Below are 253,560 nucleotides of genomic sequence, written 5' to 3'. Positions count from 1 at the left end.
GTATTGATTAATTCTGAAAATAATTTATTAAAGTGGTTGGATTGGCTAATTCGTATGGTTTCAAGTGTTTTTCGTTGGCAGTAACGGAAGATTCTGAGAAATGCGATTACACATAAAAAGAAAACATTTGGATATTTGGCGTTGAAATAAATTAAAAAAATAAAATATTCTTTAAAAAATCCACGCCTAGGATGGCCCTTGAAAAAATATTCTTTAAAAAATCCACGCCTGGGATGACCTTTGAAAAATATTCTTTAAAAATCCACGCCAGGGATGACCTTTGAAAAATATTCTTTAAAAAATCCAGGCCTGTATGGCCCTTGAAAAAATATTCTTTAAAAAATCCACGCCTGGGATGACCTTTGAAAAATATTCTTTAAAAATCCACGCCAGGGATGACCTTTGAAAAATATTCTTTAAAAAATCCACGCCTGTATGGCCCTTGAAAAAATATTCTTTAAAAAATCCACGCCTGTATGGGCCTTGGAAAAATATTCTTTAAAAAATCCACGCCTGGGATGGCCCTTGAAAAAATATTCTTTAAAAAATCCACGCCTGTTTAGATGGATGGCCCTTGAAAAAATATTCTTTAAAAAATCCACGCCTGTTTAGATGGATGGCCCTTGAAAAAATATTCTTTAAAAAATCCACGCCTGTTTAGATGGATGGCCCTTGAAAAAATATTCTTTAAAAAATCCACGCCTGTTTAGATGGATGGCCCTTGAAAAAATATTCTTTAAAAAATCCACGCCTGTTTAGATGGATGGCCCTTGAAAAAATATTCTTTAAAAAATCCACGCCTGTTTAGATGGATGGCCCTTGAAAAAATATTCTTTAAAAAATCCACGCCTGTTTAGATGGATGGCCCTTGAAAAAATATTCTTTAAAATAGTCCACGCCTGTATGGCCATTGAATAAATATTCTTTAAAAAATCCACGACTGTATTGAATAAATATTCTTTAAAAAATCCACGCCTGTATTGAACAATTATTCTTTAAAAAATCCACGCCTGTATTGAATAAATATTCTTTAAAAAATCCACGCCTGTATTGAATAAATATTCTTTAAAAAATCCACGCCTGTATTGAATAAATATTCTTTAAAAAATCCACGCCTGTATTGAATAAATATTCTTTAAAAAATCCACGCCTGTATTGAATAAATATTCTTTAAAAAATCCACGCCTGTATTGAATAAATATTCTTTAAAAAATCCACGCCTGTATTGAATAAATATTCTTTAAAAAATCCACGCCTGTATTGAATAAATATTCTTTAAAAAATCCACGCCTGTATTGAATAAATATTCTTTAAAAAATCCACGCCTGTATGGCCCTTGAAAAAATATTCTTTAAAAAATCTACGCCTGTATGGATGGGCCTTGAAAAAATATTCTTTAAAAAATCCACGCCTGTATGGCCCTTGAAAAAATATTCTTTAAAAAGTCTACGCCTGTATGGCCCTTGAAAAAATATTCTTTAAAAAATCTACGCCTGTATGGCCCTTGAAAAAATATTCTTAAAAATATCCACGCCTGTATGGATGGGCCTTGAAAAAATATTCCTTAAAATATCCACGCCTGTATGGATGGGCCTTGAAAAAATATTCCTTAAAATATCCACGCCTGTATGGATGGGCCTTGAAAAAATATTCTTTAAAAAATCCACGCCTGTTTGGATGGATGGCCCTTGAAAAAATATTCTTTAAAAATTTCAGGCCTGTTTGAATGAATGACCCGTGAAAAAATATCCTTAAAAAATCCACGACTGTTTGGATGGATGGCCCATGAAAAAATATTCTTTAAAAAATCCACAGCTGTTTAAATGGATGGCCTTGAAAAATATTAAAAATTCTTTGAAAAATATATTTTAAGAATCACCTCTTTTTTGGGACCTTTAGAAAATGCTTCCCTTTCCCTTTCAATTTTTTTTTATTATTTTCTTATCTTCAACTTTCATTATCAACATAATCCAATTATTCGAAAAGTTGTATTTTAATTTAAAAAAAAGTAATCAATGCATGAATGATTTTGTTGCAAGTTGAAATGAAAACTCTATGAAACTGCTTATCACGAAAAGGGGATATACATACTTGAGTGCGAATGACTAAAACGTATTACGTATTTCGATAATGGTCATAACAATTTATGGTGTATATGTACTAAAGTTCCCACCTTTTGGCAATTTATTGATTCATTATCAACAACCTCTAATTGGTTACATAAAAATTATGCTGAGGAAGTAAATCCGTACAGGTAGCTGCAAAAAATATTTTTTGGGTATCTGTAGATATTTTTATTAAAATTTTCCTTGAAAAAAAAATAAATAAATAAAAATAATCATTTCCAATAGTCCATCTCAAAAGTCAGGTTTGGCCACATTTTTTGATAAAACAAATCCGGTTCTTCAACGAGAAACCCATTAAATTCTAGTTGCATTTTCGTTTCTATCCACCAATGATAGATAGGACACGATAAGAAATTACATCCATAATTACCTAAGTTGGAAAGTAAAACCCTTTTGAGTGTATTGGTAATTAACCTGATTGACCAACTCATCAAACGACCATTCAACCCTCCACCTAAGCAATCGCTGGGTTTTGCAACAAAAATTCAACTCAACGGGAAAGACGAGCCATTGATGAAACCTACTGATAGTGATCGAGCATAAACAAGGCTGGAAATACAGTCGAGGGCCAAAAAATAGCAATAAAAAATATTTTTTTCAAAGATATTCAAGACAATGAATTTTTAAAAAATATTTTTGATATGATATTCAAGGCGTGGATTTTTTAAAAAATATTTTGGAAATTATATTCGAGGCGAGGATTTTGTAAAAAATATTTTGAAAATTATGTTCGAGGCGAGGATTTTTTGAAAAATATTTTTTTGGATGATAAACAAGGCGTGGATTTTTAAAAAAATATTATTTTGGATGATACACAAGGCGTGGATTTTTTAAAAATATATATTTTGGATAATATGCACGGCGTGGATTTTTAAAAAAAATATTTTTGGATAATATGCACGGCATGGATTTTTTTAAAAAAATATTTTTGGATAATATGCACGGCATGGATTTTTTAAAAAAAATATTTTTTTGGATAATATACACAGCGTGGATTTTTTAAAAAAATACTTTTGAAATGATATTCAAGGCGTGGATTTTTAAAAAAAATACTTTTTTGGGATGATATTCAAGGTGTGGATTTTTTAAAAAATATTTTTGAAATGATATTCAAGGCGTGGATTTTTTAAAGAATATTTTTGAAATGATATTCAACGCGTGAAATTTTTAAAGAATATTTTTGAAACGATATCCGAGACGTGGATTTTTTAAAAAAATATATTTGAAATGATATTCAAGGCGTGGATTTTTTAAAAAATATTGTTTTAATGATATTCAAGGCGTGGATTTATTTAAAAAAATATTTTTTTTAAGATATTCAAGGCGTGGATTTTTTAAAAAATATTTTTGAAATGATATTCAAGGCGTGGATTTTTTAAAAAATATTTTTGAAATCATATTCAAGGCGTGGATTTTTTAAAAAATATTTTTGAAATGATATTCAAGGCGTGGATTTTTTAAAAAATATTTTTGAAATCATATTCAAGGCGTGGATTTTTTAAAAAAATATTTTTGAAATTATATTCATGGCGTGGATTTTTTAAAAAATATTTTTGAAATGATATTCAAGGCGTGGATTTTTTAAAAAATATTTTTGAAATGATATTCATGGCGTGGATTTTTTAAAAAATATTTTTGAAACTATATCCGAGGCGAGGAATTTTTAAAAAAAAAAATTTGAAATTATATTTGAGGCGAGGAATTTTTAAAAAATATTTTTGAAATGATATTCAAGGCGTGGACTTAAAAAAATATTTTTGAAATGATATTCAAGGCGTGGTATTTTCAAAGAACATTTTTTTCAAAATGTATCCATCAACACAGGCTTGGATTTTTTAAAGATTAAATTTTTTTAAAATTTTTTTTTAAGGCGAGAATTTTTTAAAAAATATTTTTTCAATGCGTGGATCTCTTACAAAAAAAATGTATATTTTTTCAAGGCGTTGATTTTTTAAAAAAAATATTTTTTCAAGGCGTGGGTCTCTTAAAAATATTTTTTAAGGCGTGGATCTTTTAAGAAAGGGATTTTAAAAAAAATATATATTTTTCAAGGCGTGGATCTTTTAAGAAAGGGATTTTAAAAAATATGTATATTTTTCAAGGCGTGGATCTTTTAAAAAATATTTTTTTCTAGACGTGAATCTTTTTAAAAAGATTATTTCAAGGCGTGGATCTTCTAAAAATATTTTTTTCAAGTCGTGGATCTTTTAAAAAATATTTCTTCAAAGCGTGGATCTTCTAAAATTTTTTTTTCATTTTTTAAAAAGATTTTTTCAAGGCGTGGAGATGTGGATCTTTTAAAAAAGTAGTTTTACAAGGATTATTTAAAAAAATAATTTATCATAGATTTTCTTTTAAAAAAATAATTTTTCAAGGATTTTTAAAAAAATAATTTTTCAAGGATTTTTTAAGGCATGGATTTTTTAAAAAATAAATTTTCAAGGACTTTAAAAAAATAATTTTTCAAGGCGTGGATTTTTTAAAAAATAAATTTTCAAGGATTTTTAAAAAAATAATTTTTCAAGGATTTTTTAAGGCGTGAATTTTTTAAAAAATAATTTTTCAAGGATTTTTAAAAAAATAATTTTTAAAAAAAGGATCTTTTAAGGCGTGGATTTTTTAAAAAATAAATTTTCAAGGATTTTTAAAAAAATAATTTTTCAAGGATTTTTTAAGGCGTGAATTTTTTAAAAAATAATTTTTCAAGGATTTTTAAAAAAATAATTTTTTAAAAAAAGGATCTTTTAAGGCGTGGATTTTTTAAAAAATAAATTTTCAAGGATTTTTAAAAAAATAATTTTTCAAGGATTTTTTAAGGCGTGAATTTTTTAAAAAATAATTTTTCAAGGATTTTTAAAAAAATAATTTTTAAAAAAAAGGATCTTTTAAGGCGTGGATTTTTTAAAAAATAAATTTTCAAGGATTTTTAAAAAAATAATTTTTCAAGGATTTTTTAAGGCGTGAATTTTTTAAAAAATAAATTTTCAAGGATTTTTAAAAAAATAATTTTTCAAGGATCTTTTAAGGCGTGGATTTTTTAAAAAATAAATTTTCAAGGATTATGACATGGATTTTTTCAAGACAGTTTATTATAAATATTTTTTAAGACAGTTTTTTATAAATATTTTTAAGACAATTTTTTTAGATTTTTTTTTAAATATTTTTTAAGACAAATTTTTACAAAAAAAAATTTTTTGCACAAAATTTTTTTTTTTTTATTTTAATTTTTTTTTCAAGTTGTGAATTTTTTAAAGAGAATTTTTAAAGGAATATTTTTAATGTTTATTTAAGGACATTTTATAAAAGCCAAGGATAGTGGCTTGTTTTTCCTTCTTCTGCTACAATTTCATGCTGGACTGTAGAGCATTTTTCTATCCTGCCTTATCTGACAATGGCCTGCACTTGCCATTACAAAAAGAGTACGCAATTGAAAACGAGAGAAAGAGAGAGAGAGAGGGAGAGAGAGAGCACAATAACAAAAAGTCTCTCCCCCCTACTGTGTAAACAAATCCCTGGTTGCCGGTTACAATTCTCTTCCACTCAACTCACAATCTTTAAGATACGCTTGAGTGTGGCTTGAGGTGCCAACACAAAGGCATGCACTTGAAAGACAATTGAGCTAAGTCTGGATTAAATAAATATCAATTAAATTCTCTACTAGAACTCAGTTGGGTTTGAGTCGTTGCGGTGATATCACACAGCGGGATTTGTTGTTTTTACGCGAGCCATTAAAAAATCGAAGTGAAAAGAAAGAAAAAAGAAAATTGGAAAAATTCTTACGAAGTGAAAAAAATATTATCAAAAAACAACAATGTTAATTTCCGACTTAAAGTCGGTCAAAAATCTTGCCTGGCTAGGCATTTTCTTGGCAATTTTGACCGTGGTCGAATTACGTCCACAAAAATCCATGCCAAATGTAGGGGCCAAATGTGGTTATGCGGTAGGTCAAAATAATGTTATCGCTGATAATGTAAATCACACAGAAAAAAATAACAAATAAAGCAAAACGGGAGCAGAATCGTTGTCTTTTGTTGAAAAAAAATGCAAAAATTAAAAAAAAAAATAAGAAAATTAATTAAAAAATAGATTAAAAAATGAAAAATAAAACAATTTGAAAAAAAAATTAAAATAAGGAAATTAAAAAAAAAATGAAAAATAAAAAAAAAATAAATAAAAAAACTGAAAAAAATAAGACAATTAAAAAAATAAATATTTAAAAATAAGGAAAAAAATATAATGAAATAAATTCATAATTTTAGAGCTGTCCCAAACCGAAACCCCACATGCTCAATGTCCACTTGGTGCCGCACACCCACGACGATGTTGGCTGGCTGAAGACCGTAGACCAATATTACTATGGCAGTCAAACGTTGATACAAAAAGCCGGAGTTCAATACATTTTGGATTCGGTAATCGTGGAATTGCTGAAAGATCCCAAAAAGCGTTTTATCTATGTCGAATCGGCCTTCTTTTTCAAATGGTGGTCCGAACAAAGCGACGAAATGAAGCAGAAGGTACGCATGTTGGTCGATGAGGGACGTTTGGAATTCATCGGTGGGGCATGGAGCATGAATGATGAGGCCACCACACATTATCAAAGTGTAATTGATCAGTTTGCCTGGGGTCTAAGGTGAGTAGGAGAATTTTTTACAAATTTACACTAGTTTAAAAACACTTCAGATAAATTAATTTTATTTCTTTGAAAGTCCCCAAAGAAATATTGAAATGATATTCAAAAAAATATTTTTTAATATTTAAAACAAAATTTGAAGATATTTAAGGCTTGGATTTTGTAAAAAATATTTCTTTTAAGACATTCAAGTAGACGAATTTTTAAAAAAATATTTTTTGGATGAATTCAAGCAGTGATTTTTTTAAAAAAATTATTTCTTTGAATATATTCAAGGCGTGGATTTTTTAAAAAATATTTTTTGGATGATACTCAAGCCGTGGATTTTTTTAAAAGTATTTCTTGAAAAATACTCAAGGCGTGGATTTAAAAAAAAAATATATTTTTTGGATGATACTCAAGCCGTGGATTTTTTAAAAAAATATTTCTTCAACGAATATTCAAGGCGTGGATTTTTTAAAAAAATATTTCTTTGAAAATATTCAAGGTGTGGATTTATTAAAAAAATATTTCTTCAAAGAATATTCAAGGCATGGATTAATTAAAAAAATATTTCTTCAAAGAATATTCAAGGCATGGATTTATTAAAAAAATATTTCTTTGAAAATATTCAAGGCGTGGATTGATTAAAAAAAATATTTCATTGAAAATATTCAAGGCGTGGATTTATTAAAAAAATATTTCTTTGAAAATATTCAAGGCGTGGATTTTTTAAAAAATATTTTTTTGAAAATATTTAAGGCGTGGATTTATTAAAAAAATATTTCTTTGAAAATATTCAAGGCGTGGATTTTTTAAAAAAATATTTCTTTAAAGATTTTCAAGGCGTGGATTTTTTAAGAAATATTTCTTCAACGAATATTTAAGGCGTGGATTTTTAAAAAAATATTTCTTCAACGAATATTCAAGGCGTGGATTTTTTAAAAAATATTTCTTCAAAGAATATTTAAGGCGTGGATTTTTTAAAAAAATATTTCTTCAAAGAATATTTAAGGCGTGGATTTTTTAAAAAAATATTTCTTCAAAGAATATTCATTATTATTTATTTCCAATTTCTCTCCCCCGTAGACGCCTCAACGACACCTTTGGCGAATGTGGTCGACCTCGCATTGGCTGGCAAATTGATCCCTTTGGCCATTCACGTGAAATGGCATCAATGTTTGCGCAAATGGGTTTCGATGGCCTGTTCTTTGGCCGACTCGACTATCAGGATAAAGATGAACGTTTAATGACGAAAACAGCCGAAATGATATGGAGAGCTTCGGCCAATTTGGATGAGAGTTCACATCTCTTTACGGGAGCGTTGTACAATCAATATCAGCCACCGCCAGGATTCTGTTTCGACATCCTGTGTGCCGATGAGCCCATCATTGATGGTAAACATAGTCCGGATAATAATGTGAAGAGGAGGGTAAGTTGAGGAGGATTAAAAAATATTTTTAATTTTTTTTTAAATATTTTAAAAATTCGTTTTGGCCAGGTCGATGAGTTTTTTGAGTTTGTCAAAAAACAATCGAAATATTATCGCACCAATAACATCATAGTTACCATGGGTGGTGATTTTACCTATCAGGACGCCAATGTTTATTATAAAAATTTGGATAAATTGATAAGGTAAAAAATATTCAAAAAAAAAAAATTGGAAAAAAATGAAAAGTTGCTTAAATTTGGCTCCGAAAAAAAATTGAGAAAAAATCCTTACCCATGATCAGACATTGAAAATATTTCTTGTTAAGTTTCCACCATCCTTTGAAAAAAATATCAAAATTTTCTTTTTGATCGGAAATTGAAAAAAATTTGAAAAAAAAATCACACATCGAAAATATTTCTTGTCATGTTTCCACCATCCTTTGAAAAAAAAAAATATCAAAATTTTCTCTATATTCGGAAATTGAAAAAAAATTTGAAAAACATCGACGTCCTCTTTAAAAATATCAAAACTTTCTCGAATATTCAATCCGTGGATTTTTTTAAAAAATATTTCTTCAACGAATATTCAATCCGTGGGAAAATATCAAAATTTTCTTTATTCAAAAAAAATTTGAAAAAATCAGACATCGAAAATATTTCTTGTCATGTTTCCACCATCCTTTGAAAAAAATATCAAAATTTTCTCTATGATCGGAAATTGAAAAAAAAAAAATTGAAAAAAAAAATCCGGTCTCTTAAAATATATGAAAATTTTCTCCATGAGATCTCCCCAGATTTTGAAATTATTTCAAAAAAGCAGTGACTTTCCTCCTGAAAATCTTGAAAATCTTTGCATTAAGATCCTCTTCATGACCCCTAGGTAGATGAATTCTTGAAAATTGCCCTCGAAATGGCTGAGGGTTATCGTTCCAAAAATATCCTGGTTACCATGGGTGAGGATTTCCATTATCAAAATGCCAATATGTGGTATAAAAATTTGGATAAATTAATCAAGTGAGTCAGGTTTAAGCAAAAGATTCTGCAACTTCCTCTAACCCCCCAAAAATGTACTTGAAATCCCAAAAATGTTCCCCCACAGATATGCCAATGAACGTCAGGCCAATGGTTCGAACATAAATCTCCTCTACTCCACACCATCTTGCTATCTGAAGGCCCTGCACGATGCGGGCATTACGTGGCCCACAAAGGACGATGATTTCTTCCCCTATGCCTCGGATCCGCATGCCTATTGGACGGGCTATTTCACCTCGAGGCCCACGATAAAACGTTACGAACGTATGGGAAATAATTTTCTGCAGGTGTGCAAACAACTTACCACCCTCACTCCGAATTTGCACCCCGAACTCCTACCCCACTTGGGTTTTATGCGCGAAACAATGGGTGTAATGCAACATCACGATGCTGTTACGGGTACGGAAAAGCAAAAGGTGGCCTACGACTATGCCCGACATCTCAGCGTTGCAATGAGAGCGTGTTCGGCTAATGCTCGATCGGTTTTGAATGTTTTGGTGGAAGGTGATTCGCCGCGACCGAAGCGTTATGGTGCCCCAAGGCCTTTTAAATTTGAATTTAAAACTTGTTCACTGCTCAACATCAGTTCGTGTGATGTTTCCGAACAAAGTGAGCGTTTCGTGTTGACTTTATATAATCCACTGGGTCATACGACTGATGAGTATGTAAGGTTGCCGGTGCCGGATGTTAATTATGTCGTCAAGGATTATAAAGGTGAGAATTTTTGAAAGTATTTTTTGGAGATTTTTTTCAAAAGCGTATTTTAAGAAATTGTTATTGGAAAAAATATTGTTTAAAAAAATTATTTTTTTTGGAAAAAATTAAATTTTTTTTGGGAAAAAAAAATTAAACCTTTAATTTTTTTTAAATATCTTTTTTAATCTTTCTAATATTTTAAAAATCATCTTAATTCTTCTTATGAAAAATATTAAAAATTTTTTTGAAAAAAATTTAAACATTTTTTGAAAAAAATTTAAAAATTTTTTTTAAAAAAATAAATTTTTATAGGAAAAAAAATATTGTTTAATCTTTTTTTTTTTTTTTTTTTTTTTTTTGGAAAACTTATTTTTTTTTTTTTTTTTTGAGCAAAAGAAACGTTTAAACATTTGTTATTTATTTATTCTTTTTAATATTTTTTTTTAAAGATCATCTTAATTCTTTTTATGAAAATTATTAAAGTTTTTTTTTTTTTTTGATAAAAATTTAAACATTTTTGAAAAAAAACTAAACATTTTTTTTAAATTAAACATTTTTTTTTTTTTTTGAAACAAAATTAAATCTTAAAAAAAAAATTATAATATATTTTTTAATCTTTCAAAATTTTTATTTAAAAGATAATTTTAAGAACTTTTTATGAATTTTTAAACATTTTTTTTTTTTTAAAATATTTTTTTTGTGAAAAAATTAACCTTTTTTGGAAAATATTTATTTTTTATTTTTTTTAATATAAAATATTTTTATAAATTTTATTTTAAGAATAATCTTAATTCTTCTTACGAAAAAAATTTAAACATTTTTTTTAAACAAATACATTTTTATAGGAACAAAAATATTGTTTAAATTTTTTTTTTGGAAAAAATTATTTAAAAAAAATTAACATTTAATTTTTTTTAATATTTTTTAGTTCTTTCTAATATTTTTTAAAGATCATCTTATTTCTTTTAATGAAAATTTTAAAGTTTTTTTTAATAAAATATTAAACATTTTTTGAAAAAAATTGAAACATTAAAAAAAAATTTAGAAATATTTTGAAAAAAAATTAAACATAGTTTGAATAAAATTAAATCTTTGAAAAAATATTTTTTTTTATAATATATTTTTTAATCTTTCTAAATTTTTATTTAAAAGATAATTTTAAGAACTTTTTATGAATTTTTAAACTTTTTTTTTTGTGAAAAAATTAACCTTTTTTTTGGAAGAAAACATTTAATTTTTTTTAAATATTAAATATTTTTATAAATTTTATTTTAAGAAATTTTTATAAAAAAATATTTAACTCTATTTTTTGAAAAAAAAAAATTATATATATTTTCTTGAAACATTATGCCAAAAAACGGTTCAAAGCCTGGCTAAATTTCACTCATTTCGAAAAAAAAAATATTTGTTTTTATACATTTTTATTTAAAAAACAATTTAAGAATTGTTTAATATTTCTAATAATTTTTTAAAAGCTTTATTTGAAAGATTTTTTTTTTTTGTTTTTTTGAAAAAAAAAATATTTTTTTTTTGTGGGAGCACACCACAGTCCGATTTGGGGTTAGAAAGAATGTATCTAGAGCTACAAATCTGTTTTTATTCCGTGTTTTGGGGGGGGACCTGCCTAAGTTCCCCAAACGGCTTGGGTATCTTCGTTGCTGGTAGGCGACCTGGTTAAGTTTACCCTATTCTATATCCACAACGACTGGCTGAATATCACGGGGGTGACCTAACTAAGTTCACCGATCGTATCCAGCGGTTAGATACCTCTCCGTTCAATACCGTTGCTAACAATTACCCTCCTAGCTTGTTAGTCGTATGGGTTCTTCTACAGAGAGAGAGAGAGAGAGAGAGAGGGGGGAGAGAGATAGAGTGAGAAAGAGGATCGCTTCCTGCTGGTAGTCCTTCCATCTCTGTTGCTAGCAGTTACCCTCCTTGTTTGTTAGTCGTATGGGTTCTTGTACAGAGAGAGATAGAGTGAGAGTGAGGAGTTCTAGGGATTCATAGTACGATTAATATCCGCTAGGGCTCAGGTGATGGGACTCCTCCAAAGCTACAGCTAAAACAGCGAGAACCCACAAAAAACTCTTCAAGGATTTTACCTAAATCACTGATAAGGCAAAACACGGACCACCCAAGGGATACGAACCAATCAAGGATTATGTCTAAAATACCGAGAAGCCATGGGATACAGACTCATCAAGGACTTTACTAAAACACGGAAGACCCAAAGAATGCGTACTCTTCAGGGGTTATATCTAAAAACACCAGAAACGCAAGAGATACGAACTTTTTAAGAGCTTTGTCTAAAATACCGAGAACCCAAGGGATATGAACTCTCCAAGGCTTAAACCTAAATTGTCGAGAGGCCAAGGTATTCAGACTCTTCCAGGGCTATATCTAAAAAAACACCGAGAACCCAAGGGATACGAACCCTTCAAGGGTTAAACCTAAAATACCAAGAACCCAAGGGATACGAACTCTTCAAGGGTCATATCTAAAAACGCCGAGAACTCTAGAGATGTGAATACTAGAAGGTCTTTTTTTTAAATAACGAGAACCCAAGAGATACAAACTTATCAGGGGCTTTATTAAAACATGGAAGACCCATTGGATTACGACTCTCCCAGGGCTATAGCTAAAACACCGAGAACTCTCCAAGGGTAATGTCTAAAATAACGAGAACGCATGGAATTTCGACTCTTCCAGAGCTATAGCTAAAACACCGAGAACCCAAGGAATACAAACTCATCAAAGGCTTTACTAAAACACGGAGGAGCCAAAGGATACAGATTCTTCAAGGGTTATACCTAAAATACCGAGAATCCAAAGGAATACGAACTCTTCAAGGGTTATATCTAAAAATGCCGAGAACTCTAGAGATTTGAATGTTTGAAGGCCTTTTTTCTAAAATACCCAGGACCCAGGGGATACAAACTTATCAAGGGCTTTATTAAACATGGAAGAAACTTTGGATTCCGACTCTTCCAGGGCTATAGTTAAAACACCGACAACCCAAGGATGCGAGCTCTTTCAAGGATGAACATAAAATACCGAGAACCTAAGAAATACGAAATCTTCAAGGGTTATATCTAAAAACACCGGGAACCCAAGGGATACGAACACTTCAACGGGGTTTTAAAAAACACCGAGAGCCCAAGGCATACAGAATCTTCAAGGGTTAAACCAAAAATACTTAGAATCTAAGAAATATGAACTCTTCAAGGGTTATATCTAAAATACCGAGAACCCAAGAGATGCAGATTCTTCAAGTGTTATAGCTAAAATACCGAGAACTCAATGGATACATACTCATCAAGGGATTCACTAAAACACGGAGGACCCTAGGCATACCTATTCTTCAAGGGTTATATTTAAAAACACCGGGAACCCAAGGGATACGAACTCATCAAGGGTAATACCTAAAATACCGAGAACCCAAGGGATAGGTATCGCTTCTTCATGGCAAGGAAAGTACAGAGAACCCAAGTGATACGTACTCTACAAGAATTGTATCTAAAATACCCAGAACCCAAGGGATACGAACTTTTCAAGGGTTAAATCTAAAAGCACCGAGAATCCAAGGGTTTACCCTAAAATACAGAGAACCACGATATACGATCTCTTCAGGTTTTTTTTTTTAAAAATACCGAGAACCCAAGAGTTACGAACTCTTCAAAGGTACTGCGTCGCCGGGACTTCGACCCGTTGTCACCTAAATTTAGTCAGCGAAGCCTCCCATTTCACCTACACAGGCTTATTGTTGCTGCTGGTCGCTGTTGGTCTCCGACGAAATGCAATGTCCTGACGGTATGTTGTTCTGATGTCACCAAACACGTAAACATCGACGAGGGCCATTCGATCAGGCGCGGAAAAAAAATCAACGAGGGTAGCAAATTAAATAGGGAGTTCCTAAGATTTATTCAGAAATTTATGTTTAAAAAAATTAATAACAGCAACGAGGATGCCGACTTTCGTCGGAACAACTTTTGCGACCTGATTGATGTGGGGGTATCAGGTTTGATCTGATTTCTAATTTTCTCCGTTTTTAATAGTTTGTTCCGCAAAGTCTTAAAAATATATCCTTATTTTTAAACGGCCTTGAAAATTATTTTTCTGAAATTAAATTTTTATATTTTTACCTTAGATGTTGTCCTGGACATCCAATACGTTCCCGTCGCCGAGCCTGTGCAAAATCTAACCTTCCGAGAATCCCAGGCCAAATATGAGTTAATATTCCTAGCCTCCGAATTGCCGGCATTTGGTTATAAATCCTATTACATCACGAAATCCAATGGCCATCACATGAAACCGGTACCAGATCCTGAGAATATGTCCAGTTTGATTGATATCGGAAATGAGGTAAGGAGAAGTTTCTCTCAGAAATTTAGAAATGTTTTGATGAAAATCTATTTTCCTTTCCCGTAGTTTATACGTCTAACCTTCGACACAAATGGTTTCCTGGCCAATGTTGAATCCGATGGCGTTTCGCGTATTGTCAGCCAGGAGTTCTTGTACTACGAGGCAGCCATTGGAGATAATCGTGAATTTGCCAATCGCTCATCGGGTGCCTATATCTTTAGGCCCAAGGCGGATAGGGTACGCACGGTTACCGTGGCTCCCGAAATCACGGTGTATCGTGGCGATTTGGTCGAGGAGGTACATCAGAAATTCAACGATTGGATTAGTCAAGTTATTAGGGTCTACAAGGGTCAACGTTATGCGGAATTTGAATGGCTAGTCGGTCCGATACCCATAGAAGATGGTGTGGGCAAGGAAATCATAACACGTTTCAATGCCGACATAAAATCCGAGGGTATTTTCTATACCGATTCGAATGGTCGGGAAATGATAAAACGTCTGAAGGATCATCGCGATACGTGGAGGGTGAAGTTATTAGAACACACTGCGGGTAATTATTATCCGGTCACGACGAAAATTGCCCTAGAGGATGAACATGCCCGTTTGGCCATTTTGACGGATAGGGCCCAAGGAGGGTCCTCATTGGCCGATGGTTCATTGGAGTTGATGGTGCATCGGAGACTTTTGCATGATGATGCCTTTGGTGTGGATGAGTCGTTGAATGAGACCGCCTATGGCCAGGGTTTGGTGGCGCGGGGCAAACATTATTTGATATTTGGTTCATCGCAGCTGGATCAAAGTCCAACCCTCCAGGCTGTGGAGAGATTTACTCAGCTGGAGAAAACTGTGGCGCCATGGACTTTCTTAAGTCCCACAAATTATAGCTACACCCAATGGCGTCAAAGGTTCACCAATATTGTGAGTAGGATGACCTCAAATTTTTCCATAATTTAATTTATTTCACTTCCAGTTCACCGCCATGTCGGCCAGCTTGCCGCAAAACATCCACTTGCTGACCTTTGAACCCTGGCATGATCATGAAATCCTTGTACGTTTCGAACATCTACTCGAAAAAGATGAAGATCCGGAGTTCTCCAAATTTGTACAATTCAATGTGAAGAGCATTTTTGGGGCCTTCCAAATCAGCAATATGCGTGAGACCACCCTGGATGGCAACGCCTGGTTGGATGAAAATCGTCGCATGGAATTTGTACCCGATCCTGAAGAGGATAGCTATGAAAGTTATGCCATTTTCTCAAAGGCCTACAACTATGTACAGCTGCAGAAGGCGGAGAGGCCTATGGTTTCGACACAATTCTATGATGAGCTATTGCCGGCAGGAAAATTGGGAGCGGAAAGCAATCGTTTAAAGAGGGAAATGAAATCGCCGCGGAATCAGGAATTGAATCGTATGCGTAGCGAAAAATTGAAACGCATAAAATATTCTGTGGGTGATTTGCCCTTGGAGATGGAAGGTGATCGGAAATTCTTAATTGAATTGAGTGCCATGCAGATAAGGACTTTCATTATCACTCTCGGACCAGTAAAGGAGAATTGAGAGTATTCTCTAGCATTTTTTGATACAAATTTCAAAATGAAATGCAATAATAAATATTGAGCAAAATTTGAACAATTTATTTATGATGAGTTTCGGAAGTGAGGTTCGTCGAATCGTCTAAAAATTCAAATTTTCAATTTTTATTCTGGCACATGTGGTATGTCTGAGAAAGATTACGGGATGGCTTTTAGGCTACAGACTTAAATATGTGTTTAAATCAACGTCATACAAAAAACCATCCATTTTTAAATAATTTTTGAAAGACCCTAAATAAGCGTGGATTTTTTTAAAATAATTTTGGAAAGACCCTAAATAAGCGTGGATTTTTTTTAAAATAATTTTTGAAGGACCCTAAATAAGAGTGGATTTTTTTTAATAATTTTTGAAAGACCCTAAATAAGCGTGGATTTTTTTTTAACTAATTTTTTAAAAGACCATAAATAAGCGTGGATTTTTTTAAAATAACTTTTGAAGGACCCTAAATAAGCGTGGATTTTTTTAAAATAATTTTTGAAAGACTCTAAATAAACGTGGATTTTTTTAAAATAATTTTTGAAAGACCCTAAATAAGCGTGGATTTCTTTTTAAAATAACTTTTGAAAGACCCTAAATAAGCGTGGATTTTTTAAAATGATTTTTGAAAGACCCTAATTAAGTGTGGATTTTTAAAATAATTTTTGAAAGACCCTAAATAAACGTGGATTTTTTTAAAATAATTTTTGAAAGACTCTAAATAAACGTGGATTTTTTTAAATAATTTTTGAAAGACCCTAAATAAACGTGGATTTTTTTAAAATAATTTTTGAAAGACCCTAAATAAGCGTGGATTTTTTTTTAAATAATTTTTGAAAGACCCTAAATAAGCGTGGCTTTTTTTAAAATAATTTTTGAATGACCCTAAATAAGCGTGGATTTTTTTTAAATAATTTTTGAAAGACCCTAAATAATCGTGGATTTTTTAAAATAATTTTTGAAAGACCCTAAATAAGCGTGGCTTTTTTTAAAATAATTTTTGAATGACCCTAAATAAGCGTGGATTTTTTTTAAATAATTTTTGAAAGACCCTAAATAATCGAGGATTTTTTAAAATAATTTTTGAAAGACCCTAAATAAGCGTTGATTTTTTTAAAATAATTTTTGAAAGACCCTAAATAAGCGTGGATTTTTTTTAAAATAATTTTTGAAAGACCCTAAATAAGCGTGGATTTTTTTATAATAACTTTTGAAGGACCCTAAATAAGCGTCGATTTTTTTATAATAACTTTTGAAGGACCCTAAATAAGCGTGGATTTTTTTTTAAATAATTTTTGAAAGTCCCTAAATAAGCGTGGATTTTTTTATAATAACTTTTGAAGGACCCTAAATAAGCGTCGATTTTTTTATAATAACTTTTGAAGGACCCTAAATAAGCGTGGATTTTTTTTTTTAAATAATTTCTTAAGACAACAAGTTTTTTATGAAGAGTTTCGGAAGTGAGGTTCGTCGAATCTTCTAAAAGTTTAAATTTTTATTTTGGCATATGTGGTATGTCTTTGTTAGATTGCGGGATAGTTTTTTAGGCTACAGACTCAAATATGTGTTTAGATCAACGTCCATTAAAACGCCGCCCGTGGGCACTTGGTGAGAACACAATTTCATGATCAGAACCTAATCAGAACCTAACCAGAAAGCAACAAAATTAAGAGAACATAAAAGTGTAGCACTCTGCCCGGTCCTGACATAAACAGTCATAGTTGTGTGTGTAACGAAGAAGCGATAATCTTTCGCTCACATGACACGAAGGACCCTAAATAAGCGTGGATTTTTTAAAATAATTTTTGAAAGACCCTAAATAAGCGTGGATTTTTTTTTAAATAATTTTTGAAAGGCCCTAAATAAGCGTGGATTTTTTAAAATAATTTTTGAAGGACCCTAAATAAGTGTGGATTTTTTTTAAAATAATTTTTGAAAGACCCTAAATAAGCGTAGATTTTTTTAAAATAATTTTTGAAAGACCCTAAATAAGCGTGGATTTTTTTTTAAATAATTTTTGAAAGACCCTAAATAAGCGTGGATTTTTTTAAAATAATTTTTGAAAGACCCTAAATAAGCGTGGATTTTTTTAAAATAACTTTTGAAGGACCTTAGATAAGCGTGGTTTTTTTTAAAATAATTTTTTAAAGACCCTAAAAAAGCGTGTTTTTTTTAAGTAATTTTTTAAATAACTTTTTAAAATAACTTTTGAAGGACCTTAGATAAGCGTGTTTTTTTTAAATAATTTTTTAAAGACCCTAAATAAGCGTGGTTTTTTTTTAAATAATTTTTGATAGACCCCAAATAAGCGTGGATTTTTTTAAATAATTTTTCGGGGACTATAAATAAACGTGGATTTTTTAAAAATAATTTTTCGGGGACTATAAATAAACGTGGATATTTTAAAAATATTTTTTCGGGGACTATAAATAAACGTAGATTTTTTTAAAAATATTTTTTCGGGGACTATAAATAAACGTGGATTTTTTAAAAATATTTTTTCGGGGACTATAAATAAACGTGGAGTTTTTAAAAATATTTTTTCGGGGACTATAAATAAACGTGGATTTTTTAAAAATAATTTTTCGGGGACTATAAATAAACGTGGATTTTTTAAAAATTATTTTTCGGGGACTATAAATAAAATTGGATTTTTTAAAAATTATTTTTCGGGGACTATAAATAAACGAGGATTTTTTAAAAATTATTTTTCGAGGACTATAAATAAACGTGGATTTTTTAAAAATTATTTTTCGGGGACTATAAATAAACGTGGATTTTTTAAAAATTATTTTTCGGGGACTATAAATAACCGTGGATTTTTTTAAAATAATTTTTGAAAGACCCTAAATAAGGGTGGATTTTTTTAATAATTTTTTAAAGACCCTAAATAAGCGTGATTTTTTTTTAAAATAACTTTTGAAGGACCCTAGATAAGCGTGGTTTTTTAAATAATTTTTGAAAGACCCTAAATAAGCGTGGATTTTTTAAAATAATTTTTGAAAGACCCTAAATAAGCGTGGATTTTTTTAAAATAATTTTTGAAAGACCCTAAATAAGCGTGGATTTTTTTAAAATAATTTTTGAAAGACCCTAAATAAGCGTGGATTTTTTTAAAATAATTTTTGAAAGACCCTAAATAAGCGTGGATTTTTTAAAATAATTTTTGAAAGACCCTAAATAAGCGTGGATTTTTTAAAATAATTTTTGAAAGACCCTAAATAAGCGTGGATTTTTTCAAAAATAATTTTTGAAAGACCCTAAATAAGCGTGGATTTTTTAAAATAATTTTTGAAAGACCCTAAATAAGCGTGGATTTTTTCAAAAATAATTTTTGAAAGACCCTAAATAAGCGTGGATTTTTTAAAAATAATTTTTGAAAGACCCTAAATAAGCGTGGATTTTTTAAAATAATTTTTGAAAGACCCTAAATAAGCGTGGATTTTTTCAAAAATAATTTTTGAAAGACCCTAAATAAGCGTGGATTTTTTTTTGAAAGACCCTAAATAAGCGTGGATTTTTTTAAAAGACCCTAAATAAGCGTGGATTTTTTAAAATAATTTTTGAAGGACCCTAAATAAGCGTGGATTTTTTTTAAAAGACCCTAAATAAGCGTGGATTTTTTAAAATAATTTTTGAAGGACCCTAAATAAGCGTGGATTTTTTTAAAATAATTTTTGATGGACCCTAAATAAGCGTGGATTTTTTAAATAATTTTTGAAGGAACCTAAATAAGCGTGGATTTTTTTAAAATAATTTTTGAAAGACCCTAAATAAACGTGGATTTTTTAAAATAATTTTTGAAAGACCCTAAATAAACGTGGATTTTTTTTAAATAATTTTTGAAAGACCCTAAATAAAAGTGGATTTTTTTTTAAATAATTTTTGAAAGACCATAAATAAACGTGGATTTTTTTAAAATAGTTTTTGAAAGACCCTAAATAAACGTGGATTTTTTTAAAATAATTTTTGAAAGACCCTAAATAAACGTGGATTTTTTTAAAATAATTTTTGAAAGACCCTAAATAAACGTGGATTTTTTTAAAATAATTTTTGAAAGACCCTAAATAAACGTGGATTTTTTTAAAATAGTTTTTGAAAGACCCTAAATAATCGTGGATTTTTTTAAAATAATTTTTGAAAGACCCTAAATAAACGTGGATTTTTTTAAAATAGTTTTTGAAAGACCCTAAATAAACGTGGATTTTTTTAAAATAATTTTTGAAAGACCCTAGATAAACGTGGATTTTTTTAAAATAATTTTTGAAAGACCCTAAATAAACGTGGATTTTTTTAAAATAATTTTTGAAAGACCCTAAATAAACTTGGATTTTTTTTAAATATAAAATTAAAATTTTCGGGGACAATGAATAAACGTGCATTTGTTTACAAACATCTTATTTAAGGACCGTAAAAAACGTGGATTTTTTAAAAATTATTTTTCGAGGACTATAAATAAACGTGGATTTTTTAAAAATTATTTTTCGAGGACTATAAATAAACGTGGATTTTTTAAAAATATTTTTTCGGGGACTATGAATAAACTTGAATTTTTTAAAAATTATTTTTTTTTTTTGAAATATCAATAAACGTAGACTTTTTCGGAATAATTTTTTGAGGACTATGAATAAACGTAGATTTTTTAAAATATTTTTTCGGGGACAATAAGTAAAAGTAAATTTTTAAAAGAAAAAATTAAGGACCAACAAGTAAAAAAACATTATGTTCGGCCGGGCCAAACTTTTAATACCCTCCACCTTAGGGTAAAAGGAACATTAGAAGAAATGTGGCAAAAACCATTAAAATTCCGAATATCGGGAGGTACCGTTATATGGGGGCTACACCAAATCATGGACCCGTACATGCAATGTTTCTCCACCGGAGCTGGAACCCATTATGACCAACAAATACCAATTTTTAGACAAATCCGTGAAAAAATGTGGCATAAATCATCGAAATACCGAATATCGGGAGGTACCGTTGTATGGGGACTATACCAGAACGTGGACCGATATATCTCATTTTCAATACCAACCATCCCAGACACAATGCAAATAGCTCTGCTAAATTTTGGCGCTCTACGTCAAATAATGTGGGCTGCATCGTGATTTCAACAGACAGACAGACGGACATCGTTAAATCGACTTAGAATTTTATGCTGATTATGAATATATATACTTTATGGGGTCTAAGACGAATATTTAAGGATGTTACAAACGGAATGGCAAAGTTAATATACCCTCCTTTCCAAGGTGGAGGGTATAAAAAAGACGTGGATTTTTTCAAGTAAAAGTAGATTTACAAAAAATTATTTATTTATATTTTTTGAACGTAAATAAACGTGGGCTATGAGTAGATTTTAAAAAAATATATTTTTTTAAATATAATTGTGTAGTGTGCAGTAAATAATAACGGATGTTAAAAAAAATATTATATTTATTGACCGTAAACAAAAACGGATTAAAAAAATGTTTTATTAAAACGAGGATTTTTAATAATTTTTATTTTTAACGTGGATTTTTGAAAAATATTTTTTTTTTTCTTTTTTGATATTTTTTTCAAGAACCGTAAATAAACTTGGATTTAAAAAAATGGATTCAAAAAACCGTAAATAAACGCGGATTTCTGAACAATATTTCTTTCAAACGTGGCATTTTTAAAAATTAACTTTTCAAGCGTGGATTAAAAAAAAAACACATTTTTTTCAAAAACACACACATTAACATTTTTTTTTTAAATTTTTTGCCTGTATTTAAAAAAAAAACTTTTTTTCAAATGTGGATGTTTAAAAAATATTGTTCTCTAACCTGGATTCTTAAAAAATTGATTTTTTTAAGTTTTTAAAACTTTTTTAAACCTGGATTTTTACATTTTTTTGAAACGTAATTTTTTTAAATATTGTTTTGGAAACGTGAATGTTCTTCTCCGCTATACGATATCGTGGACCTTTATAGACATTTCTCTTCCAGGGGTAAAGTGCTTAGAAAGAACTTCTAGTATCGATTTTTAGACAATTCCATTCATACCAAATATAGGGAGGTACCGCTATATGGGGGATATACGATGTCGAAAGGACTTTTTTGCTTTGAAAAAATATTTTTCAAAGATTTGGAAATTTTTATAACTTGCCAAGGACTTTTATTTTTAAAAGTCTGTATTTCCAGGACTTAAAATCTATAAAAATTGCCTTAAAACTAAAATGTTGTTTTGGATTTTATCACTGATCTCTCAGCAAGCCCTTGAAATTTAAAATTTTAAACATTAAAAGTTTAATTCTTTGCCAAGGAATTTAATTTAAAAAACAAATGATTTCCTAGGTCTTGAACAAGGAACTTTATTTCAAGGCTATAAAATTAGCCGATTTCCACTATATAATAATTTTGTATTTTATTGCCGACATTATCCTTGAAATTTGAAATTTTGAGCGTTTAAATTTTAATTATTTGCCAAGAACTTTTGTTTTTAAAAATGTGATTTGCAAGGACTTGAAAAGTCCTTGAAATTTGAAATTTTGAACATTGAAATTTTATTCATTTCCCAAGGAATTTTATTTTTAAAGCCTGGTTTCCAAGGACTTGAAAAATATAAAGTCCATTTTTACAGGCCTTAAAATATTAATGTATCCTTAAAATATTAAATTTATATTTTATTACTGATCTCTCAGCAAGCCCTTGAAATTTGAAATATTCAGCATAAAAATTAAATTAAATTATTTGCCAAGGACTTTAACTTTTAAAAAATTGATTTCCAAGGACTTGGACAAGGGACTTCATTTTAAGTCTATAAAAATATATCCTTAAAAAAATATCCTCAAAATAATAATTTTGTATTTTATTACCGACATTATCCTTGAAATTTAAAATTTTGAGCATTTGAATTTTAACTCTTTGCCAATGGCTTTTATTTTTAAAAATTCGATTTCTAAGGACTTGGACAAGGGGACATTCGGCCAAGTCTTTAAAAATGTCCTTGAAGTAATAATTTTGTATTTTTCAACTGACATCTCAGCAGGCTTTAGAGTTTTGCAAGGACTTTTATTTTAAAAATTTAATTTTTAAGGACTTGAAAAGGGGACTTTATTTCAAGTATATAAAAGTATCCTCTCCTTCTTATAAGTATCCTCTTCTTCTCACCTTTCATTGTCCTTGAAATTTTGAACATTGCAATTTTAATTGTTTTCCAAGAACTTTTATTTTTAAAAATTTGATTTCCAACGACTTGAAAAGGGATTCTCTTTCCAGTTTTTAAAAATATCTTTAAAATTATAATTTTGTATTTTATTACAGATCAAGCATTGTCCTTGAAATTTAAAATTTTGGACACTGAAATTTTAATTATTTGGAAATTTTAATTAAAAGACTTTTATTTTTACAGCTTTGATTTCCAAGGACTTGGACTCTATTTCAAGGACTTTAATCAAGTTTATAAAAATGCCCGTAAAATAAAAATTTTGAAATTTATTACTGACCTATCTGAAAAAATTGTCCTTGAAATTCGAAATTTTGGGGATAGAAAAATTTTAAGTATTTGCCAAGGACTTTTATTTTCAAGAATTCGATTTCCAAGGACTTTTTTTCTAGTCAATAAAAATTACATTAAAATATTTTTTTGTTTGTATTACTGACCTCTCGGCATGCATTGTCCTTGACATTTGAAAATTTGGACAATGAAATTGTAATTTTTTGTCACGGACTTTTATTTTTAAAAATTCGATTTCCCAGTAATTAAACAAAGGACTTTATTTCCAGTCAATAAAAAAGTCCTTAAAATTACAATTTTAAATTTTTTTATGGACCTCTCGGCATGCATTGTCCTTCAAACTTTCAACATTTAAATTTTAGTTATTTGCCAAGGACTTATAATTTTAAAAAATTCGGTTTCCAAGGACTTGAAAAGGGACATTATTCAAGTTTTCAAATGTCCTTAAAATAATATTTTTCTATTTTAATACTGAGGTCTCAACAGGCATTGTCTTGGAAATTTAAAATTTTGAGCATTGAAATTTTAATTATTTGCCAAGGACTTTTATTTTCAAGAATTCGATTTCCAAGGACTTGACTTTATTTCAGGTCTATAATTTTTTTTGTATTACTGACCTCTCGGCATACATTGTACTTGGAATTTGATATTTTGAACATTAAAATTTTTTTATTTTCCAAAGACTTTTATTTTTCCGATTTCCGAAGACTTTAAGAAAGGACTTTATTTCCAGTCTATGAAAATATCCTTTAAATAAAAATTTTTCTATTTTATTTTATTACTGACCTCTCAGCAAGCATTGCCCCAAGGCATTGAAAAGGACATTCCCCTTTGGAAAAAAATCTGTAAATACTTTTCTTACTTATCTTCGAAATTCCATTGTTTTCCTTATCCTTGACCTTGGATATCGCTGTTTAATCACAGCAAAGGGAAGTTGTAACCTTGTCGAGAGAGAAATTGAATGAAAAAGCCAACACGAGAAGGAAACATCATCAAAAATGCCACCCCTGGAAGGCCACAAGTCCTTGGCCATAAAGTCATTAATGAATTTTAAATGATTGCTTTTGGTCGCTCCCGGCTATAAAAGCATGGCATATGGAGGCCTGGGCATTTAGTGTCTTTGGAGAAGTTTGAAAGTGAAAAAGGAATTATTTTTTGAAAAACCAAAAAAAAAAAGAAAAAAAAAAACAATGGCATTTTGGGCCACCGTCAACAGTGGAAATCCCTCGACCCCGAAAATTGTACCAGTCCTAAATCCCAATCAGCGCCAATTCCTGCAGGATGAAATAACGTATCAGAATAAAATTAAATTTTTGGCCGAAAATGATGGAGCAAATCTCACCGATTTCTATGTGCGCAAGGAGGAGGTGTTCGACGATCCGGAGTTGTTGGATAAACATGACTCATTCTATCACAATACGAAAAGTTTGCTGGTCCTCTTTCAAATCATGGGTGTCATGCCGTTACATCGTAACCCTCCGATTCAGGGTATACCAAGAACGGGTTATTCATGGATTTCAAAGCAATTCTTTTGGGCTCTCTTTGTCTACACCGTCCAGACATGTGTGGTGGTAATGGTGTTGAGGGAACGGGTGATCCACTTCAAAGAGGGTCCCGACAAACGTTTCGATCAGGCGATCTATAATGTCATATTTATTAGTTTGTTGTTTACAAATTTCCTCCTCCCCGTGGCCAGTTGGAGGCATGGCCCCCAGGTTGCGATTTTTAAAAATATGTGGACCAATTATCAGCTGAAATTTTTCAAGGTCACAGGAACGCCAATTGTTTTTCCGAATCTATATCCCCTGACATGGGGTCTGTGCATTTTCTCCTGGGTCTTGAGTATTTTGATAAATTTGTCGCAGTATTTTTTGCAGCCAGATTTTAAATTTTGGTATACCTTTGCCTATTATCCGCTGATTGCCATGCTCAATTGTTTTTGTAGTCTGTGGTGAGTTGGGAAAATGGAAAATTTAATTTTCTTGGAAAATTTCAATATCTTCAAAAATTTCAATTTTTTTCAAAAATTTCAATTTTTTTCAAAAATTTACTTTTTTTAAAAATTTCATTTTTTTTTTCAAAAATTTACTTTTTTTAAAAATATCATTTTTTTCAAAAATTTCACTTTTTTAAAAAAAATTCATTGTCCTAGAAAATTTCAATTTTTTGGAAATTTTATTTTTTTTTGGAAAATTTTATGTTTCTGGAAAATTTCAATTTTCAATTTTATTTTCTTGGAAAAATTTCATTTCAATTTCTTCAAAAATTTAATTTTTTTCAAAAATTTAATTTTTTTCAAAAATTTAATTTTTTTCAAAAATTTAATTTTTTCAAAAATTTAATTTTTTTCAAAAATTTATTTTTTTTTTTCAAAAATTTATTTTTTTTTAAATTTCATTTTTTTTTTAAACTTAATTTTTTTCATAAATTTAATTTCTTTTTTTTTTCAAAAATTAAATTTTTTTTTTCAAAAATTAAATTTTTTTCAAAAATTTCATTTTTTTTTAAATTAAATTTTTTTTCAAAAATTTCATTTTTTTTCAAAAAGTTCACTTTTTTAAAAAAATTTCATTGTCCTGAAAAATTTCAATTTTTTGGAAATTTTATTTTCTTGGAAAATTTCATGTTCCTGGAAAATTTCAATTTTCAATTTTATTTTCTTGGAAAAATTTCATTTCAATTTCTTCAAAAATTTCATTTGTTTCAAATTTTTTTTTTAAATTTATTTTTTTAAAAAAATTTCATTTTTTAAATTTAATTTTTTTTTTATAAATTTAATTTTCTTTTGAAAATTTCAATTTTTTTCAAAAATTTCATTTTTTTTCAAAAATTTATTGTTTTTTCAAAAATTTAATTTTTTTTCAAAAAGTTCATTTTTTTAAAAAATTTCATTGTCCTGAAAAATTTAAATTTTTTGGAAATTTTATTTTCTTGGAAAATTTTATTTTCCTGGAAAATTTCAATTTTCATTTTAATTTTCTTGGAAAAATTTCATTTTCTACGAACATTTTCAAAATTTCCTCGTTTTTTTAAGGTACATAAATTGCACGGCCTTTGGCATAGCCAGCAAGGCCCTATCGGAATCGCTGCGCAAAACGCTGAGGGGTGAAAAACCGGCAGAGAAATTAAGCGAATATAGATATCTCTGGGTGGATCTCAGTCACATGATGCAGCAGTTGGGTAAGGAGAGAGAGAGAGAGAGAGAGAGAGAGAGAGAGAGGAGAAGATAGAAAAATTTAAAAATATTTCAAAATTTTCCTCCCTTTCCAGGTCGTGCCTACTCCAACATGTACGGCATGTATTGCCTTGTGGTCTTCTTCACCACCATCATTGCCACCTATGGCTCGTTTAGTGAGATTCTAGACCATGGAGCCACCTACAAGGAGGTTGGTCTCTTTGTCATTGTTTTCTATTGCATGAGCCTGCTATATATTATATGTAATGAGGCCCATCATGCCTCTCAGAAGGTGGGTTTTGATTTTCAGACACAGCTGCTGAACATCAATTTGACGGCCGTGGATACAGCCACTCAGAGGGAGGTTGAAATGTTTCTGGTGGCAATTGCCAAAAATCCGCCGACCATGAATTTGGATGGCTATGCGACCATTAATCGGGAGCTGATAACATCGGTAAGAAACAGGATTTTTTAAATAATTTTTTTTTCTAATTTTATTAGTAATGGGGATTTTTGAGGTTTCGAAATCGTTAAGTTCTTCGCAAATATGTGGGCAACCATTTCTTATACCTTACCGAAAAATGTTTTTCACATTGGTGGCGCCCAAGTGTAAAAATTGTCCTCATGGTTGGGACTTGTAAGCATGTTGGATTTAAAAAATAAGCATTTTACTAAAAACCAAAGAAATATGAATTTTTTATCAAAAAATTAAGTAGCAACATAAACGTGGATTTTTAAATTTTTTTTTTGCCAAAAAAGGAAACGTGGATTTTTAAAAATATTTTTTGCCAACAAAGAAAGCGTGGATTTATAAAAAAAATATTTTTGCCAACAATGGGAAAGTTTTTTTAAAAAAGCTGGTTTTTTTTTTGCCAACAAAGGAAACATGGATTTTTTTAAAACATTTTTTCTGACAAGAAAGGAAAAACGGAATTTTTTTTTGCCAACAAAGGAAGCATGGATTTTTTAAAAAAATATTTTTTGCCAATTAAGGAAACGTGGATTTTTTAAAAAAATATTTTTTGCCAACAAAGGAAACGTGGAATATTGTAAAAAAATATATTTTGCACAAAAAGGAAATGTGGATTTAAATATATATATATATATATATATATATATATATATATATATATATATATATATATATATATATATATATATATATATATATATATATATATATATATATATATATATATATATATATATATATTATTTTGCCAAAAAAGGAATCATGGATTTTTTAATAAAATATTTTTTTTTTGCCCACTAAGGAAACGTGGATTTTTTAAAAAAAATATTTTTTGCCAAAAAAGGAAAGTTGGTATAAAAAAAATATTTTTTACCAAAAAGAGAAACGTGGATTTTTAAAAAAAAAATTTTTTTGCCAAAAAAGAGAGTTGGTTTTAAAAAAAAAATATTTTTTACCAAAAAGAAAAACGGGGATTTAAAAAAAAAAAATATTTTTTACCAAAAAGAGAAACGTGGATTTTTAAAAAAAAAAAAAAAAATTTGCCAAAAATGAGAGTTGGTTTTAAAAAAAAAATATTTTTTACCAAAAAGAAAAACGGGGATTTAAAAAAAAAATATTTTTTGCCAAAAAAGGAGAGTTGGTTTAAAAAAAAAATATTTTTTACCAAAAAGAGAAACGTGGATTTTTAAAAAATATATTTTTTGCCAAAAAAGGAGAGTTGGTTTAAAAAAAAAAATATTTTTTACCAAAAAGAGAAACGTGGATTTTTAAAAAAAAAATATTTTTTGCCAAAAAAGGAGAGTTGGTTTTAAAAAAATATATTTTTTACCAAAAAGAGAAACGTGGATTTAAAAAAAATATTTTTTGTCAACAAAGAAAATGTGGAATTTTGTAAAAAAAAATATATTTTTTACCAAAAAGAGAAACGTGGATTTAAAAAATATTTTTTTGTCAACAAAGAAAATGTGGAATTTTGTAAAAACAATATATATTTTTTGCCAACGAAGGAAACGTGGAATATTGTAAAAAAGGAAACTTAGGTTTAAAAAAATATTTTTTTTCTTTGAATATTTCAATCTTACTATTTAAATTTGATAAAAATAATTATTATTATTTTTTTAATACATTTCCTTCTTCTTGTTTCCAGAATGTCTCTGTTATGGCCACATATTTAGTGGTCTTGTTGCAGTTTAAAATCACTGAACAAAGGGGACTGCGTACACAGCAGGCGGCAATATCGTAATTACCAATTGGAACTGGAAAATCATGGCAAAGAAAAAGATCACAAAAACCAGAATAAAATATACTATTTTATTGCTTAGATTTACTTACTCAATTTAAAAAAAACCGAAATAAAAAAAGCTTCAGAAATCCGCAGGTCTGATTTTAAAATGTAAAAAACAAATTAGATTTTCTCGTTGAAAACAATAAATTGTACAAATTATAGCCAGCGCCATCTACATGCCACAAAAATGAGTACTGAAATGCAGTAAAGACACTCACCATTTAATACATGTTTGCCACGGGTACTGTACAAAATATTTGGTTACATTCTCTCTCAATAGATGCCTCTCAGTATGTTATGAGAAAATGGTAATTGATGTGGATGGATGGCCCTTGAAAAAATATTCTTTAAAAAATCTACGCCTTCGGCCGGGCCAAACTTTTAATACCCTCCACCTTAGAGTAAAAGAAACATTAGAAGAAATGTGGCAAAAACCATTACAATGCCGAATATCGGGAGGGACCGTTATATGGGGGCTACACCAAAATGTGGACCCATAATTACAATGCTTTGCCACTCGAACTAGGACCCATTATGACCCACAAATACCAATTTTTAGACAAATCAGTGAAAAAATGTGGCAAAAACCATCAAAATACCGAATATCGGGAGGTACTGTGGGTGCTATACCACAACGTGGACCTATACATGCAATGTTTTGCCACACGCTCAGGGACCCGTTACGACCTACAAATACCAATCCGTGAAAAATGGGGCATAAATCATCAAAATACCGAATATCGGGAGGTACCGTTATATGGAGACTATACCAGAACGTGGACCGATATATCTCATTTTCAATTCCAACCATCCTAGACACAATGCAAATTGCTCTGCTAAATTTTGGCACTCTACGTCAAATAATGTGGGCTGTATCGTGATTTCAACAGACAGACAGACAGACGGACATCGTTAAATCGACTTAGATTTTTATGCTAATTATAAATATATATATATATATATATATATATATATATATATATATATATATATATATATATATATATATATATATATATATATATATATATATATATATATATATATATATATATATATATATATATATATATATATATATATATATATATATATATATATATATATATATATATATATATATATATATATATATATATTATGGGGCCTATGACGAATATTTAAGGATGTTCCAAACGGAATGACAAAGTTAATATACCCTCCTTTCCAAGGTGGAGGGTATAAAAAAAACCGCGCCTGTTTGGATGGATGGCCCTTGAAAAAATATTCTTTAAAAATCCACGCCTTGGAAAAAAATTCTTTAAAAAATCCAACCCTATCTGGCCCTTGAAAAAAATTCTTTAAAAACCCACCCCTGTCTGGCCCTTGAAAAAAATTCTTTAAAAAATTCACGTCAGGGCCTTGAAGAAAAATTCTTTAAAAACCCACCCCTGTCTGGCCCTTGAAAAACAATTCTTTAAAAACCCACCCCTGTCTGTCCCTTGAAAAAATTTCTTTAAAAACCCACCCCCGTCTGGCCCTTGAAAAAATTTCTTTAAAAACCCACCCCTGTCTGGCCCTTGAAAAAAATTCTTTAAAAAATCCACGTCTGGGCCTTGAAAAAAAAAATTCTTTAAAAAATCCACGTCTCGGCCTTGAAAAAAAAAAAATTCTTTAAAAAATCCACGCCGACCTGGCCTTTGAAAAAAAAAATCTTTAAAAAATCCACGCCGACCTGGCCTTTGAAAAAAAAATTCTTTAAAAAATCCACGCCGACTTGGCCTTTGAAAAAATATTCTTAAAAAAATCCACATCGGTCTGGCGCTTGAAAAAATATTCTTTAAAAAATCCACGCCTGGGATGGCCCTTGAAAAAATATTCTTTAAAAAATCCACGCCTGGGATGGCCCTTGAAAAAATATTCTTTAAAAAATCCACGCCTGGGATGGCCCTTGAAAAAATATTCTTTAAAAAATCCACGCCTGGGATGGCCCTTGAAAAAATATAATTTAAAAAATCCACGCCTGGGATGGCCCTTGAAAAAATATTCTTTAAAAAATCCACGCCTGGGATGGCCCTTGAAAAAATATTCTTTAAAAAATCCACGCCTGGGATGGCCCTTGAAAAAATATTCTTTAAAAAATCCACGCCTGGGATGGCCCTTGAAAAAATATTCTTTAAAAAATCCACGCCTGGGATGGCCCTTGAAAAAATATTCTTTAAAAAATCCACGCCTGGGATGGCCCTTGAAAAAATATTCTTTAAAAAATCCACGCCTGGGATGGCCCTTGAAAAAATATAATTTAAAAAATCCACGCCTGGGATGGCCCTTGAAAAAATATTCTTTAAAAAATCCACGCCTGGGATGGCCCTTGAAAAAATATTCTTTAAAAAATCCACGCCTGGGATGGCCCTTGAAAAAATATTCTTTAAAAAATTCACGCCTATTTGGATGGATGGGCCTTGAAAAAATATTCTTTAAAAAATCCACGCCTGTTTGGATGGATGGCCCTTGAAAAAATATTCTTTAAAAAATCCACGCCTGTTTGGATGGATGGCCCTTGAAAAAATATTCTTTAAAAAATCCACGCCTGTTTGGATGGATGGCCCTTGAAAAAATATTCTTTAAAAAATCCACGCCTGGGATGGCCCTTGAAAAAATATTCTTTAAAAAATCCACGCCTGTTTGGATGGATGGCCCTTGAAAAAATATTCTTTAAAAAATCCACGCCTGGGATGGCCCTTGAAAAAATATTCTTTAAAAAATCCACGCCTGGGATGGCCCTTGAAAAAATATTCTTTAAAAAATCCACGCCTGGGATGGCCCTTGAAAAAATATTCTTTAAAAAATCCACGCCTGTTTGGATGGATGGCCCTTGAAAAAATATTCTTTAAAAAATCCACGCCTGTTTGGATGGATGGCCCTTGAAAAAATATTCTTTAAAAAATCTACGCCTGGGATGGCCCTTGAAAAAATATTCTTTAAAAAATCTACGCCTGGGATGGCCCTTGAAAAAATATTCTTTAAAAAATCCACGCCTGTTTGGATGGATGGCCCTTGAAAAAATATTCTTTAAAAAATCTACGCCTGGGATGGCCCTTGAAAAAATATTCTTTAAAAAATCTACGCCTGGGATGGCCCTTGAAAAAATATTCTTTAAAAAATCCACGCCTGGGATGGCCCTTGAAAAAATATTCTTTAAAAAATCCACGCCTGGGATGGCCCTTGAAAAAATATTCTTTAAAAAAACCACGCCTGGGATGGCCCTTGAAAAAATATTCTTTAAAAAATCCACGCCTGGGATGGCCCTTGAAAAAATATTCTTTAAAAAATCCACGCCTGGGATGGCCCTTGAAAAAATATTCTTTAAAAAATCCACGCCTGGGATGGCCCTTGAAAAAATATTCTTTAAAAAATCCACGCCTGGGATGGCCCTTGAAAAAATATTCTTTAAAAAATCCACGCCTGGGATGGCCCTTGAAAAAATATTCTTTAAAAAATCCACGCCTGGGATGGCCCTTGAAAAAATATTCTTTAAAAAATCCACGCCTGGGATGGCCCTTGAAAAAATATTCTTTAAAAAATCCACGCCTGGGATGGCCCTTGAAAAAATATTCTTTAAAAAATCCACGCCTGGGATGGCCCTTGAAAAAATATTCTTTAAAAAATCCACGCCTGGGATGGCCCTTGAAAAAATATTCTTTAAAAAATCCACGCCTGGGATGGCCCTTGAAAAAATATTCTTTAAAAAATCCACGCCTGGGATGGCCCTTGAAAAAATATTCTTTAAAAAATCCACGCCTGGGATGGCCCTTGAAAAAATATTCTTTAAAAAATCCACGCCTGGGATGGCCCTTGAAAAAATATTCTTTAAAAAATTTAATTTTTTATATTTTTTGCTTATATTTGTATCTTGTCTATTATTGCGGAAAATAATAAAAATAAAAAATAATGGCCATTCATCTTCAAGGATCCATGGCAATGGCCTGCTGAGAGCGCAGGCCCCTTTGTTCAGTAATTTTGAATTGCAGCAGCACCACTAGATATGTTGCCATAAAGGATACATTCTGAAAAAATCAAAAAAATTAAATTTAAAACAAAACTATTTCCGATTCCCACTCCCTAGCTTACCGACGTTATCAGCTCCCTATTGATATTGGCATAGCCATCCAAATTCATGATGGGCGGATTTTTCGATATGGCCACCAAAAACATTTCCACCTCTTTTTGGGTGGCCGAATCCACAGCCGTTAGATTTACATTCAGTAGTTGAGTCTGAAAATCCAAGCCCACTCTCTGGGAGGCATAATGGGCCTCATTGCAGATAATGTACAGCAGACTCATGCAATAGAAAACAATGACAAAGAGGCCCACCTCTTTGTAGGTGGCACCATGGTCGATAATTTCACTCAACGACCCGTAGGTGGCAATGATGGTGGTGAAGAACACTACCAGGCAATACATGCCATACATGTTGGAATAGGCACGACCTGGAAGGAGATAATTTTTTTTTTATAAATTGAGGATATGTTTCTCCTCTTGAAAGTGTTACCCAATTGCTGCATCATGTGACTCAAGTCCACCCATAGATAACGATATTCGGTGAGTTTTTGGGCCGGTTTTTCACTTCTTAGGGTTTTCTGCAGGGACTCGGAGAGGGCACGACTGGCGGTGCCAAAGGCATTGCAGTTTATGTACCTGAAACAAATAAAAAAAAATATTTTTAAATAACTCCACGCCTATTTTTTCTTAAAAAAAATATTTTTAAATAACTCCACGCCTATTTTTTCTTAAAAAATATATTTTTAAATAACTCCACGCCTATTTTTTCTTAAAAAAAAAATATTTTTAAATAACTCCACGCCTATTTTTCTTTAAAAAATATTTTAAATAAATTCCCGCCTATTTTTCTTTTAAAAAAATATTTTTAAATAAATCCACGCCTATTTTTCTTTTAAAAAAATATTTTTAAATAAATCCACGCCTATTTTTCTTTAAAAAATATTTTAAATAAATTCCCGCCTATTTTTCTTTAAAAAATATTTTAAATAAATTCCCGCCTATTTTTCTTTTAAAAAAATATTTTTAAATAAATCCACGCCTATTTTTCATTTAAAAAAATATTTTTCAATAAATCCACGCCCATTTTTCTTTTAAAAAAATATTTTTAAAAAATATCCACGCCTATTTTTCTTTTAAAAAAATATTTTTAAAAAATATCCACGCCTATTTTTCTTTTAAAAAAATATTTTTAAAAAATATCCACGCCTATTTTTCTTTAAAAAAAAAATTAAATAAATCCACGCCTATTTTTCTTTAAAAAAACATTTTTAAATAAATCCACGCCTATTTTTATTTAAAAAAAAATATTTTCAAACAAATCCACGCCTATTTTTCTTTTAAAAAAATATTTTTAAATAAATCCACGCCTATTTTTCTTTAAAAAAAATATTTTTAAATAAATCCACGCCTATTTTTCTTTTAAAAAAATATTTTTAAATAAATCCACGCCTATTTTTCTTTAAAAAAAAATATTTTTAAATAAATCCACGCCTATTTTTCTTTTAAAAAAATATTTTTAAATTAATCCTCGCCTATTTTTCTTTTAAAAAATATTTTTTTTTAATAAATCCACTCATATTTTGTCTTGAAAAAATATTTTTAAATAAATCCACGCCTATTTTTCTTTTAAAAAAATATTTTTAAATTAATCCTCGCCTATTTTTCTTTTAAAAAAATATTTTTTTTAATAAATCCACTCATATTCTGTCTTGAAAAAATATTTTTAAATAAATCCACGCCTATTTTTCTTTTAAGAAAATATTTTTAAATAAATCCACGTCTATTTTTCTTTAAAAAAAATATTTTTAAATAAATCCACGCCTATTTTTCTTTAAAAAAAAATATTTTTAAATGAATCCACGCCTATTTTTCTTTTAAAAAAGTATTTTTAAATAAATCCACGCCTATTTTTCTTTAAAAAAAAATATTTTTAAATAAATCCACGCCTATTTTTCTTTTAAAAAAATATTTTTAAATAAATCCACGCCTATTTTTCTTTAAAAAAAAAATATTTTTAAATAAATCCACGCCTATTTTTCTTTTAAAAAAAATATTTTTAAATAAATTCACGCCTTTTTTTCTTAAATAAACATTTTTGAAAAAATATTTTTTTAAAAATATCCACGCCTATTTTTCTTAAAAAAATTTAAAAAATATCAAAGACTATTTTTCTTAAAAAATATTTTTGATAAAATATTTTTCAAAAATATCAACGCCTATTTTTCTTAAAAAATGTTTTGAAAATATATTTTCAAATGAATCCACGCCTATTTTTCTGGATAAACATTTATTTATGAGTTCCACGGATTTTTCTTGGGTAGTTATTTTAAAAAAGGTCCCTGAAAATATCCTCTTTTACTCTTCGAATATTACTCACCACAAACTACAAAAACAATTCAGCATTGCAATCAACGGATAATAGGCAAAGGTATACCAAAATTCAAAATCTGGCTGCAGGAAATACTGCGACAAATTTATCAAAATACTTAGGGTCCAGGAGAAGATGCACAGACCCCAGGTCAGGGGATATAGATTGGGAAAAACTATTGGCGTTCCGGTGACTTTCAGAAATTTCAACTGATAATTGGTCCACATATTTTTGAAAATCGCAACCTGTGGTCCATGCCGCCAACTGGCCACCGGAAGGAGGAAATTCGTAAATAACAAACTAATGAAAATGACATTGTAGATGGCCTCATCGAAGCGGGTCTCTGAATTGGTAACGAATTTATTCACCCTCTCCTGCAGGACAAAGATGACCACCGTTGTCTGAATGACATAGACAAACATGGCCCACAACACCTGTTTCGAAGTCCATGAATAGCCGGTGCGTGGCAAATTCGGCTTGGGTGGGTTCCGATGTATCGGCATAACACCCATGATTTGAAACAACACCAAAAGACTCTTCGTGGTGTGATAGAAGGAATCATGTTTATCCAACAGCTCCGGATCGTCGACGGTCTCCTCCTTGGGCACATAATAGTCGGAGAGATTGACGTCATCATTGTCGGCGAGAAAATTTAATTTTTCCCGATATCTCAGTTCGTCGTGAAGAAACTGCTTTTGACTGGGAGTCAATGCGGGCATTACTCGGGGTGATGCTACCTCGCGACTGGCCACTGTTGCCCAAAAGGCCATTTTACTTAGATGGTATTTTTTCCGCCGTTAGGTGCCCGAATAAAATTTTAAGAATTACTGTCAGGATTCCCTTGTGGGTTACTTGCTTAAATACTGCCGCTTGTTTGACTTCCATGGCAGTTAGTTAGTTTCAAACTTTTCAAGTTTAACTAATTAGAAATTCAGTCAAAGGAGGAATACAAAAGTTTGTTTACCTTTAAAGGTCGCCTCTTTAAACATAAATCGCAATAGTCCCAAGGTCAAGGGCACCAAATGAAGAGCAATGGTTAGCGGGTCAGCTAGAACTTTGGTTGAGGCCAAAGGCGAGTCTATTGATGGTCAAAATGCAATCAATAACATGGAATATAAAAACAAATCTTTTATTTCAACAAGGACTATCAGAGGAAATCAATTTAAAATAACGAAACCAATTTCAAAAGAACGTGGATTTTTTTAAAAATATTTTTTACGGCCTCAAAGGAACGTGAAATTTTTAAAAAATATTTTGGATGGCCATAGCAGGAAAGTGATTTTTGTAAATATTTTTCTAAGGTCCTGAAAGGATCATGGATTTTTTTAAAGGACTTCAAAGGAACGTGGATTTTTAAAAATATTTGTTATTGGTCGTCAAAGGAACGTGGATTTTTTAAAAATATTTTTTGAAGAACCTCAAAAGAACGTGGATTTTTTAAAAATATTTTTTAAGGTCGTCAAAGCATCGTGGATTTTTTAAAAATATTTTTTAAAGGTCCTCAAAGGAACGTGGATTTATTAAAAATATTTTTTGAAGAACCTCAAAGAAACGTGGATTTTTTAAAAATACTTTTTGAAGAACCTCAAAGGAACGTGGATTTTTTAAAAATATTTTTTGAAGAACCTCAAAGGAACGTGGATTTTTTAAAAATACTTTTTGAAGAACCTCAAAGGAACGTGGATTTTTTAAAAATATTTTTTGAAGAACCTCAAAGGTACGTGGATTTTTTAAAAATATTTTTTGAAGAACCTCAAAGGAACATGGATTTTTTAAAAATATTTTTTAAAGGTCCTCAAAGGAACGTGGATTTTTTAAAAATATTTTTTAAAGGTCCTCAAAGGAACGTGGATTTTTTAAAAATATTTTTTAAAGGTCCTCAAAGGAACGTGGATTTTTTAAAAATATTTTTTAAAGGTCCTCAAAGGAACGTGGATTTTTTAAAAATATTTTTTAAAGGTCCTCAAAGGAACGTGGATTTTTTAAAAATATTTTTTAAAGGTCCTCAAAGGAACGTGGATTTTTTAAAAATATTTTTTAAAGGTCCTCAAAGGAACGTGGATTTTTTATAAATATTTTTTAAAGGTCCTCAAAGGAACGTGGATTTTTTAAAATATTTTTTAAAGGTCCTCAAAGGAACGTGGATTTTTTAAAAATATTTTTTAAAGGTCCTCAAAGGAACGTGGATTTTTTAAAAATATTTTTTAAAGGTCCTCAAAGGAACGTGGATTTTTTAAAAATATTTTTTAAAGGTCCTCAAAGGAACGTGGATTTTTTAAAAATATTTTTTAAAGGTCCTCAAAGGAACGTGGATTTTTTAAAAATATTTTTTAAAGGTCCTCAAAGGAACGTGGATTTTTTAAAAATATTTTTTAAAGGTCCTCAAAGGAACGTGGATTTTTTAAAAATATTTTTTAATGGTCCTCAAAGGAACGTGGATTTTTTAAAAATATTTTTTAAAGGTCCTCAAAGGAACGTGGATTTTTTAAAAATATTTTTTAAAGGTCCTCAAAGGAACGTGGATTTTTTAAAAATATTTTTTAAAGCTCCTCAAAGGAACGTGGATTTTTTAAAAATATTTTTTAAAGCTCCTCAAAGGAACGTGGATTTTTTAAAAATATTTTTTAAAGCTCCTCAAAGGAACGTGGATTTTTTAAAAATATTTTTTAAAGCTCCTCAAAGGAACGTGGATTTTTTAAAAATATTTTTTAAAGCTCCTCAAAGGAACGTGGATTTTTTAAAAATATTTTTTAAAGGTCCTCAAAGGAACGTGGATTTTTTAAAAATATTCTTTTTAAATTCGTCAAAGGAACGTAGATTTTTTAAAAATATTTTTTAAAGCTTTAAAAGGAATGTGGATTTATTTATTTTTTTTTTAAATTCGTCAAAGGAACGTGGATTTTTTAAAATTATTTTTTAAAGCTTTAAAAAGAACGTGGATTTATTAAAAATATTTTTTTAAAGACCATAAAAGGGACGTGGATTTTTTAAAAATATTTTTTAAAGGCCATAAGAGGAACGTGGATTTTTTAAAAATATTTTTTAAAGGCCATAAGAGGAACGTTGATATTTTAAAAATATTTTTTAAAGGCCATAAGAGGAACGTGGATTTTTTAAAAATATTTTTTTAAAGACCATAAAAGGGACGTGGATTTTTTAAAAATATTTTTTAAAGGCCATAAGAGGAACGTTGATATTTTAAAAATATTTTTTAAAGGCCATAAGAGGAACGTGGATTTTTTAAAAATATTTTTTAAAGGCCATAAAAGGAACGTGGATTTTTTAAAAATATTTTTTAAAGGCCATAAGAGGAACGTCGATATTTTAAAAATATATTTTAAAGGCCATAAAAGGAACGTGGATTTTTTAAAAAATATTTTTGGAAGGCCATAAAAGTAAAGTGATTTTTTTAAATATTTTACTAAGGCCCTGAAAGAATAATGGATTTTTTAAAGGTCGTCAAAGAAATTTGGATTTTTTAAAAATATTTTTTGAAGGCCATGAAAGGAACGTGGATTTTTTAAAAATATTTTTTAAAGGCCCTAAAAGGAACGTGGATCTTTTTAAAAATATTCTTTAAAGGTCCTCAAAGGAACGTGGATTTTTTAAAAATATTTTTTGAAGACCGACAAAGGAATGTGGATTTTTTAAAAATATTTTTTGAAGACCAACAAAGGAATGAGGATTTTTTAAAAATATTTTTTGAAGGCCTTGAAAGGAACGTGGATTTTTTAAAAATATTTTTTAAAGGCCATAAGAGGAACGTGGATTTTTTAAAAATATTTTTTAAAGGCCCTAAAAGGAACGTGGATCTTTTTAAAAATATTCTTTAAAGGTCCTCAAAGGAACGTGGATTTTTTAAAAATATTTTTTGAAGACCAACAAAGGAATGTGGATTTTTTAAAAATATTTTTTGAAGACCAACAAAGGAACGTGGATTTTTTAAAAATATTTTTTGAAAACCAACAAAGGAACGTGGATTTTTTAAAAATATTTTTTGAAGACCAACAAAGGAACGTGGATTTTTTAAAAATATTTTTTGAAGACCAACAAAGGAACGTGGATTTTTTAAAAATATTTTTTAAAGGTCCTCAAAGGAACGAGGATTTTTAAAAATATTTTTTAAAGGTCCTCAAAGGAACGAGGATTTTTAAAAATAATCTTTAAACGTCCTTAAAAAAACGTTGATTTAAAAAAAAATGTTTTGAAAGGTCCTCCAAAGAACGTGGATTTAAAAAAAAAACATATTTGTTAAAGATCCTAAATGGAGTTTGGATTAAAAAAAATTGTTTTGGATTAAAAAAAAAGAAATTCGATTTTTTAATAATTTGTGTTCAAACTTATTTGTACTCCCATCTCTGCTTCTCTAAAACGCATAAAATTGCATGTCAGTCAAAATCGTTTGTTTTCATAACTAAAAAGGATATAATGCATTTCAAGTGTAACAACGATGTCGAATTAATTAAAAACTACTCAAACATGCACAGACTTGTTTGTCTTGCAAACAAAAGGACCCTCATTTCAAACGAAGACCACAGTAGCACTTTAAAGTCGTAACAAATTGAATCTATTTTCAAGAATTCTTTTCGAATAAAATGAGCAGCCCACCAAAACCCCCAGCTGGAGGAGGAGAAGCCTGGACGGACCAAGGGAAAAAGAATTCTCGCAGGATAACTGCATGCAGTCTCATCGTAGATGGCTTTGATTATTTTAAGCTATATTTGGCCACTTGCTGTAACCATTGTTATGTGTATTTGGTTAAGAATGGCCTGACATGGCTCGAAAGGATTTTCTGGTTTATTCTCATTGCCATATCGCATTATGCCTCGATTTATATTGCCATGCAATCGATTGATAGGTTCTTGACTAAAAATGCCTACATGGGCATTGAACGTGACTATTTCAGCTGGAATACATCGTTGCCGAGCTTGACCATATGTCCGATGGAGCGTTTAGATCGGGAGCTGTTTAATGCATATTGTCAGTGAGTATCGAAAATATAATTTATGCCAAGGACGTGGATTCTTTAAAAATATTTTTTAAAGATCCTCAAACGAACGTGGATTTTTTAAAAATATTTTTTAAAGGACTTCAGAGGAACGTGGATTTTTTAAAAATATTTTTTAAAGGCCCTCAGAGGAACGTACATTTTTAAAAATATTTTTTAAAGGCCCTCAAAGGAACGTGGGTTTTTTAAAAATATTTTTTAAAGGACCTCAGAGGAACGTGGATTTTTTTAAAATATTTTTTAAAGGCCCTCAGAGGAACGTACATTTTTAAAAATATTTTTTAAAGGCCCTCAAAGGAACGTGGGTTTTTTAAAAATATTTTTCAAAGGAACGTGGATTTTTTAAAATATTTTTCAAAGGAACGTGGATTTTTTAAAATATTTTTTAAAGGTCCTCAAAGGAACGTGTATTTTTTAAAATATTTTTTGAAGCTCATAAATGGTTCCCGGATTTTTTAAAAATATCTTTTGAATGCTATTAAAGGAGTGTGGATAAAAATATTTTTTGGAGCTTCTCAAGGGAACGTGGATTATTTAAAAATATTTTTTGGAGCTTGTACAATCGCGGGAGTTGGCCGTGGAGAATGGACTGTAGCGGTGTAAATATTTGCGGTGGTAACTCTTGTGATTGTAATTGATATTTAGAAAAGAAAAAGCAATTGATTTTTTAAGCGGTGGAGCAAATAGAATTTTATTCTTGTTCTGAACGGTTTGACTGCTTTAATCCAAGTAATAGAAAAATGGCTGTGCAGATTGTGCATCAGACATTTTATAAATATGTAACAAAAGGTATTGAATACAAGAAATGGTAGCCTGAACCATTGAGTGAAAACTTAAAGGATTTTAAGGTTGCCATATTTTGACGGTTATCTTACGTTTAGATTTGAATTCAATGTGATTTATACTTAAGCTATTTTAAATGCAATTATAATTCAAGATATTTAAACGATTTGCTTGGAGTTCATTATACTTAATACTACGTTGTTGAACGCGGTTCAACATACCGCCCCCTTTTGCTGGACTGCAACTTCAAACTTGGCAGCTTCCGGATATGATCCAACCGAAGGCTGAACTTTGGGCAATTGGCATGTTGGTTGTGGTTTGAATTAGGCCGGCTCTTAGAATTTTTGGAATTTGATCGTTTGCTATCATGATTTCTATATTGATAGGGTTAAAGAAATGTGGATCTGCCAGATCCGTTAGGTGGTTGTATATTGATAGGTGCTTTTTATCTTTCGTCGATTCCGGGGTGCTAATGTGCAATGGATTTTGGACTTCGCCAGTGATGTGTATTTTAACGGACTCGTCATGGAAAGATTGCAAGTTTATGGCAGTAAAGGTCTTTCCAGCCCTCTGTGTAAGTGGTAACTGAAGTCGCTCCACCAATTTGGTTGAAATTGCAGTTTGCGTTGATCCTGAGTTCATCAGCAATCGGACTTTGTCGCAACCTTCTACAGTAATCACCTTTGCAAGAGCTGTGGGTAAAAACACATGCGATTTGGTTCGAGAACTTAGTCTGTCACTAACGTTGGAGTGACGGCGTTGCGTTGATGTTGAAGTAGATCGTTTTGATGTGTGGGCTGATGGACGGTTTTGTTGTTTCGCTGGACGACTTTGTTGGTTTTTGGCGGTTGGAGGTTCAAGGCTGCAACTTCGTGATGATGAGCGGTTTTTTGGGGTCGATTTGGAGGAGGAATGATTGTTGGGTTTAGCATCGATGTGTAGCAAGGTATGATGACCCTTATGACATACCATGCAAGTTTTACGGCTTGGGCACCATTCGCGGGTATGAGCCGTACACAGACAATTGAAGCAAAAACCTTTTTGACGTGCCTCATGTCGACGTTTTGTAACGCTCATATTTTGGAAAGTAAGGCATGATTTTATAAAGTGCCTCTCGTGGCAGATACGGCATTTGGGCAAGCTAGAAACGTTACTGAAATGTAAAAGGTTATTAAATTTGTGAGCAAGGGGGAAAAGTTAACAATTGGGGAGAATGCATAATTTTACAAGTGGGCGTACTATGATCCCGTTTTGCGTGCGAATTTCTGCTACACGAACCCTTGAATCTTTTCCGGCAAACACTCTAACCACGCGTCCAAGTCGCCATTCCGTCGGGGGAAGATTATCTTCTTTGATGACGACGAAATTATCTGGGGCAAGATCTCGTTGCGTTCGTTTCCATTTGTATCTACGTTGAAGATTTGTTATATACTCGTTCTTCCAGCGTTTGGCAAAGTGTGATTGGAGAGTTTTTAATCGTTGCCATCGATTCATCAGAGATAAATTATCAGAGGATGGTTCAGGAGTCGCAATAAGAGGAGCTCCTCTAAGTAGGTGGCCAGGAGTCAGCGGTACTAACTCGCTAGGCTCTTCATTCAACGGTGACAATGGTCGAGAATTTAGAATACTCTCAATTCTGATTAGTAATGTGGAAAACTCTTCATATGTATATTTCAGTTTTCCCGCTACCTTCTTTAAATGGGCTTTCATACTTTTAACGGCAGCTTCCCATAAGCCACCCATATGTGGGGCGTGAGGCGGTATAAAGTGCCAAGTGAAACCATGGATGTTGTATTTTGAGACTAAATGTTCTTCAGCGGAGCGTAGAAAAGTCTTATAGTCTTTAGCTAACGAACGACTGGCACCAACAAAGTTGGTTCCATTGTCTGAAAATATTTGTTTAGGAAGGCCTCGTCGGCCAACAAATCGACTGAATGTTGCCAAAAAGGCTTCAGCAGACAAATCGGAGCAGACTTCTAAATGAATTGCTCGTGTCGACAGGCAGACAAAAATTGCGGCATAGCCTTTGTGCAGTCTTGCATTTCGAAGGCGTGAGGTTTTGAGGTCGAAAGGACCGGCAAAATCAAGACCTGTATTGGTAAAGGGGAGGGAAAAAGTACAACGCTCAAGGGGTAAGGCGGCCATAATTTGGTTTTGAATGTGATGTTTGTAGATGGTACATGTTCGACAATTATGAATGCATGAACGAACGGCACTTTTCAATCGGATTATATAAAACTCTTGTCGAATTGCCCGTATCATTAGCTGATGTTCAGCATGAAGTAGCAAAGTGTGTGTGAATTCAATCAGCAACTTGCAAAATCTTGACTTTTCCGGGAGGATAATCGGATGTCGTTCATTGTACCGTGCATCAGAATTGGCCAAGCGACCATTTACTCTCAGTAACATATTTTCATCTAGAGTAGGATTCAAGGTTAATAGTCTGCTCTTAGTTGGTATTGGTTGGTTTGAGACGAGTGCCTGATATTCCCATGGGTAATGTATCCTTTGTGCCAATCGTATGAGGTAGTATTTGACGAAGGATATTTCATGTGCAAGTAAAATGTTTTTCCGCAATCCAGATGGGTTATTTCGGCGACACCCATTTATGAAGCGAAATGCATAAGCAAAGACTCGTAGGACTCGGTTGAGTGATGAGAAATCTTCTAGGAGATCATCTTCAACAACTTGGGCGTGCATGGCAAATACCTTCTTTTCAAGTTCTGGTTCTTTGAGAGAGGCGGGTTTTGGCCAGTGTTGTGGTTCCTTTGCTAACCAATGTGGTCCATTCCACCAAAGACTACATGCTTGAAGTTCTTCAGCTGTACAGCCTCGAGTGCCAAGATCCGCAGGATTATCAGCGGATGCAACATGTCTCCAGTTTGCATTTCCCACATTATCGAGAATTTCAGACACTTTATTGGCCACAAAGGTCTTCCAGTAAAAAGGCGGTTTGCTAATCCACGATAGGGTGATTGTTGAGTCAGTCCACAAGAATATTTCGGGAGAGGAAAGCTCCAAATTTTGACAAACAGATTTTAAAAGTTTGGATAACATCGCTGCTCCACATAATTCTAACCTCGGTAGGCTCACAGTTTTTAATGGAGCTACTTTGCTCTTGGAAACAAGAAGATTGGTATAAGTAATATTTTTTGAGGATTTAACACGTATATACAAACATGCACAATATGCCTTCTCTGAGGCATCACAAAAACCGTGAATTTGAATTTCAGTCTCGGATGAAAAATGTACCCAACGAGGAATTTTAATATTCTCGATGTCCGCAAATTTGGAAATAAAGGCATTCCACTTTTCGAAGGAATGTGTTGTTACTTCTTCATCCCAATTAGTCCCATCAATCCAAAGTTGTTGCATTAAAACTTTCGCGACTACAATTATGGGTGTTAACCAACCAGCAGGATCGAACAATTTTGCAACGATTGACAAAACTTTACGTTTTGTTATGGCAACAGTGGGTAAATCGAAATGTGTCACCTTATAGAAGAAATAATCATATTTGGCATTCCATTGAATACCCAAAGTTTTTGTTTCACTGACATCTTCTAATCGTAAGAAATCTTCGCTAAGAAGATCCTCCGGGGGAAGATTCAGGAGTATTTGAGGATGGTTTGACGTAATTTTCTTCAAAGGAAATCCAGCGGATTTTAACAAGTCAATTACCTCATGCAGATAGGACTTTGCTTCAGTTAACGAATGTGCTCCCGATAGTATGTCATCCACGTAAATCTGACTCTTGAGAATGTTCGATGCCGTTGGATGTGAGTGTTTATTGTCATCGCTAAGTTGGAGCAAAGTTCGTATCGCCAGGTATGGTGCACAATTTACCCCAAAAGTAACAGTTTTTAAACAGTAGTCTTCAACTTTTTCTAACGGAGAAGACCGAAACAGAATTCGTTGAAATTGTTGATCTTTCTCATGCACAAATATTTGGCGGTACATTTTTTGTATGTCGCCATTGAAAACATATTTGAAGAATCTCCAGCGTAAAACAACGTTAGTGAGTTCATTTTGTAGTGTGGGACCAGTATAAAGTATGTCATTTAGTGAAACCCCGTTGTCTGTTCTTTTAGATGCGTTAAATACGACTCTTACTTTCGTTGAAGTTCTATCGGGCTTTACGACAGCATGATGTGGCAAGTAGTATGAACGAAAATGGAGATTTTCAGAAATCTCAAATTTTGTGGTTAACTCCATATGACCCAAAGTAACATATTCAGAAAGTACTTTATTGTATTCTCCTGCTAGATCTGGATTCTTTTCTAGCGTCTTCTCTATCCTTAGGTATTGACCCATAGCGGCAGATCTAGAAGAACCGAGATATTTGTCCGATGGTAAGTCCTGTTTGAATGGTAACCTTACCACATATCTACCATCTGATCTTCGTTGAACAGTTCTTTTATAAAATTCCTCGCACCAGATATCAGATGCTGACAAAGTTTTTTCGTTGGAAATATTTTCTATTTCCCAGAATTTTCTTAGCTCCTCACTCAGTGGATCATATGTGGCCGTCCAGGAGGCAAATGAAGCAATAAGCTGGCAATTTGGTTTCCCACTGACTATCCATCCGAATTCGGTACATTGTGCCAACAGATTTCCAGAAATATTTTTCTTTAATCCTGGTTTTATAATGCTCGGCAATATGTCACTACCAATAAGCATGTCGATGGGAGCTGGTTTGAAAAATTTGGGATCAGCCAACTCTAATCTCTTTAAAGTTGTGAAGTCGGATATTACGGTAGGGGAGGCTGGCATTAAATGATTTAGATTCGAAACAACAATTGCGGAAGTAGCTATCTTAAAGTCTGACTTTCTGGACTTTAGAGTTACTTGACAACTTTTTGACGAATTTTCAAGAAGAGTTCCGCCAAGACCTGAAATCTTTGTGAATGATTTCTTAGTCGGAATGTCAAACCGATTTATTATTCGACTAGAAATGAATGTTTCTTGTGACCCTTGATCAATAAATGCCCGAATTGTAAACAAAAAGCCTTGGTGTTCTAGATCAATTAATGCAGTTGGCAAAACGGTTCTTTCTCCAGATTGTGAGAAATGGGATTCAACATAGGACATTTCATTATAAGCGGAGGAGGCAGCTTCAGAAGTGGTCGGTTTTTCATCTTCAAATGTTTCAACAAGGTAAGCGGAGGCTGATTTTGGCTTTTGCCAATTTTGATTGGAGACATTTGAAACAATTATCTTCTTGTTGCTTTCATCAGGGTGTAATAAGGTGTGGTGAGATTGCCGACATGATTGACAGCGATGTTCACTTTTGCATTTTTTGGCAATATGACCATAGGAAAGACAATTTTCACAAATTTTATTATCGAACACAAATTTCCTTTTGTCTGAAAGAGGCCATGATCGGAATTTTGAACAATTTCTTAAAGGGTGGTTTTGTTTGCATACTTTACATGCTTTCGGAGAACCTTCCGTAGAAGTATTGTATGCGGAAACTTTCTGAGACGTGGATGAATGCGGTTTTCGTATATCAGAAACCGATTCAATCATATTTAAACGTTTGGTGATAAACTCATCTAATTGGTCCCATGAAGGCATTTCTTTATTGTTTGACAGAGAACTTTCCCATGCGGTTAAGGTATCTTCAGGTAATTTGGATGAGACCCAATATACTAAGATTGGATCCCAAGATATCACGGATATATTATAAGTACGCAGTACAGATAAACAATTATTAATTGTATACTGAAGATTTCTTAGGGATTTCTCTTTCTCTACCGACACATGTTCAATTTGAAATATTTTTCGCAATTGATGATTGATCAGAATACGCTTATTTTCAAAGCGTTGACGCAAAGCATTCCATGCCAGTTCGAAATTGTTATCCGTTAAGGAAAATCTTTTTACAATCATACTTGCTTCCCCTTTTGTTTTTGCCCGCAAGTGAAACAATTTTTGCGCAGGTGACAATTTGGTATGGTTTATATAAACGGCGGAAAACATATCCCTGAAACTTGGCCACTTATCGTAGCCACCACTGAAGAATTCAGTGTCACAAGGCGGTAGTTTCAATGAAAAAACTCTATCAGTGTGGGAAACATTTTCTTCTTTTGATATCGGTTCGGAATTCAGGAATTTTTGGTTCTCGATTTGAATTAAATCTAGAATTGAGGATTTACATTCTTTGTAAGATCGGCAGCACTCGGTAAATTTACCATGTATTTCCCCTCTAGCATCTTTAGTTACGGTGGGATCGGAAGAAGTCATTTCATTTTCATATATCTGAACAAGTTGACGCCACCGTCTTTCTAAGTCATCAAGTTCAACCTGAAGGCTAGAGGCAGTGTGGTCCTGAACGGGTATTTGAGCAAAATCAGCACAGAATGTGACCACTTGGTCTGAGAAAAATATAAATTTCTGAGGAGCGAGGTCACCCGCATTACCCATATTGGGAGAGGTCATAATGATTTTCGAAACAAAAAAATCTGGCAACTATAATTCTCAAAAGGATTTTACTCAATAAATTGAAGATTTTTCAACGATATAAAAATATTCTTTGTTGAATATTTAAAACTGAACAATCTGCAACGTTAAGCTTGAGAAAATAAATGAGGGATTTAAACCTCGTAATCGTCAACTGATGTTTGCCGTAGTTACAGTCTAAGCAAATATCGTGAAAATTTTGTCGAAGTTTAACGCAATGAGAAAAATGAATAATGGTTCGCTTGTAACAACCTTGCTATTAGAAAATCACCGATTCAGAAAACTCTAGAAAATTACAGAGAAACATCGAACTATATTAGTTGCACCCAGAAGTTTGCTTATGGACAAATGTAGACTTTGCTCTGAATTTGTGTATCAAGTTGTAAATAGAGATACAAATTCTCGATAATTTAAAATGATTGGTAATATTCTGAATGGAAAATAAACTTATTTTTCAGTTTACCTTGTTTATATTCGTATATCTTTCTAATTTTATTTCCCAATCGTTCAATTTCAGAGAATGGTCAAACTGCGCATGCGTTGAAAAAATAGTAACTCTTGTGGTCAACAGTAATACAGCCACACAAGAAGAATTTTTCTTTTAGATATGTTCTTCCTTCGTGATCGCTCTTCGTTTGAAACCGGAACGAGTATGATTTCAATATAAGTTTAGACACATAAATTCTCGCCTAAATTTTTAATTGTTTGAAAATGGAAAGCGTTTTAAATCAATCAACAATGTTTAAGCCAAATTGTATTTTAGATAATTTTTCTTGCATAACTCCTGGTTTAATGATTTAATGAAGGGATTGAAAGCTTGTTTGAAGCGATGTGTTTTTTTTTTTTTTTTTTTTTTTTTTTTTTTTTTTTTTTTTTGTATGCAGACAACTTTGATTTATCGAACTTACTCTAGCACAACGCTCGAACTAAATCAAAAACAGCTTTTCCAAAACTGTTCCAATATTTATTCAATTGACGTTAACCCAAACAAATTTTTCAAAATGGCAAGAATGAAGGGTTAAGTGATATATTTTGGTATCTTGCAATGCTAGTGTGCTAATTATTATGATTGTTGTTTACTTTTTGACCTCTATTTTAAGAAGTTAAGTTATAATATTTCTGTTTAGATTCCTTGAGCAACGCTATAAGTCAGAAATATGTTGACTTTATGAGATTCTGTCTGTTGAAGCTTTGCAATATATTGCAATACAGATGACGTTTTTACTTGATTTACAAATTAAGGTTTTTTATATAGGTAAACAAACCCAGCTATGTAACAAATCGATCAATATTTAGAACTAGTGTGGAGATATAATGCACCAAATCTTTATTCGTTTTCAAAAGGTAAAGGCAAAGTATGTCAGAGAGCTTTAATGTTGGTAGAGCGTTGTTACTAACAGACAACTGGTAATAATATTTGTTTGCATATAAATAAACGTAGTAACGTCGTTGTTACTGTAAGTTAATGTCAAACGTAAATGAAAGGTAACTTCAAATGCTCCTACCTTACCTGTTATACTTCATAAATAGTGCATGAGAATGTAAACATCAAATTAACCAACTGTCATCTCTTTCCTCTTTTCTTTTTGCTATACTTTGCACCGTTTCTTTCGCACTAGGGAATCTGGTTGGTTGTTGTAAATTTTGAGTTGTTGTTATGCTTATTTTATGCTTGATTCGTGTTCTAAATGATATTTGTTTTTTTTTTTTTTTTTTTTTTTTTTTTTTTTTTTGGGTGAAGAAATAGATATGTCTTTTGTTTTGAGGTGTTTTAATATTTTATTTTGTAAAATAAAACAAAATTACCTTACTTTTTGTGTCAATGTGTTGCAGTGTTAATGTTTCCACTTTAGATTTGTTTCCGTTTGGTTTTATTCACCTCTGTGATTGCTTAGGTTTCACTTCTTTCCATAGATTTTTTTTGACGGCATTATTGTGTATTCCAATATAATGATTTGTTCCTTCTTTATGTCCATATTAGCTTTATAAATTTTGTTTGACGTACCAGCATTCTTTATTAATTCTAATTTAATAAAATAAATTCTTTCTTGCCGACACTAAACGACTATCACTTGTCAAATAATATTTTAATTATTGTTCAACCTCTTTTGCAACCCACACTGACCATGTGGTTCAAGAAGAAATTCTGCTGGCTTTACAAGAGCTTAATGATACTACAAATATGAAATTGTTGTTGTAAAAAATGAGTACGCATGTGGTTACTGCAGCTGATGGGATAACATGTGCGCTCACTGATATGAGATCAATGCGTTTAGTTTTATTCCTCTGCTAAGGAATAACAACAATGTGATATCCAATCTGATGAATGTATGGAGAGCAATGACTGAGGCTTACTTAGCGACAGCGCTGTTGGGTATGGTGTTTAGTCGACAGAAGAGAAATGTATGTATGCGGTCTCCTTTAACAGCGACTGCGCCGTTTGATGTTAATGGCAACCAAAAATGAGTCTGGCGTACTTAACACTGTTAAGTTCTCAGCGACTCTGTTTGTGTTTGCTGCTCTTAAAGGAAGAGAGTATGTCGTTTGGTACTTCTAACAGTCGCCGTACCAATTTTTATTTTTGATGATTAAGAGTATGAGTTTTTTTTACCTACAGATAGAGCAGTTGCCTAATTAAAGATTAATGCGTTTCAATTCCTCCAACAACCCAATATGTTGTTGGCTGTTGTTTATTGTCTTTCACTTTTTTCTTTTTATGTGCAAAGGTGCTGTTATCCGTAATGTAATGACGAAGCGAATATTTTAAAGCAAATTAGAGGAATTAGATGCTGCTGCTATTGAGTCTGTTTTCAGAGCTCGATAAAGAGACAGTAATAGCGAAAAGCCGTAGATGAATAAATGAAAAAAAGACTACAAGAACAACTCCTGTTGTGAAATGATCCACTGGGCAGCAATAAAATTATGAAGAGTATTTTGTTATATACAAGTGGATGCAATATATGTTGCGTAATTTAAGCGGATAAGCAAACTGAAATTATTTGGTTTGCTCTTTCAATTGTATTTGCGGATGTATTTTTTTTGCGGGCCAACTTGTATCTTTACAAAAAGAAAGTTGACTTCAGCGACTTGGACATTTGTGGTTATAAATTGTAACAATAGTTCAAACTCACTTTTTTGTGTGAATTCAAACATCAACAAGAAACAAAACCCTATGTGCTCACAAATTAATAACAATTTACATACCCTTTATCCATGTCTTAATGAACTTCTTCTCCAGGAAATCTTCGAGTAAAGCGGTGGACGTAATCCGGATAATTTAAAAAACTTTCCAATTCCTTAGAGGCTCGAAGGACCATGTACAATCGCGGGAGTTGGCCGTGGAGAATGGACTGTAGCGGTGTAAATATTTGCGGTGGTAACTCTTGTGATTGTAATTGATATTTAGAAAAGAAAAAGCAATTGATTTTTTAAGCGGTGGAGCAAATAGAATTTTATTCTTGTTCTGAACGGTTTGACTGCTTTAATCCAAGTAATAGAAAAATGGCTGTGCAGATTGTGCATCAGACATTTTATAAATATGTAACAAAAGGTATTGAATACAAGAAATGGTAGCCTGAACCATTGAGTGAAAACTTAAAGGGTTTTAAGGTTGCCATATTTTGACGGTTATCTTACGTTTAGATTTGAATTCAATGTGATTTATACTTAAGCTATTTTAAATGCAATTATAATTCAAGATATTTAAACGATTTGCTTGGAGTTCATTATACTTAATACTACGTTGTTGAACGCGGTTCAACAGAGCTTCTCAAGGGAACGTGGATTTTTTAAAAATATTTTTAGAAGCTTCTCAAATGAACGTGGATTTTTTTAAAAATATATTTTGGAGCTTCTCAAGATAACGTGGATTTTTTAAAAATATTTTTTGAAGCTTCTCAAATGAACGTGGATTTTTTTAAAAATATTTTTTGGAGCTTTTCAAGATAACGTGGATTTTTTAAAAATATTTTTTGGAGCTTCTCCAGGGAACGTGGATTTTTTAAAAATATTTTGTGGAGCTTCTCAAAGGACTTCAGAGGAACGTGGATTTTTTAAAAATATTTTTTAAAGGCCCTCAGAGGAACGTACATTTTTAAAAATATTTTTTAAAGGCCCTCAAAGGAACGTGGTTTTTTAAAAATATTTTTTAAAGGTCCTCAAAGGAACGTGGATTTTTTAAAAATATTTTTTAAAGCTCCTTAGAGGAATGTGGATTTTTTAAAAATATTTTTTAAAGGTCCTTAGAGGAACGTGGATTTTTTAAAACTATTTTTTAAAGGTCCTCAAAGGAACGTGGATTTTTTAAAAATATTTTTCAAAGGTCCTTAGAGGAACGTGGATTTTTTTAAAAATATTTTTTAAAGGTCCTCAAAGGAACCTGGATTTTTTTAAAAATATTTTTTAAATGTCCTTAGAGAAACGTGGATTTTTTAAAAATATTTTTTAAAGGTCCTTAGAGGCACGTGGATTTTTTAAAAATATTTTTTAAAGGTCCTTAGAGGCACGTGGATTTTTTTAAAAATATTTTTTAAAGGTCCTTAGAGGCACGTGGATTTTTTTAAAAATATTTTTTAAAGGTCCATAGAGGCACGTGGATTTTTTTAAAAATATTTTTTAAAGGTCCTCAAAGGAACGTGGATTTTTTTAAAAATATTTTTTAAATGTCCTTAGAGAAACGTGGATTTTTTAAAAAATATTTTTTAAAGGTCCTTAGAGGAACGTGGATTTTTTAAAAAGATTTTTTGGAGCTTCTCAAGGGAACGTGGATTTTTTAAAAATATTTTTTGGAGCTTCTCAAGGGAACGTGGATTTTTTAAAAAGATTTTTTGGAGCTTCTCAAGGGAACGTGGATTTTTTAAAAATATTTTTTGGAGCTTCTCAAGGGAACGTGGATTTTTTAAAAAGATTTTTTGGAGCTTCTCAAGGGAACGTGGATTTTTTAAAAAGATTTTTTGGAGCTTCTCAAGGGAACGTGGATTTTTTAAAAATATTTTTTAAAGGTCCTTAGAGGAACGTGGATTTTTTAAAAATATTTTTTAAAGGTCCTTAGAGGAACGTGGATTTTTTAAAAATATTTTTTAAAGGTCCTTAGAGGAACGTGGATTTTTTAAAAATATTTTTTAAAGGTCCTTTGAATAACGTGGATTTTTTAAAAATATTTTTTAAAGGTCCTTAGAGGAACGTGGAGTTTTTAAAAATATTTTTTAAGGTCCTTAAAGGAATGTGGAGTTTTTAAAAATATTTGTTTAAGGTCCTTAAAGGAATGTGGATTTTTTAAAAATATTTTTTTAAGGTCCTTAGAGGAACGTGGATTTTTTAAAAATATTTTTTAAAGGTCCTTAGAGGAACGTGGACTTTTTAAAAATATTTTTTAAAGGTCCTCAAAGGAACGTGGATTTTTTAAAAATATTTTTTAAAGGTCCTCAAAGGAACGTGGATTTTTTAAAAATATTTTTTAAAGGTCCTTAGAGGAACGTGGACTTTTTAAAAATATTTTTCAAAGGTCCTTAGAGGAACGTGGATTTTTTAAAAAAAAATTTTAAAGATCCTTAGAGGAACTTGGATTTTTTTAAAATTATTTTTTAAAGATCCTCAAAGGAAGGTGGATTTTTTAAAAATATTTTTTGGAGCTTCTCAAGGGAACGTGGATTTTTTAAAAATATTTTTTGGAGCTTCTCAAGGGAACGTGGATTTTTTAAAAAATATTTTTTGGAGCTTCTCAAGGGAACGTGGATTTTTTTAAAATTATTTTTTAAAGATCCTCAAAGGAAGGTGGATTTTTTAAAAATATTTTTTGGAGCTTCTCAAGGGAACGTGGATTTTTTAAAAATATTTTTTGGAGCTTCTCAAGGGAACGTGGATTTTTTAAAAATATTTTTTGGAGCTTCTCAAGGGAACGAGGATTTTTTAAAAATATTTTTTGGAGCTTCTCAAGGGAACGTGGATTTTTTAAAAATATTTTTTGGTGCTTCTCAAGGGAACGTGGATTTTTTAAAAATATTTTTTGGTGCTTCTCAAGGGAACGGGGATTTTTTAAAAATATTTTTTAAAGGTCCTTAGAGGAACGTGGATTTTTAAAAATATTTTTTAAAGGTCCTTAGAGGAACGCGGATTTTTTAAAGATATTTTTTAGAGGTCCTTAGATGAACTTTCATTTATTAAAAATATTTTTTAAATGTCCTTAGAGGAACGTGGATTTTTTAAAAATATTTTTTAAAGGTCCTTAGAGGAACGTGGATTTTTTAAAAATATTTTTTCCTCCCTTTCAGATCTCATTACATTACCGGCAAAAATCAAGATGATCTCTGGGATCTGCTGGAACATTTGGCCAATTCGACATATATGAATTTCGACGACATCCCCAATCATAGTAGCCTGGAACGTACCCTAGATAAGCTGCAATTGAAACCGAATAAATATATGGAATTAATCTACAATCTAACGGTGGATCATACCCTTAACCCGGTGGATAAGTTGAGGATACGATGCATCGACAATGATGAATATATCCATTCGAGGCAAGTTCTTACCGAATATGGTCTGTGCTATTTGACAAATAATAACATCGATGATCGTTATTCGTCGAAATATTTGTTGTTCGGTGAAATGCCAGAACCCAATGAATATGAAATTAAACATAATGTGCGAAGAATTCAAACCGGCTCGTATCCGGATAAATATATTGATTTCAATTTCATTGGTTTCCAGTCGCCAATTGATGTGAGTTTTGTTGGGTTATGATCCTCAAGCCTTCAGATGAAATTGTATAATTTTCTTATTTATTGTAGGTCTACGCCCACAGCTCGTATGAGGTCATGAAAGTGGACAATAACTATGGCTATACCACGGAGAATCTTTACTATGAACCCTTTTCGCCGGAAATTACCACAGATCATAATTTCGAAACGTAAGTCTTTTTGTCTGCTGCTCTGGAAGAGATAAATATTTGAATTTCTGATATTTTTTCCAGAGGAGCCAGTGTCCGCCAGCGAAATTGCCGTTTTAGCCATGAGTCCAATCTCACCCATTTTCCGGTCTATACGAAAAATCTTTGCCTACAAGAGTGCCGTTTGAATTTGGTCTACAAGGTTTGCAAGTGTATACCACACTTCTATCCCAATCGACGTGAGTATAGACCAATTTACTCCTACCTATAAAGAAAGAGAGAGAGAGAGCAAAGGAAATTCTTTAATTTCTCTCTCTTTTTATACCCTCCACCATAGTATGGAGGGTATATTAATACCGATATTCGGCATTTTGATGATTTTAGCGACATTATTCACTCGATTTGTTTTAAATTTGGTATTTGAATTTCGTAATGGAGACTACAGCCTAAGACAGAAAATTGTTTGTGTAGGTCCACGTCTTCGCATAGCCCCCATATAACGGTACCTCCCGATATTCGGTACTTTGTTGATTTTAGCGACATCATTCACCGGAATTCTTTCAAATTTGGTATTTCAAGTTCGTAATGAAGACTACAGCCTAAGACAGAAAATTGTCTGTGCAGGTCCACGTCTTCGTATAGCCCCCATATAATGGTACCTCCCGATATTTGGTATTTTTATGATTTTAGCTACATTATTCACCGGAATTCTTTCAAATTTGATATTTGAAGTTCGCAATGAATGCTACAGTCTAAGACAGAAAATTGTCTGTGTAGGTCCACGTCTTCGTATAGCCCCCATATAAGGGTACCTCTCGATATTCTTTATTTTGATGATTTTAGCGGAACTGTTTACCAGAATTGTTTCAAATTTGGTATTTGATGTTCGTAATGGATGCTACAGCCTATGACAGGAGATTTTCTGTGCAGGTCCACGTCTTCGAAATAGCCCCCATATAACGGTACCTCCCGATATTCGGTATTTTGATGATTTTAGCAGCATTATTTACATGAATTGCTTCAAATTTGGCGTTTGAAGTTCGTAATGGATACTACTGCCAAAGACAGAAAAATGTCTGTGCAGGTCCACGTCTTCGTATAGCCCTCATATAACGGTACCTCCAGATATTCGGTATTTTGATCATTTTAGCGACATAGTTCACTGGAATTTTTTCAAATTTGGTATTTGAAGTTCGAAATGGATGCTACAGCCTATGACAGGAGATTGTCCGTGTAGGTCCACGTCTTCGTATAGCCCCCACATAAGGGTACCACCCGATATTCGGTATTTTGATGATTTTAGCGACATTATTCACCCGAATTGTTTTAAATTTGGTATTTGAAGTTCGTAATGGAGACTACAGCCTAAGAGAGAAAATTGTCTGTGTAGGTCCACGTATTCGTATAGCCCTCATATAAGGGTATCTCCCGATATTCGGTATTTTGTTGATTTTAGCGACATCATTCACCGGAATTCTTTCAAATTTGGTATTTCAAGTCCGTAATGGAGACTACAGCCTGAGACAGAAAATTGTCTGTGTAGGTCCACGTATTCGTATAGCCCTCATATAAGGGTATCTCCCGATATTCGGTATTTTGATGATCTAAGCTACATTATTCACCGGGATTCTTTCAAATTTGGCATTTGAAGTTCGAAATGGATAATACATCCTTTGGCTGAAAATTGTCTGTGCAGGTCCACGTCTTCGTATAGCCCCCATATAACGGTACCACCCGATATTTGGTATTTTGATGATTTTAGCGGCACTATTTACCGGAATTGTTTCAAATTTGGTAGTTGAAGTTCGAATTTGATACTACAGCCTACGACAGAAAATTATTTCCCGGAATTGTTTCAAATTTGGTATTTGATGTTCGTAATGGATACTACAGTTTAAGACAGAAAATTGTCAGTGCAGGTCCACGTATTCGTATAGCCCCCATATAACGTTACCTCCCGATTTTTGGTATTTTGATGATTTAAGCGGCATCATTCACCGGAATTATTTCAAATTTGGTATTTGGATTTCGCAATGGATACTACAGCCTATGACAGAAAATTGTCTGTGCAGGTTCACGTCTTCGTATAGCCCCCATATATCGGTACATCTCGATATTCGGTATTTTGATGATTTTAGCGGCATCATTCACCGGAATTCTTTAAAATTTGGCATTTGAAGTTTGTATTGGATACTACAGCCTAAGACAGAGAATTGTCTATGCAGGTCCAGATCTTCGCATAGCCCCGATATAATGGTATCTCCCGATATTCGGTATTTTGATGATTTTAACGAAATTATTCACCCGAATTGTTTCAAATTTGGTATTTGAAGTTCGTAATGGAGACTACAGCTTAAGGCAGAAAATTGTCTGTGCACGTCCATGTCTTCGTATAGCCCCCTTATAACGGTACCTCCCGATATTCGGTATTTTGAAGATTTTAGCTAGATTATTCCCCCGAATTCCTTTAAATTTGGTATTTGAAGTTCGTAATGGATACTACAACCTGTGGCTGAAAATTTTCTATGTAGGTTCTCGTCTACGTATAGCCCCCATATAACGTTACCTCCAGATATTCGGTATTTTGATGATTTTAGCGTCATTATTTGCCAGAATTTTTTCAAATTTGGTATTTGAAGTTCGAAATGGATACTACATCCTATGGCTGAAAATTGTCCAGGTAGGTTCACGTCTTCGTATAGCCCTCATATAAGGGTACCTCCCGATATTCGGTATTTTGATGATTTTAGCGGAATTTTTTACCGGAATTGTTTCAAATTTGGTATTTGAAGTTCGTAATGGAGACTACAGCCTAAGACAAAGCATTGTCTGTGCAGTTCCACGTCTTCGTATAGCCCTTATATAATGGTACCTCCCGATATTTTCTATATTGATGATTTTAGCGGCACTATTTACCGAAATTCTTTCAAATTTGGTATTTGAAGTTCGAAATGGATACTACAGCCTAAGACAGAAAATTGTCTGTGCAGGTCTACGTCTTCGTATAGCCCCCAAATAACGGTACCACCCGATATTTGGTATTTTGATGATTTTAGCGGAATTATTTACCGGAATTGTTTCAAATTTGGTATTTGAAGTTCGCAACGGATACTACAGCCTATGACAGAAAATTGTCTGTGCAGGTGCACGTCTTCTTATAGCCCCCATATAACGATACCCTCCGATATTCGATATTTTGATGATTTTAGGGTCATTTTTTGCCCGAATTGTTTTAAATTTGTTATCTGAAGTTCGTAAAGGAGACTACATCCTATGGCTAAAAATTGTCTGTGCAGATCCACGTCTTCGTATAGCCCCCTTATAACGGTACCTCCCGATATTCGGTATTTTGATAATTTTAGCGACAATATTCATCGGAATTGTCTCAAATTTGGTATTTGAAGTTTGTATTGGATACTACAGCTTTTGACAGAAAAATGTCTGCGCAGGTCCACGTATTCGTATAGCCCCAATATAACGGTACCTCCCGATTTTCGGTATTTTGATGATTTTAACGAAATTATTCACCCGAATTGTTTCAAATTTGGTATTTGAAGTTCGAAATGGATGCTACAGCCTATGACAGGAGATTGTCTGTGCAGGTCCACGTCTTCGTATAGCTCCCATATATCGGTACATCCCGATATTCGGTATTTTGATGATTTTAATGACATTATTGGTATGATCTACTTCACTTAAATTCCCAATATCGACTTTTTTGTTACGGGAGCCCTACTAAATACGCATAGTGATATAGGGTCTCATATAATCGGTCCCGCCCTATTTTTAACTTTCCTTACTGGTTTCTTATTTAAATTGCGATTTTTTCATAAGTTCCTTCTTCTATTTCCAGTTCGAAACCCCAAACCCGTTTGTGATTACAAAACCCTCAGAGAATGTATGCCGCAACATGAGTGTAAGTTCCGAAAAAAATCTCCCAATTATATGTTCTTCAAACACATCTTATCTCTCTTCGTAATACAGCCTATTTCCTGAAATTATATCGCGAACGACCCAACAGCAATAAATTGGATATGGCCCCATGCTACTGTGAGCAGAATTGCGTGGGTTCGGTGTTGAGTCTCAAAGTTTCGGTAAGTTGGAAATTTAAACAATTTGAAAATAATTTAATATAATTTGGTCGAACATTTCGAACGAAAATTTCAAATACATATAAATGCTCAAAAAATTATCTGAACCTTAAAAATGTATTCCCTATTTTCAGTTATACACCCGCTCGAAACAACTCTATGGCAGTTATGGTGCAACAATGACAGAAAAGGAATGGCCCACGGTGCGCTATAAAAGGGAGATTTATTTGACATTTACGGATTTAATGGGTTCGTATGGAAATGTTTTAAAAATATTGACGAAGATCTGAAAATATTTTTTTTTTAATTTTATTTCAGTTAACATCGGTGGCTCGGCTGGATTTTTCCTGGGATTCAGTGTCTTGGGCGCCATTGAGATTTTCTATTTTTTCACCATGCGTCTGCTGTTCCATTTGTTTGGCTATAAATTATAATTCCATTTTATATTGAAGTTGAAAACTAATAGCACTTTCTTCAGTAATAAATTTCTCTTTTTTATCCATAATAAGTAAAAAAGCTGTAAGTCGGGCCGGGTCGAACTTTGAATCCCCTCCACCATTTCGAAGGAATTTGGCAATTTTCAAAAACATTAAATCAGTTAAAAATTATTTTAAAATTTTAAAAATACCGAATGTAGCTGTTATATTAGGGTCTATACGACGACGTGGACCTGCAGAGGCAATTTTTGTCATAACCATTACAATATTCAAATGCGAAACTTGAAAAAAATTCGGTGAATAATGTCGCTAAAATCATCAAAATGTCTAATATCGGCAGGTTATATGGAGGCTATACGAAGACGTGAACCTGCACAGACAATTTTCTGTCTTAGGCTGTAGTATCCCTTACAAACTTCAAAAACCAAATTTGAAGCAATTCCGGTAAATAATGTCGATAAAATCATCAAAATACCGAATATCGGGAGGTACCGTTAAATGGGGGCTATACGAAGACATAGACATGCATGGAGAATTTTCTGTCATAGGCTGTAGTACTAATTGAGATCTTCAACTACGAAATTTAAAACAATTCCGGTGAATAATGTCGCTAAAATGATCCAAATACCGAATATCGGGAGGTACCGTTATATGGGGGCCATACCAAGACCTGGAGCTGCATAGACAATTCTCTGTCTTAGGCTGTAGTATCCATTTCGAACTTCAAATACCAAATTCGAAAGTATTCCGCTTAATAATGTCGCTAAAATAAATAAAGTACCGAATATCGGGAGGTACAGTTATATGGGGCCTATACGAAAACCTGGAGCAGCATAGACAATTTTCTGTCTTAGGCTGTAGTATCCCTTACAAACTTCAAAAACCAAATTTGAAGCAATTCTGCTAAAAGCTAAAATCATCAAAATACCGAATATTGGGTGGTACCGTTATATGGGGGCTATACGAAGACGTGGATCTACATAGCTCATTTTCTGTCTTAAGCTGTGGTATCCATTGCGAACTTCAAATACCAAATTTGAAACAATTTCGGTGAATAATTTTGCTAAAAACATCAAAATACCGAATATACGGAGGTACCGTTATATGGAGGCCATACGAAGACCTGGACCTGTATAGATAATTTTCTGTCACAGGCCGGAGTACCCATTATGAACTTCAAATATGAAATTCGAAACAATTCGGGTGAATAATTTCGGGAGGTAATACCGAATATCGGGAGGTACCGTTATATGGGGCTATACGAGGACGTGGACCTACATAGACAATTTTCAGCCACAGGATGTTGTATCCATTGCGAACTTTAAATACCAAATTTGAAATAATTCCTGTAAATAATGTCGCTAAAATCAACAAAGTACCGAATATCGGGAGGTACCATTATATGGGAGCTATATGAAGACGTGGACCTGCACAGACAATTTTCTGTCATAGGTTGTAGTATCCATTACGAACTTCAAATACCAAATTTGAAACATTTCTGGTGAATAATGTCGCTAAAATTATCAAAATACCGAATATCGGGAGGTACCGTTATATGGGTTCTATACCAAAACGTGGACCTACATGACCCATTTTCAATACCAAAAGTCCAGCAGATATAAATTATATTGGAGTAAAATTTTATCAATCTACTTCAATTTGTTCGGAAGCTAGATTGATTTCCACAGACGGGTAGACGGACGGACATCGCTAAATAGACATAGAATTTCAGGCTGATCAAGAATATATATACTTTTTGGGGTCTAAAATGTATATTTCGAGGTGTTACAAACGGAATGACAAACCTAATATACCTTCCATACTATGGTGGAGGGTATAAAAATATTTCTTGGAGCAATAGATATGCCGGACCTAGTTTCTCCAAAATGGTAAAACTCGGTTGAATATGAAAAAATCTATTAAATTTGGGCTGAGATTATTTAACTGGTGAGCAATAACCTTAAAATCGGAAGAAGATGCATATCGAAGCTATATAAATCTGAACCGATCTTGACAAAATTTGGCAGAGGTATTTTCGAGCAGTAGCTGGTGCCCGGTATGAAATATCATTGTTGTGGAGTGCATATTATGCATGTGAGGGACATAAAACTCCAAATCGGTTGAAACATATATATGGGAGCTATAGCTATATCTGAACCGATTTTCATTTTAATGTACTTGCTTCTTGATTGAATTCGGTTGGATGTGGCAAAATTCAAGTCATTTGGACTGATATCGGTCATTTGGTGCACAATAAACCCCAAATCGGTTGAAGATATATATGGGAGCTATATAAGTTTTCAAAATAAGTTTTCAAAATTTGGTCAAGATCGGTACAGATTTGGATATAGCTCCTATATATGAGCTATATCCAAATCTGAACCGATCTTGACCAAGTTTTGTAAACTTATTTCTGAACTGTAAATGATATCTGGTACCAAAGATCATTGTTGTGGCGTCCATATTACGCATGTGAGGGACTTAAAACCCCAAATTGGATGAACCATATATATTGGAGCTATAGCTATAATCGGAAATTTGATGTACTTATTTTTAGACTGAATTCGGAAGCCAAAATTCAGGTCATTTTAGGTGATATTAGCCATTTGGTGAACAATTAACCCAAAATCGGTTGAAGGTATCCATGGGAGCTATATCTTAATTTGAACCGATTCTCATCAATTTCAATAGGGTTCGTCCTTGGGCCAAACAAATATTCTTTAGAAAATTTCATCTCAATCGGATAATAAATATGACCTGTACTTTTTTCACAAGAATACATGGACAGACGGACTGACATGCATAAATCGACTCGGAAAGTGATTCTATGAAGATCCTCAAAAGTAACTATGGGTCTAACTCGCCTCCTTCTCCATGTTACAGACAAATGCAGAAAGTCATAATACCCTGACCACCTTGTGGTGTAGGGTATAAAATTAGGATTAGTGAGAGGTCTGGTTTTTAAGCAGCGCTGTTTATAAGAGTCGTGTATACGAGCATCCACAGTTGTCGCTGTCCAAAACAGAGATCATTTAAGGAGAAAACGAAATTTCTGTTTTTCTTTATTTATTTAAGGATTGTGTTGATGATTTAAAAGACTTGAGAGAAATTAGACTGGCGAGAGAGCTCTTGTTCTTGAATAGCTCTAGCCTATAAAGTTCTCTTTACCACAAAAGAGTATTGTTTTACGTCGTGAGAGTTCTAAAGTTCCCTCAGCTCTTATTATACCCTCCACCATAGTATGGAGGGTATATTAAGTTTGTCATTCCGTTTGTAATACCTCGAAGTATACATTTTAGACCCCACAAAGTATATATATTCTTGATCAGCATAAAATCCTATGTCGATTTATGGATGTCCGTCCTTCTGCCCGTCTTTGGAAATCACTTTAGCTTCCGAACGAAATGAAGTACGTTGATAGATTTCTACTCAAATGTGTATTATGTCTGCAGGACTTTTGGTATTGAAAATGGGCCATGTAGGTCCACGTCTTCGTAGAGCCCCCATATAACGGTACCTGCCGATATGCGGTATTTTGATGATTTTATGGACATTTTTTCAACAGAATTATTTCAAATTTGGTATTTGAAGTTCGTAATGAATACTACAGCCCATGACAGAAAATTGTCTGTGCAGGTTCACGTCTTCGTATAGCCCCCATAGAAGGGTACCCCCTGATATTCGGAATTTTGATGATTTTAGCGACATTATTTACCGGAACTATTTCAAAGTTGGTATTTGAAGTTCGTAATGGATACTACAGCCCATGACAGAAAATTGTCTGTGCAGGTTCACGTCTTCGTATAGCCCCCATAGAAGGGTACCCCCTCATATTCGGTATTTTGATGACTTAAGTTACATTATTTACCGGAATTGTTTCAAAATTGGTATTTCAAGTTCATAATGGATACTACATCCTTAGACAGAAAATGAGCCACGTCTTTGTATAGCCCCCATATAACGGTACCTGCCGATATGCGGTATTTTGATGATTTTATGGACATTTTTTCAACAGAATTATTTCAAATTTGGTATTTGAAGTTCGTAATGAATACTACAGCCCATGACAGAAAATTGTCTGTGCAGGTTCACGTCTTCGTATAGCCCCCATAGAAGGGTACCCCCTGATATTCGGAATTTTGATGATTTTAGCGACATTATTTACCGGAACTATTTCAAAGTTGGTATTTGAAGTTCGTAATGGATACTACAGCCCATGACAGAAAATTGTCTGTGCAGGTTCACGTCTTCGTATAGCCCCCATAGAAGGGTACCCCCTCATATTCGGTATTTTGATGACTTAAGTTACATTATTTACCGGAATTGTTTCAAAATTGGTATTTCAAGTTCATAATGGATACTACATCCTTAGACAGAAAATGAGCCACGTCTTTGTATAGCCCCCATATAACGGTACCCCCCGATATTCGGTATTTTGATGATTTTAGCGACATTATTTACCGGAACTATTTCAAATTTGGTATTTGAAGTTCGTAATGGATACTACAGGCCATGACAGAAAATTGTCTGTGCAGGTTCACGTCTTCGAATAGCTCTCATATAAAGGTACCTCCCGATATTCGGTATTTTAATGATTTTAGCGACATTATTTACCGGAATTGTTTCAAATTTCGCATTTGAAGTTCGTAATGGATACTACAGCCTCTGACAGAAAAGTATCTGTGCAGGTCCACGCCTTCGTACAGCCCCCATATATCGGTACCTCCCGATATGCGGTATTTTGATGATTTTAGCGACATTGTTTACCGGAATTGTTTCAAATTTGGTGTTTGAAGTTCGTAATGGATACTACATCCTATGACAGAAAATTTTTTGTGTAGGTCCACGCCTTCGTATAGCCCCCATATAGCGGTACCTCCCGATATTCGGTATTTTGATGATTTTAGCGACATTATTCACCATAGTAGTTTCAAATTACGTATTTAGAGTTCGTAATGGGATCTACAGTCTGTGACAGAAAATTGCCTATGCAGGTCCAGGTCTTCGAATAGCCCTCATATAACGGCACCTTCCATGTTTGGTATTTTGATGATTTTAGCGACATTATTTACCGGAATTGTTTCAAATTTCGCATTTGAAGTTCGTAATGGATACTACAGCCTCTGATAGAAAAGTATCTGTGCAGGTCCACATTTTGGCATAGCCCCCATATAATAGCTCCTCCCTATATTAATGATTTTAACTATATTATTCACCGATTTTTTTTTTCAAGTTTCGCATTTGGATATTGTAATAGCTTATGACAAAATTTGCCTATGCAGGTCCACTTCGTCGTATAGACCCTAATATAACAGCTACATTCGATATTTTTAAGATTTTAACAGATTTTTTTAACGGATTTTATTTTTTTGCCAAAATTGTCTAATTCGTTCCAAATGGTGAAGGGTATTCAAAGCTCGGCCCGGCCGAATTTGCGGTTTTTTAGTTGTTTTCTTTTTTTCTTTTTTTGATTTTGTTTTCTTGTAAGTAAAGTGGGGGTTCCAACATTCTCTTTACTATAGAGAGTATTTCGTGACAGTGTTGAAGTGGATTGGGGTCTGAAAGTTCCTTTTACACTAATGTGTTCGTGTGTATTTTGGAAGAGTGTATAGGTATCGTAAACGCTGTCAATTTTCCTGCCATCGATCTGTCGTCATCCAAACCCAGATATAGTCATCAACTCGGGCTACATGTCATCACCAACCATCATATTGTGGGACTCACCATTCCTCCAGGCACCCGTTGGACCTACCCCGAGAAAATATGTCGTCACAACTTTTCATAAAACTAGTTATATCAGCAATTCTAAAAAAAAGCCAATTGATATATTCCTTAGCCGCGATGAAATCATGATATTGCCAACACTCGCCAAGTACAGGAAAGCTATCTACTCAGTTTTTTTTTTTTTTTTTTTTTTTTTTTTTTGTTATAAATAAAACACCTTTGATTTAATTTGTTTTAGTTTTCAAAAAAAAAATAGTTTTCAATTTTATTTTCGTTTTTATTAGTAGTGCCTCTGTTTTATGTAATGTTTTTTTTATAATTTTTTATGTAATTATTTTTTTGTTTTTAATTTTTGTTTTAATTTAATATGTCTTCATTCAAGAATACAAAATAATTTCTTAGCTTAGGTTTTTTTTGTATTTTTCATTTTTTTTCTCTTCATAAAAAAAAAAACATTTTAACTATTCGATTGGTCGCATTAAATTATTATAAAAAAATAAACGTCATAAAATTAACTTACATTTAGAATTTTTTTATTATTAAATTACAAAATTTTTGCTCTCTCTCTTCGTCCGGCTTGCTTGTGAACACTTAGAATTTTCTCAGAGGGTGTTGGGGGGGAGAGAAGTTTAATTTTTATAGAATGGCTCTCGAACTCTCACTTGACATCTATAGTTATTGGGAAGCAGATACTGAACGAATGAATAAAGGAAGTTGATTTTGTAGGAGAGGAGAGTAATGGAGAATAGTTATATGCTCTCTTCTCTTCTTATGGTCTCCACTTCTTTTGCAGAAAATAGCTAGTGTCTGAATACCCGAAAAATCTTAGACAGTTTAGGAAAAATTTTTGTGAGAAGTGTTTTTCGAATGAAAATTTCAGCAACTGCCATTAAAACCTTATGGAAATGATTATTTTTCTCTCCCCACTATCTCTTCCTCTCTCTCTCTTTCTTTCTCACTTTCCTACTTAATTACAAGAGTAACAACATTTTTGCTTATAATACTCATAGCTGCATAGTTTGGCCTTGACGGCCCACGCACAATTGCTGAAGACATCGGTACAGGGTAAAATAATGGCATCGTCGTTCTGTAGCTGTTCATAGCGGAGATCTGGAAAGAAAGAAGAAATTGTCATTCTTGAAAAAATTGCAAAAAAAACAAAAATATTTTCTCATATAATATTTTTCAGGGCCTCTTCCAAAATAATTTGAAAAAAAAAATATACTACCAATATTCAAAAGAGTAAACATCTTGATTTGATTTTAAAATATTTATATCTTAAAAATTGGGATTCTGAAATATTGAAAACCATATTTTTTATAAAAATTTTAGGATACAAAAGCCCCTTAAAAAAATAATGTGGGATGTCCTAAAAATACCTTATAAAATAATTGATAATATAGAACAACTAACAATTCCTGTATTGAATTTTTTTTTGAAAAAAGAAAAAACAGTCAAACCAGAATTCATTAGATTTTGAAATAGTATTCATTAAAAAAAAAAACAATTTTTTGTTTGAAGGTTTTGATAAAAAAACCACGATTGAAAGAAGGAAGTATTCATAAAATTTTGAAAATAATATTTTTTTTTTTAAATCAAATAAATTTTCTTAGAACTGCGTATTATGGAATCTTGGAATATATGTATTAAAAAAATTCTCATTTTAAAAAAAATATTTCAAATATTCTTGCAAAAATATTTTTTTTTAAAAAATCAACTTTGAGAAAGACTTGATAAAAATTAAAAGAAAAATCTGTATTTAATTCAGTTTTAGAAAAACGTGAAAAAAAAAATTTAAAAAATTCATACTCAAAAAATATTCTATTATATTATAATAATATATTTTGAAAAAAAAGTTCTAGAAATAAACTATAAAACAAAGCATATTATGAATGCAAGTTGCAGAGAATCTTAAAAGAAAATATTTCTTAAAAACCCGCGTTTCCCAGAACATAAGAAATATTTAAAAAAAAATCTAAAAAAATTAATATTCACATTTCAGAGTGTCTTGGAAAATATATTAAAAAAAATTCACTTAAAAAAAACAGAAAATATTTTTAAAATCTAGTTTTAGAAAGACAGCAAGAAAAACTTACAATATACTAAAATAATCCGTATTTAAAAAATATTCAAATTTTTAGGAGATTTTCTTTAAAAATGAAGTTTTAGAAATAAACAATAAAACAAAGAATCTCGTATCCAAGTAGCATGTTTTTTGAAGGCTTTGAAAAAAACAACGATTGAAAGAAGGAAGTATTCATAAAAGTTTTGAAAGTAATACATATATTTTTTTTTAAATCACCATGTCAGAGAATCCTAAAAAATATATATATTTTTTTAAAAAATCAAGTTTTAGAGAAACTTTAGACCCAGTAAAACTTGAAAAACATTTCAAAAAATCGTATTTAAAAAAAAAATATTTAGAAAATCCTGCACAAATATATTTTTATAAAACAGAGAATATTGTGAATGAACGTTGCAGAGAATCTTTGAAAAATATTTTTTAAAAATCCGCGTTTCCGAAAACCTGAAAAAATATTTTCAAGAAATCCACGTTTTTGAAAGTGTTGAAAAAATATTTTTTTTAAATCAAAATAATTTTGTTTATATATCTTGGAAAACATATTTAAAAAAATTGACTTTTTTTCACAACTGTTAACGAAAAATTTATAAAGATCAAAGTTTTTCTCATATGTATGTGAAAAAAATATATAAAAAAATTCTCTCTAAAATACTATGTTTTATATAAAAAAATTAAAAATATTAAAAAAAAAAATCCAAGGTTTTTTTTCGCAAATATGAATAAAAAAATTATTTCAAAAACTAGCGTTTCAGAAAATCTTGTAAAATTATTATTTATTTTTTTTTTTAAATATCCATGTTTCAAATTTTATTGAAATGATATTTTTAAATAATGGACATCTCACAGAGTCTTGGAATAGTGTTAAAAATAATCAAAAAAAAAAAAAAAAAAAAAAAAAAAAAAAAAAAAAAAAAAATATTAAAAAAAAAAAATATTTTCAAAAAATCCATTTTTCGAACATTTTCTATAAAATTGATATCGAAAATATTTTAAAAAGTTTCTTCAACTGATGGTCGTTGAATAAAATATTTTTAAGAAATCCACCTTTCTTCAACTGATGGTCGTTAAAAAAAAATTTCTGAAAAATCCACGTTTCTTCACCTAATGGTCCTTGAAAAAAATATTTTTAAAAAATCCAAGTCCTTGAAAAAACATCTAAACTAAAAAAATATAATTTAAATAAAATATATTAAAAAATACTTCTTTCACAACTGTTTTTCCAGATATGTGAAAAGAAATATTTTAAAAAATTCTCCTTGTATTACAAATGTGAAAAAAAAAATATTTTAAAAAATTCAAGTTTTTCACAAATCTGATTTTTTTTTTAATCCATTGTTCCTATTCTATTGAAATTATATTTTTTTTATATTTTGGAAAACGGTTAAAAAATTAACAAAAAAAAAATATTAAAAAATTATTCCAAAAAAATATTGTTAAAAAGTCTATTGTGAAAGAAAATAGTGAAAAATTAAGCAAAGAAAGTATAAAAATAAATTCACAACTGAAAACTTTTTTTAAAAAAATAAATATATGTATCGAAAATATTTTAAAAAGTATAAAATTTAAATAAAATTAAAAAAGGGTTTTTTTTAATTTATATTTTTCAAATTTTTCGATATCAATTTTTTTGGAAAATGTTTTCAATTGTGTGTGTATTCTCTTTTTAATATTTTATTATTTTCTCCCAAAAATGGACTTTTCAAAAATATTTATTTTTAAAACTTTTCGAAGATTCTATGAGATGTCGATTATTTAAAACTATTTCAATAAAATTTTCAAAAAAAAAAAAATATTTATAGTTCACATTTGTGAAAAAAAAACAAGTTAAAAAGCTGTAAGTTCGGCCGGACCGAACTTTGAATACCCTCCACCATTTGGTACAAATTTAACAATTTTCAAAAAAATAAAATCCGTTAAAAATTCTGTTAAAATCTTAAAAATACCGAATGTAGCCGTATATTAGGGTCTATACGACGACGTGGACCTGCATAGGCAACTTTTGTCATAAGCCATTTCAATATTCAAACTTAAAAAAAATCGGTGAATAATGAAGCTAAAATCATCAAAATACCGAATATAGGGAGCTACCGTTATATGGGGAAGACGTGGACCTGCATACAAAAATGTTTGTCATTACGAACTTAAAATACCAAAATTGAAACAATTCCGGTGAATAATGTCGCTAAAATCATCAAAACACCGAATATCGGGAGGTACCCTTATAGGGGGGGCTATACGAAGACGTGGACCTGCACAGAAAATTTTTTAGGCTGTAGTATTCATCCGAACTTCAAATACCAAATTTGAAATAACTCCGGTGAATAATGTCGCTAAAATCATCAAAACACCGAATATCGGGAGGTACCCTTATATGGGGGCTATACGAAGACGTGGACCTGCACAGACAATTTTCCGTGATAGGCTGTAGCATCCATTACGAACTTCAAATACGAAATTTGAAATAGTTCCGGTGCATAATGTCGCTAAAATCATCAAAATACCGAATATAGGGAGGTACCATGAGGGTTAAAAAAACGTGAACCAGCACAGACAATCTCCTGTCATAGGCTGTAGTATCCATTACGAACTTCAAATACCAAATTTGAAACAATTACGGTGAAAAATGTCGCTTAAATCATTAAAATACCGAATATCGGAAGGTATCGTTATATGGGGGCCATATCAAAACGAGGACCTAGACAGACAATTTTCTGTCATAGGCTGTAGTATCCATTACGAACTTCAAATACCCACATTTTAAACAACTTCGGTTAATAATGTCGTTAAAATTATAAAAAATTCCGAATATCGGGAGATACCGTTATATGAGGGCTATAAGAAGACCTGCACAGATAATTTTCTGTAATAGGCTGTAGTATTCATTACGAACTTCAAATACCAAATTTGGAACAATTCCGGTGAATGAATTCCCTAAAATCATCAAAATACCGAATATCTGGAGGTACTGTTATATGGGGGCTATACGAATACGTGTACCTGCACAGACAATCTCCTGTCATAGGCTGTAGCGTCCATTACGAACTTCCAATTCTAAATTTGAAACAATTCCGCTGAATAATGTCGCTAATATCATCAAAATACCGAATATCGGAAGGTACCCTTATATGGGGGCTGTACGAAGACGTGGACCTATATAGCCCATTTTTAATACCAAAAGTCCTGCAGACATAATACACATTTGAGTAAATTTTTATCAACTTACTTCACTTCGTTCGGAAGCTAGAGTGATTTCCACGGACGGATAGACGGACGGACATCAACATAGAATTTTATGCTGATCAAAATTATATATACTTTGTAGGGTCTAAAATGCCTATTTCGAGGTGTTACAAACGGAATGACGAACTTAATATACCCTCCCTACTATGGTGGAGGGTAAAAAAATATTTAAAAATCCTGGAATCAAGGCTTTACAACCCTATCCAAAATTAATTCAAACCCTATCCAAAATTAATTTTAAAATTTAAAAAATTAAAAAAAAAATATTTAAGTATCCTGGATTTAAGGCTGTTTAATATTATCCAAGAAAAATCGAAAATCTACATTAAAAATTTTTAAAATATCCGCGTTTTGGAGCCATTTAAAAAATAATTTTAAAAATTCCCTGTTTCAGAGGCCCTTGAAAAATAGTCATTTAAAAATCTCTATCCATATTTCAAAGGCTCTTAAAAAAATCGGAGACTCCATTACCTTCACATTTGTGTGTGTTACAGCTTCTGTAAATTGGCTCCCTGATGGAATAGCGACACTTGTTCGATTCCTTGAGGGCATTTTCCTGTTCGCTGTATTCCAAGCATTTGACCGAACGCCGTTGGGTGCCACCATCACAGGTTTTGGTGCACTACAGAAAAAAATCGATATTAATTAAAATCTCAAAATTATTCAAAAATTCCTCCCCTCACCTCTGACCACTCCGAGTAATGCCATCTGGGTCCGCAATATTCCACTTCTTCGTGAGAACATTTCTCCACTGTGGTGGGTTTCAATTCCGCCTTGCAATCCTCATCTTCCAATATCAGTTGATTCTCAATACACAAGACCTGTCGAGTCCTGGTCAAATTGAAACAATTGCCGTTGCAGGGTGACCAGGGGCCGGCAAACCATTCGCCTGTATCGCACGACTCTTCACGATCACAAATTCTTGTCGTTTCGGGAGCATTGCGCACATCACATCGATCGGGATTGGATTTGGTGCGATCACAGTAAATGGTACGATATTCGGTACCGGGTCCGCAGTCCGAAGAGCAATATTGATTCCAATCCGACATTAGCCATACGCCAGCCTTATCGCGATTATTTTTATTTCCAGTGTGTGACGAATTGGGACTGAGGCCATGAATGCGATAGCGGACATTATTGCTGCGTCGTCGATTTTTGGGACAGTCACAGGGCTTTTTGGCCACAGGTTTCTCTTCCATACAGGCGGCCGCATCAACATGCACCACCACGCCGGAGGCTAATTCTTGGACACAATTTATCTCCCGCTCCCTCACACCACCCTCACCCTGATGACAGCGACATTCACCCCAATCTTCCAGACGCCAAAATGCCGGACATGGCTGGGTGTTGCATCTCAGAAGATTTTCATTGATCATGGGTTTTTCCGAATGAGCACATCGCCGCTGAGAATAGTAGCGCAGGGGATTTTCCCGCACGCATTTAATTATGGGCGACTGCATGCCACCTCCGCATGATTTGGAACAAGCACTGAAACCTACAACCTTCCAATTGTAACGGCGCTTCCTTAGCGGCCTATTGGCATTGATTATGGCCTCATCATTGGCCGACTTCAAAAAACCATCGGTTTCCACCGAAACTTCATTCTCCTCCGAATCTGAGGTAATGGGCAGGAGGTACTCATATTTAATGCCAGGATTAACGGTTTTACTGTAGATCTGAAAAAGAAAATCGAATTTGAAAAAATTTTTAAATTTTCCCCACCCTCTCCCTCTTGTACTCACCATTAATTCCAAACTCTCTCTAATGGGTCCGGTGCATGTGACCCATTCCGTTACGCCCTCACTTTGTTCCTGCAGACTATCCAAACGATGATAATCGAAGACGGCACCAGCTGCCTCATAGACCCCACTATCGGACATGGTATTGTCACCGTTGAAAACATATTTCTGGTCTTCGGTTCGTAGCACTAAAAAATGCGAGAGAGTGAGAGAGAGAGGAAAGGAGAGAATAGTTCGGAAAGTCAGTATCAACCTCAAAAAATATATTTTTTTACTTTTCCAAATCACTTCGAACTCACCCAACAAATTCATGCTATTCTTCAATTCCGTAATGGAAATATTCGAAGCTCCAGCTGGTATTATGGCCACATGGATGTAGGCATCTTCAGGCAATGGGTCGCGAGTATAGAGGCCAGTCAGAGGACGACACAAGAGGCCACCGCAGGCAACAGCTCCACTGTTGGCCGAGAGACCGGTGACAATACCACCGGCATGAATTGCCTGAAATGAGAGGAGAGAGAAATGAGAATTAATAAATGGAAATAAAAAACTGAGAGCACAAAAGAGAGACTCTCTCAAATCAAAAGAGAGAAAAATAAACAACTGGAAGAAGAAGATCGTTAGCTCCTCTATAGAAGAAGACAAGTTGGTCTTCAATAGAAGAAGAAGAAGACCACTTGGTCTTCTATAGAAGAAGACCCGTTAGTCTTCTATAGAAGAAGACCCGTCGGTCTTCTATAGAAGAAGACCATTTGGTCTTTTATAGAGGAATACCCTTTGGTCTTCCATAGAAGAAGACCATTTGGTCTTCTGTAGAAGCAGACCATTTGGTCTTCTGTAGAAGAAGACCCATTGGTCTTCTGTAGATGAAGACCCATTGGTCTTCTGTAGAAGAAGACCCATTGGTCTTCTATAGGAGAAGACCATTAGGTCTTCTATAGCAGAAGACCATTAGGTCTTCTATAGCAGAAGACCATTAGGTCTTCTATAGCAGAAGACCATTAGGTCTTTTATAGCAGAAGACCATTAGGTCTTCTATGGCAGAAGACCATTAGGTCTTCTCTGGCAGAAGACCATTAGGTCTTCTATAGAAGAAGACCCATTGGTCCAAGAAGAAGACCACTTGGTCTTCTATAGAAGAAGACCACTTGGTCTTCTATAGAAGAAGACCCATTGGTCTTCTATGGAAGAAGACCCATTGGTCTTCTATGGAAGAAGACCCATTGGTCTTCTATGGAAGAAGACCCATTGGTCTTCTATGGAAGAAGACCCATTGGTCTTCTATGGAAGAAGACCCATTGGTCTTCTATGGAAGAAGGCCCATTGGTCTTCTATGGAAGAAGGCCCATTGGTCTTCTATGGAAGAAGACCAACTGGTCTTCTATAGAAGAAGACCCATTGGTCTTCTATGGAAGAAGACCCATTGGTCTTCTATGGAAGAAGACCCATTGGTCTTCTATGGAAGAAGACCCATTGGTCTTCTATAGAAGAAGACCCATTGGTCTTCTATAGAAGAAGACCCATTGGTCTTCTATAGAAGAAGACCCATTGGTCTTCTATAGAAGATGACCCAATGGTCTTCTATAGAAGAAGACCCGTTGGTCTTCTATAGAAAAAGACCCATTGGTCTTCTATTGAAGAAGACCCGTTGGTCTTCTATAGAAGAATACCCATTGGTCTTCTATAGAAGAAGACCCATTGGTCTTCTATAGAAGAAGACCAAATAGGCTTCTATAGCAGAAGACCAACTGGTATTCTATAGCAGAAGACCAACTGGTATTCTATAGCAGAAGACCAACTGGTCTTCTATAGAAGAAGACCAACTGGTCTTCTGTAGAAGAAGACCACTTGGTCTTCTGTAGAAGAAGACCACTTGGTCTTCTGTAGAAGAAGACCACTTGGTCTTCTGTAGAAGAAGACCACTTGGTCTTATGTAGAAGAAGACCACTTGGTCTTCTGTAGAAGAAGACCACTTGGTTTTCTGTAGAAGAAGACCACTTGGTCTTCTGTAGAAGAAGACCACTTGGTCTTCTGCAGAAGAAGACCACTTGGTCTTCTGTAGAAGAAGACCACTTGGTCTTCTGTAGAAGAAGACCACTTGGTCTTCTGTAGAAGAAGACCACTTGGTCTTCTGTAGAAGAAGACCACTTGGTCTTCTGTAGAAGAAGACCACTTGGTCTTCTGTAGAAGAAGACCACTTGGTCTTCCGTAGAAGAAGACCACTTGGTCTTCCGTAGAAGAAGACCACTTGGTCTTCCGTAGAAGAAGACCACTTGGTCTTCTATAGAAGAAGACCAAGTGGTCTTCTTCTATAGAAGACCAAGTGGTCTTCTTCTATAGAAGACCAAGTGGTCTTCTATAGAAGAAGACCACTTGGTCTTCTATAGAAGAAGACCACTTGGTCTTCTTCTATAGAAGACCAAGTGGTCTTCTATAGAAGAAGACCACTTGGTCTTCTATAGAAGAAGACCACTTGGTCTTCTATAGAAGAAGACCAGTTGGTCTTCTATAGAAGAAGACCAGTTGCTCTTCTATAGAAGAAGATAATTTGGTCTTCTATAGAAGAAGACTACTTGGACTGCTCTGCTCCTCTTCTATTGAGCAGTTAGCCAGCTGCTGCTGATCTTCTATTGAAGATGAGCAGCTAGCCAGCTGCCAGCTGCTGCTGATCTTCTATTGAAGATGAGCAGCTAGCCAGCTGCAGCTGATCTCTATTAAAGATGAGCAGCTGGCCAGCTGCTGCTGCTGCTCTTCTATCGAAGATGATCAGCTGGCCAGCTGCTGCTGCTGCTCTTCTATAGAAGATGAGCAGCTAGCCAGCTTCTGCTGCTCTTCTATTGAAGACGAGCAGCTAGCCAGCTGCTCTTCCATCGAAGATGAGCAGCTGGCCAGATTTTGCTCTTCTATGGAAGATGAGCAGCTTGCCAGCAGCTGCTCTTCTATCGAAGATGATCGGCTTTCTAGCTGCTTCTCTTCTCTGAAAGACTTAAGTATTTTTTCTTTACTTAAACTGTTAGTATATTTTTTTCTATTTTTTTGATTTTAATTTTATTTTTTTTTAATTTTTTATTTAATTTATTTTTTTAATTTTTTTACTTACCAAAACCAGCAACAAAAATTTATTTAACATTTCGTTGTTATTTATTCGTTTAATTATTCATGAATTTTTATTTTTCAGTTCAAAATTATTTTTAAATTTGTATTTTTTTTATTTTTTCCAATTTATTTTTTATTTATCTCCCAAAATTCTGCCCTTCAATTAAAACAAAAACATTGCGTTTTTTATAATTTATTTCAATATTAATTTAATATAAATCAATTTATGTCATTTAACATTGATGTCTAAACAAAAGGGCCAAGTCGAATGCCTTGGCTTATCTCAATGTCTGATCTTGACAAACAAATTTACATATCTCACCTAATTTCGATAAGAAATCGAATTAAAAGATTAGGAGACGTTAATCGTTTCTAAATGTTGTGAATATGTTTTTTTTTTTTATTGAAATTAATTATGTTGGGGGTTTGTCGATGAGGTGATAATGAAGTAAACTCGTAGCTAATCAAATTGTAGTAAATCAAGAGGGTCATGTGAATGAATATGGCGAGGGGGAGGGGTATAAGGTCTCCCGTACTGAATTGTGATTATGCTGGTGGGGGTAACAGAGAGGAGGACAGTGTCGATGTTTAAGTGTAAAATAATTCCGTTTTTATAAAAAAAAAAAATAAATAAAAAACGGAATCATAAACATTGAAAAAAAATTTTTTTTAAATCCTCTCCTCTGGAGGTCAAAAAAATTTTTTCTTTAAAAAATCAATCCATAGCTCTAATGGTCCACAAAAAGTATTTTTAAAAAAAATCCACTCCTCTGGTGGTCCAAAAAATATTCTTTAAAAAATCAATCCGTGGCTCTATTGGTCCATAAAAATATTTAAAAAAATCCACTCCTCTGGTGGTCCAAAAAAAATTATTTTCTTAAGAATCAATCCATCGCTCAATTGTTCCATAAAAAATATTTTAAAAAAAAATTCACTCCTCTGGGGGTCCAAAAAATATTTTTTAAAAAAATCCACTCCTCTGGTGGTCCAAAAAAATATTCTTACAAAATATCCATTCTCCTGGAGCTTAATAAACAATATTATTTTAAAAATCCACGGCTCTGATGATCCATGGAAAAATATTTTTTTAAAAATCCACGGCTCAGATGTTCCATGAAAAAATATATTTTTTTTAAATCCACGGCTCAGAAGATCCTTGAAAAAATATTTTTTTAATATCCACGGCTCAGAAGATCCATGAAAAAATATTTTTTTAATGTCCACGCCTTAGGTGGTCAATGAAAAAATATTCTTTTTAAAATCCACGGCTCTGATGGTCTTTGGAAAAAATATTTTTTTAAAAATCCACGGCTCTGATGATCCATGAAAAAATATTTTTTTAAATATCCACGGCTCTGATGATCCATTAAAAAATATATTTTTTTAAATATCCACGCCTTAGTTGGTCAATAAAAAAATATTTTTTTAAATATCCACGCCTTAGGTGGTCAATAAAAAAATATTTTTTTAAATATCCACGCCTTAGGTGGTCAATGAAAAAATATTTTTTTTAAATATCCACGCCTTAGGTGGTCAATGAAAAAATATTTTTTTAAATATCCACGCCTTAGGTGGTCAATGAAAAAATATTATTTTAAATATCCACGCCTCTGTTGGTCTTTGAAAAAAATATTATTTTAAAAATCCACGGCTCTGATGGTCTTTGGAAAAAATATTTTTTTAAATATTAAAAAAATATTTTTTTAAAGAATCAATCCATGGCTCTATTGAAATATTTTTAATAAAATCCACTCCTGTGGTGGTCCAAAAAATATTTTTAAAAAAAAAATCCACTCCTCTAGTGGTCCAAAAAATATTCTTACAAAATGTCCATTCTCATGGAGGTCAATAAAAAATATTATTTTAAAAATCTACGGCTCAGATGATCTATGAAAAAATATTTTTTTGAAAATCCACGGCTCTGATGATCCATGAAAAAATATTTTTTAAATATCCACGGCCCTGATGAACCATGAAAAAATATTTTTTTAAAAATATTTTTTAAAAATATTTTTTAAAAATGATATTTTTTTAAAAATATTTTTTTTAAAAATCCACGGCTCTGATGATCCATGAAAAAATATTTTTTTAAAAATCCACGGCTCAGATGTTCCATGAAAAAATATATATTTTTTTTTTAAATCCACGGCTCAGAAGATCCGTGAAAAAATATTTTTTTAATATCCACGCCTCAGGTAGTCAATGAAAAAATATTCTTTAAAAAATACAGGGCTCTGATGATTAATGAAAAAATATTTTTTTAAATATCCACGGCTCTGATGATCCATTAAAAATATTTTTTTAAATATCCACGGCTCTGATGATCCATTAAAAAATATATTTTTTTAAATATCCACGCCTTAGTTGGTCAATAAAAAAATATTTTTTTAAATATCCACGCCTTAGGTGGTCAACAAAAAAATATTTTTTTTAAATATCCACGCCTTAGGTGGTCAATGAAAAAATATTTTTTTTAAATATCCACGCCTTAGGTGGTCAATGAAAAAATATTATTTTAAATATCCACGCCTCTGTTGGTCTTTGAAAAAAATATTATTTTAAAAATCCACGGCTCTGATGGTCTTTGGAAAAAATATTTTTTTAAATATCCACGCCTCTGTTGGTCTTTGGAAAAAATATTCTTTAAAAAATTTACGCCTCTGTTGGTCTTTGGAAAAATATTCTTTAAAAAGTCCACGCCTCTGTTGGACTTTGGAAAAAATATTCTTTAAAAAATCCACGCCTCTGTAGGTCTTTGGAAAAAATATTCTTTAAAAAATCCACGCCTCTGTTGGTCTTTGGAAAAAATATTCTTTAAAAAATCCACGCCTCTGTTGGTCTTTGGAAAAAATATTCTTTAAAAAATCCACGCCTCTGCTGGTCTTTGGAAAAAATATTCTTTAAAAAATCCACGCCTCTGTTGGTCTTTGGAAAAAATATTCTTTAAAAAATCCACGCCTCTGTTGGTCTTTGGAAAAAATATTCTTTAAAAAATCCACGCCTCTGTTGGTCTTTGGAAAAAATATTCTTTAAAAAATCCACGCCTCTGTTGGTCTTTGGAAAAAATATTCTTTAAAAAATCCACGCCTCTGGTGGCCTATGAAAAAAATATTCATTAAAAAATCCACGCCTCTGGTGGCCTATGAAAAAAATATTCTTTAAAAAATCCACGCCTCTGGTGGCCTATGAAAAAAATATTCTTTAAAAAATCCACGCCTCTGGTGGCCTATGAAAAAAATATTCTTTAAAAAATTCACGCCTCTGGTGGCCTATGAAAAAAATATTCTTTAAAAAATCCACGCCTCTGGTGGCCTATGAAAAAATATTCTTTAAAAAATCCACGCCTCTGGTGGCCTATGAAAAAAATATTCTTTAAAAAATCCACGCCTCTGTTGGTCTTTGGAAAAAATATTCTTTAAAAAATCCACGCCTCTGTTGGTCTTTGGAAAAAATATTCTTTAAAAAATCCACGCCTCTGTTGGTCTTTAGAAAAAATATTCTTTAAAAAATTCACGCCTCTGTTGGTCTTTGGAAAAAATATTCTTTAAAAAATCCACGCCTCTGTTGGTCTTTGGAAAAAATATTCTTTAAAAAATCCACGCCTCTGTTGGTCTTTGGAAAAAATATTCTTTAAAAAATCCACGCCTCTGTTGGTCTTTAGAAAAAATATTCTTTAAAAAATTCACGCCTCTGTTGGTCTTTGGAAAAAATATTCTTTAAAAAATCCACGCCTCTGTTGGTCTTTGGAAAAAATATTCTTTAAAAAATCCACGCCTCTGTTGGTCTTTGGAAAAAATATTCTTTAAAAAATCCACGCCTCTGTTGGTCTTTGGAAAAAATATTCTTTAAAAAATCCACGCCTCTGTTGGTCTTTGGAAAAAATATTCTTTAAAAAATCCACGCCTTTGGTGGTCTATGAAAAAAATATTTTTTTAAATATCCACGCCTCTGTTGGTCTTTGGAAAAAATATTCTTTAAAAAATCCACGCCTCTGTTGGTCTTTGGAAAAATATTTTTTAAAAAATCCAAGCCAGTGTTGGTCTTTGGAAAAAATATTCTTTAAAAATCCACGCCTCTGTTGGTCTTTGGAAAAAATATTCTTTAAAAAATCCACGCCTCTGTTGGTCTTTGAAAAAATATTTTTTAAAAAATCCAAGCCAGTGTTGGTCTTTGGAAAAAATATTCTTTAAAAAATCCACGCCTCTGTTGGTCTTTGGAAAAAATATTCTTTAAAAAATCCACGCCTCTGTTGGTCTTTGGAAAAAATATTCTTTAAAAAATCCACGCCTCTGTTGGTCTTTGGAAAAAATATTCTTTAAAAAATCCACGCCTCTGTTGGTCTTTGGAAAAAATATTCTTTAAAAAATCCACGCCTCTGTTGGTCTTTGGAAAAAATATTCTTTAAAAAATCCACGCCTCTGTTGGTCTTTGGAAAAAATATTCTTTAAAAAATCCACGCCTCTGTTGGTCTTTGGAAAAAATATTCTTTAAAAAATCCACGCCTCTGTTGGTCTTTGGAAAAAATATTCTTTAAAAAATCCACGCCTCTGTTGGTCTTTGGGAAAAATATTCTTTAAAAAATCCACGCCTTTGGTGGTCTATGAAAAAAATATTTTTTTAAATATCCACGCCTCTGTTGGTCTATGAAAAAAATATTCTTTAAAAATCCACGCCTTTGGTGGTCTATGAAAAAAATATTCTTTAAAAATCCACGCCTCTGTTGGTCTTTGGAAAAAATATTCTTTAAAAGATCCACGCCTCTGTTGGTCTTTGGAAAAAATATTTTTTAAAAAATCCAAGCCAGTGTTGGTCTTGGGAAAAAATATTCTTTAAAAAATCCACGCCTCTGTTGGTCTTTGGAAAAAATATTCTTTAAAAAATCCAAGCCTGTGTTGGTCTTTGGAAGAAAAAAATTTTTAAAAAATCCAAGCCTGTGTTGGTCTTTGTAAAAAATATATATTTTAAAAAATCCACGCCTCTTTTGGTCCATGAAAAATAAATATTTTGATAATTAAAATAATTAATATTATTTAAAATAATTTACAACTTTTTCGCCCAACTCGTTACACTGTGTGCTGCTGCTACCCTGTGTGTGTGTCTCATAGCAAATGTGTTAAGATTAAATCGTTTGAATATTGTTCGCTTCTTTTCTTTTTTAGGCATAATTAAGCAATTAATTATGAATGTCGTTGAACAAAAAATTATCAAAAAAAAAAAAAAAAAAAAAAAAAAAAAAAAAAAAAAAAAATAGGCGCCGTTCACCAAAATCAGTTAAAGATTTAACTGATTGGGCACACCGTTTAGCGATGGTCTTTTTATCGATTTTTTTCAGCGTGGGCGACTTGAACCCAAAACAAAAGAAAATAAATTCTTTGGAATTTTTTAAAATATTGAAATTATGTTTTCTTTGATTTGTGGTTGGTTTTATGGCCAAAGTCTAAATGTGACTAATTTAATTAGCTGGCAATAATAGGATTAAACCAAATTATTCAAATCTTTTAATTGGGCAAAAAAAACGATTGAGACTCTGATAATAATTTTTAAAATCGACGATATTGTCACTGAAAAATATTTTTTTTTAAAAATCGTAATCTTGGATTTTCTTAGAATATTTTTTATTGGCAATTTCTTCGATTTAAAAAATTATTTTTAGAGTAATTTAATGCAATTATTGTCCAAAAAAGCCTTTAAAAAATCCACAACATCTCTGAAAAATATTTAAAAATATTTTTTTTATTTCCTCTCCTATTTTACTCATTCATTTCTCAAATTTCACCTTTTTCATGTCCAACTAACATTCATTTACTGGAAATAAACACTTCGCTTTTCATAGGAAAATCGACATCTCCATTCCAACGAGGCTGTGTGAAAAATTTCCAAGATAAATATTTACACAAATTTATATCGCATTTATGTGTGAACCAACAAAAAAAAATCAACAACACAACCTAGCCATGGAAAACAGTTACTGCGGCATTTATCTAAAATCTACATAAATTCGAACTTTGAACAATTTCCATAGAAAGCAATGCCTAACTGACCTTTCCCAACATGTAGGTGAGCGCGCACTCATTGGCTACGATTTAGTTGTTCAAATAATCTCGGGGAATGGAAATGCGAAGTGAATTGGCCAACAATAATTGCCGGTGCTGGCGCTGGCCACGTTCAAATTATGGCTGGTGAATAAGATCGCGATAACTTAATCTTTATAATAAAATGCTTTTAAGATGAGAAATTACAATACACCATAACTTCGGATCGCACAACAACAAAGACAACAACAACAATATGTATCTTTCTCTTGTTTGGTCAGAAAATTGGGTCAATTTGGAAAATGGTTGGAAAACATAAAAGGTGGAAGGTATGTTAAGTTATTGGCTTAAAAACTCTAAAAAATTAAAAAAAAATATTTTTAAAAAATCCACGCATTTGGTGGTCTACGAAAAAATATTCTTTAAAAATTCCACGCCTTTGGTGGTCTATGAAAAAAATATTCCATAAAAAATATTCTGGAAAAAATCACGCCTCTGTTGGTCTACGAAAAAATATTCTTTAAAAATTCCACGACTCTGGTGGTCTATGAAAAAAATATTCCATAAAAAATATTCTGGAAAAAATCACGCCTCTGTTGGTCTATGAAAAAATATTCTTTAAAAATCCAGCCCTTTGGTGGTCTATGAAAAAAATATTCTTTAAAAAATTAACTCCTCATGAAAAAAATATTTTTTTAAAAAATTTACACATTTTATAATCCATCGAAAAATATATTTTTTTTTTTAAAAATCCATTCAATTTGCAATCCATGCAAAAAAAATATTTTTTAAAAAAATCTTCGAATATGCTGTTCCCTAAAAAATATTCTTTAAAAAAATCACTTCTTTAGTAGTAAACCATGAAAAAATATTTTTTTTTAAAATCCGCGCCTTTAGTAATTCCTGAAAAAAAAAAAATTATAAATAATTCCCGCCAACGGTAATCGATAAAAAAATATTTTTTTAAAAAATCTTCGCCTATACTGTTCCATAAAAAATATTCTTTAAAAAATTCACATCTTTAGTGATCCATGAAAAAATATTTTTTTTAAAAATCGTCGCCTATACTGTTCTATAAAAAATATTAATTTACAACTTTAGTAATTCATAAAAAAATATTTTTTTAAAAAATCTTCGCCTATACTGTTCCATAAAAATATTCTTTAAAATTTTCACAACTTTAGTAATCCATGAAAAAATATTTTTTTAAAAATCCGCGCCTTTAGTAATCCATGAAAATATTTATTTTAAAAAATCCACGCCTTTAGTAATCCATGAAAATATTTATTTTAAAAAACTCACGCCTTTAGTAATCCATGAAAAAATATTTTTTTAAAAAATCCACGCATTTTGTAATCCATGAAAAAATATTTTTTTAAAAATCCGCGCCTTTAGTAATCCATTAAAATATATATTTTGAAAAATTCACGCCTTTAGTAATCCAAGAAAAAATTTATTTTAAAAAATCCACGCCTTTAGTATTTCAAAAAAATATATATATTTTAACAAATCCACACCTTTAGTAATCAATGAAAAATATTTTTTAAAAAGTCCACGCAGTTTTTAATTCATGAAAAAGTATATTTTAAAAAATCCACGGCATTGGTGGTCTATGAAAAAAATATTCTTTAAAAAATCCACGCCTTTGGTGGTCTATAAAAAATATATTCTTTAAAAAACAATAAAAAAATATTCTTTAAAAAATCCACACCTTTGGTGGTCTATAAAAAATATATTCTTTAAAAAACAATAAAAAAAATATTCTTTAAAAAATCCACGCCTCTGGTGGTCCAAATTAATGAAAAATAAAATAAAAAAATATTCTTTAAATCCACACCTCCGAAAAGAACGAAAAATATTCTTTAACCATGCCTTTGGTGATCCATGATTTTCTTTTTTTTTTAATCCAAGCATTTTGAAGTCCATAAAATTAAAAAAAAATCACATCGGTGGTTATTCCATTTTCAGCCTCTCTTTCGGTTCTTTAATTTATTTAAAATAAAAATAATCTTCAAACTAATTACATTTCTGAGCCCTATTTGGTATTTGAAAAAATATAACAGAGCCTCTGTTGGGTCTTAAAAAATTCTTTAAAAATACCTTAGTCTAAAAATCTTTTTTTTTTATTTTTTGATAACTCCAAAATTTTTAAATTTCGATTTAGTTTTCAAATCTACATTTCTGAGCTACAAAGCATACTTTGAAATTATTTCAATTTTTTTTTTTTTTTTTTTGAAAATATATTATTCATTCATCCATTATTCTGTTCTTTAAAAAAAACATTCAGAGTCTCTGGTTAATAAAAAATACGGAGTCGTTTTATTATGCCTTGTTTTGTCTTTGAAAAAAAAAAACCTTCATTTAAAAGGCTACGCTTTATGCCTTCTTTGGCTCTTTTAGGTTTTCAAAAATTTCTTAAAAATATCTTAGTTTCTTAGCCTATACGACGACGTGGACCTTCATGGCCCATTTTCTGTCTTAAGCCGTAGTATCTATTACGAACTTTAAATACCAATTTTAAAACAATTCCGGTAAATAATTACGCTAAAATCATCAAAATACCACATATCGGGAGGTACCGTTATATGGGGGCTATACGAAGAAGTGAACCTACATGGCCTATTTTCAATACCAAAATTCCTGCAGGTGTAATACACATTTGAGTAAAATTTTATCAACATACTTTATTTCGTTCGAAAGCTAGATTGATTTCCACAGACGGACATACGGACAGACGAACGGACATAGCTAAATCGACATAGAATTGTATGCTGATCAAGAATATATACACTTTGTTCGGTCTAAAATTATTATTTCGATGAGTTACAAACGGAATGATAAACTTAATTTATCCTCCATAATATGTATGGTGGAGGGTATAAAAATAAAAAAAAAAAAAAAAAATATTTAGAGGCCCTTTTGACCTCTTATATTTTTTTTTAATATCCAAGCCTAAGATCCTTTGAAAAAAATTCTTTAGAGTCTATGATGGTTCTTAAAATTTTCACGTCTCGGAGCCTTTTTTTTCATTTGAAAAAAATCGGAGCCTCTTGATCTTTGAAAAATATTTATTTTTTTAGAAAATATCTACGTTTCGGACCCAATTTAGAAGAAATAATTTAGAGCCTTTCATAGTCTTTGATAATTTTTTTTTTTCAAAATCCACGTTCCTAGGCCAAGCTGATTTGTTTGACATTTGAAAAATTCTCTATACGCATTGAAAAAAATAAAATCTTATCTCGGCCTTTTTTAACCTTTGAAAAAAAAAATAATTAGAATTGGTGAGGATCTTCAAAAAATTAATAAAATAATATTTTTTCAAATTTCGTAGCCAATTTTGTCCTTTTAAAAAATTTAGAACTTTCACGTCTCGCAGCTTTATTTTTGATTTGAAAAAAAAAATCGGAGCCTTTTGATCTTTGAAAAATATTTATTTTTAAACAAATATCTACGTTTCAGACCTAATTTAGAAGAAATCATTTAAAGCATTTCATAGTCTTTGATAATTTTTTTTTTTTTTTTTTTTTTTCAAAATCCACGTTTCTTGGCCAAGCTGAAAAATGTTTCGGCATTTGAAAAGTTCTCTATACACATTGAAAAAATTAAATCCTATCTCGGCCATTTTTAACCATTAAAAAAAAATTATTAGAATTGGTGAGGATCTTCAAAAAATAAATAAAATAATATTTTTCAATTTTCGTAGCCAATTTTGCCCTTTTGATCTTTGAAATTTATTTTTAATTTTTTAATAATTATACAGGGCCATACAGACATAAAAACTATTTTTACAGACATAAAAAAATATTTTTACAGAAGTAAAAAATATTTTTTAAAAATCCACGTTTTGGAGTCTGCATTTCGCCATTTGGAAAATAAAACTTAATAAAATTTTCGTTACTCGAAAATTTTTCATTACTCATTGAAAAATAAACTCCAAACCTCTGTCGACCTTTGGGAAAATTTCTTCCCCACAATGCTGCCTTCCATAACCACCCCTCCTTTTTTCCACTATTCAAAAAACATTCTCTCCCATCATCAGAATGTCTCAATTAATTGCTGCCCCCATGAACACAACGATTCGTTACACCTTTTTCCAAAAATGCCGATAAAAATCTCACCTCAACCTCATCGTTGCGCTCTGTAATTATCTTATCTGCGAACTGAAAACGTTTGATAATTTGCCACAATAACATGGAAAAACTAAACCGTTTGACTACTACCCATCTCAATTACAAACCTGAGCTTCTGAAAGATGACAACCCGCCACCAAACTGATATTATCTGTCTTCGGGTAATACAAAAACCATTCCGCCAGATATATCTTAAGATAGCCATGGTGATGGCAAAAAAAGCAAACAAACAAATGCCACATAAGACAATAACAGCAACAACGACAATGAGAGCCATAAAAACAACAACAGCAACAAAAAAGTATGCACATCGACCAAAATTACCATAACCTGAGAGAGGGGCGGAGGCCGGTCAGACGACAACCATTGATAATCGCTGGCCATTTCAGCCCCCCAGGGGCCTACGGTATATTATGCGCCTATAAAGACATAAATTATCACATTGTAGATTAAATAAACACTTTATTCAAGAGGCACCCCCTCCCCCATTTCCTCACCCCTTTGCCAACCATTCACCCAGCCAAGAAAACAACACTCACCTCCAACTTCCAGAAACTACCTGCCTTGCCATTCGTGTATGCCTTAGCATCTTGTTGGATTCTTAAAATCATGTTGTCCATGTAAACAACTGCAACATGCAACTGAGGCCTGAAATTGCAGCAACAACAACAACGACGACCAGTCAATGGCTGGCTCCATAAGCCAGTCAGTTAGTCAGTCCATCGGCCAGTCCATCCAACCATAATTTCCATATGGATTTTTATGGCTTTTTATTACCTCATAGACAATTTGTTGCCACAACAACAACAACAAATGGACTGTAAAAATTTTTGTTGTTGTTGCTGTTATTCTTCTTGTTGTCATTGTATGTTTGTTGGAATGTTTATTTGACTTAAGTGCCCCACAATGGAGCACTCATTGGGCCACAGAATAAATGTGTGCGGATTTTAACGCAAAGAAATATTGGCATCTAAAACTCAAGTCAGTGTAATTTGATCAAAACGCTCATATTTTGTCGATGTCGATGTTGTTGTTGTTGTTATAAGTTAGAAGAAGAAGAATGGAGTAAATGGACGGAAGAAAGCCACGCATTGTCTGTCTCACAGCTCACAGTTCATGGACTTAGTGCCCCATTGAAACACATTTCCTTATTGCCCTGAAGTGATATCATCAAAGGCCATGGAGATTCAATGGAAGATGAAAGCGTCAGGAAATTATTGAGGGTTGGGGAAGGGAATAGTTTTAAAATATTTTTGTGTGGACTATAGAGGACTCTTCTTCAGAATATTTTTTAGAATATTTTTTGTATTTTATTTTGTTAAGAACTTCAAGTCGGAATTAAATATTTTTAAAACAAAAATGTTTTAAAAAATCCACGCCTTTAGTAATTCTTGAAAAAGTATTGTTAAAAATCCACGCGTTTGGAAATCCATGAAAAAATATTTTTTTAAAAATTCACGCCTTTAGTAATCCATGGAAAAATAATTTTTAAAAAATCCACGCATTCGGTAATCCATTAAAAAATATTTAAAAAAATATTTTTTTTTAAACTACACGCCTCTGATGGTCTTATAAACAAATATTTCTAAAAAATCCACGTCTGTGGTGGTCAATAAAAAATGATTTCCAAACGGTACAAATTTAGATATAGGACCCATAGATATCACCAACCGATTTTGAGTTAATTGTGCATTAAATGGCCAATGTCAGTCCAAATGACCTGAATTATGGCACATCCGACCAAATTCACTCTAGAAGCATGTACTTCAAATTTGGAGAAAATCGACTAAGATATAGCTATAGCTTCCATATATATGGTTCATCCGATTTAGGGGGTTTAAGTCCTTCACATGCGTAATATGCACTCCACAAGATTTATATTTGGTACCAGATATGAATATAATATCAGCATTTGGGCTGATATTAGCCATTTGGAGCACAATAAACCAGAAATCGGAAAAATATACACATATGGATATTTTTCTGATTTCTGGTTTATTTTTTTTAGGACTAGAGATGTCTCCTGGTTTTTTTATCATTTTTAAGGAGAAATAGATTTTTTAAAAAAATAATATAATAAAAAAAATTAAATAAAATAATTCAAATGCCTGCCTCACCCCCTGGTAAACATCGTTCTCCACTAATAAACAAGCGTTGTTTTTATAAAAACAACAATAAAGGGATAAAGCCTGGCCATTTTGCAACAACAAAATACTACGGTATCCCGAACAAACAAGCCACACTGTTCTATTATATTTTGAATAATTCTTAAGAGTATTTTGCAATAATTTACCTAAGAGAAAATTTTCCAAATTTCATTCAAAAAAATTTAAAATTATTTTTCTGAATATTTTTCGTAAGAACTGGTAAACATTTTGAAGAGGGCAATTTGAAAAATAAGTTCCGCCATTTTTCGAAAATTTAAATTATTTCTTCAGGTTTTTTTAGGGCTAGTACAAGTTTTAAGAACTTCAAGTCAGAATTTTATAGGATTTTTGTGTTTTTTTAAGGATATTATTCGGGGATCTCTTAAATCTTTAGAAATTCCTTTGTTAAATGTTGGAAATTTTAATAAGTGTTTTTAGGTCTATAAAAACTCTAAAAATCAGAATTTTCAAGAGTATTTTTGAAAGGGCAATGAAGATTAATCGTTTTGTTTAAGAACTTCAAAGGTGAATTTTTTTTTAGGATATTTCCAAAGGACCAACGGGATTAGAATTTTTTGAATTTTTAAGGATATTTTTTGAAGGACCAACAGGATTTTTGCTTTTAATGATATTTTCAAAGATTATCAAATATAAGATAATTTAACAATTATTTCTAAATTCAGAACTTTTTTGGAAGTATTCTTTAAGGGCGAAACGGATCCAAAGGATTTTTTTTGTTTTGAATTTATAAAATATTTTTTTTTTATTTAAAGGGATTCCAAAACTTTGAAGGACATATTTCGAAGAATTAGATGTAATTTCAAAACAGGAATTTTAAGGATTATAAGAACCTAAAAATTCAGAATTTTTTTTTAGGGACCAAAAGGATTCAATTTTTTTTTGATATATTAATTTTAGTTGTAATTTGAAAACGGGAATTTTCAAGGACATTTTTTCTAAGGAAGGAAAGAATATTTTGTTTTGTTTAAGAAGCTTAAAGGGGAATTTTAATGACAATTTTCGAAGGAACGACGGGATTGGGAATTTTTGAATTTTTAAGGATATTTTTCGAAGGACTAATTGGAATCGGATTTTTCGATTTTTGAACATAATTATTTAAAAATTTCAAGTGGGAACTTTTTTTTTAGGATCTTTGGGGTTTTACATGGATATTTTTCGATACTACTAGGACTCCAAAGGTTAGAAATTTTTATAAATATCTTTTAAGGCTATGGGAACTTTAAAATTCAGGATTCTAAAGAAATTTTGTTTTTTTTTTTTTAATTCATAAAATATTTTTTTTATATCTGACGAGATTCAACAATTTTGAGAGACATTTTTAGAATATATTTCAAAAGACTAGTTGTAATTTTAAAGCGAGAATTTCAAGGGATATTTTTTCGAAGGACCACAACCATTTTTTTAAGATTTTTAAATGGGACTGTAGGAACCCTTTCTCTTATTCGGAAAGAATAATGGGGAAAAAGTCTTCAAAATCTTTATCTTTTCTTTGCAAAATTATTTCACGTCTCCATATGTGAATCCGAAAAAACTCTGACTTTAATATCATATTTCAGGAATCAAGCTCTATTCATTCACTTACTTTTCGTACAATTATAGTACACATTTCCGGAACCACCTCCATATCTCAATTCCAGATACCAACCGAGGCCTCAATATCGAATTTGAGGATTTCAATTCCATCTCTTCACCCAATACCAAATTTAGTACAACTTTGTACTTTTCGTACAACTATAGTACATATATCCAAAACTACGTCCATATCTCAATTTTAGATACCAACAGAGACCTCAATATCAAATTTAAGGATTCCAGTCCTATCCTTTCACCCAATACCAAATTTAGTACTATTTAGTACTTTTCGCACAATTATGGTACACCTCCATATCTCAATTTCAATCAACATCAGTGACATCCATATCCCATTTCACAATTTTATTTCTCTCCCTTTACCCAATACCAAATATAGTACAATTTAGTATATTTCGTACAATAATGGTACACTTTTCCGGAACCACCAAATATCAAATTATCAAATTTCAAATTTCAAGCACTATCTGTTAATCCAAGACTAAATTGTACCAAATATAGTACTTTTCGTACAATTACCGTACACATCTCCAAAACGAGCTCTTTATCACAAACCTACCACCAGAAGGGGCCCCAATACATAATTTCAAAATTCAAGCTTCATCCGTTCACCCCTGAACCAAACCCGTCCAAATTTAGTACCATTTTGGTACAGTTCGCACACTCAGTACACATTTCCAAAAACCATTTTCATATATCAAATTTACTTTCCTGAAGTTTCTAGTTCTATCCGTTGACATAATACCAAATGGTACCATTTTAGAAGTTTAGTACCATTTTAGAATTTTTCGTAACTTTTAAGTTGGAATTTCCAAAAACCCTTTGGTACATCTATCCTGCACTCCATCACTGAATCTCATTCCCAATTTCAGAATTCTACCTCTATCGATTCACCACAATTCCAATTTGTACCTAATTTGGTACACATAAGTAAAAATTTCCATAACAACCTGTATCATAAAGTCCAATAGAAATCCCATTTTCAAATTTCAGGATTCCCAATTTACCCGGTTCTCCCTAAATTCAAATTGTACCAAAATTAGTACTATGTCTGTACATAAGTACGAATTTCCAAAACTATTGGCATACCTCAGTCCTACAATGCAATGGTAATTTTATTTATAAATTTCAGGATTCCAACTCTATTGGTTCTCCCAAAATTTACATTGTACCAAATTTAGTACTAAATTAGTACGAATTTCCAAAACTGCCTACATACCTCAGTCCTACAATGCAATGGTAATTTTATTTCTAAATTTCAAGATTCCAACTCTACCGGTACACCCAAAATCGAAATTGTACCAAATTTAGTACCATTTGGTACTTTTGTGAACATAAGTACAAGTTTCGGAAATTTTCTCCACATCTCAATCCTAACCTCCGCCAGTAAAGTTAATTTCAAATTCCCTGATTCCAGCTCCATATTCCGTTCCTCCAAATTTAAATTGTACTAAATTTAGTACGGTTTAGTACTTTTCGGGTCTACATGAGTACACACTTCGAAAACATCATCCTAACATCGCCTCTACTTCTCAACCTAGATTTTCATACCAAATTTCAATTTTTTAGCTCTAACCGTCTACATGATACGAAATGGTACCAAATATAGTACAATTAAGTACTTTTCGTACACTTGTGGTGCGAATTTCCGAAAAACCCTTTGGTACATCTGTCATACACTTCTTCAGAGACCCTCATTCCAAATTTAAGAATTCTTTCCCAACACAAAAATTTCAATTTCTAGTACATTTTGGTACTATTCGTACTCTTTGAGTACGAATTTCTAAAAAAAAAACCAATCCTATCACTACCTGTGCACCAATAAGGGCAATTTCTTGAAAAGATCTGAAATTAAGACCATTTCAGCAATAATTAACCAGTAAGGAAAGCTCAAAAGTCGGGCGGGGCCGACTATATGATACCCCACACCACTATGCATATTTAGTGGAGCTCTCGTAAAAAGGTTTATACAGGGCATTTCAGAGCTCTATGAGATATTTGGTACAAAATCAAAATCTATCTAATTCTATCGTGCATTTTACGAACTATAGCTATCTCTGAACCGGGTTTCTCCAAATTTTACGTATTCTTCTTCTTCTTCTAGACTGGTGATTTGGGCTGATATTGACCATTTAGTGCACATTTAACCCGAAATCGGATGAAGATATATATGAGAGCTATATCCAAATCTGAACCGATTTCGATAAAATTTAAAACAGCTATTCCTGTGCTCCATCTAATACCTGGTACCAAATATCACGGTTGTGGAGTGAATATTACGAATGTATGGGACTTAAATTCTAAATCGGATGAAACATATATATGGTTGCTATATTTATATCTGAACCGATTTTCACTAAATTTGATATACTTGCTTCTAGGCTGAATTTGGTCCGATGTACTAAAATTCAGTCCATTTGGACTTATATCGGCCATTTGGTGCACAATTAACCCGAAATCGGATGAAGATATATATGGGAGCTATATCCAAATCTGAACCGATTTCGATAAAATTACAAACATCTATTTCTGGGCTGCATCTTATATCTGGTACCAAATATCATTCTTGTGGAGTGCATATTACGAATGTGAGAGGCTTAAACACCAAATCGGATGAAATATATATATGGGAGCTATAGCTATATCTGAACCGATTTTCTCCAAATTTGATATACTTGCTTCTAGGCCGAACTCGGTTGGGTGTGCCAAAATTCAGGTAATTTGGACTGATAGTGGATATTTGGTGCACATTTAACCCGAAATCGGATGAAGATATATATGGGAGCTATATCTAAATTTGATCCGATTCTTACCAATTTCAATAGGGTTCGTCCTTGGGCCAAAAAAATATTGTTTGGAAAATTTCATCTCAATCGGATAATAAATGCGACCTGCATTATGTTCACAAGAATACATGGACAGACGGACGGACGGACGGACGGGCGGACGGACAGACGGACGGAAATGCATAAATCGACTCAGAAAGTGATTCTATGAAGGTTCTCAAAAGTAACTATGGGTCTATCTCGTTTCCTTCTTCATGTTACAAACAAATGCACAAAGACATAATACCCTTACCACTATGTGGTGTAGGGTATAAAAATATGGGTTTTTAGTGGCATAGGAACGTATTCCGTTTCAGATTTTTTCAAAACGGAGACTTCTAAGATCGCATTTTTTAGAGTTCTGATTTTTTTAATTTTTTCCAATGGCTTTCTGGCTTCATGGCCTAATCAGTTTTTTCTAATTTATTTCAAATAAACTCGAATTAAATGGAATACTTTGGCAATTAAATCATTTCATCATGCCTTCTTCATTAGCAGCACTTGGACAACGGCGCAGAATTCGAAATGATTTAACAAAAAAAAAAAAAAAAAAACAAAATCCGAATAGCATAAAATTCGGCAAATCATGCAGAGTGGTTGGCAATCGATCCACGAACAGCATAAAATGAATACCAAAATAACGCACAAATAACGATTCGAGTCAATTCAAATCATTTGGCACCTGGTCACCGAATGTGAGCGGAATTGAGACGTAAATTAGGCAAATAAACAAGACTTTGTAAATAAATAAATGGCTAATTAAATTTAAAGAAATAACGAAAATCAATTAATAAATATTCTCCACCGCCAAAACAGCAATTGAATATTTTTTATTTATTTATTTATTTTTTTTTTTTTTTTGATTTTCAAAAGTGTAGATGTCATACAAAATAGTTGTTGTGCGCTGGAATGTCAATCGGTGTGTCAAAATGTGATTTCTGCCAACCACAATCAATGCTAAATGAAGTAATTTCAGAATGGCAAAAAAATTTCAATATTCTTTTTTTTTTTTGCAATAAAAATCTTAAATTACCACATTTGCCGATATTTATTTTATAGTTCAAGTTTTTATTGACATTATTCCATTCAAATATCCAACAGCAGCAAATATCTGTTTTCACAGAGATTTTACGATTGCGGTCATAACTTATGATTTGTGGAGAGTTTCAATTTCAGTTTCAATTGTGATTTTTTGCCGACCGACCGATCGATATCTATTTTCGCGATCAGTTGAATAAATAAATAAAGAATTTATTTGATTTTGAATTAGTCAAAATATGTTGACAAAACTTGTCGTTTTAGCGCTGCCGGAATAAAAATGTCATAAATTTTTAATTTCGCAAAAGTTATTTGAAAGCGCATTTAGACAGTAGCAAAATATGAATAAATTATGAATAACAAAACTTTTAACAGAGATGGGAGCTATTAAATATTTTTAAAAATTAAAAAAAAAATTCAAACCCAAAATGGAAGGGTATTTTTTTAAAAAATAAAAATTTGTGCAAGGTCTATTCCAAGCGCATTATTAAAGGTCCATCCACAGGCGTGGATTTTTTAAAAAATATTTTTTAAAGGGCCATTCACAGGCGTGGATTTTTTAAAAAATATTTTTAAACGGCCAATCACAGGCGTGGATTTTATAAAAAAATATTTTTTAAAGGGCCATCCACAGGCGTGGATTTTTTAAAAAATATTTTTAATGGGCCAACCACAGGCGTGGATTTTATAAAAAAATATTTTTAAAGGGCCAACCACAGGCGTGGATTTTTTAAAAAATTTTTTTAAAGGTCCAACCATAGGCGTGGATTTTTTAAAAAATATGTTTTCAAAGTCCAGACAGGTATGGATTTTTTAAAAAAATATTTTTTAAAGGACCATCCACAGGCGTGGATTTTTTAAAAAATATTTTTTAAAGGGCCATCCACAGGCGTGGATTTTTTAAAAAATATTTTTTAAAGGGCCATCCATAGGCGTTGATTTTTTAAAAAATATTTTTTAAAGGGCCATCCATAGGCGTTGATTTTTTAAAAAATATTTTTTAAAGGGCCATCCACAGGCGTGGCTTTTTTAAAAAATATTTTTTAAAGGGCCATCCACAGGCGTGGTTTTTTTAAAAATATTTTTTAAAGGGCCATCCACAGGCGTGGATTTTTTAAAAAAATATTTTTTAAAGGGCCATCCACAGGCGTGGATTTTTTAAAAAATATTTTTTAAAGGGCCATCCACAGGCGTGGATTTTTTAAAAAATATTTTTTAAAGGGCCATCCACAGACGTGGATTTTTTAAAAAAATATTTTTTAAAGGGCCATCCACAGGCGTGGATTTTTTAAAAAATATTTTTTAAAGGGCCATCCACAGGCGTGGATTTTTTAAAAAATATTTTTTAAAGGGCCATCCACAGGCGTGGATTTTTTAAAAAATATTATTTAAAAGACCATCCACAGGCGTGGATTTTTTAAAAAATATTTTTTAAAGAGCCATTCACAGGCGTGGATTTTTTAAAAAATATTTTTAAATGGCCAACTACAGGCTTGGTTTTTATAAAAAATATTTTTTAAAGGGCCAACTACAGGCGTGGATTTTTTAAAAAAAATATTTTTTAAAGGGCCATTCACAGGCGTGGATTTTTTAAAAAATATTTTTTAAAGAACCATCCACAGGCGTGGATTTTTAAAAAAATATTTTTTAAAGGGCCATCCACAGGCGTTGATTTTTTAAAAAATATTTTTAAAGAGCCTAACACAGTCGTGGATTTTTTAAAAAATATTTTTAAATGGCCATCCACAGGCGTGAATTTTTAAAAAAAAATATTTTTTAAAGGGCCATCCACAGGCGTGGATTTTTTAAAAAATATTTTTTAAAGGGCCATCCACAGGCGTGGATTTTTTAAAAAATATTTTTTAAAGGGCCATCCACAGGCGTGGATTTTTTAAAAAATATTTTTAATGGGCCAACCACAGGCGTGGATTTTATAAAAAAATATTTTTAAAGGGCCAACCACAGGCGTGGATTTTTTAAAAAATTTTTTTAAAGGTCCAACCATAGGCGTGGATTTTTTAAAAAATATGTTTTCAAAGTCCAGACAGGTATGGATTTTTTAAAAAAATATTTTTTAAAGGACCATCCACAGGCGTGGATTTTTTAAAAAATATTTTTTAAAGGGCCATCCACAGGCGTGGATTTTTTAAAAAATATTTTTTAAAGGGCCATCCATAGGCGTTGATTTTTTAAAAAATATTTTTTAAAGGGCCATCCATAGGCGTTGATTTTTTAAAAAATATTTTTTAAAGGGCCATCCACAGGCGTGGCTTTTTTAAAAAATATTTTTTAAAGGGCCATCCACAGGCGTGGTTTTTTTAAAAATATTTTTTAAAGGGCCATCCACAGGCGTGGATTTTTTAAAAAAATATTTTTTAAAGGGCCATCCACAGGCGTGGATTTTTTAAAAAATATTTTTTAAAGGGCCATCCACAGGCGTGGATTTTTTAAAAAATATTTTTTAAAGGGCCATCCACAGACGTGGATTTTTTAAAAAAATATTTTTTAAAGGGCCATCCACAGGCGTGGATTTTTTAAAAAATATTTTTTAAAGGGTCATCCACAGGCGTGGATTTTTTAAAAAATATTTTTTAAAGGGCCATCCACAGGCGTGGATTTTTTAAAAAATATTTTTTAAAGGGCCATCCACAGGCGTGGATTTTTTAAAAAATATTATTTAAAAGACCATCCACAGGCGTGGATTTTTTAAAAAATATTTTTTAAAGAGCCATTCACAGGCGTGGATTTTTTAAAAAATATTTTTAAATGGCCAACTACAGGCTTGGTTTTTATAAAAAATATTTTTTAAAGGGCCAACTACAGGCGTGGATTTTTTAAAAAAAATATTTTTTAAAGGGCCATTCACAGGCGTGGATTTTTTAAAAAATATTTTTTAAAGAACCATCCACAGGCGTGGATTTTTAAAAAAATATTTTTTAAAGGGCCATCCACAGGCGTTGATTTTTTAAAAAATATTTTTAAAGAGCCTAACACAGTCGTGGATTTTTTAAAAAATATTTTTAAATGGCCATCCACAGGCGTGAATTTTTTAAAAAAAATATTTTTTAAAGGGCCATCCACAGGCGTGGATTTTTTAAAAAATATTTTTTAAAGGGCCATCCACAGGCGTGGATTTTTTAAAAAATATTTTTTAAAGGGCCATCCACAGGCGTGGATTTTTTTAAAAATATTTTTTAAAGGGCCATCCACAGGCGTGGATTTTTTAAAAAATATTTTTTAAAGGGCCATCCACAGGCGTGGATTTTTTAAAAAATATTTTTTAAAGGGCCATCCACAGGCGTGGATTTTTTAAAAAATATTTTTTAAAGGGCCATCCACAGGCGTGTATTTTTTAAAAAATATTTTTTAAAGGGCCATCCACAGGCGTGGATTTTTTAAAAAATATTTTTTAAAGGGCCATCCACAGGCGTGGATTTTTTAAAAAATATTTTTTAAAGGGCCATCCACAGGCGTGGATTTTTTAAAAAATATTTTTTAAAGGGCCATCCACAGGCGTGGGTTTTTCAAAAAATATCTTTTTAAAATCCAGACAGGTATGGATTTTTTAAAAAAATATTTTTTAAAGGGTCATTTACAGGCGTGGATTTTTTAAAAAATATTTTTTAAAGGGCCATTCACAGGCGTGGATTTTTTAAAAAATATTCTTTAAAGGGCCATTCACAGGCGTGGATTTTTTAAAAAATATTTTTTAAAGGGCCATTCACAGGCGTGGATTTTTTAAAAAATATTTTTTAAAGGGCCATTCACAGGCGTGGATTTTTTAAAAAATATTTTTTAAAGGGCCATTCACAGGCGTGGATTTTTTAAAAAATATTTTTTAAAGGGCGTGGATTTTTTAAAAAATATTTTTTAAAGGGCAATCCACAGGCGTGGATTTTTTAAAGAATATTTTTTAAAGGGCGTGGATTTTTTAAAAAATATTTTTTAAAGGGCCATCCACAGGCGTGGATTTTTTAAAGAATATTTTTTAAAGGGCCATCCACAGGCGTGGATTTTTTTAAAAATATTGCTAAGCGTGGATTTTTTTAAAAATATTGCTAAGCGTGGATTTTTTTAAAAATATTTTTTAAAGGGCCATCCACAGGCGTGGATTTTTTTAAAAATATTGCTAAGCGTGGATTTTTTTAAAAATATTGCTAAGCGTGGATTTTTTTAAAAATATTTTTTAAAGGGCCATCCACAGGCGTGGATTTTTTTAAAAATATTGCTAAGCGTGGATTTTTTTAAAAATATTGCTAAGCGTGGATTTTTTTAAAAATATTTTTCCAATGTCCATACTAAGCGTGGATTTTTTTAAAAATATTTTTTCAATGTCCATACTAAGCGTGGATTTTTTTAAAAATATTTTTTCAATGTCCATACTAAGCGTGGATTTTTTTTAAAATATTTTTTCAATGTCCATACCAAGCGTGGATTTTTTTAAAAATATTTTTTCAATGTCCATACTAAGCGTGGATTGTTTTAAAAATTTTTTTTCAATGTCCATACTAAGCGTGGATTTTTTTAAAAATATTTTTTCAATATCCATACCTAGCGTGGATATTTTAAAAAAATATTTTTTTAATAACCATACCTAGCGTGGATTTTTTAAAAAAATATTTTTTATAAGTCCATTTTTTAATATTTAAAACTGCCAATTTTTTATATTTTGAGAAATGATAAAAATTGTGTATTTTTTCTTTATTGAAATATCAAGCAACAAAAATATCAATTTGAATATTGGATCAAGATTCATGATGTTACAAAACATCTGATTTTTTGTTTGTTTTGTAATAAATTACCAAATGTTATTGTGGCAGCCTTAAAAAAGACAAATCATTGTCTGCATTAAATTTGATAATTTATGAAGGGCAATAAGTTTGAATATAATTGGAAGAAGATCGCCTATTTATATGCCAAATAATAAAATTGAAAATTTCTTTTCCCAAAACAAAAACTCATAATACAATAACTGCGTATATATGGAAACAAAGTAGGAAAAATTCCAGCCAAGAATCCAGTTCAAAATGTCAGCTTTGTGTTTCGGAAATGTGTGAACATAAAGAAACGAATTGACTCATAATTAAGTTATCAATATGTATTTGAAGTCGGCTTGTGTGCGTGTCGGGTAATTACATGGGGTAGGCTTTGCCTTTCGAAATGTGTCGGAATGTCAATATGTCCGAATATGTAACGTGTGTATCGATTACCATTTTGCATTGTTGTTGTTTATTTATGGAAATGAGCTATTTAAAAGCAAATGCCCATTAGTAATGAGTCATGATGTTCAAAAAATAAATTATCAATCCCGATATGAAAAATTATTTAAGAACGTCATAGCCAAAATTTAAGCGTTTCATATGTCATTGAAAATCCATGTTTAAAGCCTATGTGGGGCAACTAAAAATTCTAAAGTAAATCCTACTTTATAGGCCTTTGCGATTCCTCGAAAAATAATTAAAAAATCCAAGTTTGTAGGCCTGTAAAATTTTTTTAAAAGTTCTACGTTTTTAGGCCTGTACAATTTTTTTTTTAAATCATCGTTTGTAAGCCTGTAATTTTTTTAAAGTTCCACGTATGTAGGCCCTTAAAAATTCTTTAAAAATCCAAGTTTATAAGACGTTTAGAAACCTTTAAAAATTCTTTAAAAATCCAAGTTTATAAGACGTTTAGAAACCTTTAAAAATTTCTTAAAAAATCCACGTTTATAGGATGTTAAGGAACCTCTAAAATTTTTTTAAAAAAATCCAAGTTTAAAGGCCTTTGTGGGTCCTCCAAAAATTTTTTAGAAAATCCACATTTAAAGGTCTTTGTAGAATGGACATTGAAAAAATATTTTAAAAAAATCTACGGCAATGAAGGACTTTACAAAAATATTTTTTAAAAAATCCAAGGCGATGAAAGATTTTAAAATTAGTTTTTTTGTAAAAAATCCAAGCTTAAAAAAAATATTTTATAAAAGCTCCACGGGTAGTATGAACCTTGAAAAAATATTTTATAAAAAATTCACGGCTATGAAGGACTTTATAATTAGTTTTTTAAAAAAAATCCAAGCTTAACTTTTTTTAATAAAAGCTCCACGGGTAGTATGGACCTTGAAAAAATTATTTTATAAAAAATCCACGGTTAGTAAGGACCTTAAAAAATATTATTTAAAAAATCTACACTTAGTATGGACATTAAACAACCTTAAAAATATGTTTTAAAAAAATCCATGCTCACAATGGACCTAGAAGGACCTTAAAATTTTATTTAATAAGTCCACGCTCAGTACGGAGCTGACTTTTACTTTAAAATATTTTTTAAAAAGTTCGCGTTTAGCATGGACCTTAAAAATATTTTTTAAAAAGTTCACGTTTAGCATGGACCTTAAGAACCTTAAAAATATCTTTTGAAAAATCCACGCTCAGCATGGGTCTGGAAGGACCTTAAAATTTTTTTTAAAGACGACGCTCAGTACGGATTTGACTTTTACTTTAAAATATTTTTTAAAAAGTTCACGCTTAGCATGGACCTTAAAAATATCTTTTGAAAAATCCACGCTTAGCATGGATTCTCAAAACATATTTTTTATAAAGTTCACGTTAATATGGACCTTGAAGGACCTTAAAAATATTTTTTAAAAAATCCAATCCAAAATTATTTAAAAAAACGCCTATGAAGGACCTTTAACATATTTTTTCAAAAATCTACATCAATTAAGGGACTTAAAAATGTTTTTTAAAAATCCAGAAAATCCAATCCAAAATTATTTTTTAAAAAAACAACGCCTATGAAGGATCTTTAATATATTTTTTCAAAAATCTACGTCAATGAAGGGCCAAAAAAATATAAAAAAATCTACACCCTTAAAAAAATATTTGTAAAAAAGCCACGCCTATTAAGGCCATTTAAAAAAAAATATTTGTAAAAAAAAATCCACGCATATTAAGGCCATTAAAAAAAATATTTGTAAAAAAAAATCCACGCATATTAAGGCCATTTAAAAAATATTTGTAAAAAATCCACGCCTATTAAGGCCATTTAAAAAATATTTGTAAAAATCCACGCCTATTAAGGCCCTTTAAAAAATATTTGTAAAAAAAATCCCCGCCTTTAAAAAAATATTTGTAAAAAATCCACAGCCTTAAACAAATATTTGAAAAAAAAAATAAACAAGCCTATTAAGACCCTTAAAAAAATATTTGTAAAAAAAATCCACGCTTATTAAGGCACTTAAAAAAATATTTAAAAAAATTCCACGGCTATTAAGGCACTTTAAAAAATATTTGTAAAAAAATCCACGCCCTTAAAAAAAATATTTGTAAAAAAATCCACGCCATTAAAAAATATTTTAAAAATCCACGCCTATGAAGGCCTTTTAAAAAATATTTTAAAAATCCACGCCTATGAAGGCCTTTAAAAAAATATTTGTAAAAAATCCACGCCTATTAAGGCCATTTAAAAAATATTTGTAAAAAACCCACGCCTATTAAGGCCCTTTAAAAAACATTTTTAAAAAATCCATGCTTATTAAGGCTCTTTAAAAAATATTTGTAAAAAATCCGGCTATTAAGGCCCTTTAAAAAATATGTGTAAAAAATAAAAAAATATTATTTTTAAATAATCCACGCCTATGAAGAACCTTAAAAATATTTGTAAAAAATCCACGGATATTAAGGCCCTTTAAAAAATATGTGTAAAAAATAAAAAATATTTTTTAAATAATCCACGCCTATGAAGAACCTTTAAAATATTTTTTAAATAATCCACGCCTATGAAGAACCTTTAAAATATTTTTTAAATAATCCACGCCTATGAAGAACCTTTAAAATATTTTTTTTTAAATAATCCACGCCTATGAAGAATCTTAAAAATATTTTTTTTAAATAATCCACACCTATTAAGGCCCTTTAAAAAAATATTTTTAAATAATCCACGCCTATTAAGGCCCTTTAAAAAATATTTTTAATTAATCCACACCTATTAAGGCCCTTTAAAAAAATATTTTTAAATAATCCACGCCTATTAAGGCCCTTTAAAAAAATATTTTTAAATAATCCACACCTATTAAGGCCCTTTAAAAAAATATTTTTAAATAATCCACGCCTATTAAGGCCCTTTAAAAAAATATTTTTAAATAATCCACGCCTATGAAGTACCTCAAAAATATTTTTTTTTTAAATCCATGCCAATGAAGGACCTTAAAAATATTTTTTTAAATAAACTACGCCTATGAGGGACTTTAAAAATAATTAATAAATTAAAAAATCGACGCTTATTATGAAAAATTGTTTTTATTTATTAAATAATCCATGCTTAGAATGAAACTTGAAAAAATATTTTTTTAAAAACTTCACGTTTAGTATGGACTTGAAGAAATAATTGTAAAAAAATCAAAGCCTATTAAGAATATATTTAAAAAATATTTGGAAAAAAATCCACGCTTAGTATGGACCATGAAACATATTTTTTTATTAAAAAAATATTATTGGAAAAAATATTTTTTATTTTTGAAAAATATTTATATAAAATCCACACCTATGAAGGCCTTTTAAAAAATATTTTTAAAAAAATCCATATTTAAAGGCCTTTGTGGATTATCTAAAAATTCTCTACTCTACGTTTATAGGTATTTGTGGGTCCTCTAAAATTCCTTTAAAAAACCCATGTTTATAAGGAATTTTAGAGCCCCTATTTAAAAAAAAAATCCAGGTTTTGAAACCTCTATTTTTTTAAAATCATATTTAAGACTTTTGTTGATCCTCCAATAATTCTTTAAAAAATGCACGTTTATGTTTTTTTAGAGGGTCATCTAAAAGTTCTTTAAGAAACCACCTTTAAAGGCTTTTGTTAGTCCTCTAAAAATACTTTAAAAATCCACGTTTGTAGGCTTTTTGAGTCCTCAATTAAACACCTTAAACATTTTTCTCTCAAATTTAGTTTCTTTTTTCAAAACTCAAATCCATCAAACGGCAATAAAAAATGTCTCTAGAAAAAACAAACTTTATTTATTGGCTTTTAATAGATTTACAAATCTCAATGTCTGTCTGATCGTCAATATTTACAAATGCCACCTTAAAAGCGTTAAAAAATCGTTTTCTATTTCTCACAAAAAAAAAAAAAAAAAAAAAAAAAAAAAAAAACAATAAATATTTTACGATTTTAGGAAGAAACAAATCGGAGTGTTTTAAATCCATTAATTCAGGGTCTTTAACAAATCGTGCGACAATTATTGGGTGAGCAGTCAGCCATTTAACGATGGCGCTATGTCCACTTATCAGCCAGACCATTTCCATTTTATTACCTTTGATCGAAATGACGAAATAGAAAAATAAATTGATTTCTAATTTTTTGGGAATATTTTTTTTTTTAATATTTTTTTTATTTGAAAAAAAATATTATAAATGTATGTTGAAAATATTTGCCAAGCTTTGATGATATTGAAAAAAAAAACTGAAACGATTTCTAATGGATTTTGCGGTTTCTGGGAGATTGAGTCCCATCACTTCGCCATTGTCATCAGACGTTGTCACGAAAAACTAATAAAAATGTTAATAAAACTGATATGATTACTTAATTATCGACGGACCAAAAATAAAACTAAAATTCAAAATACATTAGATATTAAATATGGAAAATACTAGAAGAAGTGGCAAAGAGAAATCTCATATGTAGGTCAAGAGAGGAAAAGGTGTAAACAGGGTGAACCGAAAAAAATTCTTTAAAAAATCCACGTTTATAGGCCTTTGGGGCTCCTCTAAAAATTCTTTAAAAAATCCACGTTTATAGGCCTTTGGGGCTCCTCTAAAAATTCTTTAAAAAATCCACGTTTATAGGCCTTTGGGGCTCCTCTAAAAATTCTTTAAAAAATCCACGTTTATAGGCCTTTGGGGCTCCTCTAAAAATTCTTTAAAAAATCCACGTTTATAGGCCTTTGGGGCTCCTCTAAAAATTCTTTAAAAAATCCACGTTTATAGGCCTTTGGGGCTCCTCTAAAAATTCTTTAAAAAATCCACGTTTATAGGCCTTTGGGGCTCCTCTAAAAATTCTTTAAAAAATCCACGTTTATAGGCCTTTGGGGCTCCTCTAAAAATTCTTTAAAAAATCCACGTTTATAGGCCTTTGGGGCTCCTCTAAAAATTCTTTAAAAAATCCACGTTTATAGGCCTTTGGGGCTCCTCTAAAAATTCTTTAAAAAATCCACGTTTATAGGCCTTTGGGGCTCCTCTAAAAATTCTTTAAAAAATCCACGTTTATAGGCCTTTGGGGCTCCTCTAAAAATTCTTTAAAAAATCCACGTTTATAGGCCTTTGGGGCTCCTCTAAAAATTCTTTAAAAAATCCACGTTTATAGGCCTTTGTGGGTCCTCTAAAAATTCTTTAAAAAATCCACGTTTAAAGGCCTTTGGGACTCCTCTAAAAATTCTTTAAAAAATCCGCGTTTAAAGGCCTTTGGGACTCCTCTAAAAATTCTTTAAAAAAATCTACTTTTAAAGGCCTTTGGGACTCCTCTAAAAATTCTTTAAAAAATCCACGTTTAAAGGCCTTTGGGACTCCTCTAAAAATTCTTTAAAAAATCCACGTTTAAAGGTCTTTGTGGGTCCTGTAAAAATTCTTTAAAAAATCCATGTTTAAAGGCCTTTGGGACTCCTCGAGAAATTCTTTAAAAATCCACGTTTAAAGGCCTTTGGAACTCCTCTAAAAATTCTTTAAAAAATCCATGTTTAAAGGCCTTTGGGACTCCTCTAAAAATTCTTTAAAAAATCCAAGTTTAAAGGCCTTTGGGACTCCTCTAAAAATTCTTTAAAAAATCCACGTTTAAAGGCCTTTGGGACTCCTCTAAAAATTCTTTAAAAAATCCACGTTTAAAGGCCTTTGGGACTCCTCTAAAAATTCTTTAAAAAATCCACGTTTAAAGGCCTTTGGGACTCCTCTAAAAATTCTTTAAAAAATCCACGTTTATAGGCCTTTGGGACTCCTCTAAAAATTCTTTAAAAAATCCACGTGTATATGCCTTTGGGACTCCTCTAAAAATTCTTTAAAAAATCCACGTTTAAAGGCCTTTGTGGGTCCTCTAAAAATTCTTTAAAAAATCCACGTTTAAAGGCCTTTGTGGGTCCTCTAAAAATTCTTTAAAAAATCCACGTTTAAAGGCCTTTGTGGGTCCTCTAAAAATTCTTTATAAAATCCACGTTTAAAGGCCTTTGTGGGTGCTCTAAAAATTCTTTAAAAAATCCACGTTTAAAGGCCTTTGTGGGTCCTCTAAAAATTCTTTAAAAAATCCACGTTTAAAGGCCTTTGTGGGTCCTCTAAAACTTCTTTAAAAAATCCACGTTTAAAGACCTTTGTGGGTGCTCTAAAAATTCTTTAAAAAATCCACGTTTATGGGCCTTTGTGGGTCCTCTAAAAATTCTTTAAAAAAATCCACGTTTAAAGGCCTTTGGGACACCTCTAAAAAATCTTTAAAAAATCCAGGTTTAAAGGCCTTTGGGACACCTCTAAAAATTCTTTAAAAAATCCACGTTTAAAGGCCTTTGGGACACCTCTAAAAATTCTTTAAAAAATCCACGTTTAAAGGCCTTTGGGACACCTCTAAAAATTCTTTAAAAAATCCACGTTTAAATGCCTTTGGGACACCTCTAAAAATTCTTTAAAAAATCCACGTTTAAAGGCCTTTGGGACACCTCTAAAAATTCTTTAAAAAATCCACGTTTAAATGCCTTTGGGACACCTCTAAAAATTCTTTAAAAAATCCACGTTTAAAGGCCTTTGGGACACCTCTAAAAATTCTTTAAAAATCCACGTTTAAAGGCCTTTGGGACTCCTCTAAAAATTCTTTAAAAAATCCACGTTTGAAGGCCTTTGGGACTCCTCTAACAATTCTTTAAAAAATCCACGTTTAAAGGCCTTTGGGACACCTCTAAAAATTCTTTAAAAATCCACGTTTAAAGGCCTTTGGGACTCCTCTAAAAATTCTTTAAAAAATCCACGTTTGAAGGCCTTTGGGACTCCTCTAAAAATTCTTTAAAAAATCCACGTTTAAAGGCCTTTGGGACACCTCTAAAAATTCTTTAAAAAATCTACGTTTAAAAGCCTAAGAGGATCCTCTAAAAATTATTTAAAAAAAATCCACATTTAAAGGCCTTTGTGGGTCCTCTAAAAATTCTTGTTATTGTTAATTCTCCAATCGCCCAGACAAATAAGACGCACAGTTTTCAACAATGACATAATTACATTTAACCATCCCCTCTAAATATGGATCGATTTATGGTTTTTTTTTTTTTCAAAAAAAAAAAAAATGATTATTATTTTTGTCTTTGCCAGACGTCTGTCTGTCTGTCTCTCTATGGCATTGCCGACCATAAAACTCTAATTCATTTTCCATTCCAAAATCAATTAATCATAATTGAATTTCGGTCTAGCAATTACAATGGATTTTCATTTATCAATCGGTTGACCATATTCAGGCAAAATCTATTTTTAATTGCTCCGAATATGTAAAAATTATGATATTCAGTATTTGAAGTCGTAAGGCTCCGCCATACGTAAGAAATTTTTTTTCTAAAATATAACAGCTAAGCTGTAATTATAGCCAATAAACGAAGTTCACACTTTTGCTTTACAACCAACCACCCAACCACAACCACTAGGGGTGGGGTTGGTTGGCTGTTGGCAATTGGATTGAAAACTTTAGCTGGCTTTAATGGTTCGTCAACGCGAAAAACTCTAAAAATGGTAAGAAAATTTTTGTTTATGAAAAATAAATTTAAATAAATTGTTCGGTAGTGGTGGTGTGAGGGAAGGTGGCTGCTTGGTTCAAAAAAGTAAGTGCTAATTGAAGTAATTATAAATGTATGACAAACTGGCTTACATGATGTAAATATGTACATTGAAAAAATTTTAGAAATGCAGCCAAAAATAAATTTTGAAAATTCATAAATAAATATTCCAAAAAAATTTACTCTCGTGGGTTACGAAAAAATGTTGCTTTGAAACAAATATTCAAAAAATAAATGTTTTTTTTTTTTTTCAAAAAAAAAAATTAATGATAATATTAAAAATCAAAAATTCAAAATTTTGAATTCCTTTCACGTTTTGGAACGAATTTGGAAATTTTCAAAAAAGAATACATATAAATAAAATCCGTTTAAATTTCCCTTAAATTCTTAAAAATATAGAAATTCATAAATAAATATTCAAAAAAAATCTACTCTCGTGGGTTACGAAAAAATGTTGCTTTGAAACAAATAATCAAAAAATAAATATTTTTTTTTCAAAAAAAAAAAAAAAAAATAAATAAAAATAAAAAAAAATAATAATAATAAAAATAAAAAATTCAAAATTTTGAATTCCGAAGACATGGACCCGCATAGGAAATTTTTGTCATAGTTTATTACAATAATTTATATTTCAAGATATTACAAGGGGAATGACATACTATACTATGGTTTCTTTAATAACCTCAAAAAATATTTTTTAAAAAATCCACGTTTCTTTAATAACCTCAAAAAAATATTTTTAAAAAATCCACGTTTCTTTAATAACCTCAAACAAATATTTTTAAAAAATCCACGTTCCTTTAAAAACATCAAAAAATAATTTTAGAAAATCCACGTTTCTATAATAACCTCAAAAAAATATTTTTAGAAAATCCACGTTCCTTTAACAACTTCAAAAAAATATTTTTAGAAAATCCACGTTCCTTTAATAACCTCAAAAAAATATTTTTAGAAAATCCACGTTCCTTTAATAACCTCAAAAAAATATTTTTAGAAAATCCACGTTCCTTTAATAACCTCAAAAAAATATTTTTAAAAAACCCACGTTTCTTTAATAACCTCAAAAAAAATATTTTTAAAAAATCCACGTTTCTTTAATAGCCCCAATTTTTTTTTTTAAATCCACGTTCCTTTTATAGCCCCAATTTTTTTTTTAAAAAAATCTACGTTCCTGTTATAGCCCCAAAATTTTTTTTTTTTAAATCCACGTTCCTTTTATAGCCCCAAATTTTTTTTTAACAATCCACGTTCCTGTTATAGCCCCAAATTTTTTTTTTTTAAATCCACGTTCCTTTAAAAACATTAAAAAATAATTTTAAAAAATCCACGTTCCTTTAAAAACATCAAAAAAAATATTGTTAAAAAATCCACGTTCCTTTAACAACCTTAAAAAAATATTTCCAAAAAAATTCACGTTTGTTATGGACTCTCCAAAAAATATTTTTAAAAAATCCACGTTTGTTATGGACTCTCCAAAAAATATTTTTTTCACGTTTATTGATGACCCTTGAAAAAAATATTTTTAAAAAATCCACGTTTATTGATGGCCCTTGAAAAATATTTTTAAAAAATCCACGTTTGTTATGGACTCTCCATAAAATATTTTTTTCACGTCTCTTGATGACCCTTGAAAAAATATTTTTAAAAAATCCACGTTTTTTGATGGCCCCTGAAAAAATATTTTTAAAGAATCCACTTTTATTGATGGCCCTTGAAAAAATATTTTTAAAAAATCCACGTTTACTGATGGCCCTTGAAAAAATATTTTTAAAAAATCCTCATATATTAATGGCCCTTGAAAAAATATTTTTAAAAAATCCACGTTTATTGATGGCCCTTGAAAAAATATTTTTTAGAAAATCCACGTTTATTGATGGCACTTAAAAAAATATTTTTAAAAAATCCACATATATTAATGGCCCTTGAAAAAATATTTTTAAAAAATCCACGTTTATTGATGGCCCATACATACTATGGTGGAGGGTATAAAAAAAAACTAACAATCACAATGAAACTAATATTTGTTAACATATTGGCCCTGATGACCCCTGAAAAAATAGCTATTCTCATTTCCAGAATCGGGTCACTGGGTCGAAAATTTTAAATGTAATTTGCCACCCTTAACGATGCCGCACATGGGCAAATAAAGTTATCAAAAGAAAAAAAATCCACAAAAAAATGTCAAGTACTCAAATGGCGGGGCACAATAAGTGTTTTGCTACATCACCGGCAATATCAACAAATACGACAACAACAACCACAACTAGTAAACAAAATTAGCACAAATTGTGGCAGAAAAAAAACACAAAATAGATAAATAAACAGAAATTCAATTATCGGCAGCAGGTTCGATCGATGGTGAAAAATCATAACGGCAATGACATAAATCAATTGCGATTTTTTTTTTTTTGAAAATTAAAAATATTTTGAAATTCAGATAATTTTTTCAAAATAAAAAAAATAATGACATTAAAAAATCTATAGAAAGTTGTGTAAGGTACACTATTTATAAGTCGAGAGCGGTTTTACCGACATGAGTGAAAATTGGTGAGGAGGTATCTCAGTTTATGGAGACGGATATAGGATACTACTTATTCCTCAAGTGTACAAAAAGTACTAAAAGATACTTAAAATTCTATACATTGTATTGATCAAACGGATAGAGTTAAAATTCTGTAATTTTGGATGAAGGTCCCTGATGGGGTGTAGGTTAGATGCGCTAGAGGTTTTTTTTTTGGAAATTCGAACTAAAAGTGTACTAAAAGGCACTATATTTGGTACCATTTGGTATCATATAAACGGAACGGACCTTTTACAGAAGAATTAATTTGGGGGACTAGGGTTGACAGAAGGAGTCGGCTTTTTTTTTTTTTTTGATATGTGTAGCAAGTGTAGGAACCCTACTTGATAGCACTAAATTTGGTACAATTTGGATTTTCGTGAACGAAAAATTTGATATATTAAAAAAATTTGAAGGTGGTTTTGGAAATATGTACCAAAAATTTTGAAAAGTACTAAATGGTATAAAATTTTGTATTTGAGAAGGGATAGAACTGGAAATCTGTCACTTTTTGTAAGGTTGGGTTGCTATATGGAGGTGGATTTTGAAAAAAGTACCGAAAAGTAGAAAAAATACTACTGGGTGTTACATTTGGTATTAAAAGTACTTACAGGTACAAAAAGGCAAATCCATTGCATTGGTAAAACGGATAGAAGAAATCTATCCAATAATTGTAAAATCGCATGAAGATGTATATGGAAGGTAAAAAAAAAAATCTGAGCCGATCTCGATAAAATTTGGCAGAGGTATTTTTTGGAACTGTATCTGGTGCCCGGTACCAAATATCATTCTTCTGGAGTGCATATTACGCATGTGAGGGACTTAAAACCCCAAACCGTATGAAACGGATATATGGGAGCTATAGCTATATCTGAATCGATTTTCACCAAATTTTATGTACTTGCTTCTAGACCGAATTCGGTCGGATGTGCCAAAATGCAGGCCAATAGGGCTGATATTAGCCATTTTGTGCACAATTAACCCGAAATCCGTTGAGGCTATATATGTTAGCTACATCCATATCCGATCGGATCTCGATAAAATTTGGCAGAAATATTTCTGGGCTGTATCTGACATCTGGTACTATAGAACATTGTTGTGAAGTGCATATTATGCATGTGAGGGACCTAATTGCGGTCACTTCGGTTGAAAATGTAACAGGGACCTTTGAAATTCCGAAAATACATTAGGCGTATCCCAAAAGATGAGCCAATGCTTTTAGGGACTGAGATTCATTCAAAAAAAAAAAAAAAAAAAAAAAAAAATAACCTCGTTTTTTTAGCAAGGATATGCCTAGCTACTCCAAATCCTTAATATGAGACTACATCAGCTTGAGGTGTTAGAACATCATTTCTAAATAATCGTGATTTTCTATAATGGCAAGTAATAGATATATAAAAGTTAATTTTCAAAATTCTGAAAAATTTTCGAGAATATAATTTTTTATTTATTTATTTATTTATTTTATGTTTTTTTTTTTTTTTTGAGGAAAATTTATTTTTTAATTAAAAAAGTTTTTATTCAGGACTTTTTTAAAATGCTGAAGCTCAATTTCCTATATTTATTAGGAAATACTGAACTATTTTCGAGAATAATATATATTTTTTATTTAGTTTTATTTATTATTTTTTTTATTTTATGTTTTTTTAGAACATATATGTTTTTAAGTAACATATATTTATTTTATTGAATTTTTATCTAAATGTGTTTTAATGTCCTCCGATTTTTTTTAATGTCCTCCGAATTATTATTTTTTTATTATGTTTTCTTTTTTTAATTAATAAAATGAAATATTATTTTGCTATTATCAAATAATTAATAATATTTTTCTTATGAATAATAAAATAATAACAAAATAATAATAATAATAATAATAATAATAATAATAATAATAATAATAATAATAATAATAATAATAATAATAATAATAATAATAATAATAATAATAATAATAATAATAATAATAATAATAATAATAATAATAATAATAATAATAATAATAATAATAATAATAATAATATATTATTATTATTATTATTATTATTATTATTATTATTATTATTATTATTATTTTTTTTTATTATTATTATTGTTATTATTATTATTTTTATTATTATTTTTATTATTATCATTATTATTATTATTATTATTGTTATTATTATTATTGTTATTGTTATTGTTATTATTATTATTATTATTATTATTATTATTATTATTATTATTATTATTATTATTATTATTATTATTATTATTATTATTATTATTATTATTATTATTATTATTATTATTATTATTATTATTATTATTATTATTATTATTATTATTATTATTATTATTATTATTATTATTATTTATTCACTTATTTATTCATTTTTTTTTTTTGTTGGAAAATATATATTTTTTAAATAATATAGATTTTTTTCATGATTTTTCCAAAACGCTAAAGTTTATTTACCTAAAAATTTTAGGCAATACTGAACTATTTTCGAGATTAATATATATTTTTTATTTATTAATTTTTTCATTATTATTTTTTATTTTATTTATTTATTTTTGTAGAAAATATATGTTTTTAAGTAACATATATTTAATTTATTGAATTTTTATCCAGATATGTTTTAATGTCCTCCGAACTTTTTAATTGTCAATTTTTTATTATGTTTCCTTTTTAATTAATGAAATAAAATGTAATTTCGTTTTGTAATTATAAAAAATTAATAATATTTTTCTATTATTATTACATTTTTGTTTAGTATAAGAATAGGTTTCGATTTAAAAAAAGTATTTTATTTTATTAAAAATATTTGGTTGCTATAAAAATTATTATTTGGTTGCTATAAAAACTAAATGTTATGTTCTTGCAATGACACAAACTTGATAATATTGGGTTTACTTTTATTATTATTATTTTTATTACTATTATTATTATTATTATTTTAAAATTATATTAATCACAATTTCACACACTTTGTATTTATTCTCAATACTTTTAATATTTATTTTTTCAATATTTTTGTTTTATTCTATTTTTTTTTTTTTTTTTTGGTTTTTTTACAATTTTTTGGCTTTTTATTATCTTTCCGACCGTATCTAAACCGAAAACCGCACAACACGTCTTACGTCTGACAACATTCGAACCGTATTGATTTTTCAAAATATAGAATATTTTGCTTAAACTTTGATTCTCTGCCTCCGAAGGCAAAAAAACTATTTTTTTCCCCGCTGCGATCGTGCGAACTAACAAGTGTACGCTTGCGTTTATCCGATTTGTTTAGATTTGAATGGATGGATGGCGTTGAAATACACTAAGGTAAGTTCAAGAAAAAAGCACGATGAACGTCAACTGCTCTGCCAGCGGCAACGGCAGCGTCAACATCGCTGTCCATTGCGTCGATGGCTGAGCTCATGTACGCACTGAAATCGAAAAAAAAAACAAAACATAACGACAAGTGCCTTATTTTTTCGAGCCAATAACTGGAGTGAGTGATGGAATGCCTACTAACCAGATGACGAAGACGACAACGACGACCGACGCTGATGATGGTGGTGGTGATGGGCCAGAAACTTGATGAATGAATGCGTGAAATGGACGGTAGTACAGCAAACGGAACGTGGAATACTAAACTGATAACACAATGACAATGTTTATTTATGACATGGATATCATCGCCGAGCGGTGGATACCGGATTGAACTTTGATGTGGAAAAAAATAACAACATTAGAATTATGTGGCATTAGGTGCCCTACAACGACTTCAATGTTCATATTCAAAACAAACCTCAGTTGGGATCAAAGTAGGGGAAATTCTCAACCAATTGTTGGGAGGTTCTGGAAAAAATGAATAAATACCTCATGGAGGGTATATTAGCTTTGTCATTCCGTTTGTAACTCCTCGAAATATTCATAATAGACCCTACAAAGTATATATATTCTGGATCAGCGTAAAATTCTAAGACGATCTAGCGATGTCTGTCTGTCCGCCTGTCTGTCTGTCCGTCTGTTTGTTGTAATCACGCTATCTTCCGAACAAATTGAGATAGAAGGCTAAAATTTTTCATGCATGCATAGTTTACCAGTAGGTGAGTTAAATTCGTAAATGGGACATGTCGGTCCACGTTTTCGTATAGCCCCCATTTAACGGTACCTCCCGATATTCGGTATTTTGATGATTTTCGCGTCATTATTCACCGGAATTGTTTCAAATTTGGTACTTGAAGTTCGTAATGGATACCACAGCCTATGATAAAAATTTGTTTATGCAGGTTCACGTCTTCGTGTAGCCCCCATATGAGGGTACTACCGATATTCTGTATTTTGGTGATTAAGGCCACATTATTCACCGGAATTGTTTCAAATTTGGTATTTGAATTTCGCAATGGATACCACAGACTGTGACAGAAAATTGTATATACAGGTCCAGGTCTTCGTATAGCCACCATATAACGATATTCGGTATTTTTATGATTTTAGTGACATTTTTGATCGGAATTGTTAAAAATTCGGTATTTGAAGTTCGTAATGGATACTACAGTATATGCTAGAAAATTGTCTGTGCAGGTCTTCGTATAGCCCCCATATAAGGGTACCTCCCAACATTGGGTATTTTAATGATTTTAGCGGCATTATTTGAGTTCGTAATGGGAATTAGAGTTCGTAGTGAAAACTACAGCCTATGACCACGCAGAGCCACGTCTTTGTATAGCCCCCATCATATAAAGGTTTTCATTTGAGCTTTTCCGACGGATTTTTTTTTTTTTTTTTTTTTTTTTTTTTTTTTTTTTTTGAACATTTTCAAGTTTCTTCCAAATGTCAGAGACATTAAAAAACAAATTTTGCCTGTGGTTCAGGTTAATTTTTTTCGTAGGTCCCACTTTTCCAAAATTCACAATGATAAATTTAATGATATACCTAGTTGCATATTTTTGTGAATTGTCAATACCTGCGCAACTCTAAAGCAGCAGCGTCTTTCTCTCATCTTAGATAGCAGTATTCCACCAAAAGAGATAGCCTCAAGTTTGATAACGGATTTTTTAATTTCTTTGAATTGTCAAATTAAATGATAAAATCAGAATTCGTAGGAAAGCCCTAATCTCTTAGTTGATACATTTTCTAGATGTACATACATATGCAGAACGTTAATGTTGTTGGACAGTGAAAAATAAATTAAAAAGGAAAATAAAACCTATTTTCAAATTAACAAGTAAAAAAGCTGTATGTCCGGCAGGGACGAACTTTGAATACGCTCCACCATATGGAAAAAAATTGGCAATTTAAAAAAAAAAAATGAAATTCCGTTAAAATTCTTTTAAAATCTTAAAAATACCGAATGTAGCCGTTATATTAACGTATACACTACCTGGACCTGCATAGGCAACTTTTTTTTGTAATCCATTATAATATTCAAATGCGAAACTTAAAAACCCGGTGCATAATGTAGCTAAAATTATCCAAATACCGAATATCGAGAGGTAACGGCGGCTATACGAAGACGCGGACCTGCACAGACAATTTTTTTTCTTGGGCTGTAGTAGCTATTACGAACTTAAAATACCAAATTTGAAACAATTTCCATTAATAATGTCGTTGAAATCATCAAAATACCGAATATCGGAAAGTTCCGATTTTCTGTCATTACGAACATCAAATACCAAATTTGAAACATTTCTGGTGAATAAAGTCGCTTAAATCAATATACCGAAAATAGGGAGGTACCATTATATGGGGGCTATACCAAAACGTGGACTTACATGACCCATTTTCAATACCAGTCCTGCAGGCATAATAAACATTTGAGGAAAATGTAATCAATCTACTTCATTTGCATTTGTTTGTAACAGGCAGAAGGCAACGAGATAGACCCATAGTTCCTTTTGATGATCTGCATAGAATCACATTCTGAGTCGATTTTTTGCATGTCCGTCCGTTCGTCCGTCTGTCCGTCTGTTCATGTATTTTTGTAAACAAAGTACAGGTCGCATTTATTGCCCGATCCAGATGAAATTTGCCTTTCATTGCGCACCAAACGTGTAATATCAGTCCGAATTGTATGGAATTTTGCACATACAACCATATTAGGCCTGAAAATATGTATGCCAAATTTGATGGAAATCGGTTCAGATATAGCTATAGCTCCCATATATATAATTCATCCGATTTGATATTTTTGTCCTCCACAGCCGTAATATGCACTCTGCAACAACAATTTTTGGGGAAATATATCAAATGCAGCTCAGAAATACATTTGCTAAATTTTATCGAGATCGGTTCAGATTTGGATACAGCTCGCATATATAACTTCGTCCGATTTACCTTTTATTGTGCACCAAACGTCTAATATTCGTCCAAATGGGATGGAATTTGGCACTTACGACCGAATTGAGTCTAGAAGCAAGTATGCCAAATTTGATGGAAATCGGTTCAGATATAGCTATAGCTCCCATATATATTGTTCATCCGATTTGTTATTTTTGTCCACCGCCGCCGTAATGTGCACTCTGCAACAACAATTTTTGGGGAAATATATCAAATGCAGCTCAGAAATACATTTGCTAAATTTTATCGAGATCGGTTCAGATTTGGATACAGCTCGCATATATAACTTCGTCCGATTTACCTTTTATTGTGCACCAAACGTCTAATATTTGTCCAAACGGGATGGAATTTGGCACTTACGACCGAATTAAGTCTAGAAGCTAGTATGCCAAATTTGTTGGAAATCGGTTCAGATATAGCTATAGCTCCTATATATACTGTTCATCCGATTTGTTATTTTTGTCCACCGCCGTCGTAATATGCACTCCGTAACAACGATATTCAGGGAAATATATCAAATACAGCTCAGAAATATCTTTGCCTAATTTTATCGAGATCGGTTCAGATTTGGATATAGTTCCCATATATATCTTTATCCAAATGGGCAATACAATTCCGAATTTAAAAGATACAAATGTTTCGGATATTTTGTCCTTTGAACTTTAAGTTATAATTATAATCATAGCGTGTATGATTGTATTCTCCCATAAAAACTTTTAATTGTTATGTGTAGCTCTACTAAATTAGCAAAGTGGTGTAGGGTATCATAAAGTCGGCCCCGCCCGACTTTAAGACTTTTTTTACTGGTTTGATGAGATGTCGTTGTCTTTTTTGGTTTAACAAGAATGGGGTCTAAAATGTATATTTCGAGGTGTTACAAATGGTATGACAAGCTTTATATCCCGCCATAGCATGGAGGGTATAAAAATTTAAAAAATTGATGATTTAGTAGTAGATATTTTGATGTCTCATCGGCTGGTCTTATCGTAGGTTAGGCTTGATTTATTACAGCTGATTGTCGCAGCAGCTGTCAAAATTCGTTATTGTGATTGAAAGGAATTCCATAACTGAAGATGAATATAATTTTTTTTTTTTTTTGTTTTTTTTTTTGTAAAAATATTCATATTTTTAACCGAACATTTTTGAAAGCTTTGTTCTGCAGTCGTAACAAAACAGTTTCATTTTCGATTGACATTTTCCGATTTTATTTTTGTTTTTATTTATTTATTTTATTTTTGGGTTTTAATGGTTTCTCTGTCAGCCACGATGTTGCATTGAATGTAAACAGCATCAACGACTGACTTCCTTGACATTGATAACTTTATTATGTCGTCGGCTGTGGAACTTTGAGCCGCCACCAACTGATGGTGGCTGACAATTTGGCAAGGGTCTTGTATTGTTGTTTTTTTTTTTTTTCAGATATAGATGTCGTCGTTTTTTTATTATTTTTTTGATTGCCATTTGTTGCCTTGCCATTCGATATCACCTTCAAAAATTTATCAACCACATGTCAGTTGTATGTCTTTATTACACTGTCTGAGAGCGACTGTCTTCAAGGGACTGAGTCGGAATGTTGCGGGTGTTGAAAGTGACATAATGGATTGTCATTATGTGAGACGATGTTTTTGTTTGTTTTCTGCCGAATGTTGCACATTTTGGCCATTTTAACGCCTCATTATCAGTGACATGCTGATGTGGCGGTAGGAGGGAGGTGGGGGAGTATACTGCCGGAGATGCCAGTTGCTCGGCGGCTTTTTATGGTTCGTATTTTTTTTTATTTTTTTTTTTTTTGTTTTTTAATTACAACAATGGACTTTTATTTAGCACATTAATTTATGTTGATTGCAAACGGTGTTCGGGAGAAGTTCGGAGGGAAGTTTTTCATAAAGAAATTGTCACGAAATTGTCTACCGAAAAAATATAGAAATAAAATACGGTTTTTTTTTAATTTCTTATTACAAAAAAAAAAAAAACAATTAAAAAAGAAGCTAAGTACAGCCGGACCGAAATTTTTATACCCTCCACCATTCGGAAGGAAATTAAAAAATGTCTAAAAAAACCATCGAAAAATACCGCTCAACTAAAAAACTTTATATGTGGGCTATACGAAGACGTGGAGCTGGATAAGTCATATTCTGTCATAGGCTCTAGTTCCGATTCCGAACTTTAAATACGAAATTCAAAACAATTCCGGTGAATAATGTCTCTAATATAATTTAAATACCGAATAAAGGGAGGTACCGTTGTATAGGGGCTAAACAAAGACGTGGACCTGCATAGAACCATTACGAACTTCAAATACGAAATTTGACGCAATTCCGGTAAACAAAGAACTCCTTATGTGGATTTTCGGACCATTCCATTGAAATATGTGACTAAAATCTTCAAAACACCGAACATAAGGAGGTTTCATTGAAAGGGTGATTTACGATATCGTGGACTTATATAGATAATTCTCGTCCAGGCGGTAAGAGCTTTGAAGGAACTTATGTGGATATTCTGAAAATTAAAAATTATGACTTAAATCATAAAAAAACCCGAATTTGTGGGGAGGGGGTACCATTGTATGTGGCCTATACCATATCGTGGACCTGTATAAAAAAATTCTCTTCCAGGGGGTAAAATACTCAGAGAGAACTCCTTGTGTGGCTTTTCAGACTATTCCATTGAAAAATGTGATTAAAATCATTAAAATACCGAATATAGGGGGGTACCATTGTAAGGCGGCTATACGATATCGTTGACCTATATAGAAAATTTCCTTTCAGGGGTAAAGTACTCATAGAGAACTCCTTGTGTAGAATTTCAGATAATTTCATTGAAAAATGTGGCTAAAATCATCAAAATACCGAATATCGGGAGGTACTGCTATTTTGGGGGCTATACGATATCGTGGACCTATAATACAGGGTGAGATAAAAAAACTGCAACAAAGTCAAAAGCCATAATTTTTACATTTTTTTTTAAATTTTATTGAATGAAAGCAAAAAATGTCGGAAATAGCATTAAATTTTAGAATAAGTTTAGATTTGTTCGAATTGATCAGCTTTGCCACGAATTATGGCCTTTAAACGGCCAATGAAACCCTCACACCCTGACCGAAAGTTGCTCTGCAGTATTTTGGCCCATACCCGGCGTAGAGCTTGCTTGAGGTGAGCGACACTTTGGTATTTTTTAGTGCCAACCTTTGCTTTCCAAAATACTCCAAACACCAGATAGTCCAACGGATTGGTATCCGGAGATTTTGGTGGCCATTAAACGAGGAACTCCATTTTTTAACCATTTTTGGGTGGCGTATGCTGAGTGCTGGTTCCTGCTGGAATGTCCACGATCTGCGGCCAAAATGTTTGCGTGCCCAATACACCCTCCAGAATATTTTCGCTATATTATTCGGCATTTAATCTGATTAATACGAGCGGAGAGCGACCATCAGCTGTTATGGCGGCCCCCACCATCACCATGGCCGGCGCTTGAGTTCTGTTCTGGTGGCCAACCGAAGGTGCACATTTTCAGCTGGCCTCTTTGGCAAGTAACCACAATCATTTTGTTTGTTTACAAACTGCTGGACAACAAATGCTTTCTCATCGGAGAGAGAGAAACCCAAATTCGACAGTTCACCACTTTCGGCCAAGCAAAGCAACTCTTTAGCTCTTTTGAGTATATATTCTTTCTGTTGCGGTGTAAGTTCTTGCACTTTTTGGAATTTCAATGGCTTTACCCCTAGCTCAGTTTTCAATATTTGCCGAATGGAATGAAATATTGCGATATAATCAGCTCACGAGCCATTTTCCGCCACTGCCACTGCGACGCGGGCTTCTATCAAATCGCTTTTTTACTTTTCGAACCATTTCTGCTGATGTTGCTGTTTTCTTCCGTCCACTTCTACTTCCTTGACGTCAGGCTATGCTACCAGTATCACGGTAACGAGCGATGGTACGAGCCACAAAAGATTTGTTCACATTTAAATGCTGGAGTGCTCTAACGATAGCCATAGCCACTTGTGGGTTTTCCAGTCAAACATAAAGAAATCACACTATCACGCTTGAATTCCGAACTCTCGAATAACTTTTTTCTGGAAAATTCTCCCTAAAAATGCTTTCGGACGCTTGTAAACAATGTAATGCGCTGTCACTGGAATAATTTTAACAGCTATTGGGCGAGTGGCTTAGAAATGACAGCACTCTGAAGTTGGTTGCAGTTTTTTCATCTCACCCTGTTTACAACGGTACCCCGAATATTCGATATTTTCATGATTTCAGCGATATTATTCACCGGAATGGTTACAAATTTCGTATATAAAATTCGCAACCATTACTACAGCCTATGACCTAAATTACTTCGTATAACCCCCATATAACGATTTTCATTTGAGGTGAATTTTTCGACGGAACTTTTTTTTTTGAAAATTTTCAAGTATTACTAGGATTTTCAATTTAAAGTGGAACACGTTTGAATTCAGGTACTTTTTTATAAAAATATTTTTTTTTTCACCCAAAGATGGAGGGTGTTTAGTTTTTCACTTTTTTATACCCTACACCACAAAGTGGTCAGGGTATTATGTCTTTGTGCATTTGTTTGTAACAGGCAAAAGGAAACGAGATAGACCCATAGTTTCTTTTGATGTTCTGCACAGAATCACATTCTGAGTCGATTTTTTGCATGTCCGTCCGTCCGTCCGTCCGTCCGCCCGTCCGTCTGTCCATGTATATTTGTAAACAAAGTACAGATCGCATTTATTGTCCTATCCAGATGAAATTTTGCACAAATCATTTGTTTAGCCCAAGGACGAACCCCATTGAAATTGGAGATAATCGGTCAAAATTTAGATATAGCTCCCCTATATATCTTCGTCCGATTTGACTTTTAATGTGCACCAAACATGTAATATCAGTCCGAATAGTATGGAATTTTGCACATACAACCAAATTAGGCCTGAAAATAGGTGTGCCAAATTTGATTGAAATCGGTTCGGATATAGCTATAGCTCTTATATATGTTGTTCATCCGATTTGTTATTTTTGTCCTCCCCAGCCGTAATATGCACTCTGTAACAACAAAATTTGGGGAAATATATCAAATACAGCTCAGAAATACATTTGCTAAATTTTATCGAGATCGGTTCAGATTTGGATATAGCTCCCATATATAACTTCGTCCGATTTACCTTTGATTGTGCACCAAATGTCTAATATTTGCCCAAATTAGATGAAATTTGGCACTTACGACCGAATTGAGTCTAGAAGCTAGTATGCCAAATTTTGTGAAGATCGGTTCAGATATAGCTATAGCTCCCGTATATAGTGTTCATCCGATTTGTTATATTTGTTACCCACAGCCGTAACATGCACTCTGTAACAACAATATTTGGGGAGATATATCAAATACAGCTCAGAAATATTTTCGCCAAATTTTATCGAGATCGGTTCCGATTTGGATATAGCTCCCATATATAAGTTCGTCCGATTTACCTTTGATTGTGCACCAAACGTCTAATATTTGTCCAAATGGGATGGAATTTGGCACTTACGACCGAATTGAGTCTAGAAGCTAGTATGCCAAATTTGGTGAAGATCGGTTCAGATATAGCTATAGCTCCCATATATATTGTTCATCCGATTTGTTATTTTTGTCCTCCGCAGCCGTATTATGCACTCTGTAACAACAATATTTGGGGAAATATACCAAATACAGCTCAGAAATATCTTTGCTAAATTTTATCGAGATCGGTTCCGATTTGGATATAGCTCCCATATATATTTTTATCCGATTTCAAATTAATTTTGCACCAAATGGGCAATACAAGTCCGAATTTAAAAGATACAAATACTTCGGCATATTTAGTCCTTTGAACTGTAAATTAAATTATAATCATAGCGTGTATGATTGAATTCTCCCATAAAAACTTATAATTGTTATGCGAAGCTCTACTAAATTAGCAAAGTGGTGTAGGGTATCATAAAGTCGGCCCCGCCCGACTTTAAGACTTTCTTTACTGGTTTTGCAATGAATTCACGTCACGCGTTTTCGTTTGCGCAGTTCGGTAGGCATTGGGCTCAGTTTTTGTGATTCTAGGAATTTCCTATTTTCGGAAAAATATTGGGCCTTACTAAATTCGAAATTGATTTAACAGCAAAAAAATAATTCTGAATTTAATTGGCTGGTACTTCAACCTTTTTCCTTTCCTTTTCACAACTTCCCAAATTACAACCAAAATAAATTCAATTATTAATGGGATTAATTAAATCATATGAATCAATTTATTCGAATTATTTATAAGTGTTAATAAATTTCCAATTATCGAAAAAGCTAGTCGACTGACTCAACCAAAAAAAAAAAAAAAAAAAAAAAAAATCCAAGAGTGACCCCATCAAAAAAAAAAAAAAAAATGTCTGCCTCAAAAAAAAAAACCCTGATAACCTCATCGATCGATATAAAACATCTGCAATCGTTTAACCCACAGTGAAATGTATCGGCGTCAGCGTTGATTTAACGCTCTAATGAATGGCTAGCAATTCAAGTCGGAAGCAACAAAAACGAAAAAATACAAACGAGAACGTAAATCACCAACGCCAGCAGAGACAGAACAACAGAAATACATAGTTCATTTTTTTTATGGACTTATACGTTTGTTATGGATCTTCTGGTAGGCCTTTTTATCGGCCGAAAAAAAAGGAATTAGAAGCGTTTTTTTTTTTTTTTTCTTTGCTCTCAACAAAGAAATTACGTTCCACTAAAAATATGAGCCGATAAAAAGTGAAAAATATTGTGAAGGTATAATAAATAACAAGTTAAAAAGCAGTAAGTGCGACCGGGCCGAACTTTGAATACCCTCCACCGTATGGAATGAATTTGGAAATTTTCAAAAAAAAAAAAAAATAAAATCCATTAAAAATTCTGTTAAAATTTTAAAAATACCGAATATAGTCGTTAAATTGGGGTCTATGCGACGTGGACCTACATAGGCATTGTTTGTCATAAGCCATTACCATATTCAAATTCGAAACTTGAAAAAAAGGTGAATAATGTAGCTAAAATCATCAAAATATCGTATATAGGGAGGTGCCGTTATATAGGAGCTTTGCGAAGACCTGGACCAGCATAGACAATTTTTGTCCTAGGCTGTAGTATCCAATACGAACTTCAAATACGACATCTCAAACAATTTCGATGGGTATTGTACTTAAAATCATCAAAATACCGAATATCGGGAGGTACCGTTATATGGGGGCCATACGAAGACGTGGACCTGCATAGACAATTTTCTGTCACAGACTGTAGTTCCCATTACGAACTTCAAATACCAAATTTGAAAAAATTCCGTTGAATAATGACGCTAAAATCATCAAAAAACCTAATATCGGCAGGTACTGATATATGGGGCCTATACGAAGACCTGGACCTGCATAGACAATTTTCTGTCATAGGCTCTAGTATCCATTATGAACTTCAAATATCAAATTTGAAACAATTCCGTTGAATAATGTCGCCAAAATCATCAAAATACCGAATATCGGGAGGTACCGTTATATGGGGGCTATACGAAGACATGGACCTGCACAAACAATTTTCTGTTATGGGATGTAGTACCCATTACGAACTTCAACTACCAAATTTGAAACATTTCCTTTAAATAATGTCGCCAAAATCATCAAAATAACGAATATCGGGAGGTACTGATATATGGGGCCAATACGAAGACGTGGACCTGCACAGACAATTTTCTGTCACAGGCTGTAATATCCATTACGAACTTCAAATACCAAATTTGAAACAATTCCGGTGAATAATGTCGCCAAAATCATCAAAATATCGAATATCGGGAGGTACCGTTATATGGGGGCTATACGAAGACATGGACCTGCACAGACAATTTTCTGTCACAGACTGTAGTATACATTACGAACTTCAAATACCAAATTTGAAAAAATTCCGGTTTATAATGTCCCTAAAATCATAAAAATACTGAATATCGGGAGGTACCGTTATATGGGGGCTATACGAAGACATGGACCTGCACAAACAATTTTCTGCTATGGGATGTAGTATCCAATACGAACTTCAAATACCAAATTTGAAATAATTCCGGAAATTAATATCTCAAAAATCATCAAAATACCGAATATCGGGAGGTACCGTTATATGGGGGCTATATGAAGACCTGGACCTGCATAGACAATTTTCTGTCACAGACTGTAGTATACATTACGAACTTCAAATACCAAATTTGAAAAAATTCCGGTTTATAATGTCCCTAAAATCATCAAAATACCGAAGATCGGGAGGTACCGTTATATGGGGGCTATAAGAAAACGTGGACCTGCACACACAATTTTCTGTTATGGGATGTAGTATCCATTACGAACTTCAAATACCAAATTTGAAATAATTCCGGAAATTAATATCTCAAAAATCATCAAAATACCGAATATCGGGAGGTACCGTTATATGGGGGCTATATGAAGACCTGGACCTGCATAGACAATTTTCTGTCACAGACTGTAGTATACATTACGAACTTCAAATACCAAATTTGAAACAATTCCGATGAATAATGACGCTAAAATCATCAAAATACCGAAGATCGGGAGGTACCGTTATATGGGGGCTATAAGAAAACGTGGACCTGCACACACAATTTTCTGTTATGGGATGTAGTATCCATTACGAACTTCAAATACCAAATTTGAAACGATTCCGTTGAATAATGCCGTCATCAAAATACCGAATATCGGGAGGTACAGATATATGGGGCCTATACGAAGACCTGGACCTGCATAGACAATTTTCTGTCACAGGCTGTAGTTCCCATTACGAACTTTAAATACCCAATTTGAAACAATTCCGTTGAATAATGACACTAAAATCATCAAAATACCAAATATCGGGAGGTACTGATATATGGGAGCTATATGAAAACATGGACCTACATGGCCCATTTACGAACTTAACCTGCCTACTGGAAAAATAGACACGTGTGCCTTCTATCTCAATTCGTTCGAAAGATAGCGTGATTACAACAGACAGACGGACAGACAGACGGACAGACAGACTGACAGTCAGACAAACGGACGGGCAGATGGACAGACAGTCAGACATCGCTAAATCGACTTGGAATTTTACGCTGATCAAGAACATACACACTTTGTTGGGTCTGACATGAGTATTTCGAGAAGTTACAAACGGAATGACAAAGTTAATATACCCTCCATAGTATGGTGGAGGGTATAAAAATAACTTATTTTTTAATGTTGTTCTTAGCTAGGCTTAGCTAATTATGCATAGGAATTATAGGGTATAAAGAAAAGAAAAATCACTACAAATGTAATTACGGAAAACATGCGCAAAATTTATCGGTCAGCTATTTTTATACCCTCAGACATATGGCTACAGAGGGTATATATCATTTGATAGGGCCAAAAAGTTCCTCACAGAAGTAACGGTTTTAGACCCTAGGTCTCTTTGGACCAAGTCCGTTTCAGAACATTTGGAGTCAATCTAGCTATGTCTGTCCGTCTATCTGTCTGGCTGGTAGGCACGATATCCTTCGAAGGGAGTTCCGATTTGATCCAAACTTAGTACATCGTAATATTATTATCATACTTAGATCGAGTTCGGAGATGGGCAATATCGGCCCACTCCTTCTGGTTCCCACAAAAGGTCGATATTTTCAAAAACAAGTTAAAGAGTATCTGTCGATTTTGCCGACAGATGTATACCCTCAGCCAATGTACGATTATTTAAAAAAATATTTTGTCTTCTGTTATGATTATTCAAATGTTTAACCCCTTATTGAGTAGGTTCCGAAGGAATGAGCCATGGGAAATCATAAATTCCATATTCATCTCAGGTTTCTGGCAAAGAGAGATATATTTAAATATAGCAAGTTGTAAAGAATCGCTCACTTTTTTCGCAAGTTATGACAGATGAAAGTATTGAAAATTGTGACCCTTTGCGGGTGAGGTATCAGAAGGTGTTCGCAGATATGTATCATCTTCACAACAGATCTTGTTAGCAAAAATGTTGTGAAATGTGTGAAATATAAAGAGGACCTGATGCTTATTACGGATTTTATAAACATTTTGCTTATTCAAAACTTTGATTCTTTGTGGGGGAGGTACCAGAAGGAATGGTCTGATCTCTACCGTCTTTATAACAGATCTTGTGTTGATGGAAATATTGAGATGTACCAAGTGTGGAATGAAATCGAATGTTGATTTCGCGTTTCAAAATTTCTACCTTTTGTGGGGGTGGTACCAGAAGGAGTGGACCGATATATTCCATTTTAACACCAGATCTTGATTTTTTTAAAATATTGGGATGTGTGTAATTTGAAGACAAGCGGACTCTTACATCACATTTTATAAGAGCTGTAATTATTCAATATTTTGACCCTTTGTGGGGGAGGTACTCGATATTGTCTATTCTCGCATCTGAATTAGCACTGACGCAAATATTTGGATTTGCAAAGTTGGAGCAAAATCGGATTATCGTGCCTCTTTCTGTGCACAAAATATATTTTTTGAAAATATCGAACTTTTGTGGGGGAGGTACCAGTAGGAGTGGATCATTATATCTTTATACCAGACCTTAGGCTAATAAAATTATTGGGATGTTTGAAATTTGAAGGCAATCGGACTCTTACATCACATTTTATAAGAGCTATAATTATTCAATATTTTGAGCCTTTGTAGGGGAGGTACTTGATGGAGTGAACCGATATTGTCCATTTTCGGAATAGTAGAATTCGCAAAGTTGGAGCAAAATCGCATTATACTTCCTCTTTCTGTGCAGAAAATATATTTTTTGAAAACTTCTACGTTTTGTGGGGGAGGTACCAGAAGGAGTGTACCAATATTGTCCATTTCCGAACTCGATCTAAGTTTGACAAAAATATTATGATGTACCAAGTTTGGACCAAATCGGATACTCCCTTCGAGAGTTATCGTGCGCACCAGCTAGACAGACAGACGGACGGACGGGCGGACATCGCTAGATCGACTCTAAATTTTCTGAAACGGATTTGGTCCAAAGAGATCTAGGGTCTAAAACCCTTATTTCGATTAGTCCGTATCAAATGATATATACACTCTTTGGCCACATGATTGAGGGTAAAAATATATAATCGGAGCCGAGTTACACAAACGGAAACGTACCTCCCGAAATTCTCTCCATTTGGGCTGATATTAGCCATTTTTTGCACAATAAACTTGATATCGGATTAAGGATATACCGGATGATTTCTAAGCCACTCGTCCGACAGCGGTTAAAATTAAATACCGAATATTATCACGAAAATATTCTGGAGGGCACGCAAACATTTTGGCCACAGACCTTGGACATTCCAGCAGGACTCAGCACCATCCCACTCAGCACGCGCCACCCAAGAATGGTCACCAAAATGAGGTTCCTCGCTTCACTTCCAGCTCACAATGGCCACCAAAATCTCCGGATACCAATAAGTTGGACTATTGTGCCTGGAGTATTTTGGAAAGCAAGGTTGGCACTAAAAAATACCAAAGTGTCGATCACCTCAAGCAAGCGCTTCGCGGGGAATGGGCCAAAATACCGCAGAGCAACATTCGGGCAGCGTGTGCGTGGTTTCATTGGCCGTCTGAAGGCCATGATTCGTGCCAAAGTTGGCATTTTCGAACAAATCTAAACTTATTCTAAAATTTCATGCTATTTCCGACATTTGATAAAATTAAAAAAAAATATGTAAAAATTATGGCGTTTGACTTTGTTGCAGTTTTTTATCTCACCCTTTTTTATCTCACCCTGAATTCGGTCGGTTGTACCAAAATTCAGGACTTTTTGACAGATATAGGTCATTTGGTGCACAATTAACCCGAAATCTGCTGAAGATTTATATGGGACCTATATCCAAATCTGAAACGAACTCGATCAAATTTGACAGAGGTATTTTCGAGCAGTATCTGATGTTCGGTGCCAAATATCATACTTCTGGAGGGCATATTATGCATGTGGGGACTAAAACCGCAAATCGGATGGAACGTATATATTTCTATCCGATTTGGGGTTTTAAGTCCTCCACATGCGTAATATGCACTCTAGAAGAATGATATTTGGTACCGGACATCAGATAGTGCTCGAAAATACCTGTGTCAAATTTGATCGAGATCGGTTCAGGAGCTATAGCTATATCTCAACCGATTTTCTCCAAATTTGATTAACTTACTGCTACACTGAGTTCGGTGGGATGTACCGAAAAACAGGTCATTGGGACTTATATTGGCGTACAACTAACCCGAAATCGAATGAAGATATGAGGGAGCTATATCTAAATCTTATCCGATTATCACCAAATTTCAATAGGGTTCGTCCTTGGGCCAAACAAATTTTATTTGCAAAATTTCATCTCAATCGGATAATAAATGCGACCTGCATTTTATTCACAAGGATACATGGATGGACGGTTGGACGAACAGACAGACGGTCTGACATGCATAAATCGACTCAGAAAGTAATTTTATGCAGCTCCTCAAAAGTAACTAGGGGTCTATCTCGTTTCCTTTTGCGTGTTACAAACAAATGCACAAAGACATAATACCCTGACCACCTTGTGGTGTAGGGTATAAAAAAATGCTATAATATAATAGAAAAAATATAAATATTTAATAATAATATTTAAATATTGGAAAAAAAAATTAATAATATTCCAAAAATAAAAATCTTTATTTTTTTCTAATTTAAAATTAAAACTTAAAGAGGTCACTAATATTTTTCTAAAATATTTTTTCAATTAAAAATATTCTTTGGCCTAGGAATAAAAACTCTGTAATCTCCAATTTTTTCGAATTTGTTTTTTATCGAATAAATAATAAAAAAAATTATTAAATAATATTCCAAACATAAAAATCTCTATTTTTCTAACTTTTAATTTTAAAAAATAGAAGTATCTAATTTTTTTAATGAATAGTTAAAAAATCTATTAAATTATATTTCAAAAAAAAGGAATCTCAAATTTTTTTCTAATCATAATTAAGGCATAACAAGTTAACTTATAAAAAAAATAATTTCAGTGTCTCTAGATGCCTTCGAAAAATAATTTAAATAATATTCCAAAAAAAAAATTATTTATTTCCTAATTTAAAATTAAAACTTAAAAAAAAATATTTTAAAAATATCCTTTGGCCTTGGTATAAAAACTCTATAGAAACCATCATTTCATAGCTTTAAAAAAATCTCGATTTTTTTTTTTAAATTTTTTTTAATGAATAATTAAAAAACTATTAAATATTCCAAAAAATGGGAATCTCTAATTTTTTTCTATTTATAATATATAATTAGAAGCTCACTTATAAAAAAAAATATTTATGAGATTCTGGGTGTCTACAAAAATAATTTAAAAAATATTCCAAAAATAAATCTCTGTTTTTTCTAATTTAAAATTAAAACTTAAAAAAAAAATATTTTAATAATATCCTTTGGCCTTGGAATAAAAACTTTATAGAAATCATCATTTCAGAGCTTTAAAAAAAATCTCGTTTTTTATTAATTTTTTTTTTTAATGAATAATAAAAAAAACTATTTAATAGTATTCCAAAAAATGGGAATCTCTATTTTTTTCTATTTATAATATATAATTAGAAGGTCATTTATAAAAAAAAATTTTGAGACTCTGGGTGTCTACAAAAATAATTTAAAAAAAATTCCAAAAATAAATCTCTGTTTTTTTCTAATTAAAAATTAAAACTTAGAAAGTCCCTTATAATTTTCGAAAAAAAAAAAAACATATTTAAAAAAAATTCTTTGGACTTGGAAAAAAACTCTATACAAAATAATCATTTTAATCATTTATTTTTTTTTAATATTTTTTTTTTTTTTTTTTTGAAAATTATAAATGTCACTTATAAGAGATTTAAAATTAGGAAAACATATAGATTTTTATTTTTAAAATATTATTTATGTTTTATTGTTTTTTGTAGGCATCCAGAAGCTAAGTAATAATTTTTTTTTATATAAAAATTAAAAAATGTAATTATTTTGAATTATATTAAATAATCTTTTTAATAAAAATTAAAAATATATATATATATATATATATATATATATATTTTTTTTTTTTTTTTGAATTTTATTAAAAAGACTTATTTCATAGCTTCTGGATGACTACAAAAAAATATAACTTAAATAATATTTCAAAAATAAAAATCTCTATTTTTTCCCTAATTCTAAAATTCTTATAAGTGACCTCTATAATTTTCGAAAAAAAAAAATTAAGAATATGCCAAGAAAAAAATCTGTATTTATTTCCTAATTTAAAATTAAAACTTAAAGAAAATAATATCCTTTGATCTTGGTATAAAAATTCTATAAAAATCATTATTTCAGAGCTTTAAAAAATGTTCGATATTTTTACATTATTTTAATGAATAATAAAAAAACTATTCAATAATATTCCAAAAAATTGGAATCTCTAATTTTTTCTATTTATAATATATAATTAGATGGTCACTTATAAAAATTTTTTTTCTGAGATTCTGGGTGTCTACAAAAAATAATTTAAAAAATATTCCAAAAATATTTTTTTTCCAGTTTAAAATTAAAACTTAAAAAGTCTCTTATGATTTGCGAAAAAAATATTTTAAAAAAAATCGATTGGCCTTGGGAAAAACTCTACATAAAATAATGATTTTAATCATTTATTTTTTTTATATTTTTTTTTTTTTGAAAATTATAAATGTCACTTATAAGAGATTTAGAATTAGGAAAAAATATAGATTTTTATTTTTAAAATATTATTTATGTTTTTTTGTTTTTTGTAGGCATCCAGAAGCTATGAAATAATTCTTTTTAATAAAAATAAAAAATACCATTTTTTTGAATGAATAAATTTGAATTTTATTTAATAGAATTATTTCATAGCTTCTGGATGCCTACAAAAAATATAACTTAAATAATATTTCAAAAATAAGAATCTATATTTTTTCCTAATTCTAAATTTTCTTATAAGTGACCTTTATAATTTTTCGAAAAAAAAATCTTAATAATAACCTTTGGTATCGAAAAAAAACTCTGTTAAGTGCCTCTGGGCGCCTACGAAAAATAATTTATTATTTAATTTATTCCAAAAAAAGTCTTGCCTTATTTAAAATTAAATTTTTATAAGGTCTCTTATAATTTTCGAAAAAAAATTTAATTAAAAAAACTCTGTAAAAAATAATAATTTCAGAACTTTCAAAAACAAATTCTTCAATTTGTTTAATAAATATTAAAAAAGATATATATAATGTACTATATTTTAATTATAATTAATAATTGAAAGGCCACTTATAAAAGAGAATATTTTTTTCCTAATTTAAAATTAAAACTTAAAAAGGTCACCCATAATTTTCGAAAAAATAAGAATCATAATTTCTAAGTTTTCAAAAAATATTCAATTTTTTTCACTTTTCATTTATTTTTAATTTTTTACTAATTATTTTTTATTTTATTAATTTCTGTTTATTTTATTTATTTCTTATAATTTTATTTATTTATTTTTTTATTTATTTAATTTTTTTATTTATTTATTTATTTATTTATTTATTTATATCTTTTTATTTTTATTTATTTATTATTATTATTATTATAATTGTTTTTTTTTTTTTTTTTTTTGATGAACTGTAATAAAATCGACTAACAAAGGAACCAACCAAATGAGAATGAATGGCACTCAAACCCCCTATAAATAGGTTTCTGGGTTTGTAGTTTGTAAAATTTGACCGCAAAATAAGGTGTTGTTTCCTTCACATTTTTCTGTGGTTATTCACCCAGTGAACTCTTGCGGTGGTGGACCACCAATATGGACCACTTTAACAAAGCCAACAACAATATGGCTCATTATGTTTGGAGAGTAGCCACAAGATGTCAGCTGACGAGATGGCAAAAATTGCAAAAAAAAAAAATCTTCCTGTTCGCAAGCCAGCCAGTTCACTTCAAAAATCAATTGAATACCTTAACCAAAAAAAGGGCAAAATAGAAAAATACTTTCATTTCAAGAATTCTGTTTGCAATTAGTTATCTCTTCTTTTTTTCATAGAAAACACATGGTTTCCTGCAAAAGAACTTAGGCAATACATTTCTATATAAACTCCAGTCGATTTGTGATGTTATGGTCTGCCAACAACCAAAGTCCCTTAACTAGACAGCTGACACTCAGGCAGCCAGCCAGCCATCCAGCCACAAGACCACAAAAAAAAGAAGCAAAATAACTCCACTTCAATTCCGTTGGCCACAATTGACCAGCATTCAAATTCAGCCATAAATTGTAACACATTTTCCACAAAGAGATCAAAGCAAAATAAAATAATATATGCCTATTGTTGTTGTTGTTACATTTTTCTTCGATTTTCTTTCTTTTCATGCATTTTCTTGTTAATGTCTTAGATTTCCGGTTTAATTATTGTTGGCGAGGAGAATCCACCATAAATTGTATTTTAATAATTGCGATAATGTTATTTGTCGTACATTAGCGCTAATAACAGAGCTATGTTAATAACATAAATTGAAAATGTTGATAACATAGGGAGAGAGCTTCGTTATGAACATAGAAATAAATCAATGACTGATGAGTTTGTTAGAGCATTAATCATGTACGCCTGAAAGTATGCTACGAATTTGGGGAAAAAAGCCAATAGAATAAAACGATATTTTTTAGAAAAACCACATCTGCTGGAGCTTAAAAAAACACGTCTCTTGAATCATTAAAAAAATATTTTTTTTGAAAAGCCACGTCTCTTGAATCATTGAAAAAAATAAGTTTAAAAAATCCACGTCTCTTGGATCTTTGACAAAATAATTTTTAAAAAATCCGCGTCTCTTCAATCATTGAAAAAGTAATTTTTAAAAAATCCGCGTCTCTTCAATCATTGAAAAAATAATTTTTAAAAAATCCACGTCTCTTGGATCTTTGACAAAATAATTTTTAAAAATTCTGCGTCTCTTGAATCATTGGAAAAAAATAATTTTTAAAAAATACACGTCTTTTGGATATTTGGAAGAAAAATGTTATAAACTTTTAATACTTAACACTTAAAAAATAATTTTTAAAAAAATTCACGTCTGTTATTTTAAGAAAAACAATGTATGTTGGCGCTTAAAAAAAAGAATCCACATCTCCTTGAATTTTTAGAAAACCCAGTCTATTGGAATTTTTACAAAAATTATTTTTAGAAAAATGGACTTTAAAAAAAAATAATTTTTAAAAAATCCTCGTCCTTCGGAACTTTAAAAAATATTTTTTTTAAAAGACAACGTCCGTTGGAACTTTTACAAAAATAATTTTTAGAAAAATGGATTTAAAAAAATAATTTTTAAAAAATCCACATCTCTTGGATATTTGAAAAAAAATTAAATTCAAACAAATGTGTGAACTTTTAAAAAATAATTTTTAAAAAATTCACGTCTGTTATTTTTGCAAAACAATATCTGTTGGCACTTAAAAAAAACAAGAATCCACATCTCTTGGAATTTTTAAAAAATAATTTTTAGAAAACAGATGTCTGTTCGAACTTTTACAAAAATAATTTTTGGAAAAATGGACTTTAAAAAATAATATTTAAAAAATCCTTGTCTCTTGGAACTTTAAAAACGTAATTTTTAGAAAACTGGACTTTAAAAAAAAATAAAATAATTATTAAAAAATCCTTGTCTCCTGGAACTTTAAAAAAATTAGTTTTAGAATTTTAAAAAATAATTTTTAGAATTTTAAAAAATAATTTTTAGAAATACTCTAAATAAATATTTTTTTTGAAAAACCATGTTTGTTGGAACTTTTAAAAATATATATTTTAAAAAAATCACCTCTCTATGAACTACAAAAAACTAGTTTTTTAAAAAATGTCGGTTTGCTGGAATTTAAAAAAATATATATTTTAAACATTCACGTCTGCTGGAACTTGAAAAAATGTTTTTTTTTTAAAAAAAAATCAACGTCTATTGGAACTTTAAAGAAATATTTTTCAAAAATCCACGTCTCTTGGCTATTTAAAAATAATAATTTAAAAAAAATGTGCAGTGTTCCAACATTTAAAAAAATAATTTTTACAAATCCACATTTGTTGGTGCTTTAAAAAAATAATATTTAGAAAAAACCGATCTCTTGGAACTTAAAAAAAATTATTTTTAAAAAGCCACGACTGTTGGAACTTTAAAAGAAAATATTTTTGAAAAATCAAAGTCCCCTGGAACTTTAAAAAATTATTTTTTTCTAATCCACGTCGGTTGAAACTTTAAAAAAAAATTAAAATTCACGTTTGTTGGAACTTTAAAAAAATTATTTTTGAAAAATCAAAGTCCCTTAGAACTTCTAAAAATAATTTTTAAAAAATCCACGTCTGTTGGAACATTTAAAAAATAATTTTTAGAAAAACACGTCTCTTGGATATTAAAAAAAACATTAGAAAAACCGCATCTGTTGGAACTTTTAAAAAATCCACGTATGTTAGAAGTTTTAAAAACTAATTTTTTGAAAACTACTATTTGTTGAAACTTCAAAAAAAAGTTATTTTTAAGAAATCCACATCTATTAGAACTTTTAAAAAATAAATTTTAAATACTACATGGCTCATGGAACTTTATAAAATTAAATTTAAAAAAAAACTCATCTGTTGGAACTTTTAAAAAATTATTTTAAAAAACTACATGACTCGTGGATCTTTATAAAATTAAATTAAAAAGCCACATCTGTTGGAACTTAAAAAAATAATTTTTAAAAAATCCACGTCAGTTGGAAGTTAAAAAAATGATTTTGATAAATATCCAAATGTGTTGGATACTTCATAAAATAATTTAAAAAAAATCTAGCAACTGTTGGAAATTTAAAAAAATAATTTTTAGAAAAACCACGTTTGTTAGAAATTTGGAAAAAATACTTTTTATAAAAAAACCCCACATTTGCTGAAACTTTAAAAAATAATTTTTAAAAAATTACCATCTGTTGGACGTTTTAAAAAATAATTTTTAAAAAATTAACATCTATTGGACCTTTAAAAAATATATTTTTTAAAAGTCCACGTCTGTTGGAATTTCTAAAAAATACTTTTAAAGAAATCTACGTCTGTTGGAATTTTTAAAAATAATATTTTTGAAAATCCACGTCTGTTGGATTCTCTAAAAAAATAAATTTCAAAAAAGTCCACGTCTGTTGGAAATTGTAAAAAATAATTTTTGGAAAACCACGTCTGTTAGAATTTTAAAAAAATTAATTGTTAAGATATCCACATCTGTTGGAACTGTATTTTTCTAAAATCCACGTCTGTTGGGACTTTAAAAAAATATTTTTTTTAAGAAATTGTTAAATAATTATTTTTTAAAAAATCTACTTCCTTTGGAACTTTAATCAAAAAAGGTAATTTTGATTTTTCAAAAAAATATTGTTTTCAAGGCAGAGAATTCCAAGGTAACCCACCTTAATAAGTAAGTCGTGAATACACGGACTTTCTGAGATTTTTTTTTAAGTTTTCATGAAATACTTTCAAGAACCTCCTGACTAAAAAAGGAGATTTTATAAATTTTTTTCCGAGACGTTGAAGACTTATCTTAAAATTATAGATTTCCTAAAAACATTTTTAAAGACTTGATGGAAAAATGTACTGCTTTGGTATTTTAAAAAAAATCGAGTCCATATCTGGATAAAACCCGGGACCGTTTTAAATTCTTGTTAGGCTTCAATAATTATGGTCGTTTTTTTAAATATTTGTTAAAAATGTTGAGGCTTAAAAATTCTGATTTTTTTAAATATTTTTCCAAATTATTGCCCTTTAAAAGAGTTTCCAGGACAAGAATTATGAATTTCATGCAAAGGCCTGTGGTTTTAAATCCAGGATTTTCTAAGAATATTTTTACAATGACTGAATGATTTTTTTCAAGGACCTCCTGGCTAAAAATTATATTTCTTCCGAAAGGATTTTTCCATAAAAAAATATAACAATTTTCCTGTCCAAAATGGTGGATGCAGTGGATATCCTGCCTAATAACCTGGACTCCCTGGTCAGTCTGGGATTTTTTCACATTTTTGTAGGATCTTCAAATTAGAAAATTTTCAAAATCTTCGAGGTATGAAAATGATGCTTTTTTAAAAAATAAATCTAAATGATTGCCGTTTTTATAAATCAGGAACTTTTTTTCTGGAAACAAAAATCTTGGATTTTTAGAGAATATATAGAAAAAAAGGCCTCTGGTTTTCCAGGATTTTTTAAGAATATTTTTACAATGACTGAATATTTTTTTTTTTCAAAGACCTTCTGGCCAAAAATCATAATTTTTAGAAAAGGGCTTCTGGTAAAAAATATTCTCGTCTAAAAGCCGTAGATTTTTTTGCTTTAAGACATACCGGAAGAAGAGTAGTGGATATCCTGCCGAATAACCTAAATTCTCTGTCAAACTGGGAATATTTTTTTTTTTTGAATTTTTGAAGGAGCTTCCTATTTTCTTCCTACTATTTTTTGGGGAGCAGACAAAAAAATGTTGGATCTTTAAAAAAATATTCAGAAAAACATCTTCCTGGACAAGAATTGTGAATTTCGTTTAAAGGCCTCCAGAATATTTTTACACTGACTGAACCAATTAAAAAAAATATATATAATAAAATATCAGCGACCTCTTGCAAAAAATCAAGGATTTTTTTAAATATAGTTCAGGGCTTGTTTGCCCAAGAATTGAATTCAGGACTTTCTAAGAATATTTTTACAATGACTAAATGGCTTTTTTCCTCCTATCCAAAAATCAAATTTTTTCCAAAAGGATTTCTGGTAAAAATATAAAAAAATATTCCTGTCCAAAAGTCTTGACTTTCTTTTTCTTAAGAAAATCAAGAGAAATACCAAGGACACCAAAAAAATATTAAGGATTTTCTAAAAATATGGTTCAAGGTTAATTTGCCCGAGAATTAAATTAAATTCAGGATTCTCTAAGAATATTTTTACAATGACCAAGGACCTCCTGGCCAAAAATTATTTTTTTTCCAAAAGGTTTTCTTTTAAAAATATAAAAAATATTCCTCTTCAAACGTCACGGAATTATTTCTTAAGGACATTAAGAGAAATTTCAAGATCTTCTTGCCAAAAAATCAATGATTTTTTTAATATTGACCAAGGAATTTTTTGCCGAGAATTAAATTCAGGACATTCTAAGACTAGGACCTTCTAGCCAAAAATCATATTTTTTTACAAAGAGTTTTTGTTAAAAATATAAAAATATACCTGTCCAAAAGTTGTGGATTTTTTTCCTTGAGGACCTTAAGAGAAATATTAAGGACTTCTTGCCAAAAAAAAAAAAAAAAAATACAGGATTTTTTTTTTTAAATATTGATCAAGGATGATTTGCCCGAGAGTCATGGATTTTTTTTAATATTTTTCAAGGAATCTTTGGTAAAGAGTTGCGATTTTTATAAAAACTATTCTTTGAGAACTTAATGTTTAAAAATTTGCGAAAAAATAATTTTAGATGTTTCAATAGCATCCAGTGTCTACAACTCAAAAAAAAAAAAAAACACAAAAAACAAAAGATTGAGGTATTTTCTCACTTAGCGAAAAAAGGTTGATTTTTTTCAAAAAATTGCCCAAGACTTTTTCATGGAGTTTTTATTTTTATATGTATATAATTTTATGATTTTTATAAATAATAAAAAATCCATGCCAAATTCTTTGAACAGTTTTTTTAAAAATTTAACTATTATTCGGCTCAATAAGTTTTTAAAATTTTTTCCAAGACTTTTGGCATGGATTTTTTTATTTTTTATTTTTTTATAAAATTATAATTATAATATTTTATATATAAAAAATAAAAAATCCATGCCAAAGTCTTGGAAATTATTTTAAAAAATATTTATATATTTTTCTAAATCAAAAACTAAATAAATTTCTCTCTCAAACTTACCTTACATATACCCTCAATACACATGGCCCGTCCACGATAATTCGATCGATAATATTCAGCGGGCTTCTCGCAGGGGGTGCCATCCAATACGGAGGCATTTAATGTGGCGAAATATTTCATACCCACCGGCTTGCAGTTCAGCTCGCACTCGGCGTCGTCTATTGAAGGGGAAAAATTTAACAAAGAAAAAAAAAAATGGAAAAAAATAAATTTAATTTTAAAAAATATTATTTCCATACCTTTCACATAGGGTTCCCACGAATACTGCTGGCCCTGAAAATCAACCTCATCGTATGCCGAACATTGTTCCGAACGGAAATCTTGAACAGAGGATGGACAAGGCTGTTGAGACAAGAAAGAGAGAGTGAGAAATGTAGGAGATATTAAATATTTGAATGTTTTTTATTTATTTCTTATTATCTTTTTATTTATTTATTAATTTTTTCTTTTTTTGGAAAAAATCGTCTACATACCACATCATTACATAGCTGATAGCGCTTGTAGACACCAATACAATTTTTGCTCAAATACACTTTGCCATTGGATGAATTGCTGCAAAAAATAAAAAAAAGGAAAATATTGAAAATAATCACATAAAATTATTTACATGTGTAAGTTTTTCAAATATACTTTTTTAAAAAGATTTGTGAAGGGTTCATCTTAATGGTATGGATTTTTGAAAAAAAAATTAAGGTCCATCATTGAAACCTGGATGTTAGATTATAAAAAAATATATATTTTTTTTTCTACAACGATTTGAAACATGGAATTTTAATAATATTCTTAGCAATGAGTATTTACGGCGTAGATTTTTTTCAGAAAAAAAATATTTTTTGACCACTCTTCGGAGCGTGGGCTTTTTATTTTTTTTTTTTCAAAAAACTACTTGAAGAAGTGATTTTTAAAAAAGAAAATTTTTTTCAGGGACCTGTAGAGATTGGGTTTTAAAAAATATATATATTTATAAAAGATATAAGTACAGGCTGAGATAAAAAACTGCAACAAAGTCAAACGCCATATTTTTTACATTTTTATTTAGATTTTATTAGATGAAAGCAAAAAATGTCGGAAATAGCATCAAATTTTAGAATAAGTTTAGATTTATTCGAATTGGTCACCTTTGACATGAATTATGGCCTTTAAACGGCCAATGAAACCGTCACACGCTGCCCTGAATGTTGCTTTGCGCTATTTTGGCCCATTCCCGGCGAAGCGCTTGCTTGAGGTGATCGACACTTTGATATTTTTTCGTGCCAACCTTGCTTTCCAAAATACTCCGGACACAATAGTCCAACGGATTGGTATTCGGAGATGTTGGTGGCCATTGTGCGCTGGAAATTAATCGTGTAAACTCATTTTGTAAATATTCTTGGGTGGCGCGTGCCGAGTCCTGTTGGCATGTCCAAGGTCTGCGGCCAAAATGTTTGCGTGTCCAAGGCTTTAATACACCCTCCAGAATATTTTCGCGATAATATTCGGCATTTATTCTGATGCCACGGCCGATTAATATGAGCGGAGAGCGACCATCGACTGTTATGGCGGCCCACACCATCACGATGGCCGGCGCTTGTGTTCTGTTCTGGTGGTCAACCGAAGGTGCACATTTTCAACTGACCTCTTTGGCAAGTAAAGGCGATCATTTTGTTTGTTTACAAACTGCTGGACAGCGAATGTTTTCTCATCGGAGAGAGAGAGAGAGAGAGAGAGACAACCAAATTCGGCAGTTCACCACTTTCGGCCAAGCAATGCAACTCTTTACCTGTTTTGAGTTTATTTTCCTATTGTTGCGGTGTAAGTTCTTGCACTTTTTGGAATTTCAATGGCTTTACCCCGAGCTCCCCCGATTTTTCAATACTTCCAGAATGAAATATTGCGCTGTGTTCTGCTCAAGAGCCATTTTTTCAGCCACTGCAACACGGGTTTCGATCAAGTCTCTTCTTTACATTTCGTAGCATTTCTAATGATGTTGCTGTTTTCTTTCGTCCACTTCCTTGACGTCGGGTTACCAGTACCGCTACCAGTATCACGATAACGAGCGATGTTATGAGACACAAAAGATTTATTCACATTTAAATGCTGGAGTGCTCTAACGATAGCCATAGCCACTTGTGGAAAACCACAAGCCACATATAAATAAATCACACTGTCACGCTTGAATTCCGAACTCTCAATTAATTTTTTTTTTCTGGATAATTCTCGCCAAAATGCTTTTGTACGCTTGTAAACAATAAAATGAGCTGGCACTGGATGAATTTTAACAGCTGTCAGGTGAGTGACTTAGAAATGACAGCAACCTGAAATTGGTTGCAGTTTTTTCATCTCACCCTGTATAAATATGGGTGGATTTTTGAAAATATTTTTTTCATATTTTGTGATATTTTTTTTTAATTTAAATTGTTTATAAAAATATTTTTTTTAAATGTGGATTTTTTAAAAAAAAATTTTTTTCAAACATTAAATATTTTAAATATTTTTTGAAGCGTGAATTTTTTTTTTAAATACTTATTTTGATGAGTGGTATTTTTTTAAGTATTTTTTGAAACATTGATTATTTTTAACTATTTTTTACATTTAGATTTTATAAAAGTTTTTTTTTAAAGCGTTCATTTTTTTTAAATTGATATCTTTAAATATTCTTAGAAGCATGGATTTATTAAAACTTATTTTGAAATGGGGATTCCTTAAAAATATTTTTTTAAGAGTGGATTTTTGAATACATATTTTGGAGCGTGAATTTTTAAACATCCTTTTTTGATTTTTTTAAATAAATATTTTGTGTCGTGCATATTTTAAAAACATTTTTTTAAGGCATGAATTTCATAAATAAATACATATTTTGAAGCGTCGATTTTTTTTAAAATATTTTGTAAAGCATGAAATTTTTTAAATATATTTTTAATATTTTTTGATGCAAGGATTTATTAAAATTTTTTAAAGCCTGATTTTTTTTGAATCTTGGTTTTTTAAGCATGGATTTTTTTAAAATATTTTTTGAAGCATTTTTTAAATATTTTTTGAAGCGTGGATTATTTTTTACTATTTTTTACATTTAGATTTTATAAAAGTATTTTTTGAAGCGTTCATTTTTTTTTTTAAATATATTTTTTGAAGCATTGATATCTTTAAATATTTTTAGAAGCATGGATTTATAAAAACTTGTTTTGAAGCGGGGATTCCTTAAAAATATTTTTTGAAGCGTGGATTTTTTGAATACATTTTTTGGAGGGTGGATTTTTTAAACATACTTTTAAAGTGTTGATATGTATATATATATATATGTTTTTTTTTTTTTTTTAATTTTTTTAAATACATATTTTGAGTCGTGGATTTTTTAAAAACATTTTTTAAGGCGTGGATTTCATAAAAAAGTACATATGTTGAAGCGTAGATTTTTTTAAAAATATTTTGTAAAGCAGGATTTTTTTTTTAAATATATTTTTAATATTTTTTGATGCAGGGATTTCTTAAAATTTTTTAAAGCCTGATTTTTTTGAATCTTGATTTTTTTAGTATGGATTTTTTTTAATATTTTAAGAAGCGTGGATTGTTTTAATTATTTGTTTTTTACATTTTGTTCGTACAAAAGTATTTTTTGAAGCCTGGACTTTTTAAAAAATATTATGTGGAATTTCTTAAAAAAAAATTTTAAATAAGTTAAAAAAAAAATATTTTTTAAAGCGTTGATTTATGAAAATTATTTTTTGAATCGTCAACTTTTTTAAACATTTTTTTTTGATGCATGGATTTTTTTAAAATATTTTTATTGAAGCGGAGATTTTTATTGAGGAATATATACTTTTTGTCGAAAATTTTGACAAGTGTTAAAAAAAAATCCATAATTCACAATTCCGGTGAAAGTACCGAATATCAGGAGGTACCGTTATATGGGGGCTATAGAATACGACAATTTTCTGTCTTAGGCTGTAGTATCCATTACGAACTTCAAATATCAAATTTGAAAAATTTTCGGTGAATAATGTCGCTAAAATTATGAAAATACCGAAAAACGGGAGGTACCATTACATGGGGGCTATACCATAACATAGACCTATATGACCGATTTGCAATACCAAAAGTCCTGCAGACATAATACACATTTGAATAAAATTTGAAAATCCCGAATATTGGGTGGGAAGGGGGGGGTACCGTTATATGGGGACTGTACGAAGGCGTGGACCTGCACAGACAATTTTCTGTCATGGGCTGAAGCATCCATGACGAACTTCAAATGCGAAATTTGAAACAATTCCGGTCAATAATGTCGCTAAAATCATCAAAATACCGAATATCGTGAGGTACCGTTATATGGGGGTTATACGAAGACGTGGAGCTACATGACCCATTTTTAATACCAAAAGTCCCGCAGATATAGTACACATTTGAGTAAAATTTTATCAACCTACTTCATTTCGTTCGGAAGCTAGAGTGATTTCAACATACGGACGGACATTGAAAAATCGGCATAGAATTTTATGCTGATCAAGAATATTTATATATACTTTGTGGGGTCTAAAATGTATATTTCGAGGTGTTACAAACGGAATGATAAACTTAATATACCTCCATGGTGGAGGGTATAAAAAAATATTGCATTTATACCTTACTTTGATAAACTGTTGAAGTTAGTTAGTCAAGTTAGCTGCTCTTCTTAGAAAAAAAAAATTTTTCAATAATTTCACAATTTAATTGCTTGCAAAATAATATTTTTATTTTTCTTCTTCTCTCCTACCTTCTATCTCTCTCTCTTTCTTTGCCACACAATCTGTAGCAAATAAATCTCCCAACCATGTAGAAAACTTAATGGGAAAAAAATATTTAAATAATTTTAATGAAATTCCTCATAAAACCATAAATAAATTCCAATTTTAATTAGACAATCCCAGTCAATGACATTTTGCAAAAATTCAAAAAAAAAAAAAAAATAGAGCAAATAATAAATGAAAAAAAAAAAATAAATAAAAATAAATAAAAAAAATCATAGATTCCGGTATAGCTCAATTGCAAAAAAAAAAACGGGCTTTTTTTGCATAACTAAAACATGGAATCATCGGCAATAATTCATGGAATATTATGACAATGGTCATTAAAACCAAAAATTTATATGGATGACCCATTGTCAAAACAAACAACAAGAATGAGGGGGTATACACACACCCATACACACATAAGAATATATGAAGGTTAATGTACTGTTCTTAGAAATTGTTTTGTCATGTCTCCATAATTGCCTTAATTTCCTACAAAAATTATGTTTTTTTTTTTTGTTTTTAGAAATTGATGATTATGTTTTGAATTCTGGCAAAATTCTTCAAGGGCTTAAAAATGTGGAACACTTCAACAGATGTTTGAATTTTTTGGAAGTGTTTTTTGCGCCAATTTAACATGTGTCAAAAAATTAAGGACATGTGTTGTGTGAAAAAAAACATTGTTCTTAATTCAAATATATTAATTCATCTTAATTCAGCTGATATTTAAAATGTATACTTTAATGAAAATTCTTATATATTTTTTTCTACTATTCTTATATTTTTCCCTGTTTTTGTTTTGTCTGTAACCCTTTTTATTGTTCCATTAATTGATCATATTTTTATTGTTTTGATTATCAATTTGTTTAATTTTCCTATGACGGAATTATTGCTCTCACCCACGTTCATGGGAAATTAATCTTTGTTACAATGTCAAATTGTGAAAATGTCAGTGGCTTTTTTGCAGATCCATAGACCAGACGAACTCATAAAATATTAAAAAAGGTGGTTACAATTCTGCTGATCAGTGCAAAAAATCAATATAAAATTTACATTTAATATTCTAGAGAAATCCACAATTCATGATGGAAAGTCCTTTATTACACTTTTTAACCAAAAAAAAAAAAAATTATATATATATATATATTTTTTTTCTTAAATTAATGATTTTTTGGGAAATTTCTTCTTAAAAAATGTAATAATTCCGTTTTTTTTTTTTTTTTTTTTTTTTGCTAAAATCCATTTTTTTTTTTGTGGTAGGGGTGTTTGGTATATTTCTTAACAAGTAAAAAGCTGTAAGCCCGGCCGGCCGAACTTTGAATACCCTCCAGCATTCGGAACGAATTTGGCAATTCTCAAAAACAATAAAATCCATTAAAAATTCTGTTAAAATCTTAAAAATACAGAAAGTAGCCGTATATTATACGACGACGTAGACCTGCATAAGTAACTTTTGTCGTAGGCTATTACAATATTCAAATGTGAAACTTGAAATAAAATCTGTTTAAAATGCAGATTAAATCATCAAAATACCGAATATAGGGAGGTATAGTTATATGGGGGCCATACGAAAACGTGGGCCTGCACAGACGATTTTCTGTGTTAGGTTGAAGTATCCATTACGAACTTCTAATACCGAATTTGAAACAATTCCGGAGAATAATGTCGCTAAAATCATCAAAATACCGAATATCGGGCGGTACCATTATATGGGGCCATTACGAATACGTGGACCTGCACAGACAATTCTCTGTAATAGGCTGTAGCATCCGTTGCAAACTTCAATTACCAAATTTGAAACAATTCCGGTGAATAATGTCGCTAAAATCATCAAAATGCTGAATAACGGGAGGAACCGTTATATGGAGGCTATACGAAGGCGTGGACCTGCATGGCCCATTTACCAAAAGTCCTGCAGACATAACATACATTTGAGTAAAATTTTATCAATCTACTTCAATTCGTTCGGAAGCTAGAGCGATTTCCACAGACGGACGGACGGATAGACGGACGGACATCGCTAAATCGACATAAAATTTTATGCTGATCAAGAATATATACACTTTGTGAGGTCTAAAAAATCGGTAATAATGTAGCTAAAATCATCAAAATACCGAATATCGGGAGGTACTGTTATATAGGCTGTAGCATCCGTTGCAAACTTTTACAAAATTACCAAATTTGAAACATTTCCGGTGAATAATGTCATTAAAATCATCAAAATACCGAATATCGGGAGGTACCGTTATTCGGGGGCTCTACGAAGGCATGGACCTGCACAAACAATTTTCTGTCGAAGGCTGTAGTTTCCATGTCGTAGTATAATGTCGCTAAAATCATCAAAATGCTGAATATCAGGAGGTACCGTTATATTGAGGCTACCACAACGTGGACCTACATGGCCTATTTTCAATATCAAAGGTCCTGCAGACTTAATATACATCGCTAAATCGATATAGAATTTTATGCTGATCAAGAATATATATACTTTGTGGGTTCAAAAATGTATATTTTGAGGTATTACAAAGGGATTGACAAACTTAATATACCCTCCATACTATGGTGGAGGGTATAAAAAATAAAGAAATTCTGATTGTTTACCAAAAAACAGAAAACCAATCAAGAATTTCTTTTTGTCAAGAAGGTCCTTGGAAAAATATATCTAAAATTCCATGATTATTTCTGGGATACCCTGTCTACAAATTTTGGTATGGAGGTCTTCATACCAAAAAAAAAAAAAAAATTATTTAGAATTTTTGGTCATTAGGTCTTTGAATCCTTGTAAAAATTGACGTTCTTTGAAAAGTAGGTCCTTGCAAAAATATTTCTAAAAATCCATGTTTTTTTAACAGGACACCCTTGTCTACGATTTTTGGCCAAAGGATCGAAATCTTAGAATTTTTGGTAATAAGGTCTTTCAATTCTTGTAAAAATTGACGATTTTTCAGAAGGAAATGATATCTAAAAACCCAGGATTTTTTTCAGAATAATGTTCTAGAAAAATAAAATAATTCTGGTTTTTACCAAAACAATTCACAAAAAATCGGAGATTTTTTAAAAAGTAGGTCCTTGCAAAAATATTTCAAAAAATCTATGATTTTTACCAGGATACCCCTACCTACCATTTTTAGCCTGAAGGTCTTCATACAAAAAAAAAATTTAAAGAATTTAGTATTTCTGATCCTAAAATATTTGGATCCTTCTAAAAATTTACATTCTCTGAGTAGGAGGTCCTTTCAAAAATATTTCTAAAAATCCATGTTTTTTAACAGCATACCCTTGTCTGCGATTTTTGGCCAAAAGGTCACAATCTTAGAATATTTAGTAAATTTTTTCAGTAGGAGGTCCTTCAAATTGATTTCTAAAAACTCAGGATTTTTCAGAATGCAGCCTTTAAAAAATGTTTTTTTACCAAAAAAAAAAAAAAAAAAAAAAAAACAAAAAAAATCAAAGATGTTTTTGAAAAGACGGTCCTTGCAAAAATATTTCTAAAAATCTGTAATTATTTTAAAGGATACCCTGTCTATTATTTTTGGTCTGGAGGTCCTCATACAAAAAGAGTCTTAAAGAATTTAGAATTTTTGGTCATTAGGCCTTTGGATCCTTGTAAAAATTGACGTTCTTTGAGCAAAAGGTCCTTGCAAAAATATTTCTTAAAATCCATGATTTTTACCAGGATACCCTACGATTTTTGTCCAGGAGCTCAAAAAAATCTTAAAGAATTTTTGGTCATGTGGTCTTTCAATCATTGAAACAACTGATTTTTTTTCAAAATTATTTCTAAAACTCCATGATTTTTACAAGGATACCCTTGAAAGATCTAAGACTTTGAACCAGCAGGTCATCGTACAAAAGAAAAATCTTTAAAAAATTCAGGTCGGGTTGTTTGTCCAGAAATTTTTGACAAGACCACGATTTATATAACCGGAAAGTCAATGAAAAATATTTTCACAAAGTCCATGATTCTTAATCAGGATATCCTTAAAAAATATTTAAAAAAATCAAAGATTTCTGGCAGGAAGACCTTGAGATATTTTTTATGAAATCTTCTATTCTGGTCCAGGAAGTCTTAAAAAGAAATATCGGACAGGACGTTTTTGAACTAATTCAAAATGCTCGGCTATTGGGCAAGAAGTCCTTAGAGAATATTCCAAAAAAAAATCAGGATTTATATATATAAATATCATTGCATATATGTTCTAAATTTAAAAAAAATTTATTTATTTATTTGATTTTGAAAATATTTAAAATTATTTATAAACTTTATATGATTTCAACAAATATTATTTGTATGTTTAAATATATTTATTGTTTTTAAAAATAATTTTTTTAGATTTATTTTTTATTTCTATAGATTTTTAAAATATTTTAAATTTTTTTGTAATATATTTTTTAACTAATTTTTTTAAATTTCATAAATTTTTAAAATATTTTCAATTTTTTTCAATTCAATTTTCAATTTTTTTTTACTATTAAATCATAATATTCCGATTTGCTTTAGAAAATCCACAAAAAATATTTATCTACAATTTGACCCTGACTAAGTGGCATTCCATTCACATGCCGCCTCCCCACACACACTCCCCCTTTCATAGGCCCCCTTTCATAGGCCCCCAATGTTGGGCAAATACTCCCACTCAGGGCCAGACGGTGATTATGACGATTTGAAGAAAATGAAACCAAAAAAACAACAACAACAATTATCGCAATAGTTTTCAGTTACAATTTTTGTTGCAAATCATTTTGTTTTGCGTTCTACTAATCGTTTTCCTATTTTTTTCTAAATACAAAACAAAAACGAATTGAAAATACAGATGAAACCAAAAACTACAACAACTATTGATGATTTCATTAAATGAAAAAAAATAAATAAATAACGACGACTAAAATATGTAACAAATTTTTACTAGTAAATACTGGCCCGCCTGGAGATGGGGTTTGGGTGGATGGCTGGCTGACTAGCTGCCCGCCTGCATTCTTTATTTTCCAATAAATATATATAACGTTTTTTTTTTTTTTTTTTTTTTTTGTAATTCCAAAACTGATAAGAACAATTCCCGACGCAGATCTTCATCATCATCTGTGGCTGTGGCTACCGCATTTCGCATCTGAATAGCATTTTTGCAAAAGGCGTAAAAAACAGTTTTAAATTAATTGTTTACGCGAACACAACATCAATAAATCTTAACAAATCACAACAACAACAAGAACGGCTACAAGAACGACCAACAACAACCAAATCGAAATTGCACGGAAAATTTTTCGCATAATTCAATAATTTTTTTCCTTCGTCTATTTGGAAAAAAGTGATTTTAAACTTTAATTCCGCAAAAAAAAAAAAAATATTTTCCCTGTTCGGCGTCGTGAAACAGCAACAACATCAAAAATGACCTCAAAATGGAAATTATGTATTTTAATGGCATTATTTACGAGTCAAGTGAGTTGTGTGTGTGTGTGTGTGAAGGGGAGAGGTGTAATGGTAGTGAAATATTTTTTTTTTTTTTTGAAATATTTTGGATGCCGAACGTGGGTTGCTTCCATATAAACTATCACCTAATCTACTGGAAAAAAATAAACGTCTACGACTTAAATGTCCTTAAAAATAATTGTCTCTAAAAATGGTCGACTTTAAAATATTTTTTAAAATATTCTTTCAAAAATCCACGAATGTGGGACGGACAAAAGTTCAAAAAAAAATATATAAAAATATTTTTTTTAGAATAGATTGAAACAATATCAAGAATTGGAGGTTCTTTTATCAATTTGAAAATATTGACAAGTAAAAAAAGCTGTATGTTTGGTCGGGTCGAACTTTGAATATTCGGGACAATTTTGGCAATTTTCAAAAAAAAAAAAAAAAAAAAATAACAAAATAAAAATAAAATCCGTTAAAAATTCAGTTAAAATCTTAAAAATACCGAATGTAGCCGTATATTAGGGTCTATACGACGACGTGGACCTGCATAGGCAACTTTTGTCATAAGCCATTACAACATTCAAATGCGAAACTTGAGAAAAAAAATTCTATTTATAATGTAGCCAAAATCATCAAAATACCGAATATCGGGAGGTACCATGTGGGTTATAAAATGTGGACCTGCACAGACAACTTTCTGACATAGGCTGTAGTATCCATTACGAACTTCAAATACAAAATTTTAAATAATTCCGGCAAATAATGTCTCTAAAATCATTAAAATACCGAATATCGGGAGGTATCGTTATATGGGGGCTTTACGAAGAGGTGGACCTGCACAGACAATTTTCTGTCATAGGCTGGAGTATCCATTACGAACTTCAAATACAAAATTTTAAATAATTCCGGCAAATAATGTCTCTAAAATCATTAAAATACCGAATATCTGGAGGTATCGTTATATGGGGGCTATACGAAGAGGTGGACCTGCACAGACAATTTTCTGTTTTAGGCTGTAGTATCCATCACGAACTTCAAATACAAAATTTGAAAGAATTCCGGTAAATAATGTCCCTAAAATCATTAAAATACCGAATATCGGGAGGTACCGTTATATGGAGGCTCTACGAAGACGTGAACCTGCACAGACAATTTTCTGTCATAGGCTGTAGTATCCATTACGAACTTCAAATGCGAAATTTGAAACAAATCCGAAAAATAATGTCGCTGAAATCATCAAAATATCGAATATCGAGGGGTAGCGTTATATGGGGGCTATACGAAGACGTGGACCTGTACAAAAATTTTCTGTCATAGGCTGTAGTATCCATTACGAACTTCAAATACAAAATTTGATATAATTCCGGTAAATAATGTTGCTAAAATCATCAAAATACCGAATATCGGGAGGTACCGTTATATGGGGCCTATGCGAAGACGTGGACCTGCACAGAAAATTTTCTGTCGTAGGCTGTAGCATTCATTACGAACTTCAAATACAAAATTTGAAAGAATTCCGGTAAATAATGTCGCTAAAATCAACAAAATACCGAATATAGGGAGGTACCATGGAGGTTATAAAACGTGGACCTGCACAGACAATTTCTGTCAAATACCAAATTTGAAACAATTCCGGTAAATAATGTCGCTAAAATCATCAAAATACCGAATATAGGGAGGTACCGTTATATGGGGGCTATACGAAGACATGGACCTGCTCAGACAATTTTCTGTCATAGGATGTGACATTCATTACGAACTTCAAATACCAAATTTGAAACAATTCCGGCGAATAATGACCCTATAATCATCAAAATACCGAATATCGGGAGGTACCGTTATATGGGGCTATACCAAAACGTGGACCTACATGGCCCACTTTCAATACCAAGAGCCCTGCAGACATAATATACATTTGAGTAAAATTTTATCAATCTACTTCATTTCGTTCGGAAGCTAGAGTGATTTCCACAGACGGATAGCCGGACCGACGGACAGTCATCGACATAGAATTTTATGCTGATCAAGAATTTATATACTTATACTGTGGGGTCTAAAATGTATATTTCGAGGTTTTACAAACGGAATGGCAAGCTTAATATACCCTCCATACTATGGTGAAGGGTATAAAAATGTCGGAAATATCATCAAATTTTAGAATAAGTTTAGATTTGTTCGAATTGGTCGTCTTTGGCACTAATTATGGTCTTCAAACGGCCAATGAAACCGTCACACGCTGCCCGAATCTTGCTCTGCGGTATTTTAGTCCATTCCCGGCGAAGCGCTAACTTGAGGCGATCGACACTTTGGTATTTTTTTGTGCCAAACTTGCTTTTCAAAATACCCTGGACACAATGGTTCAGCGGATTGTTATCCGGACATTTTGGTGGCCATTGTGCGCTTGAAATGAAGCGAGGAACCTCATTTTGTAACCATTCTTGGGTGGCGCGTGCTGAGTGCAATGGTGATGAGTCCTGTTGGAATGGCCAAGGTCTGCGGCCAAAATGTTCCAAAGTGTGCCCAAAGCTTTAAAACACCCTCCAGAATATTTCCGCAATAATATTTGGCATTTATTCTGATGCCACGGTTGTTTAATACGACCAGAGAGCGATCATCGGCTGTAATGGCGGTCCACACCAGAACCATGACCGGCGCTTGAGTTCTGTTCTGGTGCCTAACCGAAGGTGGCCATCATTTTCCGCTGACCTCTTTGGCAAGTAAACACGACCATTGTGTTTTTTACAAACTGCTGGGCAACGAATGTTTTCTCATCGGAGAGAGAGAGAGAAAACCAAATTCGTTAGTTCACCACTTTCGGCTAAGCAAAGCAACTCTTTAGCTCTTTTGAGTCTATTTTCTTTCTGTTGCGGTGTAAGTTCTAGCAAATTTTTGGAATTTCAATGGCTTTACCCCGAACTCATTTTTCAATATTTGCCAAATTGTATATTGCGATATGTTCAGCTTACGAGCCATTTTTCGTCCACTGCGACGCGGATTTCGATCAAGTCGCTTCTTTACTTTTCGTAGCATTTCTGCTGATGTTGCTGTTTTCTTCCGTCCACTTTCACTTCCCTGACGTCGGGCTACACTACCAGTATCACAGTAACGAGCGATGTTACGTGACACAAAACATTTATTCACATTTAAATGCTGGAGTGCTCTAACGATAGCCATAGCCACTTGTGGTTTTCCAGCCAAATATAAAGAAATCACACTATGACGCTTGAATTCCGAACTCTCGAATAACTTTTTTTCCGGAAAATTCTCACCAAAATGTTTTTGTACTCTTGTAAATAATAGAATGAGCTGTCACTGGAATAATTTTTACAGCCTTCGAACGAGTGGCTTAGAAATGACAGAAGTCTGAATTTGGTTGCAATTTTTCATCTCGCCCAGCATTAATTCCCACTAAAACCAAATTATAACTGCTCTAAGGTCAAATGTTGCTGGGAGGTATGATCTACTTCAAATAAATAATGGGAGCTCTACTAAATATGCATAGTGGTGTAGGGTATCATATAGTCGGCCCGCCACACTTTTGACTATTCCTTACTGGTTTTTTTTAATGAAAAATCCATAACAAAGCCCAAAAAATTTAAGGTCGGACTTTTAAAAAATTCTAAGAGAATCCGTCGTCCAATTTTCCTCTAAGAAAATTTATAAAAACTCTGATGATCGTTCTTAAAATTGTATAACAAATATATAGTCTAGGAAGACCCTTCCATGAAAAATCTATAAAAAATCCGGGGATAGCCCTTTAAAATCCAAAAAAAAAAAATAAAAAAAATATTTTTTTAATATTTGATTGCTTTACTCAAGGCAAGGAGATTTTTCCAAAATCAAACATTACTTCTTAAGATTCTGGTAGTACAGTGTTGTATAAATATACATAACTATTTTCTTTTAAATTGGCCGATCCTATCTCCCTTGGTTATTTTGTGTAATTTCCTCATGCCACATAATGTCACGATTCCCCTCTCTTAACTTATTTATGGGAAATCTTTTTTTTAAATCGTCATTGAAGTCCATAAATAGCAACTATACCAATGACTTCCAGAGAAGACAACAAATAAAATGACAAATCGGAAAAAGAAGAAAAAAAGAAACAAGAGATAATTTCACAACTTTCTATAGATTTATGCATATATACTCATGTAGGCACATAGTATTGACTTGACGAAGGCTAGGTGAAGTGAATATTGAGGTGGTCCGACCAATAAACGTGGATTTTTTAAAGAATTTTTCCAAGGTCCAACCGATCAATAAACGTGGATATTCTAAAGAATTTTTTCCAAGTACCCTTCGAGCAAAAAACGTGGTGTTTTTAAAGAATTTTTTCCAAGTACCCTTCGACCAATAAACGTGGATTATTTAAATAATTTTTTCCAACCAACTTCCGATCAATAAACGTGGATTTTTTAAGAACTTTTTCCAAGGCCCAACCGAGCAATATACTTGGATTTTTTAAATAATTTTTTCCAAGGACAAATAAAAGTGGATTTTTTAAAGAATTATTTCCAACCAACTTCCGATCAATAAACGTGGATTTTTTAAAGATTTTTTCCAACCAACTTCAGATTAATAAACGTGGATTTTTTAATGAATTTTATCCAAGGACCAACCGAACAATAAACATGGATTTTTTGAAATTTTTTTTCCAAACAACTTCCTATTAATAAACGTGGTGTTTTTCCAAGTACCCTTCGACCCATAAACGTGGATTTTTTAAAGATTTATAGATTTATATATATATATACTCATGTAGGCGTAGTATGGACTTGATGAAGGCTAGGTGAATTGAATATTAAGGTGGTCCTTAATAAATCTTGAGAGAAGAAAATATAAAATTTATGGGACAACCCTAGTTTTGAAAATTGGAAAATTTAGAAATTGGCCGAATAATAAACATGGATTTTGAGCAATAAAGTTTACTTTTTAAAGTACCCTTCGACTAATAAACCTTGATTTTTTAAAGCATTTTTTCCAACCAACTTCCGACCAAGAAACGTGGATTTTTTAAAGAATTTTTTCCAAATACCCTTCGACCAATAAACATTGTTTTTTTAAACAATTTTTTCCAACCAACTTCCGATCAATAAACGTGGATTTTTTAAAGAATTTTTTCCAAATACGCTTCGACCAATAAACATGGTTTTTTAAAGATTTTTTTCCAACCAACTTCCGATCAATAAACGTGGATTTTTTAAAGATTTTTTTCCAACCAACTTCCGATCAATAAACGTGGATTTTTTAAAGAATTTTTTCCAAATACCCTTCGACCAATAAACGTGGATTTTTTAAAGATTTTTTTTCCAACCAACTTCCGATCAATAAACGTGGATTTTTTAAAGAATTTTTTCCAACCAACTTCCGATCAATAAACGTGGATTTTTTAAAGAATTTTTTCCAACCAACTTCCGATCAATAAACGTGGATTTTTTAAAGATTTTTTTTCCAACCAACTTCCGATCAATAAACGTGGATTTTTTAAAGAATTTTTTCCAACCAACTTCCGATCAATAAACGTGGATTTTTTAAAGATTTTTTTCCAACCAACTTCCGATCAATAAACGTGGATTTTTTAAAGATTTTTTTCCAACCAACTTCCGATCAATAAACGTGGATTTTTTAAAGATTTTTTCCAACCAACTTCCGATCAATAAACGTGAATTTTTTAAAGAATTTTTTCCAAGTACCCTTCGACCAATAAACGTGGATTTTTTTTAAAGAATTTTTTCCAAGTACCCTTCGACCAATAAACGTGGATTTTTTTTTTAAAGAATTTTTTCCAAGTACCCTTCGACCAATAAACGTGGATGTTTTAAACAATTTTTTTCCAACCAACTTCCGACCAATAAACTTGGATTTTTTAAAGAATTTTTGCCACCAACTTCAGATCAATAAACGTGGATTTTTTAAAGAATTTTTGCCAACAACACTTCGAACAATAAATGTGGATTTTTTAAAGAATTTTTTCCAAGTAACCTTCGACCAATTAACGTGGATTTTTTAAAGAATTTTTTCCAAGTAACCTTCGACCAATAAACGTGGATTTTTTAAAGAATTTTTTCCAAGTAACCTTCGACCAATAAACGTGGATTTTTTAAAGAATTTTTTCCAAGTAACCTTCGACCAATAAACGTGGATTTTTTACAGAGTTTTTTCCAAGTAACCTTCGACCAATAAACGTGGATTTTTTAAAGAATTTTTTCCAAGTAACCTTCGACCAATAAACGTGGATTTTTTAAAGAATTTTTTCCAAGTAACCTTCGACCAATAAACGTGGATTTTTTAAAGAATTTTTTCCAAGTAACCTTCGACCAATAAACGTGGATTTTTTAAAGAATTTTTTCCAAGTAACCTTCGACCAATAAACGTGGATTTTTTAAAGAATTTTTTCCAAGTAACCTTCGACCAATAAACGTGGATTTTTTAAAGAATTTTTTCCAAGTAACCTTCGACCAATAAACGTGGATTTTTTAAAGAATTTTTTCCAAGTAACCTTCGACCAATAAACGTGGATTTTTTAAAGAATTTTTTCCAAGTAACCTTCGACCAATAAACGTGGATTTTTTAAAGAATTTTTTCCAAGTAACCTTCGACCAATAAACGTGGATTTTTTAAAGAATTTTTTCCAAGTAACCTTCGACCAATAAACGTGGATTTTTTAAAGAATTTTTTCCAAGTAACCTTCGACCAATAAACGTGGATTTTTTACAGAGTTTTTTCCAAGTAACCTTCGACCAATAAACGTGGATTTTTTAAAGAATTTTTTCCAAGTAACCTTCGACCAATAAACGTGGATTTTTTAAAGAATTTTTTCCAAGTAACCTTCGACCAATAAACGTGGATTTTTTAAAGAATTTTTTCCAAGTAACCTTCGACCAATAAACGTGGATTTTTTAAAGAATTTTTTCCAAGTAACCTTCGACCAATAAACGTGGATTTTTTAAAGAATTTTTTCCAAGTAACCTTCGACCAATAAACGTGGATTTTTTAAAGAATTTTTTCCAAGTAACCTTCGACCAATAAACGTGGATTTTTTAAAGAATTTTTTCCAAGTAACCTTCGACCAATAAACGTGGATTTTTTAAAGAATTTTTTCCAAGTAACCTTCGACCAATAAACGTGGATTTTTTAAAGAATTTTTTCCAAGTAACCTTCGACCAATAAACGTGGATTTTTTAAAGAATTTTTTCCAAGTAACCTTCGACCAATAAACGTGGATTTTTTAAAGAATTTTTTCCAAGTAACCTTCGACCAATAAACGTGGATTTTTTAAAGAATTTTTTCCAAGTAACCTTCGACCAATAAACGTGGATTTTTTACAGAGTTTTTTCCAAGTAACCTTCGACCAATAAACGTGGATTTTTTAAAGAATTTTTTCCAAGTAACCTTCGACCAATAAACGTGGATTTTTTACAGAGTTTTTTCCAAGTAACCTTCGACCAATAAACGTGGATTTTTAAAGAATTTTTTCCAAGTAACCTTCGACCAATAAACGTGGATTTTTTAAAGAATTTTTTCCAAGTAACCTTCGACCAATAAACGTGGATTTTTTAAAGAATTTTTTCCAAGTAACCTTCGACCAATAAACGTGGATTTTTTACAGAGTTTTTTCCAAGTAACCTTCGACCAATAAACGTGGATTTTTTAAAGAATTTTTTCCAAGTAACCTTCGACCAATAAACGTGGATTTTTTACAGAGTTTTTTCCAAGTAACCTTCGACCAATAAACGTGGATTTTTTAAAGAATTTTTCCCAAGTAACCTTCGACCAATAAACGTGGATTTTTTAAAGAATTTTTTCCAAGTAACCTTCGACCAATAAACGTGGATTTTTTAAAGAATTTTTTCCAAGTAACCTTCGACCAATAAACGTGGATTTTTTAAAGAATTTTTTCCAAGTAACCTTCGACCAATAAACGTGGATTTTTTAAAGAATTTTTTCCAAGTAACCTTCGACCAATAAACGTGGATTTTTTAAAGAATTTTTTCCAAGTAACCTTCGACCAATAAACGTGGATTTTTTAAAGAATTTTTTCCAAGTAACCTTCGACCAATAAACGTGGATTTTTTACAGAGTTTTTTCCAAGTAACCTTCGACCAATAAACGTGGATTTTTTAAAGAATTTTTTCCAAGTAACCTTCGACCAATAAACGTGGATTTTTTAAAGAATTTTTTCCAAGTAACCTTCGACCAATAAACGTGGATTTTTTAAAGAATTTTTTCCAAGTAACCTTCGACCAATAAACGTGGATTTTTTAAAGAATTTTTTCCAAGTAACCTTCGACCAATAAACGTGGATTTTTTAAAGAATTTTTTCCAAGTAACCTTCGACCAATAAACGTGGATTTTTTAAAGAATTTTTTCCAAGTAACCTTCGACCAATAAACGTGGATTTTTTAAAGAATTTTTTCCAAGTAACCTTCGACCAATAAACGTGGATTTTTTAAAGAATTTTTTCCAAGTAACCTTCGACCAATAAACGTGGATTTTTTAAAGAATTTTTTCCAAGTAACCTTCGACCAATAAACGTGGATTTTTTACAGAGTTTTTTCCAAGTAACCTTCGACCAATAAACGTGGATTTTTTAAAGAATTTTTTCCAAGTAACCTTCGACCAATAAACGTGGATTTTTTAAAGAATTTTTTCCAAGTAACCTTCGACCAATAAACGTGGATTTTTTAAAGAATTTTTTCCAAGTAACCTTCGACCAATAAACGTGGATTTTTTAAAGAATTTTTTCCAAGTAACCTTCGACCAATAAACGTGGATTTTTTAAAGAATTTTTTCCAAGTAACCTTCGACCAATAAACGTGGATTTTTTAAAGAATTTTTTCCAAGTAACCTTCGACCAATAAACGTGGATTTTTTAAAGAATTTTTTCCAAGTAACCTTCGACCAATAAACGTGGATTTTTTACAGAGTTTTTTCCAAGTAACCTTCGACCAATAAACGTGGATTTTTTAAAGAATTTTTTCCAAGTAACCTTCGACCAATAAACGTGGATTTTTTAAAGAATTTTTTCCAAGTAACCTTCGACCAATAAACGTGGATTTTTTAAAGAATTTTTTCCAAGTAACCTTCGACCAATAAACGTGGATTTTTTAAAGAATTTTTTCCAAGTAACCTTCGACCAATAAACGTGGATTTTTTAAAGAATTTTTTCCAAGTAACCTTCGACCAATAAACGTGGATTTTTTAAAGAATTTTTTCCAAGTAACCTTCGACCAATAAACGTGGATTTTTTAAAGAATTTTTTCCAAGTAACCTTCGACCAATAAACGTGGATTTTTTAAAGAATTTTTTCCAAGTAACCTTCGACCAATAAACGTGGATTTTTTAAAGAATTTTTTCCAAGTAACCTTCGACCAATAAACGTGGATTTTTTACAGAGTTTTTTCCAAGTAACCTTCGACCAATAAACGTGGATTTTTTAAAGAATTTTTTCCAAGTAACCTTCGACCAATAAACGTGGATTTTTTAAAGAATTTTTTCCAAGTAACCTTCGACCAATAAACGTGGATTTTTTAAAGAATTTTTTCCAAGTAACCTTCGACCAATAAACGTGGATTTTTTAAAGAATTTTTTCCAAGTAACCTTCGACCAATAAACGTGGATTTTTTAAAGAATTTTTTCCAAGTAACCTTCGACCAATAAACGTGGATTTTTTAAAGAATTTTTTCCAAGTAACCTTCGACCAATAAACGTGGATTTTTTAAAGAATTTTTTCCAAGTAACCTTCGACCAATAAACGTGGATTTTTTAAAGAATTTTTTCCAAGTAACCTTCGACCAATAAACGTGGATTTTTTAAAGAATTTTTTCCAAGTAACCTTCGACCAATAAACGTGGATTTTTTACAGAGTTTTTTCCAAGTAACCTTCGACCAATAAACGTGGATTTTTTAAAGAATTTTTTCCAAGTAACCTTCGACCAATAAACGTGGATTTTTTAAAGAATTTTTTCCAAGTAACCTTCGACCAATAAACGTGGATTTTTTAAAGAATTTTTTCCAAGTAACCTTCGACCAATAAACGTGGATTTTTTAAAGAATTTTTTCCAAGTAACCTTCGACCAATAAACGTGGATTTTTTAAAGAATTTTTTCCAAGTAACCTTCGACCAATAAACGTGGATTTTTTACAGAGTTTTTTCCAAGTAACCTTCGACCAATAAACGTGGATTTTTTAAAGAATTTTTTCCAAGTAACCTTCGACCAATAAACGTGGATTTTTTAAAGAATTTTTTCCAAGTAACCTTCGACCAATAAACGTGGATTTTTTAAAGAATTTTTTCCAAGTAACCTTCGACCAATAAACGTGGATTTTTTAAAGAATTTTTTCCAAGTAACCTTCGACCAATAAACGTGGATTTTTTAAAGAATTTTTTCCAAGTAACCTTCGACCAATTAACGTGGATTTTTTAAAGAATTTTTTCCAAGTAACCTTCGACCAATAAACGTGGATTTTTTAAAGAATTTTTTCCAAGTAACCTTCGACCAATAAACGTGGATTTTTTAAAGAATTTTTTCCAAGTACCCTTCGACCAATAAACGTGGATTTTTTAAAGAATTTTTTCCAAGTACCCTTCGACCAATAAACGTGGACGTTTTTTTAAATTTTTTTCCATGTACCCTTCGACCAATAAACGTGGATTTTTTAAACAATTTTTTCCAAGTACCCTTCGACCAATAAACGTGGACGTTTTTTTAAAGAATTTTTTCCAAGTAACCTTCGACCAATAAATGTGGATTTTTTAAACAATTTTTTCCAAGTACCCTTCGACCAATAAACGTGGACGTTTTTTTAAATTTTTTTTCCAAGTACCCTTCGACCAATAAACGTGGACGTTTTTTTAAATTTTTTTCCCAAATAATTTTCCAAGTAAAATCCACGTTTATTGCTCCAAGGATATTTGGAAAAAATTGTTAAAAAAAATCCAAGGCCAAGGATACTTGGAAAAAATTGTTTAAAAAGTAATTTTTCAAGTAAAATCCACCTTTATTGCTCCAAGGATATTTGGAAAAAATTGTTAAAAAAAAACTAAGGCCAAGGATACTTGGAAAAAATTGTTTAAAAAATCCACGTTTATTGGTTGGTTGGTCCTTGGAAAAAATTGTTTAAAAATCCACGTTTATTGGTTGGTTGGTCCTTGGAAAAAATTGTTTAAAAAATCCACGTTTATTGGTTGGTTGGTCCTTGGAAAAAATTGTTTAAAAAATCCACGTTTATTGGTTGGTTGGTCCTTGGAAAAAATTCTTTAAAAAATCCACGTTTATTGTTGGGTTGGTCCTTGGAAAAAATTCTTTAAAAAATCCACGTTTATTGTTGGGATGGTCCTTGGAAAAAATTCTTTAAAAAATCCACGTTTATTGTTGGGATGGTCCTTGGAAAAAATTCTTTAAAAAATCCACGTTTATTGTTGGGATGGTCCTTGGAAAAAATTCTTTAAAAAAAAACACGTTTATTGTTGGGATGGTCCTTGGAAAAAATTCTTTAAAAAATCCACGTTTATTGGTCCTTGGAAAAAATTCTTTAAAAAATCCACGTTTATTGTTCGAAGGGAAAAAAATCTTTAAAAATCCACGTTTATTGTTCGAAGGGAAAAAATTCTTTAAAAAATCCACGTTTATTGTTCGAAGGGAAAAAATTCTTTAAAAAATCCACGTTTATTTTTCGAAGGGAAAAAATTCTTTAAAAAATCCACGTTTATTGTTCGAAGGGAAAAAATTCTTTAAAAAATCTACGTTTATTGGTCGAAGGGTACTTGGAAAAAATTCTTTAAAAAATCCACGTATATTGTTCGAAAGATCCTTGGAAAAAATTCTTTAAAAAATCCACGTTTATTTTTCTAAAGGTCCTTGGAAAAAATTCTTTAAAAAATCCACGTTTATTGTTGGGATTGTCCTTGGAAAAATTCTTTAAAAAATCCACGTTTATTGTTTGAAAGGACCTTAGAAAAAATTCTTTAAAAAATCCAAGTTTATTGTTCGAAAGGACCTTGGAAAAAATTATTTAAAAAATACACGTTTATTGTTCGAAAGATCCTTGAAAAAAATTCTTTAAAAAATCCACGTTTATTGTTCCTTGGAAAAAATTCTTTAAAAAAATCCACGTTCATTGGCCCTTGAAAAAAATTCTTTAAAAAATCCACGTTCATTGGCCCTTGAAAAAAATTCTTTAAAAAATCCACGTTCATTGGCCCTTGAAAAAAATTCTTTAAAAAATCCACGTTCATTGGCCCTTGAAAAAAAATTCTTTAAAAAATCCACGTTCATTGGCCCTTGAAAAAAATTCTTTAAAAAATCCACGTTCATTGGCCCTTGAAAAAAATTCTTTAAAAAATCCACGTTTATTGTTCGAAGAGAAAAATTCTTTAAAAAATCCACGTTTATTGGTCCTTGGAAAAAATTCTTTAAAAAATCCACGTTTATAGGTCCTTGGAAAAAAATCTTTAAAAAAATCCACGTTTAGTGGTTCTCGAAAAAAAATTCTTTAAAAAGTACACGTTTATTAGTCCATGGAATAAAATTATAAAAAAAATTAAAAAAAATTTTTTTTAAATTTTTTTTTCTCATTCTCTCTCTCTTTCTCCCTCTCTTTGCAGTTAAGCCACTCGTTCATAATACCCGAAAACACGCCCGATTGTTTCGATGTCAGCGAACACAACGACCCACTGCTGATGCCAACGGAAAAATGTTCATGGCTGCTGAAGGCCAAGAAAGATGTGGGCAAATATCGTACCTTTTTTGCCGATCTGGTACAGGGCGAAAATAAGGATTATGCCGTGGAATTGCAAGAGATTTTCAATCTTCTGTCGCAGGCACGCGACGAACGTGACGAACGCAAAAAGGAGGATCAATTGAAATATGCCAAATGGTTGATGACATCGACAAAGAATTTGAATGGCTTCCTGATGAAGAAGGGCATTTGGAGAATTTAGGGAGAGAGAGAATTTCCTCTCTCTCTCTCTGTATTTTCTTTTTTTCTTAATTAGTTATGAATTATTTTTGTATGTATTTTTTATTTGTTTATTTTTACGGAAAAAAAATTATTCTATGTTTGTAGTACAGTAGGTGTGTCATCGCATTAAACGAATGGAAATCCTGAAGGGGGATTTTTTTCGATAACTCTAAGAAAGCAAAAAATTGTGTTTGAATTTTGGGATTTTTCTTGAAAATTTTTTCTGAAAAGGATCGGGATTTGGATTCACTGATTTTTTTAATTAATAAAAAAATCTTTTTTCCTTAAAAAAAAAACTCCTCGAAAATAGGTTTGTTTGTCACTAAAACTTTTTTGAAAACTATTTTTTTTTTATCATAAAAATTACGTCACTAGGTTAAGGTAAGTCGTTTATCAACTGCCTCAGTTCTCGTTTGCCTTCCAGCAACACCTAATTACACATGTCCCCCCATAAAGATAAAACAAAACATAATTTTCAATTTATGTTTTGAAATAAAATAAGTAAAAAAGCTGCAAGTTCGGCCGGGCCGAACTGTGAATACCCTCCACCATTTGGACACAATTTTGTAGTTTTCAAAAAAAAATAAAATCCATTAAAAATTCTATTAAAACCTTAAAAATACAGAATGTAGCCGTATATTAGGGTCTATACGAGGAATATCTGGAGGTACCCCTATATGGAGGCTATACAAAGACGTGGACCTGCACAGACAATTTTCTGTCATAGGATGTAGTATCCATTGCGAACTTTAAATACCAAATTTGAAGCAATTCGGGTAAATAATGTCTCTAAAATCACCAAAATACCGAATATCGGAAGGTACTGTTATATGGGGCCTATGCGAAGACGTAGACCTGCACAGACAATTTTCTGTCTGAGGCTGTAGTATCAATAACGTACTTCAAATACCAAAATTTAAACAAATCCGGTATATAATATCGCTAAAATCATCAAAATACCGAATATCGGGAGGTACAGTTATATGGGGGCTATACGAAGACGTGGACCTACATGGCCCATTTTCCGTCTCAGGCTGTAGTATCTATTACGAACTTCAAATACAAAATTTGAAACAATTCCGGTAAATAATGTCGCTAAAATCATCAAAATTCCGAATATCAGGAGGTACCCTTATATGGAGACTATACGAAGACGTGAACGTGCATAGACAATTTTCTGTCATAGGCTGTAGTATCCATTACGAACTTCAAATGCCAAATTTGAAACAATTCCGGTAAATAATATCGCTAAAATCATCAAAATAACGAATTTCGGGAGGCACCGCTACATGGGGGCTATACGAAAACGTGGACCTACATGACCCGTTTTCTGTCTTAGGCTGTAGTATTTATTACGAACTCCAAATACCAAAATTTAAACAATTCCGGTAAATAATGTCGCTAAAATCATCAAAATACCGGATATTGGAAGATACCTTTATATGGGGGCTATACGAAGACGTAGACCTGTACAGACAATTTTCTGTCATAGGCTGTAGCATCCATTACGAACTTCAAATATCAAATTTGAAACAATTCCGGTAAATAATGTCGCCAAAAATCATCAAAATACCGAATATCGGAAGGTACCCTTATATGGGGGCTATACGAAGACGTGAACCTGCACAGAAAATTTTCTGTAATAGGATGTAGTATCCATTACGAACTTCAAATACTAAATTTGAAACAATTCCGCTAAATAATGCCGCTAAAATCATCAAAATACCGAATATCGGGAGGTACCGCTATATGGGGGCAATACGAAGACGTGGAGCTGCACTGACAATTTTCTGTCATAGGCTGTAGTATTCATTACTAACTTCAAATCCGAAATTTGAAACAATTCCGGTACATAATGTCGCTAAAATCATCAAAATACCGAATATCGGGAGGTACCGATATATGGGGGCAATACGAAAACGTGAAGCTGCACTGACAATTTTCTGTCATAGGCTGTAGTATTCATTGCGAACTTCAAATACCAAATTTGAAACAATTCCGGTATATAATGTCGCTAAAATCATTAAAATACCGAATATCGGGAGGTACCGTTATATGGGGGCTATACGAAGACGTGGACCTGCACAGGCAATTTTCTGTCATAGGCTGTAATATCCATTACGAACTTCAACTACAAATTTGAAACAATTCCGGTAAATAATGTCGCTAAAATCAGCAAAATTCCGAATATCGGGAGGTACCATCATATGGGGGCTATACGAAGACGTGGACCTGCACAGGCAATTTTCCGTCATAGGATGTAGTATCCATTGCGAACTTCGAATACCAAATTTAAAACAATTCCGGTAAATAATGTCGCTAAAATCTTGAAAATACCGAATATCGGGAGGTACCGTTATATGGAGACTATACGAAGACGTGGACCTACATGGCCCATTTTCAATACCAAAAGTCCTGCATATATAATATACATTTGAGTAAAATTTTATCAACCTACTTCATTGCGTTCGGAAGCTAGAGTGATTTCCACAGACGGACAGACAGACGGACGGACATCGCTAGATCGTCGTAGAATTTTACGCTGACATAGGATATTTATACTTTGTGGGGTCATGTATATTTCGAGGTGTTACAAACGGAATGACGAACATAATATACCCTCCATACTAGCTATGGTGGAGGGTATAAAAATATTTTAAAATCCTATTATTATTAGCTTTTTTCATTGGAAAATCTGAGCTTTTTATTTCCAAAGCTGAAACGGAGAACACGGCATATAAATACAACGGTTTATGGCTGAGTTACAACATTCCTCAAATATTAGTTGAAAAAAAATTCCAAAACATTTGAAAAGTCGCGTTTGAAAAGAAAAATGAAAATCCCAGTGATTTTGTTGTTGGTTTTGCTGAGTTTGGCGATGGTGGCGCCGCAGGACGATGCTCCGGCTGGGGATACGCCAGCAGATGATGCTCCAGCCGGGGACATGCCAGCCGATGCACCAGCTGATGATGCCCCAGCTGCAGATATGCCTGGTGACTCACCAATGGATACTCCCATGGACTCACCCATGGATTCCCCCGCAGATACTCCCACAGAAGACGAACCCGCCGTCGATGGCTCACCGGATATCGATAGTGATGTGACAACGGCCGCTCCAACTCCGTCAGGCGAAACGGTGACAAATGACGAACTAAAGGAAACCTTAGATGAAATCTTGAAAATATTGAAAGACCGCGCTATGAACGGTGGCGACATGGATGATGCCGAACTGAATGAGATATTGGAGAAATTAATGAATAATCCGAAATTAATGCAACAGGTTGCCGAAAAACTATGGAATGCCGACGAAGAAGAAGATTGGCAGGATGACGATGATGGTGATATACTAAGTTATATATTCGATTACTTTTTTGATTTTCGCAAAAAGAAGTGAAGTGAGAGAGCAAGTGCGACTAAAAAAAACTGAAAATTAATTAAAAAAAATACCAACATGTGAAATATTTGAAAAATATTTAAAAAGCAACTTTTTAAACTGAGAAAAAATTCTTTAAAAAATCCACGTTTATTAAACGAAGGGTCCTTCCAAAAAATTCTTTAAAAAGTCCACGTTTATTAAACGAAGGGTCCTTCCAAAAAATTCTTTAAAAAATCCACGTTTATTAAACGAAGGGTCCATCCAAAAAATTCTTTAAAAAATCCACGTTTATTAAACGAAGGGTCCTTCCAAAAAATTCTTTAAAAAATCCACGTTTATTAAACGAAGGGTCCTTCCAAAAATTCTTTAAAAAATCCACGTTTATTAAACGAAGGGTCCATCCAAAAAATTCTTTAAAAAATCCACGTTTATTAAACGAAGGGTCCTTCCAAAAAATTCTTTAAAAAATCCACGTTTATTGGTGGAAGGGTCCTTCCAAAAAATTCTTTAAAAAATCCACGTTTATTAAACGAAGGGTCCTGCCAAAAAAATCTTTAAAAAGTCCACATTTATTGGTCGAAGGGTCCTTCCAAAAAAATTCTTTAAAAAATCCACGTTTATTGCTCCAGGAGTACTTGGAAAAAATTCTTAAAAAATCCACGTTTATTGGTCGAAGGGTACTTGGAAAAAATTCTTTGAAAAATCCACGTTTTGTGGTCGGAAGGTCTTTGGAAAAAATTCTTTAAAAAATCCACGTTTTGTGGTCGGAAGGTCTTTGGAAAAAATTCTTTAAAAAATCCACGTTTTGTGGTCGGAAGGTCTTTGGAAAAAATTCTTTAAAAAATCCACGTTTTGTGGTCGGAAGGTCTTTGGAAAAAATTCTTTAAAAAATCCACGTTTTGTGGTCGGAAGGTCTTTGGAAAAAATTCTTTAAAAAATCCACGTTTTGTAATCGGAAGGTCTTTGGAAAAAATTCTTTAAAAAATCCACGTTTATTGATCTGATGTTGGTCGGAAAAAATTCTTTAAAAAATCCACGTTTATTGGTCGGAAGTTGGTTGGAAAAAATTCTTTAAAAAATCCACGTTTATTGGTCGGAAGTTGGTTGGAAAAAATTCTTTAAAAAATCCACTTTTATTGGTCGGAAGTTGGTTGGAAAAAATTCTTTAAAAAATCCACGTTTATTGGTCGGAAGTTGGTTGGAAAAAATTCTTTAAAAAATCCACGTTTATTGGACCGATGGTGGTTGGAAAAAATTCTTTAAAAAATCCACGTTTATTGGACCGATGGTGGTTGGAAAAAATTCTTTAAAAAATCCACGTTTATTGGACCGATGGTGGTTGGAAAAAATTCTTTAAAAAATCCACGTTTATTGGTCGGAAGTTGGTTGGAAAAAATTCTTTAAAAAGTCCACGTTTATTGGTCGGAAGTTGGTTGGAAAAAATTCTTTAAAAAATCCACGTTTTGTGGTCGAAAGGTCCTTCAAAAAAATTCTTTAAAAAATCCACATTTATTGGTCGAAGGGTGCTTCCAAAAAAATTCTTTAAAAAATCCACGTTTATTGCTCCAGGAGTACTTGGAAAAAAATCTTAAAAGAATCCACGTTTATTAAACGAAGGGTCCTTCCAAAAAATTCTTTAAAAAATCCACGTTTATTAAACGAAGGGTCCTTCCAAAAATTCATTAAAAAATCCACGTTTATTAAACGAAGGGTCCTTCCAAAAAATGCTTTAAAAAATCCACGTTTATTAAACGAAGGGTCCTTCCAAAAATTCATTAAAAAATCCACGTTTATTAAACGAAGGGTCCTTCCAAAAAATGCTTTAAAAAATCCACGTTTATCAAACGAAGGCTCCTTCCAAAAAATGCTTTAAAAAATCCACGTTTATTAAACGAAGGGTCCTTCCAAAAAATTCTTTAAAAAATCCACGTTTATTGGTCGAAGGGTCCTGCCAAAAAAAAATTCTTTAAAAAATCCACGTTTATTAAACAAAGATTCCTTCCAAAAAATTCTTTAAAAATCCACGTTTATTAAACGAAGGGTCCTTCAAAAAAATTCTTTAAAAAATCCACGTTTATTAAACGAAGGGTCCTTCCAAAAAATTCTTTAAAAAATCCGCGTTTATTAAACGAAGGGTCCTTCCAAAAAATTCTTTAAAAAATCCACGTTTATTAAACGAAGGGTCCTTCCAAAAAATTCTTTAAAAAATCCACGTTTATTGGTGGAAGGGTCCTTCCAAAAAATTCTTTAAAAAATCCACGTTTATTAAACGAAGGGTCCTGCCAAAAAAATTCTTTAAAAAATCCACGTTTATAAAACGAAGGGTCCTTTCAAAACAATTCTTTAAAAAATCCACGTTTATTGGTCGAAGGGTACTTGGAAAAAATTCTTTTAAAAAATCCACGTTTATTAAACGAAGGGTCCTTTCAAAACAATCCTTTAAAAAATCCACGTTTATTGGCCGAAGGGTACTTGAAAAAAAATCTTTAAAAAATCCACGTTTATTGGTCGAAGGGTACTTGGAAAAAAATCTTTAAAAAATCCACGTTTATTGGTGGAAGGGTCCTTCCAAAAAATTCTTTAAAAAATCCACGTTTATTGGTCGAAGGGTACTTGGAAAAAAATCTTTAAAAAATCTACGTTTATTGGTGGAAGGGTCCTCCCAAAAATTCTTTAAAAAATCCACGTTTTGTGGTCGGAAGGTCTTTGGAAAAAATTCTTTAAAAAATCCAAGTTTATTGGTGGAAGGGTCCTTCCAAAAAATTCTTTAAAAAATCCACGTTTTGTGGTCGGAAGGTCTTTGGAAAAAATTCTTTAAAAAATCCACGTTTTGTGGTCGGAAGGTCTTTGGAAAAAATTCTTTAAAAAATCCACGTTTTGTGGTCGGAAGGTCTTTGGAAAAAATTCTTTAAAAAATCCACGTTTTGTGGTCGGAAGGTCTTTGGAAAAAATTCTTTAAAAAATCCACGTTTTGTGGTCGGAAGGTCTTTGGAAAAAATTCTTTAAAAATCCACGTTTTGTGGTCGGAAGGTCTTTGGAAAAAATTCTTTAAAAATCCACGTTTTGTGGTCGGAAGGTCTTTGGAAAAAATTCTTTAAAAAATCCACGTTTTGTGGTCGGAAGGTCTTTGGAAAAAATTCTTTAAAAAATCCACGTTTTGTGGTCGGAAGGTCTTTGGAAAAAATTCTTTAAAAAATCCACGTTTTGTGGTCGGAAGGTCTTTGGAAAAAATTCTTTAAAAAATCCACGTTTTGTGGTCGGGAGGTCTTTGGAAAAAATTCTTTAAAAAATCCACGTTTTGTGGTCGGAAGGTCTTTGGAAAAAATCTTTAAAAAATCCACGTTTTGTGGTCGGAAGGTCTTTGGAAAAAATTCTTTAAAAATCCACGTTTTGTGGTCGGAAGGTCTTTGGAAAAAATTCTTTAAAAAATCCACGTTTTGTGGTCGGAAGGTCTTTGGAAAAAATTCTTTAAAAGATCCACGTTTTGTGGTCGGAAGGTCTTTGGAAAAAATTCTTTAAAAAATCCACGTTTATTGGTCGAAGGGTACTTGAAAAAAAATCTTTAAAAAATCCACGTTTATTGGTCGAAGGGTACTTGGAAAAAAATCTTTAAAAAATCCACGTTTATTGGTGGAAGGGTCCTTCCAAAAAATTCTTTAAAAAATCCACGTTTATTGGTCGAAGGGTACTTGGAAAAAAATCTTTAAAAAATCTACGTTTATTGGTGGAAGGGTCCTCCCAAAAAATTCTTTAAAAAATCCACGTTTTGTGGTCGGAAGGTCTTTGGAAAAAATTCTTTAAAAAATCCAAGTTAATTGGTGGAAGGGTCCTTCCAAAAAATTCTTTAAAAAATCCACGTTTTGTGGTCGGAAGGTCTTTGGAAAAAATTCTTTAAAAAATCCACGTTTTGTGGTCGGAAGGTCTTTGGAAAAAATTCTTTAAAAATCCACGTTTTGTGGTCGGAAGGTCTTTGGAAAAAATTCTTTAAAAAATCCACGTTTTGTGGTCGGAAGGTCTTTGGAAAAAATTCTTTAAAAGATCCACGTTTTGTGGTCGGAAGGTCTTTGGAAAAAATTCTTTAAAAAATCCACGTTTATTGGTCGAAGGGTACTTGGAAAAAAATCTTTAAAAAATCCACGTTTATTGGTCGAAGGGTACTTGGAAAAAAATCTTTAAAAAATCCACGTTTATTGGTCGAAGGGTACTTGGAAAAAAATCTTTAAAAAATCCACGTTTATTGGTGGAAGGGTCCTTCCAAAAAATTCTTTAAAAAATCCACGTTTATTGGTCGAAGGGTACTTGGAAAAAAATCTTTAAAAAATCTACGTTTATTGGTGGAAGGGTCCTCCCAAAAAATTCTTTAAAAAATCCACGTTTTGTGGTCGGAAGGTCTTTGGAAAAAATTCTTTAAAAAATCCAAGTTAATTGGTGGAAGGGTCCTTCCAAAAAATTCTTTAAAAAATCCACGTTTTGTGGTCGGAAGGTCTTTGGAAAAAATTCTTTAATAAATCCACGTTTTTTAGTCGGAAGGTCTTTGGAAAAAATTCTTTAAAAAATCCACGTTTTGTGGTCGGAAGGTCTTTGGAAAAAATTCTTTAATAAATCCACGTTTTTTAGTCGGAAGGTCTTTGGAAAAAATTCTTTAAAAAATCCACGTTTTGTGATCGGAAGGTCTTTGGAAAAAATTCTTTAAAAAATCCACGTTTTGTGGTCGGAAGGTCTTTGGAAAAAATTCTTTAAAAAATCCACGTTTTGTGGTCGGAAGGTCTTTGGAAAAAATTCTTTAAAAAATCCACGTTTTGTGGTCGGGAGGTCTTTGGAAAAAATTCTTTAAAAAATCCACGTTTTGTGGTCGGAAGGTCTTTGGAAAAAATCTTTAAAAAATCCACGTTTTGTGGTCGGAAGGTCTTTGGAAAAAATTCTTTAAAAAATCCACGTTTTGTGGTCGGAAGGTCTTTGGAAAAAATTCTTTAAAAAATCCACGTTTTGTGGTCGGAAGGTCTTTGGAAAAAATTCTTTAAAAAATCCACGTTTTGTGGTCGGAAGGTCTTTGGAAAAAATTCTTTAAAAGATCCACGTTTTGTGGTCGGAAGGTCTTTGTAAAAAATTCTTTAAAAAATCCACGTTTATTGGTCGAAGGGTACTTGGAAAAAATTCTTTAAAAAATCCACGTTTATTGGTCGAAGGGTACTTGGAAAAATTTTTTTAAAAAATCCACGTTTATTGGTCGAAGGGTACTTGGAAAAAATTCTTTAAAAAATCCACGTTTATTGGTCGAAGGGTACTTGGAAAAAATTCTTTAAAAAATCCACGTTTATTGGTCGAAGGGTACTTGGAAAAAATTCTTTAAAAAATCCACGTTTATTGGTCGGAAGTTGGTTGGAAAAAATTCTTTAAAAAATCCACGTTTATTGGTCGGAAGTTGGTTGGAAAAAATTCTTTAAAAAATCCACGTTTTGTGGTCGGAAGGTCTTTGGAAAAAATTCTTTAAAAAATCCACGTTTTGTGGTCGGAAAGTCTTTGGAAAAAATTCTTTAAAAAATCCACGTTTTGTGGTCGGAAGGTCTTTGGAAAAAATTCTTTAAAAAATCCACGTTTTGTGGTCGGAAGGTCTTTGGAAAAAATTCTTTAAAAAATCCATGTTTTGTGGTCGGAAGGTCTTTGGAAAAAATTCTTTAAAAAATCCCCGTTTTGTGGTCGGAAGGTCTTTGGAAAAAATTCTTTAAAAAATCCACGTTTTGTGGTCGGAAGGTCTTTGGAAAAAATTCTTTAAAAAATCCACGTTTATTGGTCGAAGGGTACTTGGAAAAAATTCATTAAAGAATCCACATTTATTGGTCGGAAGTTGGTCGGAAATTTTTTTTTAAAAAATCCACCTTTTTTAAAATTATTTTATTTTTATTTATTTATTGTTTTTTTTTTTTTGTTTGTTTTTTTTTTGTATTTAAGAAAATTTTCTTCCTAAAAATTAACCCTAAAACTAATAACCTTCTCCTCTCCCTTTTCCAGACCTCTGACCAAGGTTTTTGTAAGTTCTCTCACAATATTGCTGTAGTCCTGCCACGACAGCCGAGGTGACTGATGAAATGACAAAACAATTGGCAAATTTGAATACTTCTCAGATTCGCTGTTGGAAGGTGAGGTGGAAGCAGCCTGGTCAGTGGCTGGTGATTTTTGGGTATCCGAATTTTCATCTGAAGACATAAGTGTGGAATTTTGTGCTTCTGTAAAATTTCTAGTTTGAGAGCCTTCGAAGCTGCTCAGGGCCTCCTCTGCCTCTCGAAGTTTTTCTTGCATTTCCTCTTCGATTTGGAATTCTTGCTGTTTTAATTCATTCTCCTGGCTACTGATCGCATCCTCCTCGGCCTTTTGTATTTTTGCCTCCTCCTCCTTTAATTGTTCCACATCCTGTTCCAATAATTTTTGTTCTTCTTCCTGTAATTTTGCCGCCAATTCGAGTTCTCTTTCATTTTCAAAATTTTTTATTTGTTGCTCCATATCTTCTAATTTTTGTTTTAATTCATTTTCCACTTCCTCTTCTTTTTCCCGCAATTTCTCTTCATCCTCTTTGAGAAATTCCTCTTCTTTTTCTTGGAGAATTTTTTCACATTTTTCTTCTTCGCTTTTTAACATTTCTGTCATTTTTTCCTGAAAAATTTTGTCCAATTTTTCGGCCAATGTTAATTGTTGTTGTTGTAAAATCTTTTCTTCATTTTCTTGGAATTTTCTTTTCAGATCCTCTTCGAATTCCGCTTCCATTTGCAATTCCTCCTCCTTTAATTGTTGCCTCTTTGTTTCCAATTCATTTTTTATTTTCTCCTCTTCATCTGTCATTTGTTGGAGTTCTTTTTGTAATTCTTCCTTTAAAGTTTCCTCCTCTTCTTGTTCTTTTTCTTCCAGTTTTCTCTCTTGTTCCGCTTCCAGTTCGACTTGCTTTTGTCCCAAGCGAATTTCTTCTTCCTGTAATTTTTCTGCTGCTTCATTTTCTTTGATCTCCAATTTATTTTCCAATTCCTTTTCAATTTCCACTGCTTTTTCTTGGAGTTTTAATTCCTCCTGTTGTTCCTCGGCCTGTTCTGCCTCGTGAATTTTTTCAAAATTTTCTTGTAATTCTAGCTCTTCTCTTTTTAATTCATTTTCTAATTTTTCATTTTCCTCCTCCATTCGGAGAATATCTTCTTCCAGACGAGCTTTCAATAACTCTTCCACCTCCGCTTCCTTTTGCTGCAATTTCTGCTCCTGCTCTTTTTCCAGTTTTTCAGTTTCCTCCCTTATCCTTACTTCCTCTTCGCTTAATAATTCCACTTCCTTCTCTTTTACCTCCTCCTCCAACTCAGCTGCCAATTTTCTCTCTTCCTCTCTCAAATGTTCTTCCTGAGTTCCAACTTCCATTTCCAGTTTTTGTTTCTCTTCCCGCATTGCTTGCTCTTCTCTTTCCCTTATTTGATTTACCATTTCCGCCTCCATTTCCACTTCCTTTTCCTTTAATTTCTCTTCTTCTTTTTGCAGATTTTCTAATTCCTCTCTCCTTAACTCCTCTCCCAATTTCTCCTTCTCTGCTTGTAGTTCTCTCTGTTGCTTTTGGAAATGTTCTTCCTGTTCTCTTTGCTGCTCTTCAAGATTCTCTTGCTGCTCTCTGGCTTTCATTTGCTCCTCGGCCAGAAATTTCTCTCCAAATATTTCTTGGACCTTGAAGAGATCATAGATCCTCAAGGCTTCGGGCATTTCAAAAGTTGAGCCATTCTCAGCCGCCCCCCTTAGCAGGCGATAGACCTCCAAGGCTTTTTCGTTTTGGTTTTGATTGAAATTTCCATATTCTGCCAAACCGATTAGCTCCCTCTCGGCTTCGGCCACCGAGTGCTGGAGATCCTGCAATTGGATCAAATATCGATTAAATGTCATAATGGCATTCAGGGCAATATCCTCATCGGCCTCAGTGGCATTGGCACGGAGTTTGCTCTCCTGCAGCTCTTCCAGGTTATAGTTCAGCTCCACATCCCGGCCACTTTGTGGAGGGTAGGCAGGGGGGTTCTTCCTCAAAACCCTTTCGATTTTGTGATTGACGTGATCAATAACGGCTGGATCCAGTGGCTCATCTTCGTCGTAGACCTCGGAGGCCAATGCGGCATTAAATATTCCCACAAGCGGCAACACCATAATCAGAATTTTCATTTTTAAATTTTTCGAAAAAAATTTCCACTTCAAACTTCTCGATCCGCTTTCGAACCGACTGCTATTTATATGAATTTTTTCCATTGCTCCCAAAAGCCACATAAATCCCGTGCATCCCGCCTACTAATCCACAGCATTTATTCATAGACCATAAGCGAATTGGTCACGCTCATTATAATCGAGCTTGGACGTGACATTGCACATAGCTTCATTATTTTAACATCGCATAGATGCAGCTATGTCTGGCCTTCTCATAAAAAGAGCAATAAATGAAACGGAAATTTTGAAAACACATCGTTTTTAAAGTCAAAACTTTATTGGAAATCAGTTAAGGTCTACCACTTCAGGAGGTAGAAAATTTTGGTAACATCTGGAATTGATTCGGAATCGAATCAAAAATTTATGATTGGTTCCACGTTTATTGATCTGATGTTGGTTTAAAAAAAATCTTTAAAAAATCCACGTTTATTTGTCGGAAGTTGGTGCGAAAAAAATCTTTAAAAAATCCACGTTTATTGGTCGGAAGTTGGTGGGAAAAAATCTTTAAAAAATCCACGTTTATTGGTCGGAAGTTGGTGGGAAAAAAATCTTTAAAAAATCCACGTTTATTGGTCGGAAGTTGGTGGGAAAAAAATCTTTAAAAAATCCACGTTTATTGGTCGGAAGTTGGTGGGAAAAAAATCTTTAAAAAATCCACGTTTATTGGTCGGAAGTTGGTGGGAAAAAAATCTTTAAAAAATCCACGTTTATTGGTCGGAAGTTGGTGGGAAAAAATCTTTAAAAAATCCACGTTTATTGGTCGGAAGTTGGTGGGAAAAAATCTTTAAAAAATCCACGTTTATTGGTCGGAAGTTGGTGGGAAAAAAATCTTTAAAAAATCCACGTTTATTGGTCGGAAGTTGGTGGGAAAAAAATCTTTAAAAAATCCACGTTTATTGTTGGGATGTTGGTCGGAAAAAATTCTTTAAAAAAATCCACGTTTATTGTTGGGATGTTGGTCGGAAAAAATTCTTTAAAAAAATCCACATTTATTGTTGGGATGTTGGTCGGAAAAAATTCTTTAAAAAAATCCACGTTTATTGTTGGGATGTTGGTCGGAAAAAATTCTTTAAAAAAATCCACGTTTATTGTTGGGATGTTGGTCGGAAAAAATTCTTTAAAAAAAATCCACGTTTATTGTTGGGATGTTGGTCGGAAAAAATTCTTTAAAAAAATCCACGTTTATTGTTGGGATGTTGGTCGGAAAAAATTCTTTAAAAAAATCCACGTTTATTGTTGGGATGTTGGTCGGAAAAAAATACTTTAAAAAATCCACGTTTATTGATCTGATGTTGGTCGGAAAAAATTCTTTAAAAAATCCACGTTTATTGTTGAGATGTTGGTCGGAAAAAATTCTTTAAAAAATCCACGTTTATTGTTGAGATGTTGGTCGGAAAAAATTCTTTAAAAAATCCACGTTTATTGTTGGGATGTTGGTCGGAAAAAATTCCTTAAAAAATCCACGTTTATTGGTCGAAGGGTATTTGGAAAAAATTCTTTAAAAAATCCACGTTTATTGGTCGAAGGGTATTTGGAAAAAATTCTTTAAAAATCCACGTTTATTGGCCGGACGTTGCTTGGAAAAAATTCTTTAAAAAATCCACGTTTATTGATGGGATGTTGGTCGGAAAAAATTCTTTAAAAAATCCACGTTTATTGATGGGATGTTGGTCGGAAAAAATTCTTTAAAAAATCCACGTTTATTGATGGGATGTTGGTCGGAAAAAATTCTTTAAAAAATCCACGTTTATTGTTGGAATGTTGGTCGGAAAAAATTCTTTAAAAAATCCACGTTTATTGTTGGAATGTTGGTCGGAAAAAAATCTTTAAAAAATCCACGTTTATTGTTGGGATGTTGGTTGGAAAAAATTCTTTAAAAAATCCACGTTTATTGATCTGATGTTGGTCGGAAAAAATTTTTTTAAAAATCCACGTTTATTGATCTGATGTTGGTCGGAAAAAATTCTTTAAAAAATCCACGTTTATTGTTGGGATGTTGGTCGGAAAAAATTCTTTAAAAAATCCACGTTTATTGTTCGGAAGTTGGTGGGAAAAAATTCTTTAAAAAATCCACATTTATTGTTGGGATGTTGGTCGGAAAAAAATCTTTAAAAAATCCACGTTTATTGTTCGGAAGTTGGTGGGAAAGAAATGGTTAAAAAATCCACATTTATTGTTCGGAAGTTGGTGGGAAAGAAATGGTTAAAAAATCCACGTTTATTGTTGGGATGTTGGTCGGAAAAAAATCTTTAAAAAATCCACGTTTATTGTTGGGATGTTGGTCGGAAAAAAAAACTTTAAAAAATCTACGTTTAGTGGTCGAAGGGTCTTTGGAAAAAATTCTTTAAAAAATCCACGTTTATTGGTCGAAGGGTACTTGGAAAAAATTCTTTAAAAAATCCACGTTAATTGGTCGAAGGGTACTTGGAAAAAATTCTTTAAAAAATCCACATTTAAAGGTCGAAGGGTACTTGGAAAAAAATGCTTAAAAAAATCCACGTTTATTGATCAAGGGGTACTAGGAAAAAATTCTTTAAAAAATCCACGTTTATTGTTCGAATTATCCACTCAAAATTTATTCACTCTCCAAATTTATAAATTTCAAATTCAATAACTTTTTCATTGAGAAAACTTCCGAATTTCGTCGACACTTCATCGAAAAAATCCACAACCCTTAACTTCTCGGCATTATCGCTGCCGGCCAGGGCCGCCTCTACCTCCTTCAAAAGGCTGCGCAATTCATTTTCGAATGTGGCCACCACACATTGTTGCAATAAATAGCCAATGTATTCCTGGAAGAATTTCAAATGGGCATTCAACACCGGTGGTGGTTCAGGATTTTCATTCAAATAGTCCCATAAATCCTCCGAAATACTCTCCGCCGCCTTGGTGTACAGTTCGAATTTTTCATCGAGCCCAGGAATTTTGTGGGCCTCCTGAATTTTATCCAAAAAAATTTGAGCCTCCTTGGCCAGATGGTCATTCAGCTGGGGCAGGATCTCCTGGACATACCAACGGTGGATGAGTATGTCCTCGGTGATATATTGTTTGTCCAATTCTGTTTGCAAATAATCCGCAAAATCGTTACTCAAATTATCGTTGTAGGTATCGAGCAGCAGAAGTTTATCCTTCATGGAATCCTTGGCCAGGGTGGCTTCAAAGAGGGATTTCAAATTTCCCAACTCCGGTAAATATTCCTCTTTGAAACTTTTCGCAATGATGTCGAAACGCATGATGTAATGTTGCAAACGGCCATTCGTGTGTTCCTCCTCATCCACCGGCGGTGTGGGGGGTATCGATGAAATCTAGACAAAATATCCTTTGTAATCCTTGTAGGAATCCTTCGAAATTTAAAATAATTTACCTTTTCAATTATCAAAAACAACACCACCAGAATTTGAAATAGGGAAAAATTCATTTTTTTTTTTTAATTTTGAAAATATGTTCTCCAATTGACTGCTAACTTTTCTAATATTCCCAACAGATTGCGTGCCGTTTTAAAACGGTGTGCATTTTTATACAAAGTTCGGAATATGAAAAAATAGTTTATAAATGACAAAATTAAATAATCATGTTGGAAATGTAATAGGGATAAGAATTTTCATTTTGGGGTGATGAAAAATTGATATCCGAAAATATTAATTTGAAATAAAATATCCTATTCACAAAAGATCCAATGAAACAAACAGTTGTGGTTTTAAATCAAGACAAGCCCCCCAAAGTATGCCATGGAAATGGACAGCAATTGAAATTAAATTTTAATGGACGATTTTTTTCCAGCAACATCAGACCAATAAATGAGGATTTTTTAAAGAATTTTTTCCAAGTACCCTTCGACCAATAAACGTGGATTTTTTAAAGAATTTTTTCCAAAGACCCCTCGACCAATAAATGTGGATTTTTTAAAGAATTTTTTCCAAAGACCCTTCGACCAATAAACGTGGATTTTTTAAAGAATTTTTTCCAACTACCCTTCGACCAATAAACGTGGATTTTTTAAAGAATTTTTTCCAACTACCCTTCGACCAATAAACGTGGATTTTTTAAAGAATTTTTTCCAAGTACCCTTCGACCAATAAACGTGGATTTTTTAAAGAATTTTTTCCAAGTACCCTTCGACCAATAAACGTGGATTTTTTAAAGAATTTTTTCCAAGGACCCACCCTCCAATAAACGTGGATTTTTTTTAAAGAATTTTTTTCCAAGGACCCACCCTCCAATAAACGTGGATTTTTTTAAAGATTTTTTTCCAAGAACCCACCCTCCAATAAACGTGGATTTTTTTAAAAAAAAATTTTCCAAGGACACACCCTCCAATAAACGTGGATTTTTTTAAAGAATTTTTTCCAAGTACCCTTTCACCAATAAACGTGGATTTTTTAAAGAATTTTTTCCAAAGACCTTTCGACCACAAGACGTGGATTTTTTAAAGAATTTTTTCCAAGTACCCTTCCACCAATAAACGTGGATTTTTTAAAGAATTTTTTCCAAGTACCCTTCCACCAATAAACGTGGATTTTTTAAAGAATTTTTTCCAAGTACCCATCGACCAATAAACGTAGATTTTTTAAAAAAATTTTTCCAACAAAAAACGTAGATTTTTTAAAAAATTTTTTCCAACAAAAAACGTAGATTAAAAAAAAAAATCTAAAGACCTTCCGACCACATAATGTGGATTTTTTAAAGTTTTTTTTCCAAAGACCTTCCAGCGACAAAACGTGGATTTTTTAAAGAATTTTTTCCAAAGACCCTTCGACCAATAAACGTGGATTTTTTAAAGAATTTTTTCCAAAGACCTTCCGACCACAAAACGTGGATTTTTTAAAGAATTTTTTCCAAAGACCTTCCGACCACAAAACGTGGATTCTTTAAAGAATTTTTTGGAAGGACCCTTCGTTTAATAAACGTGGATTTTTTAAAGAATTTTTTCCAAAGACCTTCCGACCACAAAACGTGGATTTTTTAAAGAATTTTTTCCAAAGACCTTCCGACCACAAAACGTGGATTCTTTAAAGAATTTTTTGGAAGGACCCTTCGTTTAATAAACGTGGATTTTTTAAAGAATTTTTTCCAAAGACCTTCCGACCACAAAACGTGGATTTTTTAAAGAATTTTTTCCAAAGACCTTCCGACCACAAAACATGGATTCTTTAAAGAATTTTTTGGAAGGACCCTTCGTTTAATAAACGTGGATTTTTTAAAGAATTTTTTCCAAAGACCTTCCGACCACAAAACGTGGATTTTTTAAAGAATTTTTTCCAAAGACCTTCCGACCACAAAACGTGGATTTTTTAAAGAATTTTTTGGAAGGACGCTTCGTTTAATAAACGTGGATTTTTAAAGAGTTTTTTGGAAGGACCCTTTGACCAATAAACGTGGATTTTTTAAAGAAATTTTTCCAAGTACCCTTCGAACAATAAACGTGGATTTTTTAAAGAATTTTTTGGAAGGACCCTTCGTTTAATAAACGTGGATTTTTTAAAGAATTTTTTGGAAGGACCCTTCGTTTAATAAACGTGGATTTTTTAAAGAATTTTTTCCAAATACCCTTCGACCAATAAACGTGGATTTTTTAAAGAATTTTTTCCAACTACCCTTCGACCAATAAACGTGGATTTTTTAAAGAATTTTTTCCAACTACCCTTCGACCAATAAACGTGGATTTTTTAAAGAATTTTTTCCAACTACCCTTCGACCAATAAACGTGGATTTTTTAAAGAATTTTTTCCAAGTACCTTTCGACCAATAAACGTGGATCTTTAAAACAATTTTTTCCAAAGACCTTCCGACCACAAAACGTGGATTTTTTAAAGAATTTTTTCCAAAGACCTTCCGACCACAAAACGTGGATTTTTTAAAGAATTTTTTCCAAAGACCTTCCGACCACAAAACGTGGATTTTTTAAAGAATTTTTTCCAAAGACCTTCCGACCACAAAATGTGGATTTTTTAAAGAATTTTTTCCAAAGACCTTCCGACCACAAAACTTGGATTTTTTAAAGAATTTTTTCCAAAGACCTTCCGACCACAAAACGTGGATTTTTTAAAGAATTTTTTCCAAAGACCTTCCGACCACAAAACGTGGATTTTTTAAAGAATTTTTTCCAAAGACCTTCCGACCACAAAACGTGGATTTTTTAAAGAATTTTTTCCAAAGACCTTCCGACCACAAAACGTGGATTTTTTAAAGAATTTTTTCCAAAGACCTTCCGACCACAAAACGTGGATTTTTTAAAGAATCCATCGCCCAGCATTTCTTTCAGTGTTTGCAAAATATCGTCACACAGCCAGCCGGGCATGAATAAGCAAATAGCGAATAAGATATTTTCCATCATGTAATTAGCAAGAAACCGGACACGCAATTTAACATTTCACATAAACAATGCATAGTTTTTAGATAATATTTTTTTCATTGTTGTTGTTATATTATTTATCACTTTTTTATTTATTTGTTAAATTTAGGGCGAAAAAAAGGGAATCTCCCTTGAGGTGAAAGTTTGAGATATTGGGAGAAAAAATAAAATTGTATTAACAAAAAATTGATATAATTTTTAAAATTTATTCTTGGATGATAATTTTAAAATATAATTTTCAGGGGAATTTTTTGAGGGCATCTTGGATTTTTGCAAGAAAAAAATATTAATAATTTTTTTTTTTTTTTTAATTAAAAAAATTTTTAGAATGTATAAACAACGTGGATTTTTTATAAAAATAAAAAATCAACGTGGATGATTTTATAAAAAATTAAATACCTGGATTTTTATAAAAAAAAAATAATTTTATAACAAAAAATAATTTTTATAAAAAGAAAATTACAACAAAATTAACTATGTGGGTTTTTCTAAATAAATTGAACAATGTGGATTATTTTCAAGAAAATAAAGAAACGGGGATTTTAGTAAAGAAAATAAACAAAGTGGATTTTTATAAAACAATTATATTTAAAAGAACATACATTTTTATAACAGTATTTTTTAACGGAAATATTTTCTAAGGAACGAATAATTTTATAAAAATTTATTTTTTTTGGGGAACTTGGTTCGATATTAAAAAAAATTGTTTAAGGAACGTGGATTTTTATAAAAAATAATTTTTAAGAAACATGGATTTTTATAAAAAATAATTTTTAAGAAACGTGGATTTTTATAAAAAAATATTTTTAAGAAACGTGGATTTTTATAAAAAAATATTTTTAAGAAACGTGGATTTTTATAAAAAAATATTTTTAAGAAACGTGGATTGTTATAAAAAAATATTTTTAAGAAACGTGGATTTTTATAAAAAAATATTTTTAAGAAACGTGGATTTTTATAAAAAAATATTTTTAAGAAACGTGGATTTTTTTAAAAAAATATTTTTAAGAAACGTGGATTTTTATAAAAAAAATATTTTTAAGAAACGTGGATTTTTATAAAAAAATATTTTTAAGAAACGTGGATTTTTATAAAAAAATATTTTTAAGAAACGTGGATTTTTATAAAAAAATATTTTTAAGAAACGTGGATTTTTATAAAAAAATATTTTTAAGAAACGTGGATTTTTATAAAAAAATATTTTTAAGAAACGTGGATTTTTATAAAAAAATATTTTTAAGAAACGTGGATTTTTATAAAAAAATATTTTTAAGAAACGTGGATTTTTATAAAAAAATATTTTTAAGAAACGTGGATTTTTATAAAAAAATATTTTTAAGAAACGTGGATTTTTATAAAAAAATATTTTTAAGAAACGTGGATTTTTATAAAAAAATATTTTTAAGAAACGTGGATTTTTATAAAAAATATTTTTAAGAAACGTGGATTTTTATAAAAAAATATTTTTAAGAAACGTGGATTTTTATAAAAAAAATATTTTTAAGAAACGTGGATTTTTATAAAAAAATATTTTTAAGAAACGTGGATTTTTATAAAAAAATATTTTTAAGAAATGTGGATTTTTATAAAAAAAATATTTTTAAGAAACGTGGATTTTTATTTAAATTTTTTTTAAAGATCGTGATTTTTATAAAAAATATATTTTTAAGGATCGTGAATTTTTATTTAAATTTTTTTTAAAGATCGTGATTTTTATAAAAAATATATTTTTAAGGGACGTGGATATTAATAAATAAATATATTTAAGGTATGTGGATTTTTACAAACAAATATTTTTAAGGGATGTTGGTTGATTTTTATAAAGAAACATTTTTAAGGGACGCGGATTTTTATTAAAAAAATTATTTCTAAGGGACGTGGACTTTTATAAATAAATATTTTTAAGGGATGTTGATTTTTTATAAAAAAAAATATTTTTAAGGAACGCGGATTTTTATAAAAAAATTTTTTTTAAGTAACGTGTACTTTTATAAAAAAATAAATATTTTTAAGGGACGTGGAATTTTATAAAAACATAAGTTTAAGGGATGTTGATGTTTTATAAAAAAAAAATTAAAAATAACTTCTATGACAAAAAAACTGCCTTACCCCCTGATAAACATTACCATCGTTCTCCACTAATATTGCAACAACAAAAAAATATTTTTAAGTGATGTGGACTTTTATAAAAAATATATATTTTTAAGGGACGTGGAAAAAATATTTTTATGTGACCCGTTTTTTTTTTAAATATTTTTTCAATGGAAATATGTTTTTAAGAACTTGAATTTTTATAAAAAAAAAATTTAAATTTTAATCAAAAAAAATATTTTTAAGGGAACTAATGGAATTTTTTAAACTTGGATTTTTATAAAAAGACTGTTTTTATGAAACGTGGATTTGTACAAAATTTTTTTTGTGTAACGTGATTTTTTTATAAAGAAATAATATTTTTAAATGAAAATATTTGTTTAAGTAACTTGGATTTTTATAAGATAGATATTTTTATAGGATATTGTCTAAGGAACGTGAATTTTTTGTAAAAAATATTTAAGGCAGCTATTTTTATATATCATTTGATACAGCCAAAACGTGATTCATCGAAATAACGGTATTTGTAATATTATTATTAAATTTAGATCAAAATTTTTGAAAGAAAGAAATTTTTGGAGGTACTGGAGGACGTCAAGACTTGAATTTTTTAAACATTTTTTTTGGAGTCACAGAAGACCCTCTAAACATAGATTTTTTAAAGAATTTTTTGGAGGCGTATTTTTTTAATTTTTTGTATTTGTATTTGTTTAACTATTTTTTGGAGGCACAAGTCTTCGATCTTTTAAAGATTTTTTTGGAGGCATATTATCTCACCCTATATATTTTATGTTTTAAATTATAATTTTTCCAAATTAACTGTAATTGCGATTTTTTTAAGTATTTAAAAATTGTAAATATTAAAAAAAAATATTTTGTATTTTTTTTGTGGAAGAGTGGATTTTTATTCATTTTTTCAAATATTGTTTTTATCAAATATATATAAAAAATATTTTTTCCGAAGATGCTATCAAAATTTAAAAATATACTTCTTATATTTTAATTTGTTTTTTTTTTTTTAAATTTACTACCATTGGGATTTTTTTTTTATTTTTTTTAGTGTGAATTTAAACATTTTAGGTTTCTTAAAAAATATTTTGTACTTTTTTTGCAATTTTTTATAACTTTTTTAAATTATTCTATTGCAGTCCAACTTGTTTCCTCTTAACATAGTAGCCGAATCTCATTAAAACTTGATGGCTTATTACTGCAGTTTCGTTTTTATATATTTTTCTTTCATATTCAATTTTAATTATTTCTTATGGATCTAGATTCTGGCAACTTGTCTATGCCCCCCCTTCCCAAAATCATTTAACAAATCTTGATTTAATTGAAATTTATTGACTTTCTTTTTTTTCTTGTGTGTTTGACGATATAAATACTACTGCCATTAGCATTATCACTTAGCACAGCAACACAAAGGGTGTTGAGATTTTTTGAAAATCTGACACAAAATGGAATTAGAATTAGAATACCTGAAGCATAACACCTTGCCCATACCTGGCTGCACTGGATGCCCTGAATGGATGACTCAACGAAAACGAGTGACGATTTTGGCTAACAATTGACACATTGTCGTAAAGTTTCGTTTCGTTTCGCTTTTTTTTTATTTATTTGTTTTGTTAAAAATTTCGATTTAGTCATGTCACAATAGTCGTCTCCGTTGTCGTCGTCGTCATCGTCGTCGCATGAATTGTGACAATAATAACAACAATTTGTTGTTATTTAATTAGTATGTTCTAGAATTGACCATTAATTTGCAATAATGGCCCCGATAGCAGCAGCACCACCATTGCCAGCCTTAAATCTTTCCTCTGATCGCCGAGTGCGATTATCTCTTGGAAGTGAAACATTTCGGAACGTGATCAGACTATGACCAGATTGGGAGACAGACGTGTTATCAACAATAAATGAAGTTATTTTATAAGGGAATTTTTTCGGCTGATGTTCTACGGAATCGCAAGGTAATAAATTTTATAGATTTTTTTTTTGGTTTTCTCAAAGAGGATAAGAACGATTTGAGCTATTTAAATTGGGCTACATGTTACAAAAAAAAATATATATATATATAAAATAAAAAAGATAAAATAAAGAATATAAAATAAAAATAATAATAAATAACAATAAATAAAAAAATAATTGAAACTGAAGCGGAACCGGAGTAACATTGAAATTCATGAATTAAATATTTTATGTACCCAAAAGAACAAGAGAAACGGCATAAATTATAGAAAAAATGGGAACAAAAAAGAATCAAGGGCAAAATAAATTATTCCATAAAAAATAAAAACAGATAATATATTCACATATTAATTAATTTATTTTATAAATTTACATATTTTATTGCTTATATATTTTAATGTAGAACTATTTTTATATTTTTTAAGAATATTTTTATCTTTATATGGATATTTAAGCAGAGAAATTAATTGGGGATACATTTTTAATTTCAATTTAATTTTTATTCCAAAAAAAAATTAAGAAATTGTTAAAAAATTACGGGAAGTTTCATATAAAATATAAAAAAATTATAAAATATTTTTTAAGGAAAGAAACAGTGAAAGCATATTTAATTTTTAAGAAATTTATTTATTAATAAATATATATATATATATATTTTTTTGTTTGTTTTGGAATGGCTAACAAAATATTTTTTTTTAAAAAATCCAGGTTAAATAAAATAATATTTTTATCTAATAATATTTTTATCAAGTTTCTTAAAACATAATTTTTGTAAAAAAAAATATGTGAAAAAGTATTTCATAAAAAAAGTTTCTTAAGAAATACTTATAAATCCAAAAAAAAAATACTTTTTTTAAAAAATCTAGGTTCATAAAAATATTTTTTTTTTTCTAAATTGACGTTCCATAACAAAATATGTTTACAGAAATTCGAGTTTTTTAAAATGTATTTTCATAAAAAATTATTTTATAAAAGTCCAAAAACATTTCTTTTTTAATTCACAAAAACCCATTCAAAAAATATGTTTATTAAAAATTATGTAAAAAAAAAAATATAAAAAATAGTTTTTTTTAACAAAATATTTTTACAGAAATTTGAGTTTTTTTTAAACGTATTTTCATAAAAAAATTATGTAAAAAAAATTATAAAAAAATTGTTTCTTAAAAAATATTTTTATAAGAGTCCAAAAACATTTCTTTTTTAATTCGCCAAACCCCTTTCTAAAAATATATTTATTAAAAGAAATTATGAAAAATTAACTAAAAAAAAATTTAAAAAAAATAGTTTTTTTAAATAGTTTCTGAAAAAATGTATAAGCATCAAAAAAAAAATATTTTTATAGAAATGTATGTCCCTCAAATCGTTTTTTGGCCCTTTTAAAAATTATTTTTATAATCATTCATATTTCTTTAACAAATTCCTGAAAAATATTTTTAAATAAAGATCTTTAAAGAATATTCATTAAATAACGTTTTTATTTAAATTTACGTTCCATAACAAAATATTTTTACAGAAATTCGAGTTTTTTTAAACGTGTTTTCATTAAAAAAATTATAATTATTATACAATTATACGAAATATTTGCGTATTAAAATAATTTTTTTAATACGCAAAAACCCTTTTTAAAAATATATTTGTTAAAAAAAAATATGTAAAAATTAAGTAAAAAAATTATAAAAAAATATTTTTTTAAATAGTTTCTTAAAAAAATGTATAAGAATAAAAAAAAATATTTTTAAAAATTAATTTTATAAATATTCATATTTCTTTAACAAATTCCTGAAAAATATTTTATTTTATAAAGATTTTTAAAGAATATTTTTTTTCCGATTTTTTTCTCAAAGGAAAAAAAAACTACAAAAATTAAGTTTTTCAAAAAAATTACTTTTTATAAAATTTTGTTTCATGAAATTATGTTTATATTTAAAATGACGTTTCATAACAAAATATTTTTACGGATTTTCGAGTTTCTTAAAAATTGGTTTTTACAAAAAATTATGAAAAAAAAAAAATTAATACAAAATAATTTTTGAAGGAACGTGACTTTCTAAAAAACATATGTATTTTTTTTTTTTTGGGTTTTATTAACATATATTTTAAGAAATATTTTTCCAGAAAATTCTTTTTTTATAATTTAAAAACATTTTTAAAAAACTCAAATATTTATAATGAACAGGGTTTTTTAAAAACTATTTCTAAAAAAAATAACTTAAAAAAAAAACTGAAAACTTAAAAAAAAAAATTTCAACGTTTTTTTTTTTTTTTTTTTTTTTTTTTTTTTTTGTAAAAAATCCAGTTTCACTTAAATTTTTTTAACTATAAAAATATTTTTTTTTTGTTTATTTCTTAGGATTTTTTTTTTAAGAAAACCTAAATTGTTTACAAAACTTTTTCTATTTTTTTTTAAGATTCTTAAAGAATATTATTTATTAATTTATTTTTTAATAATTAATATTTTTCAGAATCTTAACAAATATTTTTCAAAAATTTGATATAGAAACGTAAATTTTTGTAAAAATATTTTTTAAGAAAATGAAAACAGTCAGTTAAACGTCAATTTTTAAGAAATATATTTTTTAAAATGATTAATTAAAAAAATATTTAATGAATTTTTATAAAAATATTTTTCAAAAAAAAGACAACTGATAAAACGTTCATTTTGAAGGAATATGTATATATTTTTTTTAAATGGTCAACTTAAAAATATAATTTTTTTTTTGATTTTTCAACGCAAATTTTTTGAAAAAAAAATTTTTTTTTTTGATTTTTTTTAATATATTTTTTTTGAAAAACCTTTTTTTGAAAAAAAAATATTTTTTTTAATAAGTTTTTCAAAAAAAAAAATCTTTCAAAATTTTGTTCAAAAAACGTGAATTTTTATAAATATATATTTTTAAATCAAGAAAGTAAACAGCATTAAGTTCAGCCGGACCAAACTTTAAATACGCTCCACCATTGGATACAGAAATCCTTTTTTTATAAAAGTATCTGAATTGTATATATCGTGTTTCACTTTAAACTACAAATACCAGTACCAGTGATGTTAATTTTTCACAAAAAAACATAAAATAGGTTAGGCCGTTATATGGGGCCCATACCAAAACGGAAACCTCTACAGAAATTTTTATACTTCAAGGATTGTCATCTACCAAATCTTTCAAAAAACAAAAAAAAATTAAACAATTTCGTGGGTAAAAATGACTTGGATTATCAAAATACCAAATATCGGTGGATATCGATATAGGAAAACGTGGAACTAAATATTCAATCATCTGCTCCCGGAGCTAGAACCCATTACGACCCACAAATACCAATCTTTAGACAAATCCGCGAAAAATGTGGCAACATTCATCAAATTACCGAATATCGGGAGGTACCGTTAAATTGTGTGTATGACCTACAAGGACCAAAACCAATGGATAAAAATTATTTTTTATATAATTTAAAAAAAAATCGAATCTCGATATTTTTATACCCTCCACCTTAGTATGGAGGGTATATTAGGTTTGTCATTCCGTTTGTAACACCTCGAAATATATATTTTAGACCCCACAAAGTATATATAATTTTATGTCGATTAAGCGATGTCCGTCTGTGGAAATCACTCTAGCTTCCGAACGAATTAAAGTAGATTGATAAAATTTTACTCACATGTATGTCAGGTCTGCAGAACTTTTGGCATTGAAAATGGTCCATGTAGGTCCACGTTTTGGTGTAGCCTCCACATAACGGTACCTTCCGATTTTCGGTATTTTTATGATTTTAGCTACATTATTCGCCGGAATTGTTTCAAATTACGCATTTAGAGCTCGTAATGGGAACTACAGTCTGTGACAGAAAATTGTCTGTCCACGACATTATTCGCAGGAATTGTTTCAAATTTGGTATTTGAAGTTCGTAACGTTTTGGTATAGCCCCCATATAGACCCTAATATAACGGCTACATTCGGCATTTTTAAGATTTTATCAGAAACAGAAGCTTTTTACTTTTTTTTTTTCAATTTTTTTTAATTTCAAAATTTTTTTTACACATCCTTCAGCGAAAAAAATATATTTTTTAATTCCTAATAACCGAAATAAAAAATATTTTTCTTTGATTTTTGAAAGAATATTTTTTCACAATTTTTCTTTAATTGTTTTTTTTTTTAATATCCTTCAGTGAAGACAATGCCCTTGAAATAAATAAAAAATATTTTTTGTTGCAAAATGGTCAGGCTTAATCGCATTATTGTTGGTTTTATAAAAAATATTCTCCCAAAAAAATATTAAAAAAAAATATTTTAAAAAATATTTTTTTTTTATTTTTAATCCACTTAAATTAAAAAAATATTTCTTTTTTTTTTTTTTGATTTTTCAAATCATTTTTTTCTAATATTTTTATTCTTTTAAAATCCGTTCCCCTTCGAATGAATAAAAGCCCTATTTCAATTTTTTTCATAATTTATAAATTATAATAATTTATAATTATTTTACATATGATACAATGAAAGGGATGTCCTTCAAATAAATGAAAACTATATTTCAAAAACCAAAAATTGCGATTTTTTAATCCCCTTAAATAAAAAAAAAAAAATATGAGCTTGATTTTTCAAATCATATCTTTTATTTATTTTTCTTTTAATTTGAAAATCGTTATTTAAATATCCTTCAGTGCAGGAAGAAGAAGAAAAAAATATTTTTTAAAAATCAAGGAAATATATTTTTTGTTTCAGGGGATTAGAAATTAAAAAATATATTTTTTAAAATATTTTTAAATTTTTAAAAAAATATTTTTTTCTTCATCTTTCTTCAATTGTTTTTTAATATCCTTAAGCAAAAGGAATGTCCTTCAAATAAATAAAAAAATGTTTAAAAATTTTTTTTTTTGGATTTCTAATCCCATTTTTAAATTTTCAAATATTGTTTTTCTCCTATTTTTTATATCTTAAAATTATTTTTTTTTAATATACTTCAGTGAAGGCCATATCCTCCAAATAAATAAAATTTATTTTCAAAAAAACAAAATTTTTTTTAATTTTTAATCCCCTTAAATAATAAAAAATAAATGTCCTTGATTTTTCAAATCATATTTTTTATTGTTTTTTTTTTTTTCTTAAATTTTTAAATTCTTTTCTTCTTTTTAAATATCCTAACTTAAATTCGATCTCATGAAATCACATTTAAGCCAATTCAATATTTTTCTTGGCCAAATATTCGTTCAGCTGTTGGTTGCTGGTATCGGTGACTTCGCCCAAGACACGATTCTTCTCCTCCACGGAAACGCTGTCGGCCAAAGCAGCCTCAACCATGGCCTTCAATTCGGTGACTTCCTTATCGAATTTACCTTCCTTCAATTCCAAAAGGGCCTGGAAGAATTGGGCAGTTTTTTGCAAAGATTCATTGAGAACGGGCAAAGAGGTTTGCTTGAGATAAGCATCGAATTCAGGACTGAAAGTTTTGGGCAAGCCCAAGAAATCCATTTCCTTCTTCTTCAAATCGGTGTCCTTCAACATGTTTTCCAAGGTGGCAATGGTCTTCTTGATTTCAGCCTCATGGGGGGTCTGTTGATTCAGCAGGGAGCTATAGAAAGTGATGGCACCATGGATGTCCTCATTGACTTCGGCATGTTCCAATTTCAGGCCAATCCATTTGTTGAACTCTTCGGAGAAGTTTTTGTGAATGTTGTTGATGGTGTTTTCCTTCTCCTCCACAGATTCGGATTTCAAGGCTCCTTCGGTGATTTGGACCAGTTTCTTCAAGTCATCGGCATAGGGAGCGGCATCGGCATGTTTGGCAAAAACGTCATACAAACGCAGCGATTCGCGGATGTTCATGTTCAAGGCTTCTCCCAAATCACGGGCCATGGAGACCTATGCCAAACATTACATTTTAATAAAAAAAACTCCATTGTTTTGAAAGCTGGAGTTGTTACTTTACCTGGACAAGGGCAGCCAAAGCCAAGACGGTAAAAATCACGAATTTAGCCATAATTTTTTTTTATTTTTTGGTTGAAGAGCTAGTCGTCCACTGGTTTGCAGCTGACTTTAGAAACTACTGAATACCGGCTTTTTCCAAAGCCTTTTATATCGCTGGCCTTTATTGGCCGAGCGCTCATCCGAACTTGATTGTTTTGTTTTGTTTTCTTCCCACCCAACTCGCCCAGAAAGCAAAAACCGAGAGAAAACAGTCAACATCTTTGTCGTAGCTACGTAACGGCCGTCTTGTTATTTGCCTTTTAACGTTCATCGCTTTTTTCGCGGGTTGTTTTGATTTGTTTGTTTATAATTTTAAAATTCCGAAAAATCCCCAAAAAAATTAAAAAATAAAAAATATTGAGTTCGTGGTTTGTTAGCATAAAAACGGGCCAAGAAAAAAATGCTACACCGAAAAAATTCCACTGGCACTTATGGGGCCTTAGAACTTTAGGTTGAGGAAAATAAGGATAAATTCTAAAAAAATAAATTAAATTAAATTATTTCTCAAAAAATACTGAATTATCCAAAAATACAATTAAAAAAAAACTTTCGAAAAAAAGTTTTTTTTTCCAGAAACCAATTTCAGAAATTTTCAATATTTTCAATCAAACTGTTAAAAATGTCCACTCAAATAGACTGTAAATTGGAGGAAATGTGGGTAAATTATAAAAATAAGCATAAAATTGAATAAGACCGAATTACCCTCTCCCAAAATTAAAATTTTAAACAAAAACTTTCGAAAAATGTTTTTTTTTTTTTCCAAAACCCGATTTAAGGAATTTTTAATATTTTTCAATTTCCACTCGATTTGTCTGGAATTTGCTTGGCAGAATTTCCAATGGATCCTACATCAACTCAAAAAAAAAAAAAAATCATCTCCACAAGCGCATGGCTTGATGTAACCTTCAGACATGTTCGATTGGAATAAGGCCATATTTTTTCAGGAAGTAGTTGAATAACAATTAAAAAAGGGGCTTAGTTTGGAAGGAAATTGAAAATTTTCAAAAAAGAATTCCGAAAACTACCACTTAAAAGAAAACCGGCTATACGAAGATGTGGGTCTGCATATAAAAATTGTTGTCATACGCTGTAGTCTTCTTCAAATACGAAATTTGAAATAATTCCCGTAAATAATGTCGCTAAAATCATGAAAATACCGAATATCGGGAGGCACCGTTATATCGGGGCTATACGAAGATCGGCATACGAAAATTGTTGCCATAGGTTGTAGTAACCAATAACATCTCCCAATACGAAATTTGAAACCATAATGGTGAATAATGTTGTTGAAACCATCAAAATTCCGAATACCGGGAGCTACCGTTATATAGATATATACATATATACGTGGACCTGCATAGAGAATTTTCTGTCATAAGCTGTAGTATCCATTACGAACTTCAAATACCAACAATTCCGGTGAATAATGTCGCTAAAATCATCAAAGTACCGAATATCGGGAGGTACCGTTATATGGGAGCCATACGAAGACGTGGACCTGCATGAATAATTTTCTGTCATAGATGGTAGTACCTATTAGGAACTTCAAATGCGAAATTTCAAACAATTTCGGTGAATATTATACCTAAAATTATCAAAATACCCAACATAGGGAGGTACTGATATATGGGGCCTATACGAAGACCTGGACCTGTGTAGACAATTTTCTGTCATACACTGTAGTTCCCATTATGAACTCTATATACGAAATTTGAAATAGATCTGGTGAATAATGTCAATAAAATTATCAAAATACCGAATATCGGGAGGTACCATTATATGAAGGCTATACGAAGGCGTGGACCTGCATACTCATTTCTTTCATAGGCTGTAGTACCCATTACGAATTCAAAATACGAAAGTTGAAACAACTCCGGTTAATGATGTCCCTAAAATGGTCAAAATAACTAATATTGGGAGGTACCGATGTATGTGGGCAATACGATATAGTGGACCTATGTAGACATTTCTCTTTCAGGGGGTAAAGAACTCTTTAAGTAGAATTTCAAACAATTCCATTTAAAAATGTGGCTAAAATCATCAAAATACCGAATATCGGGGATTACCGTTGTATGGGGGCTACACAATATAGTGGAGGGATATAGGCCATCTTTGAACTTGACCTGCCTGCAGACAAAAGACTGATCTGTGCAAAATTGTTGCTTCCTAACCAATATTTTGCTCAACTTTCCTTGACAAAAAAAAACCAGCATTCGTTGACAATTCTGTCAACAATTTTGGAAAAAAATTATCCACATATTAATAATTTCTTCCAAATTTTTAGAGAACTTTACCATAAAAAAATCTTATCAAAAAAGTTAGTTAAATTTACGATTCATAAAGAATATTTATTGTTTCCTTGGATTTTCTTTCTAATTTTTTAAAACTCACATTTCTCGAAATTGAAATTGACCTTTCTTTATTTTTTACATTATTTTTTTTTCTTAAAAAATACTTTTTAAATTCAAGTATTCTAAACAAATATTTTTTTTTCCAAATTTTCGTTCTTAAAGATGTATTTTTAAAGACATTTTTTAACTTTACAAAAAAAAAAAACAAATCAGAAAAATTATTGTTATAAAAATAAAACAATAATTTCTTTTTTTAAGAAAATACTAAAAAATCCTTTGCAGGTGGAACGTGGAAAAGTATTTCTTTAAAATACTTTTTCAGGGTCCCAAAAAAAATATTTTTATTAAAATGTTCGTTCTTTAAATCCAAACCCAAACACATATTATAAATATTCATGTTTTTTTTTTAAAGAATTCTAAAAAAATAGCCCTCAATTGATAAGCTTGCATCCAGGTTCTGTTTTTTAATGCATTATAAAAATGCAGGTTCCATGAAAAATATTTTTATCAAAATTGACATTCCTTAAAAATTTACTGTTTGAATGTATTTTCTTTATAAGAAATATATTTGACATTTTTTTTTTTTTAAAAATATTTTTTATAGTAATTCAATCAAAATTGTTAAAAAAAATCGTGTTTTTTAAAAAGATTCTAAGAGCAATAACACCTTTTTATAATTTATTGGTTTTCATTCTGTTTGAAGATCCTGCATTGTCGACGTGTTCTTTTAGTGATGAGACAGCATTTCATTAAGCAAACAAATATCAAAAATATTTTTTTAAAAAATTCACATTCCTAAAAAAAATCTTTAAAACATTTTAAAAAAAATATTATATCCTTAGATTTTTTTTAAACCTACATTGCATAATTTTTAAAGCCACTCCAGATAAAAAAAACAATTATTTCTTTAAAATATATTTTTATGAAATTCACATTTTTCGAAAATATACAGTGGGTTTTGCCGACAGATATGTACCCTCAGCTTTCTGGTTGAGTTAGGTACAGCAAGTTGTAAAGAATCGCCGACTTGTTTCGCAATTTACGACAGATAATAGTATTAAAAATGTTTACCCTTTGTTGGTGAGGGCTACCAAAGGATTGGTAGATATAAATCATCTTCACAACAGATCATGCGTTAGCAAAAATATCCAGAAGGTACCAGAAGGAATGGTCCTATCTCCATCATCTGTATAACATATCTTGTGCTGATAGAAATATTGAGATATGCCAAATCTGAATGGAATCGGATGTTAATTTCATGTTTTATGAGCTTCATGAATATTCAAAATGTTGACCCTTGTTGGGAGGTGCCAGAAAGAGTTGACCGATATATGGGATGTGTGAAATATAAAGAGAACCGGATGCTTATTTTGGATTTTATGATAGTTTTGGATAACAAGAACTTTGACCCTTTGTGGGAGAGGTACCAGACGGAATTGTCCTATCTCAACCATCTTTATAACAAACAGATCTTGAGTTGATAGAAATATTTAGATGTGCTAAGTCTGATTGTAATAGGGTGTTTATTTCGAGTTTTATGAGCTTATGGATATTCCAAATATTGACCCTTTGTGGGGGAGGTACCAGAAGGAGTGTACCGATATATTCCATCTTCACACCAGACCTTAGGTTAATGAAAAATTGTCATGTGTGTAATTTGGAGTCAGACTCTTCTTTCGTATTTTATAAGAGTTATAATTATTCAAAATGTTGACTCTTTGTGGGGGAAATACTTGATGGAGTGGAACGATATTGTCCATTTTCACACCTGACCAAGCACTGATGCAAATATTTGGATTTGGAAAGTTGGAGCGAAATCGGACAAACCTATCTCTTTCTGTGCAGATTTTTAAAAGACCTTTTGTGGGCGACGTACCAGAAGGAATGGACCAATATTGCCCATCTCCGAACTCGATCTGAGTTTGATAAAAATATAACAATGTACCAAGTTTGGACCAAATTGGATACTCCCTTCGATTGTAATCGTCCGCACCAGCCAGCCAGACAGACAGACGGATGGACATCGCTAGATCGAATCGACTTAATTTTTAACACTTTTTCCCCAATCACAGCAAATTGTTTTTACTTCTCAATCAAATGGCTAGTCTGGGTTGTGAAAAATTTCAATAAGATTTCATACTACTCGGGTTGTAGATCAAAACTCCAAAAAGTTTTGGATTCTTTGTCCAATCTTATTCTAGGCCTTTACATTGCCTTGACGATATACAGAGGAACTCAGCAACATTGAGGATGGAGCTTTGAAATTTAACAAAGATCTTTGGATTACATTCAGAACCATTATTAAAAAATATGGGTCATATCGGTCCACTTTTTGGTATATCCCCTTGTAAGGATAAATCCGATTTTAAGTATTTTGTACGATTTGTTCATGTTTTCTGATTAAATTCGCCTTTTTTTGTTTTTTGACATATTTTTTTGCGGAAAAGCTATGCAAAAAATTTCAATATAATTTTTCAAAAAATTTTCAAATTCTTCAAAAAAAAATATTAATATTCTCGATCAGCTTTGTAAAGCCCTTATAAAAAGTTGCCCCCTGCTATAGAATATTGTGAGGGTCTCGGCCGTATTTTCCAATCGATTTAACTTTCCAAAAGAGTTGAGGTTGGGGGGAGGGGGGTGACTTGCCCCCAATATTTTGTTTATTTTGGAATGTAAGCTTTCAAAACGCCGATACACATGTCTTCTATTTTTAGTTCTACTTTCATTATCTGCTGGATTTTCCTAATCATTGAAAAAAAAATAATTTTTCGAATTGATTTTTTTACTTGCTGATATTATCGTTTTAACCGATATTAGGACAAGTCATATCTATATCGAAAAAATCGAATATATATTAAATTATCGATTGTTTCGGATCTTCGAAAGCCATATATAAATCGAAAATATCGAATATTATTTAAATGATCGATTGTTTTGAAACTACGAAAGTAATATATATCGAAAATATCGAATGTTTTTTCGTAGCATTTTCATAATTTCCAATTAGTATCGATATTTTGAAAGTCAAGTATCGAAAATGCAGAAGGCTTCTTATGGTATTTTTTTAAACTTATTAATATCCAAATATCGAATGTTTTTTATAGAATTTCAATATCGAAAACATATATGTAGATGATGAGCTTCATATCGAAAATATCAAATGGTTTTTTATAGACTTCTATATCGAAAATATCGGATATTTTTATAGCATTTTTATTAGTTATCACCAATATCGTTGGCCCTTGCGAGACCTAGGTCCCCAAATTCAACCCTTTTTAATAATGGCATTGTAGTTGGCCAATAAAAAATTGATCTAGATCGCAGAGTTGGCAAAATATCGATAGCCGCCCACATTCGATATTTTCAATAAATTACATGGATAATATATATCGAAAATATCGAACGTGGGCGGCTATCGATATTTTGCCAACTTTGAAATCTAGACCTTTTATTTTTAATTGGCTAACTGCAGTGCAATTTTTGAAAATGATTGAATTTGGCGACCTAGGTCTCGTAAGGGATCTACATATCTGATTTCAACATAGCTGAATAATTGTTAAGAATTTGCTGAGTCATGCCTAATGATGCAAATTCTATAGAAAAAAATTTAAAATTTTAAGGAAGAATAAGTAGGTCATAATTACTGACTATACTGTGTAGCTGGATATCATGTCCTTGAGTTTTTCTTTTTTTTTTTTTTTTTTTTTTTTTTTTTTTTTGTTTTTTGTTTAACATGAATGCGTAGGTCCACAATTTTTTTCGAGAATAAAAAATAGAATCCCTATTCTGAGTCCATTTATTCTCATCCTCCTATCTCTCAATATGTCCTTACGTACCAAACCCATGAGATTTTAATATTCTCTCTACATTTTATCTTTTCAAATTGGATTAAATTAAAATCCTTCCAACGAAGTAATTTCAGAATAAAAGTTTCCAGTGTTGTTGTTTTTTGTTTTTTTGTTTTGTCATACAATTTGTATATTTTTTGTTTTTGTTGTTGTCGTGTTTTTTCGAATAACAAACATTTTTTTCATAAATAAATAATTTAGCCTCTCAACGATCACATCACTGGGGAAATCACTTCCCTCTCTCACTTCTCTATGACAATCTCTTTCTCTCTCTCTCGCCAATTTAGGACAACTCAATGTGTTTCTTGGTCAAATAGGCATGCAATTCCTTGTTGTTGTTGGCACTGGTAACCTCACCCAAGACACGATTCTTCTCTTCAATGCTGGCACTCTCACCCAGGACACCCTCAACCATGGCCTTCAATTCGGTGATTTCCTTAACAAATTTACCCTCCTTCTGGGCCAAGACCGAGTCGAAGAATTTGATGGTTTTTTGCAAAGTATCATTGATAACTGGCAGGGAGCTGGTCTTGAGGTAGGCAGCAAATTCAGGACTGAAGTTATTGGACAAACCGAGATATTCCTTCTCCTTCTTTTGCAAATCATTTTCCTTCAACAGCGTCTCCAAAGTGGTGATGGTCTTTTTGATTTCAGCCTCGTGGGAGGATTTTTGTTTCAACAGTTGCGAGTAGAAGGTGATGGCACCTTGGATGTCCTCGTTGACCTCAGCCTCTTCCAATTTCAGGGCAATCCAGCTATTGAAATCGGCCGAGAAGTGGGTGTGCAAATTGTTGATGGTATTTTCCTTTTCATCCACATTCTCAATTTTCAAGGCACCTTCGGTAATTTCCATTAACTTTTTCAAATCTCCCGAGAACTTGACTGCATCAGGACTTTTCGCAAAGCTGTCGTACAAACTCAGATGCTGGCGAATGTTGTTGTTCAGGGCTTCACCCAAATGGACGGCGGAGCAGACCTGTTAAATCGCAACACACAACAAAGTTTAAAGTCCAATCCAAAAAATTGTGCGGAACAACTTCGTTGTTGTTGGTAGCTGTTCTTACCTGAACTAGGGCCACCGTAGCCACAACCGACAAAATAAATAATTTGGCCATTTTTTTTGTGTTTTCTTCTTCCGAGAGCGACTTGTGTCCACCGACTTGAGACTGTCTTGAGAAACTAATAATGCCCAGACGTTTTTAATGGCTTTTTATATGGAAATGACGGTGCTGATGATGATGCGATGCCATCGCCCTTTTGGACCAGAAGAGAAAACTGTCTGGCGCGTGGAAATTTTTTGTTTAATGAGATTCAGTGTGGGTTTGTTTTGATTTGTTGTTGTTGGAGTTGCTGTTTTTTTTACCAGACCAGTCTAGACAGACGGAAGGCCGAAGAACAAAAAATCCCCCAACAAGAAGTTGCCGATTTCGGAAGTTTGTCGACTAAAAAAAAATTTGGATATGTGGGCTGAAAAGTGGCGGACTTTTGAGAACGCGAGTGTGGAGAATTTTTCAAATTTGTGGATAATTTTATCCGCGTTTGGGGACAATTTTATCCACGTTTGGGGATAATTTTATCCACGTTTGGGGATAATTTTATTCAAGTTTGAGGATAATTTTGTCCACAAACGCGGATAATTTTATCCACACTTGTGGATAATTTTATCCACATTTGAGAATAATTTTATCCAAGTTGGGGATAATTTTATCCACGCTTCCGGATAATTTTATCCATGCCTGTGGATAATTTTATCCACGTTTGTGGATAATTTTATCAACTCTTGCGGATAATATTAGCCAAGCTTGGGGATAATTTTAACCACGCTTGTGGATAATTTTATCCACGCTTGTGGATAATTTTATTCAGACTTGCGGATAATTTGACCCAAGCTTGTGGATAATTTTATCCACGCTTGTGGATAATTTTATCCACGCTTTTGGATATTTTTATCCAAGCTTTTGGATATTTTTATCCAAGCTTGTGGATAATTTTATCCACACATGTGGATAATTTTATCCGCGTTTGATGAATACTTTATCCACGCTTGTGGATAATTTTATCCGCATTTATGGATAATATTATCCAACCTTGCGGATAATTTTATCCACATATGTGGATAATTTTATCCACTCCTGTGGATAATTTTATCCACTTTAGCGGATAATTTTGGCCACGTAGTGTATAAATTTATCCACGCTTCCGGATAATTTTATCCACGCTTTTGGATAATTTTATCCATGCCTGTGGATAATTTTATCCACGCTTGTGGATAATTTTATCCACATTTGCGGATAATTTTATCCATCCGCATGGATAATCTTATCCTCACTTGTGGATAATTTTATCCACGATTGTGGATGATTTAATCCACGCTTGTGGATAATTTTATCCACTCCTGCGGATAATTTCATCCACTACAAATTTGTGTGTAATTTTATCCACACTCTCGGATAATTTTATCCAATGTTGCGAATAATTTTATCCATGCTTGTGGATAATTTTATCCACTCTTGTGAACAATTTTAATCACGCTTATGGATAATTTTATCCAAGCTTACGGATAATTTTATCCACTTATGTGGATAATTTTATCCACCCTGGTGGATAATGTTATCCACTCTCGTGGATAAATTTATCAATGCTTGTGGATAATTTTATCCACCCGTGTGGATAATTTTATCCATGCCTGTGGATAATTTTATCCACCAGTGTGGATAATTTTATCCATGCCTGTGGATAATTTTATCCACGTTTGTGGATAATTTTATCCATTCTTGTGGATAATTTTATACACTCAAGTGGATAATTTTATATACACTTACGGATATATTTACCCGTGCCTATGGATAATTTTATCCATGCTTGTGGATAATTTTATCCATGCTTGTGGATAATTTTATCCATGCTTGTGGATAATTTTATCCACCTTAGTGGATAATTTTTTCCAACGTTGAGGATAATTTTATCCTTTCCTGTGGATAATTTCATCCACTCTTGTGGATAATTTTATCCAAATTTGTGTGTAATTTTATCCATACTCTCGGATAATTTTATCCACTATTGTGGATAATTTTATCCACTATTGTGGATAATTTTATCCACCCTGGTGGATAATGTTATCCACTCTCGTGGATAAATTTATCAATGCTTGTGGATAATTTTATCCACCCGTGTGGATAATTTTATCCATGCCTGTGGATAATTTTATCCACCAGTGTGGATAATTTTATCCATGCCTGTGGATAATTTTATCCACGCTTGTGGATAATTTTATCCACATTTGCGGATAATTTTATCCATCCGCATGGATAATCTTATCCTCACTTGTGGATAATTTTATCCACGATTGTGGATGATTTAATCCACGCTTGTGGATAATTTTATCCACTCCTGCGGATAATTTCATCCACTACAAATTTGTGTGTAATTTTATCCACACTCTCGGATAATTTTATCCAATGTTGCGAATAATTTTATCCATGCTTGTGGATAATTTTATCCACTCTTGTGAACAATTTTAATCACGCTTATGGATAATTTTATCCAAGCTTACGGATAATTTTATCCACTTATGTGGATAATTTTATCCACCCTGGTGGATAATGTTATCCACTCTCGTGGATAAATTTATCAATGCTTGTGGATAATTTTATCCACCCGTGTGGATAATTTTATCCATGCCTGTGGATAATTTTATCCACCAGTGTGGATAATTTTATCCATGCCTGTGGATAATTTTATCCACGTTTGTGGATAATTTTATCCATTCTTGTGGATAATTTTATACACTCAAGTGGATAATTTTATATACACTTACGGATATATTTACCCGTGCCTATGGATAATTTTATCCATGCTTGTGGATAATTTTATCCATGCTTGTGGATAATTTTATCCATGCTTGTGGATAATTTTATCCACCTTAGTGGATAATTTTTTCCAACGTTGAGGATAATTTTATCCTTTCCTGTGGATAATTTCATCCACTCTTGTGGATAATTTTATCCAAATTTGTGTGTAATTTTATCCATACTCTCGGATAATTTTATCCACTCTTGTGGATAATTTTATCGGTTATTGTGGATAACTTTTTTCACATTTGGGTATAATTTTCATATCTCAATCTGCCCACCTTCGTTGATATATTTTTAACATAAATATTTGATTATTAAATAATTTATTTATTTGCAATTTCTATTATGTATTGCAAAATTTCTTCAAGTGTTCCCTCAAAAAACTGGCGCTTTTTTTGTGAAACCACACACATCTGAAATCTGAAACCCAATCGTTTGAGGCAATTAACACATAATTCTCACTAAACATCTGTTTGCACAAATCGAAGTGCGGTGGCGACAGCAACGTCAATTCAAACAGACAACAAACCAACAAAACTAAAAAAAACAACAATAAATAGTCTTATTCTACAAATTAGCATTTAAAATTTTTCCTAATAATTTAATGGCTTTGACTTTAAAGAGAGAGGTTGTGAGAGAGAGAAACCCTTACAGCCTAGTTTGATGGAAGAGAGAAACGCATGTTTGTCGGAAACCAGTCGAGCGGAAATTTAACTAAATGGCCAAAACCATTGGCCATTACTTGCCTAAACTGATTCTAGGTAATTGCCAAGCTATTAGATTTTATTAGCCATTAACTTGTTGTCGGCTACGTGAGGGTGTTTGGCTGACAAAACAAAACAAAGATGATTCAGTGACTCGTGTCTTGTTTTCATGAGGTTCGAGTTTTGAAGGGCTTAGAATTGGAACAAGTTTTGTTAATTTTATGTTTTTTTTTTGGGTTTTTAAGTTTTTTTTTTTTTATTTAGTTACAATATTTATGATAATCCGTAATTTATTCCTTATCTAGTTGGAAGATATCAATAAATATTGATAATAAAAATTAATTATTCAACACCGAGAAAACGGGAGAAAAAAACAAGTTTACTCTAGTTTTGTTTTTTTTTTTTTTTTTTTTTTTTCTTTCGGATAATAGCAAACGTCATGCATATTATGGTGGGTTGTTGGATTATACGTATTTTTCAATTTTTATTATCAAATCCATCTGGGTATTGGACAGTGAAATTATAAGAAAATTGGTAGCAAATTGAGGTAAAAGTGTTAAATTTTTCAAAAATTAACGAGGTTCTTTATTAACAAAGTTTGATGATATTTTTCCATGGTAAATATTGAATATACAAATTTCTTTTGTTCGGAGACTGACAATGGAATTTGATCTAGAATAACTCCTCCTTTGACAACTTCTCCAAAAAATGAAGTCCAAAGGGAGATTTTTACTGCGAGTTGAAACGACTTAAATGAACAATAAAATACCAAAGAAATAATTTTCACTTGTGGTACATAATTTTCGAATGTAATTTTCGTAAAAACTACTGATCCCAGATATATGATTTATTCTGAGATATATAGTCAAATTTCGTGTAGAATATTTCTTCTTTTAAGAGATTTTATCTAAAACGAAATTTTATGCAAGTTTCAGGTGTTAAATCGAAAAGAGACCGAGGAAAAAATGATAAAAAATAGGAAATTTTTTTGGCATTTTTGTGAATTTCTTTTCAATATTTCTTGGTATGCCATGAAAATAGAGATTTCTTTTATTTGGTGACCCATAGTAAAATTTGGTTATAAATAGTTTTTCCTTTGACACTTTCCCCCAAAAATGAAGTCTAAAGGGAGATTTTGACTTCGAGTGGAAACTTGTTAAATTAACAGAAAAATAAGCAAATACATAATTTTCACTTGTAGTGCATACATTTCGAGCATAATTTTCTTAAAACCTATTGTACCTAGATATATAGTCTATTCTGAGATTTATAGTGAAATGTTGTGCAGAATATTTCTTCTTTTGATAGATTTTACCTAAGACGAAATTTTATGTTACTTTCAGGTCGAGGAAAAATAGATTAAAAAATTAGAGAATATTTTCGTTTTTTTTTTTTTTTGTGAATTATTGTTTCAATATTTTTTTTTTTTTTTTTTTGATATGCAATTAAAATGGAGATTTCATTTATTTGGTGACTCATAGAGAAATTTTATCTAGAATAATTCTTCCTTTGAAACTTTCCCCAAAAAATGAAGTCTAGATCGAGATTTTGACTTCTAGTTAAAACGTGTTAATTTGACCTAAAAACAGGAAACACGTATTTTTTACCTGTAGTTCATAAATTTCGAATGTAATTTTCTTGAAAACTATTGTACCTAGAAATATAGTTTATTTTGAGATATATAATGAAATTTTGTGTAGAATATTTCTTCTTTTAACAGATTTTGTCTAAAATGAAATTGTATGTTACTTTCGGGTGTCAACTCGAAAAAAGACCCAAGGAAAATTGATTTTTTTAATTTGGTGACCCATAGTGAAATTCGATCTAGAATAATTCTTCCTTTGATCATTTCCCCCAAAAATGAAGTCTAGATGAAGATTTTGACTTCGAGTTGAAACGTGTTAAATTAACTTGTAAAAACAGCGAACAAATAATTTTCATTTGTGGTATATAAATTTCGATTGCAATTTTCTTAAAAACTATCGTACTTAGGTGTATGATTTATTCTGAGATATATAGTGAAATTTTGTGTAGAATATTTCTTCTTTTAAGAGATTTTATCTAAAACGAAATTTTATGTTACTTTCAGGCATCAACTCGAAAGAAGCCCAAGGGAAAATTTACCAAAAATATATAGGAAATATTTTTAGTTTTCTTGGGATTTTTTGTCTTCAATATTTTTTAATGTGTAATGAAAATAGAGTTTTCTTTTATTTGGTGACCCATAGTGAAATTCGATCTAGAATAATTCTTCCCTTGATACTTTTCCCAAAAAATGAAGTCTAGATGAAGATTTTGACTCCTAGTTAAAACGTGTTAATTTCGCCGTAAAAACAGGAAACACGTATTTTTTACCTGTAGTTCATAAATTTCGAATGTAATTTTCTTGAAAACTATTATACTTAGATATATAGTTTATTCTAAGATTTATAGTAAAATTTTGTGTAGAATATTTCTTCTTTTAATAGATTTTACCTAAAATTAAATTTTATTTTACTTACAGGTATCAACTCAAAAATATGCTTAGAAAAAATTGATCAAAAATAAATAGGAAATATTTAGGATTTTTTGGGAATTTTTGTTTCAATATTTTTTAACGTGTAATGAAATTAGAGATTTAATTTATTTGGTGACCCATAGTGAAATTCGATCTAGAATAATTCTTCCTTTGACACTTTTCCCAAAACACGAAGTCTAGATGGAGATTTTGACTTCTACTTGAAACGTGTTAAATTAACAGAAAAATAAACAAATACATAATTCTCACTTGTAGTGCATACATTTCGAGCATAATTTTCTTAAAACCTATTATACCTAGATATATGGTTTATTCTAAGATTCATAGTGAAATTTTGTGTAGAATATTTCTTCTTTTAACAGATTTAACCTACAACAAAATTTTATGTTACTTTCAGACCGAGGAAAAATAGATCAAAAAATGATGGAATATTTTCGGTTTTTTTTTATTGTTTTGTGAATTTTTGTTTTAATATTGTTTTGATATGCAATGAAAATAGAGATTTTATTAATTTGGTGACACCTAGTGAAATTCGATCTAGAATAATTCTTCCTTTGATAATTTCCCCCAAAAATGAAGTCTAAAGGGAGATTTTGACTTCGAGTGGAAACTTGTTAAATTAACAGAAAAATAAACAAATACATAATTTTCATTTGTAGTCCATACATTTCGAGTATAATTTTCTTAAAACATATTTGACATAGATATATAGTTTATTCTGAGATTTATAGTGAAATTTTGTGTAGAATATTTCTTCCTTTGCCAGATTTTACTTAAGACGAGATTTTGTGTTACTTTCAGGCATCAACTCGAAAGAAGTCCGAAGAAACATTGACAAAAAATAAATAGGAAATATTTTTGCAATTTTGGGACTTTTTGTTTCATTATTTTTTTATATGTAATGGAAATTGAGATTTATTTTATTTGGTGATCCATAGTGAAATTCGATCTAAAATAATTCTTCCCTTGACACTTTTCCCAAAAAATGAAGTCTAGATGGAGATTTTGACTTCTAGTTGAAACGTGTTAATTTAACCGTAAAAACAGGAAACACGTCATTTTTACTTGTAGTACAAAATTTTCGAATGTAATTTTCTTAAAAACTATTGATCCCAGATATATAGTTTATTCTGAGATTTATAGTTAAATGTTGTGTAGAATATTTCTTCTTTTGACAGATTTTGTCTAAGACGAAATTTTATGTTACTTTCAAGTGTCAACTCGATAAAAGACCGAAGGAAAATTGATCAAAAATAAGCAATATATTTGGCATTTTTGGGAATTTTTGTTTCAATATTTTTTTGATATGCCATGAAAATAGAGATTTTATTAATTTGGTGACCCATAGTGAAATTCGATCTAGAATAATTCTTACTTTGATAATTTCCCCCAAAAATGAAGTCTAGATGAAGATTTTGACTTCGAGTTGAAACTTGTTAAATTAACAGAAAAAATAGCAAATACATAATTTTCACTTCTAGTGCATACATTTCGAGCATAATTTTCTTAAAACCTATTGTACCTAATTATATAGTCTATTCTGAGATTTATAGTGAAATATTGTGCAGAATATTTCTTCTTTTGAAAGATTTTACCTAAGACGAAATTTTATGTTACATTCAGGTGTCAACTCGAAAAAAGACCGAAGGAAAATTGATCAAAAATAAGCAATATTTTTGGCATTTTTGTGAATTTCTATTCAATATTTTTTTGATATGCAGTGAAAATTGAGATTTAATTTATTTGGTGACTCATAGTGAAAATCGATCTAGAATAATTCTTCCTTTGACACTTTTCCCAAAAAATGAAGTCTAGATGGAGATTTTGACTTCTAATTGAAACGTGTTAATTTGACCGTAAAAACAGGAAACACGTATTTTTTACTTGTAGTGCATAAATTTCGAAAGCCATTTTCCTGAAAACTATTGTACCTAGATATAAAGTTTGTTCTGAGATATATAAGGAAATTTTGTCTAGAATATTTCTTCTTTTAACAGATTTTGTCTAAAACAAAATTTTTTGTTACTTTCAGACCGAGGAAAAATAGAAAAAAAAATGAGGGAATATTTTCGGTTTATTTTTTTTTTTTTTGTGAATTTTTGTTTCAATATTTTTTTGATATGCAATGGAAATTGAGATTTAATTTATTTGGTGACCCATAGTGAAATTCTATTTAGAATAGTTCTTCCTTTGACACTTTCCCCAAAAAATGAAGTCTAGATGGAGATTTTGACTTCTAGTTGAATCGTGTTAATTTGACCGTAAAAACAGGAAACACATATCTTTTACTTTTAGTACATAAATTTGGAAAGCAATTTTCTTAAAACCTATTAATCCCAGATGTATAGTTTATTCTGAGATATACAGTGAAATTTAGTGTAGAATATTTCATCTTTTGACATCTTTTGCCTAAGACGGAATTTTAAGTTAGTTTCAGGCTTCAATTCGAAAAAAGACGGATGAAAAAAAATTGATCAAAATATTTAGGAAACATTTTCGACTTTTTTTCAGGGAACATTAAGGCAAATATTTTTTGGTATTCCCTGGAAATAGAGATCTTTGTTCTTTGGAGACTTATAGGGAAATTCGATGAGGAATATTTTTCTCTTTGGCTTCATTCATCTAAAATTATGCTTTGTGGGACATTTTTGCCTAAATCACATTAAGTATGGCTTTAACCCTAAAATGTGTTTTTAGTATTTTTGAATTCCTGGCGTTTAGGTTTAGATCTAGACTTTTGATGTCTTCTAGGACCTATAGTAGAATTTTATGCCGATCAATTTTGTAGAATATTTTGTCTTGCTATGATCCCGTTTTAGGGGAGTTTTTAACCATATTTTAAAAAAAGAACCAAAAAGACCCCTTTATTGACTCGCGTGAAGGTTAAAATGTTAAACCAAAATAATCCTCGTGGTTTTATCTCCAATCTTACCGAAGACACTATATACCTAAAATGAACGGATCCCAAGGAATCTTAAGCCGAAAATTTTCAAAAATGTGGAAGAGGGGGAAGACCTGCCCCCTCTATTTTAATTATTTTTTGATGTAAACTTTCAAAACGCCGATACTTTATATTTTTAGCTTTACTTTCATAATCTGCTGGTTTTTTCCGGTAATTAGTTTTTGGGTTTAATTTTTTTAAGTAATTAATTATTTATCAGAATTATATTCTATATAATTTTTTCGTTTATTTATTTACTGTTTTTTTTTTTTTTTTTTTTTTTTTTGAATATTTAAATTTGTTTATTTTACATATTTTTTATTTAAATATTTTTTTATTTATTTTTTTTATATTTTTTATTTAAATATTTTTTATATTTTTTCTTTTAATTTTTTTTTTGTTTTTATTTTCTTTTTTTATTTTTTTGTTCTGACCCACCCTAATATACATTATAAGTCACCCAAGTTTTTGAGTTGTCACAAGCGTGGATTTGGAGAAATTATAAGAAAGCAAAACTGTTATAGATTCTCTGATTAGCTTCAATATTTTTAATGAGAATTCATATTTTGTCGTCGAACAAACAACAGCAAAAAAAGAAATCAAATTCAATATTGAAATCTCTAATCATATGCAGGCTGGCAGGGAAATCCCCAAATGGCCGAAAAAATATATACAAACAAGAATAATGTCTGAAGTACCCAGAAGACGGGTACTGCAATGAATTTCCAAGTAATTATTTTTTTTATCGAAAATAAAAAATTCAAATTTGATAAAGTTTTAGAAAAATAATTTTAAAAAAAAATTAAAAAAAATCGAGAAAAAAATCTCCACTCACTGCAATGGTACTGCAATGAATTTCCAAGTAATTATTTTTTTTTTTTTTATCGAAAATAAAAATTCAAATTTGATACATTTTTAGAAAAATAATTTGAAAAAAATTAAAAAAAAATTTAATTTGAAAAAAATATTTGAAAAAAAATAGAAAAAATTTCCACTCACCGATTGATGCATTTTCTTTGCTGGTAACGAACCCCACCGCCACAGCTACGCGAACACTCGCTCCATTCGCTCCAGTCATTCCAGCGAGGATAGGGGCGTGGCCTGGGTTTCCTGGTGGTGGTAGTGGTTGTTGTGGTAGACGTAGTGGTCGTAGGCATTATCGTGGTTGTGGGTCTAGGTGTTGTTGTTGTTGTCGTAGTTGTGGTTGTTGTGCTAGTTGTCCTTGTTGGGGTGGCAATAACTTGTGTCGCCTCCAAAATATCATTACTCAATGTATCCGAGGGATATGGCCGGAATCTTGGCTGGTGTAGCAAGGAATAGCGGGTGGATGAGGCCGCTGTTGTTGTTGTTGGGGCGCGACGGGTAGTGGTACTTGTCGGAGGTCTACGGCTGGTAGTTGTTGTTTTGGGAGTTGTTGTTGTCCTGGGTTTTGGTGTCGTTGTAGTTGTGGTTGTCGTCGTTGAGGAAGTTGTTGTTGTAGGTGTTGTGGTTATAAACACCGGTTTCAAAATCCTTTCATTCTCCGGATACACATCATTGGCCCGCGGATCATCATCGCCAGTTTTAGTGTTATCAAAACGCCATAAATTTAAAAGTTCCACCGACTTTTGCTGAGCATCAAAATTTGAGAGATGATTGTTGCGTTCTCGATTCCGCTGCTTAAGCCATTCTTTGTGTTTCTGAAAAAAATAATATAAAAATAATATTAAATAAAATAATTTAATAAAAATTAAATAAATTTCAAATATTTCTCAGGCGTGAATTAAAAAAAATTAAGGCGTGGATTTTTTTAAATATTTTTTATAAGGCGTGGATTTTGTAAATATTTTTTTATAAGGCGTGGATTTTTTAAATATTTTTTATTAGGCGTGGATTTTTTAAATATCTTTTATAAGGCGTGGATTTTTTACAATATTTTTTTAAGGCGTGGATTTTTTAAAATATTTTTTATAAGGCGTGGATTTTTTTAATATTATTTATAAGGCGTGGCTTTTTTAAAATATTTTTTATAAGGCGTGGATTTTTTAAATATTTTTTATAAGGCGTGGATTTTTTAAAATATTTTTTATAAGGCGTGGATTTTTTAAAATATTTTTTATAAGGCGTGGATTTTTTAAAATATTTTTTATAAGGCGTGGATTTTTTAAAATATTTTTTATAAGGCGTGGATTTTTGAAATATTTTTTTAAGGCGTGGATTTTTTAAAATATTTTTTATAAGACCTGCATCTTTTTAAATATTTTTTTAAGGCATGGATTTTTTAAATATTTTTTATAAGGCCTGCATCTTTTTACATTTTTTTTAAGGCATGGAATTTTTAAATTTTTATTATAAGACGTGGATTTTTTAAATATTTTTTTAAGGCATGGATTTTTTTAATATATTTTTTATAAGGCCTGCATCTTTTTACATTTTTTTAAGGCATGGAATTTTTAAATTTTTATTATAAGACGTGGATTTTTTAAATATTTTTTATAAGGCGTGGATTTTTTAAATATTTTTTTTTAATTAAAAAAATATTTTTTTTTAATTTTCTTTTTTTTTTTTCAAAAAAATATTTTTTTTTTAACAATTTTTTTGTAAAATATTATTTATTTTAACAAAAATTATTTTTGTCAAAAATTTTTTTTGTTTTCCAAAAATTATTTTTTTTTCGAAACAATTATTGTTTTTCAAAATTAAATTTTTAAAAAAAAAAAATATTTTTTTTTCAAAATTTATTTTTTTTTAAGATTTTTGTTTATTAAAAATTAAATTTTTTTTCAAAAAAAAATTATTTTTTTTTTTTTCAAAAATGTTTTATCAATTTTTTTTCCAAAAAATTCAGTTTTTATTTTTTTTTTTAAACAGTTTTATGCAGTTTTCATTTTCAGTTTCACCACATTGTCTGTAGATTTTCATTCCTAAAATTGAAACATTTTCACTTCTCCCCCTCTTTTGACCCTTTTACGATATCGTAGCCCAGGCGGGATATCAAATTTATGTGTTTTGAATATTGTAACACTCAATAATAAAAATAAAAAGCCAAACAAAACCAAAATCGAATGTATTGAAAACTTTAATATTTCAATCTTGTCGTACTTTATCCTCTGGCCAACTTGAAATACCCTCCCCCGCCCCTAAATGGAAGATCATCAAGGCAAAAACCACAACAATGTTTACCGAAACCATCAACGATGAAGTGAAGGGAAGAGCAGAAGTGAGTGGTTGGATGGATAGCTGGCTGGCTACTTAGCTGACTGGCGGACATGCAGGCTGGCTGCATTGCGTTGCATTTTTATGCCAGGGCATGCCGGCCTGGCGTAACATGAAAATGCTATGACAGGGAAAATATGATTAAATTTAACCCAATTTACTATGGTCTGGCTTTTTTTCTGTTTTGTGGTAAACGTTGGTGTCCGCTGCACTTCGGCGGCGTGACAGCAGAGCACAGCACATAACACAGAGAGTGTCTTATGTGAAGTGATAAAACCATTCCACCCACAATTTCATTGGAGAATGCCATAAACAAATATTTGTTGAAAATAGGGGGGTAATTCATGATTGGGCGCCACTTTTAACCAGAAAATGGCACTTCGTTAAAAGGGTAAAAATGTGTGAACATAAAGTGTTAATAAAAACTGGTCTTAAAAACGATCTTCTAAGTAAGAACATTTGGGTGTATTAGACGAAGATTCGATTTATGTGGAATTGAAAAAGCAAGTATTTCAATAGAATAAAATTAAAAAAAAAATATTTAAAAAATGGAGGCCTTAAAAATATTTAAAAAATGCACGCCTTAAAAAGTATTTAAAAAATGCACGACTTAAAAAATATTTAAAAAATCCACGCCTTAAAAAATATTTAAAAAATCCACGCCTTAAAAATATTTAAAAAATCCACGCCTTATAAAAATATTTAAGAAATCCAGCCTTATAAAAATATTAAAAAATCCATGCCTTAAAAATTATTTTTAAAAAATCCAGGACTTAAAACTTATTTTTAAAAAATCCAAGCCTATACAAATATTTTGAATAATCCCTGCCTTAAAAATATTTTCACCAATCCGCGCCATAAAAATTTTTAAAAATCCACGCTTTATAAAAAATTTTCAAAAAATCCAAGCCTAAAAAATATTTTGAATAATCCGCGCCTTAAAAATATTTTCAACAATCCGCGCCACAAAAATTTTTAAAAATCCACGCTTTATAAAAAATGTTTAAAAAATCCACGCTTTATAAAAAATTTTTAAAAAATCCACGCTTTATAAAATTTTTTTAAAAAATCCACGCTTTATAAATTTTTTTTTAAAAAATCCACGCTTTATAAAAAAATTTTTAAAAAATCCACGCCTTATAAAAAATCTTTAAAAAATCCACGGCTTCTAAAAAATATTTAAAAAATCCACGGCTTCTAAAAAATATTTAAAAAATCCACGCCTTACAAAAAAAATTTAAAAAATCCACGGCTTCTAAAAAATATTTAAAAAATCCAGGCCTTATAAAAAATATTAAAAAAATCCAGGCCTTATAAAAAATATTTAAAAAATCCACGCCTTCCAAAAAATAATTAAAAAATCCACGCCTTATAAAAAATATTTAAAAAATCCAGGCCTTATAAAAAATATTTAAAAAATCCAGGCCTTATAAAAAATATTTAAAAAATCCACGCCTTCTAAGAAATATTTAAAAAATCCAGTCCTTTTAAAAAATATTTAAAAAGTCCACGCCTTATAAAAAAATTTAAAAAGTCCACGCCTTATAAAAAATATTTAAAAAATCCACGCCTTATAAAAAATATTTAAAAAACCACGCCTTATAAAAAATATTTAAAAAATCCACGCCTTATAAAAAATATTTAAAAAAACCACGCCTTATAAAAAATATTTTAAAAATCCACGCCTTATAAAAAATATTTAAAAAAACCACGCCTTATAAAAAATATCCACATCTATATAACGGTACCTCCCGATATTCGGTATTTTGATGATTTTAGCGACATTATTCACCGGAAATGTTTCAAATTTGATATTTGAAGTTCGTAATGGGTACTACAGCCTTAGACAGAAATTTGTCTGGGCAGGTCCACATTTAGGTATAGTCTCCACATATTAGTACCTCCCTATATTTATGATTTTAGCAACATTATTCACCGATTTTTTTTTAAAGTTTCGCATTTGAATATTGTAATGGCTTATGACAAAATTTGCCTAAGCAGGTCGTCTTATAAACAGCTATATTCGGTATTTTTAAGATTTTAATAGAATTTCTAATTGAAAATTGTAAAATTCATTCCGAATGGGGGAGAAGTTTGGCCCGGTCGAACCTACAGTTTTGTCAAAATTCGAAATTTGCAATTTTTAAATATTTATTTATTTATTTTATTTATAAATAATAAGTTTTTTTTTTTTTCTTTTTTTTCTCGAGCTTTAGGCCATTTTCGCATTTATTTTATTGATTACAATAATATGTTCCCAATATTTCGCAATTATCAAATTGCATCTTCAGGGGCAATATTTACATAAAATAGTCAGATTTACTTAACAGCTAATGTAGTTTTTACTACCATTGTCTGGTGTTATTATTGCACTCTATTTTTTTTTATATTTATTTGAAAAAATATTTTTCGAACATCTCAAAGGACTATCAATAAACGAGGATTTTTTAAAAATATTTTCTCAAGGACTATCAATAAACGTGGATTTTTTAAAAATATTTTCTCAATGACTATCAATAAACGTGGATTTTTTAAAAATATTTTCTCAAGGACTATCAATAAACGTGGATTTTTTAAAAATATTTTCTCAAGGACTATCAATAAACGTGGATTTTTTAAAAATATTTTCTCAAGGACTATCAATAAACGTGGATTTTTTAAAAATATTTTCTCAAGGACTATCAATAAACGTGGATTTTTTAAAAATATTTTCTCAAGGACTATCAATAAACGTGGATTTTTTAAAAATATTTTCTCAAGGACTATCAATAAACGTGGATTTTTTAAAAATATTTTCTCAATGACTATCAATAAACGTGGATTTTTTAAAAATATTTTCTCAAGGACTATCAATAAACGTGGATTTTTTAAAAATATTTTCTCAATGACTATCAATAAACGTGGATTTTTTAAAAATATTTTCTCAAGGACTATCAATAAACGTGGATTTTTTAAAAATATTTTCTCAAGGACTATCAATAAACGTGGATTTTTTAAAAATATTTTCTCAAGGACTATCAATAAACGTGGATTTTTTAAAAATATTTTCTCAACGACTATCAATAAACGTGGATTTTTTAAAAATATTTTCTCAAGGACTATCAATAAACGTGGATTTTTTAAAAATATTTTCTCAAGGACTATCAATAAACGTGGATTTTTTAAAAATATTTTCTCAAGGACTATCAATAAACGTGGATTTTTTAAAAATATTTTCTCAAGGACTATCAATAAACGTGGATTTTTTAAAAATATTTTCTCAAGGACTATCAATAAACGTGGATTTTTTAAAAATATTTTCTCAAGGACTATCAATAAACGTGGATTTTTTAAAAATATTTTCTCAAGGACTTTCAATAAACGTGGATTTTTTAAAAATATTTTCTCAAGGACTATCAATAAACGTGGATTTTTTAAAAATATTTTCTCAAGGACTATCAATAAACGTGGATTTTTTAAAAATATTTTCTCAAGGACTATCAATAAACGTGGATTTTTTAAAAATATTTTCTCAACGACTATCAATAAACGTGGATTTTTTAAAAATATTTTCTCAAGGACTATCAATAAACGTGGATTTTTTAAAAATATTTTCTCAAGGACTATCAATAAACGTGGATTTTTTAAAAATATTTTCTCAAGGACTTTCAATAAACGTGGATTTTTTAAAAATATTTTCTCAAGGACTATCAATAAACGTGGATTTTTTAAAAATATTTTCTCAAGGACTATCAATAAACGTGGATTTTTTAAAAATATTTTCTCAACGACTATCAATAAACGTGGATTTTTTAAAAATATTTTCTCAAGGACTATCAATAAACGTGGATTTTTTAAAAATATTTTCTCAAGGACTATCAATAAACGTGGATTTTTTAAAAATATTTTCTCAACGACTATCAATAAACGTGGATTTTTTAAAAATATTTTCTCAAGGACTATCAATAAACGTGGATTTTTTAAAAATATTTTCTCAAGGACTATCAATAAACGTGGATTTTTTAAAATATTTTCTCAAGGACTATCAATAAACGTGGATTTTTTAAAAATATTTTCTCAAGGACTATCAATAAACGTGGATTTTTTAAAAATATTTTCTCAAGGACTATCAATAAACGTGGATTTTTTAAAAATATTTTCTCAAGGACTATCAATAAACGTGGATTTTTTAAAAATATTTTCTCAAGGACTATCAATAAACGTGGATTTTTTAAAAATATTTTCTCAAGGACTATCAATAAACGTGGATTTTTTAAAAATATTTTCTCAAGGACTATCAATAAACGTGGATTTTTTAAAAATATTTTCTCAAGGACTATCAATAAACGTGGATTTTTTAAAAATATTTTCTCAAGGACTATCAATAAACGTGGATTTTTTAAAAATATTTTCTCAAGGACTATCAATAAACGTGGATTTTTTAAAAATATTTTCTCAAGGACTATCAATAAACGTGGATTTTTTAAAAATATTTTCTCAAGGACTATCAATAAACGTGGATTTTTTAAAAATATTTTCTCAAGGACTATCAATAAACGTGGATTTTTTAAAAATATTTTCTCAAGGACTATCAATAAACGTGGATTTTTTAAAAATATTTTCTCAAGGACTATCAATAAACGTGGATTTTTTAAAAATATTTTCTCAAGACTATCAATAAACGTGGATTTTTTAAAAATATTTTCTCAAGGACTATCAATAAACGTGGATTTTTTAAAAATATTTTCTCAAGGACTATCAATAAACGTGGATTTTTTAAAAATATTTCTCAAGGACTATCAATAAACGTGGATTTTTTAAAAATATTTTCTCAAGGACTATCAATAAACGTGGATTTTTAAAAATATTTTCTCAAGGACTATCAATAAACGTGGATTTTTTAAAAATATTTTCTCAAGGACTATCAATAAACGTGGATTTTTTAAAAATATTTTCTCAAGGACTATCAATAAACGTGGATTTTTTAAAAATATTTTCTCAAGGACTATCAATAAACGTGGATTTTTTAAAAATATTTTCTCAAGGACTATCAATAAACGTGGATTTTTTAAAAATATTTTCTCAAGGACTATCAATAAACGTGGATTTTTTAAAAATATTTTCTCAAGGACTATCAATAAACGTGGATTTTTTAAAAATATTTTCTCAAGGACTATCAATAAACGTGGATTTTTTAAAAATATTTTCTCAAGGACTATCAATAAACGTGGATTTTTTAAAAATATTTTCTCAAGGACTATCAATAAACGTGGATTTTTTAAAAATATTTTCTCAAGGACTATCAATAAACGTGGATTTTTTAAAAATATTTTCTCAAGGACTATCAATAAACGTGGATTTTTTAAAAATATTTTCTCAAGGACTATCAATAAACGTGGATTTTTTAAAAATATTTTCTCAAGGACTATCAATAAACGTGGATTTTTTAAAAATATTTTCTCAAGGACTATCAATAAACGTGGATTTTTTAAAATATTTTCTCAAGGACTATCAATAAACGTGGATTTTTAAAAATATTTTCTCAAGGACTATCAATAAACGTGGATTTTTTAAAAATATTTTCTCAAGGACTATCAATAAACGTGGATTTTTTTGAAAATATTTTCTCAAGGACTATCAATAAACGTGGATTTTTTAAAAATATTTTCTCAAGGACTATCAATAAACGTGGATTTTTTAAAAATATTTTCTCAAGGACTATCAATAAACGTGGATTTTTTAAAAATATTTTCTCAAGGACTATCAATAAACGTGGATTTTTTAAAAATATTTTCTCAAGGACTATCAATAAACGTGGATTTTTTAAAAATATTTTCTCAAGGACTATCAATAAACGTGGATTTTTTAAAAATATTTTCTCAAGGACTATCAATAAACGTGGATTTTTTAAAAATATTTTCTTAAGGACTATCAATAAACGTGGATTTTTTAAAAATATTTTCTCAAGGACTATCAATAAACGTGGATTTTTTAAAAATATTCTCTCAAGGACTATCAATAAACGTGGATTTTTTAAAAATATTTTCTCAAGGACTATCAATAAACGTGGATTTTTTAAAAATATTTTCTCAACGACTATCAATAAACGTGGATTTTTAAAAATATTTTCTCAAGGACTATCAATAAACGTGGATTTTTTAAAAATATTTTCTCAAGGACTATCAATAAACGTGGATTTTTTAAAAATATTTTCTCAACGACTATCAATAAACGTGGATTTTTTAAAAATATTTTCTCAACGACTATCAATAAACGTGGATTTTTTAAAAATATTTTCTCAACGACTATCAATAAACGTGGATTTTTTAAAAATATTTTCTCAACGACTATCAATAAACGTGGATTTTTTAAAAATATTTTCTCAACGACTATCAATAAACGTGGATTTTTTAAAAATATTTTCTCAACGACTATCAATAAACGTGGATTTTTTAAAAATATTTTCTCAACGACTATCAATAAACGTGGATTTTTTAAAAATATTTTCTCAACGACTATCAATAAACGTGGATTTTTTAAAAATATTTTCTCAACGACTATCAATAAACGTGGATTTTTTAAAAATATTTTCTCAACGACTATCAATAAACGTGGATTTTTTAAAAATATTTTCTCAACGACTATCAATAAACGTGGATTTTTTAAAAATATTTTCTCAACGACTATCAATAAACGTGGATTTTTTAAAAATATTTTCTCAACGACTATCAAAAAACGTGGATTTTTTAAAAATATTTTCTCAACGACTATCAATAAACGTAGATTTTTTAAAAATATTTTCTCAAGGACTATCAATAAACGTGGATTTTTTAAAAATATTTTCTCAAGGACTATCAATAAACGTGGATTTTTTAAAAATATTTTCTCAAGGACTATCAATAAACGTGGATTTTTTAAAAATATTTTCTCAAGGACTATCAATAAACGTGGATTTTTTTAAAAATATTTTCTCAAGGACTATCAATAAACGTGGATTTTTTAAAAATATTTTCTCAGCGACTATCAATAAACGTGGATTTTTTTGAAAATATTTTCTCAGCGACTATCAATAAACGTGGATATTTTTGAAAATATTTTCTCAAGGACTAACAATAAACGTGGATTTTTTTGAAAATATTTTCTCAAGGACTATCAATAAACGTGGATTTTTTTTGAAAATATTCTCTCAAGGACTATCAATAAACGTGGATTTTTTAAAAATATTTTCTCAAGGACTATCAATAAACGTGGATTTTTTAAAAATATTTTCTTAAGGACTATCAATAAACGTGGATTTTTTAAAAATATTTTCTCAAGGACTATCAATAAACGTGGATTTTTTTAAAAATATTTTCTCAAGGACTATCAATAAACGTGGATTTTTTAAAAATATTTTCTCAGCGACTATCAATAAACGTGTATATTTTAAAAATATTTTCTCAACGACTATCAATAAACGTGGATTTTTTAAAAATATTTTCTCAGCGACAATCAATAAACGTGGATTTTTTAAAAATATTTTCTCAGCGACTATCAATAAACGTGGATTTTTAAAAATATTTTCTCAACGACTATCAATAAACGTGGATTTTTTAAAAATATTTTTTCAACGACTATCAATAAACGTGGATTTTTTAAAAATATTTTCTCAACGACTATCAATAAACGTGGATTTTTTAAAAATATTTTCTCAACGACTATCAATAAACGTGGATTTTTTAAAAATATTTTCTCAACGACTATCAATAAACGTGGATTTTTAAAAATATTTTCTCAACGACTATCAATAAACGTTGATTTTTTAAAAATATTTTCTCAACGACTATCAATAAACGTGGATTTTTAAAAATATTTTCTCAACGACTATCAATAAACGTTGATTTTTTAAAAATATTTTCTCAACGACTATCAATAAACGTGGGTTTTTTAAAAATATTTTCTCAACGACTATCAATAAACGTGGATTTTTTAAAAATATTTTCTCAACGACTATCAATAAACGTGGATTTTTAAAAATATTTTCTCAACGACTATCAATAAACGTTGATTTTTTAAAAATATTTTCTCAACGACTATCAATAAACGTGGGTTTTTTAAAAATATTTTCTCAACGACTATCAATAAACGTGGATTTTTTAAAAATATTTTCTCAACGACTATCAATAAACGTGGATTTTTTAAAAATATTTTCTCAACGACTATCAATAAACGTGGATTTTTTAAAAATATTTTCTCAACGACTATCAATAAACGTGGATTTTTTAAAAATATTTTCTCAAGGACTATCAATAAACGTGGATTTTTTAAAAATATTTTCTCAAGGACTATCGATAAACGTGGATTTTTTTAAAATATTTTCTCAAGGACTATCAATAAACGTGGATTTTTTAAAAATATTTTCTCAAGGACTATCAATAAACGTGGATTTTTTTAAAAATATTTTCTCAAGGACTATCAATAAACGTGGATTTTTTAAAAATATTTTCTCAGCGACTATCAATAAACGTGGATTTTTTTGAAAATATTTTCTCAGCGACTATCAATAAACGTGGATATTTTTGAAAATATTTTCTCAAGGACTAACAATAAACGTGGATTTTTTTGAAAATATTTTCTCAAGGACTATCAATAAACGTGGATTTTTTTTGAAAATATTCTCTCAAGGACTATCAATAAACGTGAATTTTTTAAAAATATTTTCTCAAGGACTATCAATAAACGTGGATTTTTTAAAAATATTTTCTCAAGGACTATCAATAAACGTGGATTTTTTAAAAATATTTTCCCAAGGACTATCAATAAACGTGGATTTTTTAAAAATATTTTCTCAAGGACTATCAATAAACGTGGATTTTTTAAAAAATATTTTTATCAAGGATTATCAATAAACGTGGATTTTTTAAAAATATTTTCTCAAGGACTATCAATAAACGTGGATTTTTTAAAAATATTTTCTCAAGGACTATCAATAAACGTGGATTTTTTAAAAATATTTTCTCAACGACTATCAATAAACGTGGATTTTTTAAAAATATTTTCTCAAGGACTATCAATAAACGTGGATTTTTTAAAAATATTTTCTCAAGGACTATCAATAAACGTGGATTTTTTAAAAATATTTTCTCAAGGACTATCAATAAACGTGGATTTTTTAAAAATATTTTCTTAAGGACTATCAATAAACGTGGATTTTTTAAAAATATTTTCTCAAGGACTATCAATAAACGTGGGTTTTTTTTGAAAATATTTTCTCAAGGACTATCAATAAACGTGGATTTTTTAAAAATATTTTCTCAAGGACTATCAATAAACGTGGATTTTTTAAAAATATTTTCTCAAGGACTATCAATAAACGTGGATTTTTTAAAAATATTTTCTCAAGGACTATCAATAAACGTGGATTTTTTAAAAATATTTTCTCAAGGACTATCAATAAACGTGGATTTTTTAAAAATATTTTCTCAAGGACTATCAATAAACGTGGATTTTTTAAAAATATTTTCTCAAGGACTATCAATAAACGTGGATTTTTTAAAAATATTTTCTCAAGGACTATCAATAAACGTGGATTTTTTAAAAATATTTTCTCAAGGACGTCCACGTTCACTTAGGATTTTTTAGGATTCCCTAGAAATTTGAATCCTATGACTCATTCTTTAAATATCTCATTATTTATTTTATTTTCAATTTTTTTTTTCAAAAAAATATATTTTTTGTTTTGCAATAATGAACAATTAACTGTTCACCCCTCATTAGAGATGGCTGGCATTATTGTTGTTGCCATTCAAAGCTATGCCAAGGTGTGGTGGTTCATCACCGTCATTCCTATGAGAAATGTTTTGAAAAAATAGCATTTTTTTGGGTCATTATTGTTCTGATTTTTCCAAATTTAGTTAAAACGTTTTCGCCATGGATCATTGACGATTTCATCAATTGTGGTCTTGGTAATCAATAGGCCTCTAAACGAGCCAATTTCGGCTCTTTTGTAAACCCAAAACAACAATAAAAACTATAACAACAAAAAACTGGGAAGATTGAAAGAATCGATGACAATAACAACGCCATAGAACCCAATCACTACTGCAGTGTATCAAGGTTAAACAGCATGTCGGCTCGTTGAGGTTCGATGGTATGACCCAACAGCAACTTGTTGGAATTTATTGGATTTTTTGTTTTTTTTTTTTTGGATTTTCTGGGAGCGTTTAAAACTAATGATCCATGTTATGTACAAAGAAAAAAAATTGTCAAACAATTGAAATGGGGAAATGGCTTGCATTTGTTCTTTTGTTGATTTCGGAGAGAATTAGTTAGTCGAAGTGTTCTCTTCATACACTTTGTATGGTGCAACTTCCTAGCATGTTCGTTCCACCACATTGATTTGTTTGTTACATTTGTTGTTGTTGTTTTTTTTATGGGTTACATATCAGGGATCATAAATTAACTGGGTGAAGGTTATTTTCGAAGAGTCGGATGAAGTGGCAAAGTGACACTCATGATGGTTATGGGATGGTTGGCTCAGTCAAGGTTGTTTGGAGTAGAAGAATAAACGGAGTATAATTTGGTAAAAAAGGGAGAAGTAAGGTGGCGCTATGTTGCTTCCGGCCAAGCAAGCTCAGGGGCATCTGAATAAAAATGTACAAATTTTCGAATAAAAAACTGAGAGTATAAGAGCCTATTTACAAAAAAATGTGGGTATAAGACCACGATTTAGAAAAAAAAAAATCGTGACTATAAAACAATGCAGAACCACGTTTTGGAAAAACTTTTGGGTATAATAGTATAATACTAAAAAAAATGCGAGTATAAGAGCATGATTATGAAAATATTTGAATAAAAGATTTGCCTATATGAGCTAGTATAAGACCATATTTTCTCAATGTGAGGTAGTATAAGACCACGATTTGTCTATATTAGCTAGTATAAGACCATTTTTTCTCAATGTGAGCTAGTATAAGATTATATTTTCTCAATGTGAGCTAGTATAAGACTACGTTTTGTCTATATAAGCTAGTATAGGACCATATTTTATGAATGTGAGCTAGTTTAAGACCATATTTTCTCAATGTGAGCTAGTATAAGACCACGATTTGTCTATATAAGCTAGTATAATACCATATTTTTTCAACGTGAGCTAGTATAAGTCCACGATTTGATTATATAAGCTTGTATAAGACCATATTTTCTAAATGTGAAGTAGTATAAGACCACGATTTGTCAATATTAGCTAGTATAAGACCACATTTTCTCAATGTAAGCTACTATAAGACCACGATTTGCCTATATGAGCTAGTATAAGACCACGATTTGCCTATATGAGCTAGTATAAGACCACGATTTGTCTATATAAGCTAGTATACGACCATATTTTCTCAATGTGAGCTAGAATAAGACCACGATTTGTCTATATTAGCTAGTATAAGACCATATTTTCTCAATGTGAGCTAGTATAAGACCACGATTTGTCTATATTAGCTAGTATAAGACCATATTTTCTCAATGTGAGCTAGTATAAGACCACGATTTGTCTATATAAGCTAGTATAAGACCATATTTTCTCAATGTGAGCTAGTATAAGACTACGTTTTTTCTATATTAGCTAGTATAAGACCATATTCACTCAATGTGAGTCAGTATAAGACCATATTTTCTCAATGTGAGCTAGTATATGACCACGTTTTGTCTATATAAGCTAGTATAAGACCACATTTTCTCAATGTGAGCTAGTATAAGAACACGTTTTTTCTATATTAGCTAGTATAAAAGTATATTTTCTCAATGTGAGTCAGTATAAGACCATATTTTCTCAATGTGAGCTAGTATAAGACCACTATATGTCTATATAAGCTAGCATAAGACCATATTTTCTCAATGTGAGCTAGTATAAGACCATATTTTCTCAATATTTTCTTAATGTCAGCTAGTATAAGACCGCGATTTGTCTATATAAGCTAGTATAAGACCATATTTTCTCAATGTGAGCTAGTATAAGACTACGTTTTTTCTATATTAGCTAGTATAAGACCATATTTTCTCAATGAGAGCTAGTATAAGACCACGATTTGTCTATATGAGCCAGTATAAGACCACGATTAGTCTATATAAGCTAGTATAAGACCATATTTTCTCAATTTGAGCTAGTATAAGACCACGATTTGTCTATATAAGCTAGTATAAGACCATATTTTTTCAATATAAGGTAGTATAAGACCACTTTTTGTCTATATAAGCTAGTATAAGACCATATTTTCTCAATGTGAACTAGTATAAGACCACGATTTGCCTATATGAGCCAGTATAAGACCACGATTAGTCTATATAAGCTAGTATAAGACCATATTTTCTCAATTTGAGCTAGTATAAGACCACGATTTGTCTATATAAGCTAGTATAAGACCACATTTTTTCAATATAAGGTAGTATAAGACCACTTTTTTGTCTACATAAGCTAGTATAAGACCATATTTTCTCAATGTGAGCTAGTATAAGAACAAGATTTGTCTATATAAACTAGTATAAGACCATATAAGATCACCTTTTGTCAATATAACCTAGTATAAGACGCCGATTTTCTAGAAAATTCCAAGTATAAGCTAGTATAAGACCAAGTTTTGTATATAATTGTCAAATATAAATCAGTATAAGAGTTCCTTTGGTAAAAAATTTTTAATATAAAATCATGTTTTTAAAGTTGTCAGCTGAAACCACAAATTTAAGCCACAGAAAAAAATCGTTGTCATGGGATGTAGGTCAATAACTTATTGGCACAGCTACGTAAAAACGAGAAATAAATTAGATTTCTAAATAAAAACGAATTATTGATAAGCGAAAGTTTTTTTCTGATACTTTTTTTTTTGTGATACAGAGAACAAGTTCTGTGTGATTTATTTATCCGAAGAATTCTATTGTTGTTTTATTTATTTAATGACAAATTAGCACGATTCTGGGCATGCAACAACAAATTGTCATTCATTATTTTCAATGGGAAATAAATCAAAAAAAAATCCGATTTCAAAAAATCATTGTCTGGTTATTTGTGATCAGGTTAGGGGATGATTTCTAGATGGGGAGGGTAATTATGATTTTTGGAGAAAAAATAAGAGGATCATTTATTTAAGGATCATTTACTTAATTTGTAGAAATTTTTAATTGAAACATCGTCGCCATAGATCTCAAATCGATCTTTTTCAAAAAACCTTTCCAGATTCCATTACATTAATTGATTTTTTTTTTTTATTAAAACATCATCGCCATAGATCTCAAATCGATCCTTCTTAAATATAAATTCCGTATTCCATTACATGGAAGGTCATATTATATTAAAAATGGTATCAACTCACCCGAATCTTTTCCACCGTTGATAGATCGGCCCATGTCAGACCCGTCAATGAAATTATCAATAATATGCTGAAAATAAATGAAAAAAAATTGGGGTGAAAATTAAACAATATTTTGTATACGAAAACATATTTCTAGAAAATTGACCTTAGCAAGGCTCATTGAAAAATTATTTAAAAAAATCGACAGTTTTTGAATCTCGGAAAAATGAATTTTTTTTTATTAATTTATTTTATATTTTTATTTAGTAGTAGGTTAATAAAATTTTACTCAAATGTATATTATGTTTGCAGGACTTTTGGTATTGAAAATGGGCCATGTAAGTCCACGTCTTCGTATAGCCTCCATATAACGGTACCTCCCGATATTCGGTATTTTGATTATTATAGCGACATTATTCACCGGAATTCTTTCAAATTTGGTATTTGAAGTTCGTAATGGATACTACAGCCTATGACAGAAAATTGTCTGTGCCAGCCCACGTCTTCGTATAGCCTCCATATAACGGTACCTCCCGAAATTCGGTATTTTAATGATTTTGGCGGCACTATTCACCGGAAATGTTTCAAATTTGGTATTTGGAGTTCATAATGGATAGTACAGCCCATGACAGAAAATTGTTTGTGCAGGTCCACGTCTTCGTATGGCCACCAAATAGCGGTACCTCCCGATATTCGGTATTTTGATGATTTTAGCCACATTATTAACCGAAAATGTTTCAAATTTGGTATTTGAAGTTCTTAATGGATACTACAGCCTATGACAGAAAATTGTCTGTGCAGGTCCACGTCTTGGTATATCACCCATATAAGGGTACCTCCCGATATTCGGTATTTTAATGATTTTAGCGACACTATTCTCCGGAATTGTGTCAAATTTAATATTTGAAGTTCGCAATGAATACTTCAGCCTCAGACAGAAAATTGACTGTGCAGGTCCACGTCTTCGTATAGCCCCCTATATAACGGTACCTCCCGATATTCGGTATTTTGATGATTTTAGCGACATTTTTTACCGGAATTATTTCAAATTTTGGTATTTGAAGTTCGTAATGGATACTACAGCCTAAGACAGAAAATTGTCTGTGCACGTCCACGGCTTCGTATAGCCCCCAAATAGCGGTACCACCCCATATTCAATATTTTGATGATTTTAGCGACATTTTTTACCGGAATTATTTCAAATTTTGGTATTTGAAGTTCGTAATGGATACTACAGCCTAAGACAGAAAATTGTCTGTGCAGGTCCACGGCTTCGTATAGCCCCAAATAGCGGTACCTCCCCATATTCAATATTTTGATGATTTTAGCGACATTATTCACCGGAATTGTTTGAAATTTAATATTTGAAATTCGAAATGGATACTACAGCCTAGGACAGAGAATTGTCTGTGCCGGCCCACGTCTTCGTATAGCACCCAAATAGCGGTACCTCCCGATATTCGGTATTTTAATGATTTCAGCGACATTATTCACCGGAATTGTTTCAAATTTGGTATTTGAAGATCGAAATAGATAATACAGCCTATGACTGAAAATTGTCTGTTCAGGTCCACGTCTTCGTATAGCCCCCATATAACAGTACCTCCCCATATTCGGTAGTTTGATGATTTTAGCGACATTATTCACCGTAAATGCTTCAAATTTGGTATTTGAAGTTCGTAATATATATTACTGCCTATGACAGAAAATTATCTGTGCAGGTCCAAGTCTTCTTATAGCCCCATATAACGGTACCTCCCGATATTCGATATTTTGATGATTTTAACGACATTATTTACCGGAATTGTTTCAAATTTGGTATTTGAAGTTCGTAATGGATACAACAGCCTAGGACAGAAAATTGTCTGTGCCGGCCCACGTCTTCGTAAAGCCCTCATATAACGGTACCTCCCCATATTCGGTATTTTGATGATTTTAGCTGCATTATCCACCGGAATTGTTTCAAATTTGGTATTTGAAGTTCGTAATGAATACTACAGCCTATGACAGAAAATCGTCTGTGCAGATCCACGTCTTCGTATAGCCCCCATATAACAGTACCTCCCGACATTCGGTATTTTGATGATTTTAGCGACATTATTTACCGGAATTGTTTCAAATTTGGTATTTGAAGGCTGTAATGGATATTACAACCTATGGCAGAAAATTGTCTGTGCAGGTCCACGTCTTCGTATAGCCCCTACCAAACGGTACCTCCCTATATTCGATATTTTGTTAATTTTAGCGGCATTATTCACCGAAATTGTTTCAAATTCGGTATTTGAAGTTCGTAATAGATACTACAGCCTATGACAGAAAATTGTCTGTGCAGGTCCACATTTTCGTATAGCCCCCATATAACGCTACCTCCCGATATTCGGTATTTTGATGATTATAGCGACATTATTCACCGGAATTGTTTCAAATTTGGTATTTGAAGTTCGTAATGGATACTACAGCCTAAGACAGAAAATTGTCTCTGCAGGTCCACGTCTTCGTATAGCCCCCATATAACGCTACCTCCCGATATTCGGTATTTTGATTATTTTAGCGACATTATTTATCGGAATTGTTTCAAATTTGGTATTTGATGTTCGTAATGGTTACTACAGCCTAAGACAGAAAATTGTCTCTGCAGTTCCATGTCTTCGTATAGCCCCCAAATAGCGGTACCTCCCCATATTCAATATTTTGATGATTTTAGCGACATTATTCACCGGAATTGTTTCAAATTTGGTATTTGGAGTTCGTTATGGATACTACAGCCTATGACAGAAAATTATCTGTGCAGGTCCACATTTTCGTATAGCCGCCATATAACAGTACCTCCCCATATTCGATATTTTGATGATTTTAGCGACTTTATTCACCGGAATTGTTTCAAATTTGGTATTAGAAGTTCGTAATGGATACTACAGCCTATGACAGAAAATTATCTGTGCCGGTCCACGTCTTCGTATAGGCCCCATATATCAGTACCTCCTGATATTCGGTATTTTAATGATTTTAGCAAACTTATTTATCGGAATTGTTTCAAATTTGGTATTTGAAGTTCGTAATGAATACTACAGCCTATGACAGAAAATTATCTGTGCAGGTCAACGTCTTCGTATAGCCCCCATTTAAAAGTACCTCCCGATATTCGGTATTTTGACGATTTAAGCGACATTATTTACCGGAATTTTTTCAAATTTGGTTTTTGATGTTCGTAACGGATGCTACAGTCTAAGACAGAAAATTGTCTGTGCAGGTCCACGTCTTCGTATAGCCCCAAATAGCGGTACCTCCCTATATTCGGCATTTTTTTATTTTTATTTTTTTTTTTTTTTTTATTTTTTTTTAGATACAAATCCCTCTATGATTTACAATTGATTTTTCAATTCCATTATCAGTATCCGTAATTTGGTTTTGAGAATTATTCTCGGCTGTCATTAGCCTAAATTTTCAGAAAAAAATAAAAACATCTCATTTTCAGATCAATGCGTAAAATGAACCAGAAAAAATCACAAATTAAATGGATGTGGATGTAGATGTTTGTTTTTTGCTATCCATCATTACATGCGATCAATTTCCATAACAACATTGTTATTGTTGTTGTTGCTGATGTTGGGGACGTAGATGTCGATAATATTCGGATTATTGAGGGTGCCCGCTTTACGTCATCATGCTTGTAAATTGAATCGATGAAGACGGCGACATCTCATCATCATCGGCTGGCTGCCTGCCTGCCTGTGTATGCCTCCCGGCATAGGGAGAAGATTATGCGCGGATAATGTTAATGGGCTGTTTATGCTTCGCTGCCGTTTCTTATTCTTTTTCTCGATGTTCTTCTTGATCTTCTTAGTTGGCGTTAAAACGCCCCACTCCACCATCACATTTGCATTCCGGCCAGATGCATTTGGTGGACTGATGATCTCGTCGATCTGGCGGAGGAAATTCTTCTTCTTCCTCTTCTTTGATATTCCTTAAAGTTGTTGTTGTTGTTTTTTTTTTCTAACACCAAATTGAGTTGTCGTTGTTGGGTGATGAAATACGACCACTTATCCCCTGTCGTAAAATATTGAATATTATTACAGGGCTCATTTACGTAACATGGAGTATGGAGGGGGTCCTCTGCTATGCCTCCTGATGGAAGACAATGTCTCAATTATGTTGTGTTTCTCTGGTCCATAGAATGAATGGAAGTGGCGCTGAGTTGCAGTGACATGGAATTGCTCATAAATTTTTCTAACAGGATTTTAGACATTTTCATAAATATCAAAGGCATCCGGAGATGATCAGGAGGAAGTGCCTTTTTTCCAAATTTCTCAAAAGAAGAAAAGGGGAATTCAGTTGGTCGACAGCAAAATTTTTAACAGATTTTTTCTCTAAGTGAAACTATCCTCAGGGACCTGAGGAATTTTTTTCTATAGAAAAAACTATCCTCAGGGACCTGATGATTTTTTTCTTTAGAAAAAACTATCCTCAGGGACCTGAGGAATTTTTTTCTATAAAAAAAACTATCCTCAGGGACCTGATGAATTTTTTTCTATAGAAAAAACTGTCCTCAGGGAACTCAGGTCACTTTTTTCTATAGAAAAAACTATCTTCAGAGACCTGAGGAATTTTTTTTTTTATAGAAAAAACTATCCTCAGGGACCTGAGGAATTTTTTTCTATAGAAAAAACTATCTTCAGAGACCTGAGGAATTTTTTCTATAGAAAAAACTATCCTCAGGGACCTAAGGAGACTTTTTTCTATAGAAAAAACTATCCTCAGGGACCTGAGGAATTTTTTTCTATAGCAAAAACTATCCTCAGGGACCTGAGGAATTTTTTTCCATAGAAAAAACTGTCCTCAGGGACAGGGACCTGAGGAATTTTTTTCTATAGAAAAAACTATCCTCAGGGACCTGAGGAATTTTTTTCTATAGAAAAAACTATCCTCAGGGACCTGAGGAATTTTTTTCTATAGAAAAAACTATCCTCAGGGACCTGAGGAATTTTTTTCTATAGAAAAAACTATCCTCAGGGACCTGAGGAATTTTTTTCTATAGAAAAAACTATCCTCAGGGACCTGAGGAATTTTTTTCTATAGAAAAAACTATCCTCAGGGACCTGAGGAATTTTTTTCTATAGAAAAAACTATCCTCAGGGACCTGAGGAATTTTTTTCTATAGAAAAAACTATCCTCAGGGACCTGAGGAATTTTTTTCTATAAAAAAATTGTCCTCAGGGGCCTGAGGAATTTTTTCTATAGAAAAAAGTTTGCTCAGGAACCTGAGAATTTTTTTCTATTGAAAAAACTGTCCTCCGTCTCCTGAGGAATTTTTTGCTATAGAAAATACTGTCCTCAGGTACCTGAGAAATTTTTTTCTATTGAAAAAACTGTCCTCAGGGACCTGAGGAATTTTTTTCTATTGAAAAAACTGTCCTCAGGGACCTGAGGAATTTTTTTCTATAGAAAAAACTATCCTCAGGGACCTTAGGATTTTTTTTCTATAGAAAAAACTATCCTCAGGGACCTGAGGATTTTTTTTCTATAGAAAAAACTATCCTCAGGGACCTGAGGATTTTTTTTCTATAGAAAAAACTATCCTCAGGGACCTGAGGAATTTTTTTCTATAGAAAAAACTATCCTCAGGGACCTGAGGAATTTTTTTCTATAGAAAAAACTATCCTCAGGGACCTGAGGAATTTTTTTCTATAGAAAAAACTATCCTCAGGGACCTGAGGAATTTTTTTCTATAGAAAAAACTATCCTCAGGGACCTGAGGAATTTTTTTCTATAGAAAAAACTATCCTCAGGGACCTGAGGAATTTTTTTCTATAGAAAAAACTATCCTCAGGGACCTGAGGAATTTTTTTCTATAGAAAAAACTATCCTCAGGGACCTGAGGAATTTTTTTCTATAGAAAAAACTATCCTCAGGGACCTGAGGAATTTTTTTCTATAGAAAAAACTATCCTCAGGGACCTGAGGAATTTTTTTCTATAAAAAAAATTGTCCTCAGGGGCCTGAGGAATTTTTTCTATAGAAAAAAGTTTGCTCAGGAACCTGAGAATTTTTTTCTATTGAAAAAACTGTCCTCCGTCTCCTGAGGAATTTTTTTGCTATAGAAAAAACTGTCCTCAGGTACCTGAGAAATTTTTTTCTATTGAAAAAACTGTCCTCAGGGACCTGAGCAATTTTTTTCAATTGAAAAAACTGTCCTCAGGGACCTGAGGAATTTTTTCTATAGAAAAAACTATCCTCAGGGACCTTAGGATTTTTTTCTATAGAAAAAACTATCCTCAGGGACCTGAGGATTTTTTTTCTATAGAAAAAACTATCCTCAGGGACCTGAGGAATTTTTTTCTATAGAAAAAACTATCCTCAGGGACCTGAGGAATTTTTTTCTATAGAAAAAACTATCCTCAGGGACCTGAGGAATTTTTTTCTATAGAAAAAACTATCCTCAGGGACCTGAGGAATTTTTTTCTATAGAAAAAACTATCCTCAGGGACCTGAGGAATTTTTTTCTATAGAAAAAACTATCCTCAGGGACCTGAGGAATTTTTTTCTATAGAAAAAACTATCCTCAGGGACCTGAGGAATTTTTTTCTATAGAAAAAACTATCCTCAGGGACCTGAGGAATTTTTTTCTATAGAAAAAACTATCCTCAGGGACCTGAGGAATTTTTTTCTATAGAAAAAACTATCCTCAGGGACCTGAGGATTTTTTTTCTATAGAAAAAACTATCCTCACGGATAGAAAAAAGTTGGCTCAGGGACCTGAGAAATTTTTTTCTATAGAAAAAACTGTCCTCAGGGACCTGAGAAATTTTTTTCTATAGAAAAAACTGTCCTCAGGGACCTGAGAAATTTTTTTCTATAGAAAAAACTGTCCTCAGGGACCTGATAAATTTTTTTCTATAGAAAAAACTGTCCTCAGGGACCTGAGGAGATTTTTTTCTATAGAAAAAACTGTCCTCAGGGACCTGAGGAGATTTTTTTCTATAGAAAAAACTGTCCTCAGGGACATGAGGAGATTTTTTTCTATAGAAAAAACTGTCCTCAGGGACCTGAGGAGATTTTTTTCTATAGAAAAAACTGTCCTCAGGGACCTGAGGATTTTTTTCTATGGAAAAAACTATCCTCAGGGACCTGAGGAATTTTTTTTCTACATTTTTTTTTCTATAAAAAACACGTGTTCCAAAATCCAACCCTACCCATCTCAAAATAGAGGTCATCTCTTGGATAACTTCTACAATCTTCCAGCAGCGATCTTTGCTCATTTTAAAGAACAGAAAAATAAATCGAACATGCAAATCATTTGCCCATTAAAAATTCAAAACAAAAAAAAAAAAACATTCAAACATGCTCCCTCATAGCTGAAAACCAAGTTCAGCATTTAAGCAAATTCGTTGCGACGTTTTGAACTAATCAATTCAAAATTCAGTGCTTGTTTTTTGTTTTGCCTCCCTCCATCCATCGGTGTTATTGATTTTTCTAATATTTACACTTTGTGACATTTATTGTCAATTGTCAAGACCTAAAGAGCAATACTTAGTATTGCTGTTGTTGTTGCTGGGGGAGTTGTTGTTTTCGATTTCTGTTTGTTTACACACACGTCAAACGAACACGCAATGCTCGCACACAGGTTGCTTCCCCCATATCGCTGCGCTATGTGTGGCTGGCATTCATGGCTGGGTCTTGATGACGTTGTTGTTGCTGTTTTTTTATTTATTTTTTTTTTTTTTCAAAATTTTTATTTCTTGAGAATAGCTACAAAAGAGCCTCCTCCTAAGTCAGGTTCACTAACACATGACACACATCAAAAAGCTCTTAAATGTTTTTCTGTTTTTCTATTTCGTTTCGACTTTTTCAAATTTAGCCTAAAATCATGCCAAGCTAGTTTGTGGCTTAAATCATGATTTTCAAATCACAAATGAAATCTGAAAGCAGGTGGCAACACTTGGGGCTACTCTTCGTAGTTGGTTTTCCCTCTCTGCTGTTTCAAGCAGCGGCTTTATTTATGTTTTTGCCGATTGGCCGACAGCATGCCAGTGATAAGAGCGGCGACGACGGCGGCGGCTATTTGACCTTTTTTATGGGCCTGTGAACGAGCGCCTTCATTCATTCATTGATTTTTTTGGTGGGTGTATTTTAGCCAAAACTCTTATCGATAACAATTAATTTCGAATCTGAAAAATTTTATTCGGACAATTTTGGCTACACATGTATGGCATATGGACATGGGAGCTCTCATATCAATCAACAATATTTGAGTAGAGTTTTGAATATTTTTATAGTTACGGCCAAGCCAAGACAATGTTGCGTGTTAGGATATGGTTTTTTTTTTTCGAAATCTTAGAAATAATCAATATAATTATATGTTAAATATGGGTACAAAAATTGATTTGAAAATTCATTTTCGTATGAGCAAACAAGACAGATGTTGAAAAAAAGTTGATACTAAATACCAAAATAAAAATAAAAAAACTTAAAAAAAAAGAAATTAAAGAGAACGCAAGAATATTTAATTTAAAAAAAAATTAAAGAATATTTTTTCTAAAACTATAAAAGGCGTGGATTTTTTAAAAAATATTTTTTCAAGGACTATGCGAGGCGTAGAATTTTTTAACGAATATTTTTTAGAGGACCACAGGAGGCGTGGATTTTTTAAAAAATATTTTTTCAAGGGCCATACAAGGCATGGATTTTTTAAAAAATATTTTTTCTAAAACCAAACAGGGAATTGATTTTTTTAAAAAATATTTTTTCTAAAACCAAACAAGGCATTGATTTTTTAAAGAATATTTTTTCTAAAAACATACACGGCTTGGATTTTAAAAAAATATTTTTTCTAAAACCATACACGGCTTGGATTTTTAAAAAATATTTTTTCAACGACCACAATAGGCGTGGATTTTTAAAAAATATTTTTTCAAGAACCATTCATAGGCGTGGATTTTTAAAAAATATTTTTTTCTAAAACCATATAAGGCGTGGATTTTATAAAAAATATTTTTTTCTAAAACCATACAAGGCGTGGATTTTATAAAAAATATTTTTTTCTAAAACCATACATGGCGTGGATTTTATAAAAAATATTTTTTTCTAAAACCATACAAAGCGTGGATTTCTAAAAAATATTTTTTTCAAGGACCATTCACAGGCGTGGATTTCTAAAAAATATTTTTTTCTAAAACCATACAAGGCGTGGATTTTATAAAAAATATTTTTTTCTAAAACCATACAAGGCGTGGATTTTATAAAAAATATTTTTTTCAAGGACCATTCACAGGCGTGGATTTCTAAAAAATATTTTTTTCAAGGACCATTCACAGGCGTGGATTTCTAAAAAATATTTTTTTCAAGGACCATTCACAGGCGTGGATTTCTAAAAAATATTTTTTTCAAGGACCATTCACAGGCGTGGATTTCTAAAAAATATTTTTTTCAAGGACCATTCACAGGCGTGGATTTCTAAAAAATATTTTTTTCAAGGACCATTCACAGGCGTGGATTTCTAAAAAATATTTTTTTCAAGGACCATTCACAGATTTTTCAACGACCACAAGAGGCGTGGATTTTTTAAAGAATATTTTTTCAACGACCACAAGAGGCGTGGATTTTTTAAAGAATATTTTTTCAACGACCACAAGAGGCGTGGATTTTTTAAAGAATATTTTTTCAACGACCACAAGAGGCGTGGATTTTTTAAAGAATATTTTTTCAACGACCACAAGAGGCGTGGATTTTTTAAAGAATATTTTTTTCAACGACCACAAGAGGCGTGGATTTTTTAAAGAATATTTTTTCAACGACCACAAGAGGCGTGGATTTTTTAAAGAATATTTTTTCAACGACCACAAGAGGCGTGGATTTTTTAAAGAATATTTTTTCAACGACCACAAGAGGCGTGGATTTTTTAAAGAATATTTTTTGGAACAGAGTTTGGCTTGCTTGTTTGGGATACCATAGTATTTTGTTGTTGCAAAATCGTCAGGCGAAATCCCATTATTGTTGTTTTTGTAAAAACAACGTTTGTTTATGAGTGGAGAACGATGGTAATGTTTACCAGGGGGTAAGGCAGGGAATACCTAGGTTTCGGAAAGAGCCACCAATCCTCATCAGTTCCCTTGTTTCTTGTCTGGGATATTCTCCCCAGAAGTTATTTAAAAAAATAACTTCTATGACAAAAAACATTTTTTTACCCAAGTGACGAGATCGTAAGCTCAATAGAAGAGGAACAAAAGAATTACATAAAACTAAAATTCTTTTGGAAAATCTTCTAAATCAAGCAAGCCAAACTCTGTTCTATTAATAGACACAGGCACGGTCGACGAAGGGGTTTTTTGTTGTAACAGACAAAACAAACTTACATGGTTATGTTACTTCGATCAGGTTGAACGAAAGCATAATAAAGTGGAGGAAGATGTAAATGTTTATAAGTGCGGTTGTAAGATTTAGAAGATTTTCCAAAAGAATTTTAGTTTTATGTAATTCTTTTGTTCCTCTTCTATTGAGCTTACGATCTCGTCACTTGGGTAAAAAAATGTTTTTTGTCATAGAAGTTATTTTTTTAAATAACTTCTGGGGAGAATATCCCAGACAAGAAACAAGGGAACTGATGAGGATTGGTGGCTCTTTCCGAAACCTAGGTATTCCCTGCCTTACCCCCTGGTAAACATTACCATCGTTCTCCACTCATAAACAAACGTTGTTTTTACAAAACCAACAATAATGGGATTTCGCCTGACGATTTTGCAACAACAGAATATTTTTTCAACGACCACAAGAGGCGTGGATTTTTTAAAGAATATTTTTTCAACGACCACAAGAGGCGTGGATTTTTTAAAGAATATTTTTTCAACGACCACAAGAGGCGTGGATTTTTTAAAGAATATTTTTTCAACGACCACAAGAGGCGTGGATTTTTTAAAGAATATTTTTTCAACGACCAGAAGAGATTTTAAAGAATATTTTTTCAACGACCACAAGAGGCGTGGATTTTTTTAAGAATATTTTTTCAACGACCACAAAAGGATTGGAATTTTTTAAGAATATTTTTTCAACGACCACAAAAGTCGTGGAATTTTTTAAGAATATTTTTTCAACGACCACAAGAGGCGGGGATTTCTTAAAGAATATTTTTTCAATGACCACAAGAGGCGTGGATTTTTTAAAGAATATTTTTTCAACGACCACAAAAGGCGTGGATTTTTTTAAGAATATTTTTTCAACGACCACAAGAGGCGTGGATTTTTTAAAGAATATTTTTTCAACGACCACAAGAGGCGTGGATTTTTTAAAGAATATTTTTTCAACGACCACAAGAGGCGTGGATTTTTTAAAGAATATTTTTTCAACGACCACAAGAGGCGTGGATTTTTTAAAGAATATTTTTTCAACGACCACAAGAGGCGTGGATTTTTTAAAGAATATTTTTTCAACGACCACAAGAGGCGTGGATTTTTTAAAGAATATTTTTTCAACGACCACAAGAGGCGTGGATTTTTTAAAGAATATTTTTCAACGACCACAGGAGGCGTGGATTTTTTAAAGAATATTTTTTTCAACGATCACAGGAGGCGTGGATTTTTTAAAGAATATTTTTTTCAACGATCACAGGAGGCGTGGATTTTTTAAAGAATATTTTTTCAAGGATTGTACAAGGCGTGGAGTTTTTAAAGAATATTTTTTCAAGGATTGTACAAGGCGTGGAATTTTTAAAAAATATTTTTTCAAGGACCACACAAAGCGTGGAATTTTTTAAAAATATTTTTTCAAGGACCACACAAGGCGTGGATTATTTAAAGAATATTTTTTCAACGACCACAAGAGGCGTGGATTTTTTAAAGAATATTTTTTCAACGACCACAAGAGGCGTGGATTTTTTAAAGAATATTTTTTCAACGACCACAAGAGGCGTGGATTTTTTAAAGAATATTTTTTCAACGACCACAAGAGGCGTGGATTTTTTTAAAGAATATTTTTTCAACGACCACAAGAGGCGTGGATTTTTTAAAGAATATTTTTTCAACGACCACAAGTGGCGTGGATTTTTTAAAAAATATTTTTTCAACGACCATACAAGGCATGGATTTTTTAAAAAATATTTTTTCAACGACCATACAAGGCATGGATTTTTTAAAAAATATTTTTTCAACGACCACAAGAGGCGTGGATTTTTTAAAAAATATTTTTTTCTAAGACCAAACAAGGCATTGATTTTTTAAAAAATATTTTTTCAACGACCATACAAGGCATGGATTTTTTAAAAAATATTTTTTCAAGTACCAAACAAGGCGTAGAATTTTTAAAAAATATTTTTTCAGGGGCCACACAAGGAGTGGAATTTTTAAAAAATATTTTTTCAAGGACCACACAAAGCGTGGAATTTTTTAAAAATATTTTTTCAAGGACCACACAAGGCGTGGATTATTTAAAGAATATTTTTTCAACGACCACAAGAGGCGTGGATTTTTTAAAGAATATTTTTTCAACGACCACAAGAGGCGTGGATTTTTTAAAGAATATTTTTTCAACGACCACAAGAGGCGTGGATTTTTTAAAGAATATTTTTTTCAAGGATTATACAAGGCGTGGAGTTTTTAAAAAATATTTTTTCAAGGACCATACTAGGCGTGGAATCTTTAAAGAATATTTTTGGAGAGGATCATACAAGGCGTGGAATTTTTTAAGAATATTTTTTCAACGACCACAAGAGGCGTGGATTTTTTAAAGAATATTTTTTCAACGACCATTCACAGGCGTGGATTTTTTAAAGAATATTTTTTCAACGACCATCCAAGGCGTGGATTTTTTAAAGAATATTTTTCAACGACCATCCAAGGCGTGGATTTTTTAAAGAATATTTTTTCAACGACCATTCACAGGCGTGGATTTTTTAAAGAATATTTTTTCAACGACCACAAGAGGCGTGGATTTTTTAAAGAATATTTTTTCAAGGATTATACAAGGCGTGGAGTTTTTAAAAAATATTTTTTCAAGGACCATACTAGGCGTGAAATCTTTAAAGAATATTTTTGGAGAGGATAATACAAGGCGTGGAATTTTTTAAGAATATTTTTGGAGAGGATAATACAAGGCGTGGAATTTTTTAAGAATATTTTTTCAACGACCACAAAAGGCGTGGATTTTTTAAAGAATATTTTTTCAAGGACCACGACGATTTTTTCAATATATTTATTTATTTATTTTTTTTTTAATTTTATAATGGCTGAAATTAAAGCCGATTACGATAGACCTTTGGCAAAAAAAATTTAAACCCAGCTGTTACATATTAATCCCAATTTTATTTTTTTATTACCTTGGACCTTGTGAAGCTTTGAAAAAAAAAAACCCAGCAACATTATTTATTTTTCTTTATCCAAATAATTTTGGCGCCCAAACAATAAAACACACATTTTATCCAAACAAATAAAAAAAAAACCTAACCTCACTTCGGGCAAAATTTATTTGTTTTTGTTGTTTGTCTCGACGAAAACAAAACAAACGCGACAACGGAAACAGCTTTTCAAGAAAGTTCATATTTTTGTTACAATTAGAATAATTTTATGGTTTATTTATGGGCATTCCTGTGACACCATTGGATGGAGGGGGTAGGTGTGTGGGGACAAAGTTTTAACTACAAAAAATTATTAGTTTTTGGGTTAGCAACCCAAAAATTAATGTAGTTTTATTACCCATAATAAACCATTAAACCAACTTAGATTGATTTTAATTATGAAATTGAAACCACCAGCAGCCTAGCCGAACCACACACATATAAATAAGTATATTAGTTTTTATTAATTTTTTTTTTTTTTTTTTTTTTTTTTTTTTTTGGTTAGAGGAACTCCCACTATCTCGGAGCGCACACCAAGATTCCTCAACAAATAGTAATTTTTTTCGAACTGATTATTTAACCCATCCACCCATAGTCAATGAAATGATTCATGGACTGGCTTACACCCCTCTCTCCACTCTCTCTATGAAATTTCCACACTTTCAAAAAGTTGCTGTTATTTTTTTTTTTTTTTTTTTTAATTGAAAAAACTATTTAGTCAAATTTTTATGATCGTAAAACAAAAACAAAAATGCGTAACAAAAGTTTTAGTTTTTTTTATTGAATTTTCTTGTTTCTGGGTGTTTCGGTAGTAATTTTTATGGGCTCGGTTAATTGAAGATGCTGCAAGAATGCCGGAATAACTCTCGAGTATTAGGGTTGTGGAGGCATCACACATATTTTTGGGCCTCTCTCTGTCTCTCCCTGTGTGGTTTTGTGTGTGGTAGCCACCATGTAATCATAGCTTAGAGCCACTACCACCCACCACCTCTTTACATCATGTGGTGGTGGTGGTGATGTTGGGTCCCCCATAAATATCCCTCAATGTGTCATATTTACAAAACAATCTTTTTTTCTACCCCCACTCCACCGCCGCAGTGGATAGTTTCTGGCCCTTCAAAGATTTACAAACTTGGTTCTTAGTTGTTTTTTCCCTTTTTGACAATATTACACAATGCAATATCTTTAAAAAACCATAAAAACTAATATTAAGCTAATTACATTAGGCGAGTGGGGGAGGGGGGTGTTCCCTGAAGATTATAATTTATTGCATTTTCACTAAGGAAATTATCTGACATTTTCTTTTTTTTTTTTAATTATGGTTCACCAAACATTTTTGGTTAATTGATGGTATTTTCGAAGATCATTTAAATATTTTTTCAAAGCAGAGGTTCGAAGTTAAAAAAAATAATGTAGCAGACTTAAGGGCGTCAAATTAATTAGATAAAATTAATTGGTGGGTAACACCTCCCACCAAAAGAGATAAGAAAAAATTTTGGTAGGAATTTTATAAAAAAAAAAAATGAAAAATAATTCTCAAAATGACAACAATGGAACATTTAATACGGAAATTTGATATTTAACACTATTCCAGCTCAGGGCCTCCCTATATTCGGTATTTTGATGAATTAAGCGACATTATTCACCGGAATTATTTCAAAATTTGGTATTTGAAATTTGTAATAGATACTATAGCCTAAGACAGAAAATTGTCTGTGCAGGTCCACATCTTCGTGTAGCCCCCATATAACTGTACCTCCCGATATTCGGTATTTTGATGATTTTAGCGACATTTTTAACCGAAATTCATTCAAATTTGGTATTTAAAGTTCGTAATAGATATTACAGCCTATAACAGAAAATTGTCTCTGGAGGTCCACGTCTTCGCATAGCCTCCATATAACGGTACCTCCCTATATTCCATATTTCGACAACTTTTGGGACATTATTCACCGGAATGGTTTCAAATTTGGTATTTGAAAATCGTAATGGATACCACTGCCTATGACAGAAAATTGTCCGTGCAGGTCTTCGTCTTTGTATAGCCCCCATATAATGGTACCCCCCATTTTTCGGTATTTTGGTGATTTAAGCGACATCATTCACCGGAAACGTTTCAAATTTGGTATTTGAAGTTCATAACAAATACTAAAGCCTATGACAGAAATTGTCTGTGCAGGTCCACGTGTTCGTATAGCCCCCATATAATGGTACCTCCCTATTTTCGACATTTGGTGATTTAAGCGACAGTATTCACCGAAATGGTTTCAAATTTGGTATTTGAAGTCCGTAATGGATACTACAGCCTGAGACAGAAAATTGTCAGTGCAGGTCTACGTCTTCGTATAGCCTCCATATGACGGTAACTCCCTATATTCCGTATTTCGACAACTTTTGAAACATTATTCACCGGAATTGTTTCAAATTTCGTATTTGAAGCTCTTAATGGATACTACAGCTTAAAACAGAAAATTGTCTGTGCAGGTCTTCGTCTTCGTATAGCCCCCATATAACGGTACCTCCCGATATTCGGTATTTTGATGATTTTAGCCACATTATTCATCTACATTTTTTCAAATTTGGTATTTAAAGTTCGAAAGGGATTTTCAAACCTATGACCGAAAAATTGTCTGTGCAGGTCCATGTCTTCGTATAGCCCCCATATAACGGTACCTCCCCATATTCGGTATTTTGATGATTTTAGCGACATTTTTAAACGAAATTCATTCAAAGTTGGTATTTGAAGTTCGTAATGGATACTAAAGCCTATGACAGAAAATTGTCTGTGCAGGTCCACGTGTTCGTATAGCCCCCATATGACGGTACCTTCCGATATTCGGTATTTTGGTGATTTAAGCGACATCATTCACCGGAAACGTTTCAAATTTGGTATTTGAAATTCGTAATTGATACTAAAGCCTATGACAGAAAATTGTCTGTGTAGGTCCAGGTCTTAGTATAGCCCCCATGTAACGGTACCGTTCGATATTCGGTATTTTGATTATATTATTTAGCGGAATTGTTTCAAATTTCGTATTCAAGGTTTGTACTAGGTGCTACAGCCTGAGACAGAAAACTGTCTGTGCAGGTTTACTTCTTCGTATAGCCCCCATATGACGGTACCTCCCGATATTCGGTATTTTGATTATTTTAGCGACATTATTCACCGGATTTATTTCAAAATTCGTATTCGAGGTTTGTAATAGGTACTACAGCCTATGACAGAAAATTGTCTGTGAAAGTGCACGTCTTCATATAGCCCCATACAACCGTGCCTCCCGATATTCGGTATTTTGATGATGATTTTAGCTACATTATTACCGATTTTTTTAAGTTTCGCATTTGAATATTGTAATGACTTATGACAAATGTTACATATGCAGGTTCACGTCGTCGTATAGACCCTAATATAACAGCTACATTCGGTATTATTAAGATGTTGACAGAATTTTTTAATAGATTTTTTTTTTTTTTTTTTTTTTTTTTTTTGAAAATTGCCAAATTCGTTCCAAATGGTGGAGGGTATTTAAAGTTCGGCCCAACCGAACTTTCAGCTTTTTACTTGTTTTTCTCATAAATTCGTTAGAATTCCAAAACCCGTTTTTATTGGAAAAATGAAAATATTTAATAACTAATAACTTACCTCAATATTTTCTTCATATTCAGCATTTTGAAACGTATTTGTATTTGATTTCTTTTTTTTTTTAATTAATAAATAATCAACAATGTTGTAACATTAAATGGATATTTGTTTTGTTTTTTCTTTTCTTCTAGAATTGCACTTTGCCCGAGGGTGATAAAAAACTGGAAAAGAGAAGAAATAAAATTATAAAATTAATATATTTTCATAAAAATGTAAAAAAGTATTAAATAACATAATTAGAAATAGAAGTTATAAAAAATATTAAATTAAATGACTATTACTATTAAAAAAATAAATTTGTTTAATTTTTATTGCCCACATCCGTAAAATTAATTAAAAAAAAAGATAAGGTTATTATTTAGTAGCCATTAAAAATTATGAATAAATTAAAATGAGTCAGTAACTAAATATTAGACCATAAAATATGGAAATCTTTTTGTCATTTCAGAATCGGAAAAAACAGAAGTGTGAATTTTATTGTGATTTCAATAAAAAAATTAAAATAAGAAAATATGAATAAATTAAAAATAAATCAGTAACTTCATTTTAAGCCATAAAATATGGAAATCTTTTTGTCATTTCAGAATCGGAGAAAACAAATGTGAATTTTATTGTGGTTTTATTGAAGTGGTGTAGATTCTGTTTCAGTATTTGTAAATTCATGATTTTATAATGGTCTTTATATGGAAATTAACAAAAAAAATCACACTCGAGAGCCTTAGATGCTCCTCATAAAAAATATTTTAATTACAGATAGTCATTGAAGAAGAATTCGTTAAAACTTTACATTTGGTCAACACATATAAAGTTCTCGAAAAAAATATTGGAGAATGAATTAAAAAAAAAATATATATATATATAAATATATATATATATATATATATATATATGAGAGTCTTCGAACAAATATTAAAGAAAAAATAATATATATATATATATATATATATATATATATATATATATATATATATATATATATATATATATATATATATATATATATATATATATATTATTTTTTTCTTTAATATTTGTTCGAAGACTCTCATATATATATATATATATATATATATATATATATATATATATATATATATATATATATATACATATATATATATATATATATATATATATATATATATATATATATATTATTTTTTTCTTTAATATTTGTTCGAAGACTCTCAGAGGCTTTGAAATGGTAATTTTTGAGAACTTTTCAATGGTAATGAGACTAATTGGCGCACTTCAAATACTCTCAAAAGATGAGTTTTTAAAGAAAAATTTCCAAAGACTTAACATATTTTTTAAATATTATTTTATTATTTTTTTAAATATATTTTTTTTATTTAAATTTATTAAAGAATATTACTATTTGGCCATCATTTTTTTTTTTTTTTTTTTTTTTTTGGAAGATTACCTTTTCAAAATTTTTTCCCTATAAAATATTAAAGAAATATTTTTTGGTCAATTAGTTATATTCTTCAATAAATTCAAATAAATGAATTAAAATATTTAAAATATAAAACAATAATTTAAAAGCATTTCAAGTCATTGGAAAAATATTCATAAAAAGGTCATCTTTTGAGAGAATTTCGAATTTCAATAAAAAAAAAATAAAAAATTAAAAAGAAAATATTTGATGGTCAACTAATAATAAAATAAATTTAAAAACTCAAAAATTAGTAATAATAAATAATAAAAAAAATATTTAAAATATAAAAAAATATTTTAAAAATAAAATATTAAAGAAATATTTGTTGGCCAATTAGTTATATTCTTCAATAAATAAAAATATTTAAAATATAAAACAATATTTTCAAATCATTTCAAGTCATTGGAAAAATATTCTTAAAAACGTCAACCTTTGAGAAAATTCGAATTTCAATAAAAATTAACAAGAAGTATTTGATGGTCAACTAATAATAAAATAAATTTAAAAACTCAAAAATTAGTAATAATAAATAATAAAAAAAAAATATTTAAAAAATAAAACAATATTTTAAAAATATTTCAAGTCTCGAGAAAAGTTTTTTTTAAAAGATCATATTTTGTAGGAATTCGACAGTCGTCGATTAGTCTCGTGATCATTGAATAGTTATTGAAAATTATCAAATCCTTTTAAAATATATTTAAATGATAACGAAAGATCATTGGAAAAAAAATGTCTTAATGGGAATTTTTGAGAACTTTTCAATGGTAATGAGACTAATTGGCGCACTTAAAATACTCTCAAAAGATGAGCTTTTAAAGAAATTTTTCCAAAGACTTAAGATATTTTTCTAATTTTATTTCATTATTTTTTTTTAAATATATTTTTTTATTTAAATTTATTAAAGAATATTACTATTTGGCCATCAATTTTTTTTTTTTTTTTTTTTTTTTTTTTTTTTTTTTTTTTTTTTTTGTTGGAAGATTACCTTTTCAAAATTTTTTCCCTATAAAATATTAAAGAAATATTTTTTGGTCAATTAGTTATATTTTTCAATAAATTCAAACAAATAAATTAAAATATTTAAAATATAAAATAATATTTTAAAAGCATTTCAAGTCATTGGAAAAATTGTCTTAAAAAGGTCATCTTTTGAGAGAATTTCGAATTTAAATAAAAAATTAAAAAAAAAAAATATTTGATGGTCAACTAATAATAAAATAAATTTAAAAACTCAAAAATTAGTAATAATAAATAATAAAAAAATATTTAAAATATAAAAAAATATTTTAAAAATAAAATATTAAAGAAATATTTGTTGGCCAATTAGTTATATTCTTCAATAAATTCAAATAAATAAATTAAAATATTTAAAATATAAATATTTTAAAAGCATTTCAAGTCATTGGAAAAATATTCTTAAAAACGTCAACCTTTGAGAAAATTCGAATTTCAATAAAAATTAACAAGAAGTATTTGATGGTCAACTAATAATAAAATAAATTTAAAAACTCAAAAATTAGTAATAATAAATAATAAAAAAAAAATATTTAAAAAATAAAACAATATTTTAAAAATATTTCAAGTCTCGAGAAAAGTTTTTTTTAAAAGATCATCTTTTGTGAGAATTCGACAGTCGTCGAATAGTCTTGTGATCATTGAATAGTTATTGAAAATTATCAAATCCTTTTAAAATATATTTAAATGATAACGAAAGATCATTGGAAAAAAAATGTCTTAAAGATTAAATTAAAAAAAAAAATTGAAAAATATTCCTTCAAAAACCTCTTTCATAATTAAGTGATAATCATTAAAAAAATACTCTCTCCCCAGATCCGCAGACAAACCTCTTAAAAATTAAAAAAAAAAAAACAAGCAAAAAAGCTGTAAGGCCGGACCGGGCCGAACTTTTCTGTCATAGGCTGTGGCATCCATTACGAACTTCAAATACCAAATTTGAAACAATTCCGGTGAATAATGTCGCTTAAATCACAAAAATACCGAATATTGGGAGGTTCACTTATATGGGGGCTATATGTAGACGTGGACATGCACAGACAATTTTCTGTCTTAGGCTGCAGTATTCATTACGAACTTCAAATACCAAATTTGAAACAATTCCGGTAAATAATGTTGCTAAAATCATCAAAATACCGAATATCGGAGGGTACCGTTATATGGGGGCTAGAAGAAGACGTGGACCTGTACAGACAATTTCCTGTCTTAGGCTGTAGTACAAATTACGAACTTCAAATAACAAATTTGAAACATTTCCGGTGAATAATGTTGCTGAAATCATAAAAATACCGAATATCGGAAGGTTCTATTATATGAAGGGCTATACGAAAACGTGGACCTGCTCAGACAATTTTCTGTCATAGGCTGCAGTATCCATGACGAACTTCAAATACCAAATTTGAAACAATTCCGGTGAAGGAATTCGCTAAAAGTATCAAAATACCGAATATCGGGAGGTACCGTTATATGGGGGCCGTGCGAAGACGTGGAGCTGCATAGACAAATTTCTGTCTTAGGCTGTAATATTCATTGCGAACTCCTAACCCCAAATTCGAAATAATTCCGATGAATAATGTCGCTCAAATCATCAAAATACCGAATATTGGGAGGTACCGCTATATAGAGGATGTACGAAGACGTGGACTTGCATATAAAAAAATTCTGTCGTAGGCTGTAGTACCCATTACGAACTTCATATACGAAATTCGAAATAATTCCGGTAAATAATGTCGCTAAAATCATCAAATTACCGAATATCGGGGGGTACCGTTATATGGGGGCTAGAAGAAGACGTGGATCTACATGGCCCATTTTCAATACCTAAAGTCCTGCAGACATAATACACATTTGAGTAAAATTGTATCAATCTACTTCATCTCGTTCGGATGCTGGAGTGATTTCCACAGAAGGACAGATTGACGGACATCGCTAAATTGTATGCTGATCAAGAATATATATACTTTGCAGGGTCTATTATGAATATTTCGTGAAGTTACGAACGTAATGACAAAGTTAGTAACCCTCCATAAAATGGACCCCTGAATGGATAACCCTATATACCCTCTTATAGTCCTCAAAAAAAAAATAAAAAATTTCTAAAAAATACTCTAAACATTTCTCAAAAAGTATTAAAAAAATTCAGAAGGTAATTAAAAAATATTTAAAAAAATATTTAAAAAAATATATGCCTTCAAGGACCTCTTATTTTACCTCGAAAAATAATATTCAAATTTTCCGAAAGATCAATAAAAAATATGTATTAAAAATTCAAATTTGGATGGTTTTGGAAGTCTTCAGGAAAAATTTGTACAAAAAGATTTCATGGTTAAAACTTAATATCTGAGAGTCTCTAAAAGTCCTTAAAAAGATAATTTTAAAATAAGTGATGATGATCAAAAAACAAATATTATTTTAAATTACAAGCCTCCAATACTCCACAAAAAAAAATAAAAAATAATAATAATAAAAAAATATATATAAAAAATATTCTCAACAGTTCTCAAAAAGTTTTTTAAAGAAAAGAAAAAATTCAGAACGTCATTAAAAAATATTTTTGAAAAATAAACCTTATACCTCTTACGTCTTAGAGTCCTTGAAAACAATATTTAAATTTCTCTGAAGATTATTTAAAAAATATTTATTAAAAATTTCAGCTTGGATGGTTATGAAAAATAATTTTTTAAAAATTAATATCTGAGTCTTTAAAAATGAAAATATGTGAAAGTCTTCAAAAAAAAACCCTTTGCAGGGTATATTATGAATATTTCGAGGAGTTCGAAACGACATGCCAAAGTTAATATACCCTCCATAGAATGGTGGGGAGTATAAAAATACCCTATAAACCCTCTAATAGTCCTCAAAAAGAAAAACAGGAAATATTTTCCAAAAAATACTCTCAACATTTCTCAAAAAGTATTAAAAAAAATTCAGAGGGTAATTAAATTTTTTTTAAAAATATACCTTCAAGGACCTCTTATTTTACCTCGAAAAATAATATTCAAATTTTCCGAAAGATCAATAAAGAATATATCTTTAAAATCCAAATTTGGATAGTTTAGGAAGTCTTCAGGAAAGAAAATTTGTACAAAAAGATGTCATGGTTAAAACAAAATCTTTTAAAAATTTATATCTGACCGTCTCTAAAAGTCCTTAAAAAATAATTTTAAAATACGTGATGGTGATCAAAAAACAAATATTAATTTAAAATACAAGCCTCCAATACTCCACAAAAAAATAAAAAATATATAATAAACAGTTCTTAAAAAGTGTTTAAAAAATTCAGAAGGTCATTAAAAAAAATATATATATTTTTTTTTTTGTTTTGAAAAATAAACCTTCTACCTCTTACGTCTTAGAGTCCTTGAAAACAAAATTTAAAATTTTCTGAAGATTATTTAAAAAATATTCATAAAAAATTCCAGCTTGCATGCCTTTGATAGCCTTCGAGAAAATGTTTAAAAAAATTGTTGATGGTTATGAAAAATAATATTCTCAAAATTAATATCTGAGTCCTTAAAATAATAACTGAAAATATGTGAAAGTCTTCAAAAAAAAGAAGAAAAAAAAACAAGCCTCTAAGACTCCTCAAAACTTAAAAAAAATAAAATCAAAAAAATGTTCTTTAATATTTCTATTTCTAAATACTCATAATATACCTTATAAATTAATGTTTTAAAAATATATCTGATGGTCATTAAAAAATAAAAATAGAAACATTTTATTATCACCTTTAAAGGCATCCTAAAAAAATAACAAAAATATTTAAAAATTTCAAAGTCTATAATTTTTTTTTTTAAAAAAATTTCTGCTGGATTTGGAAACAATATTTAAAAAAAATCACAACTTGAAGCCACAAAAAAGTTATTCAAGAAGGCAAACAAATTTTCCTAACAAGAAGAGGCGAAAAAGATTATAAAAATGATCCATAAATTCCATTAGGTCCAGAGGAACAAATTGTTCTTTCCTTGGATTTTTCCGAATTCCTCTTTTTCACCAATTTTTTTAATCCCCTTCAAAACGTTGCCAAAAAAACATTAAAGCTCTATTCTCCTCTAATACATCTCCCGATCTCACCGCAACTGATAAGGAACGTGGGAATGTCATATATTTTCTAATTTATTTATTTAGATTTTTTGTTTAAAATACAAAAAGAAAATCATACAATGTTTAGCAATCACACCTCCCCTTCCACCACCACCATCACCAGGCGATGAAGTAACAATTAAAACGGGGTGCTAAAATTTACGCTTCACTGCTGATGTAGGGCACTTAATTTTGCTCTACACCAAAATATCAGCTCCAAACATCAGTTGTCGGAAAGACAAAAACACAAGTATTTTGAACCTGACCCTTTGGGAGCAGCTGTCAGGCGAAAACATAAATTATCAAGCAATTATTATTTATTGATTTTTTTGGTTTTTGTAATTTCGAATCAAAATTTGAATTTGGATTTTTTTGGATGACTAGCCCTTTGGACAATGAAAAACGAGAGAAGAGAATAGAAAAAGCGTTTTTGTTTATTTTTTTTTCTGAAAGCCTCCGCTGAAAGATCATCGGAAGTGATAAGCGATGTCATTTAATTAAATCTAATGCAACAACAATACCCACAAACATTAACTAAAGTTTCATTTAATCTTTCTTTTTTTTTTTTTTTTTTTGTTGCTAGTGGTGTTGGATAAAAAAGTTGACTTCAATAAGTTAAATTTAATGCTAGAATAAATTTCTATTAAATTTCGATTAGGAATTCGATAAAAAAAAAGAGAGCGACAAATTAAGTCAATATGATTGGCAAGAGAATTGGGTTGAAAATTCATTGGGTCAATGGAGTTGGAATTTGGAGGAGAGAACATAAGCTTGTAGGTCTTAAATAAAAATTAAAAAAAAAATCACAGATATTTTTTAAAATTATTTCAATGGACATTTTATACTTTTAAATCAAATTTTTAATTTAATATTTTTTATTTTATTTTATTTATTTATTTATTTATTTTTTTTTTTTTTTGGTAAATATTTTCGGAAATATTCTTCAATGAAATCAGTTTATTTTTCATATATTCAAATAAAATATGGCAATTAAAACAAATTTTAAATATTTTCCCAAAAATGCTAAAAATGAATTTTCAAAACAATATTTTCCATTAAATATCAGATTTTTTTAAATATATATTTAAAATTAATTTTTAGAACTATGAAACACTTTCAAATAGGACCTTTTTTAAGAATTTATTAAAAAAAATATGTATAATTTTAATTTGCGGATTTTTTTTAAAGAATATTTTTAATAAAACTTTCAGATATTTCAAAATATTTTTATTTTTCAAGGACTATCAGAGGATAATTTCAGAAAATATTGTTAGAATATCTTTCTAATATATATTCCAAGCTTTCGGAAAAATTTTTAATTTAATATTTTTAATTTTTTTTTTTTTTTTTTGGGTAAATATTTTCGGAAATATTTTTCAATGAAATCAGTTTTTTAATATATTCGAATAAAATATTTTAAAAGTGGCAATTAAGAAAAATTTAAATATTTTCCCAAGCCTTCTAAAAATGGATTTTCAAGAGTATTTTCCATTGAACATCGGATATTTTTTTTAAATATATATTTAAAATTATTTTTTAGAACTATGAAACACTTTCAAATATTAATTTTTTGAAGAATTTATTAAAAAAAAATATGTATAATTTTAATTTGTGAATTTTTTCAATGAATATTTTTAAAATGGCCCTCAGATATTTTAAAATATTTCTATTTTTCAATGACTATCAAAGGATAATTTCAGAAAATATTGTTAGAATATTTTTCTAATATATATTCCAAGCTTTCGGAGCCTCTGACAATGTAAGAAAAATCTAAACGCCCATCAGATATTTGTTTTAATATTTCAAAATATTCTCGGAAAGGCTATAAGAAGCTCTCAATTGTGGATATTGTTAAAAATGTTTTTTTATCACCATCAGATATTTTTAAAATTTTTTTAAGGACTTCAAAGACCCTCAAACGTGGACGGTAATTATTTTACAGGCTTTCTTTAGTCATCATTGGATATTTTTAAATATTTTTTAAAAAGACTGTAGAAAGACTAAAAAATAGGATTTTCGAAAAATATTTTTCAATAAAAATGTTTTAATAATAATTTTTAGAGAATTATATGAAGCTCATAAATCTAAAATTTAAATATTTAGTTTTATTTTTTTTTTTTTTTTAAATAACTATCGTGATTTTTTTTTCAAGAAAAACTTTTCAAGTACCTTCAGTTTTTGATAAGAATATTCAAGCGTCATAACAGACGTACTGTTTGTCTAGCTCATAAAACGCGAAATGAACTTTTAATTATTTTCAAACTTGGCACATCCCAATACTTATTTTCATACATGAACTGGCTTGAATTTGAAAAACTTCCTTCTGGTACCTTCCCCACAACGGGGGAATGTTGACTAATTATATCTCTTAGAAAATGCGGAATAAACACCCGATTCTCTTCAAATTACACACTTCTCAATATTTTTATTAGGAAAATATCTGGTGCGAAGATGGGATATATCGGCCCAATCCTTCTGGTACCTCCCCAACAAACTATGAACATTTTGAAAAACCAAAACAATCATAAAATGCCAAATAAGCACCAGATTCTCTTCAAATTTCACGCACCCAATATTTTTACCCGGTGCAAGATCTGGTAAAAAAATGATATATCTCAGACCAACCCATCAGCTATATTTTTCAAACTAGGTATATCTAAATGTTTCTTTCAACCAGAGATCTAATGTGATTATAGAATTTGTCCGTCCTCTCCTTCTGGTACCTCCTCCAAAAAAGTCCAAATTTTGCTTAGCAATTATTCTCATAAAATTGGAAATAAATGATCGATTTCTTTAAGTTTTGCACATTCAAATTTTTTCTCAGTATTAGATAAAGTGTAGTACCTCGATCCAATATATCTGGTACCCTCACGCATATTTCAACATTTCTCCATTCAATTTCTATGAGATATGTTATAAATTGTTCATATCTGGCAGACTGAAATATTTATTTCATACTTAAGTCAAATACAAAATGGACAATATTGGGCCACACTTTCAGAACCTCCCCCATAAAAACTCAAAAGTTTGCAAAATCGTCTGATACTTTTGAAATTGGTCTGAATATTTTTCGAGGACTATTAAAGGCTCTAAAATAAATAATTATTAAAAGAACGGTCAGAAATATATTGTCAATGAATATTAAAGGTTCTAAAATGGCATTTTTTTCCAGGACTTTCAGAAGTTCCCAAAAAAAATTTCAATTCTTTTATGTAATCCTGAAATAATCCATGAAATTCAAGAGCTTCATAATGTTTATTTTTTATTTATTCATTACTATTTTTTTTTCTTTTTTAAATATTGTTTTCCAGGACTTTCAGATGTTCCCAAAAGTGTACATATGTACCGTAGAGCATACCAAGTATTTCAAAACGTAGATTATTTTTATTTTTTGAAATTTTCTAAATATTTTACCAGGACTTTCAGGGGTTCCCAAAATTGTTTACAAATTTTGTTTACATAATCCTGAGATAATTTATAAAAATTTATTAAATATGCTTTCAGGTATTTTTATACATTTTTCTGCTTTTACTGTTTTTTATTTTTTTTTTTATTTATTTATTTTTTTTTTTTTTGAAAAATTTTAAATATTTTTTCCAGGACTTTCAGAGGTTTTTTCAATTTTTTCAATTTGTTTTCAATTTTTTTTTTAATTATGGGATAATTTATACAAATTGAATAATTGTACTTTCAGGGATTTATATATATATATATATATATATATATATATATATATATATATATATATATATATATATATATATATATATATATATATATATATATATATATATATATATATATATATATATATATATATATATTTTTTTTTTTTTTTTTCGAGTCAATAAGAAACTTCCATACGTACATATTTTTAAAATTTTTTTTCTAAACATTAAGTATTTTTAAAAAAATTTAAACCAATTTTTAAGATTTCCAACGATTTTCAGTTTTATGAATTTTTAAAAATAATTACCATCTTTTGACTGAATACCAAAAGCTTCAAAACGTGGATTTTCTTACATTTTTGTTCCCATTACTGAAAAAAAAATTTACCTCCAGCTTGAAGTACCACAAGGTCCAAATGTGGATGTTTTAAATGAAAACTTACGACAATTATAAGACATATTAAAAATAAATATTTTTTTAATTTTCGATTTTCTATGTTCTTAAATATTTTTTTATAATAGACTCTAGAAATGGATTTAAAAATAAAAATGATTTAAAAATAAAAAAATATATATCTAAGTAATTTTATTCATTTTTATGTATATTTTATTTATCTAATTAACTTTATATATTTTTTATTTATTAATTTTAGTTGTATATTTCATTGTTTTTTAAATTCAAAATTAATTTTTTGTTATAATCACTTTATTAATTTTGTATACTTATTTTATTTATTGAATGATTTTCATTTATTTTATAATTTTTTTATTTTGTTTTTTTTTTTTTCTCATTTTATTTTATATGTAAGTTTAAAATAATTTTTGCTTTAATTATTTTCTTTTAATTTATACATATTATTTTTTGTTTTAATTATTTTAATAATTTTTATGATTATTATATTTATTTAATTTATTTTCTATATATCATTTTTAATTTATGTTTAAAAGTATTTTTTATTTTATTAATTTTTTATGCTAATTTAATATATTTTATTTTTGTTTTGTTTTTTTTTTAATTTTTTTTAATTAATTTCATTTATTTTATAATTTTTTGTCTGTTGTATGTTTAAGTTTAAAATATTTTTTGTTTTAATTATTTTATTAAATTTTTATGCTTATTTTACTGTATTTAATTAATTTCATTTATTTTATATATTTATTTTTTATTTTTTTTTTTAAGTTTAAAAAATATTTTTTTTAATTGTTTTAATAATTGTTACGCTTATATTACTTATTATATTAATTCCACTTATTTTATATTTTTTTAATTTATCTGTTTGTTTATTTGTTTCTACATTTAAGTATATATCATTTGTTTTAATTGTTTATGCTTATTTTATTTATTTAATTGTTTATTTTATATGCATTATTTTTTCATTCATTTTAACTTGTTTATTTTATTATATATTTATGTTTAAAATAGTTTTCGTTTTAATTATGTTATTAAGTTTTTTTAAGATTATTTTATTTTTTAAATAAGTTTTATTTATTGTATATATTTTTATTTATTCGTTATATTTTATAATTCAGTTTAATTTTTTTATTTTAATTTTTTTTTTTTTGCTTTTTTATTAATTTAATTTATTTTATGTATTTTTTATTTATTCATTTTATTTTATATTTAAGTTTAACATATTTTTGTATTAATAATTTATTAATTTTTATGGTTATTATGTTTTTAATTAATTTTATTTCTTTTTAATTAATTTTATTGTTTTTTATTTTAATTTAAGTTTAGATTAATTTATTTATGTTATTTTATTTAATTAATTAATTTCATTTATTTTATATATTATATTTTTTATTGATTTTAATTTAATTTTCATTTATGAATTTATTTTCCATTTTTTTTTTTGTTTTTTTTTTTTTTTTTGCTCGAGAAAAATCTTTGCACCTTTAACCTCAAATCCCAAAACTGATATTCAAATGGATCTAATTTCTCTATGTTTTCGTTTTTTTTTTTTTTTTTTTTTTTTTTTTTTGAGAGGCATATCAAAGAGTTATAATTTTATTCCCTTGGCTTTATGTTTAGCCAGATGATTTATTAAAAGGCAGTTCATCTAAGTCAACAATTGGGCGGTCATTAGCAAAGCGGATTGTTAGGATGAAAGGAGAGAGGGAGGTAGGGTTGGTCAGAACAAAGTTACCATATTTCTTCTTTTGGCTCATAATTTGAAGTTTCGTTGTTGTTGTTGCATTTTGTCTTGACTCAAAACGTTTTTCCCAATAACCCCACCACAAAATGGGCCAGTGAAATATGAAACAATTGCATAAAATCGGTTCACAACAAAAATAAGGAGGGAGATGCAATATCAAAACAAAAATACCCACAATAACAATAACAACTCGACTAGATCGACAGACCCACTGACTGACTGATAGACAGACACTGGCGGTAATGAGCTCTAATGTCTTTTCGAGTGGTTTTCCTGGCTGGTTAAAAAATTGTAACGTTTTGTATTAAAATTTCAAAGGGTTGGGGAGGGGGGTGTCGGATAAGAGAGGACAAGAGGCGGGGGTAGGTGGAGAAGACGATAAACCATATTTACCTGACTAGACACCAGACTATGGAAGAAATGAAAACCCCAAACAATCACAAAAAAAACATTCGAATCAAAACTACAAAAGCGTTAAAACAATTGATGGATGCACCAAACCACTCAATACTGGATGAATGATGAAGTGAGTGAATGAATGATTGCAAACAATGCAGCCATTTCTCTTTCAGCTAACCATACTCCAGAAAAACAATAGGGTTCCAATATCAAAAAAAAAAAATTAAAGAACGAACAATTGAATTCAAGCTGCTGCTAACAAGAGAAACAATGGATTTTCTTCCAGGGCTATTTTTCGATAGTTAAGTTTTTTTCAAGCATGATTAATCGTGTGGCTTCTTGTTTTCAAAAATCGTCTTCGATGAGAGAAAAAAAAATGATTTATTAAATTTACCATTAAATTAGAGTAATTATAGCAATTGTGCACCAAAAGCTCCAGTAAAACCTCATTTTAGCAGGATGACGCCAAAGACAAAAATATTCTCCATCCGATTTTACTATAGGTCACCAAAGCAAAGAAATCTCTATTTCCAAAACATTTCAAAAAAATATTTACGCCAATGTTGCCAAAAAAATCAACGAAAATATACACAAATTTTTTAGATCAAATTTTCCATGGACTTTTTTTGAGTTGTGAAAAACTCCACCAAAGCTTAATTTTAGAATGATTACATCAAAGAGAAAAATATTCTCCATCAAATTCTACTATAAGTCACCAAGGAAAAGAAATCTCTATTTCCAAAACATTTCAAAAAAATATTCGCCCTAAAGTTTCCAAAAAAAAACTACGAAAATACTCCACAATTTTTTTGATCAATTCTTCCTTGGACTTATTTTGAATTGACAAACACTCCAACAAAGCGTCAGCCTAGAATGATGACATCAAAGACCAAAATACTCCCCATCAAATTTTACTATAGGTCACCAATGAAAAGAAATCTAGATTTCAACTGCATCCCCAAGGAATATTTACCTGAAAATATCCAAACAAAATCCAAAAATACTCCAAGTTTTTTATCAATTTTTCCATGGACTTTTTTTGAGCTGCCAAAAACTCTAACAAACATCATTTCAGAATGATGACGTCAAAGAGAAATATATTCTCCATCAAATTTTACTATAAGTCACCAATGAAAAGAAATCTATATTTCAACTGCATCTCCAAAAAAATATTTGCCTCAAAGTTTCCAAAAAATATCCCGAAAATATTCCCAATTTTTTGGTGAATTTTTCCTTGGACTTTTTTCGAGTTGCCAAAAACTCCAACAAAACATAATTTTGGAATGATGACTTCAAAGACAAAAATATTCCTCATTAAATTCTACTATAAGTTACCATAGAAAAGAAATCTCTATATCCACAGCATATCAAAAAAATATGTGTATCAATGTTCCCAAAAAAAAAAAAAACTCACTTTTTTTGATCAAATTTTTCTTGGACTTTTTTTCGAATTGCCAAAAACTCCATCAAAGCATCATTTTACAATGATGACGTCAAGGACGATTTTATTCCTCATCAAATTCTACTACAAGTAAACAAGAAAAAGAAATCTCTATTTTCACAGCATATCAAAAAAATAATTGCTTCAATAATTCCAAAAAACCCATGAAAATATTCCCTAATAGTTTGAATAAATTTTTCCCTGGAATTTTTACAAGCTGTCGAAAATTCCAACAAGGCGTCATTTTAGCAGGATGCATTCAAAGACAAATATATTCCCTATCAAATTCTGCTATAAGTCACCAAAGACGAGAAATCTCTATCCTCACAGCGTATCAAAAAATATTTGCATCAGCTGTGCAAAAAAACAGAAAATATTCGTTAATTTTTTTTGATAATTTTTTCCTTGGACTTTTTTTCGAGTTGACCAAAACTCCTACAGAACATTATTTATGAATGATGATGTCAAAGACGAAAATATTCTTCATCAAAATTTATTATGAGTCACCAAAGAAAAGAAATATCTATTTCCGCTGCGTAACAAAAAAAATTTACATCAATGTTCCCCAATAAAAAAAATAAACCGAAAATACTTCCCACATTTTTTAATCAATTTTTTCTTGGACTTTTTTCGAGTTTCCTAAAACTCCAACAAGGCATCATTTTAGTATGATGACGTCAAGGACAAAAATATTCCTCATTAAATTTCACCATTAGTTACCGAAGAAAGAAAATCTCTATTTCCACTGCGTACCAAAAAAATATTTACATCAATTATCTCCAAAAAAGAAAAACGAAAATATTTACTATTTTTTTTTTTGATCAATTTTTTCTTGGACTTTTTCCGAGTTGGCGCCTGAAAGTAACATAAAATATGGTTTTAGGTGGAAATTTCCAAAAGAAGACATATTCTACACGAAATTTTAATAACAATCTTAAAATATACTATATATCTAGGTTTAATAGTTCTCAAAAAAACACAAGTGTACTACAAGTTATAATAATGTTTTTGTTTTTTGTAAATGTTAATTTAACACGTCTCAAAACCGAAGCCAAATCTCCCTTTAAACTTCATTTTTTGGGAAATGTGTCAAAGGAAGAATTATTCTAGATTAAATTTCATTGTGAGTCTCTAACCAAAAGAAATTTGTATGTTCAATGCATACCATGAAAACATATCATCTATTTGTGGCATCAATGTTCCCAAAAAACCCGAAAATATTCCCTAATTTTTTGATCAATTTTTCTCTGACTTTTTTCGATTTGGTGCCTGAAAGTAACATCAAATTTCATTTTAGGCAGAAGGTGTTGAAAGAAGAAATATTCTTCACAAAATTTCAATACAAATCTCAGAATAAGTCATATACCTAGGTACAATAGTTTTCAAGAAAATTACATTCGAAATGTATGAGCTACAAGAGAAAACTATGTCCTTGCTTTTTGTACATGTTAATTTTACACGTATCCACTCCAAGTCAAAATCTCCCTTTATGCTTAATTTTTGGGGAAAATGTCAAAGGAAGAATTATACTAGATGAAATTTTATTGTGAGTCTCCGAACAAAAGAAATTTGTATATTCAGTATGTACCATGAAATACCATCAACAAATTTGTTTAATGGAACATTTTGTTCATTTTTGAAATATTTAAGGCTTTTTCCCAATTTGTTACAAAATTTCTTCTAATTTCACTGTCCAATAGCCAGCATGGGTTGTGGAAATTTCCAAATAGATTTGATAATATGATAACTCAAAAAATATTCCTCCCCCACAAAGTGTCAAAGTTTTAAATAGGGTAGAGATCAAACCATTTCTTCTGGTATCTCCTCCACAAAGGGTTCAAGATTGTGAAAAACAAAACGCTCAAAGAAAGAGCGGAATAAACATCTTCAAATTTCATACACACACACACACACACACAAACATTTTGGCTAACACAAGATCTGTTCTGAAGATGATATATATCTCCTAACCCCTTCTGGTACCTCACCCACAAAAGGGTCACAATTTTTAATACTTTTAAGTCCGCTATTCTTTAAGGCTAGCTTTATCTAAATTTTTCTCTCAACCAGAACCCTGAGATGAGTATGAAATGTATGACTTCGCATAAAATTGGATCTAAATATTCGATTTTCTTGTAATGTTGCATGGCTGAGGGTGTATATATGTCGGCTAAGTCGACTGATACTTTTTATACCCTCCACCATACTATGGAGGGTATATTAATTTTGTCATTCCATTTGTAATTCCTCGAAATACTCATGTCAGACCCAACAAAGTATATATATTCTTGATCAGCGTAAAATTCTAAGACGATTTAGCCATGTCCGTCTATCTGCCTGTGTGTCTGTCTGCCTGTGTGTCTGTCTGTATGTCTGTCTGTTGTAATCACGCTATCTTTCGAACAAATTGAGATAGAAGGCTAAAATTTTGCACACATGTATATTTTGCCAGTAGGCAGGTTAAGTTCGTAAATGGGCCATGTAGATCCACGTTTTCATATAGCCCCCATATAAGGGTACCTCCCGATATTCGGTATTTTGACGATTTTAGCGACATTATTCACCGGAATAGTTTCAAATTTAGTATTTGAGGTTCGAAATGAATACTACAGCCTAAGACAGAAAATTATC

General features: G+C 30.7%; 11 protein-coding genes across 13 annotated transcripts; 4 read left to right on the top strand and 7 right to left on the bottom strand.

Annotated features, from left to right (window-relative positions):
- The first annotated feature begins 5,812 nt into the window (after positions 1-5,812).
- LOC101894887 (lysosomal alpha-mannosidase) lies at positions 5,813-15,893 on the top strand. 2 transcript variants are annotated; one of them, XM_005189932.3, is made up of 8 exons: positions 5,813-6,066; positions 6,386-6,756; positions 7,825-8,167; positions 9,047-9,180; positions 9,266-9,912; positions 14,042-14,256; positions 14,323-15,174; positions 15,227-15,893. In XM_005189932.3, exons 1-8 carry the CDS (start codon positions 5,938-5,940, stop codon positions 15,812-15,814), a joined length of 3,279 nt encoding a protein of 1,092 aa, XP_005189989.1. In that variant the 5' UTR covers positions 5,813-5,937; the 3' UTR covers positions 15,815-15,893. The 2 variants fall into 2 exon arrangements, with proteins under 2 accessions (XP_005189989.1, XP_005189988.1); XM_005189931.3 differs by lacking the exon at positions 9,047-9,180 and adding an exon at positions 8,237-8,370 and having other exon boundaries at positions 5,814-6,066.
- An 8,259-nt stretch (positions 15,894-24,152) lies between these two features.
- LOC101895162 (gustatory and odorant receptor 21a-like) lies at positions 24,153-28,794 on the top strand. Its single transcript, XM_005189933.2, has 4 exons — positions 24,153-25,256; positions 26,340-26,485; positions 26,576-26,934; positions 28,601-28,794. The coding sequence occupies exons 1-4, from the start codon at positions 24,496-24,498 to the stop codon at positions 28,694-28,696; spliced, it is 1,362 nt and encodes a 453-aa protein (XP_005189990.1). The 5' UTR covers positions 24,153-24,495; the 3' UTR covers positions 28,697-28,794.
- Positions 28,795-32,603: 3,809 nt separating this feature from the next.
- On the bottom strand, positions 32,604-35,990 carry LOC101895334 (gustatory and odorant receptor 21a-like). The gene is made up of 4 exons (XM_005189934.3): positions 35,157-35,990; positions 33,270-33,415; positions 32,849-33,207; positions 32,604-32,784 (listed from the first exon to the last, which is right to left on the bottom strand). The coding sequence occupies exons 1-4, from the start codon at positions 35,915-35,917 to the stop codon at positions 32,683-32,685; spliced, it is 1,368 nt and encodes a 455-aa protein (XP_005189991.1). The 5' UTR covers positions 35,918-35,990; the 3' UTR covers positions 32,604-32,682.
- Positions 35,991-39,431: 3,441 nt separating this feature from the next.
- Positions 39,432-58,935, top strand: LOC101891785 (uncharacterized). The gene is made up of 8 exons (XM_059129547.1): positions 39,432-40,131; positions 53,670-54,120; positions 54,189-54,307; positions 54,371-54,525; positions 58,140-58,202; positions 58,271-58,380; positions 58,512-58,626; positions 58,696-58,935. The coding sequence occupies exons 1-8, from the start codon at positions 39,743-39,745 to the stop codon at positions 58,809-58,811; spliced, it is 1,518 nt and encodes a 505-aa protein (XP_058985530.1). The 5' UTR covers positions 39,432-39,742; the 3' UTR covers positions 58,812-58,935.
- Positions 40,739-51,150, bottom strand: LOC131805850 (uncharacterized). The gene is made up of 2 exons (XM_059129548.1): positions 50,605-51,150; positions 40,739-42,091 (listed from the first exon to the last, which is right to left on the bottom strand). Exons 1-2 carry the CDS (start codon positions 50,613-50,615, stop codon positions 41,185-41,187), a joined length of 918 nt encoding a protein of 305 aa, XP_058985531.1. The 5' UTR covers positions 50,616-51,150; the 3' UTR covers positions 40,739-41,184.
- A 6,114-nt stretch (positions 58,936-65,049) lies between the features above and the next one.
- On the bottom strand, positions 65,050-236,868 carry LOC101891959 (papilin). 2 transcript variants are annotated; one of them, XM_059129517.1, is made up of 11 exons: positions 236,731-236,868; positions 219,792-219,858; positions 204,280-204,959; positions 136,465-136,543; positions 136,231-136,333; positions 135,992-136,149; positions 71,900-72,101; positions 71,604-71,788; positions 70,545-71,537; positions 70,333-70,483; positions 65,050-65,648 (listed from the first exon to the last, which is right to left on the bottom strand). In XM_059129517.1, exons 1-11 carry the CDS (start codon positions 236,754-236,756, stop codon positions 65,506-65,508), a joined length of 2,787 nt encoding a protein of 928 aa, XP_058985500.1. In that variant the 5' UTR covers positions 236,757-236,868; the 3' UTR covers positions 65,050-65,505. The 2 variants fall into 2 exon arrangements, with proteins under 2 accessions (XP_058985500.1, XP_058985501.1); XM_059129518.1 differs by lacking the exons at positions 135,992-136,149; positions 136,231-136,333; positions 136,465-136,543; ... (1 more) ...; positions 219,792-219,858; positions 236,731-236,868 and adding an exon at positions 74,701-74,833.
- Positions 145,785-159,266, top strand: LOC105261804 (uncharacterized). The gene is made up of 2 exons (XM_059129519.1): positions 145,785-146,173; positions 158,763-159,266. The coding sequence occupies exons 1-2, from the start codon at positions 146,123-146,125 to the stop codon at positions 159,096-159,098; spliced, it is 387 nt and encodes a 128-aa protein (XP_058985502.1). The 5' UTR covers positions 145,785-146,122; the 3' UTR covers positions 159,099-159,266.
- LOC101892133 (golgin subfamily A member 6-like protein 25) lies at positions 168,431-171,015 on the bottom strand. Its single transcript, XM_005175538.4, has one exon. The coding sequence runs from the start codon at positions 170,766-170,768 to the stop codon at positions 168,456-168,458; it is 2,313 nt and encodes a 770-aa protein (XP_005175595.2). The 5' UTR covers positions 170,769-171,015; the 3' UTR covers positions 168,431-168,455.
- LOC105261803 (uncharacterized) lies at positions 173,235-174,227 on the bottom strand. The gene is made up of 2 exons (XM_011294202.3): positions 174,070-174,227; positions 173,235-174,010 (listed from the first exon to the last, which is right to left on the bottom strand). The coding sequence occupies exons 1-2, from the start codon at positions 174,121-174,123 to the stop codon at positions 173,285-173,287; spliced, it is 780 nt and encodes a 259-aa protein (XP_011292504.2). The 5' UTR covers positions 174,124-174,227; the 3' UTR covers positions 173,235-173,284.
- Positions 186,161-187,188, bottom strand: LOC101891960 (uncharacterized). The gene is made up of 2 exons (XM_005175537.4): positions 187,027-187,188; positions 186,161-186,959 (listed from the first exon to the last, which is right to left on the bottom strand). The coding sequence occupies exons 1-2, from the start codon at positions 187,075-187,077 to the stop codon at positions 186,270-186,272; spliced, it is 741 nt and encodes a 246-aa protein (XP_005175594.1). The 5' UTR covers positions 187,078-187,188; the 3' UTR covers positions 186,161-186,269.
- LOC101891787 (uncharacterized) lies at positions 193,370-194,462 on the bottom strand. Its single transcript, XM_005175536.4, has 2 exons — positions 194,328-194,462; positions 193,370-194,239 (listed from the first exon to the last, which is right to left on the bottom strand). The coding sequence occupies exons 1-2, from the start codon at positions 194,376-194,378 to the stop codon at positions 193,547-193,549; spliced, it is 744 nt and encodes a 247-aa protein (XP_005175593.1). The 5' UTR covers positions 194,379-194,462; the 3' UTR covers positions 193,370-193,546.
- Positions 236,869-253,560: the final 16,692 nt, after the last annotated feature.

The sequence above is a fragment of the Musca domestica genome, unplaced genomic scaffold, assembly GCF_030504385.1.
Source record: "Musca domestica strain aabys unplaced genomic scaffold, Musca_domestica.polishedcontigs.V.1.1 62, whole genome shotgun sequence".
Lineage (NCBI taxonomy): Eukaryota > Metazoa > Arthropoda > Insecta > Diptera > Muscidae > Musca > Musca domestica.
The sequence above is the reverse complement of the archived record's forward strand: the minus strand, read 5'-3'. Positions and strand labels throughout refer to the sequence as shown.

Coding starts and splice junctions, on each gene's coding strand:
- LOC101894887 (XM_005189932.3), top strand. CDS start 5,938: ATGTTAATTTCCGACTTAAAGTCGGTCAAAAATCTTGCCTGGCTAGGC. Junction 6,067..6,385: donor GGGCCAAATGTGGTTATGCG/GTAGGTCAAAAT, acceptor TCATAATTTTAG/AGCTGTCCCAAACCGAAACC. Junction 9,913..14,041: donor TGTCGTCAAGGATTATAAAG/GTGAGAATTTTT, acceptor TTTTTACCTTAG/ATGTTGTCCTGGACATCCAA.
- LOC101895162 (XM_005189933.2), top strand. CDS start 24,496: ATGGCATTTTGGGCCACCGTCAACAGTGGAAATCCCTCGACCCCGAAA. Junction 25,257..26,339: donor AATTGTTTTTGTAGTCTGTG/GTGAGTTGGGAA, acceptor CGTTTTTTTAAG/GTACATAAATTGCACGGCCT. Junction 26,486..26,575: donor TCACATGATGCAGCAGTTGG/GTAAGGAGAGAG, acceptor CTCCCTTTCCAG/GTCGTGCCTACTCCAACATG.
- LOC101895334 (XM_005189934.3), bottom strand. CDS start 35,917: ATGGCCTTTTGGGCAACAGTGGCCAGTCGCGAGGTAGCATCACCCCGA. Junction 33,416..35,156: donor AATTGTTTTTGTAGTTTGTG/GTGAGTAATATT, acceptor TATTTGTTTCAG/GTACATAAACTGCAATGCCT. Junction 33,208..33,269: donor TCACATGATGCAGCAATTGG/GTAACACTTTCA, acceptor ATCTCCTTCCAG/GTCGTGCCTATTCCAACATG.
- LOC101891785 (XM_059129547.1), top strand. CDS start 39,743: ATGAGCAGCCCACCAAAACCCCCAGCTGGAGGAGGAGAAGCCTGGACG. Junction 40,132..53,669: donor CTGTTTAATGCATATTGTCA/GTGAGTATCGAA, acceptor CCTCCCTTTCAG/ATCTCATTACATTACCGGCA. Junction 54,526..58,139: donor ACACTTCTATCCCAATCGAC/GTGAGTATAGAC, acceptor TTCTATTTCCAG/TTCGAAACCCCAAACCCGTT.
- LOC105261804 (XM_059129519.1), top strand. CDS start 146,123: ATGACCTCAAAATGGAAATTATGTATTTTAATGGCATTATTTACGAGT. Junction 146,174..158,762: donor TGGCATTATTTACGAGTCAA/GTGAGTTGTGTG, acceptor CTCTCTTTGCAG/TTAAGCCACTCGTTCATAAT.
- LOC101892133 (XM_005175538.4), bottom strand. CDS start 170,768: ATGTGGCTTTTGGGAGCAATGGAAAAAATTCATATAAATAGCAGTCGG.
- LOC105261803 (XM_011294202.3), bottom strand. CDS start 174,123: ATGAATTTTTCCCTATTTCAAATTCTGGTGGTGTTGTTTTTGATAATT. Junction 174,011..174,069: donor TGTTTTTGATAATTGAAAAG/GTAAATTATTTT, acceptor TATTTTGTCTAG/ATTTCATCGATACCCCCCAC.
- LOC101891960 (XM_005175537.4), bottom strand. CDS start 187,077: ATGGCTAAATTCGTGATTTTTACCGTCTTGGCTTTGGCTGCCCTTGTC. Junction 186,960..187,026: donor CTTTGGCTGCCCTTGTCCAG/GTAAAGTAACAA, acceptor TGTTTGGCATAG/GTCTCCATGGCCCGTGATTT.
- LOC101891787 (XM_005175536.4), bottom strand. CDS start 194,378: ATGGCCAAATTATTTATTTTGTCGGTTGTGGCTACGGTGGCCCTAGTT. Junction 194,240..194,327: donor CTACGGTGGCCCTAGTTCAG/GTAAGAACAGCT, acceptor GCGATTTAACAG/GTCTGCTCCGCCGTCCATTT.
- LOC101891959 (XM_059129517.1), bottom strand. CDS start 236,756: ATGCTGAATATGAAGAAAATATTGAG. Junction 136,150..136,230: donor GTGGGAACCCTATGTGAAAG/GTATGGAAATAA, acceptor CCCCTTCAATAG/ACGACGCCGAGTGCGAGCTG. Junction 70,484..70,544: donor ATTACTCGGAGTGGTCAGAG/GTGAGGGGAGGA, acceptor TTTTTTCTGTAG/TGCACCAAAACCTGTGATGG.